The 288358-nt window shown below is 38.4% G+C and overlaps 4 protein-coding genes across 5 annotated transcripts in view; 3 read left to right on the top strand and 1 right to left on the bottom strand.

Moving 5' to 3' along the window:
• fnta (farnesyltransferase, CAAX box, alpha) overlaps window positions 1–23059 on the top strand; it is a 33790-nt gene extending 10731 nt beyond the window's left edge. Inside the window, exon 9 of the mRNA XM_053235560.1 lies at window positions 22952–23059. Coding sequence (XP_053091535.1) covers window positions 22952–23044 — 93 coding nt within the window. The 3' untranslated portion in view covers window positions 23045–23059. The remainder of the gene's footprint in view (window positions 1–22951) is intronic.
• On the top strand, window positions 7496–13968 carry LOC113529290 (transmembrane protein 271-like). Its single transcript, XM_053235562.1, has one exon. The coding sequence runs from the start codon at window positions 8193–8195 to the stop codon at window positions 9000–9002; it is 810 nt and encodes a 269-aa protein (XP_053091537.1). The 5' UTR covers window positions 7496–8192; the 3' UTR covers window positions 9003–13968.
• A 33893-nt stretch (window positions 23060–56952) lies between the features above and the next one.
• pigg (phosphatidylinositol glycan anchor biosynthesis class G) lies at window positions 56953–175110 on the bottom strand. Its single transcript, XM_026917949.3, has 13 exons — window positions 174636–175110; window positions 174292–174497; window positions 156248–156457; window positions 152397–152585; window positions 137736–137874; window positions 135090–135302; window positions 119972–120189; window positions 113946–114233; window positions 103890–104305; window positions 88571–88762; window positions 73734–74052; window positions 71347–71510; window positions 56953–63908 (listed from the first exon to the last, which is right to left on the bottom strand). The coding sequence occupies exons 1-13, from the start codon at window positions 174787–174789 to the stop codon at window positions 63692–63694; spliced, it is 2925 nt and encodes a 974-aa protein (XP_026773750.1). The 5' UTR covers window positions 174790–175110; the 3' UTR covers window positions 56953–63691.
• Window positions 175111–176959: 1849 nt separating this feature from the next.
• Window positions 176960–190394, top strand: hmmr (hyaluronan-mediated motility receptor (RHAMM)). 2 transcript variants are annotated; one of them, XM_053235782.1, is made up of 20 exons: window positions 176960–177148; window positions 179447–179542; window positions 179673–179740; window positions 179835–179906; window positions 180089–180277; window positions 180394–180480; window positions 180639–180750; window positions 181024–181089; window positions 181194–181267; window positions 182515–182585; window positions 182685–183031; window positions 183634–183782; window positions 185626–185840; window positions 185928–186044; window positions 186118–186276; window positions 187276–187673; window positions 187719–187764; window positions 188776–188848; window positions 189028–189204; window positions 189306–190394. In XM_053235782.1, exons 1-20 carry the CDS (start codon window positions 177103–177105, stop codon window positions 189453–189455), a joined length of 2712 nt encoding a protein of 903 aa, XP_053091757.1. In that variant the 5' UTR covers window positions 176960–177102; the 3' UTR covers window positions 189456–190394. The 2 variants fall into 2 exon arrangements, with proteins under 2 accessions (XP_053091757.1, XP_053091756.1); XM_053235781.1 differs by having other exon boundaries at window positions 187276–187764.
• The last annotated feature ends 97964 nt before the right edge of the window (window positions 190395–288358 follow it).

Raw genomic sequence — 288358 nt, 5'->3', positions numbered from 1 at the left:
AGCTGAGAAGGTCATCGGAGTTCCCTCCATCACAGACATTTACACCACACAGTGGATCCACAAAGCTACCAGCATCGTGGGTGTCCACACACTCTTCACACAAACTCTTCACCCTCCTGCCATCTGGCAAAGGTACCGAAGCATTCAGGCCCTCATGGCCAGACTGTATAACAATTTCTTCCCCCCAAGCCATCAGACTCCTCAATACTCAGAGACTGGACTGACACCAACACACGCACACTCAACGGAACACCATTCCACTCCCTTTGCAGTTTTTTGCACAAATCTTTCTTAAATTGCTGCTAAAACACTGTACACAAAATACTGTACTGACCACCTGCATTCTTGCTGATAACACTGTATTTATCATAGTAAATACATAGTGTCATAGTATGTTAACATATACAGCATTTTACTATTGTACTGTTCTATCTTTTTGCACAGCCTGTTACATATGGAACTTTATCCACTTGATCCACACTAGAACTGTGTACTATTAGTCGGCGCTGCACAGTCCTTTACTGCGCCTATTGTCCTGTTTTAGGAAATTTGTACTTGTCTTGCTCTGTTTGCATATGTGAACTTTTATGTAGTCCTGTGTAGGTCTGTAGTCTTAGTTAGTTCTGTGTAGTCTCATGTACATCTGTGTTGTTTTATGCAGCACCATGGTCCTGGAGGAATGTTGTTTCATTTCACTGTGTACTGTACCAGCTGTAAATGACACTACAAGCCACTTTCCTTGACTTGGCTTGAATTACAGCTTCTGGTGCCCTTAAGGCCTACCTAATTTCATGTAACCCTGCTGACCTACCTGATTCATTCTCATGCTCTACATCTGCACTTATGACTGATTTTCTGCTGCAGTGCATGGTTGCACATGGATGCCCTAAAGAGTTGCACTTCCCAAAACAGTGTATGCCCAAGATTCCTCCTTGTTTCTATAGATAATACACCTGAACACTGTAGATTTGTACAGAAGAACTGATGCAGTAATTGTAAATTGCCCTGTTTGTAGTCTAGAACTATCACTCGCACTTATTCAACATACTTAGTGTTATTTGGGTTTATAGTTTAGAGTTGTAGAATATTAAAGATTTATAATCCCACTATCTGGTGCCACCCAGAAGAGGACGGGTTGCCTTTTGACTCTGGGTGTCATCTCAGGGAAGTTTTCTTTGCTACTGCAGCCTCTGACTTGCTCAGTAGACTTGCTCAGATTTTCATAAAGCTGCTTTGTGACAATATCTACTGTGAACAGCGCTATACAATAGAATTGAATTGTTTAGTATTACTACTCCTATCTGGAACCAAAGACAAGTCACAAGTCTAAATCTGCTTCCAAAAATAAAGAACCTGTGTCCAGCTTTTCTATGCAGAAACAAGAAAGGAAGATCTTAGTAAGCTTTTTATAGCCACCGAGGGAAATGCCAGGTACATGAAAGTAAATGAGGTAGAAACTCATCAGAGAAGGTCTGTAAGAAATGATTTCTGATGTTCTTTCTCTAAATGATACCAATCCATTATTAATTTCAGGGTGTGCCAAGAACCCAATCACCCAACTCAAACTACAACGTGACAAGTCACAGAGGTCTTTCATGGTTTAAAATTAACCTAGAGCACAATCATCCATGCGTAGGCGACGACAGGTTTGTTTTAAATTACTGAAAAATGTCTGTGTTAACATTTTAAGTGCATTTCAAATCTTTAGATATTTGAAACAATGGTTGCTAGGCCACACTTGTTTCAAATCTTTAGATATTTGAAACAATGGTTGCTAGGCCACACTTGTGTCTCTAGGCCCTGATTATCTTTGTGTATGTGCGTGACAAATGAAGCTCTTCGTGACGCAGGACAGGTAAGTCCTTATCTGTTGTCGAGCACAAGGAGGGAATACCAATGAGTTCACTGATGCTCATTTCAGGACCTTATTAAATCCTGCACGTTTCTAGTTCCCTGCTGTATTTCAAGTTGTAGTGTTTTATTCCTTAAACTAATCTGACTAGCAGTCAGGTGTGTGTCCATGAGTATAACTCTGAAAGTAAATATGTACTTAGAAGCAAGGGAAAAAAAAAATAAGGACCAATCAGATTGGGGTAAATATGCATGCTATGTGCTATACGCCCCTATCAAGTGCAGTGAAAATTTATTATTTATAATAGTGCTTTTTTATACATTAGAAGGCAGAGTCTCACTTGCAATTAGATTGCATTGTGTGATCTACCTGAGATGAGACTCTGAGCCCTGCTTTCAAACTCAATAAGTTCAAATTTGTAATTGATATTTTTTGTTACAATATCCAAGAGAGAACTGTAATTTAAGGAGATAGAGGGACCTGTGTTATGTTCTATTTTTCCTGTTTGGACAATGTAATGATTTTATGGGTATAAAATTTATGTCACCTGCATGTCAAGTGTTGCAATTGTTAGTGTAATATCATTATCACATGAATGTCTAGCCTCATTGCATATTCTAATTTTGAGAACAAAGGAAAAATAAGTAAGCTAATGTGCTTCTCCAGCTTCCTGTGTGATTCTCCCAGGAATCTTCCAGAGCAGCTGTAGCTGTCATACACTGATGTGTATGTACTCAAGAGAACACGATAGTCTCTCTGTGCCTTCTCCTCTCTAACATTTCCCACCATAGCAACCTGATGCTTTATTAGAGTGTGTGTGTGTGTGTCCTGAGGTTCAGCAAATAGCAACCTCACTTTCTGACTTTTATCTCCTTTTTTTGACAACCACTGGTGATTCTTGAACTATAATAGCAAAATCTTCAGTATGGCTTTGGCCCCAGTTTGTTCTGTGGTACTTTTTAGCTTTTTTATTCTCCATAAATACAGTCCTACCCCTTCGAAGCTGAGAAAAGAGGGAAATCAATCAGAGCCATTGCACAAGCATTGGGAATTGCCAATACAACAATTTGGAATATTGTGAAAAAGAAAGAAACCACTGGTATACTAACAGCCAGACACTGAACAGGTTGGCCAAGGAAAACAACAGCAGTTGATGACAGAAACATTGTGAGATCTGTGAAGAAAACCCCAAAAACAACAGTCAGTGACATCACCAATAACCTCCACAGGGCAGGGGTGAAGGTATCACAATCCACTGTTTTTTGTAAGTCTTAGAGTGCAGAAATATAGAGGCCATACCGCAAGATGCAAATGACTCATCAGCAGTAAGGAACGAAAGGCCAAATTGCAATTCGACAAGAAATACGACAATACGACAGATTGCAATTCGACAAGAGTTGAGCCACAAAAGTTCTGGAACTAAGATTAACCTCTACCAAAGTGATGGAAAGGCCAAAGTGTGGAGAAAGAAAGGATGATCCAAAACATACGAGTTCATCTGTCAAGCATAGTGTCATGGCTTGGGCTTGCTTGTCTGCTTCTGGAAGAGGCTCACTAATCTTTATTAATGATGTAACTCATGATGGTAGCAGCAGAATGAATTCAGAAGTTTACAGAAACATTCTGACTTGACAGTTTAAAGAGAAATGCATCAAACTTCATCTGATTTATTAACTGGCAGCATTGTAAGACTTCATCATACAGCAAGACAATGGCTCAAAACACTGCCAACACAACAAAGGAGTTCATCAGGGGAAAAGTGGAAGTCAATCACCAGACTTTAACCCAATTGAGCATGCATTTCACCTCCTGAAGAAGAGACTGAAGGGAGAAACCCCCCAAAACAAACAACAACTGAAAGAAGCTGTGAGACTATCCTGGAAACACAGCACAAAAGAAGAATACAACAATTTGGTGATTTCAGTGGATTGCCCACTTGAAGTAGTTATTGCACGCAAGTTATATGCAACCAAACATTAAGAGTTATTTACTTTATTTTAAGACTTTTATACTTTTGCTCACCCAAAAATTAGGTTGTCTGCCACCAAAGGTGTTATGTTTTGAGTTGTTTAACACATCTAGATGCAAATATCAGGAAATCAAAGGACTGTATAATACATAATGTCAATACATATGTGAGGGAGTGTTCCAGAATGACCAACAAGTAGGTTGGTTGGATGTTGGTAGTCCACATCATTTTTTCGCCCCTCTGATTTAAAGAGCCTGGAGTGCCACAGAAATAATTGTTTCTCCTTTGAGCAGATATTTGATTTACAGCTACAGGAATGTGAGGAGGGGTGGTGCTGTGGAAGAGCAGTTAGCATTGCCACCTTACAGGGTCCCTGGTTCGATCCTGAGCTTGGGTTAATGTATGTGTGGAGTTTCTGTGCTTGTTCTCCCCATGTTCATGTGGGTTTCCTCTGGGTTGTCTGGTTTCCTGCTAGTAGGTGGATTAGCTAAGATAAATTGCCCCTAGGAGTGAAAGTGTGTGTGAATGATTCCCTGCGATGGACTGGCATCCCATTCAAGGTGTATTCCCAACTCACGGCCAGTGTTCCAGGGATAGGCTCCAGATCCACCACAGTCTGACCAGGATATATCCAGCGGTTACTGAAAGTAAGTCAGAAACTACCAAATTCACAAAATGTTTTCTGGTTCTGTTTGGATAGTTAATGGTTCTTTGCTTACAGAGGGGTTTTTACCTGAACATAATTTACTCAAAAAAGGAAACCCTCCAGCTTAAGAACCTATAGAATCAGTGCAGCACATAAAAAACTCTAAACAGAGAAACTCACATGCAACTGGAAATTTCTTTATCTTTTTTTAATTTTAGAACTCTCGCTCTGTCTCTTGGTTATCAGATTTACTATGTTTCCTTCAGAGACCTTAAGACTGCTGCATGAATGTCAGAGAATGTCAGCACTCTACACTCTTAGGGAAAAGGGCTCAATCTAGCACTTTTTAATGTTCTTTGCTTTGTGCCCCAGGGGAAATCCTTATAAAGGTTTTGTAGCATTGTACAGCAGAGGGTTTCCCTTTCAGAAAAGCTTCCGACACTTATTGGTTTCTAATAGTGGAATATGATACACTATATGGCCAAAGGTTTGAGGATATCTGACCATTAAACCCATATGTGGGTCTTCCCCAAACTGTTGCAACAAACTTTGAAGTACACAATTGTATAGGATCTCTTTGTATGCTGTAACATTACACTTTCTCTTCACAAACAGGAACTAAGAAGCCCAAACATGTTCCAGCATGACAGTGCCTCTGAGCACAAAGTGGTGGAAGAACTTGAGTGGCCTGCACAGAGCCCTGACCTCAACCCCACTGAACACCTTTGGGATGAACTGGAACTCTGACTCTGGCCTCTTCACCAATCAGTGACTGACCTAACTAATGCTCTTGAGCACAAATGAGCACAAATTCCCACAGCCATGCTCCAAAATCTAGTGGAAAGCCTTCCCAGAAGGATGGAGGCTACTATAAAAGCAAAGGGAGGGCTAAATCTGGAATGGGATGCTCAAAAAGCAGCACATGTGGGTGTGATGGTCAGGTGTCCACAAATGTTGGGCCATATAGTTTACAAAGTCAAAGGACTGAACATTTTATCTGAGCTTTCCAGCTTTGCTTGGTGTATGTTTGGTTGTCATTATGCCTGATTCTTGACATCCATTACCTGAACTAATTTGTGTTTTTTAGTTTTTTATTTGGTACAGTTAGGTGAGAGTGTCTGCTTTCACTATAATGACCATATGCTTATCTGCTGGTTGGTGCCCAAAGCATGACTAACAATCAATTTATCAAGCTAAATGCTCGCTCCTGGTACCTCATATGATGCCATTACAGGACCAAGCTCCCCTTCACTGGTTCATCCTGCTCTCCAATGCATTATTTTCTCAATTATTTTGAAGCCATTTGCATGAACCATTCACCATTACTGCTGCCAAGAAGAGCTTTCTCTATATGCTCACCTTATTTTCCATAGTTTTAATGAATAGTTTACCACATCTGTCCTGAATTACTACCTAGTATTTGTAATCAGACTCACAAAACACCAACGGCTGCATAAACCTGTCTCTTTGTTCTAAGCTTGCCGTCTTGCCAAGAGTGAACTTTTCATCTGCCAAGTTGTCATATCTAATATCCTGTAAAATGTGCCATGTGATCCACAGTCTCTTAGATGGTCAGTGTGCCTATATTTTAATTCATGTAAATGTAACTGCAGTTGAAATATTCCTTATAAAATGCACAGTGGTGGTTAATCTGTTGTTTGGGCACATGGATTAGAATCCCTGCTGTACTTGATTTAGGTCTGCACCATATGGCGAAAATATCATCAGTTTCTTGTTACTGTGAGTAACAGTAGATTTGGTCAGTACTATGCGAGTACTGTTGATACTCTCAGAAAAGTGTATTGTAAAGCAATTTATTATTCCATTTAATAATAAAAGTACTGGGTATATTTTTGTGTCTATATGATTTCATCACTAGTTAGCTGAGATAATTAAATGATTACCCACTGCCATTTAGTACCATAGGCCTAGTTTTCACTAAGTTTGTTTCCCCAAGACAGGTTTCAACTGTAATGATTGTGTTTACTCTGGAGATTTCCTGTACCATTACATGAAACGTAATTGTGCCAACAAAACAGATCTGTACTATAATTACCCTAAAGGGTGCCATCTTATAAGTGTGTATAAGACTGTAGCTGGAACACTTTTGTGAATGCTGTATAGCTGCTGCATGTTAAGAAGCCTGAACCTAAGGAAAGCCAGAGACATGCTGACACCTGCAGCTTGGCTTAATTGCTGTGATTAGCTCCCTCATGGGAATAATTATTGGTTGCTATAGCTGAAATTAGAGCTTCTCTGTATAATTTAAACTGTTTTAATGAGAATGTATTGGGTTGATAAATAAAAACAGTTCATCAGAAGGAATATAAACTATTTTGCACTTTGCAGAAAGCTGAAGCAGAAAGGTGGAAGGAATCCTCATTTTAATTTGAGACTTTATGTGTGATTTTTCTATATGCACACACACACAGACACACACAGGAGATGTACTTAATAAAGTGACTGATTGTATATACTTTTTCAGTATGTTCTCTGTGCATAGATGAGCAATAATGGTTTGATCTGGAGAAATGTTAAACTTTTTCCCATTATGTGTCTTTTGACATTTGACACAGAATTATAAAATATGAAACATTCAAGCCATGTATTTTCCCCCTCAAAAGTGCCTTTATGGCATGTGGTAAAAATTGTTCTTCCATCAGACCTTTTCCAAAGAGTTTTTCCTGCACACTGATGTGGTGGAAGACCACGGTGGCCCATTCAAAAGAAAAAGCCTACTTTTTTTTTTTTTTTTTTTTTTTTTTTTTTTTTTTTAAAGCTTGGGAGAGCTGTCAATAATGGCTCAATAATGGGGTTGGATACAGATGTCTTCCGTTCATAAAATATTACTGATCATCACAAAGTCACGTAGAACCCCATGGCTTATATTTCAAAAGGCTTGTGAACGTTGTATTCATGTCAGTAAAACAGAAATAACGTTAGCCCCACCCTAAAAAGCCAACCTCAGCTCCGCCTGAAGCAGCGTTTCAGTACCATGGACAGCTCATGCAGCTCTGCCTAACGCACACATGCTCTTACAATGCATGGTGATGTAGACTTTATCTTCACTTGCCATCTTTGCAAGTGTTAACACAACCGTAGTAGAACTTTACATCACTTTCTTTCTCTATAATAGCCTAAATCACTGTTTCTGAACATTATTCCTACTGAAAGCAATATTACACGTATATCGGCTTAAAGTGAGAAAGCCACCTGCATATAATAGCATGTGTAGAGAGATTGTGTTTGAGAATGGGGAAGAGACAGAAAGCATCACTATGTGTCGCATTCTCGAGTTTGCAGCCAGTCGGAGTGGAGCGAGTTCAAAGCTCAGACTGAAAGCCAGTCTCACTGATGTGCGCTCGCTCACGGCGGCGCGCGCTGGAGGGCTGTAAGAGGGGGAGGGAGCGTCGTTCCTCTCGGTCTTCACGACTAAGCCCTGCGGAAGTGGATGGCGGGAGAGGGTCATGAAGGTAATCGCTACCTTTAAGCTGGATTTGGGCGGCTGTTACCGCAGAAGGAGCGCGCCCTGCCCATCAATTATTCATCCGTTGGGGAAGCGGTGGGAAACGGCGGCACGGCACGTGGCTCCGCACATCCTCCGTTCTCCGAGCAGCCATCGGCGAGTCATGTCCCAGTGTGAGGGCACTTCAAGAAGAGCTGGCGAAGAGGACCAAGGAGGATGAAGGAGGGTGACGGGCCGGACGAGGCAGAGGAGGATTATAATGAAGTTGAGTGGGAAAGGAGCGTGCGCCGTGGTCTCCAGCAGCCTGCTGTTCGCGTGCGCCGTGAGCGCGGCAGTGGTCGGGTTCGAGTGTCTCTCTCTGGGAGCCAAAGTGAAGGCGCACTTCCAGCTGAGCGCGGCTGCTGGCGCCTTTTACTCTGGAATCCTGCTCGGACTTGGACAGGCACTGCTGGCCATGGCGTTGCTCTGCTGCAAGGGCAAAACTGCGTGTCGCAATTTTTTCCTCTTCGGGCTCCTTGTGTTTCTGCTCGGCGTGCTCACGGCGTTCTCGGGCGCAGTGGTGGACGGCGACGCCGTGTCGCTCGTGGAGCGGAAGTACTCGCGCTACTGCTTGGACACAGTGGATGTACCTGCGGCGTGCGGGCGCCTGAAGGATTACCAGCGCGGCCTGGTGGCGTCCACCGTGCTTAACGCGCTCGAGTGCCTCATTGGGCTTGTAAACCTGGTGGTCATCAAGCGCTACCAGGCGGCGCAGTTTTACCGGAGGCGCCGAGCGCACAGGCGCAGCGCGCGCGCCGTCTTGCTGGCCGAGGAGCGCGAGCTCACCGTGGCCGCCGACTTCCGGTCGGTCTCCTATATCAGCCTAGCGGTGTGCGGCTCCCAGGCGCGGGAGGACGGTGCCGAGGCGCGGAAAAGCGGCCACCCGTCTATCGAACTACCGGGCTACGCGCCTGTCCAAAACGAGCTCCAGCACGTGTACGGTTTCTCCTACCCGCCCGCTAACGACTCACCGCCGGCCTACGAGGACATATTCCCCGGAGAAAGAAGGAACAAAGCGTTAGAGTGTTAAAACAGAGAGAAAGTTCCAAAACCACCTCTCTAATCTGCAGTGACAATCACTGGCGGTTTGGCCCTGGACATCAGACGCACGCGTCTCAGCGTCTCTCTCTTCTGCTGAATAATGAGCTGACTGTGTTAACGCATTGCTCCCTTTTTTTCATGGGAAGTGGGCAAGTAAGTACATGCTACCCTCAGTGAACTGCCGTTAGGAAAACTGAACTGAAATGGTAAGAGATATATTCAGATCACAAATCTAAAGGCTTAATGACTTTTCACCACGGCGTTTGTTTTGAACCTCTGACTGTACCCAACATCTTATGCCCATGTAAGTTGGTTAATGTCACTCCGTTGTTTTGTTGTCATATTTCCTCCGTTTGGTTCATGAATAAAAAAAGTGTATTCACATTTCTATGACGTAGCTATTTAATGCAAATTATATCAAGCCAAAAAAAAAAAAAAAAAGCACAACTCTTCTTATTTCAGGAATGAATCACATAAAGATGGTGGCCTGTGCGCCTCTGCGGTTCTTTGGCCTACTTTGTCACCAGGTAATTAGGCTAGCAGCAAACAGGTCTTTGAAATGCACCTGGGTTTCTTTTCTGTATCTAAGCAGACTGGAGACACTGAGCACAGTAACAAACACGAGGCAGTTCTTTGATGCAATTACAGCCTGCATTAAGGCTAATGAAAGCTGCAGCAGTTCGGAAATAGAATAATGTTATTATACACCTGTGGTGTTGCGCTTCTCTCTGTAAACACTGAAATGCAAAATGTGCTTTTCAGATCTTTGTTATATAAACAGCTGCCATAAAAGCGTGCTGATGAGCTTGTGAAGAACAGGAGGGATGGAAAACAATAAGATCATGCTGCAACACCTTAGAAGTGCACTTACTGTAATATTGATTCACATTTTCCTATTGGCACTGATAGTTCAAAGATGAATAAAAGCCTATTGACAGCTGCAGCAAGGGCAAATAGCTTACCAATTATTATGTGAGCAAAATGATGGTCAAATAAAAAAGTTCATAGATCAGTGTTGCCAAACTGAATGGTGTAAGATTGTGCTCAAGTCATTGCCAAAGCTCAATCCTGAAGTTCTCATGTGTGTTACATAGCAAGGTATGATGGATTACATTCCACTGGCTATCCTTAATGAGGTATTGTGATAGAAGCTTCACCTATGATTCATAATATTGTTTAGTGACACATTATCATGTAGAATTTGGCTTGGAGAGGCATTGGAGTGTGGCATTTGGCCTCTAGTGCCAATAATTTCCTAATGAAAGTAAAATCTTAACTTAGTGGGTGAAGGTCAAATAGCAAAAACTACTGACAGCTACTTATTTTGTGAGAACCTTTTTAAAAATACCTGTTTTCAGACACTGAATGTTTAAGCAATCTTTGCACAAAAGCCTTGGTGAATAATCAGTAAATGTAATATGACTGCAGTCACTCCATTTTATATGCATGAACTGTCATGTACCTGCAAGGGGTGGATAACTGTCAAACATTTAAACGTCAGGGAGCAGCAGATGATTAGGCAACTGTAAGAAAATGTTACAAGCCACGTGCAAGCTACAGTGGTTTAGGAATGTCCCTGAAAGTGTAGTAGAAGAAGGTCATGTTGACTTTCTAATCATTTATGGCATTTTCTTAAAAAGGTTTAATTTAGCTAATGATGTAAACAAAATTTAATGCAGTTTGCCTAATTTTGCCTAATTCCCTTCCTATTTTCTGTTATCTGTTATTGAAGAGAGCAGGACAGAAATTTACAATGCTCGCTTGATTTTATTGTTGGTGTTTGTATGCCTGGGGCTTTTTTTACTCCTATAATTAAATACTAAGGTTAATGTTGTTTAATGCAGAATTTAACACTTATTTTTTTAGAAAAAAAAACAGGTTTTGATCTATGAACTCTTCCACTGTATATCTCACACAAACACACATATGGAAGAAGATGCAGTGACATATTTTGCATTGTAATAGTCATATAGGGGTTCGGGGTCATGCTTTCAGCAGCTTAATAAATGTCAAAGAGATTACTTTGTTAGTCCTAACATGCAAATCACTGAGTCGAATTCATTATACTTTTAATGAGCGAAATAACCTCACCAATTGCAGGAAGGAGCTAATTGCCCTAAATATGTCTCTGTCAAACCCTGAGATGAATTTGCCAGGCTACTCATTTGCATATTTGCAGTACAAGAGTCCACACTTAATACTTTAGAAACAATTGCTGTATCATCAGAGATCAGGCATCTGTTACAAAGCATATATAATTTTATAAATAAACAGTCACACATTAATAGGATTGCAGTATGTGGCAAAACTGGTACTTCAATGTTATTTTATATCATTTCTTGTATATTCAAAGAGTGTCTCTGTATTCTGGTGCATGATGGTACCCATTTGCATGTATGAAATGCTTTATTATTGAAGTGCATAGGATGTAGTGGCAAATCCTGCAAACATATTACTTTCTTGCTTTGGTAAGAGAAACATTCTTTGTTGTCTGTAGGAGTGTGATTGTAATCCAGGCCAGACGGAGGGGTTTTCTGCTCTGGAACTTGGTGTGATACAGACAGTCCTGGATACTGTCCAAGGTCTTGACTCTACTACTGTGATTACTGTATTCTGTCACCTGACACAGAGGAACACTGGAGAGATGGCGAGAGAGAGCTAGGGAGGAACGGAAAGTGAGAAATGCTGGCAAGGAACACGGTAGAAAATAAAGTATAGATTGTATCCATTAGCGGGTGCTGCAGTGAGTGTGGTTTATGGAGTTAACAAGAGCTGGAAAAAAAGGTGGAACAATTCTTTAAATATGTAACACAATTCAGGAGCTGTCTTTAAAACCACACAGAGTCATCAAGTGAAAGACTGAAAATGAGCAGCAGTTGAAAAAAAAATGTATTTGCCTTTTGGTGTGATTGGATTCTTTATCAGAGGCAACACTGAGAAGTGTTTTTTTATTCTGAGAGACTCAATTCATTTAGCTCCCATCAGAGCTTTAATGAAACATGTTTGCTCAATTTAGTTTTATGTCTTTGGTGTTCCTCTGCAATTCAATTAGGTGTGGGTGATTTAGTGCTGGGCCTTATGAAGTGATTACTCTTCTCGTCCAAACCCTATAAATAAGCTTTTCCGTGCTTCATTTCATTCCATTATCATTTGTTTGGTCTCTCTCCAGTGGTCCTGCTCCAGTGAGGAGGGCTTGGAAAGCTAGAGACGCATGACAAATTAAAGGAAAAACTGGTGGCTCTGTTATTCTGTGGGATTTTGCTTGCATAGGAAGGGTCCACTTGTCCCATGGAGGGAAAGGATCACTGCAAATACAAAGTTCTTCTTACTGATCATCTTTATCCTATGATGAAATATATCTATTGTGATGGGAGTGGTCTCTTCCAGGATGACAACACCCTATACACAGGGCACAAGGGTTCACTGAATGGTTATAAAGAAAGCATCACATTTGGTCAATTTCAGTCACCATTCTCAACCCAATTGAACAGCAAATCAAAAGGGAGGGAGGAAAGGAGGGAATATCCTTTGGAAGAATGGTGTTCATGCCTCCAGTGCTGGGCAATGGTACCTCAGTATTTAAGGCATTGTGTGACTGGGCTACTTGATTGGAAGGTCATGAGTTCAAATCCCAGCATCACCAACCCTTGAGCAAGGCTTTAACCCTCAACTGCTCAGTTGTGCCCTGTCTCCACTGAAAGTCAAGTCAAGTGGGTTTTTATTGTCATTCCTCTTTAGAGCTTATGTACATTCACTGTCCACTTTAATAGGAACACCTGTACACCTGCTCTTTTATACAGTTATCCAGTCAGCCAATTATGTGGCAGCAGCACAGTGCATAAAATCATGCAGATACACGTCAAGAGCTTCAGTTAATGTTCACATCAAACATCAGAATGGGGGCATTGTTGGTGCCAGATGGGCTGGTTTGGGTATTTCAGAAACTGCTGATCTAGGGACAACAGTCTGTAGAGTTTACACAGAATGGTGCAAAACAGCAACAACAACAACAACAAAACACTGAGTAAGCGACAATTCTGTGGGTGAAAACGCCTTGTTGATAAGAGAGGTCAGAGGTCACAGGAAAATGGCCAGATTGGTTTGAGCTGCCAGGAAGGATATATTAACTCATATAATCACGCTTTACAACAGTGAAGAGCAGAAAAGCATCTCAGCATGCACAAAACATCGAACCCTGAGGTGGATGGGCTCTAACAGAAGACCACATTGAGTTCCATTCCTGTAAGCCAAGAACAAGAATCTGAGTCGTTCTTCAACTCCACCAGCCTGTCTGGCACCACCAAACCATGCCACTATTAAAGACACAGAGATCACATTTTCCCCATTCTGCTGTTCGATGTGAACATTAACTGAAGTTCTTGACCTGTATCTACACGATTTTACACATTGCACTGCTGCCACATGATAGGCTGATTGGATAACTGCATAAAGGAGCAGGTGTATAGGTGATCCTATTAAAGTGTACAGTGAGTGTACACTGGAACGAAGACAATAAATGCACAGAACAATAAAAAACTGTAAACTATTGGGTAGTGTAGCAAGTGTCTGTTGCAGCTTTGTAAAGTGCAGGTGTGCAGTGGTATTGAGTCCTACTGGGTTAGGTGTTTGCTAGCCCAGGTGAGCACTGGGAGGCAGCAGGGTGTTGAGCAATCTGACTGTGTCAGTGATGAAGCTGTTGCGGGGTCTGCTGGTGGTGGCATGGATGCTCGTTTACCTTCTGAGAGATGACAGGAGGGTGAAGAGACCATGAGATGGGTGAGAGGGGCCGTCGGCAATGCTGGGGGCTTTGCGGATGTAGCGGTTATTGTACGAGGCAGTAATGGTTGGTAGACAGCCCCGAGGATCTTTTCAGCTGTTCTCACAATCTGCTGTAGGGTCTTGTGGTCAGAGACCATGCAGTTCCCATACCACATGGTGAGACAGCTGGTCAGGACTCTGTCTATCGTCCCTCTGTAGATGGTGGTGAGTATGGGAGGGCGGAGGAGGGTCCCTTTGGACAAAATCTTCAAACAAATGAGGTTAATGTACATTTCCAGAGACTTGTAGAATCAGTGCCATGGTGAATTAAAGCTGTTCTGGTGGCTCTTGACAGTTTATATCCCAAGACAGTTTATATTGTTCTTTCCTCTAATGTGTTCTTGTTTTAAATTAAATAATGGTACAGTATTACTGTGGCATATTATGTGTATCAAAATATAAAATACAGTAGATTGCATGGTATAAACATCATATAAATATATGGTAATGCACAACAGAATGTGTGGTAGGATATGTTTTATGTAAACAAAAATATATTTCAGATTTCATGGAATTTCACTGTTGTTTTGGGCATTTCCCTGCCAAAAAGGTTCAAATTATTAGAAATTAGACATTTTGATCATGCGACACTGAAGAACAGTGAGAACGATACTTCCATTGTGATAAATGAATTGTGTATTTCTGAATATGCTTTTATTTTTATAAAAATGGGGAAAACTGTAAAATTACCACAGGACAGTAAAGCAATGGCCTTTTGTGTTTTTATTTAGTGTTCACATAAGAAGACCTCATTTCATATTCATCTATAAATCTCTACTAAAGGAGCAGTACTCAGTTTTGTATATCTGGATATTTTTCATCTTTCATCTTTTAGGATTTATAGGGAGGATTTGCCCCTCTTTTAGATCCCAAATATTCCTCAAAGATTCTATTAGAGAGTGAAAAATAGTGAACGCATAGGTGTGTTGTTGCAAATGTATGAAAGAACGCTTGTGTCAGGTCATGCATTCAACTTGCAGATTAGTTGAAGATAGAACAAAAAAGACAGAGGGAGAGAGGAACATTGTCTTCCTGTATATTCTAAAAAAATCTGAAGCTGCTCCTCAGGAACATTTTTCTGTGGTTGGTTTCATAATTTGAAGATGCTCTTCTTCTGAACAGACTGCACAGATGAGTTCAGGGTTAGCTGGAGTCATTACATTTCTTCTCAGGACTTCTGTTAATTGTGAACCCAAAGAGGAAAAAAGGAGGACAGGACTGTTTCAAGCTGAACTGTACAAATTAGCTGAAAGAAATTAACTGAGATGAATATAAATTAAAAGTTAATGGGAAAGTTTGATATTGTGACAAACCTGAAAGAACTTTAATTAGGTGGGAGAAAAAGGAGAAAGTGGCTGAGAGAGGAGAAGGTGTAATGTGTGAGAGATTGATCAATTTTACAGTCACAAGGCTTCGTAATCACCCCGTTAATGTCATTCATAATGCTGACAGGGGAAAAAATCAATTGGTGTGGCAGGGACAATTAAGCTTTCTTTTATGGCTGATCAGATGATTAAGTAATAAAGAATAGTCCCTGAGGGTATAATGGCCCTTGGTTTCTATCGTTTTGACAAGAACATCTATACTGTATTGGCCTTTTAAGTGATTATATTACATGAGAGGCTCTAGTGTAACCTGATCATCAGCCTGCTGCCCACACTTTTAAGGATGGACACTAATTCATGAGACCTGGTGAGCAATCATGACTAAGTGCTTACAAAGCAGAATGCAGCCTCTATATGCTACACCGTCCTTCTTTTCTCTTTCCTCTGGGCAAAGATACATCCTTTCTCAGGCTTTAAAAATATGGCCACAACATTGATGGAAAGCACGAATTGATCTCTGCTAAAAGCTCCTCATTATGTACAAATCCATTTGTCTTGGTGGAGTGGCCAGGTAGACGCTCCTGGAAAACCTCCAGACATTAAAGACAAAACCCATCTTCAGTAGAGGAAGAATTGATTGTTCGTTCACTGTAGACTTCCTAAACCATTAGAGATGACACTAGGCCCTTCTCAGAAAGAGGATCTGCTGTACTTTGTGGCTTCTGTAGTCGACACCAACATTATACAATGCCAAGTGGTGAGAACAAAGTGGGAGAGTTATTCACCCATACAAGAAAACCAATGCAAAGTCTTCTATGGGATAATGCAGGAATATTTAAAGAATTTAAAACATGGTCAGACAGCTGAGATGAATCAACTTTTGAAGTCATAATTATGCACTCTTTGATTTGCAGAAATATAGGAAAATATGTTAAACAGCAAATATAGCTTATTTATCAGTTGGAAATGTAACAGTTGTGTCATACAGTTCTGATGGTTTTTAAAAGTAGAGAGCTGGTTGAAATGGTCAATCGGCTAAAAAAACAGATACAGTGTTCCAGACTGCAGACTAAAATCACTCGGACTGACGTCCTTAGAGTTCTCCCATCACTAAGACTGAACACAAACTGCTCGGACTAAAAGTAACTTTATCAGAATGTGTGGAATTTTCTCATTTCTAATAATCTGCATGATGCATCTCTTGTTTATATCTACTTGAGCTCCAAATGCAAAGTCCAGTATATGATTTTTCATAAAATTTTATATTTTGCATATGGCTAAGCATTCTTACTCTACCTTTAAAGCACATAATCATTATGTTGCAATATACAGTTATAGTAAATGTCACCAGATCTAAAACTAGCATCTACTTTCACACTGAATGATTACACAGCTTTAAAATTAAGGTTATAGCTGTGCTGCAACTCCAGTTGCTCCTCAGACTTCTCTCTGTAGACTACTCATAGTGTCACTTTCATATCATTTTTAATTACTGATTGCAAATGTCCTGGGTGACAAAAGGATTTTCCATGTGTGCAACCTTATACTTGGTCAAAGGCAGCAGACTGGAGACTGAGAACATTTCTTTAAATATTTTTATGCATGTCATGCCTGCATTTATTTTCTGCATATTTTTGCCAAATATTTTCTAATGAGAGAAAATGGTATTATTTCAAGTAGGTAGTTGGACGGAAGGTAGGTAGTTGAGAGAATTGAGGATTTTAATCTCTGTCTGTAATGTTTATTTTATATAACAGTTTTTCCGCATTCCCCTGAAGGATGCCAATAATTTTGGATGCGACTGTAAATACAGTTTGAACAGGACTGACAACATAATATAGAGTGATGATACAGTATGCAAAGACCACTGTATGCAGTGTATATTTTTCATATGACATTCTTACTCCAACTTTAAAGCACTCAGTATATTGCAATATATGATTCATGTAAATGTCACTACATATAAAACTAGAACTTATTTCACAGTGAACGCTTGCACAGCTTTAAATTTTTAGGGAATAGCTCCCAAACCATGTGTTGCAACTTCAGTCGATGTACTGATGACTTGTATGACAGATACAGACCTAAGAGCATTCTGACGGCTGGGGCTGCAGTTATGCAAATCCACCATAATTAGTGTCACTTTAATAGACTGATGGGAAGAAGAACAGCATCATGAAGAATTTCCATCTGTCAACTGCACAGTGAATGACTGTAAGACTCACAAGATGGAGAGTTGTGAATGGATTTTCCTATATGTGTTAACGCTCGAGGGTTCTCAGTGGTTTACAGACTCTGGCCTGAAATCTGTTGGTAGATTGATGACTTATGAAAACCAAGGAAACTAGCCACCAGCTCCCATCATCCTAGACACACAGTTCTTTTGAGTTTTGAGTGATTTTGCTATGTTTTATTTCATTTCCCTAATAATGTAAGAATTTTCTATTCGTAATCATTCTTACAGGAGTAATGAAATGAAAAATCGCATTTTTAAGAATGAGATTTCTATATAAATATTTATTAAACTAACATCCTTCAGAAAGTAGCACACATCCAGTTCCCTGCCAGTGCCAGTCTGTATGTTCTAACTAATGTTCTTTAGACTTTTCTCAGCAGGCTACTCAGTGTCACCGTGTGTCACTCTTATGCTATTTTTTAAAATATTGATGGGATAATTCATATTATATATTTATAACATAACAAAAAGTGAAAACCTTAGGTCTGACTCTAGCCCTAAATGGTAAAATGCATACTGCTGACTGCCTTGGACATGGACTTGCAGTGATGTCATATCTTTTGAGCATTGAGATGCAGATGCATACAGTTTACTCTTCAGCTACACCACAAAATGTGCCATTTCTGTCTTGGAGGATATATAGTTGTGCTTTTGCAATGCAAATAAAAAATTACACACAATGAAGATAATGAATTTATTCTCTGTGGATGAAGCAAAACTACTGCTCTAGAATGTTAACATAATATCACAGATCATCGAAGGACGAATCCTTGAGATTCCTTCAGGTCTCATCTAAAGTGCATTTCTTCTTCCCTCTACCTTCTGTGACTGACTATTTTTCTTCATTTATTTACGTTGTGTTATGATCATTATGTTGGTAAATGTTTCTTCCCCTTTCATATGTATGTTTTAAAACAAATTTAAAAAAAATTAACATTATGAAAAACTCTGATCTCAAAATTATTGGCACCCCTACAGCTTCTTTGGAGAGGATAACAGCAATGAGTTTCTTCCTGTAATGTCTAACAAGGTTGGAGAGGGATTTTTAGACATTCCTCACTACAGAACATTTTAAGCTCTGCTATATTTTCAGGTTTGTTCATGTGGAACTCCTTCTCAAATTACTGCCACAGGGTCAAATCCGGAGACTGAAATGGCCATTCCTAAACATTGATTTTAGGTTCCTGCAAACAATTCTATGTTGATTTGGAAAAATGTTTGGTATATTTACCTTGTTGAAAGACCCAGATCCAGCTGCTGTTGAGTTTACTGGTTTTTGGATTAAAATATCCTGGCACTTATTTGAATTCATGATGACATAAAACACATGAGCCACCATCCACAAAACAGCCCCAAAGCATCAATGATCCACCAGCAGAGTTTACCGTGAGGGTATCAGGAACTTTCTCATGTATACATTCCCAGTTTTTTTTAAAAACCAAAATCCCAGTGGCCCCAATTTTGGTCTCTTATGATCAAAGCAAAAATATTCCAGTTGTAGTTCTACCGACATTTAATGAATATTTGTGCTATATTTATAGGTTTGCTTTCAGGAAAACCTGTTTTTGTGCAACAGTTCCAAAAAGCTTGTTGTTATGGATGTTGCATGTAGCTAACTTGGAAACTAAACTGTTCAGTTCTGACACTGTGAGCTTTGAGTTCTTCTTTCTCTTCCTTACCTTCATTCTCACTGTGTTTAAAAGATTACTGATATTATCCAGACTGTATCCAGACTTACATAATTTTTATACCCATTACCTGATTTGTGCATTTCTGTAAATGTATTTATTTTTTACCCATGGTGCTGGATGGCAAAAAAAAGATTTTACTTGTCCAACCTTATATTTGGTCAAAGGCAATAGAGACTTTTATTAATAGAGTGTTAATTTTTTTGCCACATTTTTTGAGAGAAATGGCATTCATAATTAAACATTTCACTTATAAATAGCTTAAAATCTGATAATGAGATTCATTTCACTAGTTTCAGACAGTTCTGCAAGTCTGCATGATGATCGGTTGCAATAACTAAAAGCTGTCTTACTGAATTCTGATCTCACAGATGGGACATCAAAACTAAATATGACTTGTAAATTGCATGTCATGATTTTTGTTTGCAACAATACAGACAAATACAAAGGAAGTTGAATAATTGCCTTATATACAAAAATACTTCAGTGTATCTATCTTTACACTTCTCACTTTTAAACATCTTCAATATAATATCTGTATTATTTACTAAAGAAGTTCTTATGAGAATTTATTATTTTTTTGTTAACTGAAAGGTAGGTAGTTTCTCCAATTGTTTGAGTGGAAAATTTGAATAACTGTGTATAATGTTTATTTTATCTAATTCCCTTTAAGGGTGCCAATAATTTTTGACTGTACATACAATTTGAACAGGAATGAAACCATAAGATAAAGTGACAAAGTGGCCTCATAATGAAGCCATGCCTCTGAGACATCCCACCATCTCAACCTAATGGAATAAATCTTGCTCTGTAAACAACAACATCATCAATAAAGACTTCAGGCAAATGACTTCATATAGAAGAGTGACTCTGAGACAATTACCTTGAGCAGAAAACAATTCTGGAGCATCACTTGAAATAACCTTATCTCCCAAAAGAATACAATCCCATTTATTAGACTTGTGGATAATGGATAATCAGCAACATCAGTTTTAATCCCTCTCTGAATGCACACACATTTCTTTGTTTGAGTTAGTAACATTATATTTCATTTTTCTTAAGCATTAATATTAGTCAGATATTTCTGAGGTATTGAACTAATGTGGTACTTATATGTACTTATATAGTCAGCTCATTGCTGAAGTATCAAAACTACTAATTTGTATGTGCAAGAGTATAAATTATGTGAGCAGTTTATGGGAGCAGTGTGTTATGGATGATTTACAAAGAATAATTGTGTGAATTCTGTCACGTACAAATGTATGGAAGGAAACAATACATGTATGAGACTTTTGCATGTTGGTTCTTAATATCACCAATTCAAATCTTTAATAGAATCCCAGAAGAGTCAAACTGAAAATATGCCTTGCAATACTTGCATAATTGTGCATCTAGTATAACACCAGTCAAAGACTGCGAGATGCATAAAAAAATCAAAATATGCACACAAAATAAAGTAGTGTATGTTTTGTTCATAAGGTATGTGTGAATGAAAACCTTTTCAAGTATAAATGCTGTTGGCAAGGTGCAATAGTCAAAAATGTTTTTATTTCTTACTAGTACAAATAACCAGGAAAATATGTAGCGCATGAGAAAAATAATGGTTTAAGACATGGCCTTAACACAAGTTTATTACATGGCTGTAAAACCCATTTGGAAAACTGTCTTTTGGTCCAGATTAGGTGTATAGGCCTTTTATTAGTCATTAGTCATTTTATTAGACACCCCCTAAGGCCCCTTTACTCCACCCACTTCAGAGTCTAAAATCTGCAAGTGCCCAGCACAGCCAGATAATTTCTCTGTGAGCCAAAATCATGGTGAGTTTTGAAAAACTAAAAGCCAAAAAACACAGTGAAACTAGAAAAAACACTGGCAACATTTTCAATGATGGAGTAATGCAGTGATACTGCTTGTGGATAGGTGTCTAAAGACAATTTGTATAAAACACTGAATTGTTTGAATGGTCATTTTTACACAGCAAATAAAGTAGGTACTTTAACCCTAACCTTTTTCTTTTATCATTTTGAGACACTGAGACATAATCGTAATAAATTTGTTCATTTTTAAAACCTAGTAAATAATATAATTTTGTCTTCAACTTGCGGAAACAGGTTTCTGCAAATGTAATACCTGCTGTTTGGTCATATTAATTTGTCATGCCCTTTCTGAAATGACTTCCACACTCAGGAAATAACATTGTGGGTCTTGAATTGATCTATTTACATTGTCCTGTATTTTGCACTTTTAGATAGAAATGTTCCAGATTGCATATTCATTAAGGCAAACATGGACAGCACATGCTATCTAGCTCATTTGAAAGATGCAGTCCTCTGTAGACCGTGATGATGTTTTCACATTTCTTGCAGGTGATTTTTAGAGCCAGTGAGGTACATGTGCAATGTCCCTCTTATAAGCAACCACAAAAAAACAGCAAGTCCGTCTGTCTTCTGATCCCACTCTGACAGTTATGCGGGCGTGCTGGGAGCAGCTCTCCGGCAAATCGTTTGGTGACACTGTTTGATGGAGCCGTGCAAAAATATGAACTTGGCAGATGTGCTGGCATATGCACAAGCTCACATTACTAATGAACACAAAGCCAGATCTGGCATACTAATGTGACAATAATATTGACAAACAGAGTTCCAACACTTGCAGTTAAGTTCCACCAGATTTGCTTTTAATCAGGAGAGTATTTAGGTTCAGTGATCTGCTTGGGCTACTTATTTAAAGGCATTAAGGTTTTAGAAGAAAACCTATATGTCTGAGAATGCTGGTGATTAAAACAATGTATTATGTTTATCAAAAAATGAAAAGGAAAAGATTTTGTTGCTGAAGACGTTATTTCACAGCAAAAAAAAAAAAAAAAAAACATGCCGAAGTGTTTCCACAAATCATCCAGCTGTCAGAAGCAAGCAGATTTGTCAAACATTAAACAATATGTGTGCCTGAACACAGGAAAAATACACAACACCGAAGAGAATACGTGCGAATGTACATGTCTTGTGTGCATGAGTGTGGGACTTTGTCAACTGTTCAGCTGTGCAGTTCATTTGCCTGTTGTTGTCGTAATAAAATTAAGTGTTAATGAAAACATTTGAAGGGAAGGCAGACTGAGAGGGATGTGAGTGTGAATGTGTGTGCGCCCTTGAAAGAGATTTGTGTGCCACTGCACTGGAGAAGTTGGAAATGGTCCAGCGAAAATTGAATTTGTGAGCAGAATGAGAGTGCAGGTGAGGAGAATGGACACGTTCCCATAATGCATCTCTTCTGCTTCCAGAGGGAGGAGTGTGTTTGCTGCATAAGAGCAAAGTGAATATTTGGGAGAGCCCATTTTATTAAGTGAGAGCTGAAATGTGCGTTGGTCATAAGCAACTAATGTAGTGTTGCTGTAAGATGGTGCACTTACTGTATTCTGTAGATCACTGTAGAACCTCTGTAGATAATGAAACTGAAGGCTCAGCAATAAATGCTTATATAGTAATGAAAGTAGAAATACTTTCTTCCTGCACTGAAGTTTGTTTCTACTTTACATGAGTATGAATGCTTCTCAGCTTCATTTTTTTTTAAAAAGAAAATGGTATTTCCCCAGACATTGCTGTTTTTCTACAGTCACTCAAATAACCACTCTTTACAACTGCGGTGAGCTCACAACACATCGAACCTTGAGATGGGTTTCAACAGGAATGGAACACCACTTCAGGTTGCACTCCTATCAGCCAAGAACAGGGATCTGGACAGTTAAAAATGTCAGTGGGAAAAATGTCACCTGGTCTTCTACTGTTATAGATATACAGTATGTGCTTATATGAACTCAACATGCAGTAATTTGAAGAAAAAGAAAAATATGAAAAGATTTTTTTTTCTTCCACAGATACACTATATGGCCAAAAGTATTTGGACCTTCCTATTACAATTACAATATCTCTTCACTGGAATTAAGAGGCCCAAACCTGTTCCTGCATGACAGTTCTCCTGTACACAAAGCAAGGTCTGTTACGACATAGTTTCCCAAGGTTGGAGTGGAAGAACTTGAGTGGCCTGCATGGAGCCCTGACCTCAACCCCACTGAACACCTTAGCGATGAAACAGTGACTATGAGCCAGGCCTTCTCGTGTGACATCACTGCCTGACCTCACTAAATTCTCTCATGGCTGAATGACCACAAATCCCCACAGCCACACTCCAAAATTTAATGGAAAGCCTTCCCATAAGATTGGAGGTTATTATAACAGCAAAGGGGGACTAAATTTGAAATTAAGCAAGCACATATGGATGCGATGGTCAGGTGTCCACAAACCTTCGACCATATAGTGTATATTGTTCATTCATTTAGTATTCATTTTATCCTTGTCATGCTTGCGGTAGATCTGGATCACTTGGCACAATGTGGGAATACACTCTGAATACAATGCCTGTTCCTTGTACAGTACCATGCGCATTCATATTCACACAGGCATCGACACCTAGGGGCAATTTTGACATAGCATAGGTGGAAGGAATCTTGGAATGTGGGAGAAACTGGAGGAAACCCACATGGACACAAGGAGAACACAGAAGGACAGAAGGAAACTACACACAGACAGTAACTCGAGCTCAGCTCTGCCACTGTGCCACCTACAAGCTTTTTGTAATTGTTTTTATTGTTAATAATTTTACTACTATAACAACAGTGGTGCTTGGCCAAAAGAAAATAGTATGACTTATGTAACGCCATACTGTATTGATAAACTTTGGTAAGAAAGCTTTTTGGCCTTATTTTTATTTCATACAACACGAGGAATGTTTTTCCCTTATTTATCACATCTACTTTTGGTATATAAGTAGATATAATGTCAAGCACTTCTACTTGAGTAATTTCCCACGGGCTACTTTAACCTTTATTTGAGTTATTTCCCATAAAGATATCTTTATTTTTACTCAAGTATGACGATTGGGTTCTTTATCAAACACAGGCAATAAATAATCCCAACAATAAACTATAAATCTGCAGTTTTCAGAATGGTCTTTGAGGACATTTTACGTACCCTAGAGCTTTAAGAGCTCTAAGAAAATAAACTCCTTGTAGATTAAAGACCTTGTTGAGTGATGATGATCTTGCCAAAAGCACAGAAAAATGTTTTGCATTCTCTGGGAAATCTTAGAGGTTTTCTTTTGTAGTATGAAAACTTATAACCCAAGTGTATTTTTGTCATTTCTGAGCCTTTAGTTTCTCCCTTGAATTAACCCTAAGGTTCAGCGACAGGGTAGATAAGGTGAGAGAATTCTTTGGGAGGATTTTCTAATCAGTAAAGGGGTAAATGGTATCTAAAATGAAATTTGATAGTGTTTATCAGTTTTTCTTAAACAGATCTCTCTCAATATGTTGTAATAACTGGGAACATTTTCAATTACGGTATTATGTTTACAAATACATAAAGCAAGGTCAGTGAAAAATAATAAGGATAATAATAAAACCCCTTGGCTGAATTCCATCAATTTTTGTAAAATATCACCAGGCACCCTGCTTGTATGCTGTGTTTTCTTCCTCTCCATTTACTGGGCTGTATTTTCAAACTCATGTTACCTGTGTACAAATGATATTCATAATTCTCAACTGAGTGAATGGCCATTCAACGGCTGCCAAATGGGAGTGAGCCATTGGAACAGCAATAAAGAAAGAAAACTGATTTGAGCTGGACTGAACAAAGAAGATAAACTGAGGCAGCCAATGTGAAATCAAAATGCTGCTGTCATTAGTCAACACAACAGCACAGCCAACTTTCTGCTGCAGTGTCATCAGTGCTAGCCTTATTTTCTCTGAACTGCATCATCTGACACCATGCCAGTATGCAGAAAGAGGGAGGGAATAGGAAGGGAGAGAAGATTTGCTATAAACTTTACATAGAGTACAATGGCTTGATGAGGTCTTAAGTCATTTATTATGAAAGAGCATTAGCTGAATTGGTGCACAATTGCTGTGAATAGTCTATTTTGTGATTATTGAGCACAGACTTCATTTATTCTGATTTGGTTTGGGCATGAGCTTGCTAAGTAACAGTACAGGAAATAACATATTTAAGCAAAAGATTTTTAATGCATGCTGAATCCATCTGTGGGATATGTTCAGAATTGCTACCCATTACAGTATAATACTCAAATGGACATTAAAAAATGCTTACATATTTAAATATAGGCATTTACACTTTTGATTAGAATAACTAGATTGACAGGTAACACTTTTTTTTTTTGCTTCCTTACAGTGTAAGACAACTATGATGTAAAATAAAGTATATTAAGTATGTTAATTACATATACTTACATGTGTGTGACTACATGTCTAAATTCCACAAGTTGTTGACTGAGAAGAAGAATTTATAGCATAGGTCAAGGAAAAGTAAAGTTTTAGGGTATTATTATTATTATTGTTATTATTATTATTATTATTATTATTATTGTACATGACTTTTTTTTTGCACTTGTTAACATAAATTTTATTTGTGCCTTGTATATGTATCTTGCTGTGCTCAGAATTGTACCACATTCTCTACATTGGAAAAATCAGGAGCACTACATAGAAATCTACTATAGGGGATAAAATTCATGTTTGAAATAAATGACTTCCTACACTGCATTATATATTTGCTCATTACTCTGGAACACTTGTCACATTTCCTCATATAAACATGCACAATGTTAGCTAACTCTTACCCAAACAATTATTTGATCTGCAACCTAAACAATAAAGTAATCAGTCTGACTATAAACCAAACATATCTGACTATAGAAATGACTTTTCTAATCAATTCATCAGGGATTTACATTTGTACATAGACTGAAGGGATTGCCATCTTAACTCGCTTTCTTCTTCTGAATGATCAGCCATGTCAGCTAGGGTATATAGTTTGTACACTACTTATTGCAGTGGTGCGATTTGAAGAGTGTACTGGGCATTCTCTATTGTAACAAAATGACAGGCCCTGTAGCTACAGGTAGTTTCATTCAAAGCTTATACTCACTTATACAAGTAACATCGGATGAAATTTTATGTGATCGTGGACAGTGAAATTGGCTATTTAAAATGAAGTTTAAATAAACAGTTGCATTGTGGGATTTCACACTGTATTTCCAAATGTTCATAACAAACACTATGTAAAGTAATCTTTATCATTCAAAACACCATTCCTGAAGTATTCCTAGGTTAAATGAGATTTAGTTTAAATGCATGGACCGCTTTGTCTTTTTAGAGTTTTTTCTTTTTTAATTAATTTTATTTAAAAAATCTGCATATACTACAGTATTTAGTATTACAGGTGGCACAGTGGGTAGCATTGCAGCCTCACAGCTCCAGGTCCTCACTTCGACCCTAAGCTAAGCTGTATCATTTTACATAAAATGCTTCATATTTCAACAATCAAACTATTGACCTGGCTTTGGCTCTTTACCTCAACAATGCAAGTGAGGACAGAATAACTGACAGAAATACATGTTATTTGTTTTTTTCCAGAAAAGTAGTCTGCTTTTATTTATGTTGTATTTCAGTATCTACAAAGAATGGGTATTATGGCTTACAACAGGTGACAAGGAATAAGCACTACATCTACCTTAATTTAATATGTTCTGTTTCTGAGTCCTACTGAAAATGGCTTTTTTGTGAAATCATTGTTACTTTACCACAAGTGCACAAGTTGTGCAATGCAGCTGTCACAAAGATGTAAACAAACGCATTATGTGGCTCAGCTGTTGGAGACAAAAACACAATCAAGAAATGTAGAAGGGAAATGCAGTTTAGTTGTGCAGTAAGTCATTTTTACCACATTAAACTGGCAGCTTATGCACACCCTTTCACATATCATAAGCCTCAGCGTTTGGAGTCTATTATACTTCAGCAGTCAGAAGCAGATGAAGACATTCCTGCCATTCTTTGAGAGAAAACATGACTTCCAGGTAATTGGGGGCTCGAAAAGTTTCAGGATGTCAAAAAAAGTTGGGCTTCCACAAGACCCTGATTGTCTCAGCTCAACCTTTATAAACCTCTTTGTAACCCTCACTGCCTGAAATAATGTCTAACAATGTCTGATGGCAAGAGCAGGAAGCTGATTCAATGAACAGCTGGCTGTAATCACAGAGAGACCGCAGTTCTGTCATAGGAGCAAAATGAAGAGAAGCCCATCTCTGTATTCTCATGTCGGATTCGGGCTCTTTGAGTTGAGAAGCAATTCCTGATAATGATAGACAGCTGTGGGCAGACAATAGGTTGCTAGGCGACAGCATGTCGAACAGGCAGGTATGTCAGACCATTGTGAATGAGCGGAGAGGGAATGAGATGTGGAGAGACACGGACACAGAGGCACAGGGAGCATTCAGACCCAGTCTATTCACCAGACTAGGAAAAACTTTAAAATAACCTCTGGATGTTGTGAAGCTACAAAAATATACCAAAAACAATTTTAGTGAAAGATACATGCAGTCTTATGCAGACTATCTTGGGCAATAGCGTGTCTTTATCTAGCTGTTGAAAGTTGGTAAACAACTCCCACACTTTGTGTACTGCGGACATGACACATGTAAATGCAAAAGCCTTCAAACAACTTGAATCTCAAGGCTTGAGTCTGCGATTCGGAGGCAGAAGTGACACTGAAAGTGCTGTGATACAGTGCACAAGCTCCAAGGCCTCCATTCATACCATATCTCAAAGCATATGTAAGGTGATACAATATTTATGATATTCATGCCTGCTCTTATAAGGCAAAGCCCGGACTCTTTTGGGAATAATGTGAAAAGATGGGAAAAAATCTCTGGGACTGTCCCAAGCCCTATAATGAAGAATACAGAAAAAAAGATACATGGGCAGAATGTATGCATTTAAGTGTACTTTTAAGAATTCTGGACATGGCTCCGCTTCTTCTATGTCCAAGAGTAAATTTTTTTATTTTTAGTAATTTTTTCCAGTTAAGGCCAAAATTCTACTGTGAGCAGCTTCATACATACTCTCCCTGAGGCTTTTTGCAACTAAACAGAAAGGAAGTCTTGAATAGTGATGTGGCACTAGATGCACTTCAAAATAATGTTATTTGTGGTTGCATTTATCATCCTCAACAGTATGCCAGGATAGTTACATGCAGGGGTGGAAGGATTGCTGAGAAATTATGCGTAAGAGCAAGTATAGATAATGTGTCAAAAGCTTACTCAATTAAAAGTGGAAGTATCAAGCCAAAAACAAGTTCTACTTTTAAATGTACTCATCTATTATAAAAGAAAATGTAAATTTTAAACTGATGAAATGAAGTAAAATGAACTTTTAATAATTATATAAAACTGTTATAAGCAACTATTATGTTTTGCCAGAAAACAACATTAAGTCTCTGTAGGTTTGCTGGTATTATACTTGACTACATAGCAACACTACATAGTTTGTTAATGAATTAATCAGAAATAAAATACTGTATCATATAAATAACCAATATTTACCATTACCTAGAATTTGACTTGCTGCTTAGGCAGTGTTGATGTTTGCTACAGCACTTGGTGCTTGTCGAACCTGGCATTAGAGAAGCAAACAGGCCAAATTATTTAAATATAGCCAGTTAATCTTAGCAAATTAGCAACACTTTCCCAACATACTTTTTCAAATTAGATGGAGTTTATGCCATCTAGGTAGGCAAAGGAGTCACCTCATTTTATACAAGTCTTTGCTTACGCCAGCATATTGAAACATTTTGCTGAGGCAGGGTCAGGCTTACTCATCCTCAAGTTCAATACAGGAGTGCATTTGATTGACGTATATCATTGGGTACATGAGAGACGAAGAGATCTTAGACATTTGTAATGAGTTCAAATTTTCTTTGAAATCTATTTAAGTAAGAGTACAGGTATTCTATTTCAATATCTATCAAGTAAAGTCTAAATCTCCCTAAATAATATTTAAGTATAGCGATGAAGTGCATTACTCAAATATTTTCCACCCATGGTTACAAGCCAACATGAAAGTTAGGTAGTGTGCGGGTTGTGTTTGCTATGCATTTAATTTAACTCAGAAGTAGGAAGTCTGAGCTCTGATGCAATTTTTGAGCTTGGCGCCAAAATGTAAGCTTTACGGGCAACAAGCTAGCCAGCTAATATTAGTGATCATGAGTTTATGATGTTTTTACTTTCTCAAAACAGAGCACTGTATGGTCAGTGTTATAGATTTAACAAATGATTGTGTCTATGTTGTTTGAGCTAAAATACATATTACTCAATTAAAGTGTAAACTTATTTAAAGTAGTCAAGTGAGAGGCTGGAAATTGTGAGTTATGAGCTTTAATTAAACACAGCATTTGATCTAGCTAGCCAATGCTGATATCATCTAGCTATGGTGTACAGTCATTGCTGTGCTGATTTAAAAAAAAATGTTTCATCATTCATTTATAATCAGTAAGTGCCTCATCCTTGTCAGGGTCACTGCGGATACGGAGCCTGTCCTGGGAACACTGGGTGCAAGGCAGGATTACACCTTGGATGTCTATCATCATGTTTCATAAAAAGTTATCTTCCTTGAAACTCATGTATGTACACACACCACTGCTTTGGGAGCTTGTGTGAATGAGTCTGGAGAGTGGCTTTTCAGTGAGGTCTGAAGGAAGAGGGTGGCGTCTTTAGTTTTGTTTTCAGCAGTTTGCCAGCTTTTGAGGCCATTCCAAGCTTTAATGATGACGGGTAGCTATGAAATTTGAACCAATTTTGACCTAATCAATACATTATTATTACATTATTAATGATGACATTTCTGCTCCACCACATTACAGAAGATCTGCAACCATTCACACTGGATTACATAATTTGAAACACCAGACTCGTCTTTGAGGGAGTTTCATCGTGGGTGATTAAACATTAAGATATATCCAGTAAATCTGCTCTCTACTACATGAGAGCATTAGTGTCTAGTTTCAGTAGTTTCATGGGAGTGTGTGTAGCTCATTCTTTTTGGAAAGACTGGCTTCATGCTGAGATCTGCCTCATACCTGTCGCTATAAAAATCTGTGCCTAATTCATCTTTATGTAATGTTTTGCTAAATCCTAAATTCTTGGAAATTTCATAACCTTCCATATTCATTTCAGGCAATATTTAAGCCATGAGCCTCTAATGGATAAACATGCTATAGAGAACAAAGGAAAAAAAATCACAGAGTAGATCAGATGAACTTTAAAGCAGACAGCCTTTTTATGCTGATTTATGAAAATAGAAAAAAAAATTGTTAAGCAGTAGGGCAATAAGCAATTTACTGAAGCAAAATCACTGCAAAAGAAGAATATAAAATAATTGGCTTTCTGTCTCAGAGATTTTATAGATCAATGATAAAGTTACACAAAAATATGCCCAAATGTGGCTGTCATGAACACACACAACTCACACATACCTGTTTATGTATTCAGCTGCACGAAAGACTGGCCTCCTGGCGTTTTGCTTTTGAATACTAACTAACACTAAAGGTTGCAGCCAACAAAGATATACAAAACATCTGTGACATGATGATGATGATCGCTCTCCTACCCCTTCATTATCCTCATCATTATTTTAAATAATTAAAATACTCAGAGTAATTTGTACTTGTAAAGACTACTACTAAATACTTTTAAGTAGTATTTCTACTAAATAGTTCAAACAAAGCAATGCTCCACTTTGATAAATATTTTTCACATGGACAGACTCTTTTTTAAGCTTAGCAGACAGGAATACATAAAGAGCTGCAGCAAGGGTGTAATAGTGTTAATACAAACTCAGCAGCAAGCTGAAACTCACACATAAGGCCAAATCTTCATAATATTGCATATACATTTGGCAAATACAGTACATACATGCTACAGATAAATGGTGTGGGTGGCAACATGACAAAAATATCTCACCCAGACACCGATGAGAAAAAGCACAGAGAAAAAAGCACTGAAAAAAAAAATGCACTGATGTCCTTCAATTAAGAAGAGTGAAACATTAAAGACACTCTGCTGAGTAAAACTGACATTATATCAGGTCTTTTTTTCACTGAGTCTCATATCAAAGAGGTCTTAAAGGAAAGAGACTCTAAAAGTCAGTAGTAAAACTTGTATGCTCCTCAATTCTTATGTATAAGGTAATAGATCTTGCATGGTTGACACACTCTGATAGCATTTATGACTGCACTTTTATTCAAAATGACATCAGAACATCAGCTTTCAGTTTATAAGGCACATAATTTCCGGGCATATAAAAAAGTCATTTTTCCTTCCAGACCAACTTGAAATAGAGAGTGAAAGAACAAACAGCATTTATTTATGTGAGCAGCACCTATAGCTCTCGTCTCAGAGGGCACAGGCTGCGTTTTGAGGCCCCTTTCTCTGGGGTATCTGAGAAAACAAATATAAGATACCTCAGAAAAATTATGCATGCTAATGCAATTAACCAGAGCAAAATGAATATGAATGTGAATATGAACATGGCTCAGCTGCTGCAAGAAAAGCAATCACAATTCTTTCTTTTCCACCCAATGTATCAGTGATGCCCACACTGAGCTTCATTTCAGAATGAACAAAGTGCACAAACCTCAGCATATGGAGAGCTCTTCTTTTTGGCCTCGGAGGAGTTCTCTCGATGTCCTGAACCAAAAATTGGCCTTTAATCCATTATGATTATGTGAGACAAAGTCATAATGACAAAGCACTCTTTAGATCCTACTTATTCTTGGAAAGCGTCTTTCTGCTTGGCCTCTGCCTGACTCACAGCCCACCAGGAGCGAGAGGGGTTATCACAATCTTCACTGAGAGTGAACGTGTTCAATTATTAATTTCTGCTTGACAAAGGCTGAGATGTATGTGTGTGTGTGCACATACACCCACACACACGCAGTGTTCAATATCTCTACTTATTTAGAATAAAACCTTTCATTAGTGACTATACCTCTATGAGATTGCACAGCCAGGGTCACTTGATTGAAAAATGTAATTAGGTATTCTTTCTCTCTGGCACTCTCTCTCTCTCTTTCTCTCTCTCTCTCTCTTATATAGTCCCCTCCAAAAGTATTGGAACAGCAAGGCTGATTCTTTTGTTTTTTACTATACACTGAAGACATATGGGTTTGAGATCAAAAGATGAGTATGTGGCAATAGATCAGAATCTCAGCTTTCAATTTCTGATATTTACATCTAGATGTGTTAAATAACTTAGAACAAGACACCTTTGGTGGCAGACCACCTAATTTTAGGTGTATAAAAAGTATTGTAACAGATAGTCTTAAAGTAAATTAAAGTAAAAGACACTTAATATTTGGTTGCATATCCCTTGCTTGCAATAACTGCATCAAGCCGGTGACCAACTGACATCACCAGACTGTTGTATTCTTCTTTATTGATGCTTTTTCAGGCTTGTACTGCAGCGTCTTTCAGTTGTTGTTTGTTTTGGGAGGTTTCTCCCTTCAGTCTTCTCTTCAGGAGGTGAAATGCTGCTCAATTGAGTTAAGGTCTGATGATTGACTTGGCCAGTCTAAAACCTTCCACTTTTTCCCCCCTGATGAAGTCCTTTGTTGTGTTGGCTGTGTGTTTCGGGTCATTGTTTTGATGCATGATGAAGTTCCTCCTAATTAGATTGGATGCATTTCTCTACAAATCGGCAGACAGAATGTTTCTGTAGAATTTTGAATTCATTCTGCTGCTACCATCATTAGTTACATCATCAATACATCATCAATAAAGATTAGTGAGCCTGTTCCAGAAGCAGCCATGCAAGCCCAAGCCATGACACTACCTCCACTGTGCTTGATCAATGAGCTTCTATGTTTTGGATCATGAGTAGATCCATTCTTTCTCCACACTTTGGCCTTTCCATCACTTTGGTAGAGGTTGTTCTTGGTTCCAGAGCTTCTGGGTGTCATCGCTGTATTTCTTTGTGAATTCCAGTCTGGCCTTCCGATTCTTACTGCTGATGAGTGGTTTACATCTTGTGGTATGGCCTCTATATTTCTGCTCTCAAAGTCTTTTTCAAACAATAGTTTGTGATATCTTCACCCCTGCCCTGTGGAGGTTGTAGGTAATGCCACCGACTGTTGTTTTTGGATTTTTCTTCACAACTCTCACAATGTTTCTGTCATCAACTGCTGTTGTTTTCCTTGGCTGACCTGTTTGATGTCTGGTTTTTAGTACACCAGTGGTTTCTTTCTTTTTTCAGGACATTCCAAATTTTTGTACTGGCTATGGCCAGTGCTTGTGCAATGGCTGTGATCAATTTTCCCTCTTCCCTTCAAAATGGCTTGCTTTTCTCCCATAGACAGCTCTCTGGTCTTCATGTTGGTTTATCATTTTTAACAACAAATGCAGTCTTCACAGGCAAACCCCAAGGCTCAAGCCAAGAGTAGGCATTCAGAGCTATTAATTGTTTAAACAATCAGTCTGACAGGGCACACCTGGGCGACAAGAAACACCTGTCAGGCACACGTTCCAATATTTTTGATCACTTGAAAAATGGGTGAGTTCAAACAGAAGGTGCGATGTTCTAAGTTGTTTAACACATCTGCATGTAAATATCAGGAAATAAAAGCTGAAATTCTGTCTATTGTCTCATATTCATCTTTAAATCTCAAACACAAATGTCTTCAGTTTACAGCAAAACAAAAGAATTGGCCTTGCTGTTCCAATACTTTTAGAGGGGACTGTAGATGTACTGATATCAGGACACTGTTGATCCTGGTATTTTTTATTATTATTTTTAAAAATTTTGTACTGCCTACAAAATAAAATAAATAATAATAATAATAATAATAATAATAATAATAATAATAAAATAACCAACATTTTTCCTGGAGAACTGTTGTCCTGCAGAGTTCCTGTGTAACCCTGAAACCTAGCTGGACCAGCTTTGTTAGATTCACATGTGCAATTTTAATTCATTTCATATGATTAATGTATTTTCACATTAATTACTTTTATTTTTATGTGTTTTTTTGTACACATGCTATATTTATTTCCACATATTACTTGTCTCACTGCCATGGTGGTGCAGTAAGTAGTGTTGATGCCTCACAGCTCTAGGGTTCTTGTTTGATCCTGAGTTTTGCTTATTCCTCCATGCATGGGCTTCCTCTGGGTTCTTTGGTTTCCTCCCACCTGCCGAAAACATGCTGGTAGGTGGATTTGCTACTCTACATTACTCCCAGGTGTGAATGCATGTATTGCGCAGTGTTTCCAGAATAGGCTCCACATCCAGTCTCACCAACAAAAAGTGGTTACTGTAGATGGAGCATGAATGATGACTTGTTTTCATGTAGGGCCTGGTATTAGTTATCACATACACTATATGGCCAGAAGTATGTGGACACCTGACCAGCCACACCCATATGTGCTTAATGAACATACCAATCCACGTTAGTCCTCTCTTTGCTGCTGTAACAGCCTCCATGCTTCTTGGAAGGTTTCCCACTACATTTTGGAAAGTGGCTGTGGACGAGCGCACAGTCAGCATTCCATTTCATCCCAAAGGTGTTCAGTGGGGTTGAGGTCAGGGCTCTCTGCAGGCCACTCAACTTCTTCCACTCCAAACTTGGCAAACCATGTCTTCCTGAACCTCGCTTTGTGCACAGTGGCATTGTTGTGCAGGAACATATTTGGGCTAGGCCTCTTAACTCCAGCTAAGGGAATTCTTAAAGCTATAGCAAACAAAGACATTGTAGACAATTTTGTGGTAACAGTTTAGGGAAGGCCCTAAAATGGTCAGGTGTCCACATATGTTTGGCCATATAGTGTATTATTCATGATGTGTTTATTTGAGTTCACATGTACACTTTCAGGGCATAACATGAAATCACATGTTAATCACATTTTTCACATTTATTTACATGTTAATCACATATTGCTCATGTAATAACATGTCAGAAACATATAATTACAACTGAAATGTATATGATTTTTCCACAAGGGTTTAACCTGAACAATTAATTAACAAAAATATTTCAAGCAGCTCCATTATATCCACCGCTGATGATGAGATCATATTTACAATATTCCAATAACATCTGAGCAAACCTTTAATTAGCCTGTTGGCAGCACACACTGTGTAAATGTGCATGCATAATTAATATGCTACTACTATAATGATTTTTTACAAATTATTTAATAGATTATTTATTTAGAGTTAGTCTTTTTTGCTTTATAGGGCACATTAAGAAGTATATTACTGGACACTAGTTCTATCATTAATTTTCCCTTTACAACTAATAATTTAACTTGATGAATATCAAGATATCACTCACACACACACACACACACACACACATTCATTCACACCTAGTGATAATTAAGTCACCAATCCACCTACCAGCATGACTAATAATATATAAATAATTAAAAAAAAGTAACATTTTAAAGTAAAAACTGTAAGAAAAAAAGATTTGAGACATGGAGTTTTTCTTTTAGAGGATGGCATGACCTTTTTTTTTTTTTTTTTTTTAAAGGCAATTTAGGGAATGCCATTTTGACCATAAAATACACATTTTATTGCAATAAAGATGACAGTAAAATTGGACTGAAAACTAGGTCCTTTTATTTCACAAATGTTTGAGAGAGGAAGAGAGAGAGGAAGAGAGAGTGAGTGAGTGAGCGCTATTGCTGTGAATGTGACGGACTGCCCTCACACAGTTACAGACTCTCCAACAGGTGCAATGAGGCGGCATGAGCAGTCTGAACCACCGATATCTGCAGACCCATGATTTGACAGGTCAGAGCAGGAGCAAAAAAAAGAAAAAAAGAATTCAAGAATTCCTTCTCTCTAAGGTCTGATTGGTGGTCTCTGCTGAGCAAAGAGATCTCTTTTGAGACGAATGGCCTGCTGGGAAGTGGATGATTGGCTCTGTGTAATAGATTGTCAGGGAACTAAATGCATCTGTTTTGCATGTGAATAATCACCTGTCAAACAGCCCTATTAAAAAGGTTAGAGCCATCTTCCCTTATCGAGGGGACTGAGCAGTTGACTGCCAGAATATGCAGAATGATTCAAATACTCCTTTTCAGTCTGACATTTTACACACACACACACACAGAGAAAAGTCCACACCTGCTGCATTTAATAGTATGTTTTTGTTCAGTGAGGACAGCTCTCGTAACAAAGGAGAATGCATTATCTAACTGTATTCACATTTCCCTCTCTGTTTCTCACACCAGTGTTATTCTTGCTGGAACCTCAGTCTTATCAGTAAACGACTGTTCACTTCTCCAAATATGCCCCCGCTCATGACTTATGCATGCCTACTCGGGGGTTATGATGCGAATAAATCTAAGTGTTGTCAGGCACTGAGGCATAACATAAATTAAAAATGAACTTACCAGTGGCATGGGCAATTTGTTTATCATGAAGGTCTGTGGAAGAATTCTCAAACTTTGGCAGTGCATGTGTTCATCAAATCTGGTTCTCACGTGGTTCTCATTTCAAACAATGAGATTTCCCTTTTCTCAATGGAATAGGATGAACAAACAATGGTTAACCCTCTTATTTTGTTTGGGGTCTTGGAGATGCCAAATGCTAGTTACATATATACAGTGGTAAATATCACGCATGTTCCAACAAATTCAAAAAGTGACATAAGATGTAGTATTCATAATAAATACCATTGTTGTACAATCTTCCCCTGAAACTTTGTTAGCAAGTTCCCACCAGACAAGGAATACTGAAAGTCATCTGATGTTCATAGAATCACATTTACATGTGTAACTAATGCTGTATTTCATTCCTCCTAACCACTATGTGTGGCGAATATTACCTGGATAACATATGCCATGTCATGACGAACTGATCCACCTGGGACTGACTGGAAAGATGTTTGGAGATGAATGCTGCATGAGGGGCCCTGCATAACTTGGAGAAGGTGCAGGGTGATACCCAGGTAGCAGCAGCACAGACATCTTGGCACACAACTTTCACTGCATGGGGGGTGGTTTGAATGGGAAAGCTTGCCCAAGGTCCTTATCAAGAGGAAGAAGTTTCAACTAATAATAATTTTTAATAATCAATAAATAACTATATGAATAAAAGGCCCCAGATGCTGTCCTATCAGATTACCTCATTTGACCCATTGTTGCCATAGATGTCACCATAGACATAAGAACAAATGTGACATTGTGAACAAATATTTGTTAAAATACTGGTACACTGGGTAACAGTAGGATGTAAGAATCATTGAATTGACACATAAGGGCAAAAAAAAAAACCCAAGGAATTAATTTTCAGTGGAAAAAAGGTCTGATAATGTATTTCTGAGAAGGAGAATGTGAAGAACTTTAAGAAGGAGTTAAGGTAGGCTGTTAATGTGAGTTTACTGTTTTTTTTTATTGTTTAAAACTGTATTGCTACTTTCTCACTGGTCAGTTTTTAGCTAATGTTCTTAATATTTGGTACATCATGTAAAATTCGGGAAGATTCACTTTGTGATTTGATTTGTAGTTAGATTTGTGCTTTGAGTTAGTATGTCAGGTAGGTTTTGTTTCATGATATAACTAAGCTAGTTTAATGAAATATTTCACTTTACCCCAACACAGAGAAATGACATGCAGGTGTTTAGTTTGTCAGTGAAGGCAAGCAATCTCCAGTGACCTCTTTATCCTGGTCCGGGGCATGGTGGATCCAGAGCCTATCCTGGGAACACTGGATGTGAGGTGGGAATACACTCTGGATAGGACAGTCACACACCATGCACACTCACACACTTATGCACTCATTCACACCTAGGGGCAATTAAGTGTAGCAAATCTACCTACCTGCATGTTTTGGGAGTAAAATGGAAAGCCTGGAGGAAATTCCCACACACAGAGACAGTAACCTAAGCACTGGATTGAACTGAGGGCCCTGGAGCTGTGGACCCTGGGATGTTACCTATGTGCCACTGTGCCACTATGACCATTTATTATAGCCTAGTCCAGACAGTCATAGTAAATAAATACTTTATATATGAAGTTGTAGCAAAAAAAAAATTACTTGCCATTAGCTTGGTAAATTCAGGACAACATTAAAGTGTTCTTATTCAGGGAAGAATATGCAAGGGTTTCATTACACACTGATGGTGCAAGAGGTAGTAGATAGTAAACTATTCTGTAACAAACAGGACTCAGATGTATTATAACAGGGATTATAACAGGGATATCTACAATCCAAGACTCGAAGTGAATAAATAGGCCAGGGTCCTACACAGAAATCACAACACTTTCCAGATCCAAGGTGCAAATCCAGAGTGAGCAGAGAAAAAGCATTTCCCAAACCAGAATACAAATTCAAAGGGTAATCAGTAGACAAGGCAAGGATCATACAAGATAAGGCAAATACTAGACAAAGGCACAGAACCTACTTTAATGTGAACAATCGGCAAGTCCTCGCAATGATACAGATTAACTATGTGCTTTAAATAGTCTGAAAATAGGAAATGAGCATGACCAAATAGGAAGTGTCTCTAGTATTTGGGGGAGGGTGCCCTCTAGTGGCGTGGCAGTGAACTGTCCTGGGATAGTGTGACATATTCATAGTTTCTTGGTGAGTCCATTAGCTGCTAATTGTTAGCATAACAATTAAAGTGTAAAGCTGGCAAGGTTCAGTCCATACATCTAGACTCCCTCTGAGAGGGAATTAATACATATTCATAAAAAGAGGCCTGGAACAATCTCAGAATGAAGCCTCCTCTTCATCAGCTTCTAACTGTCAAAGTGATTATCCATGCTGGTATGAAATCTCCATGCTCCATAGCGCAGACTTTTTCAATACAGGTTTAATCTAAAATGCTAAATTACCATCACTAAACTGACTGAATGAGATGTTGCAAATGAAATCATAATGTGGTAGGAAACATGCAAAAGGCAGAGGCATGGGAGAGGGATTTGAGCGTCATCCCTCACTCCCTGTGTCTGCTGAAGCAATCTGAAAAGTAATCAACTGTAATTCCATGCATAGTGTTAATACAGGATACACCAGGTGCTGTGATTACTGGCTAGCTGCCCAGATGCTAAAAATTTACAGGGGTCTAGAGATTGATCTGAGTATGGAGAGGTAGAGAGTTTGAAACAAAAAAAAATTAGTAATGGAGCAGTCAGCCTTGGAAGCTAAGTACCCCAATCGCACATAGTCATTGAACTGCTAACAAATGTCATTCCCAGCTCTGACACCTACCTAACAGAGGGAGCCGGTAAAAATTACCAGGGGGGCTCCTTATACTGCTGCCTGTTAGGCAGGGTGAAAGAGGTTGCAGCAATATTATGAGGGAAATTTCCTTGCTTGGTGTGTATTAAAACCTCTACTGCTCTGAAATTTCCTGTGTGATTTGGGAACCAGTGCAGCTGAACAAACTTCAGAAAGGAAGAACTTGAATAGTAACAGCTTGTCATGGCAGACATTGGAAATGAAAATATGTGGGACATGGTCTCATGACAATATAGCTGATCTCTATCCATCACGTCTGTAGCACATGGGCATTTAGCATGGATAAATGGACTTAGCATGGACTTGTGATGCTTTCCTGCATTAAGAAAACAACAGAAAGCCTGTTCATTCAAAATTGTCCAATATTAAAAGTCTAAGGGCAGTTGCTGAACTTTTCCAATAAACATTTAAAAATTCAAAACTAAGGATGAGTCAGACATGAGAGACTGTCTTATTAAACCTGCTCTTATGTATTTTTTATGCATTTTTACCACACTTGTTACTTAAATTAATACTTAAGTTGTTAATGCACAGAAACCATCCCATTTCTACAAAGATGAATTTAGTGCTTAATTAGCATTCATAACTTTGGTGCTTCTGCTTAGAAGACAGATGTACAGTTCAGAGCTAGAAGGCCATAGGCCATCATAAACAGCCATATTCAGAGTTAGCTACTCATGGAAGTGCTGTTCACAATATTGAATGAGATGGCTAAAAACTTCTACTACCTATCAGTATCTTTTTACTATTACTATTACTATTACTATTATGAAAGCATTAAGATTAAGCCTTAAAGCATGGGCTCTCATCATACACATAAAACTATTGCTCACACACAGGAACACACTCACTGAAACACAGATCTGCAACACCATTTATGATTGCTATATTTTAAGTCAAGTGTTCAAGTCCATAATCATGCAGTGCCTCTTTCTAATAGCAAGCATTGCAAACAGAAAATCTGTACTTAGCCTTAGCAAGCTCTTTCATTCAAACCACACAAAACCTATGGTTTGTCCCTTCGGGTAATTTGCACTTTGATTGGACAATGTTTGCTTAATGTATTTTCTTCTAGTTTGTCTTCCAAAAGCATTTAGAAAAATCAGTGATTGTGAGAGTAATCCACATCATTCAGGTTTATTACATCCACTATTGTATGTCAAGTGCTCCTTCTCAATCACTGCTGACATGTTATGGATGTGAGAGCAAAGCAGGCTTAAATACCCAATTCACACAAAATCTAAGAGTCTTTCACCAAGTGTAATCACTTGACAGGATAGTTTGCATGAATAGACGGTCTGAGCTAGAAAGAACTCAGCCCCAGACTCTACTTCAGACCATTCTGTGTATTTTTCCTTACAAAAATAATCCGCTTTGTTGTTGTTGTTAAACTCTATCAATAAACATTAAAATATGTGATTAAATAACACAAATGCAAGTGCAATCAGATCGTGCAATCCATTCTAGAAGGCATGCTACAAAATTATGTTTCACATAACTCTTTATTGCCTGCTTCTTTAACTTTAAGTTTCTGACACATATTTGAAACGTATTTCTCAATACATGTCAAAAATATTGTCAGTGGTAAAAATACACTCCAAATAGAGATTAGGTTAAAATGCTGGTGTATTCCTTTAAGTCACAGGTGTTGAATGGTACATATAAAAATGGCATGGAGAGTATAGCAGAATGTAAGCTTTTGAGGTGGTACTACACAACAATGCCATGAGAAAGAGAGAAAGAAGGAAAGAAGCATATATTTTACATGGGCTCTTCTTACAAGACAGATGTAACAGCTAAACACAAACCTAAAGTAGTTAGGGTTAGGGTTAGGTAATAGGTGCACTGAATTCATAGCTGGCTTGGACTGTCTTCATACAGATTTACTAAAAAGCTGCCATGTTTATGTGCAATGGTAACAGGAATAACAATGTTCTATAGCTTTTACGGACATCTAAACTATAGTCCTATAGGCTGCAGGTTTGATTGTGCAAACAGCAGAAAGCTCTACAATGACGGGTAAAGTGTAGGTAGATTTAAAAGCTTCCATGGCACTTAAGATGCTATGTAGGAGCAGGAAGGCCACTCTGTTCCCTTGCATCTCTTTTCATCTGCAGCCACTGCTCATTCTTTTTCATGATGAATCTTCATTGTATATCAAATCAAAAGCTGAGGTCCACCTACTGCTCCTCACTACTTTCTGCTGAGATAGATAAGTAGCAACATTCGTGTTCAGAGTAGTGCAAAGGCAGAAAACACAAAACCTGAAAGCACATGCTCATACTAAAGTACACACAATGCACACCTACTCACTCTATAGTCAAAGGTGTGTCACTGGTTCTTTTTGTTCTGTCTGTCTATGGTCTATAGTTATTTCCTTTCTTTTGAAGAATTATTCATCTGGCTAGGTGAGAGAAAGAGAAACAGAGACAAAGACAGACTCTTTCATCAGACAGACAAAACACAGTGGGGAGAGAGAGAAGGATACACTCAGATGTTGTTTTTCAGGTGCATCCTTTTTCATTTATTTTAAGAAATACACAAGGATTTAATTCCAAAATAATCAGTTAGTCCATGTATGTGGCATACAGTAGAGAGAGTCTACAAATAGAAATAAGTCACACACATATACCAGTTGCTTGCTCATCTCATCAAACATCCTTCATGTCATTCTGCCAGTTCATTCTTTCTGCTGTAACCACTTCATCCTGGTAAGGGTTGTGAAATGTCCGGTTACGGTGGATCAGGAGCCTGTCCACGAACACAGGGCATGAGGCAGAAATGCACCTTGAATCGGATCCCAGTCCATCCCAGGGCACCATGCACACATATTCACACACTCCTTTACACCTAGGGGCAATTTACAGTGGCCAATCCACCTACTGGCATGTTTTTGGGAGGCGGGAGTAAACTAGAGAACCTAGAAGAAACCCACACAGACAGGGGAAGAACATGCGATACTCTAACAAGTTCAGGATCAAAGCTCTATCTACCAGTTTAATGGGCATTTTTAATGTTTTCAGAAACCACTAAACAATTAACAATAAATATGGCTGAATCATTTTAATGTTTCTAGTGAACTGTTAGTCTATTTCATCTGAGGAGCTAAAGACAATATTCAACATGGTGTGAAAATACCATTAAACAAATGGACACCCCATTTCAGCCTGGGGACAAAATGAATGAATGAATGATCACATGATCATTCCAACCATTGCTGCTTCAAGTTTTTTTAAGTTAAGAGAGAAAGAGTTTGTTTCCTGTGTAACTATACACCCTTAGAAATAAAATTTGGATGGTTATTAGTTCTAACTTTACAAAGGGGCTCCTTGTTTGAAATCCACTTTTGTATTGTTCTTTTAATGACCTTTAAGTGTTCCCCCAGAGGCACTGGCTAAAGAGTCCTTTAGGGTGCTAGATGGAACTTATTTCTGAAAATGCAGAGAAAATAGGTTTGCTAGTGAGTCCTGGTTTTTCCGTGTTCTAGTTCTGAGCCACTCAGATTGCTGCTCTGCCCCTGCTTAATATTAATATTAAGGTTAATATTACCTGGCTAGCCTGGTAAGACAACTCGTGGTAGCATCACTATGTTAACAAGATTGAATGGATGATTGTCAGAGGTGTTGAACCATTAACATAGCTTGCTATTCTCACAGTTTATGTAGCTAGATAGAGTTATTTGTGGTTGGGCTTGAATTTGGTTGGCAACAGGACTGTCTCTGTTTTGACCCTGTTTTGCTTTTTAAAAAATAAGAAAAATGCAATGCTATTATGAGATTCAAGTGTACCTGTGGTCCAGACTGCACTGCATTCATTTGTAAGTTACTCCAATTGCTGAACTTTTTATAAATGTTTGTGTGGGTTTTAGTTTTTTCTGCATAATCAGAAGTGTGCAAGCCCACACACATGCAGCTTAGAGGGAACAGTGGTCATAGGGCAGCGTAACACATTTAGAGGAAAGCACTAACTGATTTCTTCCATATATATGAGCTCACAGATGCCCATGATTGACCATTGTAGTGGTAATTGACAGTGGAGAGAGTAATATCATCCCTCCCACCCAGACAACACAGCCTATTATGCTTTCTTGGACTCCCAACCATGAATGGCTGTGGCATCATCAGGATTTGAACGCACATTCAGAAGAGAAAAAAGGGCAGGTGTATTTTATCAGTGTATAGTAGGAGCATTACCTTGAATTGCCATGTCATCAGACCAGAGGTGTCACTAAGAATAGTAGAACAGACTACACAAGGGCCTTAAGTAGATGGACCCTCAAAGGGCCTGGAATTTGCATTTAAAAGAGATGGAAAGGGTCCTGTGCTGATATAGTCAGTCTGTAACTAACATGTAAATTTTAAAGCCTTAATTTTGGGTTCAAGAGGTTGAAAAATACATTCATTCATCATTAGTACCCACTTTATCCTGGTCAGGGTCATGGTGGTTCTGGAGCCCACATCGGGAACACTGGGTGCGAGGCAGGAATACACACCATGCCAATCCATCTCAAGGATGTTAAAACAGAAAGAAAGAAAAATTAAAAAAACACAGCTTTGATAGCTGAATCCGCAGTCTTGTGTGTTTCTGACATACCATCTGTGCAGTGTGTGTAAAGCTTGTGTATGGCCTTAGCTTGTTGAGAGAGGATCAGTTCTTTAGTGTCAGTTTCAGCAATGGTCATATTCCAGGATGGTTTAACATATGACATAGAATTACATTTCTTCATTTGTAATAAAACACCCACTGCAAGTACTTGATCTGTCATTGCTTAACAATGGCTTCCTGCTGCAGTGTCATGTAGTGTGCACACACACACACACACACACACACACACACACATCCAACTTCCTCTGGACTGTGTTAAACATCCTCTGCTCTCTGGAGCAGGTGTGAGACAGGTGTTTGTTTTGGACAGCGTGACAGTAAACACCTCTCATTCCTGTATCTACGGTAATAAACCTTCAGAGAGCAGGAGACAGTTTCTAGGTTTTTGTGTGGATGTGTGTGTAATAGCATGAAAGGGGTGAAGACCGGTGCCCTTGGCCCTCCTCTGTATATGTGTGTTTGTGTGTGAGTGAACGAGTCCACCCACAGCTGTAAATAAGCAGCCTAAATGCAGTTATTTCCTAAAATGTGGGCAACATTGTGAACAATCAGAATAATGGAGATTTTATTCAGAGAACCTGTGAATTACTGAAACAGGGGTTGTTGAGGTGCAACAAACCTTATTAAAAATAACAACAGATCCATTTATAGGATGAATCACTGCAAAAATGACATCTTAGCAAGTGGAAATATCTCTAATATACTATATAGTATCTTGTATTTTAGGTTACAAGAAATCAAACATATTTCCAGACATTTTTACTTTTACTTTCAAGCTTGAAAAAGACTTGTTCTATTGGCAGATCATTTTTATTTTAATTTAAACATGTATTCCTGCCAATAAAAAAAAAGAAATGTTAAATGAGCAAAGGCATCTAAAACAGACTAATTAATTATATTTGTTTTATAATAAACTCACAATAAAAAATATTCGTTAAACTTTCCCCCATTTAAGATATTTTCAGTTGCTAAGCTATAAGGTAATATAAATATAAATAAATGAAATGTTTTGTTTGCATTTCCTCCTAAACTGAGCACAGACTCAGCTATAATATGACTGTCCTTAAACTTCTTTTAAGAGCTGTCCAAAACCAACCTCAGAAAGCATTCATCGTCTTTCAAAAGAGTAGGATGATCTTAGGTCTTGCAGCCATGCAAGCCCAAGCCATGACATTATGCTTGACAGATGAACTCGTATCCATGATCCATGTTTTGGATCATGAGCAGATCCTTTCTTTCTCAACACTTTGGCCTTTCCATCACTTTGATAGAGGTTAATCTTGGTTCCAGAATCTATGTGGCTCATCTCTGTATTTCTTAGCGAATTCCAATCTGGCCTTCAAATTCTTACTGCTGATGAGTGGTTTGCATTTGTGGTATGGCCTCAATATTTCTGCTCTCAAAGTCTTCTTTGAACAGTGGATTGTGATATCTTCACCCCTGCCCTGTGGAGGTTGATGTCACTGACTGTTGTTTTTGGCTTTTTTCTTCACAGCTCTCACAATGTTTCTGTCACCAGCTGTTGTTGTTTTCCTTGGCCGACCCATTCGGTGTTTGTTTTTCAGAACACCAGTGGTTTCTTTATTTTTCAGGACATTCCAAAATGTATTGCTATGCCCAATGTTTATGCAATGCCTCTGATTGATTTTCCCTCTTTTCTCAGCTTCAGAATGGCTTGCTTTTCTCCCATAGGCAGTTCTCTGATCTTCATGTTGGTTTATCATTTTTAACAACAAATGCAGTCTTCACAGGTGAAACTGAAGGCTAAAACCAAGAGTAGATGTTCAGAGCTATTTACTGTTTAAACAATCAATCTAACAGGACACACCTGGGTAACAACAAACACCTGTCAGACATGTTCCAATATTTTTGCTTGCCTACAAATTGGGTGGTCTTATACAGAATGTGCTATGTCCTTTTTTTTTTAATACTACATATACAGTAAATCCATCATAATCTACATGATGGATTTTACTGAGGAAACCAGGAATACCAGGAAATAAAAGCTGAAATTTTAAACTCTTTTCTCATAGTCATATTTTGATCTCAAATCCAAATGTCTTCAGTCTACAGCAAAAACATATGACTTGGCCTTGCCATTCCAAAAAAAAAAAAGGAAAAATGTAGCATACTTTATCCAAGAGATTCTCACCACCACTGACTCACTGGCTGTTACAAATCATGAAATAGAACGCTAATTATGTATGTAATTGTGATTTTGTGAACCCTGGATAACTGCCAGGGTTCCTTGTCAATCAGAACTGGTGCCAACCAGCAAGAACTCCAGGAAGGTTCCAGGAAAAGATGACTGTATGACATCATTTATTGAAAATACTGCATCATGTGTCACTTTATGATTTTGTTCTTTGCCATTTTTGCACATGTCCGTATTCATATTTATTCATATTTATAAATATTATATACTGTATATAATCTTTATACTCTCTACCTGGCTGCTACTCCTTATGTTTACATTTACAGCAACTTATATTGTTACTCTTTTGAACTACTGTCATCTGATTCACTTTCTACTAGAACTGTGTACTAACTAGCTTTATATGGTTGAAATGACAGTAAACGCCACTTGACTTGACTTTACTTGTTGAAAGGTACTGGCATGCAAGTGCAAATGAAGATTCTAACTACCCCTGGTGGTTCTCCAGGTCTCTTAGAAGCACAGTTACATAAGTAGCTATCATTCGCTCGGTATACTAGTTACTTGCTTAAAATGGAACAATGCCTTACTTCAGAAATGGAATTAGTCAGGCTGACAGATTCACAATAAACACATCTGAGGAGGAGACTTTCGGTTTCAGAGACTGACTTTTCTGAACTGCTGCTTTCTGTCCCACCTGAAGTCCCTTTCCAACTCTCTGATAATGTTGGAAACCTACAGTATATGAGTTTCAGTAAATATAAAACGTTCCAATTTTTCACTTAAAATTGGAAATAAACAGAAGGCTTTAGAATTTTTAAACATTTAAAACAAAGAAAGTACATGTTCAATAGTCAAGATTCTGCACTATTTCTAGGTCCCTATTTAAATGTAAGAAAAATTAGTGATATTGACCATGTTAAGTGCTTTGTTCAAAAGGTCAGATTTTCCTCATATCTAATCTCTTCTATTGAAGCATGTGTTCAGACAACACTCTGCTGGATTTGATCTAAAAATGGATCATAAGATTTTGCACGAACTTGTGGAGTCCATGCCAGCTCAAGTGCACACTGACATTAAAGCAAAAAGGGGACATACCAAATACTAAGAAACTCATGTAAATATTTAAAAGATTCTACTTTTCACTCACGTTGTTGTAAATAATATAATTTGTAATGAAAATTGTTGTATTAAATTAGAAAAAAATGCAAAATAGAAGCATTTTCACTAGTGGAACTGTAGTCCAATACTGGTCCAATACTGCATCACTCATTAATCAATAGCACCAGCAACCTACTGTATTTTTAGAATTTGATGAGCACAATCTCTCTCTCTCTCTCTCTCTCTCTCTCTCTCTCTCGACTGTCTTCTAGTTGTTGCTTGTCTGAAGCCCTTCTCTCCGCTCCTGCAACCGGAGGCTGAGCAAAAGGGAGACAGATCCAGACAGTATGAAACAGCTTTATTTCTAATGTCCTAGTAGACCCAGTTTCACAAGCCACTGTGGCATAATTCCTCCTCATGCACCAAATGTCTTTTTTCCAGAATAAAGTCAGGAATATGTAGAGCCAAATGAGAATTCCTGACACAAAAGACTGATCAGGATTTTCATGGAAAATGTCCTGTACCACTTCAGGTCCATTTTACACATTGATAGCTTGTCAAAGCGTCATACAGAAAAGGACTTCCTCCCACTCGTGCACCAACGATAAGAGCAGATATGCAATTTAAAAGCTTGGAACTTGGAACTAACAGATTGGTGCAGAAAATCAAGAGACTTGATTTAGGTTTGAATTTCAGACTAGATTGGGCCTGACATGAAAAATGCTACTGGGGACTGGGACGTGGAGATGGAGAGAAGAGGAAAAGAGACGAAGAAACACTCATGGCCAGAAAGAGAACTAATGATAGAAGGGAACACTCGTAGTGGCTAGTTGACAGATTTGGACTGGAAATTACTTTATGTGTGTACTGTATGAGCATTCCTGTGTAAACAGATATCCTCTACGGACTGTGGCTAACAATCTGTGTATAACAATCGGCTTTCTGCCAGCTGAACTCAAGGTTTCCCTCCTGATTCAAACCTGTACTGAGGAAGAAAACTTCATTATACATGCTGGAATCATCCACTTCTGTAGATCCAGGGGCTGGGTTGTTTATAATAACCTTCTGAGATCCATGCTGTTTCTTACCGGATCCCAGCTCAGATGGTAGATTCAGTAAATAAATAACAGTCCAGTATTTACACATCTGTTGGAATTATTGTTGAGCATGATACTGTAGTAAACTGCTTAGAGTGAAATCTAAATGACTTCCTAATCGGGGTCTTAACAGTGTACAGGGAAGTAGTTTGACTGGCTAGACAGTAAAATTACTTACAGAATAGACTGTCTCTAGATATAACACAGGTAAGTGTCTTGTATACAGATGAGTAACAGATAAAAGGAAAAAAGAAACAACATTTTAGAAAGGTGTTGGGTCACTGTGAGCCACCAGAACAGTCTCAATGCACCTTGGCATTAATTCTACATGTCTGTAGAACTGTACCTTGCAATCTCCCTAGACAATTCTCTGATCTCGCCTTCGGTTACTGCACGCGACCTTGGGGTAACCATAGACAATCAACTGTCCTTCTCCTCTCACATTGCTAATCTGACACGCTCATGTCGATTTCTCCTTTATAACATCAGAAGAATTCGTCCATTTCTTTCCACACAGGCCACACAGGTGCTTGTTCAGTCCCTTGTCATTTCAAGACTGGACTACTGCAACTCACTCCTGGCAGGTCTGCCTCTGAGCGAGATGCTCAGCAACTGATCCAAAATGCAGCTGCACGATTGGTTTTCAACCTTCCTAAATTTCCCCATACCACCCCATTGCTACGCTCCCTCCACTGGCTTCCTGTAGCTGCCCGCATTAGATTTAAAACACTGATGCTTGCCTACAAAGCCAAAAATGGACCAGCGCACACTTACCTCCAAGCACTTATCACACCTCGCGTAGCACCACACTCCCTCCGATCGTCTAGCACTGCTCGACTGGTCCCACCATCTCTCAGGGTACAAGGAAGGCCTGCATCGAGACTCTTCTCTGTTCTGGCACCAAGGTGGTGGAATGAACTTCCCCTAAATATCCGAACAGCTGAGTCACTGGCAGTCTTCAAACGACGCTTAAAGACTTACCTCTTCATAAAGTACTTAACTTAGCACTTTAAAAAAAAAAAAAAAAAAAAAAAACCTCCCCAACAGAGTTTTGGACTGATGGTATTCCTAGTTTGTGACCTAGTGAGCCAGTATCAGAATGTATTTTTGATAGACTTCAAAGCACTATTGTAAGTCGCTCTGGATAAGGGCGTCTGCCAAATGCCATAAATGTAAATGTAAATGTACCGGAGGGATGAACATGATTCTTCCAGAAGATCTTCCTTCAATTGCTGTTTTGATGATGGTGATGGAGAGCGATCTCATTGGGTTCAGCTGGGTTGAGATCTGGTGACTGCAAAGGCCAAAGCTTATGATACATTTTATACCCATCAAACCACAGGAATTTAGAGGAGACAATCCACCTACTTTGTTAGGAAGGAGGAAACCAGAGAACCTGAAAGAAAACCCATGTGAAACTCCTCAAATAACACAGAGTTTAGGACTGAGCTATAGACTATTGGTGTTAGACAATGCCACTATCTGTATCTGTTTAGTACTCCAAATATCCATAACTGTACCTTTGTTTGGACTTAAACCTGAATAGAGTGTGGCATAAACCAGAAGGGTTTTTTTAAAAAAAAAAATAAATAAAAAAAATAAAAGAACTCTATGCCCCAACGCTAGTATCTAGTATCTATAACTAGATGACCTGTGAACCAAGCACTCTCCATCTCGTATCTTTATGTGCATTTGTTTAGAACACATGATCTGTTAATTATATTTTGATATTCAGTTACATTTCTACCGGTTCTATTCGGTTACATTGTTGGGAAAAAAAAAAAAAAACCCAAAAAAACATTATTTATTGCTCAACTGTACCATCCCATGAAGACATCAAATTTAATAAATAATACATAAAATTATGTAATGACCAAAAAGTGTTAAACAACTCAGATTCAGATTAATTCAGATTATTCTATATACTTGTAAATACTAATTGACTAAATACTACATACCAATAAATACTAATAAATACTAATAAATACTAATAAATAGTAATACTAATCCATTCTGCAAATTAACTTTATGAGGGCAGACATGGATTTACAATAATTTTGAAGAAGTTCCCACATATGTAGAGCACTTGTTGAAAATAAGAGAGAAAAATATAGTCTGCCAGTTTACCAGCAGTGTGACTTTCTATCACATATCTTCAAGTAATGTGTGTGTGAGACACTTTCAGGGGCAAATTACTATTGTTATGTAGAATTCAGGTGGGCAAATCTCAAAGTAGCAATAAAGTATATTTTAACCTTTTTCAACAGTACACACACAGATCAATGTCATCACAAAATCCTCTACATCCTCTGCAACACAGTTGAAGGACTTTTTATAGTTGTTTTGAAAGTGCCTATGGTGCCAGATACGCTAATGACAGTCAGATTCAGACTGTGTTTGTGGGCGAAGGGCAAAGGTGAAGAGTTTGCCCTGGTACAGCAGCATTATTTTAATACATCAGACAGTCCACTGAAGTCCACTCCAGCCCAAGGTCCATTCACAGCATTAGGACAGAGGTCACTTCCTCCCTGCCGATCTTGGTCCTCATGCCCACACAATCAGACTGTTTGTGCTTCTACTCCAAACTCATTTTAATACTTCCATCTATTCTATGTGGAGGAGGATGGGTTTTTTCCACACTGTTTCATTCTCCCTCTGAATTACAATGCACACATGGGCAGCCTCACTTGACACTGCAGAACAAATACCTTACGTAATGTGTAATCCCTCTCGGCTAGGATGCATGGACTGCCTCTTCAACACATTTTCTGTCTCAACACCTTTTCCTTCTCATTTTTAGAGCAGTCTGGATGCCTGTAAGCAGGTTTTGACCTTAGGGATGAAAGCTTAGCAGACGCTGCACTTTGGACTTGCCTTGTCAGCCATCTTGGGTTATTGCTGGGCCTCAGTGTCCAGCTAAAAGCACCAGGAGACAGGTAGTCTGCTCATCCTGTCTCTGCTCTAGTCTGGTTGTTAATGAAAGCCTGTCTAGTGTGCAGGGAGTGTTTTTGGACTATTTGCCGCCTGAGTGGGAGTGCTGAAAGGGCTGTTTTGGCCCACAGCTAGGTGCTTTGGGCTTTGCTTATGTAGCTACAGCTCTGAAGGTGTTTTCTGCCCTTTCTTCATATTTTCACTGTTGTGCTCTTAGCTTAAGTGAGTGTTACTCTGAGTGAGTGTTTTTAATTATGATAGTGCTTTTCAGGCTTCACCATTGTTTGGAAAAGAACAGTTGAAGACACAAAGGGTGCATTAATTAGTTAAGCTTCGTCACTTTTGCTCATTTCTTTATTCCAGTGCTGCTTCCTGCATTTCTGACTCATTAGATGAAGGCATTCCCTTTGATGGTTCTAGAGTCAACAAGGGCCCTAAATTTGACAAATTTGTTTTCACTCTACCTCAGATCCAAAAAAGGCAAACAATATTAGGCCTGTCATGCCCACAGTAAGATGATCTACAATACATGTTTGTGCATTTTAGTAGTATTTGTCTTCACCCCAATAGCCTCTTTATCTAACGCTTTTTCAGTGCAGCCGTCATTCGCATCATCTTGACCTTTCTCCTTCCACACCTTCTTCCATGATCTCATCCCCTCTGTCTCGCAATGATCTCAGACTTTCTATGTCTCAACGCTTCATCTCATGAAACAGTTTTGTTATTTCAATATGCTCTCTTGTAAACATGCTCATAGTTTAAAGGATAAGCTGACCAAACACTCATTCTGTTATGTAGTTTAAAAAATATTTGATTTTCTCCCAATTTAATCATTTACCAGTTTCTATCCAGCTGTCACACAACAGCAAGCTACCAGGGATCGAGAAGGCTAGCACGTGCTTCCTCTGACAATTTTATGCCTGAGGTCTGAATAATGATATTCTCAATTTTGTTGTGTATATAGCTCTATACTTTTGTCATTATCAAAAAGGACATCCTACAATTATGACCCTAATGCCATTCCTTCACTACCTAAGTCCTGGCTCTCTTGGCTTCCGCTCTATCTGTCTGTGATTAACCCTCAAAAAAGGTCTTTTATTGGATTCATTCACACCTTCTCTAAGGACTTCTAGATCACAATTCCAGATCATAAATTAAAAAAAAACAGGAACTCTTCTTCAAGATACGCTACAGCTAATGCATTTACAGACAAAGATAGTATAGAACCTCAGAAAGGCTTGTATGATATAGCATGCATTAATTTAAATCAGAATTCTTTGACTAGTAAAGGAGAAACTGTCACACCCTGACCTCCCTCTTTCTTTGGACTCCGATTTGCCAGTGGATTAAAACTAATAGATGTGTTAGAAGTGTGGTAAACAAAGTCCCAAAGTCAATAGCATCACAGGCAGAAACTCTATACTAAAAAAACCTCCAGCCATGTGCTTTAGGGCAATTAACTCTTCTAAAACACAAAAGTTGGACTCTCGACAACAATGCAGTGCCTTAAGATGACTCAGAATGAACTACTCTTCTTGTGGCATCAGTCAAAAAAAACTTGGCCTTAAAGGAACAGCAGAGGAGCTGCTTTAAAAACAATAATACAAGATGTGAAAAAGCTAGGTAGTGCCACAACTGCTTAACCTCAGAAGCGCTCTCACATGCCAAAGCTCTCAACTTCAACCACATTTACGTCTTCATGTACACCGCACTTCTCCAAACTATTCCGAAATAATAAGCAGCTCTTGCAAACAGCTCTTGCAAAGCAAAAGCTTTGGGACAAGAAGAGAAACTGGGAAGATGCTGGAAAAGTAAGAATAGAGAGTTAAGAGTTAGAAGGATTGGGAAGGTGAAAGCACTAGTCTACGGAGCATTGTTTTCCAAACTGTTACTTAGGATTTTCTATACATTCAACATTTTTGTTTCTTTCAGACTTTGTACATGGTTTTCAGTGCTCTTGACTGCTTGGTTTAGGCAGGGGTGGGACATACTTGAGTATTTGCACTTTATTACTATAGTTAAGTATTATTTTGGGGTATTTATATTTTGCTATTGAAATTGAACACTTGTGCTTTAATTACAGTCTCCTCCGAAGGCGATCTTGAGATCAAAAGATGAATATGAGACAATAGATCAGAATTTCAGCTTTCATTTCCTGATATTTACATTTAGATGTGTTAAACAACTTGGAACATGGCAGCTTTTGTTTGAACTCACCCATTTTTACAGTGATCAAAAATATTTAAATGTGTGACTGACCGGTGTTTCTTGTTGCCCAAGTGTGCCCTGTTAGATTGACTGATTAAACAATTAATTGCTCTGAATGGCTACTCTTGGCTTGAGCCTTGGGGTTTGCCTGTGAAGACTGCATTTGTTGTTAAAAAGGACAAACCAACATGAAGACCAGAGAGCTGTCTATGGGAGAAAAGCAAGCCAATTTGAAGCTGAGAAAAGATCGAAAATCGATCAGAGCCATTACACAAACATTGGGCACAGCAATACATTTTGGAATGTTGTGAAAAAGAAAGAAACCACTGGTGTTCTGAGAAACAAACACCGAATGGGTCGGCCAAGGAAAACAACAACGGCTGATGACAGAAACATTGTGAAAGATGTGAAGAAAACCCCAAAAACAATAGTCAGTGACATTATCAACAACATCCACAGGGCAGGGGTGAAAGTATCACCCCCTATGGTATAGAGGCCATACCACAGATGCAAACCATTCATTAGCAGTAAAAATTGGAATTGTAGAACGGTGGAGGTAGTGTCATGGCTTGGGCTTGCACGGCTGCTTCTGGAATGGGCTCATTAATCTTTATTGATGATGTAACTGAAGATGGTAGCAGCAGAATGAATTCAAAAGTCTACAGAAACATTCTGTCTGCCAGAGAAATGCATCCAGTCTAATTGGGATGAAGTTCATCGTGCAGCAAGACAATGATCCAAAACACACTGCCAGCACAACAAAAGACTTCATCAGGAGAAAAAAAGTCAATCACCAGACCTTAACCCAAGTTGAGCATGCATTTCACCTCATTTCACAACAAGAACAGACTGAAGGGAATGTAGATGTAAATATCAGGAAATAAAAGTTGAAATTCTGATCTATCTATCACATATTCATCTTTTGATCTCAAACCCAATGTCTTCAGTGTATAGGAAAAACAAATGAACTGACCTTGCCATTCCAATAGTTTTGTAGGAGACGGTACAAAAAAATCCAATACGTTTTACTCCTTATATGTTTGTTTAGACCTTCAAAGTACTTGTTACAAATCTCAAAGGTTGTTCTTCTTATATCCAGCCAGTGACTATACACTATACATCAGTAGAATGGGCATTTCATTTACCTTTCAGTTTAAAGTATTCAATAAATTAATCAATGTAGGGGAAAAAAATATCAAGAATCTTTTAAATGTATACTTCAGTACATTTTAAAATAGCCACTTTTTGACTTTCACTTTTTTTGGCTTGATACAGCCACTTTTAATTGAATATGATTTTGACTCATTATCTACACTTTCACTTAAGTATAATTTTAACAAGCGGGGCAAACCTGTATTTCCTCTACCAGAGTTGGAGTACAGCTACCTCATCTGTGTCTTGGATTCCTTCCATTAGGTAATTAAGTTATTGATACAAGATGGCACTGTGATGGTAGATAGCCAACCAAATGCCCATTTGATTATTTGAGCCGGTGTAGAACCTTCCATGGTGGAGATAATGACATGAGAGAAGCCTCTGCTGATATCGCGCCCTGAATTTCACTATATTTCTGCCAAACAAAAAAAAATCACCTTGCTTTTTAGGTCTCCTGGTGCTTTTCATTTTGGTGGCTCTTGGCAAAGATAGATTGCCTAAGATACTGTTTATACCAATGGGCTCCCAATCAATGTTAGATACAGACTCAGGATAGAGGTACTCACAACAATCTTTACTGAAATTTAGGGGGAACAGAGAAGCTCTGTGGCTGTCCCAGACCATGTCATGGCAGATTTGCTGCTTGTGGGATAGGATGATAGTTCCATATCTTAAGATCAGGAACACACACACACACAATATTAATGTGTCTATAGACCCCTTTGGTGGTAGTAAACAAAAAGAAACACACAACCTGGTTGCAGAAAGACCCAAGTAGCCACAACCTGAAACTTCTTGGTTATAATCTGACTGAAGAATCTATCAAGAATTTTATTTAGGAATCGGGTTTACGTTAGCTAAAATATTATACACTTATTATTATGGATTAGCACTAAAAGACAAAGAGTACTATTCGGCTAAACTAACCGAGATGGAATTGGCACTGCAACAATGGAGCTCCTCAAACCAATTATCCACCCTAATTGCCTATAACCACAACTGTCTTCTGTTGGCTTAGAAAGGTGTCCAGTTCGATAGTATGTGGTAAAAATGAGTGTGGTTATGAACACTTTTCTGATTCAGATGCCCAACAGCACAAGGCGACATTTTACAAAACAAATTCTTTCTTGCTCATAAAAAGAGAGTGTCTCACTCAGGAGTCTATGTGCCTTGTTTTGCAGAAAACCTGTGCTATTGTACCCAGACTGTCCCAAATAAACCTTAGAATCAACACTGTGTCCTAGTATTTTTTATGAACATGGTGTGGAATGCTACACTTTCTTGAACCAGCCATCATGCAGTCCTCATATAATTGTCGCACACGCAGTTTCTTCATAGGAAACCCAAAATGCTAAATAAAACTATTCAAAGCAGTTTTCTTCACAAGCAGTTAAGCGATCAGAAGCCATGCTGTTGAACATTTCTGAGGCAAAATGTCTATTTGTTCGATTTAAATTTAGCTACTTATTATTCAGCACTTCCTTGGTTCCTTCATTGATCATCCAATATGCAAAAACAACTTTTTTTTTATTTCAGGGTTTATACCTTCTTTCTCTTTTTTCTGCATTTGATTGTCTCTATAAATGACAGAAAGAAGCAGCCTAGACATTTGATGTGCACAGAACTGAATATTTAAAAGTAATAACACACCTCTCTAAGGAAATAGACTTTATAGACTACAGATAGATTCTGACACTTCTGTTTATATTATGTTTAAAAAAACCTAATTTATTGAGGAGTTGTGTTTTTGTTCTCTATGGATGCTCTCTAATAATAAAAAAAGACAAACAGTCTAATTTTCTATAATCAAGACACGAATATTGCACAATTCCAGTTTTGAGCTACGCATGTTAAGTCTTTGGAACAGTATGTCAGGTTAATAAACAAATAAACCCAAAATATATATGGAGTATAATTTGATGTGAGATTACATAAGCCATTCAACACAGGTGTATAGTGTGTAGCTGCAATGAAAGCTGAGGTGAATCCGTTCATGTGCTTTCTTGGTCCCTATCAGTCTTACTGATTTATATACACAGCCTAAACACAGCTTTAACCCTGTTTTAAGCTGATGCTCTGAACAAGAGGCCTGAGCACATCTCATCCATCTAGTGTCTAAATGGGCTCAGTGAATAGCTGCTTCCGGGCGGTGCCAATAGCAGCATACAGTCCTTTTCTATGACCTCAATCTCCTTTGTATTCTGAGATCTCATCAATCTCCTATCGATCACCTTCTGGTATAATTAGAGGAGAAAGCAATGTTTGGAAAGCAGTGGTTATTTTATTTTTCAGAAGAAGTTGATAGATTTTTCCGATCAAAACACCCAAAGGGAGAGCAGTAAAAGGGGATAGCAAAAATGTTTGTGGAACCTCAAATGTTTAATTTCCAAATGGAATGGAAATTAAACCTTAAAGCAATAAGAAAGTTACTGACAAACTGACAAACACAAAACATACTAAATAACATAAAAAAAACAGTTCCAAGGATGTAATGTCTAACATTCTTGGTATTACAGCAAAGGTAGCTAGGGAATCATTGATACACAAAACACAACACACATAATTTCTTTTGATTGACAAATAAATAAATGTGTTTACAAACATTTTTCCATGATGCAAAAAAATATGTAAATAAAAATTTACATAGGTATTGAAAATTATATCCACAAATTAATATTTTTAAAATATCCATACATTTGTACTTTAAAACAATTGTTGAATTCAATTTTGAATTTCTGACACTCTCCTGTTAAATGCGTTATTTAATTTTTTATTTATCAGCTGATAATTAAATGGGCAGCAATTACATAACTTAATGATTTCCATATGGTACAACAATGCTGCACTACACAGTTGTTAATGCGTGTTTGCTTCATTGCATTATGTTGTTGTATAACTCTCCCTCATGTTTGTTAATATGATTTTCTTTTTATGGTTTTGCAACTGAGTGGCTGAAGCATTATGTTTTTCCGGTTTGTCCATCTGTCCATCCATCCATCTGTGCATCTGTTTGAGATTCTTATTAGCATGACATCTCAAGAACAAGAGGTTGAATGTTTGTAGGATTTATATGGAATTATCAGCACCAGCATCAGATGATCTCATTAGATTTTTTGAATTGATCCAAACAGGGTCAAGGTCATATCAAGGTAAAATGTCTAAAATAGTTTTTCGTCAATAGCTTCCTTCCTGTTTGATGAATATTTTAAGGGTATATCTGGCATACAAAGTAGCAACAAGATGAAATAGGCTTGTTGGCTGCAGAGGCATCCCAGTTTACCTAGTTTTTCAATTTTTTTTTTTTTTGGTCTTAAACTATACAGACAGAGAAACAATTTGTGGCTAAATTATGCTGAGGAGTGCTTTTATTTGCTGGCATGGTTTGTGTCCACTTGTCCTCTGCAAGTCCACTTGTCCCATGTGCACTACATCATAATGAGAGTTCCCATAAGAAGTCTCATTATGAGCTTTTTATATAACAAATATAAGACAATTAAACTTATTTATAGACACAAAGCTTAAAATTGTCTTATTCTATTAGCAGATAGAAATAAATGATTGAAATATGCAAAATTATCTATCAGTAAAAGAAGACAATTCTATAAGCTTTTTACTATGAGGATTAATTTGGAAAGAATAAAAACTAAACACAAAGTTTACTATGTATGTGGTAGATGCAAGTATCTAGAATTTTTTAAAACAAAAAATTGGTATTAATTAAAAGTCGAAAATATTTGTTGTGATTAAAAAAAATGGGCATAAAGCAAAAAATGTATTTATGAACTGTTTTGTGTGTTTGTGTTTAATTAAACTATCAAACAGCAGAATTCCAAGCATTGAATTAATTATTACAGTGTTTGTTTGTGCCCAGCTGGAATAAAATGCACATGAAAGACAAGGTTGGAGAGCATGCCAAGAACAGCAAGACCTCCGTGGCGACTTGTGGCTAAAATGGTTCTTAAAGTAAATTTTTTTGCCTTGGGTTGCACTGGAGGGAAAAAAACGACATAAAATGAAATAGAAACTCCAGAAGGTGCTCAGCTCAGAGACTTTTACACTAACAATGAGAATGATAGCAAGCTCGGCTTTTCCGTCAGCTACTAAATGAAGTTATGGATGGCTGCTCGGGACTCCATTCTGTCTGCATGCATTCCAGGCAGCCAATTTGCACAGTAAACTCTGGCTAAATAGGAGGATTAGTCCGGGGAATATCGCTATCTGCAGTTGCCATCCACAGGCACCCAAGAGTGAAACTTTCACAATTTGAACCCTTCTGTAAAATGCACGGCATTGCTTCTTTGAGATTTGCAGCTAATACATTTCCACCCACACCTTTGCCTCCTGAGTACTCTTGATCCCAGACATCATGAGAAAGATGGCAGCAGCTGTGCATTAAGCTACTGATACTGTCATCATTTGGCATGAGGAGAATGTGTCTAATCCTGTTTTATTCCTTTCCTTCCTACTACCGTCTCCACCTCCATTTCATGCTCACTTTTCTATTCCTCTCTGAGAGCATCAATATTGTAAAGCAAGAGAGCAGTAATGAGAGAGGAGGTGGCAACAGTGCTCCAAAAGTTCCAAAATGGAGGCAAAGGTGGTTGCGACAGGGACATCTAAGAACAGGAGAAGGAAAGAATATGATATTCGGGCAGGAGAAACAGGGGAGAGAAAATTAGCACAGGGAAGGTGAAACTGAGCCAGAAAGAAAAGGTATAGATCTTGGAGAGAAGAGAAGACGAGGTAAAAAAAACAAACAAAAAAAAAAGGCAGGGAACAGAGGGAGGTATAGAAAAGGGGCAGTGGGGTTCTGGGGGTGGCCGCTATGCCCTGAGTAAGATGAAACTCTGCTTCAGAGCTGATAAGAAGCTTAGGAGTTCTGGGAGGCTGAAAGGAGGCAAGGCTTCAAAAGGCTGCCTACTGGGGGATGGGGTGAAGAGAGCAGGGTTGTAAAAAGTACATAAACAATTTCTTTCAATGAATGTAATTCTGGAACAGGGCAAGAAAGAAAGGAGATGAGAAAGAAAGAAGAATAAGGAGAGAGAGAGAGAGAATGCTGGTTACACATGTTTATAGAGAGAAGCTAAGAGGTTCTGAGCTGCCTTGACGTGCTTTATTCTCCACTGGCACTTCTGGCCAGATCAGCTGACTGTCTTCAGGTGTTTTCAACTTTCTGATATGAAAAGAAAGCTCCCCAGGCTGGATAACCTGAGCTCACCCTGCTGAAACACATTCGACAGGAGACCATTCAGTGGAACGCACACTGGAAAGCCAATAAAATAACATCTACACAACCTGTATTGGAGAGTGCTTGGAAAAGACAGGGAAATTATAATCAATATAGTCAAAACACAAAATCTAAAAACAAGTACCAACTATTATAGTGATCACATATAACAAGAGAAAATGGCGTCCCCTTTATCAGTAAAGCATAAATTCAGCGGTGGCAACATTACAAATAAGAAAATCCTAGCAGGCCGAAAGAAAAAAAGGAATTTCTCCACAAAAGATGATGTCCTAGCATAAATCCTAGCATATATGAACTGACATTTAACTGCAGTCTGCAGAAAGGTTTGGATTTCTTAAGCAGCCAGCTTAAAAACAAACTTACTTTATACAATTAACGTGTCACTCTGTAAGTCATCAGAAACATCCCTTCACCCAATTAACATAGTTACCTCAAAAAAGTTAAAAAGAAGGAGATTGCATTTAAAGATTCTACTCCAACTGCAGTGCAGGACCATTTTGGACATTTTGATAGCCGCTATCTCATACAAACTGAACTGATTATACGTGTGTCGCTTTTGCTACAGCTCATAACACACTCAGCTAGCATGGTTTTAGTCATCTTTAGGCATGGCAACGTTACAAAGTAGATAAAAATCTACATCTACATCATTTTTGGTGAAACATACAGGCAGGTTCATAAATATTTAGACATTGACAAAGTTATTGTATTTTTTTTTTGTCTACCACAATATATTGGAGTTGAAATTAAATATGAATATTAGCTCACAGCGCAGACTTTCGGCTTTAATTAGGTTATTTAAATCTAAATCAGGTGAACAGTGTGGGAATTACTGCACTTTTTATATGTGGCATGCCCCATTTTTAAGAGACCAAAAGTAATTGGACAAACCAACATTATCATAAATGAAATGCTCATTTTTAATACTTGGTTGCAAATCATGCGCAGTCAATGACTGGCTGAAGTCTGGAATGCACAGACATCATCAGATGCTGGGTTTCTTCCCTGGTGATGCTCTGTCAGGCCTTTACTGCAGATATCTTTGGTTTCTGTTTGTTCTTGGGCTGTTTTGCCTTCAGCAAGTGAAATGCTTGCTCAGTTGAACTCAGGTCGGGTGATTGATTTGGCCATTGCAGAACACTCCCTTTCTTTGCTTGGTGGTTTGCTTTCGGAGTATGCTTTGGGCATTTGGCTGAATATGAGCAGATAATATAGCTCTACACACTACAGAATTAATCCTTTTGCTTTTTGTCAGCAGTCACATCATTAATAAATAGCAGGGAACCAGTTCCACTGGCAGCCAGTGGACCTGTCCACACTATAAGATGAAGTGGTATGCTTCAGATCATGAGCAGTTCCTTCCCTTCTCTATACTCCTCTCTTCCCATCATTCTGGTACAAATTGGTTTTTGTCCCGTCTGTCCACAGGATAGGATCTTGGATGTTGTTTCCGAACTCTACAGGCTTTTTAGATATTCATTATGAAAATATCCATTATTAATTTCAAATATAATATACTGTGTTAGACAGCTAAAATAAAAAAAAACTTTGTTAATGTTCAAATATATTATGGACCTGCTGTATGGTAAGATGAAGCATCAAAATATGTTTTAGGTAGAAAGCCCCATCTTTGGCCAAACCTGATTTTGCAGCCACTATGAGGGGCAACAATCAAAAATTGTAGATGTTGGCACGTTTGTAAATGAAAATTACTTGCAACCTGCTAAAACAAAATCAAAGAATCAGTTACTGAATGTGAAATCAGAGTGGGAGTGCACATTCAGCTTTTACTAGAAACTATATCAAATTCCATTAGCCCTTCCAGAATACCCAGTACAACCCCAAAATCTCACCTCATCCATATCACACCCTGCAGCAGTGTAGAAAAGCAGACGCGTTTGAACTGAGCCCCTAAACTCATTACCCTCTAAACTGACAGAGTCCTACAAGTCATATGGGGAACTAAAGTCACTTACAGTGTGTGTATGTGTGTGTGTATTCTGCTCCCCAATTCCTTGGAGAGTGCAGCCCATTTGGCAGGGCAGTCGATTAGAAAATCAACCTCTCTGCTACTGAAAAGAGCTGATAAGCAGAGTGAGGGTCCTCACACACTGTCCTGCCACTGATGCCTATCGGCAGGCCTGGAGTAAGGTCAGGAGAGGTAGCGCAGGATTAGAAAGGATCCTTTCATAACTACACCTAAGAGCTTCAAGGTTAAATGTATACTAATTACAATTTCCACTGGATTTTATAGTGTTTTTATAGTATACACTGAGGTTCCTGCACGATTTGAACATGATCACTTTTCCCATTTGGCAAGAGCTGGTGAAAAAAATTGAAGCAAAAACATGGGGAGATGAAAAACAGCTGTAACAGATCAGTTACCTATTCCCATTAATATCTAGAAAATAATTAGGATTAAAATTTTTTAATTTAACTGTCTGATTGATATGAGTGATAATTAAATGCTTGAAGAAAACTTAAAATCCACATTAAAATACAGAGTACTCTTAACTAGGGATACATACGCAGCTTGTACGCAGCTTGATAAAAACATCTCATGGCGTTTAAGCAGTATATTTAATAGAGAGCGTGACGGGAGCCAAGCATCACTGCAAGCATAGACAAAAGTGAGTGCAGGTTGCTGTGTACGTGTGTTTGAGTGTACAGAGCGGTATTTGTGAGTGTGGAGCAGTAAGGTGAGACTGCATGGAAACTGGCGCATATGAGAGCACTTCATTTCGGCGAGTACTGAGCACTGACACATGTATACTTGCTTTCCCACTTTGTTCGCGAGGCAAGGTGCAATTCCTTGATGAACACATGCTCTGATCCTGTTCTGCGCACTCAGGTCACCTCTCATCGATAATATAACGTCTTAAACATAAAACCCAGCAAGAGACGTTCATTGCTAGCAGCACACGACAGCAACCAACATAAACAGAGCTAAATAAAATGTTCCATGATGCCCCTGATTGCTTAATATTTAATACTCATTTCAGTATCAGTATCTATTTCAGTATTGATGAGTACCAAAAACATGTACTTGGTCTAGAAAAAAAAAAGATACTGATTCAGCCCTACTTTTAACTTCTTTTTATAATGTGTATTTAATTTCAAAGAAGAGGTTAAATTCAATTCGGTGAGGCGACTGAACTCTGAGATTAAATGAGATATAACTTATTTGCTCTGTAAGTAATCTGATCTACGTGCCAGTTGAAGGAACTTTGTATTAATAAATCAGTTCTTCCACAGAATGTCAAACAGCAAATTTGAAACTTTTATAAAATGAACAGCTGTAGTTTGATTTCAGGGCTATGATGTTCTTTGGAGAGTGGTAAGATCTGCATGTAATATTTCTAATGTAAATGTGTGAAATTGTTCTTATACTTTCAAGTGAAAACAGAAACCACATTAAAAACAGGTAACAAAACTTTCCAAATCTGTAACTGTTGATTAAAAAAAAAAAAGGAATTAAAGTGTTTAGCTCCCTGATGGAATTAGTTGCCTTTTGTTGCTTTCTTTTATCACAATAAATAACCTCATAATTGTGCAATACAAAAATAAATTAGAAACAGACCTTATTTATCTTCTCGGAAGCAAACCAGAGGCAAAACCTCCAGAGAAATTTAGTGTGTATTTTATAGCACAGGATCAGAACTCACTTCGGAGTACTGAATACATATTGCTTTGAATTTGCAACATCAAGCCTGTTTCATTCATTTCACTCCACTCTCATTCATCACTCTCTCTTTCGCTTCACACCCTCCCCCCCCATCCTGTCACAATGGCATGACATCAGAAACATCCCTTCACCCATCCCTCATCTTTGTTTTCATCTTAGTGATCTCCCGTCTTCATATGACCAGCCTCTCCATCAGATTCTGCCCTCCGTACGTCTATCTGCTCTTTCTCTCGGTTACGGACAGGAGGGAACTGAGAGCTCTTGCTCAGGTGCTTCATGGTCTACGTGTACGATCCTGATCCATGAAGGTGAAGAAGAGGCACACGGCTGTGGTGACCAGTGTGTGCATGGCCTCGTAGAGGAGCTTAGGGGAGAAGACGCTCCAGATGAAGAGATGGTAGCGCAGTGCAGTCACCAGCACTACGTAGAACACAGCAGGGATAGAGCGCAGCAGGGCGAAACAGTAGCTGCTGTGGCCGAGAGAGACCGCTCTGAAACACAGAGAGAGACAGAGAGAGAGACAGAGAGAGAGAGAGAGAGAGAGAGAGAGAGCACACTTTCAACTTTCATAAATACAGTGTGTGCATACATATTACAGCCATTATCCACTTTAACCTCAGGTCAGTGACCCTATTTTCAAAACCTGCGATTCCATTTTCCCTACAATAAACACGATTATCATCATGCTCTTTCACACAATGACAGAACACCTTGTTCACCTTTAACAGCACAATAGCACACACAAAAACGTGACCAACACTCAGACAGCCATCGGATTCACTGTGTGTCCCGAGCCGATTGTGTAACTGCAGACTAAAGGTACCACCTCCATTATGACTCTGGTGATGTAAGTGCTGTTTGGCATTGTAATACTGCATGTTGATGCATAATCAAGCTCGGTCCATATAAACCACTGAGCCAGGTGAAACACTGAACATGATGTTCAGCTAGAATTAAATCAATTAATCTCTATATGGTACTGTGCAAACGTCTTGGGCACATGTAGAGAAAGGCTTTAAAGCAAACACGCCTTCAAAAATAATGAAATGAAATGTTTTCTACATTATCAAATCTTCTACAAAGAGCAGTAAACTGCAATAGCTGGACAAAGTCAATATTTGGCATGACAACCCTTTTAAAAAATGCATCAGTAGTCTCAGGTACACTTCATACAGTTTTATGAGAATATTGGTTTATAAGTTTTTTAAGCATCTCGGAGAATCTGCAACAGTTCTTCTGGAGACTTGGACTGTCACACTTGTTTCCATTTTTGCAGGTAATACCTGACATCTTTCATTACCTTATTTGTCTGAAAAGTGGTCTATTGTGTTATATGCTTCCTTCTTTACTGACATACAAACATTTACTTGTAACATTTCAATTTGTTGGAAAAGTAATGCTTGGAAATCAAAAATGTCATTTTTAATGACCCAGTAATATAAACAAACATCTAAGACAAAAATTGTTATTAAAAAATTAAGGGTGCAAATACTTATATGCTCTGTATTGTACATGTGTAGGGGTGCTTGATACAGGTATCGGTCTAATACCATGCTCATTTACTAATACTCATATTGATTAAAAAAAATACTCCAATACTAACTTCCTATACTACGTGACACGATGTGATATAAGTCTAATGTGTGCTGTCTTGCTAAGGAACAAATGACACAAAATGACAGCGATTTGGGCATACTTCACTTTTAATGATGGAAATCTAATCAAAGCAGACTGCAAACTGTGCTCTGTTATATAATATCTGAGAGGAGCTACTACAGTATCTTCTTAAATGTAACCTGATAAAACATCTGTATGGCGTTTAAACAGTAGCAGTATTATAGTGCGCAGAGTAATATCTGCAAGCGTGGTCATTTAAAATGAGCGCAAAGTGCAGTGCAAAGTGCAGTGAATTCCGCACACACAAAGCTATTCTCAAGTGTGGAGCAGTGAAGCGAGTGTGTAGAGAAACTGTTGGGTGTGAGAGCACTTCAGTAGTGCGAGCACTGAGCACGGATGAGACAAGCATGCTTTCAGAGTCCTGCTCGTGGGTCAATGTGCAAATCAAGTCATCGCTATAACTTCACAAATATAAAACTCAGCATTGTTAGGAGCACAGAGCAGCAAGCAACTCTGCAGCAAATGCTGGCTAGGCAAGAAAAATGTCTACCGGCAATGCCAGGTGAACAAATATAACAGCTCTTAGCCAGTATATTGTTCCAGAAGATCAGCCACTATGGGTCACTGATAATAAAGGATTCTGACGCAATGAAATGAATGAAATAAACTTAACTTACAGCTGTACAGAAGTGCTATTCAGAGCTGAAATAAAACCCACTCTTCTCCACTGCAACCCTACTTCATCCAAGGTAACTAATGAAGCTTTCTAATGCACTTCATTTCACTTTTCATGGTAACTAATTATACCAAGGAAACATAAACAGAGCTAAATAAAATGTACAGTGATCTCCCTGATTGCTTAATACTAAGCAGGTTACTTTTAATACCGATATTAGTATTGATGAGTTCCAAAAAAATTGTCCTCATACTTGAAAAAAATGGTATCAGCGCATCCCTGTTCAGGTGTAATGGATGTTTAATGCTCCCTTTAATGAAGCTAAATTAAATGTAATTTCTCACGCTGACCAATAAGCAATACTACAGAGATATTCTATATATTCATGAAATATTTCTCATCCCGAGTACATATCAAGATTAACTGTGGACATAAAGTGAAGAGTGATAAAACATTTTGGTCCTATAAATAAAAAGAACAAAACAGGAGCAAAAGAGGAGCCCAGAGTGAAAACTGCTTTGGTCTGCTTTTCAGTGCTTCAAGGGCGGATCCTGGGGCCATATGGATCTGCTCGATATCGTGCACGATATCAGATTTCACTCTAAGACAGAGCGAGTTTAAATATAGATGCCCCAGCATTTTGCTTTTGTGTCAGCACAAGTGAAGTAAAGAAGGAAAAGGTGTGGAAGTGTGAGGTGGAGAAAGAGAGAGAGAGAGAGAGAGAGAGAGAGAGAGAGAGAGGGTGAGAGAGAGAAAGGGGGGGGCTTAATTGATGCTAGCAGTCTATCAATAATGCAGACGTTTAATACAACTCCATCAAGATCGAATCAATGCCCAGGTCAAAACACAACTATATTTTTTTATAATAATTCATTCACGGATCTCAGTTCGCTTTTGGCTGTGTGGAAGTGAACCACAGCATTTTAATAGCAGAATTTTATAAATCTGTTCCATTTAACATTACTCTCTTGTGTGATTGTCAGGAATCAGATGCAAGATCTTGCAGCCTTTAATTAGCCCACTACATAGCCTGCAACACTGCTAGATCCCCAGATTGGAGTTCCTCGTCTTTTCTGTCGCATTTGAATATTTGCCATCAACACCCCACAGTTCTGCCTGCAACAATTTGTGTCAAACTGTCTGACACATCCCACTTTTTATTCTCTTAGCATTATGCAAGTTTTCCTTCACTCCAATCCCGTCCTCCCTGACCCTCCGCCAGCTATCAAGGCATTTACAATTCTAATGTACAACTCCCAGACACTGAGGTTCTGGATTATTCGCAGCCTTCAATACCCGTAACACAGCACACCTGTTGGTAGCGAATTGAAAATGTGCTCCAACAAGGCTGTTTTTTAATCTCGGCACGTCTCTCTCTCTGCCTCTCTTCTAGCAGTCAGTGAAAACTTCACTCTCAAATCTAGGGTGGGTTATCCTCTGGGATTCAGGAAAGTGAAGTATTTAAATCAAAGGGTATTTCCAACATTTAGACTGTGTGTGTGTATATGTGAATGAGGATGCTAATATATAAAGCACAGTTCATTTCACATGGAAAGGTGTGTGTTAGACTATTTAAACCCATAATTTCATCTCACCAGAAAGAGGTTGCACAATGGGATTTCTGCGTGCGTGTGTGTGTGTGTGTGTGTGTGTGTGCTAGGAGTCGAATAGACCAATTGCCGCAGTGGCAGTGGAAATAACAGTTGCAGGCAGATGGTAAACTGAAGGAACCGAGCTAAATGTACTCTGAATATATTTCAGACAAGATGAAGCCAGTTTTACAGTCAAGAACAAGACTAGGCTGGGAAAATATAGTTAAAAAAAACCTTCTCTTACTTTAATGCACAGTTAATACTTTGATATCACTTTGCATGAAGTGTGTGAGACTGTGCGAGAACCCACTCAGCTAGTGTAGAGTCAGATCAGCAGCGCATGCCAGCTCCAAGAGGCTGATCCAGACTCATTTTCAGATACTACTGAGGCTGGAGTTGACAGGGCCGGGAAAATCTCCCAGACACGGCTACAGACATTGCATCCTCCATCCATCATTAAGCTTTAAAATGCTTACGCACTGTCTTGTGCACTCTCGGTTTCAGAATCAACAATTTCAGCTGAGCTGCCAACTTGTCCACATGAATGCATTTTAAGAATTGGTACGCCCTTAAATAGTGTAATATGATAGACAAATTTAATACTTTGCAACATTTATTGCACTGATTTATTTACATTTTTCATTAAATGTAATGAAAAATGTAAATAATGAAATTTAATTTGTAGCTAACTACGGAAAAGATGGCTAGTCGACTACTTTTTTGAATTACTGGTCGACTAGCAAAAATTAGTAGTCGTGCAGTTCCCAGTGTGTGTGTGTGTTTGGTGTGTGGGAAGTGCTTGATGTGGACTAACTGGGTCGTGTACACTTGTGCTGAATCTATCGTAATGAGAACAGCAGAATGCACACTCAGGTGTTTTATTTGCAGAATGTACATATTTTAACAAAGTGTTAATGAGCTGACCAGTCGAAGTTTTAATGACTGGTGAACCAAAAGACAACAAAGAAGACAAGATGTCTACTAACTCTGGCACATCCACTAATACTGAAGAAATTACTCTATACTGAAGAGGTTAGGGGAAGGAAGCACTTATAAACAGTGGAACACAACTCAATATAACCGTCCATCGAAGATCAAAACTTTTCAAATGCTTGAGCTGCTGGTCTGGCCAAACACACTCCCGCATCATTAAACTTTCATACAAACCTCCAGTCATAAAACAGAACATTTTGAGTGCTGAACGCTCCATATCCTTATTCATAGACATTTATTTTTAAACTAATGTAAAGATGTTCATTCCAGTGATATGAGAGATCAGATTATGGGCTTGTGAATTTCAATTTAGTACTCGGATACTCATATCATTAATCATTACTCATTATCCACTCCACTATCTATCTATCAACCTAATGACACTTTCAACACCAGCAATGAAGCTAATGTCTCCATAATACTGCTGCTTTTCATGTTCTGCTAACTGTCATGAAACATAATGTCTCCTCAATGATTGATTCATATCATATAATGAGGTAATAATCTACAATTAAATATCAGTGATGCATGAAAGAGCCGGAGAGAGGGAGAGCTAATTATTAGACATTTTAGTATGTGGCTGGTGTGTGTGATCTGTGGAGACAAAAATATAGTACATGTGTATGTGTGTGTGTGTGTGTGTGTGTGTGTGTGTGTTTTTTTTTTTTTTAAATCATGGCCAGCTTGAGAAATTTCTGAATAGTCTTTAATAAGATGGACGGTTAAATGTAATGTTCACCTAAATCATTAGAGGTTTATCAGTGGAGTCTCTGACAAATCCCAGAAGTTGTGCCTTTGTCCTCTATACAGCACAATTGTTACAGAAAGAGGAAAGAACATTGTAGGACAACAGCCAGGCTCTATAATGCCATCAGGATTAGTGTATGCATATACATTTATATTAATACGCTCGGCCTAATACATAATTGTTTCCATAGTACCAGACAATTCAGAGGGACTGTTTAACAATGAACAGTTTAAAAGGTGTGTTGTTATTTAATGTAATCACTGACATGGTGAAACATGGAGACATTTATTCAGCATTTTTTGAAGGAGTCTCCTGTGTCAGTGTTTGTAACAGTCAGCAGTAACGCTGTTCCTGCCATGAGAAAATTCTTCAGGACAGTGCTTTATAGCTTCTTTATAACCAGCTGGATTTTTTGGTAACGCACTATTTTAAGGAACACATATTAAGTGGTTATTGAAGGGCTTGTTATTTGTTTAATAAAGCCCTAATTGTAAACTTTATTCACAAACACTCGTATTAATTCATAATTGGAGATCGGTTGTGTAAAAATGACTAATCAATGCATTATTAGTTGTGATAACGTAGAATTAATACTTTGTTAAGACCTTGTTATGCAAATTATTGAGCATGAATGAATAAATTCACTTTTTGTTAGTGTATGATACATATTATAGCTCTAGATTCTAAGTAGCATCAAGGGAGTAGTAGTGAATCCCTGAGCTTTTTAACACTGAATAATTCACTAATACTATGATATCTGTTCTATAACCAAAAAACAGAGTTTTAGTTTTAATTAGTAGCTAAAAAGCACTTAACAAGTTTCCAATAAGTCAAATTGTGTCCCATATTCTAAAGTCCATTTTATGTCTTTGGTAGCGAAAAAAGCTTGAATACCAACAGGCTTGTATATGTTGCATCCACAAAACAGAGGCCACCAAAGCTGAAATAACAATTGTCTTATCTCTGATGAAAAATGATGGCATTAAGAAAATCCCATATGAATTTTAATTTAAAGAATTAATATTGAAATATTTATGAATACTATAATATGAGACATGTATGGTAGTGTTAGTGCCTTCACAAGTCTGCAGAAGTCACTTGAAGCTACCAGGAACTACAAGTATAACATGTTGCTAATATTTCACTAATAAGATAAGAAGTTAGATGATTAATTCATGCTCAGTTGTTTGCATAATCAGGGCATTTAATACTTTATCACAACAAATAATACATTTATTAGTCATTTTCACACAACGTATCCCCAATTATGAACCAATACAAGTGTTTATGAATAAAGTCTAGTTCATAGTGAATAAACCATTTGGGTTTTATTAAATAAAGAACAAAGGAACGAAGAATAAAAGACCTGAATTACCTGGTAGTATGTGTTCCTTAAAATAAAGCGTTATCTTTTTTTGTCAACAGAAAGTGAGGGAATGATGGTTTATAGCTCTTTAGTGCTTATAACCTAATTGATAACAGGAACAGGACATTCCCTCACATTCTGTTTCGTGGATGTTTAACAATATTACATTTATTTAAACATTGTTTAATTAATAAAAATATAAACATTGCCAGGAATAAAACACTTTGGAACATGCTGTAACAACTTCAGGGTGGTAATGGCCCACCCTATCACACGGCAATTATTTTCCTATAACAGGAAATCATGCCCCATCATGTATTATTCCTTGATTAATGCAGCCTTATTAATACTTAAAAAGACTTAACAACAGAAAATATTCAGACTTATTACTTCACTGTTTAATAATGCTTCCAGCTCTATTATGTAATGTTTATTAATGGACACATAGCTAAAGTGTTACCACTAACGCTAATACTTGCAAATCAGAATGCAAATCTCCACATAAATGTGCTATTAATCACAGGTGAACAGAAGCCAAGCTGATATGATGATCTGATATAATTAGCAGATATTTTTATATCCCAAGCTTATCATGTGCCAAAGGCAGATAATAATAACCACATTTATCCATTTAGTACTACATTCACCTGCTGTTACTGCCCGTAACCTGATAATAATTACTCTCAGGTGGGTTTATATGCCTGGATAAAATATGGGGGAAGTTTTACCTACTACAATGCTGCATTTTAGCCATCGATATGTTTAAACTGATATAAACTTTAAACTTCTTAATATGTTTGTGTCTCACAAAACCTTGGTAACTGTATATGCATTGCATGCCAACCTATATCTTTGTCTTCGTCTGTCTCTCCCTAGTGTGTCTCTCATGTATCTCTCAGTTTGTTTGTGTGATTATTAGTGAAAAAGGCTGTCATACCTGTCTCTCTCTGAGCTGAGGTAACACACCAGATGGCAGGCCCAGAGCAGTGGACCTGCATAGGTGCTAAATGCTGTGAGGAAGACAGCAGGAGCCTCCACATAGCTCTCCAGTCCCACAAAGCCCACTGAGATATCCACTGTCGCTATGTTATTGGAGTTCCCCTGAGAAGACAACAAAAACAGACAGTAAATTGATGAAGAAGAGAGAACACTGAATTCTAAGATCAATGGCAAGCAAGTAAATTAACTGCAAGGGAAAGACTGGGGAAAATGTATCGAACCAACAAAACATGCATGATGTATGTACACGCCACGGGGAAGAGATAACGTCTCTGAATCAAAGGAAATTTATCCTTCATTACATTCTCTACAGGCATCTGAAAATTGATTTATTTCTATACACTAACTGAGGTAAAGGCGAAGCATTGATAGAATGAGTGAACAGAAGCAAAACAAGTTTGGATTTGATATCTTCAGTGATCTAGAAATGGTGCAGAGTGCCCATGTCGAAGCAAACAAGATACACAAAGGCATGATGGTGTTCATAAGACAATCCATCTACAGTACACACATGGATGCATATACACCCAACCAAGCCACCTTTGGCTATCTTTCACCACATATCTCATTTAGCTGCAGAAAATGGCCTGGCCTGTCAGAACAGGCTAAATTCATATACTAAAGACTAAAGTTACCCCTCTGCATGAAGACATTAGTGCACGTCCAATAAACAGCAGGATTGATGATGGAACTATGGCTTTAAGTCATCTTGAATGAGTGGAAAAGGCAAAGAAAAAAAAAGACAAAAGAAAGCAGGGAAAATGTGAGAGGGACATGCCCTTTGAAATACATAGTTCAGAGGTTTGACTCCTGGATCCAAATGCCATTTTTGCAGGCCTGTAATTTCATGCTTGGGCAGTTAAAATGATAACCAGGCAGGTCTGCCCTATTAATGTCTGTTAAAGAGTCCAACACTGCAAGGAATATCTGCATAGATGATTAGACACCTTCAAATAAAGAGGATATCTACATAGACTACTTTATCCAACATGTTTAAATCCAACACACATGTTTATCACGCAGTGACATACACTATCTGGCCAAAAGTTTGTGGACACCTGATCATCACATTCATATGTGCTTTTCGAACATCCCATTCCAGATTTAGTCCCCCTTTGCTGTTGTAATAACCTCCACTCTTCTGGGAAGGCTTTCCACTAGATTTTGGAACATGGCTGTGGGGATTTTTCCATTCAGCCACAAGAGCATTAGTGAGATCAGGCACTGATGTCAGGCGAGAAGGCCTGGGGCGCAGTCAGCATTCCAATTCTTCCCAAAGGTGTACAGTGGGGTTGAGGTCAGGGCTCTGTGCAGGCCACTCGTGTTCCTGTGCACAGGAGCATTGTCATGCTGGAACATGTTTGGGCCTCTTAATTTCAGTGAAGGTAAAACTGTAATGCTACAGCATACAGAGACATCCTATATAATTGTGTGCTTACAATTATTTGGCAGCAGTTTGGGGAAGAACCACATATGGGTGTGATGGTCAGGTGTCCACAAACTTTTGGCCATATAGTGTATAACAGTATACATAAGCGATCAAAAAAGAAACTCATAAATCAGTATATATATAGCTGGTATATGGGATTGTTTTAATGCAGCCATCTAAATAAAAATATTTTGGTAAATAAACTATTTTATACAAGCAGATGCCCATTTATGAATCAGCTAAAGTATTTGCATATGAACACAATTTTGCTGAAGCAGACACTTTAAAGGAATCCTGTAATAAATGTTTATAATAAACGCTGACCAGGTCTGTGGTTCCAATAAAAAAGTATTAAGGACTACCCCAGGTAAAAAGAATACAGCTTCTCTCTATAATTTGCATTAATATTTCTAAATCAAACCAATACATATTCAGGACCACATCATTCAGCACGTTGTGTCGTATTCAGAGTGCAAATTGAATTTCTGCTGCAGAGAATACGGTGCTTCGGAAGCCTGCAGGCATGCAGCATCAAACATGATATTTAGAGAGGAAACAAAAGAGTGTAAGTCCAGAAGTTTTCCAACCGTTTTTAAAGCCTGTAGAAACATTAATATTCAGAAAGTGAATAAGTTATTCAAAACCAAAGGTGCACTGTATTCATGAGGTTTTGGAGATTCTGCAGCTATGCAAATGCGACAAAAAGATTGAACTCAGCACAGGGCATGTGAGGATAATCACCCGTTTAATCAATGCCACACCAGTTCCTTCTTCCTACATGAACAATGGCAGTTGTGGTGTGAATGGCACAGAGCCACATACAACATTCTCAATACTGTCACTATCTTTTCTCACATGCACACACATACCTTCCACAGCATGTGCCGTGCTTTTACCTGGAAATAGAAGAAGGCCTGTCCAAACCAGTAGTGCATAATGGTGGTCTGGGCGGCGTCATAGTGCAGCCTCTTCCAGATGAACTGAGCCATGAGCGTCTGGATGAGCAGGCAGCATGCCAGTGTGGGCAGATTGTGAGCCCGGAGCAGCAGCGCCACAAGCAGCACCATGCCACTGTACACCTCCCACAATCCCCTGCTCTTCAAACGCCTGCCGTCCACAACCGATGACATCACTTGAGATCGCAGCAAGTCCTTGACACCGGTGAAGAGGATCCCCAGGACGAAGACATAGACGAAGTGTGCCTCACCTGTTCCCCTAGAGGAAGCCATAAAGATCATTGCATTTCTGCATTTCTGGATTTATGCAAGATTAGTTCTTAATAACGCTTCAGGGTTCAATCCCGAGCTCGGATTACTGTCTGTGTGGAGTTTCACATGTTCTCCCTGTGTACATGTGGGTTTCCACTGGGTTCTCTGGTTTCCCCCCCACCTCCCAAATCATGCCAGTAGGTGGACTTGCAACTCTAAATTGCCCCTAGGTGTGAATGAGTGTGTAAATGTGTGTGTACATGGTGGCCTGTGATGGATTTCCTTGTGCCCAGTGTTCCCAGGATATTCGACCCTGACCAGGAAAAACTGATGATGATTGAATGAATGCTATGGAACTAAGGTATATTGTTATAGAACAATTGTTTTAAATTAGTATTATAGCTTATAAGCTTATAGCTTATAGCTTATATTATAGCTTATAAGCTTATAGCCTCTAACTTAAAGCTAAAGATTAATTCACATTTTAGAATCCATAACTCCAAATGGTTTGAAATGTGTTTACATAATCTGTAATTGAATTCATTCAGTCACAACAATACAGCCTTTTGAATTAAATAAGCCCTTGCATTTTCCCAAAAATATCCAGCAGGACAAACGCCTACGCAGTCTAAAAGAACACATACACACACTTCAGGGATCAATATTGACAGAACCCTGTTGTTTGAAGGTTTGTCTGGCCAGACCTGCTGGAGTTCGGCGGATCGATAGCACTGAAGATACGTGCTCTAATGTAGAGAGCTGAGCAGACAGGACTTATTGCACTGCACACATGCTGGCCAGCTAAGTCAAACACCGGACACTAATGAAAACATCCAACACATTTAAACATCCAACACCTCATGTGGAAAACACAGGCATGTTGCCTTCCTTGTCTTTATCTGACTGCTGACAGCTACAGCAGGATGGATGATATCTGTAGTGTTCAGAAGCAGCTACATTGCTTGGATCCAACCAAATGCCTCAAACACAGCTGATGGTGCTTTCCAGAAAGTAACCAAGATTTCTCAAAATCTAAATCTCTGTGAGTTTCATCTCACTTATTGAAGATAAGAGTGAAAAAGGCCCCTAAAACACAGTGACACTAAAAAAAAAATTACATTTTGCATTACAGACCTGGCAGAGCATCACCATGGAGGACTTCCAGTGTCTGGTGATGTCTAATAGTCAGATAGTCACTGATTGCAAATAAATGCTGCCAAATAAAAGAGTTACTGCAGCTATAAACATTTTATGGTTAAACCACGTGTTTAGATTATTAGCACTTTAAAAATTCTCATAATTGTAATCGATGAAGTTGGAGTTAGTACAGCCACTATGCCAGAATTACTACTAGTCTAACAGAAATCCTCCAGCGGTAACATAAGGATAACATACAGCAAATTATGCAGTAGTGAGAAGTCTCTCTTTCTCTGTTTGAGCTGTTGGGATGCCATTAGCGAGCATGGCAATGCGTTACCATGACGACAGAGCCCTGGCAACAGCTTGGTATTAGGCAGGTACATGCAGGAGCTGATGGAGTCATGAAACATCATCACAAGTAGAGATATTAGTGGCAATAACTGAGAAATTGCAATGTACAGGTTAAAAAAAAATATCTAAATTGTGAGTTTTGCAAGGCAGTCCTCAGAGATGTGAATATAATATCTCTTGCAGGATTTCCCAGAGGTTTGTGGAGCTGGTTGTACACCCCTTCCAAACATTTTGGTCAAACTTCTCCCAGATCAGGTTGACTGGGTTACAGTCATGTGTGTCTTATTCCTCTCGAAATATACTATATGGCCAAAAGTTTGTGGACACCTGACCATAACACTCATATGTGCTTTTTGAACATCCTATTCCAGATTTAGTCTGCCTTTGCTGTTATAATAACCTCAAGTCTTCTGTGAAGGCTTTCCACTAGATTTTGAAATGTGGCTGTGGGATTTGTGCTCATTCAGCCACAAGAGCATTAGTGAGGTCAAGAACTGATGTTGTGTGAGGAGGCTTGGGGCACAGTCAGTGTTTCAATTCATTCAAAGGTGTTCAGCAGAGTTGAGGTCAGGGCTCTGTGCAGGCCACTCGAGTGTTTCCATTCCAAACTTGGCAAACCATTTCTTAATGGACCTCGATTTGTGCACAGGCACACTGTCATGCTGGAATAAGTTCGGGCCCCTTAGTTCCAGTGAAGGGAAACTGTAATGTTACAGCATACAAAGACATCCTACATGACTTTGTGTCAACAGTTTAGGGAAAGCCTACATATGGGTGTGATGGTCAAGTGTCCGCATACTTTTGGTCATATAGTGTATGTTTCACAGCTCTGAGGTGTGTTTTCAAAGATTGCAACCCAAGGTTCATACTAGCAAGTGACAAAGTGGCAGGTGGGAATTCAGATTCTATGCATGTGTAACACGGTGCCACGATTTCAGTGACGGCGACAATCAAACTTTGTGCGACAGTGCGACAATCAGTGCGACAATCAAACTTTGGAACTGAGATTTTCTCAATTCTATGCAAATAAGACATGACATGGTAAATCAACAAACCTAAGTGATCAGCTTGAAGGATTCCACACACCAATCCTACTGTGTTTCTTTGTTCCTCACTCAAGTTTACTTCCTACCTACAAATATTCCCATTTACTGTTTGATGTGCTATGGAAGAAAACGTTATAACCATGGTTTCATCTTTCCCTGTCCTATACGAAGTCTCATTAAATGTGTATAGAGACATTACAAAGAAAGATAAAGCTTGGAAGGAAGTAGCAGAGATCACTGGTGCCTCTGGAGAGTGTATACAGCTAGTACAGTTTGCCTTCTGTGCTAATCTGCCAACAGTGCTAGTATGAAGCCTAGCATACAACAGGTAAATCAAATAACCAATTTACACACCAATTAATGCATTATTTAATTTGTGTTTACTATCTCTCATTGGAAAAATTTTTTAAAATGCTGGACAGTGCATGGCCACAAGTAACAACAGTAACTGTCACTACAGGTCCACAGGAGACAAAGTACAACACGAGTGACTTGTCACCTGCTAAAGAAAATGCAGAGTGAAAAGCCCACAAATTCTCTATAAACTCTTGATAGAAAGTGTAAATAGAAATAGAATAATCTAAACATTTAACAATTTACCCCAAAGACAGAGGACAACATAGCACTTTTTCATTCAATACAATTAAATATGGTCACTCTGAACCAGTCCTAGACTACACTACCTTGCCTTATATGCAAGACAGAAAGCAGCTATTAAATATGTCTCTTTAAATAAGTAAGCTTTAATATACACAGCAGTGGAGGAAGATAAAATCCTGATGTGCCAGACACACTGAGGACACAAAGAGGCCCTGCACTGGGACTAGCAGCGTGTCTGATTAGTGTGCATCTTGCTTCAGAGAGGGAAAAGAGAGAAGCTAAGAAAGCTTGAGCTCTCAAGCACAGGGAGGAAAGCAGATGTTCCGTCATGTTTTATTAATCTGCTCTCTGTGCAACTTACTCCCACAGAGTCGGGGACAGAAACAAACAAAACAACATGAAAAAAGCTCATTTGGAAAAAAAAAGAGCAAAGGACTGTGACACTGTGACAACAGGCAACTGTTGCTTGTTCAAGTAGATCAGTTCAAACTTTAGCTAGCTGTGCCCCCATATATACTCTCTAATTGGTCCAGTTTAAACATATGCCGGCCAGGTCCAGCCTGTGCATCCTCGGGGCCAGGGCCAGGGACACTATGTGAGTATGAGTTACTCACAAATAACAATGTTCTACTCTAAAATTCATATCTGGGAAATGAAAATACACAAAACAAAATGAATTGCAATTTGAGGCAATGCTTAATATTAATATACACCCTATGGCCAAAAGTATGTAGACACCCATTTGTAGGCCTTCTCCAAACTGTTGCCACATTCCAGCATGACAACGCCCCTGTGCAAACAGAAAGGTCCATGAAGACATGGTTTGCCAAGGCTGATGTGGAAGAAGTTGCGTGGCCTGCACAGAACCCTGACCTCAACCCCACTGAACACTTTCAGGATGTAGTGGAACTCAGTCTACACCCCAGGCTTCCTCAGTGCCTCACATCACTATTGCATTCATGGCTGAATGCATAAATCCTCACAGCCACATTAAAAAATCTAGTGTACAGCCTTTTCAAAAGATTGGAGGCTGTTATAGCAGCAAAGGAGTGCCAACTTTGGAATGGGATGTTCAACAAGCACAAATGGGCATGATGGTAAGGTGTTCACATACTTTTGGCCATACAGTGTATATCATCATAACATCCACACATCCTCCAGAATTTTTCACCCATAAGCTTCCTGCTTTCTGTGTGGTGTTTACATAGATTGATAGAAAGAGTGTGAAAATGTGTACTGAGCACATAACCAGCAACTACAAGTGTGCAAATACTGCATACTTGATACCAACAGATATTTGTTTGGTAACACTTCAGTTCCTGCTTCTGCTGGCCTGCTACTTCTTCATTATTATTAAGACCTCCTGGATACTGCTGTGGAATTGCCTGACTGGAAGACATTTTGACTGACATGGAGAAGGTTTCCGAGCACATCAGTAAGACAGCTCTGTGACCTGACATAGTACTGAAAATGTCATCCTACTAGAATTGATGCTGCCATGGGAGGAACACCTGGAGGAGGCCCATGAGTGGAAGAAATCAAGGTATGATGAGTTGATCTGTGGCTGTCACAGAAAAGCCTGGAAGGCAAAATGTATGCACACTGATGTTGGCTGGAGAGGTTTGTGGGGGTGGTTCCTGTCCAAGATCTACATCATACTGGGTATCACAGGAGAGAAGAGCACGAAAGCCATATGGAATACCACTGCGGCAGCAGAGAAAGCTTCAAGGCGGCTTTAGATGAAAAGAGCAAGTCCATGGGGAACTGCAGCATAATGCCATTTGAACACAAGTCATGGTTTGATCAAACATGGCTGGGTCACCTAGACGAGGATGTATGATGTTGCCTGATTGTATGATGTATGATGTATGATGTATGATTCCCATTCCTGATACTGACACACTTCTTCTGGATCTTTTCATCCTCCAGGCCTGCCTGATTCATCCTGATACTGCTTCTGCTTGGAGCTTCTGTACTTGCAACTCACTCTGCCCTGCCCCATATGGATACCCTAAAGCTTGTTTTAGATACCTCTTCTTCAGTTGTTACTGTAGCATCTAAGAACTGCTGCTGTAATCATAAAGACTATAATTCTCATACTGAAGATCCTTTCAACACACTTAGTACTGTTTGACTTTATAGTATACAGTTGTAAAAGAGTACTGATTTATATTCTCACTATCCGGTGTCAGGCAGATGAGGTTCGCTTTTGAGGTTCCTCTCAAGGTTCCTTCTTCATTCTGTCTTATAGAGCTGTTCCTTGCCACTGTCACCTCTGGTTTATTCATTAGGGATCTTAATCTACATCCAGATTTCAGTAAACATGCTCCATGACACTGTTTCTGTTTGATTTCTACTATACAAATAAAACTGTATTGAAGTGAAAACCCTGAAACAACACTGACGATGTCTTCAAGAGTATTACAAGATCTATTTTCATAATGTTATCACAAAGTACTATTTAAAGTACAATCAATATAGATGGATTCCAGATTGCTAATTGCAGGCAAATTTACAAAGACTGCAAAGTTCATGACTGTCAACCCCAATATATTCTCAATATATTTGGCTACTGTTTGATTTTAATATAATCTTTCCTTTGTTCTCTTTTTCTGTTGCTATTCTATTAGTCTAAAGTGTTTCTTGCAGCAATATAGGAATAGCAATAAAATGTGGTCAGCTTTACCAATTTGCTTATCTAGTGACATCTAGATCTTTTGAACTTAAACTGCCAACGTAAACCACAGAGCCTAAGAGATTAAGTTCAATATATGCCAGTTTTGCCCAGGCTATGCTCTTCAAGTGGATCAATTCAAATGTTTCCCCACCATGTCTGGCCTATGCTCTCAAGTTGTGAGAGGGTGCAGCCTGCGGGAACCGAGAGCACAGAAATGCCACTGTGCCATTTAGAGAGGCCAAGAGAATGCAATGGCAGCATGCCAAACAACCCCACTCATTACCAACAGAATGGAGAAGAAGAGCTCAAAGCAAGCACATTGGAGACAATCTGTACCTACAAGAAGTATCCTTCCTGTGAGGACTGACTGCCCTCAAAAGTGCACTGTACCACTGCTGTAATACATTTCAAACTTTTCAAAGCACTAGATGCAGCACAGTCTATAAAGAGAAGAATCTGACAGCAGTTGTCTGAAGCACTATCAGCAATATCCTGATATCCTAGCTTGTAGCTTTAAGAACTAGATGTTTAGAGGCTTATTTTCTTTGGGGAGTGATCGGTGATTGAATGGAAGTGGCGAAAAAATCCTCAAAAAGAACTGTCTTCGGTTTCTTCTAGGCATGCAGAACTATTGCTGAATCAGTAAGCTATTGCTTGCAGATCCCAACACAGCAAAACTTTTGTCTGCACCTTACATCCTACTGAAGAAAAGAACGGGTGTGAATATTTACGCAAATTATGCCATGGACATGGGGGTGACCACCGACCACCATGACAACAAAACATATTTTGCAAATACACCCCTCTGTAATATCACGAGGACATAATGAAATCTGTTGTACTGTTGCAGAGCTTTAATCCATGAAGATGACTGTTTTTATCAGCACAGTTGTCACTATGTCATTCATCAGCACGCTTTTTCCACTGATTAATTCAGGCTGATGGCTCTCGAGTGCTGTCTGCCACGTAGCCTTGTGTATTTCTGTCTGCTGGAGGTGTGTGAAACCTGCTAAAATAATGATAATGGCAAGGTGTCAGCGATGTGAGAGAGAGGTGGGTTGCCAGGTATTGAGTCAGATATCAAAATGTGACATTCTAAAAATGTATTGCGGGACTACGGGAATGAAGTTCCTTCATGGTAAATTCATACACATACAACAGTCTGCATAAAAGTGTCATCACAATTAAACTAGATCTGTGTGCTGGTATAGCTGTGTAGTTGTACCAGAATTCAGTGTACCACATCAGTGCCTTTTAAACACACCATGGTGCAAAATATTAATAATTCTGTTCACGAAGAATACGATCAAGAGCAGACATGACAGGTTTCACTTGAAAACATCATTGAAACTGGTAGAGAAGAGTTGAACATTTGGTTTAGAGCTGAATAAGGTAATTAGATGATTCATGGATTTGAGAAGTTGTAACGATTTTACCGAGAAAACACTCACACATACCATTCTATTCACTTCAACTTTAATCAAAAATAATATCTGTACCTCTGATGCACACCATTATTAAGGTCTGAACTACACAGATAAAGATTGCTGAGAGTGTCAATTTTCCTTTATGAAACTCCCCTCCCGAAAACAAACAAACAAAAAAAAGTTTGTAGCACAAGGCTTCAGTGAAGTGTGTGTGTGTGTGTGTTTTTAATAAAGAGAACAAAATTTGGCAGAGCCTCAAATGGACCAGACCAGCTCTCCACAACCATATTCTCTATTAACATTCTCCAAAAAAAAACCATTTGCTAATCATTCCCTGTGTGTGTTATTTCCTGATGAGAGCTGGAATTCTTAAAGTTTTCATCTTTATGAGAAATCTGCACGCGTACACACTCACAGATGAGGTGTCAGCATAACAAATGCTTTGCAGATTAATCATGATAAAAATAAAAGCGCCCCCTCCTCATGATATCCTCTTAGTGCAGGTGTGCCAGGGACTTTTTAATTATTGTGCTCAGATGTTTGGATACCACTGTTCTGGTCCAAATTAAAGTGTCTGTTTACATTGCTGACTTGATTTTACACTTCAAAAGGCAACACATAATATCTGAAGACCAGTGAGAAGGTATGGTCTAGATGAATTTGTGTATGAGACATTCTAAGATGGTAATAATTTCATTGACATATTGTTAATTTCAGTTAATAGTATGCCTTATATACTTAAGATTATTTTATTTCATGTTCATGGTCAGAGATCCAATTCATCCCAAAGGTGTTCAGTGGGCTTGAGGTCAGGGTTCTGTGCAGGCCACTCAAGTTCTTCCACTCCAACCACAACAAACAATGTCTTCATGGACCTTGCTTTTTACTGGAACATGTTTGGGCCCTTTAGTTGCAGTAAAGGGGAATTCTTCATGCTACAGAATACAAAGACATTCTAGACAATTCCGTGTTTCAAACTTTGGGCAACAGTTTTGCAAAAGCTCACATAAAGTCCAATTATTTACCTTAATGATGTTTCTCTAACTAACCTCTAACTAAAGGGTACTACTCCAGTGACAAAAATGCGTTCCCTAATTCCCAAGTTTTTGAACAGTGTAGCTCTCCAACAATGTAAAATTCCTGCATACAAGGACATCATAAAAATAACACCACAAGGTAAATTTCTGGAATTAATTCTGTGCCTGAAAATGAAGGACTGAAAACCACTCAGCCATCAGTGTGCCAAGAGACACCATGCAGGTTCTTTTCATATGCGAGACTGTAAAATAATACAACCACCACCTACTCTTTCTTGCTCAGACAAGCTATGCATTTGTTCTGCACTTACAGGATTCATTTGCTGTCCAACTGGGACAGAGAGAAATATTTCTAACGCTGTGCAACATTATCTACATAGTGACTGAAACATATATTTAAGAAATGTAGATTCTGCAATGGGATAAAACAGCCCTTATACAAAAAGTGGAATGTTTTAAACTGGCCAAATCAATCACCAGAACTTAACCCAACCTGAGCAGCATTTCACCTCCTGAAGAGGAGACTGAAGGGAGAAACAAACAACAACTGAAAGAAGCTGTTGTACAAGCCTGGAAAAGCAGCACAAAAGAATGCAACAGTTTGGTGATGTCAGTGGTTCGCTGGCTTGATGCAGTTATTGCAAGCAAGGGATATGCAACCAAATATTATGTGCAATTTACTTGACTTTAAAACTATCTGTTCCAATACTGTGGTCATCCAAAAATCGGGTGGTCTGCCACCAAAAGTGCCATGTTCTAAATTGTTTAACACATCTAGATGTAAATATCAGGAATATATATATATATATTTATTTATTTCAGTCCCCTTCACTTCAGTCTACTTCAACTATGCAGATGTACACTCACTGAACGCTTTATTCGGAACACCTGCACACCTACTCATTCATGCAATTATCTAATCAGCCAATCATGTGGTAGCAGTGCAATGAATAAAATCATGCAGATACGAGACTGAAACGCCTTGTTGATGAGAGACATCAACAGAGAACGGCCAGACTGGTTCAGTGTGATAGAAAGACTACAGTAACTCAGATAATCACTCTGTACAATTGTGGTGAGCAGAAAAGCATCTCAGAATGCACAACACATCAAACCTTAAGGCGGATGGGCTACAACAGCAGAAGACCACATCAGGTTCCACTTCTGTCAGCCAAGAACAGAAAGCTGAGGCTGCAGTGGGCACAGGCTCACCAAAACTAGACAGCTGAAGACTGGAAAAATGTGGCCTGGTCTACATTTGGTCCCAACATCATGAATCCATGGACCCAACCTGCCTTGTGTCAACAGTCCAGGCTGGTGGAGGTGGTGTAATGATGTGGGGAATGTTTTCGTGGCACACGTTGGGCCTGTTAATACCAATCAATCATGATTTGAATGCCACAGACTTTTTGAGTATTACTGCTGACCATATGCATCCTTTATTGCCACAATTTACCCATCTTCTAATGGCTACTTCCAGCATGATAATGCACCATGTCACAAAGCAAAAGTCATCTCAAACTGGTTTAATGAACATGACAATGAGTTCAGTGTTCTTCAGTGGCCTTCCCAGTCACCGGATCTGAACCCAGTAGACCACCTTTGGGATGTGGTAGAACAGGAGATTCACAGCATGAAAGTGCACTTGAAAAATCTGCAAGAATTACACCATGCAATGATGTTAACATGGACCAGAATCTCAAAGGAATGTTTCAAACATCTTGTGGAACCCATGTCATGAAGAATTAAGGCTGTTTTGAGACAAAGGGAGGCCTTACCCAGTATTAGTATAGTGTTCCTGATAAAGTGCCCAGTATAAGAAGTGCAAAAGTCCTTGAAACACTGAGCTAAAACTGTACAATATAAATTGTAAAAACAGTGCAGTATTTCCCTGAGACACACTGCAAATTTTTCATATCTGTTCATTTTAAAAGGTTTAAATAATGATATCATGCCAAGTCCGTAGCCTGAACAATAGTGTGGAAGCCTCTCCTTATCTAATGTTTTGTACAGAATATTTGTGCTCTCAGCTGCTTCAGTCAGCTGCTCCACTTCTTGCTGTAATTTCAGTTCTAAAGTAATGAGAAATAAATATAAGATATTTGGACAAAAGAAACCTGCTGACATAACAGTAGGGTGCAAAGCAAACAACAATGAGACTGCAATAGAATTGTCAGAACTTGTTGTGGAACCATCACCAAAACTAATTTCATCATGACATTGCTGCAATGGAGGGAAAAAAAATCAAAACTGCAGAATTCCCTACTGCGTAATTCAGTGAACATAGAAGCAGTGACTACATTTACATGCAGCAATTCTGAGTATGTGTAATGAGATTCATTCTGAAAAGGAGCCGTTTCTATGCATATTAAAGCAACTATTCCATTAAGATTTCTTGTTTATATGAAGAAATCAATTCTGAATGAAATAAATACCACAAATCGGGGTCAGTTTTTCCCTTCCTGCCCTATACAAATAATTTCACTGGAAGACCATTCACACTCTCACTATAACCTAGTCATATAAAAAAAAAGATAATGAGAGATTGAGTAAAAGGTTAAAAAAAAAAAAAAAAGTAAACACTTGAATGGAACAGCAGTGGGGTGGAATTTGGTTTATTATCAGTTATCAATTAAATTAATGATTAATGCTCAAAAACTAGATCTATACTGTCTATAATGTACTTCATTATACCACAATTCTGTTGAATTCTTCATTCTGATTGGTCGATTAATTTTCTCTGATAGCACAGTAGTTCTGGGTGTAATTCAAATCACAGGTTTATATTAATATTAATGTGTTCATTTTAGAAAGTTAACATTTCTATAGTAACTTTAATTAATAAAATAGGTATAGTTAATAATATTAATATTTATAGTTAATAAGTAGAACTTTATGCCATCAGTGTCAACAGGGATGCCTTTTCCACAAACAAGTCTAGTCCTTCTTGTTACTAATTTATATGCCAGGAATACCCTTAAAATATACTTCAAACAGCAAGGAAGCTATTGAAGAAAAACTATTTCAGACATTTGCCCTTGCTGTGAGTTTGACCCTTTTTTTTGATCAATTCCAAAATCTCGTCAGTTCATCTGCTAGTTACAGTGATACTTCTATATAAATCCTACAAACATTCAAGCTCTCGTTCTTGAGATATTGCACTAACAACAATTTCGAAACTCAGACAGACGCAAGTACAGACAGACACATGGATTGCAAAAATCCTAGCTAGCCAAAAATGGGCCTTGAGTTCCTGAACATGATCATGATCACGACCTCAAGCTATTCTTCAATAGCTTCCTTCATGTAAGTAATATCTCTTTATGACAAACATGAAGAAAGTTATTGAAGAAAAACTGTTTCAGACATCTGACCTTGCTGTGACCATGATCCTATTTGGATCAATTACAAAATCTAATCAGCCCATCTGCTGGTTACAGTGATACTTCCATATAAATCCTACAAACATTCAACCACTCGCTCTTGAGATATCACGATAACAAGAATCTCGGACAACCTGAAAACATAATGCAAAAAAATTATATACATAAGGCATAAACATTTTAATCATTGGCAAATTGCTATGGTGCAAGAGGAATAAAAACACTATATGGGATGTGCTATTATGGGCAAAAATAACATTGTCATTTACTCCTTACTTAGTGATGAGCAGATTCTACCAGCAGCTTAACTATGTACAGCTTAAATTCTTAGAACTAAAAACATGATCAAACCTTCTTCTCTGCACAATATCAGGATTATTTAAAAAAGGGGGGATTGTGATTCCCTGGGTGATAAAAGAGCAAGCAGAGAGTGAGCGAGAGAGAATTCTTCCATCAGCTAAACACACACAGAGGGACTTACAGGACAAGACACTGCCTTAGTCAACTTAATAGAAAAGCCAGAGGTTGCAGGGCTATATAAACACCAGCGTGTAATGACTAATGAGTGTGTGAGTGGTTCTGGTAGCACAGAGTAGCACTGTGAATTATTCAGAGGACATAAAGCCACTACTCTCTGTCCTTTTCTGGATAATACATGGAGAGAGTGAAAGGAAATGCAGTTGGCCACCTGGTTAAAAGGGCAAAAGGTCAAACTTTTAATGAAGTGAGAGAAAATGTCAAAGGCAGGAGGTGAGAAGCAATGCTTTGTCTTGGCATCACTCTGTGTGTGTGTGTGTCTGTGTCTTTGTGTATTTGGGAGTGTGCATGTCACACAATCTCCTTGTGTGTGTTTAGCCCTATTAGACCACAAGTAAAACAGTTCATAACTGTAATAACAGGCTCTAATAATTTCCAATACAGACTTTTTCCCCCTCTATTTAGAATTCAGAGGGAGCCACCTTTATCAAATTGCACACACCTATCGATGTTGGCATAGCAAAACAATTTTTCAGCTCATAGGCTCATACGTATTAAGGTTTAAGTGAGCATAGTGAAGAGTTAATCCTGAAATTGTGCACATCGGTGCTTAGATTTCAGACAGAACTACTGACTTAAACGCTGTGTCTCGGTTACTCATAATTCTGTCTTTGAACTTCATTTGACCTTGATTTTTCTCTTGTGCAATACTGCCTTAAGCGAGGAGCAGTATTAAGTCCTGCGGTTTGATGTAAACACTATATCTCATGCTGAAATGTATGTGTTGGGCTGTAAATAAACTGAGAAAACAATGTAATGCTATTAAATATTAAATACAGAAATGTGACGCTATTAATTGATAGTATAATTTAGCAAAGGATATAAAATATCAAAGGACATCAGAGGAGACTTCTTAATCAGAGACATAAGGACTGAATTTTTTATGGATAAAATTATGAACAACACTTAAAGTGAGCTGTAAGTGTAGCAAATGAATGCTTGCTCAGCAAATCAGGGGTGAGTGAGAGGGTCCAATATTATACAATAAAAAAAAGATTCATAACTGATGCAGTTTTAGTGTTTTCTTGATGAACAATTAAGAAATGTATTTGTTGTCTATGTTCTCTCTTTGGCTGGGAGGTAGTGAACAATAGACAGTATATTTACCTTAAGCATGGAATTTGTAACTGTACCCAGTTGTGAAGTTTAGCTATGATAGTTGGCTAGAGACTAACAGGAGGTGTTGGTTTGTTCCTCTATTTTTGTACTTGAAACACTGTTGAATTGTTATTCCAGGCATCTGCTCACCCTCTGTATTGATATTTTTCACTGATCTGGTTCTTTTTCTCTTCTGCTGTGCCTTTTTTTTTGGACAGGCTGGACAACAAAATACACCAAAAAACAAAAACACAAAAAACAAAAAAAAAACACAGATCCTGTAACAAAAGTACACACATCAGGAGACACCAAGCCTTATAGTATTCAGCAGACCAGCTGTTTTTGTCTTCAACCAGATCTTAGATTTTAGTCAGCCAGATTAAAGATAAACTCTGGTAGGTTGTGCGCTGTTTATGATTCCACAGAATGAGCACAGTTACATCACGGCTTTCAGGCAGTCATAATCTGAGCTAGCTTCTAGCAAAAGGACAAGCTCTTTCATTTGGTATTCAGTAAATACAAGAGTCACATGATATGCACAACTGAGTTATATTATTCTCATAACACAGGTAGCAGATAGTTATAGCCATGGTGCAAAATTCACAGCACTGTACTAACTACTCAGTCAGCACACCAGTATATGTATCATCACTGTTTAGGCATACTATGTATTGTGCGTTATGTGACTTGAGACACAGCCTTGCACTCCCTTTGAATGTGTTTTGCGTGGGCACTCGCAGCCATGAAATTAATCCCCGTGCTGGAACAATCAACGTTACGAAATGTTCTTTCACAAGTAGATTGCAATGGCATTTTTCTACCAGAGAGAGCTAATTTCCAAAATCTTACATCCCATACCTTTTATTATTATTATTATTATTATTATTATTATTATTATTATTTATCCAGGTAGATGTATTGTAAATCTCTTGTATATGAACATTATCGTACTCGAATGTATTCAGCCATTCTGTAATATATAATAGCAATACAAGGCAGGGCTTGACAGACTGGGATAGTGATGAGGCTTGTGAATGGTGAAATCATACTTTTTTGTGCCGTGAGATCAGCCATTATTAAACCTATAAATCAAATTTTCTTTTGCACCAAACCACATTTGAATATTTTAACAAAATAAATAATGCGTCTAAAATATGGCCGTCTTCTCAGCATGTCAACATCACTTTCTAGACAACATTAATGAAATATTCAAGTGTATTCAAACTTACTTGGACATGGGTTGGGCTGAGTGTTGCCATGGGAACAGGATGCTGCCGACGGCAGCACGGTAGCTGTAAACTCCCAGCAGGCCGAGCGCCAAGGCGATCTTAGACACCAGCGAACAGTGCCGCTGGACCAGCAGGAAAATCAGCAGCAGAGAGAGTACAGACAGCAGAGACAGGAACACCTTATGATCTCCACTGTGGAAACAAACACACACACACACACACACACACACACACAAAGGAATTTACATTTCAATGGTACAATCTCTGTACTTTTTCCATGAAGAAGTCTGTCCCTGTAGGGACAAATGTGCACAAATGCACACACACACACACACATACGCGCCCACAACTCCACGCCTCCACACACACCCCTATCCAGACACACCTACCCATCCAGCCACTCACCCGCACATCCACCCATACACCTATGCACAGACACCAACTCATATAAACCCCCCCAACACACACACACACACACACACACACACGCACACCTATGCACACCAACACACATAGGGACCCATACTCACATACATAAACACACACAACCCTCCCATGCCCCAGCGCGCACACACACACACACACGCACACCCACGCACACACACACCCACATGCACACAAATTTACATATGCACACACCCAGACATTCACCAACACGCACATGCACCCACATACACACTTATTTGCTGGTAAGAACATTGGCCTCTTTTCTCAGAAAATGTCACAGGCTCTTTCTGTCTAAAAGTTATGTTATTTTGAGTCTCCATAAGCCAGACACTATGGATTCAGCAATAAAGCCGGTGCCTGACTGGATGTGCATGGCACATAAAACAAGAATGTAATAAATCTCTAATAAAAGCTGGCTGAAAACTGAGGTAATTTATATTTACAAGTCTCTGAGGTTATTTTTTTCTGTTTTTTCATTCAATTTGTTGCTTGGTAGCAACTTTAATATCTCATCTTATAAGTGTTATTATCATTTAAAGTTTAGTGGAATGTGAAACCTGTTCTGAGACAAAAAAAAGAAAACCACCTGTGATCTCATAACCTACTAGAGCAAGTGTATATAAACCAGAATCACATGTTATCTAACATGGAACACATCTAATAATGGTATTAGTATAATAATTACAACAGCCAAAGCACCAATTAAGCTGATTATGGTGACATCAAATTCCTTGGCCATCATCTTAAAAAGAGCGTTCTGGCGTTTAACTGGCATTTAATATGCTATTTGGCATATTATGTCATTTTCTGTAGAGCAGAATTGCATCTCTCAGCCTGATTAAGCAGAATTCAAAATTCTGTACTGTTGTCATGTCTAATTCCATCAGAGATCTGTATTTACAATACCAAGCATGAATTACACAAATTGTGAATCCCTGTCACGATTAATCCTCTACCACTTGGACCAGCATTAATGGTTTATTATTATTAATTTATTAAATTAAGAAATTATTAGTTTATTAATGGTTGCAAGATAATTTACAGTTAAAGAAAAAAAAAATTAAAAATTCTCTTACATAATGGCAAATAAGCAAAAGATAAGCCTATTGTTTTTTTCACTGTCTCCCCATAAAAAGATGCAGAACGTATCAAAAAGTAGTCTAGCATTACAGGAAAGGATGTTAATTTACTAGAGAAAAATGATGTATATTTATGAATGTGTAGGATTATAAGAGACATCTGAAAGCAGTAACAAAGGATATCCATCAAATAAGAACACTGTGATTCTGTCCACAGCCCATACACAACAGATGGCAGAAAGAAGTTTTTTCATTCTTTTAGTATCAACAGAATTGGAAGTTAAGCCAGGTTTTATGATTTCCGGCCCGATTTTGCTGTTGCAGACAAAAATTGGGCATCGTAAAAGAATGCTTTGTTTGTGAGTTGAGATCAGCGGTATCAGAATGCATGCTACGTGCTCTCTGGCACTTTCTGCCAGTGTCAGAAATTTCTGATTAAAATCTCCAACAATAAGAGGACAGCATAAGATGAAGCAAAGCTCAGAATTAATGTTTTATTTATGTTTGACCAAGCGATCATTTAAAATACTTGCTCACATTAATTTATATAACTTTACCAGCCTAGATACCTGGCCCCTCCTACACTGAGTTGCAAAGCTATTACCCATGCTAATGGACAGAAATAATCTCTAGTACCTCAAGCTCACTTTGAAAACTGCTCATTCCCTGTTGTGTTCTTTTACTCAGCAACGAACGGCTCCGAAATCCACTTCTCTGCCTTTTAAAATGTGTTTTCTCTAGACATGATATCGTTGTCCATTATACAGAGGGATTGTTTCTTTTTATGTGACACTGACTGATGACATCAGCATAATGTAGTAATTTTCTTTAATGTCTTTGTCGCACAGTCTGTTATTGAATTCAACCTAGATTTTATAGATAGACAGATAGATACAACTTCACTGTCATTGCATAGTGCAGGTATTCAGCAACGAAATACAGTTTACCATCTACCAGAAGTGCAAATAGCAGCGTTTTGCAAATTAGCAAAGTGCAGTTTGAATATGCGATATATATAAATATATATATTGCAGTAGCTATTGAGTAGATAGTAGTACAGTAGTATAAATGGTAATTACACTATGTTATAATAGAAAAACTCTAATAGGTATTTTATGTATGTACGTAAATATATATATATATATATATATATATATATATATATATATATATATATATATATATATATGCCAGTATTAGTCAAAAATATATGTAAGAGATATGTACACTGTATATAAAACAGTATAAATATATACAGATAATATACAGATATATAAATATAACCTATGAATCTACAGTATGAATGTTATGTATCTACAATTATATAGCGATAATACAGAATATACAGTAGAGCATAGAGCTGCAGGATGATTACAGGCAGTAAAAATAATCAGTGGCCTAATGGTATAGTGTAGAGTTCAGTAGGGTAATGGTTGTGGGGAAGAAGCTGGCCCTGAGCCTGCTGGTTCTGATATGAACATTCCTATATCACCTCCTGAAAGGAAGGAGGTTGTTTGTGACTGGGATGGGAGGAGTCCCTGAAAATGTTATTGGGATCATCTTGTACAATGTGACAAATAATAATCTTAAACGACTGCTGAAACAGCACAGTGTAAACCCTGCTTTAACTAGCTCACTTTATCGTATCTGACACTTTCCAACATTAGCTTTTAGGCTGTCGTCACCCATGTAATCAGATCTATGCATGAGACTTATTCATTAATCTGCAACCACTTTATCCTAGTCAGGGTACAGGGGAATTCAGAGTGCATCCTGGGAAACTGGGCGTGAGACTTACACGCTAGATGGGACGAGTGACCTTTGTAAGACATCATGCACACAGACTGAAAAAAATTCATAGCACATGCAGAAACACATTAAATGCCCTTAGTTAAAACAGATTTCTGTACATATCAGTTGTGAACATGTCTACTTACGTCTTACGGGAGAGACACAGTGGTCTCTAGAGACATCCCTGTTTGAAAACCCACTCCTGATGATGCATTATAAAGGTGAAAGTAAACTAGTAAGCTAGCTTTAACTCATTACACTGAAACGTATTGAATTTACTTAATTCAAAAGTGTACATCGGTTCCACAATAACACATGGAGAACATGCAAAAAAAAAAACAAAAAAACACACAGACCGTAGCTCAGGGTCAAACCACGGAGCTGTGAGGCTGCAACGCTAACCACTGATCCACCGTCGGTCATCTGTTTACCATTACTGTTTACTAAATGTAACCTGGTCCAAAAAAATGTTCATGGACTTTAAATATCTGGCTCAATAATTTCATGATTAGATAGAGTATCTTTCTGCTAGTTAGTGAGTCTAATGAGCTGCAGCTAGCTTACTAGTTCACTTCCAAACTTCAAGATGCATCATCAGTGGTAGATCTTCCATGTCTTCTCGAGTGATCTCGACAGATCACTGTGTCTCTGCTGAAAGTGGGACGAGTAGGCATGTTTACAAGACATGTATTAATGATTACATTTTTGGCCTGGAGAGTTGCTTGAAGAAACCAGAAATTTATGACCTAACTAGGGGGATTTAATGTGTTGGAAATCATAGAAGCATGCATAGCTTTTGCATATATATGAGTGTGTGTGGTGTGTGTATGAGAAGTGGGACTAATATTCCTTTTTAGCATGCTGGCTGTGTTCTTTTCTCATCTAAGGTAATCATGTGTGGGGCATCAAGACTAAGACAAGTGTATTTGACTGAGAAGGAGGAGGATATTGTTAAAAGTGTGTGTTTGTGTTAGGGATGTAATTGAATATGAATACATTATTTGGAATGGACAGATAATGTGTTCGAAACATATACAATCATAGATACGAATAGGATGTGTGCTATTTGATTGTTTTTTTGTTTTGTTTTTTTGCTTGCTAGAATGTTTCACAGGGCATTTGGTTGAAACTAGAGGTGTTCATGTGCTCAGATATGGAGCTTACAGTTTATTAACATGAATGTGTGATGATCCTTTGTAACTGAATGGTCAGTGTTATGGTGCTTTAAATTAGGCTACTGTTTATATTTTTGGAAACAGTTTTAACCAACTGTTAGAAATTATCGGGGACAGGTACGAACAAACATACAAACATAACTGTTTGTATACTTGAATGATGTAGCTGAGGTTGAGGAACTGTCAGAGCTGGCATAGGAACTTCACAGTTCTGGCATAACTACATCTGTTTATTATTTCCTTGGGTTTTCCAGTAGGCCACATCAGGTTTAAATCCAAATACAGATACGGATAACCCTGGAGCACTACACATATATGCGAGTCAACAGATAAAGTGCATGTAAGATGAGAGGCCAGGCTCTGAGTGTGTACATACACAGTACACGGCACACAAACAGGACCTTGCTGTGATCCTCATGACCTTGTATCTCCTTCCACTGAGACACTGGGCAGAATTCTAACTCCCTCAACACTCTGAGGGAAAAACAACTGCACACACTAATAATATTGTAAGCATTCTTGTTGTATGCAAGAAGTGGTCTGACAAGCCATCTGTAAGAGGAACAATGTTTGGCAGTCGAATCTGCAGCTCCTCCTGAGTCAAGTGTGAGGTGTCTGAGCCCAATCTCGCCTAACATTTAGCCCTCAGTGTCTCGCAGACGAAACATGAAAAACACTGGCAGAGTGGATGACTCACTGCTCTCAAACCTCCGATGTGCACTTCATCTGCATGCACAGAGCTGCTTGTCATTACACAGCAAATTACTGACCATGTCCCTGATGTAAAGCAGGTTACACAGAGAGATACACCATGTGATCAGTGAATACAAAATATGGACTTAGTAAGAAATAAAACATGACAGGGTGTAATCTTATAGAAAATAATCAACAATGGGGTATGATATGATCTGACGTGACACGGAAGCAAAGCAGATGATTTTCCTATAACAGCACGTGCTGAGCTGCTATTCTTTTATACCTCAGCGATTTCCCAACAACTGAACTTTTTATTCTATTAATGAATGCCATTTCATGCATTTAACTGCTTATAGCTAAATGTAATATTGTGCAATGCCCACAAGAGAAGTTAGTTCCTGTTTCACTTATGTTATAGCAGCAATAAACGATCTTTGTTTTGAAGACTCTCCTGTGGCAGAAAACCTACTGACCATTACAAAGATCTGACTCCTCCCATAAATGTTAAGTAAATGTATCCTTACAGAAAGGAATCACAGGGGGGTGGGGGGTGAGATGACAAATACCAACTTAAATGACTGTTTCAAACCTGCCAAATTTTACATATTTTGCATAGGAGCTATGAATGTTAACTGCAGAATGCAAAAATATGCCAAAAGAGCAATCTTTTTTTTTTCCCTTAATAAAAGCAACTGATGATTGATATGTGAATCTGGAATGACTGACAGCTGCGCAGGTGTTCTGAGCTCTCTCCTTGAAATATGCCCAGTTATGGCACTCTCGCTTTCTGTCACGGTAAATGGATATTTTTTGAGTTCACTGTTAATGTGAAATTAAATCTATCAATGTGTTTCTGACGTAACTATCATTTAATGAACTATTTAACTATCATGTAGTATCAGTGATTTATATTTATTAGGGACGCCACTGGAATATTCACAGTGTCTACTCTTCAGAATATTTGTGCACGTGTGCATTGCGGATTACAGTAGCCTCGTATACTTATACTCATGCACAGAAATGCTTTATTATTAGCCTGTATAATGCTTACTGCACAGAAAAGTCCATAACATTATGGTAAAATGAAGTTAATTCCTAGTAAATGTTTATTAAACATAAACTCGGAAAGATTAATGAAGTGAACTTCATGTACTCATGACCTGACTTTTATACTTTTCGACACTATTGATGAACAATTCTGTTCTATATGATGAGTTCTCAAAAAACTGGGAAGTGGAGATTATGGGAAAAAGGATTGAACACCTCTGAGCAACAGGGATCTTTCTGAAAATGTGAAACCTACATGCTTTCCCTGTATGTTTTCAAGCTGCTGGTTAGACAGTGTAACAGGGCAGCTAACCGCATGCTACTACACGGCTTGGCTCAGTAAATTATCCTATTATCGGATTTTTCCACCATTCAAAGCAAGTTAAAAGCAAAAGTTAAAAGCAAAGTAAGTGGGTGGAGTTTGACTAGAGCAAACCATTGATTGGTCAACTGCAGAATTGGCCACAGAACTGCCGTCATAATGTCTTTGGCTAAAATCGCGCGAAAATCTTAAAAAATAAATAAATAAATAAAGTGTAGAGACGGTGTGCCACAGTTGTGATCTGTTGCCAAATATCCTTTTATTCTGCCCGATTGAGGAGGATATGTGAAAAATTTAGAACATTTTTCATATTCAGAAATGTTTCACATGTATCAACAGTAATGTTTTCATACTGCTATTTAGCCTGATTTTAAATTCTTACATGAAGTAAAAGCCAAGTAGAATTCCCCATCTTGAAGCTGCAGGCTAGGTTCCAAATAGCTTTTTATTCACTTTGGGTGATCATTGTGGTGCTATTGCCTCTACCTAGTGCAATCCATAAACAATAGAATGCACATAAAATGTGTGACAACTTGTCTTTCTGTTGTATTTGAAATTAAAATCTCTATATTTTTAGCTAATATAAAAATATTAGAACACGTGACTGGTTTTGGGATGATGTGCAGCCATTTAAACACACTTGTTACATCTCATGCTCAAAAGTTCCACCAGTGAGCGTGACGTACGACAGAGCCACATGTCTGGATTCATTTCAAAATCAATTTTTATTAAAGATTTTTGTAGTATTTTACTACTGGTTCCAATTACCTAACTCCACCTACTTTCAGGGGAAGCGTTATTTAACGGGAAACTGACATATGTAGTCTCTGAGGTTGCGTATAGCCCCGAGTCTGGATTTGTTGCAAGGCTGCGCCGTGCTGTTTGGTGGAAAAGCACTACAGGACTCCCAGGCACAGATGGCTAGGGCACGGCTGGGATTCGAACTCTAAACATGATCTACGCACGACAGTGGCAACCACATCGAGCCAAAACTGGGGGCCTAGTGGAAAAACTTTTGCAGTTTATAATTCCACCCACGTTTGTTAACATAATTTCCCTTGCAATTTTGGGAATCCAGAAAGATATGTGTTTACATTTCCTGGGTTTTGTGATATCTAGTTTAGTTTTGCCTGCAAATATTTGCTCAGCTGGAATGGGCTCTGATATTTTTTTATTTATTTATTTATTTTAAACTATTACCACACAATGGGACGGCCTTCATCTAATCAGCCTGTTTAAACAATGTGACTGCCTCAACAATTACCCAAGTAAGACTTAAATATTTAAAAATGACACATGATTCATCAATGAGAAAAAGAATTAAATTACTTTTCAGACGATTATCTCTAATATTTTCTCATTTCTCTGCCATTGCATCTCATTATCTTCCCCTTTATGCGTCATTATGTATGAAAATCGTGTTCTAAACCTCCAGATAAAGTGCTGTCAAAGCCAACAGGCTGCATTCCTTAAAGCTCTTGACAGAGAAGAGTGCATGAACATGACTTTTAAAAAGAAAGCAGTTGCCTTTCTGTATAACTTTCCCAGTCAGGTAATAAAATATGAACAAGTGCAAACTCCAAGCAATAATCAAAGAGAGCAAATACTAACCTGAGAGCAGAAAGGACAAATTAAACCATGTTTAAAACGTTACAAGCATTCAGTATCAGTTCAGTGCCCATAGTTAACCGTATCAGATGTGGGCTCATATTCATTAAAGCTCTCTGAGTAGGACATCGGGCATAATGGCTTGAAAATTATGAGAATTAATCAAGATTCCTCAGACATAATAGTGCCTATAATTAAAAAAATTGAGAGAGCCAGTGACTGTGTTCTAGTGAATTAGTATGTGATAATGCACATTAATTTCAACAATGCAGAAAGGATTCAGACAGCCTGAATGAAAAAATAGGTTAAGCAGCATATAGTAGAACTTTTATAAATATTTTCTGTGCAAGTTTTTTTTAATGCTGTGTCACAGAGCATTTCTTAGCACCTGGGAAGCTGCAATGATGCAGCAGTGACGATCTGAGACCAACAGCAGACAATCAGAATAGATAGAACATTGTTAGCACTTAGAGCACCCCATATCATTCACACATTTCTTTCCCTAACACTCGGCAAGAAGTGATAAACAATATGCCTTCATGGGGATGGCTGGCTTGCCAGGGCTCATCGGAGTAAATGATCAAACCTAAAACGGTAAAGCCCTGAGAAAACGAACGAGCGTATGTGAATCAGAAGACATTTACAGACATTACAGATAACAAGTACAGTTAATAGGAGAACAAGGCATGATGGTGTTGTAAAACACTTAAGGAATTCATTCATAAATGTCGCTTCTACTCCTCTGATACTCGGTTTGAACTCCTAGATTCTGCTCTAAGCTGTGAGGAACGCTAAACACAATTTAAGCACAATTCTTAGGGGTAATTCAGAGAGACGTGATAAATATGGCTCCCGATATTCCACATCATCTTTAGAGCATCGCTGCTTGCCAAGTATTTGCGTATGAGAGATGTTGTTTTCTACTTTTCAACCAGAGATTATGGCTAACTAGGGAGGCCCAGTTTGTTAACATGTACTTGGGATGTAATGCGATGCCACTATCTGTATCTGTATCTGTATCAGGCTTGGTCTGATTGATGATAGTATCCGGAATCACAGATAGATTCCAACTACTGCGATGGCTATCAAGTCGGACGGTTCAAACGGTGTTGTATCTCGTAATGTGTTTCCTTTTCGCCTGTTTTGTAGGTCTATACGAACCTTAATAGCCTTTCTGATTTCGGAGCAGAGCAAAAAACATTTCTCTCATTCATCTTGCCCGTGTTCGCTAAACAGATAAAGCTGTGAATGTCTTCGCTCGCAAAACATGAACAGGGGTTTAAATTAAGAAAATAAAAATGTGTTGTATATCAGGGTGACTTCACTAAACAAGAATTCAGTAAGCACCTCCACTGCTGTTCACCTCAGAGCATGTGCACGTGTAGTTTATACACTTGTACGTGAATTTTATAATGAATTTAGTTATAGCTCATAATGTGTCATGTTTATGTACAGTCCTGACTTCAGTTTGGCAGCATTCCTGACCATGTTAATGGGTAATTAAGCCAAAAAAAAAAGAAAAAGGAAAAAAGAAATCTGAGTAAACTAGCACCTAGCAGCTACAGTCGACTCGTAAACCGCTTCCGGTATTCTTTCTGTAATGACATAACGTGAACATGACATGCATTATGTATATCTGGCCACACCCTCTTCTTTTCCCCTCTCAAAGCTACAGGTGATACTGTCGTCAATTAGCAATAGTTAGGGGGCATGATAGGACAATAGCATATTACACACGATATCACAAGCCTAATATGTATATATTTATTGCTCCAAATATCTGTACCCAAGTTCTGTCTCTGACCGTTCCTCAACCTCAGCTACATCACTCGAGTACATAATTGGTCTCAACTAGAGATATCCTTCAGGTTTGTTGATAATGTATGGAGGCGTATTCAACTAAATTTTGTCCAGCCAGGTCAAATTCCTTGCTTACAAAGGTCCCAGTTAGCAACTAAGATGACTGAATGGTGACAACACTTACATTTCAGTGGTTAGTTGGTGCTAAATCGCTATAAAGAAGACACACCAATTTGAAAAGGATATGCGTAAGTGGTTATGCAGTGGTGCTTCATGTTATCACTTAATTAGCACCACGGAATCTGAACAGATGAGATATCCATTTTGAACTTGAAGTGGAGAAGAAGCACATACTTCTCTGTCAAATCATCTTAAACATTCTGTTTTCGTGGCTGACTTTCCTTTAATGTCATGTTGCCACTTCATTAATTAGATCAGAAAGCGTAAATGAAATTATGACAATAAAAAACTCCCAAGTCTGTGAAAGAAAGTCCTTTCTCCATGAGCTGCCATCAGCGAAATAATTTACATAAATGTGTGTGGTTGGATAAGCTGCAAAAGAGAATCTGCTACAGAAGCCACAAAGGTTTATTTTAAAAAGCTGGAGTCGGTGAACTATGGCTAATTTTTCATATGTTGATCGGTTCTGCTTTACTAGTTTGAGCCGCTGAAATACTTTGCTTGCGGTCCAGCAACTGATGACCCCTGATATAGAGTAATGGTTTAAACCATTTTTTTCCCTTCTCTGCTAGTTTGCACCACTGTGAATTGGGTATATTTATTCAGAAATCTGAAAAGCACAGGCATATTTGCCTTTGACAGGTGCTTGACAGTAAATCCGACTGTCTAATGTCTTCTGACTGACAGCAACAACTTAGTCTGTAACGATCTAGATGATATAGACTGTCTGCAAATTACACACACTTTAATGCAGAGCTGAAATGGTTGACAAGACACACACATGCACACACGGGCAACCGCATCTGCAAGCACCCATGAACATGTACGCTTGCACATCCACGCACACACACACACACACACACACACACACACACACACCCACACACACATCTTCCGCTCCTCCGTTCTAAAGAGCATTAATATCCTTTCACAGCGTGAATCATGAGGTAGGCTCCGGGGGTCTTAGTAACCTGCCTGCTGCTCTGATTCATTCTTTCTGTAATGAGAGGAAGTAGTCAGACACAGCAAAGAAAGCTACATGGCACGTCTCTCCCCTCTGTTGACCCCTGCTACCCATCGCTGAGTCTAGTATCTGTCCATCATCCTGCCGTAACAAGTCTGGATTTATAATGAGCGCAATCATGGTTATTTATCACTAAGTGCAGAGAGAGTATGGGCTCGGCCCAGGCTTTTTAGACACGCTAAGGCAGTGCACTCGAGACCTGCACGTATTGAGCGGCACTATTTTCAGGCTTCCGCTAGACATAAAATTGCTCAAATCCAATGCCATAAGTGTGGCTTAGTGTTTGCAAAAGAAAAGCGGATGTTTCTTGTGTGTGTGTTTTTCTGTTCAAATCAATGGGCACTCACACGTCACAATTGCAAATCTTGTGTCCAGTGCCTTAGTGTTTCAAAGTGCTGCTGGTCCTGACATGGCTACTTCTGTTTATTTATTTTTTTTCTTCTATATAATCAGGAAATTTTTTGTCTTGACAAACACGCTCATATATACATACACGTGTGGCCTATTATCCTTGGGCCTCATTTATATTTTATATATATGTTTTTGTAAATGCTTTCGTAGGCCTCAATGAATATCAATCAGCTGTAAAGTGCAATGTGTGTTCACGCCGCAGCTCATTTGCATTTAGCGATGCTGACAAAAATCTGTGAAAGTTAAAGCTTACAGTGAGCTGAAAGCATGAACTGATGGCTAAACTTTCTCAGAGGCAGATGTGGAAGTTATTTTGATTCATGTCTACATCAATAAAATATTAATTTACAGAGTAACAGCACCAATGATGCAATGAGGCAATGATGGCACACACCACATATGGGAGTGTAGGGCACATTGCAGATTGAGACATACCATATCGGTCACTTATTAGTCACTTAGTGCAGGCTCTAAAGTGTTGCATCACATTAAAGAAGATGCCAAACAGAACTGACTTATACACCATCTGAGCCATTGCAGCACATCCTCCTTTCATACAGCAGCATTTCTTTTGTCTTAAGTGAATGACTGGTCTTCCTTGCCTTAATTTATGCATTTCTTTAATTGTTATTATAATAAATATTATTATTACTATACTATAATTATCCATATTTAATATTTCTTTAATATTAAGTGATTGGGCTTCACAAAATTTTCATTACATTTGTGCGTGAAATCAATTATTAAAACTTGACAATGTAATCCATGTATAAAATTGCACGAATTCATCAGTACATTAGTCTCTTTACACATAAATTTACACACAACACTATCTGAACTAACAGGATTTTCATGAATACCAAATGTCTTGTATAAAAACACCTATGAATGATTCATAAATAAATTCATTTGTTTCCAGATTAATAAATGAGGTCCATCATGAGGACCCTCCATTCACATACTTAGTAATGCAGCTAATTAATACTATATCTAGCAGTAAGGAAACCTTTTGACTCTTAGTTTTTGGGTTTTTTTAATCAAAAAAATCAAAAAATTCCTATCCTCATGGGGACATTTGGTCCCCATCAAGATATACAAGTATGCCCACACACACACACACACACACACACACACGGTAATTACCACAGACAAACATGATAATTACATACCACTCACTTAAGGTGTTCAAGAAGCTTTAAGCCAATTCATCTTATTCTAGTTTATCCACTTTAAATAATTACAAACGCTGAATTTGGTGCTGCATTTACAGTTCACTGGGTTTCCCTTAACAACTTGCCTTTTCTTAACTATAAAAATGTCTAACTGAACCCAGTTCCAGCTTTTCAGAAGTCTTAAATGTGAGAAAGCTTAAATATAAGATCCAATTTGGATAGAGTAAGATTCTCTAGAGTTACTATTTGAGCTTTAAAGCTTTCTTTAAATGAGTGTCAGTCTCTCACACTGACACCCCAGATTTATACTGGAGCTGAAGTTCTCCAGTCTGACTAATGCTCAGCCCGTTAAAAATAGACTTTGAGAGTTTTTAATGAAATGTGTTTAATGAAATGAAATGCTGCTGTCAGAAATGGTGAGACTAGAAGCCACATGACAAGACTAACAGAGGGATTGTACATGAATATAGTAATGAACCTGTTCACTATCATTAAATATTGGTTTTCTCTAAGCGAACTTAACAAATATTACCTTGTATGGTTGAAGAACCCATGCCATGCTATCCTTGTTCATCTTATGTTGATCATACATATACTGAATCATTAAGTACAGAAACTTGGATTTCACCTTCTTACTCACTATCTGTATTTCAATCTAGAATGTTTTTTTTTTAAAACTAATATCTGCATATTTCTAAACTTTCGAGAAAGTGGAACTCAGTGCCAACTGCATCGACAGGGCTGTCTCCACCACCAACGAATCTAGCCCTTCTTGTTATTAATTTTGTATGCCTGAAATACCCTTGAAATATACTTCAAACAAGAAGGAAGCTATTTCAGAAAACTGTTTTAGACATTATACCTTGCTGATACCTTGACCCTGTTTGGATCAATTCCAAAATCCAGTCATTTCACCTGCTGATCCCAACGGTAGTTCCGTATAAATCCTACAAACATTCAAGCACTTGTTCCTGAGATATTGTACTAACAGGCTTATTTAGCTCAGCTGTAGCAAGGAATGGTACAGGAGGTCTTTTTTTCCTTCTTTTTTTTTTTTTTTTTTTTTTAACCAACACCCTATACAACAGTTCATCACAGTGCCAGGACATTATTGTGCATTAGAGCCTACTCCTTGAATAAGCTCATCTTACATCAGTTTGCATTTTTGCACTTGGTGCCATTCTGTTTACTGCGCTGCTCACTATATAATTGCACTATGCAACTTTGTGTGGATGCTCTGCTGATCATATCTACTTCATTGCAAATCTGTTGTTACTACTTGCACTGTCACTTATTTCACTCTTGATTATTTCTTACTGCAAACACTATTCTACTGCTGCTGCTGTAATGTGTGAATTTCCCTCTGGAATCTATCTATCCATCCATCCATCCATCCATCTTCCGTGTATGTTTTTCTTCCTTCCTGTTTGTCAATTTCAGACATTTGACCTTGCTTTGACTTTGACCCTGTTTGGATTCAATTCCAAAATCCAATATGTTCATCTTGGATGGAGAGATGGTGGATGGATGGACAGACAGATGGTTGGCAATAATTGTAAATAACCATAAAATGGGCCTTGATTTCCTGAGCATGAACACGTACGTAACATCTCTGTATGACAAACAGGAAGGAAGCTTTAGAAGAAGAACTGTTTCAGACATCAGACATTGTGGGAAATCTAATCAGTTCATCTGTTCATTATAATGATAATTCCGTATACATGAAAGATGCACAGATGGACATATGGACCAATGGCAAATATCGTAGCTAGCCAGAAAATAGGACTTGAGTTTCTGAACATGAGCATGTAAGTAACATCTTTGTATGACAAACAATGTTTGGATGAACTCCAAAATCTACTCGGTTAATCTGCTGGATACAGTACTAATCCCATATAAATCCTACAAACATTTAACCACTCATTCTTGAGATATTGTGCTAATGGGAATCTGGGACAGGCGTATGGATGGACAACCCTACCACTTTACCACCTGGTGGCAGAGGCATAAAGATGTAAAACAGTTTGTTCTTACAGATTAATGCCAGACACATACTCCAGATAGCACAACAAATACAAGGCTCTGTCCAAAACTATTTCATTCTACATTTTTAGGCTGGATAGCTAGCCATCTAAGCCATCTAAGAAATTAGCGGCCACAAAAGTTGTTATTTTTCCTAGATATCACTGCCTTGAATACATATAAAATGGGAAAACTACAATACTGAATACATTATCAATATTCTTTGTACTATTTGTACATTAGGCAGTATGGTCCTAGCAAACATATTTATCAGGAAATATTCATAAACTCAGTTTACACTACCACTTATCCATTTAAATCTTCTCTTTATCAATAAAAGTTCCATCGAAAGTCATGAAACAGAAACAAAACAGCCACCTTCACACGATATAGGTGTTGTCTTTCCTGCAAATTCCAAACCTTTGTCCATTGAAAATGTACTGTTTTCTTTCATACTGATTTAAAATTATCGTGCTACGGAGTTCTCTACAAAAACTAAATGACACGACAGTACAATGTGTTATGTTCAGTTTTTTCTTTCTCACCTGTTGAGCCAGTGGCTCAGGTCAGGCAGATGTGCCCACTGCACCCCGGTCTGGTTTAGAGACCTGAGCATTCGACAGCATGTCAGAGTGAGGAGCGGCGTGGCCAGGGCTAACCACTTCTCCGAGTCTGCGCTGACCCCAAGCTCAGCCACTGGAGAGAAAGATGCACCTTTTTCCTCCACGGTAGAAGGCAGGAGAAGGTTTTCCTCCTCTTCTTCACCTGAGCATCTCTTTTCCCTGAAGTACTTCCTGCAGACATCCTGGAAGACGGCCAGGCAAAGCGTGTTGAGCAGGAAGTACCATGTCTGGTGTTCCTCTTCTACAAAGCTACTGGAGGCCAAGCTGAGAGTGTGGCCGAGTGTGCCGATCAGGAGCAGGATGTCCAGTTCAGACAGAGTCCACTCTGAGGAAGAGGTCTGAGAGAAAGAGAGAAAGAGAGAGAGAGAGATGTAAAACTCACACCCGCTGACAGTGTGCTTGCAATAGCTTCTCTCTCACTTGAGCTCTCAGCCATGTTAGGACGTGCTGAGAACTAATTAAAGGACTTTAAATTAAATCATAGGAATAAAGGTGTTAAGAGCCTGGAATGCAGGCAAGTGTAAAATGTACTTTCTGCCAAATGAGCTACACTGAAATCAGCAGCATGATTCCTGCAGTGCAGGATGCTGTGGTGAAAAGAGGAGGCTTAACCAAATTTCTGTTAGGTTCAACTGAACCGGAACCAAATTCCTGCCTTGAACACTGAGGGGAAAAATACAATCTCACATCGTGCTTGTCAGTTCATGATACTACGTGCGGAAAATAACTCCATGCTACAGCTTCGGACAAAGACAGGGAGGAATTAATGGAAAGATGGTGAGATGTTACAAGAAGGAAGGAGAAAATAGGTCGTCAACTGGTGGACCACGGTCCGGATGTGGACCCAGCAAAATACTTCAGCAAACTGACCCAAGTACTTGAAAAAAATACTGTAGCAGAGATGATAGACATAGTTAATAAATTCATTCATCATCAGTGAAAAACATCATTCAGCGACTCTAGTTTTCAAAACAACCACTGTAGCTTCTTGGCTTGTTGTAGCCAATCACATGCATTTATGTAAATTATCAAAATCAGAATGATTTTATTGGCCATACACATTTACATGTATTATTTACATTTACATGTATTTTTCTTGGTGTTTGGTCACAACATGATACATTCAACACACATATCTCAGACAACACAACACAATTACCTTTATAATATACAAATATTGCACCTTTAGGCAGCAATGGTAGGTTTTTATTGTGGAGGTAGAAATAGCTGCTGGATGCAGTTCAGGGTGCATTAAAAGGAGTGGTACAATTGTGATATATAATAAATAATAGGAATGATATATAGTAATGGCAATATTAATAAATAATATATTTAATAAATAGTATTAAATAGTACAATTTATTAATAATATTTAAAATAATAATACAATTCAACTTGTACAATAATAATAATAATAATAATAATAATAATAATAATAATAATAATAATAATAACAACAATATGCAAGTGTCTAGTGCAGGAACCAGGAATACAATTATTTATAATTACATTTAGTGCAATTACGAATAATTGTACTCCTGGTTCCTGCACTAGACACTTGCATATTATTATTATAATTATTATTATTATTAGTAGTAGTAGTAGTAGTAATAGTAGTATTATTATTATTGTTATTATTATTATTTTACAAGTTAAATGTTATTTTTATTTGACACATTATTAATAAATAGTACTATTTATTACTATTTATTAAATATATTATTTAGCAGAAAGTGGCTCATAGGATCAGAAACTAGCTACAGGGTTAAAAACATTATGTAAGAAAGGGGGGAGTTTTCACAGAAAGTTTATAGATTTTTCATGTTATTTATTCTCTCTTCAAAAAGAAGTCAGGGACAAACTTAAAATGGACAGAGAAGCTTGTGTTTAGCTCCACTATGAAACAAAACGGTTTCAAACTGTTTCATTTCATAGCCACGAATGTTTAAGCATTTATAAGTAAATATCTTACACTCAGTCATGGTCATTACGTATCTGGACATGTGGAAGCAAGGAAGTTTATGGAACTGGTCCTTTATACATTTTAATTAAATACCCATGAACTAGAATAAAAGAAAAAAAGAGTTCAGGAAGAAATGCCAACACACAGTACAATACTGAAAGCATCCTGAAAGTCACCTATTTATTGTGTAAGCTGTGGGCTAACCACACACATGCTACAGTGCTACCCTCAGTGTGTTAACTCCTGGGAGCAATGTTTAGAGGGCTAAGCAATAAAAAGTGGACAAACATACATACACGGCTATTGCCTTTGCATGCCAGACCGACAACAGAAACATTCCCCAAGAGAGCGCTTACTACAACACACACTACTGAAATGGACAATAAATACCACAGGAGAAGGTTTCCTTTAATATAGCCCATGGCTAACAACACACACTCGTAATGTAGCCTGTCAATCGTTGCTAAATGCTAGAACGCAACCGTCTAGGACTCTCTACATTTACTGTAGAGAGGTGCAGCACTGCCATGAGGAAATCTAGTAATCTTATACTTCTGAGTAATGAAAATCTTCTGGAAATATGGCTCTGAGTTATGCACAGGAAACACACTCAGAGTCCATCTTGCCTTTGTGCATTAATGAAATCCTAATTAGTTACTCCGTGTCTAAGCATCATGATGGATACAAACATGTGTAGCCATGACACCAGTTACCATAGGGACATCCTACTCCTCTGGGCTGTGACAGGGCCCCAGTGCAATGACCAACGAGCTACCATCCATCACCTAGAGCAACGCTGAGAAGAACTTAGCCAAGGGGAAAATGAATTGTGTAACCAACATACCAACACTGACGTTTGTGTAAGCACAATCATGGAGAGTGGGAGAAAAAAATATTACCACCCCTCCCTCCGTTCCTTCCTCCCTCCCTCTCTCTCTCTCTCTCGCTCTCTCGCTCTCTCCCTTTCAAGTCGTTCTTCCCCTCTACTGGAATACTTGCACACCTGAAGCCCAAATTGACTGAAAACCATGCTTTTGGAGATTATTTGCCAGAGTTTGCTACTCTGCTCTTTGTTTTGGTCTCTGCTGGTTGTGGTTTTTGATCACAGAATAAGAAGAAATCATGGTGAGGCTAAAATAAGAATGAAAGACAAAAAAAAAAACAAAAAAAAAAAAACCACAGACTTTACTATTTATATGCTAATTCATGCATCGTATGAGCAGAAGACGGCCTCTGATGATTGTCTCGGTTTGTTATTTTGAGCACTTCCCATCACCAGCAACTTATCAAAACCTGCATCTCGAAATAACTTGGAGGTTTCCCTACAAGAGAAAAAGACTCAAAAGGATAAATATAAATGCTTTTGCAGAGACTAAAGAAGACCTCCTCACTCTCTCGTCTCTCCCTCTCTGCCTACTTCTTCTCCTCATCCCTGTGATCTGGTTTTTACGTGTCTTTAATAGTGCCAGATATATATCCATATACACACTCACAGTTCACTTTATTAGGAACGCCTGTACACCTGTGCATTCATGCAGTTATCTAATCAGCCAATCATGTGGCAGCAGTGCAATGCAAAAAATCATCCAGATACAGGTCAAGAGCTTCAATTGGATGGGCTACAACAGCAGAAGACCATATCAGGTTCCACTCCAGCCAAGAACAAGAATCTGAGGCATTCATGGGCACAGACTCACCGGAACTGGGCAGCTGAAGACTGGAAAAAGACCAGTTTTTTTTTTTTTTTTTTTTTTTTCTAATTCAGCTGTCCAGTTTCGAACAGCCTGTGCCCACGGCAGCCTCAGATTCCTGTTCTTGGCTGACAGGAGTGGAACCCGACATGGTTTTCTGCTGTTGTAGCCCATCCACCTCAAGGTTCGACATGTTGTGCATGCTGAGATGCTTTTCTGCTCACCATGGTTATACAGAGTGATTATTGAAGTACTATATCCTTCCTGGCAGCTCGAACCAATCTGGCCATTCTCCTCTGACCTATCTTATAGACAAGGCATTTCCACGCACAGAACTGTCGCTTACTCAATGTTTTTTGTTTTTCACACCATTCTGTGTAAACCCTAGAGACTGTTATGTGTAAAATTCCCAGGAGATCAGCAGTTTCTGAAATACTCAAACCAGCCCATCTGGTACCAACAACCATGGCACAGTTAAAGGCACAGAGATCACACTTTTTCTTCATCCTGATGTTTGATGTGAACTTTAACTGAAACTCTTGACCTGTCTCTGCATGACTTTATGCATTGTGCCTCTGCCACATGATTGGCTGATTGTGTAACTGTGGGTAGCATTATCAGCTCACAGCTCCTGGGTCATGACTTGGATCCTGCGCTCAGGATACTGTCTGTGCTGCATGTACTCTCTCTGTTCACCAGGATTTCCTCTGGGTTCTCTGGTTTCCTTCCACTTTCCAAAAACATGCAGCTGGGTGGATTGGCTATATTAAATTGCCTCTAGGTGTGAATAAGTGTGTGAATGTGTGTGTGAATATGTGTGTGAATGGTATCCCACAATGGACTGGCAGATTCTCCTGCCTTGTGCCTTGTGTTGCCTGCTCAGTGGGTACTGAAGATGAATGAATGATAAACTTTATTCATACAGCATCTTTTATCCATTTACATTTAAAAGCTAGTCAAAAATAAAATAGTGAAATAGACAAATAATAAAAAAGAAATAGACAATAGCAGTGAAAAAATGGAGAAAATAATAGCTATATAAAATATTAAAACATACTGTAAATAATAAAAGCATGTAAAAATAGAACGAATGTACAATAAATAAAAGAATACAAAAGTAATGCAAAAGTAATGTGCCAGCAAAAGAAAGGCATATAATACAAATAATAAAAGCTAGTTAAAAGTTTTTTTTAAATTAGTGATAGATGGAGCCTGATGAATTTTTACTGGTGTGTTCCAAACCTTGGTGCATAAAACAAAAGGGTGCTTCGCCACAATTTTGAATTTTAATACATGGAATGTGGAGAAGGCTAGCACTAAATAACCTTGAGACATGATTTGGAATGAATTTTATTAGGCATTCAGATACATATGAAAGTGTTTTACCATTAAGATATTTAAAAGCTACTAATAAGAGATTATAGCTGATGCTAACGGAAACAGGTTGTCAGTGGAGCAACGCTAAAACTGATCTAATATGCTCTCATTTTGTAGTATGTGTTAATATTATTACTGTGGCATTTTGCACAAGTTGTAGCTTGTTTGTTGTAGTTGCAGATGTGCTGTGAGCAATGTATTACAAAAGTTAAGGTGAGGGAAAAAAAGCAAACTTCTTTTTGGTGGAAAATCATTTACTCATTCAGGTCTTTCACAAAACAGCGCAGTAAGATATCCTACTCAACTTGAACAGGCCTGTGTTCCGGCCAGGCCAAGCAGAAATCACAAAGCAATCAGCAATGCTTGCAAAATCAAATAAGCAAATGAAAATCATAATTAATTACTTCTATTCTCTCCCTCTCTTTTTCCTCCCTTCAGAATACAGAGTATGGGGGCAACGAAAAGAAAAAAGGAACTTAGTAATCATTAAACTCCTCTAAGTCATTACAATGTAAATAACACCAAAAGCCACATCAGAATTCTCTCAAGCTGTCCACTCTCATATACACGGCAGACAAATCTATTAGCTACTATACATATAAATATACACTCACTGAGCACTTTATTAGGAACACCTGTACACCTACTCATTCATGCAATTATCTAACCAGCCAATCATGTGGCAGCAGTGCAATCCATATGGGCCAAAAGTTTCAGGTAATGTTCACATCAACCATCTGAATGGGGAAAAATGTGATCTCAGTGACTTTGACCGTGGCATGACTGTTCTTGCCAGACACGCTGGTTTGAGTATTTCTATAACTGCTGATCTCCTGGGATTTTCACACACAACAGTCTCTAGAGTTTACTCAAAATGGTACAATAAAGAAAAAACACTCAGTGAGAGGCAGCTCTGCAGACTGAAACGCCTTGCTGATGAGAGACATCAACAGAGAACGGCCAGAGCTGGTTTGAGCTGATAGAAAGACTACAGTAACTCAGATAATCACTCTATACAATTGTGGTGAGCAGAAAAGCATCTCAGAATGCACAATACGTCAAACCTTGAGGTGGTTGGGCTACAACAGCAGAAGACCACGTGGGGTTCCACTTCTGTCAGCCAAGAACAGAAAGCTGAGGCTGCATTGGGCACAGACTCACCCAAACTAGACAGTTGAAGACTGGAAAAACATATCCATCAATCATCATTTGAATGCCACAGCCTATTTGAGTATTGTTGCTGAGCATATGCATCCCTTCACAGCCAGAACTTACCCATCTTCTAATGGCTACTTCCAGCATGATAATGCACCATGTCACAAAGCAAAAACTCATCTCAAACTGGTTTAATGAACATGACAATGAGTTCAGTGTTCTTCAGTGGTCTTCCCAGTCACCGGATCTGAATCCAGTAGATCACCTTTGGGATGTGGTGGAACAGGAGATTCACAACATGAAAGTGCACCTGAAAAATCTGCAGGAATTTTGTGATGCAATGATGTTAACATGGACCAGAATCTAAAAGGAATGTTTCAAACATCTTGTGGAATCCATGCCATGAAGAATTGAGGCTGTTTTGAGAGCAAAGGGAGGCCCTACCCCGTATTAGTAGTGGATGGATACAGAATTTATTATGGCATCAGGAACATAAAGGTTATCAACATTCAGCCTTCCACAGTATTATAAGTTCTCCATATTACAGTTGAGGCAAAAGTCTATGCACACATAGGCTAAAGACATTCAAACTCAATTTTTCACAACTCCACACATTTGATGTTCCCATACATTTCATGCGGTAAGTCAATTTGGGTATCTGCTTTATTTCCATAAGAGGTCATTTCAAAATAATAGCTACAATACAGATTTATTTAAGCTTTTATACACTGTATCAGATTTTCAGTGGGTCAAAAGGTTACATATTCTTTGTTAGTATTTGGTGGCATTGCCTTTTAATTGCTTAACCTGAATCACAAACCTTCCACAAGCTTCTCACAATACTTTGCTGGAATTTCTGCTCATTCCTCCTGACAGATCTAGTGTAACTCAGTCAGATTTGTGGGTCTCCTTGCTCAGACATGCTTTTTCACTTCAGTCAACAAATTTCTATTCAGGTCAGGGCTTTGTGGGGGCCACTCCAATGTTTTCTCTTTGTTGTCTTCAAGCCATTTTGTTACAGTTTTGGTGGTATGCTTATGATCATTGTCCTGCTGGAAGACCCATTTCTGAACCAGGTTTTTAACATTCTGCCCAATGTCTCAAGGTGCTGCTTCAGTATTTCTAGATAAACATCCTTCTTTATGATGCTATCTATTTCCTGAAGTGCATTAGCTCCTTTTCTAGCAAAACACCCCCACAAGATGATGCTCTCAACCCCATGCTTTACAGTTGGGATGGTGTTCTTCAGATTAAAAGCCTCTTCCTTTTTCCTCCATACATATTGCTGATCATTATGACCAAATAGTTCAATTTTTGTCAGCCTTCAAAAGGCTGGTGCTCATCTGCACACTTCAGTCTGGCTTTTTTTTTTTTGCCAGAGTAGGAGCTTCTTCCTTGCACAACAGCTTTACAGGCTATGGAGATGTAGCACTCTTTTAATGGCGGACACGCATTGGTCCTAAAGGTTCAATTGAACAGCATCAGGCATAAGGTACCAAAGTTTACTCATCCCCAGGAGTTAATTTGTGCCTCTTTCCTCTGTCTTTGTGGTTCCAAATTTTTTATATTTGCATACAGTTCTTTGTACAGATGCTCATGGTATCTTCAGTTTGGAAATTACTCCTAAGGAGGAACTGGACTTGTGGAGGTCCACAATTTTTTTTCTGAGGTCCTGGCACAGTTGCTTAGATTTTTCATGGTATCAAGGGCAAAAAGACACTGTCTCTAAAAGTAGGACATTTTATAGCCACAGGTGAACTCCTAATTATCTCCTAATTATGACAGTTGGCCAGTCAGAAGCTTCTAAAAGTCGTTGTTAATTTCTGGAATATTCCAGACTGACCTACTGGAATTCTGATATAGTGAATTAAAGCTGAAATAAATCTGTCTCTAATATATTGTTTTAAAATGACCTCTGATGTGAGCAAAATAGAGGCTTGCCAAAAGAAATGTGTGGTAACATGAAATGTGTGAGGTTGTGAAAAACTGAGCCTGAATATCTTTAGCCTAGGTGTATGATTTTTTTATATTTTTGGACTCAACTGTAAATATATTTTGCATTTGTGGTGTTAACATGTACAGAGCTACTTCTTTACGCTGCTATGGCCCAGAGAAAAGAAACCTGGCTTGTTCTCTCTGTAATACACCATCTCTTCCAAAAAAAAGAAAAAGCATGCCTATAGTAAAACAGCTCACTAAAGCTAAAACTAAAACTAGGTCTTCACCTATAATGGCTAAAGCACAGATTAATGCATCATGAATAAACAATGAAAAACGTGGGTACATTTAATAGCATTTTCCTTAAAACCTTAATCAAATTCAGCAAGCTGAAGGTATGTGAGAAAAATGGCATTCATTGCTGGCTTATACGTCCCTGTTATTTTAATTATTTCCATCAAGGTAATGTGCGCTGTCCATTTAAATAATCAAACATAAATTATATGCGTGAGCTGCTTTTCATTTTTTTTTGTCACCGTGCCAATTAATTTCATCAGACACTTCTAACCAGGTTCGGATGTGAAAAGAAAAAGTAGGTGAGTCATCAATGTTCTAGCCAGCTTTCAGTCAGAGTGCAAATGACCTTCAAAAATCATGACAAGCCAGATCATAAATACTAATGCTGCATGTGTTTTCGTCCGACTTCATTCCTACATCGTTATATAAACTCAGAGCTAGAGTCCCTTTCTCATAAGCACACATCTGTACATTACTTTCTTTCTCCATAAAATCTTGAAAAGGCAGAGAGAGAGAAAGCGTGGGAAAGAGTAAGACAGTGAAAGATGGGAAACAGGGAAAGAAAAAGAGATCACTCCTCACCCTGGAAGCAGTAATTAAAAGAGCTAGGCTTTTTTTTTTTTTTCTTTTCAAACTTAATTTGTTCACCGATCCTAGGCAGGGTAACATCAGTCCCACTGTCCCTCTAACAATGGATGTTCAGCAGACAGCAATTTTTTAAAGGTAGCCTATTCACAGGGGGAAGAAACAGCTATTTAATAAGACCTTTACATTTAAAAAGAAGTGGTGGCACTGAAAAGCGAGCAGAAGGTGGAAAAAGTCAGGCTGTGTAGCGATAAAGCACTGAAACTTACTATATCTGCCTCACAGATCAAAAGGTGAACCAATTACCAGGCAACCCAAGCCTGCTTTACAACCAGAGCAGAGCAGAGCATACTGAAACATAACTCTTCCTCATTTACCACATACACACAGAACTACAGCACAAGACCTCGCTGTTAACATACACACTGTAACAAGAACAAAGAACTTCAGAGTGGAAAGGTTTAAAAAGGATGCTGTTGTAGTAGAGAGGCCATCTCAGCAGAACTTGTACCTAAGAACCACTGCTGTGATCATAAAGGAGTGATGATGCTCATAATGAACACTTTCAACACATTTGATCAGTTTTGTAGTATACAATTGTGGCAGAGTAATGATTTATAACCACACTATCCAGCGCCACCCAGAAGAAGATGGATTCCCTTTTGAGTCTTCTTCCTCATTTATGGTAATTTAAAGCGACAGATTTTGTGATATAATATTTATTCGCCACTCATCCAAGAGCCTTCATCAGTTCTGCTGAGTCACTCAATGCTGAACCAACGCCTTGGACTAATTCAGAAGAGAAACAGCTTGCATGGTTTACTGACTTAATCTTGAATTTATCTTTTGCTTTATTTGACAAACATTTGCACCAGGCTTTGGAATTTCAGGTAATACAAACCAAAGCTAAGCAGATTGAAACTAACAACCCCAATCCCTCATGCTTTTCCCATTTTTTCCTGTCTCTCTTACCTTGGGCTGCTTGTTGTCAACTTTGCACAGTGCACGTCTGGCTGCCATGGCCACCAGAGAACAAAACAGGGCTGAGGAGAAGATGATGGCGACAAAGGCCAGGAGCCAAGGCAGTGAGCAGAAGTAGCAGGAGGCCTCGGACGAGGTGCACACCAGCACATGAACAGAGGAACCCAGCAGAACGAGGAGGTAGAAGGGTAGAGAGAGGAAGGTGGTTGCCAGGGGAACGTCCACACATGCAGCACCACTCAGAGCCTCCGGCATGGCCAACAACAGCAGCACCAGAATCTATAGCAAGATGGAGACCCAGTGATTAGATATTAACTGTATGGAACATATGAGAAAGAAAGAACACACAGCTATTTTTGTCATATCTATTACCTGAGCAATACGACAGCACTTTTAAATATTTTAAAGAGGACAGATTGTTAAATAGGCAGAGACAGTGTACAAAAATTGATTATTATAATACAGGACTTTTTAAATTTTATGTACATATACACTATTTGGCTAAATAGACACCTGACCATCACACCCATATGTGCTTTTTGAAAATCCCATTCCAGATTTAGTCCCCCCCTTTGCTGTTATATATACCTCCACTCTTCTGGGAAGGCTTTTCTCTAGATTTTGGAGTGTGGCTGTGGGGATTTGCTCATTCAGCCACACAAGCATTAGAGAGGTCAGGCACTGATGTTGGGTGAGGAGGCCTGGGGCGCGGTCAGTGCTCCAATTCATCCCAAAGATGTTCAATGGGGTTGAGTTCAGGGCTCTGTGTAAGCCACTCAAGCTCTTCAACGCCAACCTTGGCAAACCATGTCTTCATGGACCTCACTTTGTGCAACCAGACTGCACTTCGGGAATGAAGGGGTATAGTTCATCATACCACCATGAAATGAATTTGTTTAAACATGGCTACATATGAAATGAAGGGTTTCAAAGGTTTTCATTAGTGAAACTCAATAAGGAGTAGGGTTTTTTATTTTCTTATTCCAATTGTTAAACATGTCCTAGCAGGCAAAAATGAATAAAAAGTAATAGCCTGGAGACCAAATCTGCTTGTCCCCGGCACCTGGTCTAGTGATTTGTCCACCCCTGTATAAAATTCTGCTCACATTGGACTGTGACACTGATATGTTCAGTGTGATCAGCAGCCCTGCCAGACTGAACCTGCTGATTAGACTGAAGTGACGCTCAAGCAAGGCCAACGTGCCTTTCTGAGGAGTTGCCCTTGACACATTAATAGGCAAGTCCAATTACCATACCTTCCCCTACCAATCTTCTGCCTAATCCCAGGGCCTGATCCACAGGCTAAATGTCTCTGCACACAGCCTGTCAGTCTCACACCTACCCCATTGCTAAAGTGTGTTTAGAAATACCAAGTGAACGCCTACACATTCCTTCAACTGCATACATGCTTCAGTCTAGAGGTACAGAGAGTGTAGGCTGGAAAGAATGAAAACTCAGGGGAAATCATTAGCTGGGCTGAGTTGGGATCAGTTTTCATTTAGGCAGCAAATTGGAATTATTGGGATTCGGGTATATATCAATTCCACATCATTGTCCATACATCTGTTGAACAAATGGCTTAAACAATCAGAGTCAATGTGGATAAATAGTATAAACCTCTAGGTTTTCTCAAAAGGAGAGCGACTGGTGTCAAGCGGTCTAATCATGTCAATGCGGGTTTAACTTGCTCCACCATTAAAGACTTGATTACCTGCTCTGTTCAGGTGCCATCTGGAGAGATAAAAAGAGATTTCAGATGACAGATGACAAGAAAAGCCATTTAAACTCTTGGAAAATAGTTTGAAAGACACCAGGCCAATCGTCAGGTAGCGAGTACAACAATGAGAAGAAAAATCAGCACCAATGCTCCTTTCCCCAGGAGTGGGCATCCTACAAAGATGAGTGGCAAAGCATACTGCAAAGGTGATATATATAAAAAAAGAACTCTAGGGTGACAATTAAGGACTTGCAGGCTTCTCCTACAATTGAATCCACTACAAAAAAAGCAGCTAGAAGGACAGAGGACACCCCTGCTCATCCAATATATATACATACATATATATATATGCACACACACACACACACACACACACACATATATATCCTGCATTATGTTTTATAAATGAACAAAACACTGCATCCCAAAATCCAGGCTTTATCCAAACAGTAAAACATATTAGATGTAGCATTAAGATGTAATCAGCAGGTAATGCGGCTAAAATCCTAGTAGGAGTGCAATGCAATAACACTATCCATATCTGTTTAGTGCTCCAAATATCCAAATATTTGAATCTGTACTTTTATTTGGATTTAAAGCCAAAGTGAGCATGGCCTGAATTCAGATGTTTTTTTTGTTTTTTTTTAATTCAGCATGAATCCAATCACTATGCCACCAAAAACATTGAAAAAAAAAGGTAGAAATACAGAAATGCCTGCACTGTCAGCATGCTCTGTCAATTATGGCTCTGACCGTTCCTCAACCTCAGCTACATCACTCAGGTTCATAACTGGTCTCAACTGTGTGCAGGTTTTATTAATCCTGCTCAGACAGATCATTAGTACCTATCTGATATATTTTCTAATGAATTTAGTTGGTTCCATGCCCCAAAATATAAACAAAGCAGTAGCCGAATTTAACCCATGACCTACCAGTTACTAAGAATGCTGTAAATTATTTGCGCAGCGCTGTATGTTCATCTTAATGAATGTGGTCTTTCTTTGTCCTGCATGCTTCATTTCTGACAGCTCGCTCACACCCACATGAAATTAAGAAATTGCAAAACGCTGCTGAACATAGTCTTTCACCCTCAACTGTTCCTTCATTACCAATAATGAAGTGGTTTTTTTTTTTTTTTTGGTTAATACATATAAGGCATTATATCCTTTTCCATAAGAGATCTTGACTATCCAGAACACTTGTTCAATATAGATATGAACATGTAAAACGTGTATATTAAATGACACTTCCTTTCAACGGTTGGCTTCTATGGTGAAGATCAGATTACACAGAAATATTCACAAATATTTTCTTCATAACTTAATGTTAAAACTCACAACCTGAGCTAGGAGGAAGTTTTCATTAGACTGAACTGCTGAATAAACTCAGTTCTTACTAAGTATCTCTATAGAGCAGCCCCTTTGGGAGCACTGACATGGGGATAAAAAAATAAAAAAAAACAGACATGCTGCAGCAACAAAGCAATGCCAGTCAGGGTTGAAGCTTTGAAACATACACTCCTTTCTTCCTGGCACTACCTGGGCCCCAAACCAGAGAAAGCCTTTCTTTCTATCAACTCCTCAAACAGAGGACATCGTCTGATGGGTCACCTCAAGAACTTTAGACCCGAGAAGAAGAAACAGAGCCAAATCATTCTTATAATCGAGTGTATAATGGAGCCAAAAGTCTTCTGAATGTATACACACACAGCCTGTGCTGTCATCATTAATATGAGCTAGAAAATATTGCAGAGTGTGCTGTTATGTGTGTTCAGAGTCAAAGGTAAAAGACCTTCCAACGTTCTCTGCTCAGTTCAGAAGTCTAAAATTATTTTCCCCCGAAAAATAGCAAAAGAGAAAAAAACAACTGCCTGTAAACAATCAAACTGAAATGTGGCAGTTGCTGATATTGTTTATTGTTTTCTTGCTCTTTTCCTTTATAAACTATGGTGAAAAAGAGCATATACATGCATATATATATAATACCAAATTCAATAAGTGACATTTTGAGCTCAAATATACAGGGACATGAGAAAGACCTTGAAAATACATCATTTTTGTTGAAGGAACACAACTCGTAGTGCCATAATTGCTAATCTCCATAATATACGACATTCTGCTATTCTTTTTCCAATATCAAATAATAATTTTCCTGCTAGACATTTAGTGGCTTGATTGTATTCAGCTGCCAAAAATTGAGAGCAAAATACAGCCACTTAGTAAAAAAAAAAAAAAAAAAAACAACCTTTTGCAGTTCTTTGAAAGTGCACTAAATGAATGAGTCAATAAAATTTGTGGAATCTGCGGCGCACAAGGGCATTTCATGCATAAAGCACCTCAAATTCTCACAAGGCATTCAGCTTTTAGTGAGCACCGCAGAACATGAGTAGAACTCAAGGTCTCACAATGCAGGAAAATTCCTTACACAATGCACCACGGTAAGGCAACACAGCTCTTAAACAAAACTTAAATCATCACACACACACACACACACACAGAGACACACACACACACCGTTCTCCTGTCTCCTATCTGGCAGAAAGACCAGAGCTATTAACACTCAGACCACAAGATTCAGAGACAGGTTCTACCTGCAGGCCAGCAGGTAACTCAATAATCAGTTGTAAACACGTCACCTAATTTGCACACTCACTAACAAGTTTAACAGTCACTTTAATCTGTATAATATGGGTGGAATCAGCTTTAATTTTCAAATCCAATTTTTAGTATAATGAAAATTACAAGTGACCAAATACAGTTTTTGCATTTGCTTGTAGCCAGGATTTAGATGGGTTTCGCCACAAACTAAACAAACCAAACAAAAAAACACAGAAAATATTATTCAAAACAGATCGAATCCAATTTTCTGTCATCAATTTGTCACTGAAATCATTTCATCTAGATACCGGCCATGGCTAAATCTCCATATTGGTAGAAAGCTACGACTTTCATCAGCCTAGCACTACTCAACGTAACACCAGTGCTATATCTATACCAACCAATGTGCATATGCAAGCAGCTATAGTCTAAATAGATTTGATCAACTATAAAGGTGGAAGCTCGGTTTAAAAAGTGGATTTATGAACTAAATCAGATCTGCCTTGCTGTCTGAACAAAACCATAATACGATCATCTATAGTGGTGCCAATATTTACTGTTTATATTCAGTGCTGTATTTCTTGTGAAATTTGTGGCAAATATTGGCAAAAATAGAAAAGAAGAGGTAAGAATTTCATTGTACACTGTACACATGACACTACAGCACTTGAATTTGACTGGCCTCATCGTATTTACTACTGACAGTATCTGAAGAAGTTCCCATGGTACATAATAAATGATTAAAATTAATCAATTTGAACCAATGACTAGTTCAATGCAGGGTTCACTAGAGTGTCATGTTCCCCTGACAATAACACACTGATTATTATCCCCTTCATAAGATCAATGTGTAGTGTTTAAGCAAAGACTTGGAGTGGAATGGAGAACACATCCATAATGGACATCCTAATATCCTGAAATGTATCTTAAAGAAAATATGTTTTAGTCGAGGCGAACGTTTGGAGAATACAACCTTTATGGAGTACCACAGGGCTCTGTACTTGGCCCACCTTTATTTTCACTGTCGATAAAGTCAGCTTGCAACTTTCACATGTTGGTAGTTATTGAAGAGCTTCAGTCAATATTCTTTACAATTCAACTGTTTGCAGCTCTCCAAAACAGCTGTTCTGTTCAGTTTGGTTGGTTGTTCAGAGGTCATCAGGGAAGAGGATCTGCCTAATGAAGCATGTAATAGTTTGGCTGTAGGCTTGGATGGAGAGGAGAAGAGCTCTTCAGGCCAAGAGCAATCAAAAGCATCCTCTTCATTGTCCTTTGTCACTTCAAAACTAGTCCCAGTTGCTTTAAGAGGCACATTTTCAGATGTCTGAAATCTATGTATTTGTAATCATGGATTCAGCAATTAAAGCGTGTATAAGGCAAGATGTCAGCAGAGGAACAACTAGAGGGGGTGTAAAGCTGACAAAGCCAAAAATATGCACTTAGAGGTATCATGAACTGTGCTGCATATTTTAAGCTGCGCGATTCCATTTGCATGTACAGTATATTGCACTAAATTGTGTATAAAAGCTATTATTCAATATCATATGTAGTACACTTATATAGGAAGTAGGGAGCCATTTGGGATTCAGCCAGTATTGGCATCTGAGATAATTACTGAAACATTTACCGAACATCCTTGGCTGCTTCAAGAAGGATGAATCTTGATTTGATTGAGAAGGAAGTAAGATGACTCTTATTATTACCTGCAGTATGAGGCTCATGCCCACCATCATGGAGTACATGTCGTATTTGCCCAGCTGCTTGCTGAGGGCTGCGCTCATGGCTTGCAGAGCCTCCAGGTACTGCTTAAGCACTTTTTTTGCCATGTTGCTCAGCACCTCAGACGTGTTTCCCTCTACATATAGCTTCATCCAGCTCCCATGGGCTTTCTCTGCCATCCGAAACTGCTCGTAACCATCCTCTGTGTGAAACAGGGAGAGAAATTAACGTCATGCAGGAGTTTCAAGTGATAACAATAAGGCAAACAACAATCTCCAACCAACAGAAGGCTGCATGCTACAAAACCTCCACTCTATGGTAGCAGGGGTGTGTTTGAGAACATAGAAAAGCATTAATGTGCTCGAGAGCAGAGTGGAGAGCCCAAGGCGATCTCAGCAGGCAACTCAGAGAATGTTAACAGGCATGTCAGCCTCATGTAGCACACACAGCTCACTACAAGAAGCCTCTCTGTCCCCTCTAAGGGGCTTTTAAACCATACAAAATACTAGAACCTTTGGGACTGCAAAACTATAACTGATTTTTTTTTTCATTGGTCACATGCCGAGTACCAAAGATTTCAATTTGTATAGTTTCTGGTAACTGTGCAAAATGGCACCAGTAGGAATTAATGATACTATGAGGTGGAGCTAGAAGCACTGTTCATTGCTGATTGGTTACATGTACTGCATCACACATCATGCAAAACCATATGCACAAACAAGCCAGAGAATAATTTATTTTTTTTTTTTGTGTGTGTGTGTGTGTGTGTGTGTATACCTCATTTAGCCTGCACACTACCTAAATAAAACCAACACAGGGACCATCCAAAGTGGTTTGAGACGAAGCTAAAAAAATTATTTTTGTCTAGGCAAACACCTGGAGATTATCAATCTTTATGGTGTACCTCAAGGCTCTGTACTAGGCCCACCTTTTTTTCATTGCTGATCATGTCCTTATAATGTTATATTTGTTCTATCTTTTTGAAAACACACTTTTTCATGAATTCCAAACTTTTCTACATTGAACCTTTCAGCGATGTGGCTGCACATCCAAAGTTAAGTGATGACTATTACTGTTGTAAGTGTTAAATTTGCCTCAAGTTGGCAGAAAATGATCTAGAACTTGAACCCCAAGTTTCATTAACTAAGTGAGATCATGTTTTTGAATATGTAGTGAGAAAAATTCCATTATAATTCAATTCAATTCAAATGAGCTTTATTGGCATGACTGTGTTGTACCACATTGTTGCCAAAGCATCGATGAATACATATTTAGTATATTATAAAACACATTTAAAACATTACAAAAAACATATATGGGCACATACACAAAAAAGGCAAAAAAACAAAACAAAAAAACATTGCAAACAAATGACAAAGAAAGAGAAGAATGGGAAAGAAGTGGAAAAGGTAAATGAAAGTAGCAGTTTCAATAGAACTTTACTCTATGTTAATGTCAGCCTCTCTCCTCATATAGTGACAGGAGGACACATATTGAGCTGCCAGCTGAATATAGTCTGTCTTCTCTCCCAAAAGATAGGAGAGTTTGTCTAGATTGCCTGTCTGAAGGAATTCAGGTAGAATTTGCCCTATGAGCGTAAAGTACATATCTTTAATTAATGCATATTTGCTGCATTCAGTGAGGAAGTGCAGCTCATCCTCCATGACTTCTTAGGTGCAGTGTGAGCACAGTCTGTCCTCACTGGGCCACCAGCTCTGTCTGTGTCGGCCCATCTCCACAGCCTCACTGTGCTTATATCTCTTCTTTCTGTCTCTGTCTTGCTCTCTCTGAAACTCTGTCATGCACATATTTCCCCCCTCTTATTCCTTCTTTGAATTTCATATTACGCTTGGTTCCTACCCAGCCCGCCTGATCTCCATCTCCTCTGTGTGCTGCCTGGCTTGAATAATAAAGGCCTTATGGAGACGAATGGTGGCTCACATTATGCAGGCCAAAGTAGTGCGAGAGCAGATACAATAGCCTGGAGTCAGAAACATGAATCACGCAGCAGAAACAACTACTGATCAGCCAGGGCTTCCACTTGAGGGTTGGGGGGAGGGTGGACAGAACGGTCTCCTCTGAAAGATAGCGGTGACCCCTCAAAGATCCTTCATTATCATAGATTGGATAAACCAAGCAAAGCATAGGTCCATATTCACATTTGCAGTAGGACAAATAAATCCTGGCTAAATTAAAGATGGTGCACACAGTATGCCAGACAATGCAACATGTTTGTGTGTGTGTAGTGTGTAGTGTATAACTAATACTTGTTAAGGGAAAGATTAGCTCAGTTAGTCTACATGCAAAGAAAGCTAATCCAGTGTTAATCCAGCCTGTCCTTCATGGAACGGGAGATTAAGGGGGAACTAAGACTGTGCAGGGATAGAATAGGAGGCAACAGTGCAAGATTACGCAGCTATGACACAGCAATAAATTCAAGTAATGGGAAAATGCTGAAGATAGCAGACATAATCGAGTCAGGATAAAATGAAGGGATTTAATATGATAACAATCCAGTGAATCATACTCAAGCAGACAGAATAGCACAAACAGTCAAGTGAAAATAGTGCAGAATTCGGTGCAATAATGGAATTGAATACCATAATTGCACTAATTGTTCCACCTCTAAACCAATTGTTTCATTTTCATTCAGCTTTTATTGAACATACAGGTACATCTCTTCCCATTAATCCATGTGTCTAGAGCAAGAGTTATGGCCCTGACAGCTAGAGTTATTACCATCACATTCACTAATGTAATAACGATATTAATAATGCTGTTATGCTAAAGCCCCAAACTCAGTATCTGAAACCCAGAAGTCTCTCTCAAATGTGGAGTCATCTATTGAGCATTGATAATGAAAGTTTAATTTCACACATTGATCACTGTGCAGACTATAAATGAATGGATTGCACCGAGGCTTTTCTAGCAGGACCTAATGGGATCATTACTGCCCACCACCCCTCTCTCTGCATTACTGCTAATTATTACTGCCTCTGAGAGGAGCCCGTCGGAATTAATATTTACTGCTTTAACGGGACACAATGGAGGAAGAGAGGAGTGAAGGGAGTTTGTGTGTGTATGAGAGAGAGAGAGAGAGAGAGAGAGAGAGGGAGAGAGATGCAAGTTGCTAAATGATACAGAGCAATGCATGGAGGAACCAATTAAAACCATATTGTTCAATCATAGATCCAGCCTTTCATCTGACTTAATACATTTTCTCTCTCTCTCTGTCTATCTCTGTCTCTCTCTGTCTCACACACACTCAGTTCCACATGTATACAGGTGCAAATGCCTTATTTCACATGGTTTTCTGTAGAACAGATGGACGGCACTCCTCTTTACTGCTGCAATCATTATGGCACCCTCAGCACAAAACAAGGGTCCTAACGTTAAATCTGTCACCTGTGTGGGATCTAGACTACATCTGCACTTTATTCAGGCTGTCTATGGCTAAAGTTAAATTTATTACTATTAAGACTTTTTTTATTCTGCTAGTGTAATTTATTTGCACTATGTAGTGATTGTACAAAATTTCTAATTTAAGACAATTTATTATTTATTAGGGCTTTCATGCATTCATTCAGTCATTCATTCAGGAACATGGCACTATGTGTGAGAATTCACAACGGATAGGAAGCCATGCACACATCTGAGGCCCATTCATGCCTAGGGGAAATTTGGAGTAGCCAGTCTGCCTACACATTTTTGGACAGTGGGAGGAAACTGGAGAACCCAGAGGAAACCCATGAAAACATGGGAGAACATGCGAAACTCAGCACAGCCAGCAATCCCAAGCTCAGGATCAAAGCGGAACCCTGGAGCTGTGAGGAGGCAATGCTACCCTCTGTGCCATTGTGCCACCCTTAATGATGCTTTCAATTTATAAAACTGTCATTTCAGAAAAAATGAAGATTTTTTTTTTTCATCCTGATTGTAGTAAGCAAGACCAGCCAATCAGAGAACCAGACAATGTCACCATTACGCATGGTGTGTCAGCATGTATTGATTTTGCTCTAGTCTTCTCTGGCCTTTCCGACAAAACACTTTCTTTTCATATGTCAGAAATTTCGATGGATATAAGTATTCAACAGTCGTGATATGTAAATTTCTACCATACTTCACAGCCCTCGCAAACACTTTTCTCCCACAAGGCAGGAAGAACTGCAAAATTTGAATAATACATTTATTTAAAAAAAGAGGAGAAAAGGAATGAGGAGTGAGTGTGTGTATAGGTATGCAAGAGACTGAATGCATGCGTATATCAGTGTGTATGAATAATGGTGCTGTCTTATTCGGTGTGGCAGATTAATAAAGACATAAGGGAGGATTTCGTTTTATTCCCTTCTTTAATAATGGACTTTCTTTAAAACTGCTGAGCATAGAAAAGGAAAGACGCTTAAATGCTGCAGTTGGTTTCTTTCACATGCATGAAGTTTTCCTACTTCTGTGAGTTACTTCTGTTGACTTGTGTGATATGAATATATGCATTATAGAATTCTTTAAACCTACATTAAACCAAACCTTAGCTTCTGTATTTGATTTTTTTTGGTCTATTAAATAAAAGCTGCAAACTTTGTTTTAAAAAAAAATCTTTATGGGAAGCAGCCAAAAGTCCTGACAATATCAAAATTAAAATTGCTCCACTTTGGTCACATGCCAGAACATTTTTGTCGGTCAGTAACTGCTTGTCTAACAAGACCAAAGAAAACAAACGAACAAAAAAAATCACCATAATCTACTCATATTTTAGGCTGTCATTGGGTGAGAATGGGCATGGGGGGTGGTTAGGCCATGATATGGCGTACTACTACACATCAGAAGTGGAGATAAGAGATAAAAGGTGTTGATAAAGCAGAAGGATCGACCACATGTTACATCAACACACACGTTTGCATTTTTAAATTACTACTCCAGCTGACAGAACACAATAAATATTACAATACTTAACAGAATACATTTTATTTTATGGTAAGGGCAAGAGATGAAATTTTGCACATAACAATGGCAAAGTGACACGCGGATGATTCATTACACACAGCTGGTGTACTCGGAGTGTGTGCGCATACATTTTTGTTTGTGAGCGAGAGAGATTTTGAGAGAGAGAGAGAGAGAGAGAGAGTGAGAGAGAGAGGTAAAGGGACTGACGCACTGCGGCCTTCATAAGTTCAGCCCTGGAGACGCACCCCTCTCATAAATCATGTAATGTCATAAAAAAGGGAAATGATTAGCAGGGAGTGTGACGTGCAGCAGCCCATTGATATGCGGTGTCCTCTCTAGTCTCCATCACATATGCACTTTATACCTGCAAGGACTGCAGCAGAACCATACACACTCACCGACATCATGTACAGCACGAACAGAAGGCCACCGAGCAAAGAAACACTTATTCTGTTAATGCAGGAAATTGGACATGTAGCACTGTTCTAGTCATTAAAATGACTCATTAAAAGTATCTGCAATATTGAATATTTGAATAAACAAATCTCTTTTTTTGCAAGGATGCGTCATTTCAGGTTTCTTTGTGGCACTATGGTAACAAATTTACACAAATTTTGCATTCCAGCCTGCAGCAGAACATTTTCAGGTCAAAAGAAGCAAAACCAGAGTGGTGGAGAATAATCTGCCTATTAATCACAGTAATCAATCATCTCAGTGATGAGGCAGTTTCTGTACAGTAACGAGCTCTAATCACAAGCCCATTCCCAACGGGCTGACCCAGATTTAGCTGAGCTAAACACAATGAGAAGTGGGTGGCAGAGAAGGCTTTTTTTTTTTTTTTTTAAATTACTTTTCAGCATCCAGTATGGCAGCATAAACAATGCAGGAAGAGGAGATAATTAGCGTCGTGGTATGTGGTACGCATGGTAAAATCTCACATCTGGACTTCACTTGATTAAATGAACGGGTATAAAACACTAACAAAGTCTCAACAGATCAAAAGAACTCTTCTGTTGTAGCATCTAAAGCTCATTTTTGTTTGGGTGCTCTTTCACTGTTTATGTCTTGAGACAGATCGACAATTAACAACTCCTTTGGGAAAAGGTTTAGGACAATGTTCGTCAGAAATTCAAACACATTTTTAAAAGTGAAACAGCATATTTGAACAGGAATAAATTAAGGCATGTTTTATCCTTCAAGATCTGCTTGGCTTGTGAAAACAAGTGACATTTAGATGTTAGCTTACAATCAATCATGGAAGACTGCTCCATAAACACAACCAGCACCCAAATTAGCGACAATCGTGCTAGAGTTGCTTCTTGCTAGCCTGTATCTCTGCATGAGTATGTGCGTGAAGTTTGTTGATAAATGGGTATGGGAAAAGAGAAGGTGAAACATGACATCCTTGGTTTCTTTTTTTTAAACCTTCACTTTGAATCTGCAGTGGCGTCCAAAGGTCTGAGACCAAAATGAAAATCTATGATTTTTTTTCTTTAACATTATAAAGGCCGAAGGTTTGTGGACACCTGAGTACTGAACGTACCATTCTAAAGCCATGGGCATTCATATTGAGTTGCTCCCCCTTGCTGCTACAACAGCCTGTACTCTTCTGGGAAGGCTTTCCACTAGGGATTAGTGTCCATTCAGCCACAAGAGCACCCGAGGTCAGGCACTGATGTCGGGTAAGGAGGTCTGGTGCACAGCCATGATTCCAATTCATCCCAAATTTGTTCAGTGCAACTGAGAACAGGGTTGGGTGCGGGCAACTCAATTTCTTCCACCAATCTTGTGAAACTATGGATCTGACAGGGGCATAATCATGCTGGAATAATGTTTGGACCACGTAGTTCCAGTGAAAGGAAATCTTAATGCTAGAGCCTAAAAAGACATTCCAAATAATTGTGTTCGTCCAACTTTGTGGTAACAGTTTGGGGAAGACCCACATATGGGTCTGATGGTCTGGTATACACATACTTTTGGCCATATATTGTATTTCTAAGATTCTGCTTTTAGTCAACTTATCGCTGATAATATAATTTGCAATGAAAAATTTTATTAAATTACAAAAGAATGCAAAATAGCAGCATTTTCACTAGCGGTCTCGGACTGTTGGAACCCAATTTTTAAAGTGATATAGTCAAAACTCAATGGCTATTTAGAGCTTGGAAAAAGTCACTGGACTTCTGTGGAAGAATGCAGACTATATTCTTTTAAGTGATACATTTTAACACGGATGACTCTAACCAGGGACATGTGCTTATCTGAGGTCACATCCTCCTAACATAGTTCCACCCAAATTTAAAAAAAAAAGCCCAAAATATATAAATATAAATAAAGCTAAAAAGTAGATAGCACAGTTGATGATCTCCAAGCCATCAGACTATTTGACAGCCAGTAGTCCTTCATCTACCGCTGCGACACTTTATTACTGCCACTTCCGGACACTTAGATATTTACTATTCAGATTTACTATGTAGCTACTTTTTATTGTACTTGTATTTACTGTTCTGCCTTATTTAATAGCACATGTCACTTTTACTCTGCCATTGTAATAATTTAATAGCACATGTCACTTTTACTCTGCCATTGTAATAATTTAATAGTGCATGGCACATTTACTCTGCCTTTGTACACCACTGTTTCATTTACCTTCTTACATTACAGCATCATCTCAACCATTCATGTCCAAATATGTGTTTATTGATGTCTAATAAGTGCTTGTACTGACAATGTCTAAATCTGAGCCTTGTCACAAGCATTTCAATGCCCAGTGTACCCAGTGTAACTCTGCAAATGACACATAAACGCCTCTTGACTTTTGATAGTATGTTGGCCACAGCATCTATAGTTGACAATGACAAGATACGTACTGAAGAAAAAAACCTTAAAAAAAAACAATGTAATGTAATTTTCAGTTTGACTTTTGCTTCTGACTCCTGAAGTAGAAGAATTATTCGATAGTTCAAGAAAGAGGGTAGACAGGTAGATGTGCTGAGGTAAATGGGTGCATTGTGTAGACTAACATCAAGCCCCTTTCACTCCTAAAATATGGTGATACACACACACACACACACACACACACACACACACACAAGCGCACACAGACACCATGGAAATCTTCTATGGGAGCCGGTGGGCTGTTTTGACACACTCAGAGTTTAAATTAGCTGCTTTGATCAGGCTTCTTCTGAGCTCTGAGCTTCTCTGAGAGCAGACTACGTCACACACACACATGCTCTCTCACACTCACTCACACATATACACACACACACCTCTCACTGAACGATTATACGGTCTGTCAAGTTCACACATGGTGCCAAACTGGCTATATATGGTAACTAACTCTCTTTCTCTCTCTTATGCACACATAATGTTACACACACACCGACACACACACACGCGCGCGCGCGCACACACAGACACCATGGAAATCTACTGTGATTAATAGACACACATATATATATATATATATATATATATATATATATATATACACACATGTTACACACATAAACATACATAAATACACTCACTGAGCACACACCTGTACAGGAACACACCTGTACACACCTACTCTTTCATGCAATTATCTAATCAATCTAATCAGCCAATCATGTGGCAGCAGTGCAATGTATAAAATCATGCAGATACGGGCCAGCAGCTTCGGGTAATGTTCACATCAACCATCAAAATGTGATTTCAGTGATTTTGACCGTGGCATGATGGTTGGTGCCAGTCGGGCTGGTTTGAGTACTTCTATAACTGCTTATCTTCTGGGATTTTCACACACAGCAGTCTCTAAAGTCAATGTCAATCATGTCAACGTGGGCCAGAATCTCAAAGGAATGTTTCCAACATCTTGTGGAATCCATGCCACAAAGAATTGAAGCTGTGTTGAGAGCAAAGGGAGGCCTTATCCAGTATTAGCATAGTGTTCCTGATAAAGTGCACAGTGAATGTGGTGTGTGTGCAAATATTTATATATATATATATATATATATATATATATATATATATATATATATATATATATATATACATACATATATACATACATATATATATGCACATTCATATCTTTTAAAAAAGATATTGAAGATATTTCAAGAAAATAACTTTACAGATGATTTTTAATTATAGACACAACCTTGCTTATTAGTAGTGCACTATTAACATTTGGTATTTGGTGACATCATCTTTCCTAAAATGGAGGGGGAGTATTATTACAGTTCTGTCTGTACCCCCAAATGCATTACTACCATGTCTAATACATAACCTGCAGCCATCTATCAAAAGAGCTGCTGGCATCAATGGGATTCTCACTCAATTAATTTCTAAGCTACTGCAATTCATCCACCCAAAAGCAGCCAGGATCTTAGAGTAAAAGCAATTAGCCTGAAGACAGTAATTATTCTTAATTACTTAATTACTGGTTTCATGTGCTGATTAGGCCTGCTGCTTAGCTGACACACTGAAAAAGACAACCTTGTTGACTCTACTCTTGCTTCTGTTTGTACTTTGCACTGTTCATTTGTATGTATCATTTTTTGCATGGCCATCCATTCATATGTCTGTTATTAATAGCAGTTATTAAATCATCTGTTTATACTACATTTTGGTGAATGTCAACTTCAAAATAATTAGCACCACCAAAGAAGAGGCAAAAACTGATTTTATAGAATAAACCTACATATATTATACAAATATAGCGGCGTTCTAATAAGAGGCAATCTGCGGGGTCCAAGCACTCCTTGCAAACAGCCAGTTTGCCAAGATACACAGAACAGCCAACTTGCCAAGATACACAGAACAATAAAGAGACCATATATGAATATTTATTATCAAAGTTTGTGTTGACAACTCAATTCTAGCTGTGTAAAATGCCTGCTGAAATCTGATTGGCTGAAGGCAGTGATGTTACAGTTACAGATTAGTAGATCAATGCAGCACACCAAATTTCAGCAGGTTGGACTTCTGGTTTTCCCAGTTTGGACTCCTGAGAAACAGCTATGTGAACTCTGACCCCTATGAACATGAAAAGAGTGGGGTAGTAGGTCCGTCCCTGAATCTACCATTAAAGTTTCAGGATGATAGCTTAATGGGAATCTCGTCAAATGGCTGATGAAATCTGATTGGTATGATGGCCATATTGTTTACAAATCTCAACATGTTTTTGCTAATTCTTGAGTTGCACACTTTCCTGAGTAATTTGACACCAAGTATGTGAAGAATGGCCGAGAATCCTAGAACTAGTTCACAAAAGTAGGTTTCACATACGCAAATTAGCAAAAAATCCATCATGGCAGAAATGAGTGGGCAGGGCCTAGTGTAATTTGGCTTAAGCCAATGAATAAGAGGAAAAAGAATTTTGAGCGTAGGTCTTACGGTTCTTGAGAAATGGGCAAAAAAAATTAAATGCTTGTGCTATAGCGCCAAAATCAGGCCAGTTAGGTTCACTTGTCTGTGTTGAGGCACAGAGTACTACCTGTTGACTATGTTTCACAACTAGGATTCTAGGACTTACAGATTGGCCTGCATGATTCATTTCAAGGGAGAATCATAATAATAAGAAGAAGAAAGTCCTAACAAAAACAATAGGCTTCCAGCATCACATGCTTGGACCCCTAATTACTGTATATATAGTTCACGTTTTCCAGTCATTATTTTAAATTAGTAGAAAGTTGTAGGAATTAATCTCTTCGTAGGATGGTGGGGTCTGTTCACATGTCTGGCTGCAAGAAAGAAGTTTCCTCATCAAAGGATTAACAGCTGCCTGTTTGTATTTATATCAGTATATTCCCTACTCACGTTTAGTGTCATTTTAACACATATTTCATGGCAAACAATGTTGTGGTTTCAAGAGAATTTGAAATCTATTTACAGAATAGAGTTTTATATTCTGCTGTGTGTGACCTCCCCATATGCATATGCATATGCATAGCAGGACCATCTGGTCTGCTCAAAAGAGCAATTCTCTGTTTATTGAATGTTCTTACACTCTAGGATCAGAATTCCTCCTGCCTACAATATGTATTGCATTCTGGATAGGCGATCTCTCCCAGAAGGGAAATTGCCAACCAAGAATTGTTTTATCTCATCCTATTGTACAACAGTGCATGCCTGGCCCCCATTTGGTAATCACTGGTAACATAGGAACTTCAAAGTACACTATTTCCATCTGTCCGCGATGCCACTCCACTTGCATCCTGTGCTTGCTTTGGGGCCATTTATTCTAGTAGTCTTGTAAGCTTTTTACATTTGACTTTGCTTTTGCATATTACTTTGTATTGCATAATAATAATAATAATAATCCCTACGCACTCAGTTGTTCTTTTTAGGAAATAGCATGTTAAATGAATGCCCAGACAAAGCTGAGTATAATCTTCTGCTAGAAATGATTAAAAAAATCTATAAAGGTTATTGCTTGCATGACTAAAATAAATTGCTGAGGTGGCAAAGTAACATTTTCATACAGTACATGCTTAGAATTAAAAGCCTCCAAGACAGGTCTGCATAGTACATGCTTAAACATAAATAAAAAGCCAATGAGTCTGGTTTGTATCATACTTGCTTAAAGATAGATAAAAGGCTGGATATTACTACAACTGGACCCTAAACACCACAGACTGAAATGTGTCCTTGTCTGAGTAGAATGAGCTCATCATTAGCTGTTGGCAGTGCAGGGCGTTTCAAGTTGAAGGAGTCTGGTTGGGGACTGTTCCCCACCAGAGAGAGATCAAATCACCACTGCTGTTTCCGTTACAGGCTGGGGGACTGTCTCCTGCCACATGGTACCTGGGGATGGGTGGCCACTGTCGGCTGTTGTTGACCCTAGCAGAACTGGACAGCCTTCTGGGACAAGATCACGACTAGCCTTACCACTTGTTACATACCATTCCTTCTCTATTGCTGATTCTTCCCAATCTGTGCAGGATAGAGCACCTAATTTGTGGCCTCAAGACCTTGGTTACTACTGCTGCTTTCACTGGTTGTCAGAACACCCTGCTAGCTTCCTGCCTGAGTAGATCTACTGTCCCAGACGTATGCTGAGATTTGGCATCTCCAACCAAGTCAACCAGGTTTGATCTAGCAATCTAGCAAACCCTTATAAATACATGAGACCCTAGCACACAAGCCTTAGGTGGAATCTGCTCTGAGTATGGTGTTCACTTTATTGGCTGAATTGTCTAGGACCTAGGATCTTGCCATTCCTTAACAGCAGCAAGTCACCATCTACCCTCAAGGTGAAAATGGCAACCACATCACAATGAATGGCATCTCTCTCGAATGGCTTATTACAGAATGCACTCCAGACATTTCTTGCTGTGCCCAGTGTGTGCCTTGCAGGACAGCAGCCATACAATTCTCAGACCAGTTGTTTAGCTTCTGTGGGGGTAAGACACAGTGTGCTCCACTGCCTAAGCAGAGATTAGTCCCCTGGGTGGTGGACATTACCACGTTAGCCCACTTATGGGCTGGAGGCCCATTCCCTAGTATGACATGCAACTCTACTGCAAGCATCTCATGGACCTTATTTAGAGGTGTACCTCTCCAGGAAGTCTGTGCTACTGCTACCTTAGTGTCACCCAGGCTAACAGTCATCCCTGAGGGCTTTCAATATTATTCAGTATTGTTTTAAAACTGTTACTACACTACCACTAGAATTAACAAGAATGCCTTGTTTAAGGAGACATACAATGGTGCCTTCAAATTGCCTAAAATATAGCACTTGCCTAAAAGAACTTTAGAAGAGTTATGGTGCCTGAATGGAATAAACATAATTTTCATCTCAACCTCCTCTCAAATGGAACACAGAAGGAATGAAAATATGTTGTTTTTAAAGACTCACAATACAGTCACACAGTATCTTTCATTTTTTTGATTCTGACCTATACTTCTAAAGATTGTAATTTCAGAAATTTCACACACACAGGTTTGAGGTCAAGGGTATAAACTCCTTATTTGTATGGATTTATGACACTCCAAAGGCAAAGACCATGTCTGTCTACACAAACGCATAACTCCCAGTCTTGTGCATTGTCGATCTTCAGAGGCTATAAAAACGAGCAGTGGGAATGGAATTGAATTGGATTGAAAAACCATAAATTGGATGAGTTTGTGAGGTGTGTGTGAAAGCTGTGGCTCTGTTTTAGATTTAAAACATAATGAGAACTGAGAAACTGGAGCGACGCCCTGTGTCATTACACTTTCACTGCTGTGGCACTAAAGGGACTCAGAACACCTTTAACTCACTAAAGAACATTTTATGACTGTTGTCCATTGGTTGGAATAAAGGGAAGTATTGCGGAGTCTCTTTACCTATTTTAAACTCATTAGGCATCGAAGCAGCATGTTCAAATGTCCCTTTGTCCTATTTCAAGAAAATAGAAAAAAAAAAACTTACTAAAACTAAGAAGCTTACTTTATTGAGCCACTGTTAGTAACAGCTACATCATTGCTCTGTGTTAAGATCGTCCGATTCACATTCTCAGACTCCTAGTTCCTGATGTCCAGAATACAGCAGGGTTAGTGCTGATAATTAGCTGATAATTTGACTCTGTTGGCACAGAGACAACACTAATCCATGTCTATAAATGTTCCAGTCATTTTAAATGCTGAATACTAGTAAATTAGTGAACCGGTCTTATAATCTTAAAACAAAAATCTCACTAGGGTCAAAGTTTTTCCTGACATTTAAACATTTGTGGCTGATTCAAATCAATATATTTCAATATTCAAATCAATATAACATCAAGAAATCTGTTTAGGTTACATGCCAGTCATTGAAATCTGCATGTGTGAACATACTTCCAGGGTAAAGATTATAGGACTGTATTCCTACTACGGGTGTAACCCAAATATTTGTATCTGTAGCTTAAAGCTGCAGACATGGCTTAAACGGTAAGGTGGTTATTGTATTTTTTTTAATGAACACTATGCTACTAGAAAACGAAAACAAACCAAATTTAAAAATTCAGATGTAGAAATGTCAGCACTGTGAGCTAGACATGCAGCTAGAACTATTTTCCAGTCCAAAGGTTGCATTCATGGTGGTTAACATAACACACGTACAGTGCAGATGACTGTATACATGTCAAATAATATTCTGTGCACAGTAATTGTGCTATAATGATGTTCATAAAAGGTCATCATTATGATTTTATTGGCTACCAGCTGCTATTGTGAGAAACAGAATTAACCAATTGGAATCATGCATTTTTCCTGTTTCTGTTTAAAAACTAGCTAGCTACACTCTATGCTCAGGAATATCAAGGTGACAGCCTGTGAAGTATCAGTGGTTTTACTGCAGGTTTTACAAAATCAAATGTAATTTCCCAGCTATTATGAACATCTTATTGTAATCATATTCATTGAAACTGTGATAAAGGTATTTTATAAGACTGGTTGAGAACAGATTGTGCACTGCATCACTAAAAAAAGAAATAAATAAATAAATTCTGTGCCATTACTACTTCTATAACTGTCTGGTAACCACTGAAAACACCTGAGCATGTTACACTTCTCAATTTAATCGTACAGTTCACACAGTGATTTTACTTACTGTATTTATCTATTGTATCATCCCCCTTAAATTAATTTCTAGCTATGTCACTGGTCTGTGAATTCTGGCTCTGATTTTTCTACATCACTCATGTCCATAACTGGTCACGTTCATAACTAGAGATGTGCACAGCTTTCATAGATCCTGCACGGGCAGTTATTATTCTTGTATGTACCCGTCTGTGATATTTTGTAATGAATTTAGTTGGTAATATTAGTTCCTAACTAGCAGCAGCTTAATTTAAACCACGGCGGCCAGGGAGGTACTTAGGACCACTGCACGTTCATGTTAATGAAAACGTTTTTTTTTTCATTCATGCTTGCATGCACATCACGTGAAAATAAAAGCCTCCTGATCATGAAACTTTTTTGTTGTGTCCTGTGGGATCCTTGTTCTGATGGGATCTTGTCTCAAATTGATGCGCTTTCTGGCAAGCTTTCTCAAACAAAAATTATAGTGCGCCTCTTATTTGTATCTGTATCTCAATTTGTTCAATCCAAATAATATATTCGTATTCAGTTACGTCTCTTGTTCTTATCTAACTTGATTATTAGTGTCTACGCTGGGTGTTCTCATGTGTTGTGTTGTGGTGTTCTTACCCTTATGGAAGCTGGGGTTGCTGTCCCGAAGCAGGTTGCTGAGCTGGTGGCCATTGATATGGAGGTAACGGAGCTGCTCCCTGACTGAGGCTTTCTGGAACACAGCCGGAATCAGGCGTCCCACACTGTTCTGTGAGATGGGCAGTGCCAGAGCCAGTGCAAGGGTCGGGGTCAGATCCACCTGCTCCACTACACCTGGCTCACCCATGCCCTCTGAAACACAGGAAGATGCAGCATAAATAGAGGAAAAAAAACATACACATTCACTCACAAATATGAGCAGCGGAGGAGTATTTCACATGCTCTCACCCAGCTATAAATCCCGAGATTTAATATCTGCAGGAGAAACTCATGTAATAAATCTGACAAAGCTGTCATCCTTTCAAATTTCAATTACGTTTGTAATATTTCATGCATCAATAGGACTATGTGCATCTAAGATCACACAGCATTCAGATATATCATTTTTTTAAATCAAGTGTTAAAAATCCTGATTAAAATAGTAGGTATGCAATTCTGACAAATCAACAGAGATTTAAATTTCACAGAGTTTCTAAATGTGATCATCAGAATGTGAAAGCATGTGTTATCTCCAAAATATATAAAGCAGGAAAAGAAACAATTATCACATTCATCCTGTCAGTGCAGCACACACAGATGCTCAGCTGATCCACACTTTCATCAAGAAGAGAGAGCAAATTCTAATGAGCCTCTCACCTGCTGTGCCAAGATGTCAGAACCTCACACTGTGAGGTACAAACAAACCATGTATGTGTGTGTTTATTCCCACAAGCATGTTTAGTAACACCTCGTGTGCAGCAGGTAATAGCACGGATGTCTATAAAGATGAATACTATTTTACCATGTTGCATGTGGCTGTCTAAGGGAATTAGCAGATTCATTCATGTGTGACTTACAATGACTTCAGTAGAACACACTGAGATAACAGTACATCTAGAAACCAGTCTGTGTGTGTTTTTCCCTCTACTGAGAACATTCCAGCCTGAATTACCTCCTGGTTTTTTTTTTTTTTGAAAAACTGATGGGGTAATAATTTTAGTGCCATCTGTACAGACAGCTCTCATTTTGCTGACAGATGTCACCTCCTGAACATGTCTGTTTTTTTGACCGCAGCTACTGGATGTATTTAGTAGTTTGGGTTTTTTAGTAGGATGAATCGATCCTGATACTGATACTGATACTAGGTATCGGTCCAATACCATAAAAAACATTCTCCAACACCAACATCTGATACCGTGTCATATGATGTGAGGTAAACTCAGTGTATGTTGTCCCAATAATGAACAGACAACACAAAATGACAGCGATCTGGACTTGATTAATGATGGCAGTCGAAGCAAAGCAGACTGCAAACTGTGCTCTGTGAAACTATCAAGATGAGGAACTATAGCAATTTCCTATCATACAAGTAACCTGATAAAACTTCTTGAACATAAAACTCAGCATGAGGAGGATGCTGGCTGGGTGAGTCAAATGTCTACAGACAATGCTAGGTGAGTGAAAATAAAAGCTCTTACCCAGTATGCTGTTCTCAGATAATCAGATGCTATAGGTCATTGAAAAGAGATACAATCCGACATGCTGAAGACAAAAATGTTCTTCACATACAGCTTTACAGAAATATTTTTCCCTGAAGTGAAGCAAAGCCCAGTCATCTCCACTGCAACCAGATCCAAGCCTAGCTAATGCACTAACATTATAAAGAATGGGCCTAGTAGCCTACGTGCATGAACACGTGTATGTGCATGTATCTCACATATTTCAAGTCTATTTTTTTCCCCACTCGTTCTATACACTTTTTTGATTGTGCTACCTGTAGCACTTTAGTTTTTGTATGCTGTCATGCTAATTCTATACCAACAAAAGGGAACACAATCAACACAGTTTTCACTGTCCAACTGTCACATGTCACGTTTTTAGGTCATGGTTTTGTGACTACAGCTGGCAGATCACCATGGGCGAAATAGGTTTAGTAATGAAGTCAGCTTGGGAGACAATAAGACTTAGCAACGTGAGTTCTACTTCTTAATTTGGGTCATTTGTGTTAGTGCTCAGGTCAGGACAGTTTGCCAAAAATGTTTCAATAATTAGTAAATGGGAGGTTTAGCAAATGGAGTAAATGGCTGGGATTCTGGTAGCTCTCTTACTCCATTAATTATCAAACTTTAAACAGTTAATCTCTCTGAAAACAGCAAAAAAAAAAAAAAAAACTGCCTGAAATGTAAATTCACCTACAAATAACTGATAACTAAATGCAAGTTTTGCCAAAGCACATTTAAATGGCAGTGCAGAAACACAGCTGATAGGCATCTGGCATCAGTATCAGTAGTAGTGAGCACCAAAAATCATGTAGCAAAAAAAAAAAAAGAAAAATTCAATGATGGCTGGTTCCCCTGCACATAGGTTTTATGCCTAGAATGAATTCTTAATTTGAATTTCATTTACAGAAGCAGGTCCTCTTCTGGCAACTAGGCCCAACACCTCCCTTCATGTGTGCAGTGAGCTTTAACTTTCATTACAGAGCCTCAACACAAGAGAGGTAATTTTGCAGTTGACTGCTCTATAGAATATTGGCAGGCTGAGTCGGGGTAATGCAGAACTTATGCAGAGGAAACGAGGGCTCACCTTTCATCGGGAAGGCGGGGCTGATGAGGACTAGTGGAGTGTTGACTTCCGGCTCTGAAGATCCTCCGTGGCTGCCTGTCTCAGACATGCCGTGATCACCACACAGCACAAGCAAATTAGGCAGCGTGCCCTCAGCCTCCTGCCAGTGGAAAATAGAAGAAAGCAAGAATAGAGGTGTTAGCATACTTGAGGATGCAAGAAATAAATCAGCTGGTGAAGGAAAGAAGAGAGAGAGAGAGAGAGAGAGAGATAGAGGTGGGGAGGCGAATCACACTTTCCCTGTACTGCCAGTCACACACTTTTAAATACAATATATTTTTTTATATACAACATATTTGTTTAAATGACCTTATTTTAAATACTTCATCAAACCAAGGAATTGGTATAAGTGATTTAGGAAATGTTTACTATTAAATGTTTAGTGAAATGTTATAAATGAATATTTTATTGGAACAATGTAGATCTAATCTAATCGGAAAAGGCCAAAAATCTTGATGACTCTAATTAAGCAATTGTAGCACACCACATATCTATGTTTTACAGTTTTACTTAGCGCTGTCCACGAGTCATTTATCTACAGGCTTAACAAGTTCACCTTCACCTGGCCCTTGAATTATGAACTTATTATATCATTATAACTTATTATATCATATATTGATATATATTTATATTAAAAAGTAAATGAATTGTCCATGTGCAGGAATACCAATGGTAAGAAAAGGATAAAGCATTACACCTGAAATATAAAAATAAATAAATAAATAAATAAATAAAATATTTAATGTTGATGATGAAAATGATAGAAAGTACAATTTCTGTAATAGAATAAAATAATACATAGCAATAGCAATATTTGCATAAAATGCATGCAGCAGAGTTCAGAGGTAAAAATTCATAATAATAATAATAATAATAATAATAATAATAATAATAATAATAACAAAAACAGTTTTAAGACAGCTAAGGCATTCATTAAAGACTGGCACAAAATATTTTTATTTAATTTGGGATTTTGTGTAGATTGTGTAGTTTGTAAAGAAAATACAGAAATATGCTGCAGTTAGAATGAAAAATAATCTAGAGATAAGCAGAAATCAGGATAATGATGAATGTAAATTACACTAACGCTTTCAAGTGATTTACATCTTATATTTTCCCTAAAACAGGGTGACCAGTTAATAAGTTCCACATAGATTTAGCTTTTGTCGTTTAATTGCTGTTCTTTATCATTTTATTTGGTCTGTGGCAATAATTGTGATTAAACTGTAATAAAACACAAGAAACTTCAAGTGTTCAAAAACCTATTTGGCAGTTTATAGGTCGCTCAGGAGAGTGCTTAAGAATGCTTCACAACAAATAGTCCCCTGGTGTCCATTTAACACTCCATGCGTTTCTAAGGCCATGCTCCAAGCAGCCCTCTCTCCTGACCTCTGCCTAGACCTGATCAGACTCTAACAGAAAACCCAGCCAGCCAGCCAGCTCCTTTTGCCAAGGATATAATTACAATAAATTTCATGCACAGGTCATGTAGCCTGCATCACTCCCAGCAGGCCGCTGAATGTCATTCAATATTATCATACACAGGTTCCAGTACGCTCATATCTGCACAAGTATAAGTAGCAGGAAAAGCTAGGTTTCAATGACAGACAAATAAATAAATAAATAAATAAATAAATAAATAAAAGTCCTAATTAAGCCCTAATTAGCTGACTGATATTTATTGCCCATTTTCTATCCCAGTAGTCATTGTGCTGTCTTGTACTGTCTTGTGCTGTCTGCACATGTTTGCACTTGTGCACTTTATTGTATAATTTATGTAGTCCCTTGTAGTACTGTGTTGTTCTGTGTCGTCTTATGTAGCACCTTGGTCCTGGAGAAACGTTGTTTCGTTTCACTATGTACTTGTATATGGCTGACATGACAAACTTCACTTGAACTTGAACTTGAACTAAACTCCACTTGACTTGACTTGAGTTGACTTGATTTCCAAAGAGCCCATGGGCGCATGTTTACACGCCTAGGGGCCAATTTTTAACACTTGTCCCAAATACTTGAGTCTGTACCCAGCACAGACTCTGGGCTCGTTTGGGGGAGGAGCTTACAATTGCAGGTTTGTATTGTCATAGAAGAATTCCTTCTGAACCATGGATCTATTGCACAATTCCACAATTCACTTCTGTGCACGCTGATTTGCAAAATAGTAGATGCTAGGGTCTTCTGTTAGCTGTTTGTATTATTATTTTCCTTTGGTACCAACACTTAAGTGGTGAAGAAGAGCACTTTTTGGATGCATGGCATGTCATTCTACAGGAATATCTGCAAACAATGTCATATAAGAAGATTTGTAGCCATGCAGGCCTGTAATTAGCCATGCGTTGTTTACAATGCTCTCTGCACAAGCACTAATTACACCTGCTCTAGTCCACGCAAGTCTGGTTTTATATATCAGTAAGGCATTGGGGCTCCTCCGCTGACAATCATCTCCTTGCTATCAATATACTTGTAATATAAATTAGTTAAATCCATGGTGTTACTTGGCATGCAGCGCCGAGAGTGGATAGCTTCCACACCAAGGTTCAGTAGAAGCCTTGTGCTCAAAAAACAGTGTTCAAACTCCCCGACCTCTGGATGCAAACGTGCCTGAGTCCAGAAACCAAACAAAACAAACAAAAAAAAAAAAAAACCCACATAAGTATGAAATCTAAATCAAATACAGGCAAAATATCTTCGGCTCTCCTGACACACTCTGTTCTTTGGATGAGAATTAAATGAACACTAACACAATGATGTTATTGTGTTGCATAATAACTAGAGACCACTTAGGAGCATTTTTATGATGTTAATTGCACCTAACTGCCTTCCATCTTTTTTATTACTCTGACATTTTTGAGTAAAAACATTCCTTACAAGTTCTAAACTCCAAATGTAAGCTGCAGTGGAGGGAATGCTCATGCCCCTGGAATGCCATTACAGAGTGTCACGAATGGAGATGGATGATAATCATGCTGGGAAAAGGGGCTCTTATTGCTGCACACATTGTTCTGCTTATACTGCATAGCCTGTAGAAAACAGCTGAGCATCAGAAACACAGGGAAAAAGCATAGAAAATTAATAAAATAAAGGCAAATACGAAATAAAGTGACTGCACTTTCACTCTCTGACTTCATCTCACTACCTGCTCAAATTTTTTTTTTTTTTTTTTTTGTTGCTGATTTACAGTGCAGTGGTCCAAGACTACCTGCTTGCTGCCACAAAAACACATTGATTTCAATCTGGAATGCTGAGAGAAATGTCAAGATGTAACTGGAAGACTTGAACGTATAAAACCCCTGAAACCCTTCCTCTAGTTCTTGCTTCCAAAAATGCTACGATTTTGCTCTTTGTAAGGTGGCTGGGTTGAGTATAATGGCAGTGTGATAATGGACTATTGTGAACAGCTGCTGGAGTCATTTGTGATGTGAGGGGAGAGCAATGTGCCTGAAGAAAATACATGACCACACAATAAACCAGGCCAGGAGAGGGATGATAACATTGAGTGCTATGTCACCTTAATATTACTGATGGCAGCAGTCAAAAAGGAAGAGAAGAGCAATAAAATTGCACTCAAGCTGTATATGAGTGTATGTATGATTGTGTATACACATGCAGGATTAGGACATGACAATGTCCCAGACTAAGGCATAAAGATTTCTTCATGCCTAAGAATTCTCGATTCAGGAGGTATGGATTAATTTTCTATAACAGCATGGCACAGACAATAGTTTTGCCTGTAACATAATTAATAGGTTTATGATAATGCACTTGTTCTAAAATGTCACACATAATATCAGGCTTATAATAAACAGATTAAAAAATGTGTTGCTATTTAACAAATAAAACTATATAATCGTTGATATAGGGTGAAGTTTTCCATTTAGGTGTTTATTTAGCATTTATGGAAGGAGTCTCGGAGTGTCAGTGCTTTGTATCAGTCAATAGGTTTTCCAACACAGAAAAGTCTTCAGGACAGAGGAGGTTATGCTTTATGGTTTCTTAGTAACATGACAGGCTGAAGTTTGTCTTACAGAAAAAAAATAACAAAAAAACAAGAGAGGCTGGTGAGGGATCGACAGTATATAGCTGCTACTGTGTAAGTCAGATGTGGTCAGACTTTTCCCCCATAAGCCCCACTTCCCAGTTTTTTTTTTAAAGAGCTTGCAAGAACTGAAATGGTCATTTAAAGATTTATTTTTTGGTATTTTCCATCTCACCTTCAATTCGTTCACGTCCCACTAGGGTGAATATACAGTTTGAATACCTCTGACACAAGTGATAACAGAAACTACACTATATGACCAAAAGTATATGGACACCTGACAACCACACCCATATGTGAGCCTTCCTCAAACTGTTGCTACAAAATTAGAAGCAGACAATTGTCTAGAATGTCAACCTTTGCCAAGATTGGAGTGGAAGAAGTTGAGCAGTCTTCAGAGCCCTGACCTCACCCCCACTGAACACCTTTGGAATGAACTGTACCCCACCCCAGTACGACTGCATCCCAGGTCCCGACATCAGTGTCTGATTTCACTAATGCTCTTGTGGCTAAATGGACAAATCCCCACAGCCATAATCCAAAATCTAGCGGAAAGCCTTCCCAGGAGAGTGGAGGTTATTATAACAGCAATGGAGGAATAAATCTGGAATGGGGTGTTCAGCAAGCACAGATGTAAATAGGTCATATAGTGCAAGTTGTCTCCTTGAGTAGCAAATGGTCAAAAAGCATGACGTTTCATTTATTCATTAATAAATTAAACATTAGAATTTTTGGCAAATAACTGAAGATGAATAACATATTTCAGGAAAATAATCCACTCTGAAGTGGATTATTTTCCTATAACAGAACGCTCCACCATTACATCGCTAGCTAACATTTTCTCAGCTGGCTTCAAGAGACATAATTTCAATAAATAAATAATAAATAATTTCAAGTTTTAATGACATTTTTGACATGAATACACAGAACATTTTCTTCTCTCTATTTTCAGGTTATTATATGTACAAAATACTGAACATTATGAAAGAGAAGTTAATCATTAACGTTAGAATGTTGTTATAGCATGTACAGATGTAGGCTACTCTCAATTACACTGCTTATTTTTACAAGGCTAATCACATACACAGAACATTTTCTTCTCTCTATTTTCAGGTTATTATATGTACAGAATACTGAACATTATGAAAGAGAAGTTAATCATTAACGTTAGAATGTTGTTATAGCATGTACAGATGTAGGCTACTCTCAATTACACTGCTTATTTTTACAAGGCTAATCACATACACAGAACATTTTCTTCTCTCTATTTTCAGGTTATTGTATGAACATACAGAATACTGAACATTATGAAAGAAATGTTAAACATTGAGGTTAGAATACTGTTATGTACTTGCATGGACAGATGTAGGCTACTGCTAATCACACTGCGTATTTTTACCACGCTAATCATATCGTCAATGCTAATGTCCACCTTGGGCTTGCATGCCTTTGACTAGCGATGGTATGTCAGGTGAAATTGCAGTAACAGCCAGTCTAAAATCACTGTGGACTTCCAGTCTGTTGCGGGACTTTGATTTTTAAGTAGGTTTTGTCATAGTGTCTAAACTTTTTCCTCACATCTGATGAAGAATCACTGCATTTTCATTTCTCTGACATTTTTCCACTTGATTTTGATATTGTGTTGACACGCACGTTATCCGAACCGACAACAGCCAATGACAGTCCTTCCAGCTTGGAAAGTGAACGCAATTGGCTAGTGTAAAAGAGAATCGTTAATAATATTTTATATAAGAGATAATTGTTTTTTGACTGCCTTATTGTAAGAACATGACTTTTTAAAAACATACAAAAATATTTTTATATAAAACTATTAGTGGAACATTTTATGCATCTTTATTTGACCTCAAATCATATCAGCCCCCGTGACCTTCCTGTGAACTCGGGACCCCAGGTTGGGAACCACTGGCTTAGATTATAGTTAAAAACTTCTAAATCCTCCCAGGACTCCCTCAGATTCCTTTCTTTTTTTAAGGAAGCTTAATTCATCATCTACAGATGAAAATGAAAAGATGTCTGAAGTCAGACTGAAGCGTACAACCATCCACAGTGTTCAGTTTATTAACACAGCCACTAAAATCCCAGGCCCTGAAAGCCTAAAGGATCAGGGTTTTTTTCTGTCACTCATCACTCCTGATATATCACTGCAGGAGCTGTTTATTGTCTATCCTGCAAGAGATGCAATCAGCTGTGCATCAGAGAAGAGACTGGCTGATTGGTTTGTCGAACATCTTCGTACCATGAGAATGAAGAATTTCTCCCTTCCACTGGCAAGACACTTCAAGAGCAATGGGCAGAGCATTAACCATATCTCCATCTGCACTGATAGTTGTTGCTAGGGGAGCAATGAAATAAAGAAACATAAGGAAAAAGACCTCATCTACACTCTGATCTTTAGAACCTCCTACAGCTTCAGAAGCACTTTTCTTACACAGGACTTTCATCTGAAATGTCCTGTTTCTTTGGAAACTATGCTGCAATTATAACTAAGGCCGCCTACAGATGATCAGCCGCAAAACCGCTTTGCGGTGGCGAAGCCATTGTTTCCCTATGGAGAGACAGCAGTGCTGCTTTGCCTACAGGATTTGGATTTGAAGCCACAGCACTGCACACATAGTTCACTCAAGTTCAACTTTGACACAGATTACACTTTTTAAACCAATAAAATGAGCTCTCATAAACGATATAGCAAAGACAAAGTGTTTTCTCCCATCTTCTCCAAAGAACAACCAAAGCCAGAACTCTTTTTTTTGTTGTTTGAAATTTAGATACATGCTGGATTTAGAAACATACAGAATGGACTAGCTTTATTTTCAAATGCATCTTGATAATGACGAGCGCACCTTAAACCCAAAACACATATACAGATGCCCCAATACTACATTTTTTCACTAAAGTACACTGTTGTTATCCCTAAGCTCTTTGTTTATTCTCATTATTTGAGCAATAAAACGTGACAGTAGTAAGAGTGTTATAGGAAAATAATCAACGGTGCGACACAGAGTGGATTAAACAACACTTACTCCTCTTATACCACAGCAATGTGCCACAGCACATCATACTTATTTTATTCATTTACAATCTTATTGCTTATGTTATAGCAGCTACAGTAAACAGCCTTTATTTCTCTCTGTTGAAGATAATAAGACAAAATATGGATGGCATAGAGAACACTTTCCTGTCAGAAAACATCAAGGAACAGTGTCACAAAACGCTGGGACTGGAGACTCCTTCCACAAATGCTAAATAAATGCCCTCCACCATATAAACAATTGTACACAAGCGTCCACCATACAGTACGAGTCCCTGCGCATTAATATAAACCTGTGATTTGCCTTGTTATAGAAAATTAATTAACACCTTCTCACCAGTGAGGATTGAGAATGCAACAGCGCTGTGATATGAGATGGTTATAGTGCACAGGTCTGTTGGGAAGCTCCTGCTGGGGTTCTCTGTTGGACAGGGGGAGTTAATATAGCCACAGCTACAGACTGTAGAGAATATGAGACTGGAAACAGCAGAGAAGTAATAAATAACCAGTGACTTCTTGCTGTCTTCATCAAATTAGAAAATGTCTTCATCAAATTAAGAGTTCAGGCAAAACAGCATGACTAATTATGTTTTATCACCAGCACTCAAGAAGACATGAATATTCAGAATTTAGAGTTCTATAATATGTTTTGGTTAGTGTTAGATATAATTTTTATTAGATACATGTTCAGTGTGAAATTATGCTATTTAACCAGAAAGACATGTTTAAACTGTCTTTAACAAGAATGAAAATATAGTATGCATTCTTCAAGAAATACTAAGCACACTTCAAGAAATACTTTATCTGCAAAGAGGAATATAAGAAACACAAGCAACTGTTGTTGAGTTAGCCTACAGAATAGATTTTTCACCCCTCTGGTAGAATGTATATAATAGACTGCCCTATTTTGTGCATAGAAAGCCTCACTACATGCTGAAGGCTATATACATTAAGCAGGACAGAAGACGAGGCACTAAAAATGTTATACTCTAGTGCACTTGCGATTTTTCTAGTGATTACTCACAGTAAGTACGTTAACTTGTATGTGTTGGGATACAACCAACTTTGGGATACAACCAATACTTTTTGGTGTGTGTTTCCACAAAACTTCTCATAGCCTGTGCACAAAATGCAGGTAATTCATTTCTAGTCTTCTCCTGCACAGTCACTGGGGAAGAGAAATGAACGCACAGTGTTTGCTAGGATGCTTTTCTGCTCCTACATATATCTGCAGCTCCATTCCAGGGATTTGCAGGGCCTGTGATAGAGATTTTGGAGCAGAGAAGGGAAGAGGATTCAACACTTTCATTTTACCATTCAAGTAAAAAAAAAAAAAGTGAGAGGAATTGCTGTCTACATCCACACTGAAAAGGTGGAGAGACCAAAAAATGGAGGGCAAAAACAAATAAAATTTTAAAAAAGGCAACAAAAAAACCCTGCACTACCAGGTCATGCAAATCCTGCTGCTGCATGGTCTTAAAGAGGCTGACGAGGCTACTGATGGTGTGCGAGTGATTGTGTGTTTGAATTATTGCATGAAAGAAAGAGAGAGAGAAAGAAGGAGAGAAAGTGAGAGAATGAGCAGAGAGAAATAAAATGATCCAAAGGGTAAAAAGTGAAGTTCTGAGAAAGAACAGGGAAGAGGAGCAAAAGAAAGATATTGTAGATGTGGATAAATGGAGAGGGAGAAAGAGAGAGAGAGAGAGAGAGCGAGAGAGAGAGAGAGAGAGGGGTTGAAAAAAAAAATCACATTAGCTGAGCTGGTTTATAGCAGCACCAAGCTTTCAGGAGTGAACACACACTGCATCACAGCAGCCCAGATCTCTGTGAGAGATCTGATCAGTTTTGAGTTAAAGCTTCTTATAAAAGTTAGTTCCACTCCACTAATTTGATTGGACAAGTGGTGTTCCAAAAGTGCTTATATCTCATATATCCGCACTGGGACATTTCACTGTTTGTGTCACTCCTCTCGTCTGTGCTCACCATATAAAATTCCACTTCCTAGTTCAAAAGCTAGCCGACTTGCTATGCAGTGATTGTGGCTTCTTTGGGATCTACATCAACTAGAGGAGCAAAAAATACACAGAACATTTGGCCATGACGTGAAATTAACGTCATTTAATCAACATTAATTTCTCATAGAACTGTTGTATAAAAGCAATATTGTAATTGTGCAGTTATAGTGAATATCTGCATGGCTGGGATTGGTAACAGATTAGTTCAATAACGTAACAAGCCTGACAAATAAATATGAACTTGCAATTATGCAGATTCTGTTTTTTTAAAAAAAAAAAAACATTTACAGAGGCAAATTCTAGAGCAGTGCTGGGCAGATGGGCAGCTCACCAATGCAACAGGAAACATTTTTGTAAAGATAAATCTGCAAAGAAAGGAACTGTGTAAAAATTTCAGTGTGAAATGAAAATTGTCACAGCATCACATAATAAACAAAAACTGCTTTTTAAAGTGAAAACATTTTTAAAAGGAGTTTTGTACTCTACCATGTGGAAAGTGTGGACATCTGGAAACATCTGGAAAACAATGTAATCTTACAATTAGAGATACCACCTTTTATTTTCCGATACCTATAACGAAACCTTGAGTATCAGCCGATAGCCAAAGTCATCTGATTCATTCTTTTGTTTATTTGGTTAAACTCTCACGTAAAAATATGCCACGTATATGGCAGATGGACTTATCTGGGCTTCGCATCAGATCAGTGCCATTTCTACGTACACTGGATTATTTTGGATAAACTACAGCAAAAACTCTAAGGAACTGTGGAGCTGACACTGTAAAACCCATAAACATCACACATTTTGGCTGATATCCATAAAAACATACCAATTCGTATTATTTTGTGTTAAAATTTCAGAAAAAAATTATACTTCAGTGAAGGTGAGTACATCAAACCCCGATATACTCATCTCCCTGATATACGATGTATCAAGTTCCCTTCAAGCCACTATCACAACTTGACTTAACCCACCAATGAAGACCTGCATCAAAAGGCTTCTCTGTCATGGCACCCAAGCGTTAGAGAGAATATCTTCGAGCAGATGAGTCACTGTCTGGCTTCAATCAAAAAGCAAATATAAAGCACTTCTATAAGTCACTCTGGATAAGGATGTGTGCTAAATGTTGAAAGTAAATGCGCAAATGATCAGGACGAGATGTAGGAAATATATCCAACTTTTGGGCAGCACTATGAACCAGCCTGCAGAAGGAATTATCTACTCGAGTAGCCAAAACGACAAGATGCCCTGCTTGCATATCCTGATTTCCTCTTCCGACAGACAGACTGTGCTTGTTAATGCCAAGAGTGAACATCTTCTCAGCCTTGTTAGCTGCAAGTACTTCTCTAATTCGAAAGTCTCATTAATCTGCTCCACCTACTTTAGCCAGGTCACTCGAGTTACCTCCAACAGACTCCGTGCTGCCTTCTGACTTGAGGGAAGAGGTTCCTCCTTTTCCACGACAAACTTTACGAGCCTTTTGAGAGTAGAACGCCTGATCTGACAACCAAAAGCACACACATCAGACTGCATCAGAGCTCACTTTGCATGGGCTATCCCCAAGCAAACCAGACACGCATCATAGTGAGCTTTCCAAAACAGAACAAAACACAGCCCCTAGGGCAAGGATGAATACCTCGCTTCTTTAAAGCTAGACAGCCATTCAGAGTCTTGTGGCTGTGGCCTTGGGAAAGTTCACAATAACTTTTTAAAAAAAGCCACTCTGTAGAAAGCCAACTCTCCAAAATAAGGATGTTGTCATTGTAACCAGTGTAAAAAATTAGCTGAATTAAAAGTTGATGTTAAGTGAAATGTGAGCTTACTAGCTAGCAGTCCAGATCAACTCAACTCAACTCTACACAGCTCACATTATCTCAGCTGGCTCGATTTGTAAGGACACTTTTCAGTTTGTTTCTGCTTCAAAACAGATAGTCAACCAAGTGTCCAATAATTACACTACCTTTTTTTACTTCAAGGTGGTTTTAGGCGGTTTATACTACCTGTTTTTTTTTTACTTCAAAGCTACCCAACACTGTAGACAGCAGACTTCAGGTCAAATGATTAATTTATTAATGGCAAGAAATAAGTGAAGAAGTGAAGTGAAGTGACTTGTGGCCAAGCACGGTGACCCATACTCGGAATTTGTGCTCTGCATTTAACCCATCCAAGTACACACACACAGTAGTGAACACACACCCGGAGCAGTGAGCAGCTTTTTTTTTTTTTTGCTGCGGTGCCCGGGGAGCAGTTGGGGGTTCGGTGCCTTGCTCAAGGGTCTCATCTCAGTCGTGGTATTGAGGGTGGAAGAGATCGCTGGTCATTCACTCCCCCCACCTACAATCCCTGCCGGACCTGAGACTCGAACCCACGACCTTCAGGTTCACCTTCAGTACACCTTCATGTTCAGAGTACCCAGTCCATATGACAACATGTTTTCAGCTGCTGAGAGGAAACCAGTGTGTCCAGAGGAAACCTACATGGACATGGGGAGAACATGCAAAGCCTGACAGTAATAGAGAGCTCAGGATCTAACCTGGACTACTGCCACCTAGACAGCATGGTGTTAATATAATTTATCTGATGAGTGGCCAGAATGCATCCCTGGTTGATACCCAGAAGGCAGTAGGATTTTGGAACAAGTAGCAAGTCACTATTATAGCATTAATGTGGGTCATGCCACCAAGAAGTAAATGCAACAAATGGAAGAGCTTATGGTCGAAAAGTTTAGCTGAGTACTAAAAGCCATGACGGAGGAGGTTTTTCTTTCTCTTGTTGAAAGAAAAAGGACACTGCAGATGATCATGTCAGCAGGTGACTGTGATGACTGAGAGTCACTTGTCTACAGGGAAAGAAGACAAGGCTTGTCAGTGTTTTCATTGCAACCACTATTTGTCTTGCAGGAGGAAGCCATCTCAAATGTCTAAATTTTCTGTTGCTTTAATGGATTAGGTAAGCATCCGAGGAGGATGTGAACCTGAACACAAATAGGTTCTGTCCTGTTCTCTTCCTTGCCTGCTATGCAGATATGGTAAATGAGCATATGCCCTCTTTGTAGGCTATGAAGAATTGAGTAATTATACCTCTCATCTGTGCAACATCAAACAAGCCTGTACATCAAGAGGAAACCTTTATAATGGTCTCCCAGCTAATGTCCTAATGTTTCGAGAGAGAGAGAGAGAGAGAGAGAGAGAGAGAGTTGTCCCTCCAACACACAGTTGTATCTAGACACACAAACACATGCACACAAACATTTTATGAACATAGCCCATAATACTGAAGTGGTGGGAAAATCAGTATAGTTTTTGTGATATGTAATTTCACAAAATATAATTTGTGATTGCATGAGCATTCATCCCTGTTGCTGTGATACCCTTTAAATTAGTTCTTTTGTAAAGAGACACAGTTACAGAGTCAAATTTTTGGCTTGCTAATGAAAAATTACATATTAGCACATTCTGTCAGTAGCTGAGCTTAAGCCTCTGAGTTTATTGCTCTATATTGCCCCCATGTGGAACAACAGAGACTAGCTCTTTTCTAAATCTTTTAATTCAGTTACAATCCACAAGACGATTTCATTTGGTTGGATGGAATATAACCAGCTGGTCCTGGTCTGCAGGCCGTATTTTTGACAGCCCTGGTCTAGACAGATATTCTGGACAAAGGTGGCAGGTCCATTTATCTGCATTAGCTGTAGTGGGCTTTCTCAGAGTAAGCAAGCTCATTGGTGGCCAGGCTTCAGTTTGCACCAGGGAACACCAAGTTCCAGATCAAAAGACATTAGAAGTCAGTCACTACTCTTCAATATGTCACTAAATCAATCAGGATCCTTTAAATGCTCTGTAAATTCTATTGAGGTTGATCAAAACATGCCCATTCAACAATGTACCTACCCCTGTGTCCTGTAACCCACTTCATTTAGGATTTATCAGGAAGGCCAGAATCATCCAAGCCTCAGGTAACTGGGTGCTACACAGGACTGGATGATGACCGATCTGAGCCAGAAGCGCTTTCTCACCAAAGGCGTTGAGGTTTCCACAAACATCATGCCAGACCTTGTACTGTGGTCCTCCTCTCTGCTCCTTGTGTACATAATAGTGTTTACAGTACACTGAGAAGATGCTATGGATGAGGCTTAATAATGTGGCGCTTGTATTGGATGCCATACAACTGCAATGGTAGGGCGCAGAGGATTTGTAGCCATGTCAACAACCAGGCTTCTAAAAGAGATAAGAATGCAAGGTCAGGCCCATCATCAAGGCATCAAGTGGATGAAGAGGAAGGATCCTGGGCCCCAGACGTCAAATGGAGTGAACCTGTGATGCCAACCTTCACTGCTGAACCCTCTGGGTGTGTAGTGGGCTCACCAGCAAAACACTGAGCAAGTTGGGTGCTCACTTGGTAACGATGAAGATACCATCATTATCCCTCCAGAAGCTTCAAGCAGCAATACACAGTTTCATGCAAAGAATACAGGGATGATAAGAACTAGTTGTATATAACAAACATAAGAAAAGTCTAAGTCATAAGAAAAATGTACAACACTATTTTGATGGTCCAGTTTCCTCCTTCTTCCACACTCATTGACAGTACCAGTTTTGAGGGGATTGGTAAAGGGAGCATAGACTGCGTGAACGTAAGAGACAGAAACAAAGCCAGATGCAGAGAAAAAAATAGAAAAAGAGACAGATATGTTGCAGGGGTTGGTGTCAACCCAAAAGCCTGGTGTGATCAATAAAACTTTCTGAATTTGGGTCACAATGCTTCATCTGATATTTATGCCACCAAACCGGTGCTGGAGAGCTCTAGAGAATCCTCGGAGAGGAAAAAACGGAAGGAAAGAAGGTGGAAATGTGAAAACATTAGAACAAGAAGAAGAAAGAATGGAAGCTCCTTCATTGACTCCATCTTTGAAAGTGAGTGAAAGCTTCAAGGCTAGTCGTGGTTAAAAATGCAGGAGAACAGAGCAGCATTTTGATTCTATTAAATAAAATATTTGCAAAGTGACGCGCTGGGCACTTCAGATAAACTCATCAAAGGCTGAGGTTATTGGCACCATGCAGCAGTTGATACTCCATAAAACATGAAGACATGAAGTGTGATGAGAATGATATAATACTGACTCTTGTGGGCGTTTGCTGCTCAAAAGTGAACTTTTAAAAGCACCTGACAGTGACCAGACATAAGCTGTGTACATATTGTGACATGTACCGCTGAATCCAAGCCAACAGCATAAAAGAGTAATATCAAAGCTGAAATGGAATCTAACATAGAAGTGCTCTGGGGAAAAAACATAAAAAATAACTCAAAAGAAAAGTCATATCTAATTTAATTCAGATCATCTAAACCAGATCATATCTTTCATCACCTTGATTAGAATCTGCTCTAATTTCCAGCAATCAGTATAGTCATGGGCTTAGAAAATTGACTGCAGTACACTGCTGAGGAGCAAAAAACACAAATCAATAAGGAAACAGAGACACAAAGAGAGAAAGAGAATGGAATTAGGGGTGGGAGGGTGTTACCGTTGTGATAACGGAAGTGTGTATTTTTTTGATGACGTCATCCATCTCGTGGAGTTTGGGCCCGATTAGAGAGCTGTGCGGCCCACTGATGTGCCCGATGTGGTCCAGTCCCAGATAATGCAGGATCAACACATCCCAGTCGTCTCTCTTCAGGGTGCTGTCCAAATGACGTGTCACATTGTTGTCCACCTGAGACACACACATCCGCATACGCAATAAAATGAGTCATTTTCAGGTAGACAGATCATATCTACATTAGCTAGCTTAGTCCTAAGGAAGTCCAATAAACTAGGGTAAAGGGCGGCAACTAACGTAATATAACTCAAAAGTGTAACAAGCTAATTATGTGTATTAATGAATAGCATTATAGTTATATTTTATATTATATATATTTTTTTATTTACCTGAGCAGCCATGTTTATATGACATCACGTGCTATACCGGGCATTGAAGACAGCCTCTTGACTTTACGAATAGCAATTTCGAGGGGAGGGGGTGTGTTCTTTGATTTTTCCTGAAATTTTTCTGGAAATTCTGAGTTATGAGTTTTAGTCAAATGGCGCATTAGTCAATTTCTAATTTAATCACTAGTCAGGTTTACATGGACACTTTTTGCTTCAATCGGAATGAAATCAATCAGATTGATTAATCCAATCGCAGTGTTTACAAGAACGCTGAATAAAGTAATCGGGTTGATATGCACGTTTACATGACAGAATCGGACTTGATCTTCTGACATGCGCACAGCGCACGAATACACGTTTCCCGCCGATCCAACACGCAGATACTAGCAGCCACTCTCTCGCCATTGCTTCTTTTTTTCGTTTTAAAAAGCAGACTTGACATTTGCCTATTTCAGCTGCTAATTAGAAAACGACGAGCGCGTGATGTTTGTGCGGCACTGCGTGTATTTATCAAGCAATTAAAATGCCCCTTCCTGAGCCCAGAACAAGGCGTCTGTGGATGAGGGTCCGAAGCAAGGACTGGTGGGACAACGTCATCTTGCACCACTTCACAGACGAGGAGTGGAAGGAGAATTTTAGGATGACATGACAGTCATTTACGACACTATGCTCAATGGTGGAGGGGAACATGGCACCTGGTGAGGCTACGGTCAGAGCCCCAATACCGCTGACAGCCGTGCGTCATACGTCATTACGTGATTTGTATGTCATTGCACATGCGCAGAACTATCTGGTTTCATTTTCAATCCGATGAAGTGTTTACATGTCCTCTCCATCGGATTACAAAAGGTTTAAACCACCCCTTACGATCCGAATGAAATTTTAATCGGTTTTGGCCAATTCATTCCGATTGACGAGTTTACATGTGACTTTTTAAATCTGATTGTGCTTCTAGTCCAATTAAGATCGGATTATTAGTGTCCATGTAAACGCAGCTACTGTGCCAATGTCACAGGAACTGTTCAAGGTAATTAATATTCCTATTTTTCTACCAAGAAATGGTACTGGGGTGTGCTATTTTTTTTTTAAACAAACCTATAAAATGAACTGTTTTCTTTTGCAGAAGTCAACAGGAAGTAGAGTTTTTCTTTATCTGCTTGTTGGAAGAAGTAATAAAATGCTGGTAACAGTCTTAACAACAGTCTGCTGAACCTGCTTGTGCACCATGCAACTGTTAATTGAGAACTGATAGCCCAAATTTATAATCTGCTTCTCCCGGGCACCTAAGCTTGTGTTTTGTCGACCCCTGAGTTTAATCGTTATCCTTATATTGCCTACATAATTAATTAAACACAATTGAGGTCTTTAGATGTCATTTTTATTGATTTCGAAACATTAAATCAGAAGCTCTCTATTTCAGTGTCTATTTGGTTGCATACTATGGTGCATTATTCATTTATGATTATTTCATATTTGTCTCATTGTGTTTTGTTTCCAGTTTTGATCTGACATTATACATCTACTACTCTTAAAACCGTCAACTGTCAGAACCATTCTTAAAAGAACAGATCTTGACCCCTGCCTTATTGGAAACCTATTGACTGATTTCTAACCTCTTATATCACACATCTGAGATATTAAAGCATGGATGAACGTCATTTTTCTAAAACTGAACACTGGTAAAAGTGAAGTTTTACTTATTGCCCCTAAGGTCTTATTGTCCAAATGCCCTTGCCATTAAGACTGACGAGGTATGAGATGGAAAAACTGGGCATTATTTTCTACCTTTCTCTTAATTTAGCTGAACACAAATGCTGGTCCTTGCTTTTATCACTCCTCATCTTGACTACTGTAAATCCGTTTTTCCCCATTCCTGGCTAAAACCATACAGCAACTTCAGTATATACAAATCTCAGCTGCTAGAATCCTTATAGTGCAAAACCTGCTCATATTCCAGCTACAGTCCACAAGCTACCGTGGCTACTAGTTTCAGTCAGATCCAGTACAAACTCCTGCATTAAGACACACAAAGCCTTACATGGCCTTGCTCAATCTTACCTTTCTGAGCTGCTCAATCCCTGCACCCCTGTACATACTCTCAGATCTTCTGACATCGAGCTCTTAACTGTCCCTGAGTTTAAATTGTCCACAAAGGGAGGCAGGGGTTTAAGTGTCTCAGCACTTAAACTCTGGAACAGACTACCTCAATCACTGCTTTATCTCTTCTTTTAAAGCTGAGCTGAAAACGTCTCTGTTCTCTTAACACTTTTTCCTATCTTCCTCCTCCTATGTTCTTGTTGCAAACTCTGTCTGTTGCATTTAAGAAAGCTGCTATATAAATTGGATAACAATAATAATAATAATAATAATAATAATAATAATAATAATAGATTATTATTATTATGAATATAACCATTAAATGTGGAAGAAAACACTTTTCTGGTGATTCAATATGATAAAATAATAAAAATGTTCAACACTGTCGATATTTATTCTGCTTTATCTTTATTTTATTCTTACTTTCTTCTTATGTGTATTTGTGCCTTGTCTTTTATGTATTGTGCTGGAACACACTAATTTCCCCTTGGGATCAATACAGTGTTATCTCTCTATTAAACGCAATAAACCTACTTTGTTCCTAATTGGAAGAATAATTGTTGTAAATATTTGTGATTGCAATATTGGCCAAAATAATAGTGCTTATAACCATACAAGAAGCCATGAACACAATGGATTTTGCAAATGAGCAATGAATGTTCCAGTGTAAGTAAGGAAAAAAACACAACAGGGCATGCTGTTATAGGAAAACAATCAATAGTAGTGTGGTGTGTTGCAGCCTGATGAAAAGCGGAGGTAGTGTTACCACTCCGAATTTGATTCTTTCCCAAGAAAGAACAAGCCGTGGTACAGAACGTGTCTCCGTATATTAACAATTACAGTAATCAACATTCAACAGTCTCTAAAATAATAGCACAGTTTTAATCCATTTATTATTTATCTGTCTTAGGTTATGTGGAGAGCCCACCATGGAAACAATAACGTGCTTGAACGAGCGCATTAATATAAACCTGTGACTTGGCTTGCAGTTGGCACTCCTGTCAGAGCTGCACTGTTTAAAATGAATCAATACTTTTTGACCAGTCAGACTGCAGAATTCAACAGTGCTGTGCTATCATACATTTTAATGACTGAGCATGAAGTGTTGAATCTACCCATGTGTGCTGGTAAATGTATTACGTAATTACTCAATTTCTTTTTGTTGGTCATTTTTTTTATTAATACAGCCCTTTTGTGAAAAAGGCCAACGTGCTTTGGCCAACTGAAACGAAATGAAACATAAAGAAAGGAATTGTAATGGAATCCTTGTCCTCTCTAGCAAAGAGTCTTTACCTTATACCTCTTATACTTGTCTTGTAAGTCTTATACTTGTACCTCTGCTTCCCTCACCTCAGTGTAGTCGGAGACGAAGAAAGACGTGGTGCCGTCGTACTCTAAGAAGTGCTTAGGGAAGAGCCGCACCCATGTGTCATCACCGTAGAAGATGATCCTTTTGCCAGCGTTCTTGGCCTGCCAGAGAAGGTTGTCCTCTAAGAGAGCCTGGGAGTTCAGGTTCATTACTACATCGATGAAGCCGGGAATGCTGCCTGTGGTTAGAGCCTGGCCAAGAAAAGTAACAGTGTAGAGAACAAAGTTATTATTATTTATAACAATGTGAGAGAAAGGCAATTAAAGTAAGCTTGAAGGCAGAGTTTTTAAGTCTAAAAACTTATTTTAATAATGGTGGCAGCCTGGGAAAGCCCGTTGTATATCCCTGCAACTGAAACATCAGTTGACCAAAACATCAAAATTGGGTTTTACTTTGCTTTAGGAAAGCCTAAATATTCTTCCAAAAGATGGTTAAAAAATTTTTTATGAACTTTTGAAACTTGCCTAGGCTTTCTTTAAAGATCATGTTAGGTACTATAGATAAGTAGTCTGTTTAACCAACTATAAGAATGGCTATAAGCTACAAAACCAAGCTAGGAATAAAGGGTATAGAGGCAGACATAGTTTTCATGGCCATACATGCCAAATTAAATGCAAATTAAATCAATAATACTGTAGAAGTTGCTTTTAGTCGATCAGTGTGTTGGTGTTAAATGTCATTTTTTTGTTTCACACAATTGTTTGAATGTCTTTGTATGCTGCAGCTTAAGATTTCCCTTCACTGGAACTAAAGGTCTAGTTTCAAACACGTTCCAGCACGACAATGCCCCTGTGCACAAAGCGAGATCCATGAAGACATGGTTTGCCAAGGTTGATGTGAAAGAACTCGAGTATCCTGCACAGAACCCTGACCTCAACCCCACTGAACACCTTTGGGATGAACTGGAGCGCTGACTGAACCCCAGGCCTCCTCTGTTGACACTTGATCAGTGCCTGACTGCACTAATGCCCTTGTGGCTGAATGAGCTCCACAGCCATGTTCCAAAATCTAGCGGAAAGCCTTCCCAGAAGAGTGGAGGCTATTATAACAACAAAGAGGGATTAAATCTGTGTTAATGCCCATGGTTTTGAAATGGGCACATATGTCTGTCAACACATTTTAGCCATATAGTGTATGTGCAAAATTGGATCAGGAAAATGTGTCGTTATCAAAACTTTATATACCAGATATGGTAAAAAGTTCACCCCTTCCCAGGCCACCACACACATTCAACATTCTCTTTACATTCTAGCTGCTGTCAATCAAATATCTGCTCCTGGATTGAGTAAACAGGGGAATAAATTAATCATGTGGACCAGCAATGTATCTATCAAAGCAAGGAGGTGTGCAAGCTGCCCCTGTGTTGCACTAGCATTCAGGTGTTATAGCTTTGCCAGTTTGCGTGTAGGCCTGTGCCCAGTCAGGGTTAACCAAGTTACCATGGCAACAGCACCCAGTGATGGTAAAAAAAAATTGTTTACCACCAGTTATTTTTTAATTGATTTTTTTTTCATGTATATCGTAATACGACACTAGTATTCCCACGTGTGGACATGTTGAGTGGAGTTGGGTGAAAGCACCTGAGAGGGCAGGTCACTGTGTGCTGTTACGGTAGGCAGATATCATGCCTGTACTAAAAGCATACTTATAGTCTTAAGTAGCCTAGGTTATGTAAACATACAATTAATAAAAATAATAAAACAAAAAAACAACTGCGTGCATATCATTCTCAAAACTCAGGCTTGGGGAGTTTGCTTTAGAAGGAACACTTATAAAGCAGCTCGATTTCTTTCAAAAAAAAAACTTTCAACAAAAACACCTTTAAACTAAAACGAGATTGCAATCTCTGGGTGATTTGAAGGGCTATCTCGCCTTGCTTAAGCACTCTCAATATGGTTGCACTTGCATTGGTCGATCGCTTCCTCATTACTGGTGTCATTTAGATATTGCTTTTAGAGCAACTTGTCGTTCCATCAGCTTTTGGAAGGTGCTTTCAAATAATGAAGGTTTCAGTGTATTCAGCATTAACAAAAATAAGTGAAGAAGGGAACTGTGTGTGCACAGTGCTTATATTACTTGAATATACAGGGTGTCACAAAGGTCTCTATTCAGAGAGGAAATTAACACTTTTATGTAAAAAAAATCTTCCAAAACTTTTCATTCCTATATATATATATATATATATATATATATATATATATATATATAAAATTATTTTTTTCAGATAGCCTTTAAGAATGCCTGACAAAAGAAAAACGTATTGAAATCATTCTCATGGCTGGATCGCAAAGCTGTCGCATGGTTGCGATGAAAGGAAATATGGCAAGCACGTCACACACAACACTGTTGCCAAACTTATTTACAAATTCAGAAAGACTGGAAGAGTTGTGGACCAACCGAGAAGTGGACGTCCACGAACATCCAGTGATGAAGGCACAACCGACGCGGTGCTGGCACACATAGTCCCCTATGTATGGAGACATTTGGGACACCCTGTACTGTAGATAATAAAATATAGACTAAAAAGGAACGTAGTTAATGTCTCTTAGTTAATGAATATGCCATAAACTCAACAGGTCACTCAAGAACAGTGTGTCAGGAGGCAGTATTTCTTCCGGAGTGATTAAAATGCTGAAGAAGAAACAAAGAAGGCTACTTATGCCACCCAGTTTGTTCTTCTCACACTCCTGCACGCCTACACACGATTCACACCATAATTACTGTGTTTATTCTGACTGCGAACACGAGAGCCTTTAACATTACAGTGATTTGCCTTAACATCATCTCCTGAGTCAATTAGCGTCTCTGAGAGTGGAGTGCAAGTTATAACTAGCAGAGCAAGGACGGGGTCAGCGTGGTTCTGCCACTTTCTCTCTGCATTCGTCGCGCTATTTATCTCCTGCATTTCTCATCCTGTGCCTAGCCATGTCACGCACAGCATCCCGCGCTCCCAATTTTTACCTCGCGCTCTTTCTATGCTACACTTACGCTCTCATATAAAGGCACGTATTATCTCCTGTAACACCTTTCTTCTCGAAAATTATGAATTTTTCATGTCCTACATGCACCTTCGCAGCATCTCCTGTTGTGTATTCTGCCTTTCCTCTCATCCAGCTACTACATTGTATTACGTCAAGGAAATGCATGATTATTAGTCACACTATTTTCAGTCCTAAAGCTGTGTGTCATTCTTCACTTATCAGAGTAACCTGTTTATTCAGGACAAAACACGGAGCTTTTTCATTTCCTGGCTCTGCTGCATTTGCAATCACATTTACACTGAAACACAAGCAATTAGGGCTTCCCTCTCTCTCTCTCTCTCTCTCTCTCTCTCTCTCTGTCTCTGTGTGTGTGTGTGTGTGTGTGTGTGTGTGTGTGTGTGTGTGTGTGTGGGGGGTAATCACTGTCCAGGACAGTGCACAGAGCCAACCAGAATGCCACTGGCATAGCTAGAAGGCAAGAAGGAAAGCAGTTCCTAGGACGAGTGAGAATCAAACGCGGCATGCACAGGTTTTTTTTTTCTTGTGCAAAATGGAATCCCTGAGCGCTGAACGTCACTTTAAATCAGGCCTGCCAGCGAGACAGGAACCTAACAAATTATACTGCCACAACTGCAGGAACATAATTAAAACTTTTTTAAGCTCAATATTGTGTGTGTATTGTCTTCGGCACCTCGAGTACTGAGAATTCCCCTTCATGTAATTTATTCATGTTCAATATACAGTATATTAAAACAGTGTGGTATTTCCACTGCCAAATAACCATCCATTTCCCTCAACTCTTCTCACTTGGGATGCCCCCCCCCCCCCCACAAAAAAAAAAAAAAGGCCTAAAAGGATGAATACTAAAATATCTGTTTTTTTTCTCAGATCAGGTCTCAGCTGGGAAAAGCAGTACAATCAATATTCTGTCTTTACTCATCCTTCCAGAATATATCCTGCTGTGCTTCAAATCAGGACATCTGGAAATCCTCCTAGATAGCAGTTGTATTTGTCCCAGGACGTCTCCGAGAATGCCTTGTAAAGCATTTAAAAACAACGCTCATTAAATAACAATTATTATACGGGTTTTTATGCCTAAGAAACCCCACAAATGTCCTCCTCCTGTGTCACGCAAACGGAATATTTTTATAAACAGTATAAAAAAAAGAAATCTGCTATTCTGTTCAAGGTTATCAGTTGTTTTAAAATTGCCGCACTGCCGCAGAATGACATCTTCAGACATTAACTTCTCTTAGCACATGTTTGGGCATGGTTAATTTTACGTTCCGTCTCCTAGCAACATGCAGAGTCTTGATCAATCTTTTAGATTGATTCACAGAGACTTTGATCAGTCATGATCAAATATTTCGACACAAAAATGTCCATCAAGCTCGTACTCCTCTTCATCTCACATAAATATTATTTTTTTCATACCAAGTAGAAGAACATGCATGTCAATACTGATATGAATGAAATAAATAACCTACTTAGTATTAACATTTTATTTAGCTCTGTTTAAGTTGGTCGCTGGCAATAATGACCTCCTTGTGCCGAGTTTTATGTTTAAGATGTTTAAACAGTATCTTTAATAGAGAGCAAGACAGCAGACAACCTGACTGTGGTCATTAAAAATGAGCGTAAGTTACCGGGACTCATAGTATGAGCATAATGTAGACCCGGGAGAAAGGAAGCAGGCGTCTCAGTGCTCAGTGCTCGCACAACTGAAGTGCTCGCATGCACGACAGTCTCTCTGCACGCTAGCTTCACTGCTTCATGTTCATGAATTCCTGTGTGTGCACACAATCAATGCACCTTGCACTCATTTTTATTGACCACACTTCCTGATACTGCTCTGCATGCCTGGGCTCTCTATAAAAAAAATACTGTTTAAGCGCAATATTGATATTTTATCAGGTTACTTAAGTAGCTCCTCTTGATGTTTTTTTTTCCCACACAACACAGTTTGTAGTCTTTGCTTTGATCACTAAATGTGAAATACAGTGGGGTACAAAAGTCTGAGACCACATTGACTATTTAGGATTTTTTTCTTTTTCATTTAAACCTGGAAATAAACAGAATGTTTTAGAATTTTGAAATATTTAAAACAAAGAAAGGAAATGTTCAATATCTTGATTATTTAACATTCAAGATTCAGCACAATTTCTAGGTCAACATTAAAAACTTAAGCAAATTTATATATATATTGTGTGTGTATATATATATATATTTTTTTTTTTATTGTACAGAAGCTCAGATTTTCCTTGAGTCTTACCCCATCCATTGAAGCTGCATTCATACAACACTCCTTGGATCTAATATGGATCGTCAGATTTTACACAAACTTGTGGAATCAATTCCAGCTCGAGTGCAAGACATCATTAAAGAAAGAGGGAACATACCAAGAAATACTGAAATATTTCTAAGAACATACTAAGAAATACTGAAATTCATGACATTCTACTATTCACTCATGTTAGTGCTGATACTATAATTTGTAAAGAATAATTTAGTAATTTAATGTCATTATTTTTTTAGAAAGAAAATCCAAAATAGAAGCATTTTCACTAGTCTCAGGTATTGGACCTCACTGTACGTTCAGATTATGACCATTTTGTGTCCATAGTTCTTTAGCGCAGCAACGTACACTAGACTTACACCACATAGTAGCACATGCTATAGGATGCTGGTATCAGAGCGTTTATTATGAATATGAGTACAAGTAAATGATCATTAGATTGTTAACTTGAAACATCTTGGGCAGACTCATTAGCATAAATTCATTAGCTAGCCAACACGGCAAGCTGAAGCTCCAAAGTGCTGCTCAGTGCTGCTCATGTTTGCCCAGAAACCTCATTCACTAGGCTAAAAAGAGGTAGCTGGCATAATGTACTAATGTATGGAGAAACAGTTAGCTAGATAAATGCATTAACTCAGGCTACGTTGGCATTCCTACACTTCCTGTTTGTGCCCTCAACAAAAGCTCAATTTATGAGATACCATGTTTTGTCCTTGCTTCACAGGCAAACATTTTTATTCAAGCCTACCTAGCTAGCTTATTCATTTAACTGCGAGATGATGTATTTTCCCAGCAGCAGAGTTATGTGACAACTTTGTGCTGCATTATATTTTGTTCGGTTTCCGTTAAACGAACGAATGTGTCTAGTAAAAACCGCCAGCCAAATCGTTAATCGGCTGATGTGTGTATTTAAGCAGAAGTTAGGATGTGGAACAAGTAGCTCATGCTATAATTACAGCATCATTATATATAAATGTAGATACTTACCAATTTTTTTAACTTTGTCTGGTTGTTAAACCTGTTTGTTCGCTAGGTAACTACGACTAAAAAAAGTCTGGACATAAAATCTGTTAATGTGTCTACCCCTGAAAATCTGAAACACTTTATTGCCTATGAGTTGCGTTGAGAGGAATTGGTTTTGGTTTGGTGCCAGCGTGCAACATTAAACAGTACACCAAAACACACAGTGCGGCAGGATCAGAGAGTGATGCTGTGCAGTAGACACAAACGATTACACAGAGACAGGACATGAGACAAGAAACCTAAGACATGGTGTCAGTGTGTGCAAACTGCAATGCAAAATATTTTGAAGTGGTTCAGCAAGATGCTATGGACTGAGTGTTTGGATAGCATCCGGAAAGAAACTGTCAAGTTGGCGTGTACTTCAGGAGGTGATGGACCTGTAGCGCCTCTGTGATGGCAGCTTGACAAAATGGTGGTTGCTTAGATGTTTGGTGTCAGCAGCAATTTTCACTGCCGTCCTCTTTGCCCTGATGGTGTAGAGGTCCTTGATTTTGGCGAGTTCACAGCTGATGATCGTCTCTGCCACTGTGAACCACTTGCTGCAGTTCTAGTCTTGTAGACGGGAACCAGACTGTATTGGAGGTAGTGAGCACACTTTCCACGATGGCTGAGTAAAATCTTTGAGATACATGCTCTCAAAGCCAAAGGTAAACCCCCACGATTGTTACTTATACACTACATATTAAAAAACTCCTTCTTCTGATAAGCAACTTGAATCATTCACATGATCGCCATTAAAAAAAAAGTGGCTGATAAGCAGCCAGTGATGAAAAGTTTTAAGGTTTTTCCAGCACTACTGAGTACGAAGCAACCCATGACCTCATGTTTTTAGCTGTGACTATCTGTTCAGCTCTCGTGCACATGCCTCATCTTGAGAAATTGGGGGAAATTCAGTTTTGCCGCACTTGTATTACTGGCAGCTTCTTTAGCAATTCAGAAATGCTGTTCTCATGTGTACGGGGAAAAAAACAAAGTCTCTTCATTAATAAGCAGTACACTTCCAGTTATTTCATCATTAAAAGCAGCACCAGAACAGTGCTTAACAAAATACATAAACACAGACACACACCACAGCCAAAATAAACACACTAGGGAAAAGATTGGATTGATTAAAGGCAAATAGAAACAGGACTCAATTTCCATTTGCTCCACTTCAGTGATTCTCATGAAGTATGTCCAAGTCATGTCCGAGTCCAGGTTGCTTTTTTTTATATGACATTCGAAATATTGCTACATGTTAATTTTTTTCCATTAACACAAATACAATTATAGGTTAATACACCTGCCAAGGTCTATAATGTCAGAGTCAGAATTATTGGCACCCTTCAAGAGATTAAGAAGGACAAACACCCTGACATAATATTTAAAGTAAATCCAAAGAAAGTGTCATCCTTGGAAATTAATCTATTAAATACATGCACTATATAATACAATGTGTAAGACTAAATCTGATGCATGAACATACTGCCCACACACACCAAAGAAGAAACCAAAGATCACAGTTTCAAAAGTGCAGTTAAGTTGATTCCTCTAATCAGCTATTAGACACCTCCATAACAACAAGCTGTTCAGAGGCAGGGAATAAAAGAACCCATGCTGAGAGCAACCAACAAAATGCAGCTGCTGAACGACAATATTAGTTGCTGATTTTACACATAAAAGCAAAGCTTTAAATGCTCCCATATCAAATGTATGTTCAGCAAACTGTCTGTCTGTACTTGCGAATTAATTACAGGGTTTGCAATTCAAATTACAGTTAATTTTAACATTTTTATGTAGCAGACATTTTTTGATATAATCCATTAAAAAATTCAAATTACATGATAAGGTAGAAACTGTAGTGCACATACACTATTTGGCCAAAAGTTTGTATATGTGCTTTTTGAACATCCCATTCCAGATTTAGTCCCCCTTTGCAGTTATAATAACCTCCACACTTCTGGGAAGGCTTTCCACTAGATTTTGGAGTGTGGTGGTGGGGATTTGCTCATTCAGCCACAAGAGCATTAGTGAGGTCAGGCACTGATGTCAGGTCAGGAGGCCTGTGGTGCACTCAGAATTCCAGTTCATAACAAAAGGTGTTCAGTGGGGTTGAGGTCAGGGCTCTGTGCAGGACACTCAACTTCTTCCACTCCAACCTCAACAAACCATGTCTTTATGGAGCTCGGTTTGGTGGAGAAGCTGCCACTTACCTTGGGGGTCATGCTAAAACGCTGTATATACACGCACTCACTCCAGTTTCTACCTTAGTGGGCTTGACTATGCTGTTTAAACTCTGTCTTTTTTTTTGAGACATGTTTTTGTTCCTCTTTCACCTGAAAAAGTGCTGCTTTTGACTATGCTCAAACTACATTTTCAATGCCATCCTTAATACATACTATAAAGTTAACAGGCGTTAACTATGTTCTTGTCTTATGTTAGCTAAATCAAGCAGACACTGATCGATTTTATTTCTCAAACACTGCATCTACCTGGACAGAAAGCGAGCTCACCGTGTCACTGCATCAGCCGAGAGAACTCGAGAAGAGATAAGAGATTACTAATGTTTGATGAGGGGAAGGGGTGGGGCTTCCAGGGTGTCAGTTAAATCAAGTCAAATGGCTTTACTGTTATTTCAACCATATACAGCTAGTACAGTATAGAGTGAAAGGAAAGAAGGTTCCTGTAATATCATACAGTTTAAAAATCTACACTAATGTCAGTCATTTTTCTGATTGACAGGTCACATGTCAATTAGCTTATCAGAAGACTGCTCTTTTTGCATATTTTTGAGTGATAACTTGTAGCAGCATATACCAATGTTAGTTCCTATGCAAAATGCATAAAAGTTGGCAAGTCTGTGACATTGTGCAAAGGGTTTTCATTTATGAGTTTACCGTGAAGACCTCTATATCAGCCGGTCACTGTCGAGACTCAGTTATGAAAAGAAAAAAAAAAACCTGTCTTCAGAGTCAAAGACTGAATTGTTAATAGCAGTCTGGAGAGGGCATTTATTGTTTGATGTGAAACACTACCTGCAGTTACTGTATATCTAACATTATTTTATAGTGTTAATGTTTTCTTCGATATTCTAAAACAGTACACAGTACTAATGAATGAAGAAAACACTTCTCTAAGCCGTTGTGACTGGAAGTGTACACCTAATTCATTACAGAAGTGGAGGTAGGATCATAAAATCATTGCTTTGTACCGGCCAGATCAGTCACCTGTGGTCTGAACTTAAGAGATCATCCACACGCACAAACCTGAGAACCTTGTTAGACATTAGAGGAAAAGGTCAGTGCTGGTATTCGTTTCAAGAGAAGCTTCAGCAAATATTAATTTTTGAAGCTGATCATTTTCAAACCACTGTTTTGCAGAATAAAAAGACCAGGGTTAAATAATATGAAATCTACAATCCTACAAATTAAACCCTTTAAAGAAAATACACACAAGTCCAAAAAATTAGATCTGGGCACACTGAGGTAGTGAGAATGGAAAGATGTGTTTAATTATCACGTAGACTTGCAGTTGCAGTGCATAACGTCTTAATGGTCCTAAAAATAGGCCTTGTTTTCTCTATAGAAAAAAAATTATCTCTTGATTTCTGCCTGGTGAATTTGAAGAGAAATATGATATTGACATGACCGTAGGCTATAATGAACACTGCATCAGTCTAAACTCTTGAGAAAATGATGTGATGAGAAATGGTTCTATGAACACGTCCATCTTTGTGTGAAATACTAAGCACTTGCTAACTCAATAATCAGAAAATCATTTGAACTCCACAAAGGGGAGAAAGCAGAGGGATTTATGCAATCAATGGTTTGAAACTTCTGACACAAATCCTTCTGCTAACCCTATTTAAATTCCAAATTCAACCTATTTTGGTTTTGTAGGCTTCCTACAGAAAGCCAGTCTACCAGATATAAAGGGGAACAGCTGATCTTTTTGTGAATTAGTTATAATGGAGACAGGATAGTAAGATGTGGCCAATACACGCTTCAAAAGTTTCAATCTTGCCATGCTGCTAGCTCTTTTTTTTCTCAGAACACAGAGCCTAGGAAAAAGCAAATCTAAAAACTAGAAAATTTCAGGAAAAGAAAAATTAGCGTGACAAAAAAATCAACATCTCTGCTTTAGAAATAAGTCCACATACTCTGAAAAAAAAAAAAAAAAAAAGACATATGCTTATCAGAGGAAATCTAACGAATAGAGAAGAACCAAAAATCCTTATTTGGCTATTTGGCTGGTTTTTTTTTGCTACATGGACAAGGAGACATGATGTGCTTCCATCGTGTGATATAAAACTATCTATAGCTCTCTCCTCAGCTACGCAAAATCTCATCAGCCAAAGTTAGTGCTGAGATCTCTCCAAATCTCCCACCCTGCCACATCTGCTGGATTACTTTGAGCTAGGACACTGTAAAAGGATCACTGCCTACTCGTGTAAACTTTTATGAGGTATTGATTAGCTCATAAAACATGGAAGAGGCCTAATGCGTCTCAGACAAGGTCCTGCAGAGGGGAAGCCTAGGAGGCTCCTTTTTTCAATCCTTTTTTTTTTGTGTGTGTGTTTAGGCAGGAGCAGTTTGAGGGTTAAAGGTAAACCAACACAGAAAAGCAGTAAGCGAGCATTCTGAGATGCTGTCGGTATATATACACACACGAGTTAAACATTATATCTGCCATCATGGGGTCTCGCTGGCTCTTTTCCTGAGCATAATAAATCTGCTGCTGTATGACTCATATATTTACAGTTGGAGAAAAGGTCAGCTCCAGTGCTGCAGAGCTTCATGCGCTTTAACCTTCTTCTATTTATTCCCTCAGTGAAAATTAGTTGCATTAGAGACTTTCTCCAAATAGCATGAAATGTTTGCTCAGTTTTTTTATTTCATTTATGTTCCAAAATCATTAGACCCAAGCCAAAGTAGGTTGTCGTCACAGAGAAAACCCACAGAATGTGTCTTCATTTCACAGTACACAAACGTATCATTTCCAGGAAGTATTTGGTTAAGCGATTGTTCCAGAGTATGCCACTTTTCTAGCTGATCTCCATTTAGAGCACTTGGGACTATGCCTACAGACTGTATGTATTACCCAATATGTTCTTAGCTTGTATCAGGATTCATGTGCTTTTCCCATGTGAGCACCACTCTTTGAATATAATGCCCATTTCCTGTTTACCATCCCCTTCCTTCTAACATGCATTAGCAACCTGAACACGTTACGCAGGAATACGGTTGCTATGGTGTCGCGGTTTTACGGTAGGGGTGGGCAATATGACAAAAATATCATATCATGATTCTCGAAGGGATTTCTACGATATATGATATGTATCAGGATGTATAGGTTTACTTACAAACTGCCGGTAAGACAGTAGTGTTGCATTTAAAAACACTGCTATAAATAATAACATAATAATTTATTTTTATGTTTTAAAAATAAAGTTAAGTATACAAAAAATAATGTTTAACACTGAAAAAAGAGATTTTGTACAAAATTGCAATATCACATCAGCTGATGGAACTCCGACCATTTTCATAACTTCATCATGGCACTGCTGACACACTCTCTTTTTTTTTTTTTGTTTTAAATAATATTGTGTGTGAATGTTTGCATAAGTCAAACTAAACTAAAAAATTTCCACCAGAAACTCTGATTTCTCACGTACATATGTTGATCGCCTGTAAAGTGCAAAGTGCGTTCCCGACACAGCTCATTTGCATTTAGTGACAGCAACAAAATTCCATAAAAGGCCAAATGCACAGAGGGCTGGAAACACGAAATGACTACTAAACGGTGATAGAAAAGGCATAAAGGCAGAAATGATATTATTTTATCTCACTTCTATGCCAATAAAAAAGATTCAGCAGTGTAACTGCACCTGAAAAAGTCGAATTCTAGAGAAAAATTACAGAAGGTGAATTAAGTGAGGTGACAAGAAAACGGTGTAACATGAAAACTGCGCTGTTCCCAAGTGATCATGCACACCAAGCACATCACACAGGGAACTGCCATTTTAAAACTGGTTTCGGTATCTCAGCTGACGTGCTCGCAGTGTTGAGGCATTGCTACGGTTTACGGGTACACACAGACAGACCGGCCCATCCCCTGTTTATACAGCAACAACAGCCTGACCTAGTGAACTAGCATGAGGATGTGTTTTTGATAAAGACTACAAAGTACTTCTGTAAGCTATTCTGGATAAGTGCGTCTGCTAAATCCTCTAAACATAATAAAAAATAAGGAATTTAAACTTAACAGTACAATCCATAATATAATTCCAGCAATCCATGCAAATGATATGATTTGAAGTCGATCAACTCAAGGTTCACATTGGTTAGTCTTATTATGCATGGATTTAGACGCACTGAGGACAATGAGTAGGATACGAACATTTATTTTCGAGCACGGGATGGATTCGAACGATTTATGAATAAATACGTACGTATCCAGCTTGAAAAACATTTCATAGAAAATCCATTCTCAAAAAAATCTTTCTAAGAAGATAGAACAATTAGGGGATTTGATCTTTTTGTTTCCATTTGGTTTGGGTTGTATATACATAAGGATGTGCAAAGAGACTTTGGTACAAAGATGTCTTGTATGTTTTTAAACGGTCGATTGATACTGTGAACCCATGACATATTTAGACTAGGTTAACATATCGTGAATATTTCAAACCGTAACAAAGTTTGCTTATCCAGACATCTGGCAGTTCCTTTCATCAGCTAGTTTCATTTATGTATGAAGGAAAAACAGTGCAGTAAACACAATATGACACAATAAACCCAGGATTTGATTAAATGAGTAAGGTTGCCTGATTGCTGCTCGTTTTCCTACCTGCTGTAGGTAATGGATGTCAGCACAGGACAAAGAGGAAGCCAATACCAACGAAGAGAATGAAACAGGATGGAGACCTTTCAGTGCAGTCATGAAGAGGCCTGCACATCTCAGGAGTGTCAAGACCCTCTAAGCATTTCTTTAGAGACGACTCTGTACGATCTCTTTGTGCAAGTTTTCTACCCTGTCTTTTTTTTTTTTTTTTTTTTTGGAGTGAATAGGTGCATGCAGTGACCCAGAAAATAAGATACAGCAAGAAAAAGGAGCCACATGAAAGGCTGTCTTCTCACCAGACTCGCTTTACTTTCAGATTTAGATTAAATCCTATCTCTGACAAAAGAAATAATCCAACTAGTATTAAATATCTACAAAAGAGCATTTTGCAAACACAGCAAGGCCAGGAAAGTATGTGGTCAGGGGTATATGATTTTCAATAAAGAGCTCTAAACAGTAATCTTAGCCTGAAATCATTTCAATTACAAAAGCTACATGAAGGGTTCAAAACATCCCGAATATATAACGCTTTTGTGTGGTCAGTAATACAAATATATGAACATAGATTGACAGAATTAATAACAAATAACACTTCTAATTAACAGTATTGTTTAAATATTAGACAAGAGACACCAGGACACATGCTGCTTAATCATTTTTCTACACTTTATCTGATACGGTCTGACTAAAGAAACATTTTGATGATGTAATTCAGGGGTGGACAAATCATAAATTTATTATCGAGCCCTGTAGGCAAGTGAAAGCTTCACTGTGCTGCCCAGTCCCATGTTTCGGTTGCCTGGAAACTGAATAGGCTAAAAAGTGATAGGTAACGTAACGTAATAACGTACGTCTGTGAGCTACGTACGGAAAGAAATGAGTATACGATCATTATCCTCTTTTAACAAAATTTCAAACACATTGTGTTTGCGAACTTGACAAAAAAGTCACCAAGTTGTAGGTCAAAGTTTCAACTATGAGATATGGCAACATATCACACATAAAAGTCATTAGTACCACATTGAGATCATCGTATCATCATGAAGCGTATTAAGTTTAAAGGTACAATAGTTAATAATTTAAAAAAAAAAAAATTCCTTACTTGTACAAATAACCTGGACAATATGTAAAACATGATTAAAAAACAATGCATTAAGCCGTGGCCTTAGAAAAAGTGCATTAAGTCACTGAGAAAACACATCGCCTCCTGTCAGTCATTTGATAGACACTACACTACAGGCCATCGTAGATCCTGGGGGCGGAGCTTCGTGAACATGGGAACCAACCTAACCGTTAGAGACCTAAACTTGCGGGAAGAAAGACTACTCTTATATAATGCACCTTTAAACAAGCATACCAAATAATAACTTTTGTTTTGTGAACATCAGTAAGAAGTAGTGTTTTTTTCTTTCTTCTAGTTAAACCTATAAATCTACTTGCCTGCCAGATAATTATGAATAAACAAACTAACAGCCCAGATACAAAATCTGCTTGTCCTGCATGTTGGTATAGGGGTGTAAGGATCAGATGATTTGGGTCGATGCATCGATTTAAAAGGCAAAGACTGAAATGAATCGAGGCAACAATCAACAATTGATTATTATCAATTATAACTGATTATTATTGAAAAAGTACAGACAACTGTTGTGTGAAATATAATTCACATTTATCTACTGATTATCCCATAACTTCATTCTCAAATTAACAGTAGGCTTACGCCAGAATCTGAACAAAGTTGGTTAAATATCAATTGAAAGCTACTAAAGCGAACTGCATTGAGGTTCAGTGGTATCACCAAATATCGAGTTGTTGCTTTAAGAATCAAAATCGCATCATATAGTGTACTGTACTTATTTGTCTATCCCTGTAATAAGACAAATAAAAAGATATGAAACACGTCAACAGTTTTCCCTTGTAATAAAGATGTGTCCTTATATTTGACTACTCTTCAGGGAAAATCAAAAAAGTTTTCTTGATCTTGTAGTGTGAGAACGTACACAGTGAGCACATAGAACACTGATCAGCAAAGCTGGAACAAGCAGAGCAACAAACAAGGGCAAAGACCACTCGTTCTGTGCGGATCCAGGAAATAGGCACAATCTGTCAACCTGCTCTGTGCTCTCTGTCACCCTGTACACCAGTGGAAAGGGACCGCAATTAAAACCACCACTGACCGGATATTATTTGGCTAGTGGACTATTCTTAGCACAGAGTTTTAAACACTTCCCACTTTAGTAGACACATGTTTCTTGCTGGTTGTAGAATATTATGGGGTTTTAATCCTTTTTTAATCCCTGTATATGCAAAACTTGAGATTATACCTCTAACTGAACTTATTTGAAGTAAATGCCGGTGCAGCAGGGATAGAGGGATGCTGTTTCTATGGGTTGCTAGGGAAAGTTATCTCTTTAGACAATACATGACCTTGGGCACCCAGGCACGAGTAGTTGATAGAAGAGTTTTCTGGAATTGGGGAATTAGAACCTGAAGTGGTAACGTCTAGGCTGTAGGCATGAAGCTTTAATAAAATCCATCTGTAATTTTTTTGTATGTCTTTTCTGGAGATCTAAAGGAGAGAAAAATCTACAACCTAACACTGATGCGGCTTGTAGGTATAAAAATAGTACGGCTCATCTGTTTCCAAGCACAATGTGTTTGATATTTCTCAACCAGGCAGTGACATTTGCTTTATTACTTTTTTTTCGTCCTCTCTCTCATACACTCAAGCGAGCACCACGTGTCTCTACCATTAAAGTATCACTGCTAGGGCTCCCAAGTCGTCCTATTTGTCTGGAGATTGCAAGTTCGAATCCCGATGATGCCGCAGTCCAAGAGAGCAAAACTAGCCGTGCTTTCAGGGAGGGAGGCGTGGAGGGAGGGGTGGCATACTCTGGCTCCCCTATCAATCACAGCGACACTAGGCAATCAGGGGCATCTGTGAGCTCTTGCATGCAGAAGAGAACGGATAGCGCTTTCCTACGAGTGTGTTACGCCCTGACATTGCATGAGCAGCAGTTCGAAAAGATGCGGACGGCTGGCTTCACATGTCTCCGAGGAAGTACATGATAGCTTTCGCTCTCCCTGGTAGGAAGCTCTCATTAGATAGAGGAGAGCTAACTGGAGGGTGAGAACTGGCAATGACTAAATTAGGGAGAAAATCAGGGAAAACAGAGAAATGTTACTACTAGATTTATCCACTCAAGTGGCAAATGAGTGCTGTGACTAGTGTTGTAACAAAAATATCATATCACGATGAAGACTTTTCTACAATACTTTATATGTATCAACAAAAAACTGTGATAAACAGAATTTAATGACAAAAACACCAGAAGCAGGATTTGCTGAATGGTTTTTTAACCATTTACCAAGATATTACAGTACTGTGTTATCCCAGAAAAGCATACTGTGACAAAATTTATCATGATATTAATATGAAATCATCATATAGCTCAGTCCTAGTGTCAGTATTTTTCATGAGTAAGTATCAGTGGTCTGCATGGTTTCAGCCGCTTTAGTAATGTAGGATGTAGTAACGAATATACAAACGTGAAGAACACAGTGTGTGTAAGGAGTGTGTGTGTGTGTGTGTATATCCTTAAACCAGGTGCTATCATGACATTTCATGAAGTTCCCTCTGAGAATAATACGGAAGAGTCAGCCAGTCAAACTATCTCTCTCCTAAAATATTTATCGCAGTCTACAAAACACTACCTCCCAGCCAGTACGGTTCTTTCTACCACGCTGAAGCGCGAGACATCTCGGGCAGCAACAGCCCTGTTTTAACGACATGGTTCCTCCATATTGTGGCAGTTACAATGTGAAAACATTGGAATGATATGATTTGGGATATCACTCTCAATATGAAAGGGCTCTACTGCTATCTGCTGGACAGTCAGAGAAAGGCTGCAACAAAGATATATATATATATATATAGTTCAAGTGGAATAAATAGGATAGCTGTGGGGAATCATAAGCTTTTTACATCAATTTTCAAAAATTAATTTTTCATTTTTAGTCAACTTACAATTATCTATGCCCTTATGAAGCAGCATCTGGAATTTGGGAACAGATGCACTCAAAAACAATCAAGTGAAAAGCAGGTTAATCCGGATTTCCATTAAAAACATCCTGCATCACTCTGAACATAATACTAAGCATAGTTCTCTAACAATTGAGGCAAACTGTTCCTTTAAAAAACATAACCTAGACTGATTTTTTTAAAATTCTGTGTGTACTGCGAAATCTAGTAATTCTCTGGAATTTAGATCTTCTTTCATGAATCGATTTTTTTTCACTGTTGGCTTTGGATGTATTATTGCAAATCATAAGCTTGTAAAAACAAGAAGGGGTCCAAGAAATTCTATATCATTCTTATCACACTCGTCTTCGGGGACTGCTTTATGAGGGTCGGGATCACGCTGAAGCCAGAGCCTATCCCAGGAAGACTGGGGTTCAAGGCAGGAATACACACAGGTTATCACACTCATATGATCACACACTCATTCACACATAGGGTGTTATATTTTGGGAGGCATAAAAAAGGAAAACTACCCGAAAGAAAAACCACACAGATTTGAGGAGAAACATGCACAATACAGGACAGAAAGCAACCTCGGCTCAGGATCAAACCCCGGACTTTGAGGTGCACTGACATGACATGTTGTCCACTTTGCCTTCTATCTGTAACATCTCAAAATGATCTCTGTATCTGATCTAAAATCTTAGAGTAATATGTATAGTAATATGAGCTGTGATTTCAACCACACCATTTAATACAAAGTAATATTATCAAGCCGTCTGATGTCATGCTGGAGAATAAACACAATGCAACTTGGGAAACAGTCAAAAGCAACCACTGCACAGTAGTAAGAGCAGCGTTTCTACACAAGCACGTGCGCAGGCTCACCTTGATTCTAGGCATGGTGACAGTAGGAGGTCTGGCTTTAGCAGTGAAGCTATGTGATGATCCACTCTCCACAATGTTCCTGGTGTAGGGCATGAACCTCTTCCCACTGGGCCCAAAGACAAAGTCTTCTCTTAAAGCATCTATTAACACAATGACCACTCTGTTGAATAATGGAGGAGGCACTCTGGTTGAGTTTGGGCTACTTCCTGCAAAAGAAAGACAATATGCTGATCATATCACTGATCATCTCCAGAACATAAGAGCTGATGAAGGTGACCAGATCACACTAGGGAATGTTAACCACACCTTACACATGCCATCTCAGTCTTAGAGCTAGTCCTTACCTAGTACTGGTTCTGCTGGCAGATCTGATAATTTGCTCTTTGATGATAAAGCTGATTTGATTGGAAGTGGGAAAAACCCTCTCAAGAAAAGAGCAATGCCGAGTAACTCAATAAGGAGACAGAGTGCAGAGAACACTGATGAACTCAGCTTCATGTTGATGGATGGGTTTTGTTGCTGTTGTTGTTAAAGATGATCGATTGTTTTGTAAACAAACTAACCGTATGAACGCACAGAGCTACCGGGCTACACTACATATCTGACCTTAATCCGCAACTAGCTAGCCACAAAGCAAAGTTCACAAGCTTTAACAACACTACACCGTGATTTTAAAGCAAACCCGACACAGAAACGCGACCCCGACGCAACATTCAACAGCACACTCTTAAAAGAACTAATGGAGTTTCAAACGGGGTTGCATTTTGACACTTCCGTGTTGTGATTAAAGTCTCGCTACGGCAAGCGACAGGTTCAAATCGCGTGACGCGCACAGACGCGAGGAAAGCTGGAGGAGGCGCGAGCGCCCTCAGGCGGCATTAACAGAGCTCTGGGGCTTTACATCAAAGCTGCATAAAGTGAGCAAGCACTCTGTGCCCTGCCACTAAAACTAATCAAAATGGCCAAAGTGTATCCGTCTGCATCCTGTGAGGATTACAAACCACTCCCCCTTACAAAGTACGCCCACTATTACAAGTTACACCCACAAAAAATACATTAAACATCTATGAGGATTACAAACCACTCCCCCTTACAAGGTACGCCCACTATTACAAGTTACACCCACAAAAAATACATTAAACATCTGTGAGGATTACAAACCACTCCCCCTTACAAGGTACGCCCACTATTACAAGTTACACCCACAAAAAATACGTTAAACATCTGTGAGGATTACAAACCACTCCCCTTACAAGACACGCCCACTTTTAAAAGTTATGCCCAAAACAAATACATTAAACATCTGTGAGGATTACAAACCACGCCCCTTACAAGACACGCCCACCATTACAAGTTATGCCCAAAACAAATAAGTAAAACATCTGTGAGGATTATTTACCACGCCCTTCACAAGGTACGCCCCCTACAAATAAAGTTAGGGTTAGGGATAGGGTTAGGATTATGATTGTGGAAATTGACGAAATTCGTGCAATTAGTAATGGGTGTGGGACTGTTGTGTAGTGGGCGTGGGAATGTTGTGTAGTGGGCGTGGGACTGTTGTGTAGTGGGCGTGAGAATGTTGTGTAGTGGGTATGGGAATGTTGTGTAGTGGGTGTGAGAATGTTGTGTAGTGGGTATGGGAATGTTGTGTAGTGGGTGTGAGAATGTTGTGTAGTGGGTATGGGAATGTTGTGTAGTATGATTTGTTAGTAGGCGTTCCTCGTAATGGGCGTTCCTTGTAACAGGCGTGGTTTGTAGTCTTGCAGGATGCAGACACACCCTTCTCCTCCAATGGCGTGCTAATATTTTAACATAGAATTTAGTACTGCAGTGTGCATTTGCATTGTAATGTAATCTGTGCCATTCCCTTCCTTTCTCTCCTGGTTTAAAAAAAAAAGTCCGAATAACCAGAAAGTTAGAACTGGGCAAATTCCAGGGTCCGGGGTTCGATCCTGAGCTATGGTCCGTGTGGAGATGCATATTATCTCCCCTCAGGGTTCTCTGGTTTCCTCCCTAAAACCAATTGCCCTGAGGTGTGAATGTGTGTGTGCATGGTGCCCTGCGATGGACTGGTGTTGCATCCGGGGGGAATTCTCCTGCCTTGTGCCCAGCTTAGGATAAGCTCTGGATCCACTGCAACCCTGACCAGGATTTATGTTGTGTTGCACATGACATAAAACATAGTTCAGGAGTTCTGCAGTGTAAACTTAAAATTAGTCTTTATGCATGACTAAACAAATAGCATTGCTATATATAATTAATTTAAAAACTGATTATTTGACAGAAACATATGGTATGGAACAATCTACAGATATATCATTTGCACTTAACTTCTAAACACTAAGTGCAGTGGAAATGTATTTTGCAATTTGTTTTGTCAGGCTTGTTTTACTCGAGTTTCTTTTATGTTTATGATATTACTCGCTTAGAAATGATATGCTTTCCATTCTGTAAATTCACTTGTTTATCATTTATATCCTTTCTATTCTATGAATTCACTGTGGTGTGTACACTAACAGCCACTTCTTCAAATCACAGGTGGCCGCCTACGTAAAATGGCGAAAGCGCTTTCTGATTGGACAGCTGGCAGTTTCGTCATGTTTTGATAGATTCTTATTGGCCAGTTCGTCTCTTTTGCATTGATTGGCTGCGGAAGGAGTTTCAAAAATTCAGCGGCAGTTGTTGAAGTTGTTTGGGCTACTGAGAATATTTTCCTTTTATTTTTATTAGCTTTTTTTTTTTTTAATTGTAATAATAATAATAATCATAATAGCTTTTGTTCTATAGTTAAACTCTTCTGGTGTTGGAATCATGTCGTTTTCCAGGGCTCCTTTGAAAAGGTTTAATGAACACATCGGTAAGTATGATAAGAGCTTCCGGTGTTGTTAGCTGAATAAAGCGTTTTAATAACAATGTCCTGATTGAGTATTCACTTAAAAGTGAGTGAGATATTGTAAACGATATCATCCCTGAAGCGAGCACGCGAGGTTTCTGAGTTTGTACCGATACTGACTGCTAACCGCGAAGATGGTGAACAGTGTTGTGATTAATGCTGCCTTCAAGTGCTGTCGGAATTTAGAGTATAACCTGTTCACATGCTTTGTTGTCGGAATGAACATGAAACATGGACGACGCCAGGTCACACATTTCTTTATTATTATTATTTTTTGTCCTTTTACTTTTATTTTGACACTATAACACATTACTCAGTTAGCTAGCTTGCTGAAGAATTTGGAAATTCGAAATTAGAAATTGGAATTTTGGTCCAATATAAGCTGTGTTCACAGTGTGCAATGTGCACAGAATGGTTGCTGATTATACACACTGATCAGTCATAACATTAAAACCACCTGCCTAATATCGTGTAAGTCCACCTTGTGCCACTAAAACAGCTCTGACCCATCAAGGCATGGACTTCACAACACCTCTGAAGTTGTGCTGTGGTATCTGGTACCCAGACATTAGCTGCAGATCCTTTAAGTCCTGTAAGTTGCAAGGTGGGTCTCCATGGATCAGCCTTGTTTTTGCAGCACGTCCCACAGATGCCCGGTCGGATTGAGATCTGGGGAATTTGGAGGCCAAGTCAACACCTTGAACACTTTATGTTCCTCAAACCATTCCTGTACAATTTTTACAGTGTGGCAGGGCGCATTATCCTGCTGAAAGAGGCCACTTCCATTAGGGAATACTGTTGCCATGAAGGGGTGTATTTGGTCTGGAACAATGTTTATGTAGGTGGTACGAGTCAAAGTAACATCCGCATGAAGGCCAGAACCCAAGGTTTCCCAGCAGAATATTGCCCAGAGCATCACACTGCCTCCGCCAGCTTGCCTTCTTCCCATAGTGCATCCTGGTGCCATCTCTTCCCCAGGTAAGAGACGCACATGCACTCGGCCTTCCACATGATGTAAAAGAAAACATGATTCATCAGACCAGGCCACCTTCTTCCACTACTCCATGGTCTGTTTCCGATGCTGACATGCCCATTGTAGGCGCTTTCGGCGGTGGACAGGGGTCAGCATGGGCACTCTGACTGGTCTGTGGCTACGCAGATACGGAGGAAGCTGCGATGAATTGTGAGTTCTGACACCTTTCTATCATAGCCAGAATTAACATTTCAGCAGTTTGTGCTACAGTAGCTCTTCTGTGGGATCGGACCAGACGGGCTAGCCTTCGTTCCCCACGCGCATCAGTGAGCCTTGGGCACCCATGACCCTGTCGCCGGTTCACCGGTTGTCCTTGCTTGGACCACTTTTTGTAGGTACTAACCACAGTATACCGGGAACACCCCACAAGACCTGCCATTTTGGAGATGCTCTGACCCAGTCATCTAGCCATCACAATTTGGTCCTTGTCAAAATCTCTCAGATTCTTACGCTTGCCCATTTTTCCTGCTTCCAACACATCAACTTCGAGAACTGTTCGAAACTGTTCACTTTCTGCCTAATATATCCCACTCCTTGACAGGTGCCATTGTAACGAGATAATCAAAATTATTCACTTCACCAGTCAGTGATTTTAATGTTATGGCTGATTGGTGTAAATACATGAATGAATATGACCAAAATGGCTGCACATTGGGTTTCATTTTGTATGATATAAGCAGCAGCTCAGCCACGGTTTATTAAAGTTGCAGTTAGATCCAAATGTTATTTATGCTTGTTTTGAAGTCTGTGTTCTTTAGGATAGGAACTGAACAACTTCCTAGTAGAAACATTAGTGTGACTTGTATAATTTTCAAACCCAGTTTCAGTTAAGTGACCACGATAACTATAATGACTATAGCTGATCATGGACTCCAACGATAAGTACAGTGTATGTACAGTATGTGGTGAAACTGGCATGTTCTCCAACAACATCATTATAACAATAAACACATCATACATCAGTATCTATATTAGTGGTGTGTGTCACAGTAGATGTGTGCAAAATTGTGTCAGAATGTAAAGCTACAAAGTGCTCAGAGCCAAAAATGTGTGATATGCCGTGTATATGTCAGTATTATTATTGTATAGACTGTCTGGCTATATGAAAACAAATGGAAGAACATCTATGTTGAAACCTTGGTTATATCTTGGTTTTATCTTATGAAAGTTCCACAGCTTCCCCCCCCCTAATTTATTTAAATACTGATCTGTTCATTTCTATTTGCCAGGCTGTGCACCTCCACCAGGTTCATACGAGCTGAAGCCTGGCGAAGTGAAGGGTGCCGCTTCGTTCCACAAGGCAGAGCGCTTCAAACCACAAAAACGTGAGAGACCGGCTTCTGGTTTAGATCCCATCGTTGTGATCCGAACTGATGCTTTTCTTCAGATTTTAACGCATGCCTCTTCCTGTGCTGTGTGCTGACCTCCTGATACATTTGTCTCTCCCCGGTTTAGTTGGACCACCCACCTCCAAAGATGTTCCCATGTCTCCAGTGCGCAGGACCATGTCAGTGGACGGCTTGGTAAGTGACCACCTTCTGTGATATTTAAGATGTGTACACTGCTCGGAATCATAAACGTGGCTGCTCGTGTTATACGTGTCCTGTTTCCACACAGACCGATAGCTCAAAAAAGGACAAGAGCAACTTTCAAGTTGAAATGAAACAGCAGAAGCTGCTGGAGAAAGAGGTAAGTATCACAGGAAGTAATGGATATGTCATGGATCTACATCAATGACCTCACTTTAAGAACTATGGAATTAGATTACTGGTTTCCCTTGACCTGTATAAGATATATTATCTTTTCTATATACCAAAGCAATGTTGTTATGCCTTTGAAAGTTATCTATCCTGATGAACACTGCTTTCCAGATCCGCTCGCTGGTTCAGCAGCGAGGAGAACAGGACCGCAGGCTTCAGACCCTAGAGGAAGAGCTCAAGAAGCTGGAGGCTAAACTGCTGGCTGCTGTGAGAGAGAAGACGGGCCTCGCAGCCAACGTGGCCTCTTTTGAAAGACAGCTTGCTGAATTAAAGAAAACCAACGAGTTCCTCAAGAGCAAGGTTGGATTTAATTGATGTTCTTATTTAATGGAAGGCTTAAACCGTTCTGGTAGTAATGCATATTTGCTTTTGTGCACTCTTTTTGTCTGTCTCTTCCTACTCTTCCACATCCACAGGTTTCTGCAGACACTACAAAGAAGAAAATCCACTCGCTGTCTATGGAGCTCATGGAAGCGAGGAACAGACTGGATGCTAAGGACAAGGTGGGTTACAGTTACACCTCAACAGGTCACGTGATTACATTCTTGTTCTTTGTGTGTTTTAGGGTAATTGTAAGTAGTGCACAAGCCAAGTGAAGACTCTTAGAGTTTTTGGCTTTTTTTTTTTTTTTTTTTTTTTTTTTTTTTGGAAAAACACACAGGAGCTGAGTTTCCTGCAGATCAGCTTAGACGGCAAAGTAAAGGTCTTGGAGACCGATCTTGAAGCTTCAAGAGCAACTCTTAATGCTATTAAGGAGAGGAACAAAGATCTTGGTAAGCACAGCTTCTTTTTTGTTTTGTTTTTTTTGTGTGTGTGTGTGGTACTGGGAAACTAAACCAAGCAAATAAAATGATATTTTCCGAGCCACTTAGGGAATAAACACATGCTACAGAGATTGATTTTTTTTTTCTTTCCTCAAATGTGAACTCATGTGTTTAGCTTTTCCCCAAAGTGTTCTGCATGCTAACTCTACGATCCAACAAAACAAATCTCAGCAGTATTGCTCTGTAAAGTGAAGGTTTTACTTTTAATTGCTATTTTTGCAGAGAGCCTTCATGAAGAGTCTAAAGCTCACAATGAGGAGCTGGAGAAAGAAATGGATAAGCTGCATGGTAGGTGCTGTGTATATGTGTGTGTGTGTGTGTGTGTGTGTGTGTGTGTGTCATTTTTGAACAACAGTCCAAAGTTGTCTTATTTCCACTGTCCTCCATTTTAGCTGTTATACAGGAGCTGAGGGAGGAGCTCAAAGTGCTGCAGAGCTACCTTGATACTGCAAATGAAGAGATTCAGGTATTATTTAGTGCCCTCTGTGCTCAATTTGTGCTCAATTCGTTACATTACAGGTGTACAGATTCTGAGATGTCTATCATTAGCATGTTGCAAAAGTCATTTTTAATGTATGCAGAAATGTATTATGGATACCATGCGTTCGTTTTTACCATATTGCTTCTGTTTGAAAATCGGATATGTCTACAAAAGAATAGCTTTGGTAAGACCTTCTCTCGTGGAATGATTGTAATTCTGAACTTGTGTTATGTAGTTACTTACTTCAACAAGTGAACAACCCACGAGCTTCAAATGCTCTTTCATTCTTTCCTCACTACAGGTAAACGTGTCTCTGTGGTAATTTCACCAACAGTACAGACACTGTGGGTAGATATTAAGCGTCTTTTTTCCCCTGCAGGGGTAAACCATTTTGGCCAAGGAGAGAAACGGTTACACACTCAGCAGGTTTTTTTTTTAAAAAAAAAAAACACAGAACAAAATCTGCAGCTCATATTGTACTGTAACATTTAATGCTGTAAAGACTTTTTAGTATTTCTTCTTTTGTATATATCTGTCAAATCATTGCGGCAACCCGTCTTAAACAAGACTAAACAAGAGGATGTCACATTTTGTCTTGCCTGTGAATACATACTATACAAGTCTATATATAGTATGTATTCACTATACATACATACTATAAAAGTAAAATAGCTAATAACATAACCAGTGGACATATAGTAACTATAACAATACCAACTTCATGCCTGTTTTTCTTGCTTCCTAACTAAATGACTGTTGGACTGCTTAAATATAGGCCTCGTTTCTTTTAGTAATGGTTTTTAGAATTTAATAACATTTCATTTATATACCATATGATACTTAGCTGAATACACACTACCATTTCCAACAACTTGAAGTGTTACTGTTAATATTTGAGTCAATCACAGGCCAGTGTAATGTTTAGCATATTTATTATGAGCACCTGACAGTGTCACTGATGCATGTGTCATTCCAAGTCCTTATTGTAGTACTGTCATGTGTGTGTGTGTGTGTGTGTGTGTGTGTGTGTGTGTGTGTGTGTGTGTGTGTGTGTGTGTGTGTGTGTGTGTGTGTGTGAGTGATTTTCATTGAGCAGCACACAACATGGAAAAGAGGCTTTTAGTTTGAAAAGTGCTGGGGTATTCCTTTAATATAGATTGATCTTGTAAAGTCATTAGTCAAAGTTTTACTTTTAGTTCTCTAGATTAATTTAAGTAAATCTTCTTTATCAGGATCTAAAAAGTAAACTGCAGGACAAGTCCGCAATGGAGCGCCGTGTCTCGGATTCTCAAGAGAAACTTGGGTAAGGATTTTTCCTTCCTGAGCGCATCTCTGAGAACGTTCCCTTTGACTCCCTGTGACGCAGTGAGTGATTGTGTGTTGTGCATTGCCTCGTACACAGTGAGGTGGAGCAGAAGCTGGAGCAGCGCATGGTGGAGCTCCAGGAGTCTCAGAGTGCCCTGAAGAAGACGGAGCAGGAGCTGCAGGAGTGCCACAGCACCCTTGGGGAACGGCAGAGAGAGCTGGAGCATCACAAGTGTGAACTAGAGGCCTCTCGGGCTATGCTGAAAGAGCTGGAGGAGAAGAGCGTCCAGGGAGCTCAGGAGCTCAAGGACTCGCAGGGCACAGTGAGGCAGCAAGAGCAGGAGCTGGCCCGAATGAGGGAGGTGCTGAGAAGAACAGAAGAGGAGTTGGACCAGCGGGTGGCCCACATGAATGAGCGTTGCTTGAGCATGGAGGAAGAGAGGGGTGAGCTGGTAGAATGAATGGTAGATCCCTAGGGTCTGTTATAGAGTATATGATTGTGGAGATGTCTACTTTTAGCATTTCGTAACAGTGTATAATATGCTCTATTAGCTTATGAAAGCCAACTTCCTTAACAGTAGAGAGCAGTTAGTCATCCAAGACAAATATTTACACTTATACTTTGTGCTTTGGCACTGCTGTTTGTCAGTTTTCTTTTCAAAAATGGCTGAAGGATACATGTGTCACTGGACTTTCCTTTTTGCTGTACTCTGAATATGATTCTGCATATTTCACTTAGTTGTAGACCTATATAATCTTTGAGTAAGCTTGTAACAAGAGTTGTACATGTGATGTGTGTGTGTGTGTGTGTGTGTGTGTGTGTGTGTGTGTGTGTGTGTGTATATATGTATATATATATATGTGTGTATGTGTGTGTATATATATATATATATATATATATATATATATATATATATATATATATATATATATATATATATAATAAAAAAAATGTGTGTGTGTATATATGTATATGTATAATGTATGTGTATGTATGTATTTAGAGAAATGTTTTGAAAAAAGTACTTCTTTGTGTGTGTGAGCAGCCAGGACACAGGAGGAAGGGCTGAAGAGAGTGCAGGAACTGCTGGCTGAGGTTAGCTCACTGGAGGAGAGCAAAAAGTGTGAGAAAGAAGCTCATGACAAGCTGAAGCAGGAGCACTCTGCCCTTGTTGAACAGTTCGAGGAAGAGAAGGTAACACACTGCCCCCTTTATTTCCTTCACTTCAGTCACTCACACTTCACTTTCAGTAACCGCTTTATCCTGGTCGCTGTGGATCCGGAGTCTATCCTGGGAGCACTGGGCGTGAGGCGGGAACACACCCTGGATGGGACACATCACAGTCCATCACAGGGCAGCATACACACATTCGCACACAAATTCACATCTCGGGGCAATTTATCTTAACAAATCCACCTACAAGCATGTTTCTGACAGGTGGAAGGAAACTGGAGACCCTGAGGAAACCCACATGGACATGGTGAATGCAGGAAACATAGTTTGAAAAATGTATTTGGTGTAACTATTAATTTCATTTAGGAATTGAGCATAAGCACAACACACTCTGTAAGACTTATTAAATGAGTTCTAACCTTATAGGGTCCTCATTAAAGCATTCAGAAAATATTCACTAACTGATCATGTTATGATGTTATGTAACATCATCTAAAGTATACAAACATGTACAAATTGCTGATTAATGTTTAAGGATTATTTCTGACATACTGACAGAAATTAATTTTCTTGACTTGAGTCTGTCCCGATTGTGGAGCTGTTTTTGTTGCATAATTTTCAAACAAATAACATAAAGAGAGATCCACAATTAAATTTAAACAAGATGCACTAACTTTGTATTTCACAAATAAATAATTGGTTCACAAATATGTGAACATACATACTCACTTCCATGTGTAGAGGTGCCAGCTACTAGAGGCACCATAGCCATTATTCACCCATTGAAACCCTAAAAAATTACACTCTTTGTGCTTTCTCACCTATCGCACTGGTCAGACCAAAAATGATTAAAATTCACCTAACGGAAAAGCCAGTTCACTAAATGTGAAAGGAAACACTTTCTCTCTCTCTCTCTCTCTTTTTTTTTTTTTATCCCTTAAAATGTTTCTACTTGTTTTTCACTTTGTTGGTTGCTGTGACATAATTTATCTTGGTTTCATTTAAAAAAAATTTTTACATTACAAAAGCCAATTTTTCATAGGGGTGTGTCGACTTTTATATTTACTGTATGTCAATCATCGGCAAATATCTTTCACTACAGTTGTAGACAGTTTATGTGCACCACAACATGGACATGCACTTATGCTAATTTTGTAATAGTTTGAGCTTTTACAAAATAGTTTAATAAATTGAGCTTCTATTCTCAGCTGGTTGCTTATTAATCCAAAAAGTTTTGAAGATTGTAGTTTTCAAAATCAGTTCAACCAATAACTATTTAATCATTAATGCTGTTATTGTGGAGCCGTCCCCTCCACCGACATGCGCTGGTTCTGTTTTTCTTTTTTTTCCCCTCTGCCCTCTAGGATTTTCTCGTTAGCATTTAGATACGTACAGTAGAAAAAGGATGCAATCCAATCAACTTATCAGCTTATTTTTGTGCTTGAATATCTTCAATGCTGACTCCAATTTCCCTTTAAGTGCCTATTCTGCAACATTAGTAACCTTATACCATTTTTTTTAAACAGCCTGAAGCACATTCATGAATTAATTAGATAGTGCTTCACACACATTGACAGATTTTTTATTTTTTTTCAAATTCTGCTCAGTTAATTACTTTGCCCTCTGAGTCACCAAATCATGCACATCATTTCCATGTGGCGTTTACTTTTTATTAACCTTGACATATAAGTGGGAAATGATGCATGTACTTTCCATTTTCATTGTACTATTTTATATATACACCATATTTATAAATGAACCTCAAATAGAAGTTATTTATGCAGTAATTAAACTGAAATGAAGTTTTCAAACTTGCCAATGTGGTTTCGAAACAGAATTCTTCTAATGTGAAATGTGCCCACAGGCTCGTAATGACTCCCTGTCCAGCTTGATGGAATCTCTGCGTGATGACCTGGACAAAGAGAGGAAGCAGTTAGAGGAGGAGTTGGAAGAGGTGTTGGAGGAAGTGAATGTGCTTGAGGAACAAGATAAGCTCCTGCAGGAGACCATCCATCTCTTAACCCAGGAGAAACTCACAACGGAGGAAGAATTGAACAGCGCCCGTGCAGAGCTAGAGAGGTGAGATCCTGCTGACGGGGAAGCAAGCTTTTATTTTTCCCATAATCACTGGATAATCACTGGTTAATGCTGATACTGGTTTGGTAGGAGCAAAGCAGAGATGAGTACTTTGGAAGAGGTTCATCAGGAAACTGTGAAGAAACTACAGGATGAACACAACAGCTCACTGGGAAAGATAGGCGACATGGCCACTGAGCTAGAGAGGTAAGTACTGAGCACTAACTATTAACCCCTTGACTCAAATAAGATCATGCTATTAATCCCTTTTTCATTTCAGTGCCATGCAGGCTATGAGTACGCAGAGAGAGCAGGATGGGGCTCGTGTACTGGAGCTGAAGGAGGAGCTGGGCACAATCACTCAGCAACTGCAGGATGAACAGAATAAACTCCTTCACCAACAGCACACACAAGAAAAGGAGAGGGAGGAGTATGCCAGGTCAGATACACGCTCAGATACACAACCTTTCGACAGAAGCCAATCCTGTCAAAATATACAAGAACAGTCATGATTATGTTGATCACTTACGTTAATTAAGTTAGCTACCTAGCTGGAATTAAGGGTGTGAGGGTTTGAAATTTTCTCAGTATGATAACCTAGTCTAAAAATATCAGTTTCATGCCATCATTGTATTAATCAACCATTCAAAAACACACAAGCAAGTGGTGAATTCTTTGTTTAAAAAACAAAAAAGGTATTTTTGCACATCCTTTTATATATAAAAAAAAAATCAAAACAAAAAGATCCCCTAATTGCTCTTTCTTAGAAAGATATTTTTGAGAATAACTATCCACAAAACCTCTTACATTGTCAGTGTTTTTCACATTGCCATTACAAGCTGAAAGAAATACTGGCTGTGAGGAAAGGTGGCACGCTGAGCCCAAAAAAATCTTTAAAAAAAAAAAAAAAATGAGTAGCTCGACATTACACAACTCTGCTTAGCCAAAGATGGATAGCTGTTTTGTTTAGTTCTGGAAAGCAATTACATGTCCTTCTAATGCTAGGAGTGGCAACAAATATTGCAATGTATGATTTAGGAAGAGGTAAGGAGTTGTAGCTGGACACAAATGGGATGAGAACTACTGGAGAAAGGAAAATGATCAGGTTAATAAAAAAAAAAAAAAAAAAAAAAAAAAGGATGAGGTAACAATCTGATCATACCCTACATAATAGCTAACATGTAGGTTCTACAGGTAAAGGTTCTGGGTGCCACATCATCCTCTAATAAGTTGCATATGGAATGCGATTGGTCCATTTAATGAGATCACAACCCAAACATATATGTAATTATTTTTTTCTAGAAACAATGAGAGTCTGTTTTTTTTTTTTTTATGGGAAACTGGATTTAGCAAATTTGAAATAAAAATATATTATGCAGTTAAATACTGAATAATAAAATATTATACTGAAATTCAGCTTAAATGTGTGTGTGTTCAGGATGTTACTGGAGGTCCAGACTAAGCTGGCCCAGTGTGAGATGGACTTGAGGCAGGCCAGGGAGGAGGTAGGACAGGAGCAAGAGGAGAAACGGCAGGCCCTGGCTCAGGTGGAGCAGACTCAGCAGCGTAGGAGGGAGTCAGCAGAAGGCAGGGTTCAGGAGGCGCGGCTCCTGCAGGAGCAGGTGGAGGCGCTGAAGCGGGAGAAGGAGCAGCTCCACCAGCAGATGGAGCGGGAGAAGGAGCAGCTCCACCAGCAGATGGAGCGGGAGAAGGAGCAGCTCCACCAGCAGATGGAGCGGGAGAAGGAGCAGCTCAACCAGCAGATGGAGCGGGAGAAGGAGCAGCTCAACCAGCAGATGGAGCGGGAGAAGGAGCAGCTCCACCAGCAGATGGAGCGGGAGAAGGAGCAGCTAAACCAGCAGATGGAGCGAGAGATGGAGCAGGAGCAACACAACTTCAATGAACAACTCAGAGAGGCACAAAAAAGGTGAAGCAGTACCACAGTGCCTCACTACTCCTGTGTTGTCCTGGGACTAACTCTGTGGAATTGATTAAGTTGGATTAAATTAAAATGAAGCAATACTGAGGCTGAATCACATCTAATGGCTGAAATATATTTATATTTAACTCCTAGAGGCCTGTCAAGGTCAGTCCAACACGGCTAGACTCAGTAGCAACATCTCAGCAAAAGCACTGAGTCTGAGGGCACTTATTTTCTGAGAAGTCTTCCAAAGCAGCTTTTTAGAGAAAGATTTGGACAAAAGTCCTGTATCAGCTGTGCAAGTGAAGTGCTTCTGAGGCTGTAGGTCTGTCACTGTGAATAAGATGTTATTATAGGAATGATAATGTATTAGAACAAACGCATTAATATAGTGTCTGTTACAGCCAGAGCTGCTGTCAGAGCCATGCAGTTATATTCATTTTTATTAATTATTGCACGCATTCTGATTCGAGAATTCAACCGTGCTGTGGTTTAAAACACCTTACTTATTAAACCATTTGCTTAAAAGTCAGCGTTACAATTAGGCTATTATTTATTTCTTACATTATTACGATTATGCATAATTATTACAAATAGCTCATCACATACGACTCCATATATTTTTCACTTCCAATGAAGTTTAGACAAGCCTGCTGTAAAAAGTTTGAGTTAATGAAGATACTTCTATTCATAATGTATTGACTTGTATCCACTATTAGTACAAGTAATTAATTTCAATTTCAAAAAATGCCATACCACAAATCCTAGCTTCCTCAGTAAAATGATCTTGTTATATAAGCAAGCAAAGTACTCTAATACACACACACATTTTTATATATACATAGATACATAGCTATATCTTTTTATATATATAAAATATTGTGTGTGTGTTTGTGTATTAGTACTTTGCTTACAGATGGTTAGTGTAGTTTGCTGTACCTTTCCTATATCGATGATGTTATATCTGAGTGTGCTGTGTTTTAATTTTATTTTATTATTATTTTTTTTTTAAAACAGCACATCAAATGATGAGACTGAGCACTGGAGAAACTTGTATGAACAGCTCTACGCTAAAGTTAAGCCCTTCCAGGTGCGTCTGCGCTGTGAAATTACTTCTGTCACTGAAAAGTTTGTGGCAAGCTCCTGATCCTCTTTATTGGGAAGCATTAATCTACTTCTGTGGAACTTGTGTTGCTGATGCTGGCAGTACAGATGCTCTCTGTTGCTTTCTAGCATGTTTCATGTTTCTTTCCTTTTTTTGGACCCCAGGAGCAGCTGGATGGCTTTGCGGCTGAGAGGGACGCATTGCTCTCTGAGAAAGGGGCCACTCAGGCAGAGCTGAACAAGCTCGCAGGCGCCTACGCTAACCTGCTGGGCCATCAGAACCAACGACAGAAAATCAAGCACATGGTCAAGCTCAAGGAGGAGAACTTGGAGCTCAAGCAGGTCAGGATTGCCTCGCTTGTGTGCTAGTCTTGCCGAGTCTCTCCATGTGAGCCATACTCTAAGCTGTGCTGCACAGATGATTTTCCTGTTTGTTTTTACAGGAAGTGACTAAGCTGAGGACACAGCTGGGGAAGCAGAAGAGGGACCTGGAGCAGCTCAAGTCCAGTCAGGCCCCACGCCGGTTTGACCCCAGCAAAGCCTTCAAACACGAACATAAAGAGAACCAGCAGCCTGTGGTGCCTCTTAGATAGAGGGAAGATCTACAAGTTGGTTATGATCTCAACTAATCAGCAGTTACATGATGTATTGTCACACTGCAGTTTCCACACTGTGTTTGTACGGTTCATGTATACTCTTTCACTCAGAAAGATTTTATTGACGATCTAGACTTTGCTATAGAAAGAACCTGTCAAGGAAAAAGGATCAGCAGTTCTTGGTGGATTTTTTTTATTTTTTTTCTTCTGTCATGTCTTAAGGCAAGGGTTGGGGGAATTCCTTCTACACTTAGGTGTTATTGTTCTGTATGGTATCTGGACACGGAGGGTGTTTTTATTTATTGTGTCAGTTTGTACGTTTTGGGTCACCAGTGCTGCAGGACTTAATATGGGAGTAAATATATATTTTTAAATGAGTAATATTTTAAGCAACTCTTTGTTTTAGGTCTGGATTACCCAACTACTAGATATGTTAAAATATGTATGTGGTCTAGTACGCGCTAAGATTGGTTTGTGCGTGCTCATGCATTATCTTCACTACAATTCTGATTCATTTTGTAACCTTTGAACTTAGCTTCAATCTAATTTTGTAGTCCTGTTAATCCAATTTATATTTTCAATCCAATTACTCAACTCAGTTCAGCACATTTCATGTACCATAATTTGATTACTTGGCTGCTCTTTTCTTTGTTCTAATGCTTAACTTTTTAAAGCTTTTTGAAAAGTCTTTTCTTACATGATTTTAAATATGATAATTGTTTTGCTATGTAGAACAGTTATTTAATAAAAAAAAATATATATACATTTCCACTACGGTTGTCATTTTTTCCCCTTATTACTGTTATCTTACTGTTATGGAATGGTATGCATCAAATGAAACTGAACAAAAGTCATTCATCTTAATTTATGGAAGCATTTAGTACATTGTTTTTCCACTGTAAAAAAGTGAGTGACTGTTTAACTGCTCTCTGTGAAGGGTTTAATAAATCTTTCTAAGACATTAAACCTGAATTACCTGCTATGTTTCCTATGCTGTTATCCACTAGAGGGCACTGAAGTGTAGTAGTACAAGGCTTCTTGCATTCCGTCTTTGAGACATGCAGCACAGTGCAGTTTCCTATTCCTGTCCTACCCACATCTGATCACACATGAAAGCTCTGCTCAGTAGCTGATCAGCTGGAGCAAGTGTGTTTAGATTACAGAAGATTTGGAATTGCTGGACAATGGGTGCTTGGGACTGAATATAGAGCAAACTAGAGCTGTGTATAGAGCTGTGTTCTCTTTAAGAGCTGGTTTCTCAGACGTGCATGAACTAAATTTCATTCTTTCAGTGTTTCACTACACATTTAGTTTCATTTTTGTGTAGCTTAATACAACTATTACAACTAGTAGTGGTAGTAATTGGTTATGAGTTTGGCAGTGCATTCTTGGTCTGACTTCAGTGTAACAATTATATGTATTATACATAATGTATAAGTATTATGTCAGCTATGCTTGTTAGTTCAGAAGCTATTACTAAAAGATATGTACCCAAGCCCTAACTTCCTACGGAAAAGTTATGTATAAAGTCTTACTTTCTAGAAGTGAAGCACCCGGAAACAGCTTTGTAACTAGCGTTTAGCTGAAGATTATCCAAAAGCAGGAAGCATTAACACTTAAATAGCCTATTTTTGAATGTATCATTTTAAAGGAAACTCACATGAATCCTCAACAAGAACTCCCAAATGCATGTTCAAAATCCAGTTAATCATTCACATTATAAAACCCAAACCTATAAAACCTATAAACTATATGGCCAAAAGTATGTGGATACCTGACCATCTCACCCATATATAGCTCTTCCCCAAACTGTTGCCACAAAATTGGAAGTACACAATTGTCTAGAATGTCTTTGCGTGCTGTAGTATTAAGGTTTCCCTTCGCTGGAAATAAGGGGCCCAAACCTATTCCAGCTTTATAACCACTTTCCATAACCAAGATTAATACAATGCTTATGAATATGTTATGAAGGTCTTAGTATGTGTTACCACAAACTCTTACAAGCACTGGTAATGCTACGGTATAACGCTTATTTGGGTTTTTCAGGACGTTTTCCAGGACGTTTTTCAGGACACCAGATTATAGTCACTACTTCAACTCAGTTTTCTACATTCCAGTGTAATATATTGCCTGCTGCCCCCTTAGCTACTTGGCTCCAGAAAACACAAGAGGTTGCACAGTTAACATTGTTATTTCACCACTTTTTCTGCAGGGCCTTTCTCACCTGTCACTTCTGTCTCTGACTCTGAGTTGACCTTGACTTGACAGGAAATTGGAAAATCTTGCTTAAGGTAAGTCATTTCACCGAAATGTTTTCTGGGACAGGTGCCCTGGAAATTGGCCTCCCTGTCTCACTGTTTCTGCCATGCTGTGTGGGACGGTAAGTCTCTGGTCCCTGACAGGGTCTCTCTGTATCTACACTCATCCTGTCCTAACAGTGACAGGCAGTAATTCAGCTCTGACCTTCGGCACGACCTCCCCCTTGGCCTGCCATCCCTTAAACACTCATACGTGCAAAACTAGCATTGGCACTTTCAGTGTCTATTTTTGGACGTATCTTGCTGAATACTAAAAGAGAGGCTCATAAAGGATGTCTTGATCTATGACCTGCTCCGAAATGACTTAGTAAATTGAGTCTTTTTTCCCCCTACCTACACATTGTCCTGCAGGCATGAGAAGATGATGAATCTGCTGCAGTATGATAGAGTATGGTGAGGAAATGACTTGACAGTTGAGAAAATGGCCGTGTTTCTTAGATATGATAAATCTCTGTGGGGGGGAAAAATGACGAGACACATGCCTGGTCTTTTTTCTTATTTTTTTGCAAGGAAAATGTGAGTTTAAAAAGTAGTACCTAATTGCCCTCTTAGTCCCAAAACTGACAAGGTAGAAATGGCATATATATCACTGGAATTGATTTGTTGTCCCATTTTCCAACTGCCATGTGATCTTACTTTGGATTGATGTTGGTGTGAAAGTATTTTTCACCTGAAAATGAAACCACATTTGCCTTCAGAGATTTACAGGTCCCGTGAGTCTTTTCTTGGCTACTACCTAGCAAATAGTGCAAAGCAGCACTAAAGAGTGCTTTCTTGTGAATATTGTGCAGTAACACACCATTAACCCTTTGACTGGTGAGATTATAGGTGTGTTTGCATTGGACAACAGTTATAATTTCTCACGTCTGCTTGTGAAGTGCATTTGTTTTCTGAACAATTTGTCTAGCCGACTCAGTTTGATCACGTTTTGGCAAATTTGTCTTTTCCACTGTGTTCTCATGTCTTACCTGTAGGCTAAAGTACTGACTGTTGCATGGCATTTAATGTGTTCCAAACAGATACAAATACAAGATACAAACAAGAGGTGCACATTACATATACACATACATACATATATATATATATATATATATATATATATATATATATATATATACAGTATTGAATGATTATTACAAATTACCAGAAAGGTTCACAAGCCACCTGGTTGAGATTATAGGTGCGCATCGGCTTTGGGATCCTATGGAACACAACAAAAATTTTTTTTATTTTTTACTTTTTAATGGAGGCAAGCAGTCAGATATGAAGCATGTGGATGTAAGCAAGCAGTCAGATACGAAGCTCGCTAGGCAAGGAGGGAGGACATTCATTAGTAATTCATATTAACTGTAAAAATCTAAGCAGCACAGTTGTTGTGCTCATTATTAGGCTGTAAAAAGAAATGTAGAGAGAAATATTGTTGCAGTCATGCATCAGTGCAGTAGGTGGCGGTATATGCCTAAAATGTGAGCAAACAACAACAACACCATCATCATCTTCATTTATATAGCACTTTGAGAGTGCAGACAACATGAGAGTGCAGACTACTAAATGACATGAAGACTAAATGACACATCTGCTGTTCTGCTTTGTGCTAGATAGCCAGGCCCTCCATCAAAGACAAGTGTAGTTGTAGAATAGTATAGAGGAGACAGTGAGGTTGGGGGTGTGGAAATTTCTCTAGTTGTGAAAGAGAGTGATAAAGAGAGACTTTATAGGAAGTTGAGTAGGAAGAAGGTGGAGCTTCAGGTGGGGTCTTAACCCCAAACTTCAGTTATTTTACTTATTTTATAATACTTCAGTTATTTTAGTTATTTTAAACTCCATTAATCATTTGAGTCTCAGAGTACTTTACTTATAAAATTATTTATGATCCATAAATAAACTATTGCAAGAGACTCTGCTGCAGTTGTTCACAAGTTCATCCGGATTGACAACAACGCATAATTTACAGATAGTTGTAGCGATAAGACATAAGTTACTTAAAATTGTGTTACTTCATGTAACATTGTTTGGAAAACTATTGTAATAACGTTGTAATATGAAGCAATAATGAACAAACACTGCTCATTTCTCAAAACTGACTAGTCAGAAGCTGTTGAATTATTTTCAATAACAGCTCTGACAGTAGCTCCAGCCAGTGGTGGTGCCAGATATATTTTACAGGGGGTGCTCTAGGATAGCTGAACTGTATACAGCAGGGGCTAGTGTTGCTGCAAGCCAGGACTATTATTGCTAAGAGTTTGCAAGGTTTGAGGACTGATCATGGCAAAGGATCGCCTACTTTAAAATGATATTTAGAAAAAAATCTCTAACCTAAACTAGGACTCAGATAACTTCCTGTTGACAACCTGCAAAACAACCATGTCAGATAAAAAAAAAAAAAACCTCATGCCAAATGACAGTCACCAGTACCATAAGTTACACAGAAGAACAAACAGATACGTTAACTTCCAAAAAATATACACTTACTGTCCACTTTAATAGGAACTGCTTTACACCTGCTCATTTTTGCAGTTATCAGCCAATCATGTGGCAGCAGCACAATGCATAAAATCATGTAGATACAGGTCAAGAGCTTCAGGTAATGTTCACATCAAACATCAGAATGGGAAAAAAAAGTGATCTGTGTGACCTTAACCATGGCATGGTTGTTAGTGCCAGATGGGCTGGTTTGAGTATTTCAGAAACTGCTGATCTCCTGGGAATTTCACACACAACAGTCTCTAGCGTTTACACAGAATGGTGTGAAAGACAAAAAGCAGCCTGGGTGCGGAGGGTCTGCAGGCTGAAACACCTTGTTGATGAGATAGATCAGAGGAGAACGATCGGACAGGAGGAAGTCTATAGTAACTCAAATAAGCACTCTTTACAACCATGGTGAGCAGAAAAGCATCTCACAACGCACAATACATCAAGCCTTGAGGTGGATGGGCTACAGCAGCAGAAGACCACTTCTGGTTCCACTCTAGTCAGCCAAGAACAAGAATCTGAAGCTATCATGGGCACAGACTCACCGAAATGGCACAGTTGAAGACTGGATAAAGACTAGGTGATTTTTTCCCCCAATCTTCAGTCTTCCAGTTTGGGTGAGCCTGTGCCCATGATAGCTTCACATTGCTGTTCTTGGCTGTCTGGCATAGAACTCAATGTGGTCTTCTGCTGTTGCAGCCCATCCACCTCAAGGTCGAAATTTTGTGCATGCTGAGATGCTTTTCTGCTCATCACGGTGGTAGAGAGTGATTATTTAAGTTTCAATATCCTTCCTGGCAGCTCGAACCAATCTGGCCATTTTCCTCTGACTTCTCTCATCAACAAGGCGTTTCCACACACAGAACTGTCACTCACTCAATGTTTTTTTGTTTTTCGCACCATTCTGTATAAACTCTAGAGACTGCTGTTTGTGAAAATCCCAGGAGATCAACAGTTTCTGAAATACTCAAACCAGCCCATCTGGCACCAACAACCATGTCACAGTCACAGAGATGACATTTTTCCCCCATTCTGATGTTTGATGTGAACATTACCTGAAGCTCTTAACCCGTATCTGATTGGCTGATTGGATACCTGCATGAATGTACTGGTGTACAAATGTTCCTAATAAAGTGGATGGTGGGTGTAGATTTGTGTACTCACCATTCAAATAAGAACAATAAGCCTGTTGTTGTGGTTAATGGAAAAATGATCAATGACTTGATTAATATCCAGCTGTTCTGCTCTTCTCAAGTTGCCTGCCAACACTGCAAGATTGCTGGTTCGAGTGTTGCCACTGCTTTTTTCTCACGTAGTCCTTCAATTGATTTAGACATGAAAAGCTTCGTTCACATGCAAAATATAATTTTGAAAATGAGTCAAAGCCTTTTCGACATGACCACAGCGTGCAGAATATCGGCATGAGTAGCAGAAAGCAGCATCCATTAATATGGAATATTCAAGCCATTCATACTGCTTGAACCAGCAGAAGCTGAAAGATCGTTGCTAATCTCCAAATTTCTGGCTCGGGTACTTTATCATTTTGGGCTGCTGCAGTCCATCAGCAGGATCTTGACTTAAGTCCATTGATGAAACACAAGCAACAGACATGTTGCTAGCTAGTGCTGATCCTTCAACTGAACAGTCCTCTTCTTATATTTCATCATCATCCACTCTTTTGTTATCCTTTTCCTTATCCTGTCATTTTTTCAGTTCTCCATTTTTTTTTTTTTTTTTTTACTATAAATCGGTCCATTGCTACAAGGAGTCTCCAGTGTCAGCATGCTGTAACAGTAACTTCTGAGGAGAGTCTTCAGGACAGAGGACATGCTTTCCAGTTCCAGCTTTCCAAAGCTGTCTTTTTGGTCTTATTAACATTGAAAGAGAGAAAAAAATAGACGGTGGTGAGGAAACAACTGTAGCTGTTATATATTCAGTGATAACAGGAACTAACTTGTCTTGAAGACGTTCCCGCAACATGTAACTATAATAGGTTAAAAGTACAGTGTGTCAATCTTTAATAAATTAAAAATTGTACTCATTGACAAATTGCTGTGGCATAAGAGGAACAACACACTTCAGGATGTGCTGTCAAAGGAAAATGATTGACTTTTGGGTAGTAACAGTAACTTAGCTTTGTGTTGAGCCACATCACACCACCCTGTCATTGATTATTTTACTATAATAACATGCCTCGTCATGTTAGATTCCGTATATATGGTATCATGTTGTGGTATGCTGGGGTGTATCAATGCAAGGACGCAAAATTTGTAGCATTATAAGAATAAGAAATAAAATTTGTAGCATAATAAAAATATAAAATGCTTCCATAAGAAGTATTTTATATCCTGTAACCTTGACTGTGAAAAACTCTATGTAGTTGATGATGGTCTAGTAGAACCAGGTGAATCCAAGCTCCCTGCTTTTGCTGCTTTTGCTCCAGTGCATACTTTTTTGTATTTTACTGGTGTGTATTATAATGAGATGGATAGGAGGGAAGGCAGATGCTGTGCAAGTGATGGTGGTTAATCGATGCATGTGTATCATCTCCACTGTGCTACGGTGCATGGTAATCAATACACACATGGAGGTTAATCGATGCAGTTTGAACCTCCCTCGCTACGTGTTGCATGCCAAGCACGTGCTTATGCTGATGAAGATTCAGGCCAATCACTTTTAAACAGATTCCAGTCCTGATGTAAACTACACACACACAGGCTTCACAGCTTAGCCTTCCTGCCTGAAGTGTAATATAGTGTCTTTTTTAACTAGATAATGTCGATGTCATGGGAACTCTTGGTTTAAAAATAGAGCTCAGGCAGATCAATAACACTGAATCCAGTCCTCTCACTCTGCCCTCAGACGCACTCAGAAGGGTCAGAGGGCACCTCAGAGACATGTCAGGCCTGGACTCTTGTGAAGTAATGAGGTTTGCAGCAGGTTCATTCACACTGAGGTCATGGGGACATACAGAGAAAACTCAAACCTACTTCATCCTAAGTCTTCAGTCTGCTCATACACCTCCCTTTCCTCTCTCTCGCTGAGATTTAAGGAAAGGCATTAAATGTTCATGAGGGACTATGGTAAGGACAAAAGAACTCCTGTGATATGGCCAGCTTAGAGTCTTTGGTCTCAGAAACGCATTGCAGTTTCAGTAGGTGCAGTAATACACATAATTCCTTAAATATATAGCAATACTGATTATCAACATCTATCAACATAAATGTGTTATGAATTACTTAATATATCCCAATTAGTGGAATGATCTGCTTCCAAAATGCGACTGATATGTTAATGTACTTCAACTTATGATGGATTTTTGCTGTAATATCATTATGCTTATGATTTCAGTAACTTTACTCGTACACTGTAAATATACTGTACATTATTAATCCCATGTTCTTGTTTCCTGTAGAGCTGTTCTTAAACTCATGGAAGTGGGCTTGATGGCAGATAACTTGGTGTCTCGTTAGTAGGTAAAGCTCTGAAATGATCCATAGCTTAGCCAGTTAAGAGATGAGGGACTTATTCCGGGATCCCAGACACTGTGATTCATTAAGTTACTTTATGTCACAGAGTAATTGAATTCTCAAATCAGAAGGTCTTGATTAATTTTCTATCAGCAGCTTTGATAGTAGTGCTGGAAATAATTCAAATGATATGTTTGCTTTAATGGACTTGTTCTAATACGTTGTTTTATTTATAGTAACAGTTCATTCACAGGAAGTTGTATGGCAGACAATCTACATAATCTAAAGCTAAGTAAATAAAAATATAAGTAAGGCGTCAGACCTCATAGTCCTGGAATTAAAAATTTGTACCTTATCATTATTGTTCATTTGGTATCCTGTACCAGTGTGTGTAAATATGTGATTTAGATACTTAAAACCCCAAAACTTGGATTGTGGAATGCCACCACCTTACAGAGAATGAAGTTGAATGCTAACATATACAGTGCTGCGGCCCTCCTGGGCTGGTGTATATGACAACCCTGATTTGACGTGTTATTGACCTCAAAAACACCTTTTGATTATAATATCATTATTCCCATCATTAGCACGTCCAGCCTACAGCACAGAATGCTTTTGTAAAATTTCTTTGTTTCGAGCTGTTGAACATGTACAGCTCTACACTTGGCCAGCCAGTGGCGATCATTTCCTGGTGTATGATGTGACTGGAACAAAATCCTCCATTAGAGCCTTTTATGTGTTGATGATAGCCACCGTGTCATTATAGCAAAACTGATTTTTTTTGTGTGGCATATTTATTTTTAGTATTCTTGTATTTCAGATCTCGTTGTAAGAATGCAAACATAAGGCTGAGCCAAACCTTACAGAAGGCATAGTGAAAGATTTCATTATCCCTCCACACTACAGACTGTATTTGTTCAACACAATTATTTTAAATTGGTAAAGGGGAGACTTGCCCTGCCCCACCTGTGGGGGTCCTGGGTCCTGCTGTTTTGTAATTTCTCAAATTAACTCTTTTCACATGCCTCAGAGGTTGTCAAGGGTAAAGAACAAAGAAAAGACATTTGCTGTTAGGTTAAGCTTTTGGCTTGGCCTAATTTGCCTCCCTCTGAGTCATCATGTGATCTAGAAATCCTAGGAAATGCTGTGTCCATCTCCAGTCCTGGGAAGCCAGACTCCAACACAGTTTGATGATCTCTATGTTCTCAAACATACTAAACCTGGTAATTGGCTGGTGAGTCAAACCAGCTATCTTTAGGCAAAATGTGCTAGTGTCAGCCTCAGTTTTTCCATAAGCTATAGGAACCTGATAGTTGAAATCTGGTTGCAATTCCACGTATACGTACATCATGCTGTGTTTTCTCAGAATACCAAACATGGTAAAACAGAATAGTCATACCCTTTTCATTAAAAAAAAAAAAACTTTAAGATTCTGTCACCTGTCCTTTTTTCTTAACATTTTTAGTTTCTTCTCCAAAGGTTTTTTGGTGAAAGAAGGATAGAATTCCAGTGATACAAATGGCTGTGACTCCTGAGGCAGACTGCAAACTTTGAGAAGATCTGCATTCCAAATACACTCTTAGATAAAATGATAACTTTTGGAAAAATTACTGAATGCTCTTTAATAAAGCAAATTTTATCAATATAGATGAGTTCCATCGTCACCTAAATGCTAAGGACGCCAGGAGAAAAGCATGTTTTCCAACATGAATTATGAATATGTGCACATTATGTACTACATGATATTGCACCCACCCCCAGTCTCTGGCCTGCTTGTCTTTGTCGAGGTAAATGAGATCCACTGATAGCAGCTGTGCTTCATGCCTTGCCCTTTGTTGAGCAATAATGAGATTTTGACTGCTTCTCAATAATGGAGGTGCTATGATATTAAAATCAACATTGGTTAATGTGCTTGGAATTGGATACAATGAATATTAGTGCAATCCTTCTGATCTCTAGGTTGAATGCTAATAGGAGCTCCTTTCTGAATAGTGAGTTCAGGATGTGTGGTTTTTTTTTATTCATCAGGGTTAGGGTGATGGTAGGTCACTGGGAACAGGGTCATGGTGGGAACACTGGGTGCGAGCCAGGAATACACCCTGGATGTGACGCCAGTCCGGCACAGGACACCATGCACATACACATTCACACACTAGGGATAACTGGGAGGAAATTGAAGGAAACCCACATGCCAAGCTCTTATCTTATGCATGATGTACACTTGACACCTAATGAATGTATATTATTAGGTGCCCAGTTCATGTCCCCCTCAAATATTCTCATATTTATCTGAAATCTCAAATATTCCATTGAAAAACAATTTATATGGTTGTTTGCATGCTGCCTCAGTAGTTACTTGAAGAACCCTTTTTAAGTGTATATGTGAACACACTATTTTAAGTGTATATGTGAACCTTAAATTTTCTTTTTTGTATAGTTTTATAGTTGTGTGGTATGAGGCAGTAGGCCTACTTGTAGTCAACACTGCCTTAGGTAAATTTAGCTGAAGTCTGATGATTAGCGGTTAGCTAGATTGCTAACCTCTGGTCTAGAGACTTGGTGACAGGCAGAAGATAACCAACAGAATATAACCAACAGCCATTATAACAACTGCTATTAGTACAATAATTTTTTAAAATAAAAAATAGTACACAGTAGAATCCTATGAAACGTATGCCATTTCCAGTGTTGTCATTATGTCACTTCCTCTGAATTCAAAAACAAATCTCAACCGTAAACCCAGGTAAGGTCCAAAAACTCTTCTCAGATCGAATCTCCACCATGTCCTGAATGAGACTGAGGACAGTTGGGGTAGCTTAGTTGATGTTTTAATTTATCAGCGGGACTCTTGGTTAATTAATGAATTGCATTAAGGTTTAGAAGCTTATTCTGAGTGATGTTACTTAATGGCAAAATTGTAGCTTGTTGAAATTCTTTATGTTCAAGTAAAATTCATGATCTCAAGTTCAAACTGAGTTAAACTAAGTCATAGAAAAGTGAATCTACATCACGAAAAAACATGATCTAAAATTTGTGACCCTAGTCCAAGTCCACTACATCACTGCTAGGCCTCCGAGTCATTCCTGACTTATTCTCTTTATGGCACTCCTGTGTGTAGGAAATCATTAGTGCTGAGTAAATCTCTGTATCTGCTATGATATTCAGTATATTCTGACCAGAGTTCCTCACCTTCGAATACATTTTACTGTATTCATTTCCTATCCTGTTGTGAATACCTAAGTTCTCCACCTCCAGTTGAAAAGAAGTTTGCTGAAAACTTGGCCTTACTATTCCAAGGAATAATGCTCCTCATACCTGTTTTGACGTTTTGCTTTTGAGCCCTTGATCAAATTTGTTTCATTATGGAGATGGAACATTTTATTATTTTGATTTTTGCTTTGTGAAGCCAGCCTACACCTCTAAAATTTAAAATGTGTCACTTTATATGACATTCCTTCTATCTGTATCCAAGGTTAGAGTAGGAGCAAGATGTTTATGCTTTACCTACACGGCTTCCTGAAAGAGTTGTTGCATCTGTAGTCAGATATTGATGTGAGTTAAGCCCTGGTGATATAAAAGCTGGCAGAGACTTGGGAGTTATGACAGGGTGGCAGGCAGGTTCTGATCAAAAGGATTAGTCTGGCTGCTTTCAGAGGCCTTAGACCCAGGGTAGTGAACTCCATAATTCCTAATCCTATTGCATGCCAGCTCCACAGATCTAAAAATGTACCTCAGCACTGTCATATTCCTATTAATATAGTGATACCATTTTAATGCATAGCAGATAAGCCAACTTTTTGTCCTTCAACAAATGTACACATCAAAACATTGTAACAACAAAATATTGAAAACCATTCTATCACCACAGGAGTCATTGTATTCCATCTCACCACAGGAGTCACTGTATTTCATATTCTGAGACTTAAAAATTATAAAAGTAATATTTTTGACCAAATGCTTTTTATACTAATAAATAAAAAGCTTGCTGTTCTGAAGATAACTTGATCTGATTTAAACGAAAGCTAAAATACATAACACTCTTTTCTTTAGAAGGCTTTCTATATAAAATAAACAAGACGAACTAGCAACCTATAGACTTTGCCTCACCCAACCAATCCATTAAACACTGCCTTGTGAACGATGAAAAGATTCTGTACAATAGGAGTTTTAATGTGCTTTATTAATATTTTTTAGTTTATGAAAGTAGTTGAAAGGGGTCATGGTAGCCATTAAGCAGATTAATGGTCTACGTTGGGTAAAAAAGATGCAATAAACCTAAAAGTTAATGCTGTCATTGCTGCGGAAGGGGCTTATGGGAAAGCAAGCCAGAAAGCAACTAATAGACATAATTCAGAAAGGTAATGTCTGATAACTGCAGACAAGACGGATATCTCTTGGCTGTATTATGGAGTGTGTTGAGGGGTGCAGGCACATTTATGTACATTATTTATAAGCAGTAATGAAGACTGTAATGAAAAGTGGACACAACGATAAATATGAGGCGGCAATATATCCTGCCGGATAATCATTGGGGCAATTAACGTGTCCCACAGAAATGGCATCAGCCAGGAGTTTTTCTTTCCACACACAAGGTATACGGTATTTTGGGCTAAAACAGACATTTTAATCATAGATATGGCTCTGATGCAAGAAATAAAATAGTTCAGATTCATTTAATGGTGAGAAATGTTGAAAGCTCTCATTTTCATTGACTACCCAGTCATTATAAATATGAGATTTTTAAAGATAATGATTTATTGTACATATTGTTCAATCAGCATTCATCTAATTTGACGTTTTTCACACCAGGTCACATCGTCAGTCTGTACTGATGAAAAATACTACATCCCTGATGCATTATTATAAATGGATCCTGTAACATGCAGGGCAACTAGTCTTTGCAAATATGTCTGTAGGTGAGGTGTTTATACAGGTTTTAATGTTATGTACATGTGCTTGGATACATACTGTATGTGAGTGTGTGCACCAGACTGTGCAGCATATTACCTAGCTATATGCCTAAATTATTGCTCTATCCATGTCAGAAATACTCAGCATACTTAGCATGCTTTCCCCATATCAAAGCCTATCTATCTCTATATAAGCCTTATATTCTTAGCCTGTTATGGTTATTCTTTGGTCACCATCTTGTAGTGTTTAAAAAAAAGCCTGCATATTCTTGTAATCCCTTGAGATATGCATTCTGGTAGCTTTCATGGCAATAATGGCAACTGGCACAAAAAGGGTGGTCCAAACCCAAATCCATAATGGATGAACTCTACTACACTGAGGGAGACCAGACTTTCAGGTAAAGACCCTAATGAAGATTGGTGAAGGCTGCTAGAAAGCCTATAGGCTTGACTGCCATGTCCAGACTCCTCTTTAACTAATGAAATGTTTATTACACTTGACTTAGGAAGCCCAGGGTCTAAATATATGTATCGATAACATAACAAGAGTGTATGTTCTAAGTGCAGAGTTTATTTAAAAGAATGAGAAACCAAATCGTGATCAGAAAAACAGGCCAGGTCCAAACGCAAAAAAGCAAACACAATAAACAAGTAAAACCACTAGAAGAAGGAAAGGTAGGCCAGACTTTGGAAACTAGTGGTTATATAGTGTCTCTGAATGAGGAAGTGATGGGAATCAGGTGAGCTCAGTAAACTGGAAGCGTGTTTCTATTCAGGTGATGGGGAACTCTGGTGATGTGGAATGAGATCATCAGATGAACCCATGACAATATCAACCTATTTTTGATTACTTTTATGATCACGAAGATGACAACAAAGCAAATAAGATTTCCAGGGCAGATAGTCATTATCTTGGCCAGATCTATACACAAGTACCTCTAGCTGGGTGTCATAAAAAAAAAAAAACCAGGTTTCAAAATACACAGCAATGTTTAGAGACTGTGCTTACTTTGCTGTGAGCACCAGCTTATCAGAACCAGCACAAAAAGGACTGCTCCAAAGGCTGCCATCTTAAACACAATACCATCACCTGTCACTCACACATCAACTGTTTTTCCATAATTCATGCAGAGCTCAACACTGGATCAGCACAAATTAAGGAGGTCGTGATTCAATTTTAATATCTGTTAGAGGACATAAACTCCATTATAAAAAAGAAATGTTCTTCTGAACTGTTGTTCTGCAGCAGACAAACTATCAATAAAGAGTCAACAAAGGACCAGTGACAGGGGTGACATCAGCCCAGACGTCCTTCATTATTTTATCCTGTCCTCAAGTGCAGCTCTGTGGCAGGATAAGCAGCCTAGGATTGCTCTCCATATCCATATATTATGGCATTGCCAAAGACTTTAAAAGTACCATTACACACCATTGCATGAAAGCAACATCACCTTGTATGTTCAATGTGTGTCTATGTACATACTCAAGTGTGCAGCCTCCTGTCTGTGTGTTATAAACACCATTTCTGAGGTGATCTGTAAATATTAGAACTATTCGGGGGCTCGGTCCATTTTCAGTCCTATATCAAAGTCTGTCTATCAAGCAAAACCTCTTCTATCTCTCTTCTCTTTCTTACCTTAGCCCTGCTCAGTCTTCATCCTCCTCCTGTCTCGTTCTCATTTTTGCACATCACACAAATTGCACATCAACTCCTTTAAAGGATTATAGCCTTCTCTCCCTTCACTAATTATTAAAATTCATGGATCTTAGTTACATTTTACACATGCGCTAAAAGACAATTCAGTAGCATGTCAACTTTCATTCATCTATTCATTCATCTTAAATAACTGCTCTATTCTGGTCAGGGTCATAATTTATCCAGAGCCAATCCCAGCAACACTCTGTGCAGAATCCAGTCCAGATGGGACAACAGTCCATTGCAGGTTACATATCAAATTAAGGCTAGTATACATAGAGCTACATGACCCCTATGTATATGAGCCTTTCATGACAACTGACATAAAGTTACATATACATATACAAAATTCTTATTCTATCAGATGTCAGATGTCATAAATACTGCTTTTGCTATTTTCTTTATGTCACATTGACTTGATACCTAAGTTAAGTGACAGATTTAGTCGTGCCCCACAGTATTTATTAGGGGTGTAAACCTCAGGCTTCCACATGGTCAGATTTTAAATTTTAAGGCAACAATTTAATATTTGTTGATTCCACTGACTGTGCTATTATATGATACAATAGATTCGATATAGTAACATCTGATCAATATGTGTCCAACATTGCTCATAATCTAGGGTAGGCCCACCATTACATCATGAATGATAATGACATAGAGAAGGACTATTTTAAGTAGCAGAGTTACTAGCAAATCACCTTGCTAGCCAATTTACACTTCAGTTAAATAAGGTTATTTGTGACACTTATTTTTAAACACCATGTGTCTGCCCTTTTTCAATAATAATTTAGAATTTATTATAAATGATAATTATTGATTTGAATTGATTCTTCAATTTATTTCAGTTGTTGCCTTCAAAATCAATAATACCTATCATGATTTCCCATGCTTCAGTCAAAAGGTGCAGGATCTTTATCAGTACCTAGAATAAAGCTTTTTTATTTGTTAAGTCAAGCATTTTTATTAAATAGCTTTTCTGTTAGGTAAAGATGCAGAGCTGGGGGTTCATGGGTTTTGGTAAACTGTAATATTTTGATGCTGTCGTACCCCCTCTCACAATAACTCAGGTTTGTTGACTGGTGGAACACTTTATGTCGTATGGTGCCCTCATGCCTGTGTTACCTTCAGGTTCTCCCTTTTATTTATGCTGTCATACCTAGATCATACCTAGTCCACGCTTGCACACTGATCATCCTTTAAAATCACTGTAGGATAAGAGCATACTTAATTATATGCTCTCTCTCTCTCTCTCTCTCTGTGTGTGTAATTGTATGCACACTCTTGCTGCTTGATGTGATGATGTGGCTCCTCTCCTCCAGACCTGCCTGATTCATATTGATACTTTACATCAGCTTGGAGCACTGTGCACTTGTCACACACCTTCTGCTGCTGTTAATAGTCCCACATGGATACCATCAAGATATGTACTTCGCAAAAACAGTCTATGCCCTTTCTTCAGTGGATAAGCTCAGGTGTATACTGTAGACTTGTACCCAAGAACTACCTAAGACTTTCCCCTGATCATCCCAGGACTCGTATTCACAATCTGCTGAAAATGAACATCCTTTCAACATACTCAATACTGTTTTCCTTTACTCATCTACAACAGTATACTGTAATGATTTATAATCCCACCATGCACCAATCACCAAGAAAAGGATGGGTTCCCTTTTGAGTCTGGTTCCTTTCAACATTTCTTCTTCATGTCGTCTCAGAGAGCTTTTGGTATTTGACATATTGGAATTTTTCTGAGCTACAAGGGCATTATATTGTAATGTACCTCAGCTCTGAAACAGCTGTAACATGACCTTATGTCAGCAAAAATGTGTCACTTGACTCAGGTGTTATGTTACTGTCATATTAAAACAGTCAAAAGCGTTTTTGACACTTGCCGCTTTTTGGAATAAGAATTTAGGTATATTTAAGTTAGTTGTCCAGTTGTGGCCTAGTGGTGCAGTGGTGCTCAAGTAACTGTCTGTGGGTTTTCTCCAGGTTCTCAGTTTCCATCCACCTTACATGCTGGTAGGAAGGATTGGCTACTTTAATTTGCCCCTGGTTGGGCGTCGCATCTAGGGTGTATTTCCACCTCCCGCTAGTGTTCAGGGGATAGGCTCCAGGTCCACTAAGACCAGGGACTTATACGTTTATTAAAGATGAATGAATGAACGTCAAGAAAGGCTTACGTAGGGGTCGTGTAGCCCTTATGAATACAGGCCTGAAGTGTTATCAACATTTTTAGATGTTTTATTTGCAGCATTCACATTTGCATTAGAGGAAGAGTTTTATAAAGATCCAAGAGTTTTATTTACAGAATTATAAATATGTATGAGGAGTTCCAATGGTATGCAAAATATCCATACTATCTGTGTATGGTGGGTGTAAAGCAGATGCTAACAATTATTCTGGTGGTGTTGTGTAGATCTTCATTTCAGTCACCACACTGTATTTTATTCTTTGCAGGTTGTTTTTTTCTCACCCTGACATTCGGAGGTGTGGAAAGCTCACTGATTTAGAGGTTACAACCCCATGAGAGGTGCTTCTAGAAGTGTATCACCCTTCCTGGTGGCATCTAAAAGTAACAGTGTGTCTCATACTGTTAATATTTTAGACTGCTAAAAAATAATGAGATTTTGGTCTTAGTCTTACAAAAACGCAAGCAATTTGTGTACCAACATCACAATCTTCATAACTCGAAATATTTATTCATTTATGATAGATATTTGAACCTGCTGAGGCTATATTGATATTGAATAGCAGCAGTGCTTGGCAGTTTGTAATGCAGAGACCAATCAGACCTTTCAGACCACTCACTTGTCTCTTCTTAAGCCATCATGCCCTCTTTATTGCTGCTTTGTGTCCTGGGGGAAGGGAGTGTTGAATTGATTTGTGCAGTGAAGCCTAGATTGAATTGATTTGCTCTTTGCGAGATCTTCCCTAAACCTGTAGTCTGGTGTGAGCCACTGGGCAGCCTGCCTCTAGATTGAGGCGTGTCATTTCGGGGCCAGTCACAGGCTGTTAGGTGTGACTCTGAATTCCCCATTCCCTGCTCCTTGGCTCTGCTTGGCCGTAAACAAAGTCTGGCACCCTGCTATCTGCTTTATTATCTCAGTGGAAGAAGCATCACCTGTGGATTCACTTCTCCCAGAGCCGTTTTCACTCTCCAACCTGTGTCCTCCACCTGCACTGGAAGCAGCATTGGTCTATTACTTGAAACTTAGTGATAGTCATTAAAACAGTAAGCGGTATCATACTGATAGAGCTAAATGGTATGTAGGTAACTAGCCAACTAACTAGCTAGCTAAATCTGTTAAACACAAAACTTTGCCTAGATGGGTAAATCATTGGGCAGACATTATTCTAGGTGCAATTCAACTACATAAGTAAAACAGATATTCTAAACAAACAGACTTTTTCCTACCTTTGGACTACCTGAAGATAAAACACTGCTGGTGTCTTCATCATCGCCATTCACAGCGAATGATGTTTATATTGCACTGAAAAGCAGCAGGTTACAAACTGTCAAATTCTGAGCAATTTTCTGCCTTCAATTTTTGATGTGTTGGAGTCAGTACATGATTTTACTTTTAGACATATATATTGCATGTAGCTCTCTTTCTGGTATTAAATGCATCAAACCTCTTCTGAACAAACAATAGAACCTAGAAGAGATATTGATTTTACATAGGGGGAAAAAAGATTCTTTACTTAAGAAACAATACAGCTTGTTCCAAATGATTTGTGCCAATCAATACTTTTGCATTACTAGGGCAGGTTGTAGAAATGTGCGGTAAATGCACCTGTCTCTAAGCTTCAACAAACTAGACTTCCCAAAGACTATATGGGTTTATTTAAGACCAGCTTAGTCTGAAAAATATTAGGCACTAACCGCTTTGAGTTTAGTTTTCCCCTTAAATAATTACCTGGTTAAGTTGTTTGTCTCCCGCTTAGATCTTTCATAGTGAGTCCATTTCTACCATAATGTTCACATGTACTCGTCTTATCAAAATAGCCTTTGAGCAGTAGGTGGCAGTAGTGTACTGCCATGGATGCTGTATTTCTTAAATGAAGAGCATTGACGTATCTGTTTATACCATGTTGAGTAGAGTTTAGCTTATTGGCTTAAATATGCTCTGGCTTGCAAGCAGTCCTACACTGTCAGATATATGGGTTTGTGACAAGTAAGCCAATGAGAGATGCATAGAGAATCGATACATACTACATATTGCGGTATATACTTTAGTGTGTAGTAATAATCTCTGAATGGACATAGGCTTCTTTTTTCAAGATAAAGATAAAGCAGACTCATTACTCTTACTGAGTGAGAAGATGAGTCATGTTGGTTTTTTATTTTGTAGTAAGAATATAAGAACTTTGATTGACATATCAAAATGTAAGGGTTTTTGCAGTGCTAGCTTGTTCAATAATGTACAAAATGTAACAGCTATTTAATTCATCAAGCTTAAGTTTGTTTGCACAAAAAACCCTGTGTATTTTAGCAATATGCATATTAAAGGGGAGCTGTTAATTTCATTTGTTTCCCATAATGACCTCTCTGAACCTCTCAAGCTGAGCACAATTACCACGGCTTATTACATAGATTGTTCATTTGAATTGAAATTAATATTCCCGCAATTAAATGCTGTAAGGTTAACTAACTTTGAAAGTTGAGGAGACAGGCCAATATGATTATTGAATTGCTCTTGATTGCTCCTTTGCAAAAAAGGCCTTGAACATGCCTGAAATAGAAAATGAAATTATATGCCAATACCTTTGGAGAAATGATAAGCAGAAATGTCCCAATTAATGAATCCTTTGTGTGAAAGGAAAGAAATTAATTATATTACTAAATATTGCATATTGAAATTGACAAAGAAATTAAAAGAAGACCAATTGGGTGGAGAAAATAAATTGTCTTCACTGTCTTAAAAAAGATTTAGAAAGAAATTTTTATTAATTAAACATAGTTTGATTAAAACTGGAAGTTAATTAGTTTACTAGTTTATGTCGTTGTTTTAAGTTAATTAGTATATTCTGTAATTGGTTATAAAAGTGTTGTAAGAAAGACTGGGGAGAAGTTAATTGAGATTTTAAGCTTTATCTAATAATACAGATTGAATGTCTGCATGCTTCTAGTTCACTCTGGTTGAATGATCATGATAAAAGATTTTTTTAATGAAACAGAGATGCCTATTTCATTTCAGAAATATGAAATAGGAAAATGATTTTTCAAGTCATTTTTAGCTGTAACTTTTGCACATGAAAAAAATCTTGGGAGGAATGAATGATGGGTTAGACAATCTCTCTCTCTCTCTCTCTCTCTCTCATATTGAAATGTTAGTTAATTGGCACAGTTCTAAAATCATGTGGAGAGAATTAGTGAGTGATGGGATATGACCTCTGTGGTAAAGCCAAACAACTCCATTGTCAGAAAAATTCTTAATGAATCACTGATATGTCAGCATGAAGAGGGGATTTGTTAATGGATAATCCCCCTACATAGAAATAAGAAGTAGGATCCATTACACTGAAGCGTTCATTGGTATACAACGAAGCAATAAATGATGGCATATCTCTCTATCTCTATTCAACTTTTGTTCTCTTCCTATCTGTTAAGAACAATTGTCAGAGTGTAGTGGATGGTGAGAGAGTGAGTGAAAGAGATTATTCTGAACAGTGTGTTGATTTGCAGCTGTGTCTTCTCACTACTCTCTAAGGGTACTCAGCATCTCTGTCATCGCCCATATCCTCCATCAGCTATTTACACTCCTGTTTTCTTTCTTGCAGTTCACTGCAATCTCCTCTTACACGACTCTGTGAAGGAAACACATTTAGTGCTAGGACCTGTGATTTTCGTAAACATTTCTTGGAAAAAAGTCAGATAGATGTTGGCTGTGATATGAATGGATCATGACTTTTGTCCTTCGGTCTGAGTGGAAAGGATATGTTGTGTAAGATGGGCTAGTATGCATGGGGTAGTACAGGCACATCATTTGTTCAGTGGGAACGAAAAAATAAGAGGAAACCTTTTTGTTTTAAAGGTATAGTTTGTGAACAGGGACAGATGAGTAAATCCCGGGTACACTTAAAATCCTGGGTGCACATACATTTACTGTTTTACACATTCTTTTGTAATGAATAGTGTTTGAGTAGTCTCAGGTATGCGACTGGTTTCTTTTTTTTTTACTTTTTTCTTTGCAAAACATTCACCAAATCATCAACTGCCTCTTTTTAACAAGTTCCAATTCACTGGCCTGCAGTGGCAGCATGCTGACTCGTCTTTGGCCCTTTTTAATTCTGAGCAATTAATCCGACCCGCTGAGAAAATGAATATTCTCTGGCATCCTCTTTCCTTTTAAAGTTTCCTTTTCATCAACACACTTAGTATGGGTTTACAGTTATCCAAACTCCACTTCCAAATTTGTTACAAATTGAGACCAACAATTACATTAACGAATTTATTTCAGATTCTGTCACTTTACATTCATTGGTTCAGTTCTATGTATCATGTTGTGTTTGACAGCTTAATGGGCTAAATCACTTCAAATCCATGCTTGTTGATCACCTTGTAGTGGCCAGATCCCCTGTTTGTGATGATTAAGTGTTTCTAATCCTGTATTAATTGTGTAAATTTAAAGATCACTTAGAAGAACTGTGAATTGTACTATATTGCCATACAGTGGTAATCTGGCAAGTGTCTTCATTTTATTTCTGTTTACATTTTTCCATCCCAGAAATAAGTGCTGTCCCCAGATGGAACAGAACTGCCCAGCTCTGCCTCTTTTCCCTGAAGGACAACGAATAGGCATCCAAAAAAGGAAGGTGAGGTTGTTTAGATTGCATCTTGCCACTTGTCTATGAAAAGAAAAATCTACAAATTGCTGCTTTAACTGAGCTAGCACTGTTGAAAATCTAATATGCATGAACCGCTTGACATTCTGATGATCAAAGATGCCACTTCTGTGAAAGGTTAAAAATGGAGACAGGATGCCGGTAAGTGTGAAACGTGAGTGAATAGCCATCAAGTATTAAGATTTGTGACTTTGACACAGTGAAGGTCAGAGCTAATTCAGGTCCTGCTGAAAAAGAAACTCGTGGAAGAACAGTAATATCTGCTTAACATGTCTAATTTGTTTAAAGTGAGCAAATGCATATTGCCATTCACTTTGAAACCTTGAAAGTGGTGATTAATTTTTTTATTGTCTGAATTAGAGTTTTAATTTGCAACTATAAGATCAAAAGAGCCATTTCTATGGCCAGCCAGCAGCAATAATCCTTTATGACACAATGAGGGGCACCAGGGACCAGACCTCTCCTTGAGCTGAGCTGATGCGCGAGAGTTGTCTGTCTGCTCACAGCTCTCACTTTGTCTCCTCACCTCTTCCTCTGTTTCTACCTCTCACATGCAGTACGCCTACACACATCCTCTCTGTTTCCTAAATATAATGCCGTCATATTCCATAAACGCAATGGTTTCTCGTTCAAAGTTATGTCATCCAATAACACAGCAATGCTTAACCACATATTTTTTATATTTCATGCAGATAAAATAATTTCATTTATTTGTTTATTTGATTGTTCACCACTCCGATGGACTCATGTCTCATTAAGTGTGTATTCCTGCCTTGCGCCAGTGTTTCTGAGATTGGCTCTGCAGCCACCATGATCCTGACCAGGATAAAGCAGTTTATATGAGCTGAATGAATGAATACACAATTGGAAATAACATCTTTCCAATAGCACCAACAGTAATATTGAATTTATTAGTGCTTTATTTAATATTCTACCAGAGTAATATTGAATTCTTGAATCTGACTTGTAAGAAGCTGTTGATTAATTTCTATAACAGCAGCTCTGACAGTAGTGCCATCTGTAATTCAAATCACAGGTTTATGTTAATGTGCTCCTTCTAATACATTATTGGACGGAAAAAAGTATTATTTAACAAGGAAAAAATGATATCTGCTAATATGGTGAAATTTTCTGTAAGGTTTATTTAGCATTTATGGAAGGAGTCTCAGGTATCAGCACACTGTAATGGTCAGTAAAGATTTCACTACTGGAAAACGTCTGCTTTCTGGATTCTCTGTAAGATGACAAGCTGTTTTTTTTAGTCTTGTTATCTTCAAGAGGCAGGAAAAAAGAGGCTAGTGAGGGAACGACTGTTTATAGCTGCTATAACAAAAGTGATAATAAGAACTAATTCCACATCATTAAATTTAACAATAAACTATTAAAAGGTATGATGGGTTGTTTCGTTACTAAATGAAATATAAATTAAATATTGCAATCTCTGGCAAATTGTTATTGGAAAATCAGATTAAGAGTGGTAGCAGTACTGTTATTTCTCATTTCTTATATTTTTACCTTAATAACTACTGGAAATGTTTGTCACTCTTGATGTGTAATCAATGTTTTTAATCATTTAAGAAATACTCATATGAATTTGAAATTTATCTAAATGACCTGCCACACCATTTGCTTCATTGTTTGGCAATATCTTCTTTACCCAAAACCTATCAGGCATTTTTGTTTTCACTGTAAAATAGAGCTACAGTACAGTATACAGTATAGAATACATTCAACACATATACGTACCATTAAAAGCAGTCATTTATGAGGTAATATTTCTTTATACATTTTGCATTGAAACAGTGGACTAAAAGAACAATTACAGAGTTACGATCAATGTTGTATTAGTACTTATTAGTTATGAATTAATGTTTAATACAGTATGTAACCCACTATACTGAAGTATTGCCATTTTTTCCTTGCGGTTATCTATATCAGCTTCCATTTACCAATGGCGTATTATTTCCAGCATCAGCGCTGTTGAGTAAACTATATGTGGGAGAGGAGTCAGTAGGGGTGGAGTGTTGGAGTTCTGTGAAAGGACATGGCAAAACAGTTGTAATCAGTGCTCATTACCTAATTAGCCAGCAGAGGCTAGACCAGAATTCCTATCCAGCAGGCAGGCAGAGAAAGAAACACACACACACACACACACATTGCTGTACTCCTCCAAGACTGCATGAAACTTAACTGAATTGAGTGTAGATTTGGAAACATGGTTGTCACAACAACAACTGAAAATGTTTCCCAATTTGCTGAGGTCATAATACAGTTTCCACTTTGTCAGATTTTCCACAGAACCAGGTAATTAGATTTTGTAGAATCTGTCTCAGGCTTTTGGAAAGGTACATTTGGGGTGTCTTTGGACTCTGTGCTGGTGCTGGGGTTTGCTGTAGCTGCAACCTGGGGGGAGCAGCTGCTGATTAGAGAGCAGGAAGCATAGCCAGTACCAGCCTGGGTTAATGAGAGAAGATAAATGAATAGGCACACATCAGCTTTATTGAGCAAGGTCCTACCATTACAAATGATTTGTTTAGCAATAGGTTTTGGAAGATGAAACCAATGACTCATTAAGGAATGAAAAAAACTGAGTCCAAATGCATTTTTTGTAATTTCTCTGCATTTTAGCTGCCTCGATTGGGCTGGGTAAATGCTATCCAGGTATGTGTGTGTGTGTGTGTGTGTGTGCATGTGTGCGTGAGCGAGAGAGAAAGAGAAAGAGAGAGAGAGAGATTTGGTGGGCAAGATATGAAACACCATCCATTTGCTTTCAATGAAAATGCTGCATGAATATCAGACCTCAGCAATTGCATATAGTATCAGTCTCCATGGCCGAAATGTGCACATCCAATTTCCCTGCAGAATAAATCTTGTGAGATGAATAAGTCTTGGGAGATGAATATATCTTGAGCGATGTTTGACCTTGTGAACTTTCTGCTATGACACTCTCCCATCCATGCTGAATCAAACTGCCTTCTTCCACCAATATCAATGAGTAAATATGTGTCTTATCGATCTTAAGCAGGCCTCTTTGACAGTGAACACACATTTGGTATTCAGAGAGGTGTGTTGTGTTATCATTATGCTAATGGATAATGGATAGCATGATAGCATGACAGATAATAAGGAGTCCGGCATTCACCTCATGCAGGGCTGTTGTGTTAACGATATCTGTAAACTTCACCTTTTTTTTCCTGATTGTTGGCATTCTCCACCACCATGTCAAACTCTACAGCACAATGGATGAATCTTAATAGGCTGAAAATTATGTACACAAACATCCTCTTATATGGCCCCAAATGGCTTAACCTGTCTATGTTGTGGCAGATTTGTATTATGGATTTAAGCTTTCAAATCTTTTCTTTCACCAGTTTTCTCCATAGGGTACTGAAGGTCAAATGGGCACATTTCATGTTGGATAATACTGATTTGCTGCCTGTTTTGTAGCACTAGAATAGGAAGTAACCTGTTTGTTTGACCTGAAGAGACGAATGGCATTTTCCAGCCATCATCACCATTTAAAATCCCATACCTACAAGTTTTAATGGAAAAATTCAGCTTATTGCTCCTTCAAAAGTGTCATGTATAAATGGACCTTTTGCTGCTGAATAAGACTCGGTAAAGTGCACTGACATCAGCTATCCATATAAGAGCTCTTCAATCTGAGACTTCATAAGCATTTATGGAAATGAAACTCTGGATTCACTTGGCCTCTGATCTCAATGAAATAGGGAGCAAAATGAGATGAGAGCTGGGCAGAGAGAATTTTGACAATTGCTGCCTTAAATCACATCTGACTGTACAATTGATCTTGTTCCTTGTGATAAAAACCTGCTGAGGAATAAGAAAGAAAGAGAGAGAGAGAGAGAGAGAGAGAGAGTCTGAGATCCTGCCCATCTCAATACACATCTATAGATAACACTGTGACCTGTTTCTCTTCTCAGTAAATTGGTGAATGGTGTGAATGCAAATCTTACATTCATTCATTCATTCATTCATAAATCTTCAGTAACAATTTTTTTTTTGGTCAGGGTCATGGTGGACCCGGAGCCTATCCTAGCAATGATGCATGTGATGCCCAAGCACCATGCATATGAGTTGCATGACTTTTACTATTTGTAATCCAAAAATTCTTTTCCATAGCTAAATCAAAAACTGTTTTAAGAGATTCCTATTTTTAAGCTGTTTTATTTGTGCAGCAAAAAAAAAAAAGTGTCTTCAATTAACAGCCATACACAGGCTACACATTAAATATCCAGCTTCAGTGTTTTTAAGGCTGTACTGTTAACACTGAAAGTAAAATAAAAAAATCAGTGCAATAGATATGCAAAATAATAAATCTGTGTATCATATCAAGCCATTTAACGACATACTAATTCTTAAAATGCACTCATGCAGATGAACTGGTGGCTCAGCTGAAATTGTTGATTCTGAAACCTCCTTATAGCTTAGTGATGGATGGGGGATGTGATGTTTACAGTAGAGATTTTTCCACCGTGTTCAACTCCTGCCTCTACACCGAATCTAAATCAGTCTCATGCGCCGCTGATCTGACTCTAAACTAGCTGATTGGGACTGAATAGGGATGAGCAACCTGCGGCTTCGAAAGTGCTCTTTCACGCAGCACTGGTCACAACGGAATTCACTCTGCCACTGTGCAATGATTTTATTTAAACTTTATTTAGCTTTTTATTGAACTAAATTTGTTTTATTTAGGACAACCAACATAAATGTGGGAGGAATTCTTTTGGGAGCAGGCAGGAGTGGGATTAAAACCCATGTCTTATGCACACCTCTCTACATCATGTGATATGATAAAGATCTAGCTGACTGTAGAATTGACTTCATCCAGTCTGAAATATAACAAATAACAATATATATTTAGCCTGCTTTCTTTGCCACCTGCTTGCTTCTCCTTACCATCTGCCTTTCTGTTTTTTTTCCACTGCCCTCAGTAGTCAACAGCTTCCCACATCAATGACTAGCAAATGTATCAGTTGACTAGTCAATTTATTTATCCCCTAGTTTTTGTGAGGTGAGAGAAAACGAAAGAATCCAGAAGAAACCCAGAAAGACACCGGGAGAACAATTGAAACTCCACACAGACAGTAACCTGAATTCAGGATCAAATTGGGGATCCTGGAGCTGCATAGAAAAGTCTATATTATCTTAGGAGCTCACGTTTATTTCCCTATGTCTATGTGTCTCATGTCTGTTTCTGATGTCACTATCAGCCTCATTAGCTTTTACCTGCAGTATAGACCACCTGCATGCCTGTTACCTGGCTCACATATTGCTCTCTTCATATCCTCATCGCATTCTATTGCATAGCTCACATCAAGGGGGAAAGGGAAGGCTGGTTATTATTAGATTGAGTTGCAATCTCAATCACTCCTTCAGTGTGATAAATTGTTTGTTGCTTTTGGAACCCTTGAAACACTGTTTATTGAAAAGCCTCCGTGAAGCTGTGAAATGATTTCCTCTATTCAAATGGAATTATAGGCCCTAGAATAATTGGATGTTGGAGATGCGGATACGGTGGGGCTTGTGTTTGAATCAAACAATGCCTGCGGTGTGCTTGCTTTGCCAGCCCCAGTGATCAGTAATCAGAAGCATACTGATGTCCACTGTCTCGCCATGAGTCTATTTCAGCACATTCTTGCCTCCAGCCAACATGGGGTTGGCAGAGCTGCACTGACTCTTAGAAGCTTCTGAATAAATGGAACTGAATTAATCTCCTCCTCCTATGAATCAGGGGGCCAAGATTTCTTAGCTCAAGAAAGTATGTGGGTCTCTCTGTAACTGTGTTCTTCAGCTGGAAACATACACTCACAGTCCACTTTATTAGGAACACCTGTACACCTGCACTTTCGTGCTGATATCTAATCAGCCAATCATGTAGCAGCAGTGCAATGCAAAAAATCATGCAGATACACGTCGAGCTTCAGGTAATGTTCAGATCAAACATGAAAAAAATGTGAAAACATTTTTTCTCACAAACAAACAAACATGAAAAAATGTGATCTCTGTGACTTTAACCATGGCATGGATGTTGGCACTAGATGGGCTGGTTTGAGTATTTCAGAAACTGCTGATATCCTGGGATTTTCACATACAACAGTCTCTAGAGCAAAAAAACAAAAAAACATCCTGCGTGCAGAAGAGCTGCAGGCTGAAATGCCTTCTTGATGAGAGAGATCAGAGGAGAATGACCAGACTGGTCTGAGCTGACAGAAAGTCTATATTAACTCAAATACGCAATCTTTACAACTGTGGTGAGCAGAAAAGCCTCTCAGAATGCACAACACAACACGCTCAAGCCTTGAGGTGGATGAGCTACAGCAGCAGAAGACATGATCAAGAATCTGAGGCTATCATGAGCATAGATTCACCAAAACTGGACAGTTGAAGCCTGGAAAAAGTCCAGGTGATTTTTTTTCCAATCTTCAAGCCTCTGATTCCTGTTCTTGGATGACAGGAGTGGAACTTCTGCTGTTGTAGCCCATCCACCGCAAAGTTTGATGTGTTGTGCATGCTGAGATTCTTTTCTGCACACCACGGTTGTAAAGAGTGATTATTTGAGTTACTATATCCTTCCTGGCAGCTCAAACCAATCTGGCCATTCTCTTCTGACCTCTCTTATCGACAAGGCGTTTCCACACACAGAACTGCTGCTCACTCAGTGTTTTTTGTTTTCACACCATTCTGTGTAATCTCTAGAGACTGTTGTGTGTGAAATTCCCAGAAGATTAGCAGTTTCTGAAATACCCAAACTAGCCCATCTGGTACCAACATCTACGCCCCGGTTAAAGTCACAGAGATCACACTTTCGTCATTCTGATGTTTGATGTGAACATTACCTGAAGCTCTTGACCTGTGTCTGCATGATTTTTTGCATTGCACTGCTGCCACGTGATTGGCTGATAACTGCAAGAATGTGCAGTTGTACAGGCGTTCCTATTAAAGTGGACAGTGAGTGTATATACAGTATTAAACATGTACGAGCTCTTTTTTTTTATCATCATCATTATCATCATCATTTTAATAATAACAGCAACACTATTTTAATTCAGTTTAATTGAATTTGATGTGTATACATTGCCACAAAGCAGCTTTACAGAAATCCAGATGTGGAGGTGGCAGTGGTAAGGAAAACTCCTTGAGAGGACATGAGGAAGAAATATTGAGTGGAACCAGACTCTTGTGGGTGACACCGGATGGTGGTCTTATAAATCATTATAGTACACAGATGTAGAAGAGTAAAGGCAAACAGTACTCAGTGTGCTGAAATGTCAATGCAATGTCCAGTATGAGGATATTATGAATAAATGTCCTGGGATGAGCATAGGACAGTCTTTATGATTACAGCAGCAGTTATTAAGTACAAATCTACAGTATCCAAGTGAGATTATCCACTGAAATAAGAGTGAGTCTTGGGCATAAGCTGTTTTTGGGAAGTCTTTAGGGTAGCGAGCCATTCTCAGCTGCAGGAAGTGAGTAACAAAACTATTTATATATTACAGTAGATACTGTATATTTATAAACCACTTTTCACTTTGTGTATGAAAAACTCAAAGCTTATCATCAGCATAGAAGTGAAAGCCAAAATCCAAATTTCAGGTGCAAGGGGGTGGATATAAAAAAAGAGATAAGGGGCCTAGAACACCAACACTGTGGGTGTTACTATCTCAGAATCTAATCTGAACAGTCCAAAGCCAGTCTCTTTGTGGCAGACCTGAGGCTTTTTGATTGGACTCAAGATTGAGAAAGCACATGGTAGATAATCTCCTTGGCTCAACAGAGCTTTAAGGCAGTTGACGTTTCTGACTCAGGATCAGTGTATTATAGTCTCAGAGACAAATGTGTTTTGTGCCAGGCACTCCATCACCATGAGGGAAGAGTAGTGAGAACAACCTGCCACTGTAGACCACAGTCCATCATTCTCAATCTCCTGGATTACAGGCATCTCTATGTATTTGTGTGTCTTGTATTTGTGTATGTTGTATGTCTCTTTAAGGAAAACACAAAGACTAATTCTAATACTGTATGTCCATTTTTTTTTTCTGGACCATATATATTTTTTAGCACAAAATATAACTTTGAAATAACAGAAATAAAAGAACCAAAACACTTGGAGTTACTAAAGTTGAGGATTTAGATTTAGCTCTATTTAGCTTTAGAAATATATAGTTAAATGGAAAGCTCTTTGCTGCTGGAACTTTAATATGCCTAAGCAGCTGATGTGCGCCTTGCTGATTAATCAGAGTGTGCTTTTATTAATGGGGCTCATTTCAGAGTAATGAGTGGGGGTTAGCACTGACGTAACCCTGCGGCAGAGTTAGGGTGATAGAGGTGTATGTGTGTGTGTGTATGTGTGTGGGTGTGGGTGTTTGTGTGCAGGTTTTCATATCTTGGTGGGGACAAAATGCACCCAGAAGGAGAGAAAAATCTGACAGTTTTAACCTGGTGGGACATTTGGCTGGTCCCTATGAGGAAAACTGCTTTTTACAAAAAGTTTGCAATATTTTATTTAAAAAAAAACCTAAAAGAACCAAAATGGTTCTTTTTAGTTACCCGTGTTAAATTTAGGGTTAGATTGTAGTGTAGGCATACCAATAGATAGCTGATTTAATAATTATGGCAACGGAAGGTCAAACATATACCAAGTAAGGCAAACATTTGTGAGCATGATGCATGGAGAAAGGGTGTACTGAAATGCTACACTGATACACAGCATTTATAGCATTGCCATCTTTTTTCAACCCTGAACTGTCTTTTTTGGAATAAATAATTTTGGATCATATGTATCTGTTTACCCTCTTAAGAATGAGGAGTTGTATTTGGGATTTTAGAATGGATCTTTTTGAGGAATATTTTTCAAGATCATTAGAGGGTGTGCTGTATGTACACATATTTCCAGAAATGAACTCAATTTTCTTAGAGAGCTGAAACATTCCATTTTTGCTTTTTAGGCCTGATGGGACAGCAGAGTGCGTTGGCACCTGGACAGTTGTCCCTGCTTTAACACTCACAGCTAAGCTGCCTGTGATGATTCAAAGCCATCAACGGCTGTTCCCCCAGAAATACACAGCCAAATTGGACACTTCACACACACTTTCACCTCCTTGATGGTAATTGCCTCCCAGCTCAGCTGGGCCCATCATGGCAGGGCGGATGCACACAGAACAGATGGACTCTTCAGCAGGGTGCTTTTGCTTCTCTCTCTCTCTCTCTCTCTCTCTCTCTCTCACACACACACACACTCTCACTCTCTCTTCCTCTTACATTAAGCCACAGTGTTTGGAAACCTCACTGGAAATTGCCTGCTCACTATGCAAACAGTGCCCGGACTGACTGCTGGTTAAACATGGCCACTGAGCTCTCGATATTACAGCACACTTACTTTGCATCGGTTGGACCACAGCAAAACCTGAGTGCCTTTAGGAGGACCATGCTACTACACTAGAGTGTGCATTTTTTGGTCATTAATTTACAGAGCAACCCAAGTTCTGAAAAGGAGGTCAATTTGTGTGCTGGTATAGCTGATTTTGGAGATTGCTTGGAGTATGTGCTAAAACCTCATAATATGCAGACCATTATCTCTGCTTGCTTTTTAGTTATTGCTCACGGTGGTGCGATTAAAAATCTGTGATGTCCAGGTTTTTAGGAATAAGCTTGATTGAACCTAAATTGAGGAACTAAAAAGCCATACTTTTAATTTATGCTAACACAAAGTTTATATAACTAGTCTTATTAGTTTTACTGAATCTCTTGTTAAAGGAAAACTCCAATCTGAACAACTTGCATATCCTCAGGTTATGATTAATATGTGATATTCAGTGGCATCCAAGATTAATTTTAGAATGAACTTCTTAGATGATATTTTTGGTTTAACCTTCTTTCATGAACATGTTGGTCAGTTTTGCACCTTGGTTAGTGGTTTCCTATGTTACTGACTATGCCATTCAACTACCCATTAATAATGATGTTACTTTGCTTCATCTCTCCCAAAATGGCAGATCAGGCAGCTCTTTAGGCCTTTAGTCTGCCCAGCTCTTTCATGTCCTCATCTGTACACTCCGCTCAGACAGATAGCAAAGTTCCAATGCTTTCCAAGTGAAACACCATTGTAACTACACTACCAGTTTCCTGCTGTGACAGCACGCAACGTCTAACAGGAATAACCAAAATAAAGCATCAGTCTACACTATATGGCCAAAAATATGTAGATGCCTGTCCATCACACCCATACGTAGGCCTTCCCCAAACTGTTGCCACAAAGTTAGAGGCACACAATTGTCTAGAATGTCTTTGTGTGCTGTAGAACTGGCACTAACGGTCCTAGCTCAAGCGTGTTCCAGCATGACAATGCCCCTGTACACAAAGCGAGGTCCATAAAGTTATTGTTTGCCAAAGCTGGTGTGGAAGAACTCGAGTGGCCTGTACAGAGCCCTGACCTCAACCCCACTGAACACCTTCTCTCCCAACATCAGTGCTTGATCTCACTAATGCTCTTGCGGCTGAATGAGGACAAATCCCCACAGGCACACTCCAAAATCTATTAAAAAGCCTTCCCAGAAGATTAATGCACATGGTTTTGAAATGGGATGTTCAGCAAGCACATATGGGTGTGATGGTCAAGTGTGCATATACTTTCAGCCATATAGTGTACAAAATTAGCACCAGAATCATTAAGCATATATATCTTTTGATATAAACATATTTAGTGCATTTCAGGGTGGAGGTTTCCCTTAAACTGAAGATTGCTTTGGTGTAAAACCTATTTTACAGCAGACACAATAAGCGTGCGTGCTTCCAATATGCTCCCATGTTAATCAATGTGGTATTTTACACCAGACGTGTGTGGCAAGCATGGTGGTGCAGTTGACGTGCATGCCAAACAGAATTTTTCGCCTGGGTTCTATTTTTGCTGAGTGCCACGCATGGCACAGGCATGGTTTCTAGCTAGAAACAACACTGAATACAATATCCCTGCTTTATTATGCAGTAGCTGCCCAAAATCTACACAGCACATGAGCTTTATTTCTGCCTGTAGCCCTACTATATAGCAGCATACTGTCTGGTGGTGTCAGTTAAAGTGTCAACACTGACAGCTCTAAGTGAGACAGTGAGTGTAGGAGTGAAAATTTTGTGTCATCACATACAGTGGTAGTGCATGTTTATAATAATCTGATAATCGTAACAGAGATTTGCATGATATATTTACTAAACCAGTGCAAGAAAGGACAAAAGTGATTGCTTCACTCCTTGTGTACTTTACCTGCACTTACGTACAGAGCATGCCACAAGCATGCTCTTCTGCTTCTGGTGTAAATTGGACTCCAGTAAAGGAATGGCGTATGAATGCATTAAAAACTACTAGATGCAGTAGATGTTGTTATCTGGAGCTGTTGAAGAGACTTTTACCTCAGCACCGGGCTACATCTTTTTACAAGCCCTCCATGGAAAGACGTCACCATGGTGGATCATGTTCTGTGTAATTACTGCAGCTGAAGGAAAAGCAGCACATTAAACACCTCTATCTGATGTAACTTGTTCATGGTGTGCCAATTTACAATCAGTAGTCTTATTAAAACATATCATGCTTTTTATTGCCCCTGTTGCTTCCAGACACTTCTGTACAGCCATTATCTTCTGACAATGAGATGGCCTCATCTCATACTGACCCTGTGTTCTGCTCATTTATGCTGCTCGTTTATGTGGGCAGTAAAATCCTGTCCATCTCGCACCCACATTGACTCACAAGTTACCTTGAGAGAAAGTGCATCTTAAAGATATATACCAGAGACAAAGAAAGCTGTTTCTAAAGCAGGAGTCTCCGCCAAAGTTGTCAAAGGGTGTGTTCTGGCATGTTTTATTCATCTTCCACTGTGTGTGTCTGAGTACAAATGTGTACAGACTCCAAAACGGCCGCAGCGTGCTGAGTTAGGTAAAGAGAGCCTGTGTATGGTTTGGTACCCCTGTGGTGACAGAAATGGAAGCTTGGGTAATGTAGTTATTTCCTGGCTACACATGTGGTGTCTGTATCAGGGGTTATGAGCGACAGTGATAGCTAGAGCTCGTGAGGCCAGTGATCCTATTGCACCATTCCCCAAGAGGGGGCAGAGCTCATAGGATTTGCATACACCGCCTAATTCAGACAAGACTCTCTGAGAGAAGTGTCTTTTTATTTCTCTTTCTTCCTGAGTTTACATGGTCAGGAGCTCAATAGGATGTGATATCTAGTTTGCTGTATGACAAGAACTTGCAGGAAAAATAAATAGAAGACGTCGACGAAAGCGTTTGTATGGGACCTACCCCCCCTTACCCCCCCCAGCCGCCACCAGCCAGCAGGCCTGTCCACCTCATGCTGCTCCCAGGACCATTCAGACCTGGTAATTTAGGAACCAAATTGCTAAGAGTGTTCGGAAACAGAGGGGTGTCTAAGGGAAGGAGGAAAAAAAGGTGGTGGCTGCATGGTGCTTGATTTGTGAAGCAGTAGGGGGGTGTGGTAATTTATAGGGGAGACAAATGTTGCAGAATGTTGCAGATGGCTTTGTTTGTGAGCGTGTGCACTCCAGGTGGTTCAATATGAGGAAGGAGAGGTTGTCAGGTAGAACAATAAAAGGATCACATTGTACCTGTGTGACACAGCCTCTCGCATCATCATCTACTGTGATTCTGAGAATGAAGCTGTCAGATACTCTGAGATAAATGAAATGGTACCAAAGGACTGGACTCAAAGAGAGGAATGGGAGATCCTAACACCTGTGCTTTGGTGTATGTAGCACTGCCATTTAATTATCATGCTTTGCATAGCTTGTTTTGTTCCCATTTTGAAATTTCTGGTAATGACGGTAATACATGGTAATACGTGTAAAGACTTTTGTCAATCCACACGTTTCATGCGATTCAAGCTATATTTATCTGAAAGCAAGGACCAGAATTTTAACAAGAGGCTAACATTAGTTCAACACGTTAGCATTTTGAGCAGAAACATTTTTCAAAGTGTGCTTGAGGTAATAAGAATATTTTATTCTGTCTATTAACATATTTTCTTTACATTTCACTATTGCCACTATAGTATTTGTAGCTGCCCTTTGAATTTGGTTCAATCCTATGACATCCTCCAGTTGGTGGCTTTTAGACAAACATTGTAGCAGTGGTCACAATCTGAGATTTTAATAAAAAAAAAATTCTGACATTGCCAGAATTTTGTCACTGAATGTCTTTGATGGCAATGGCAGTGCCATGGAGGAATAACAGAGCAGCATAATTTCTAATAGATTGTTCACTTGGCAGCAGGGTATCATGCCCACTATTCCGACCCACATCACACCACACCACCATTCATAATGCACTCTATTCATAATCATGGCTCCCTTTTCACAGTCTACTGAAACACATTATTCGAGGTTTAGCATATGTTCAAGCAATATAGTCAATCACTGTTCAGTTGTTTACACCAATCTGTTCACATTAGTTCAGTGAGAAGGAAATGTAGGTGAATAACAACATGTGCTGCTGCCATGGAAATTGGAATAAGGTTCTCTGAATAACCATCAAAGCAATATGGATATAATATTACTATAATGACTGAAAATTAGATACAACTTATGTACATGCTTCAGTCTTTACATATAGGCCAATGTGTGTGAGAGGAAATAACAAAATAATTAACCATCCAACTGTTAATGATAATGAGCTAGCTAGAGAACTTGCTTGTGAGCAGGCTAATATTGACACAGACAATTGGCAGCTCTGGTTTTATTCAATTTAATGGATAATTACATTAATAACATTATTGTAAATCACTATCAAAGCAACAGCATTAACACTATTGTACAGTATTGTAAATGTCATTGTTCTGCCAGTGATTTCATAATTAAATAATGCAAAATAATAAAAATGAAAATTGTAGTGATGTACCGTATAGGACTCCTGAACATCCCATCAGTGCCTCTTGACTAAGAGGAAAAATATCCATATCTGACCAAAGAGGCACTAGAAGGGTTGCGCAAGAGCAACAAAGCTTGGAACCAAAGCCAAATCCACTAGCTAGATTTCTGGATTGGGGCAAAGACAATTGTGAGCTTGGACATTGGCACAGCCAGAGGTGAGACCCTGGTCATAGTGTACATGACTGCACTCGAGGCACGCATCTTTGCTCCATGAGCCATGGAGGCCTTTAAAATACAGCTATTATACACCTTGGCCAACAGTACAGGCTGAGGGCAAGAGGGTAGGGGCTCTGAGGATACATCTGTGCTTGTTCCTGCCTGGCAGCCTAAGACAGTAAAATGAAATAATGGGGTATAAGGGGATGACAGAATGGCAAAACACTCCTTTGTTTACGCAGTTGTTTCATTATATTAATTATTTGAATTTTTTTTATATATTTGGCACTTAGATTTTATTTTTTATTGGTATAATACTTTTGAATGGGTGACATAGTAGTAAAGGAAAGTTACGGCTTTCTTTTCTTATCTAGTAATTTCGAGTGGCATTCGGAGCCTTGCCGTGCATAATTGTCTCCCGATTAATCGGACAGTCAGTGTGAAATTGATCTAAATAAACTTAACGATGCCATCCAGTCACTATAAACCTAGGGAGAAGCTTCACACATAAAGCTGTCTGCATGCTTCATCTCTGTGTCATTAGTCACGCAGAGCAATGGTCGGAAAGATGAGCTTCGGCTCCCAGATACTTTTAAGATAGAAATTAGAATGATAATGAACTGTTAGTCACATTTAAATCAAACTGATATTATCTCCATGAACATGTTCTCTTTTTTGGTACACTTTGCTCACACAGCTGATGATGGAAGGACTTTTGTCTGAAATGCCCTGTTTCTTTGGAAAATTTATATTAAAAATACATACTCACTGGCCACTTTAATTGGAACACCTGTACACCTGCTCATTTATGCAATTATCAAATCAGCGAATCATGCGACAGCAGAAAATGCATAAAGTCATGCAGATACAGGTCAAGAGCTTCAGTTAATGTCCACATCAACTATCAGAATGGGGAAAAATGTGATTTCAGTGACTATAACTGTGGCGTGGTTCTTGGTGCCGGCTCGTTTGAGTATTTCAGAAACTGGGATTGTCACACACAAAGGTCTGTAGAGTTTACATAGAATGTTACAAAAACAAAGCAAAACAAAAGCAGTCAGTAAGTGGCAGTGCTATAGGCAGAAATGCCTTGTTGATGAGAGAGGAGGAGAATGATCAGATTGGTTTGAGCTGACAGGAAGGTTACGGTAACTCAAATAGCCACTCTTTGCAAATGATGTGAGCAGAAAAGCATCTCAGAATACACGACATGCCAAACCTTGAGGTGCATGGGCTACAAGACCACATCGGTTTCCACTCTTGTCGGCAAGAACAGGAATCTCAGGCTAAAGTGGCCACAAGCTCACCAAAACTGGACCGCTGAAGATTAGAAAGATGTCACCTGGTCTGATGAATCTTCTGCCGTGACATGCAGGTGGTAGAATCAGAATTTGGTATCAACAGCATGAATCCATGGACCCAACCTGCCTTGTGTTAACAGGTCAGGTTGGTGGTGGTGGTCTAATGGTGTGGGGAATGTTTTCTTGGCACACATTGGCCCGCTTAATACCAATCAAGCATGGTTTGAATGTCACAGCCTATCTAAGTATTGTTGCTGACCATGTTCTTCCCTTTATTGCCACAATTTACCCATCTTCTAATGGCTACTTCCAGCATGATAATGCACCATGTTACAAAGCATAGTTTGTCTTAAACTGGTTCCATGAACATGACAATGAATTCAGTGCATTTCATTGGCCTCCCTAGTCACCAGACCTGAATCCAACAGAGCAACTTTGGGATGTGGTAGAACAGGAGACTCAGAGCATGAATGTGTCACTGACAGATTTGCACTGCAGAAATTATGTGATGCAATGATGTCAACATGGACCAGAATCTCAAAGAAATGTTTCCACCACCTTGTGGAATCCATGCCACGAAGAATTGAGCCTGTTCTGAGAGCAAATGTGGTCCTACCCAGTAATAATATGTTGTTCCTAATAAATTCGCTGGTGAGGAATTGTTGAAAAACTGTCAAATAACTGAACAACAAAAACATATTAGATATTGTATTGAAGCAATAAGCCTGACTTTAGCACATGTGAGTATGATTGGATGGTATGTAGAAAGAGCTTCTTGAGCTTGGCTTTAGCAAAACAAGTCCCATGTAAAACATTAAAATGTTAAACCGGCAGGCAAAGGACAAGGTGGAACTCATCCATGCCAGCACAGTCACCCAAGCAGTCTCCTATAAAATCCATTTCAAGCTCCTTCTCCCAATTACATTTGGTCTGGGTCAGTGCTAATGACTCAGAAGATATTAGAAGATTATACTTTTCTCACTTCCTACATAAAGACTGCGGCAGGACCATGACTCAAATTAGCCTTTGACGTTATATTTCGGTTGCAGTGATTAATGAGCTGTGGTTTGAAAATACAGCACTAATGATCTGTCCACCATAATTGGCCTAACTCATGGATAAAGCTCCATGTCATTTGAAAGTGTCTATCAAATATGTATGGGTATGATTGAGTTTGGCTGTGCTGCATTATGAACCAGCAGAGTGGCACAAAGGAAATTACATTTCCGCGATAAAATGCTGGGAAAATGTGCCAGCCGTGGTCATTCAGATTAATATCCATAACAGAGAAATGAAATGATACTTTCTTGTTATTCTGAATACAATCTGAATTTGAAATATACACACATCTGCGTTATGCAAAAAATGATTATTGTCCAGTGTTTGTAAAATCCACAAGGCATGTTAAAAGTGCAGTCAAGGACATGCTGTGGTTCCTCTTTAAGTGAATGACTCAGCAGCTCAACTTGAGTCTTGTCAAACTCTGAATAAACTACTGCTGCGTGTAAACTATTCACTCTCTGCAACACTGGCTTTATTGGGTAGCTGCAGGTGGATTGAACGTGTGGGACCGAAGTATGATTTAACATTTCCCTCTTGACATGGCAACATATGTTTCAGTAAACAAGACCCTGTTGTCTTGGTCTGCTCAGAGCTTAGATTATTGCAAAGCCGGAGCCCAGATGGTTATTGCTCCAGAAAGTGGTCTTTGGAGAAATTTGAATGGAGTTATTAGTTAGCTATTTGAGAGAGAAAATGTTGAATAAGGTCTTAACTACAAACCCAGGGGTTTGGATGATTCTTCTGATGATATGGCATAATCATTTCATTTCACTTTTGGATTTGTAATTTTTAAAGCAAATATCAAGACCCCCCATGATTTTTTTATTACACCCCCACATTCAACTGCTGTAATCTTTGTCTTTGGGATCACTTCTGTAGTCTAATTCAGAATGATGCTTATCGTAGCATATTGTACGAATATGTGAATATTGTAGAGTATATTAACCTGTGTATGGTTGAGGCATAACATGTAAATTGTTGGCTATTGCCACCTCTTCTTTACCTGTTTACCTCTTTCTCTCTGACACACTGTTTCTTGACCCCTACCCTTATCCATGCCCATGTTCCTAACACCCATTTCCCAAAATTTAAATTGTAATGCATCCAATGTCTCTTTCTACTTGGCCTAACTTAGTTATGACACTATTAGCAATAAACTCATAATACTGATAGAAAATAGTGACAGATAAAATAACTTACTGATTTGCTGAAGCAAGTGAGCTTCAGAATGACTAGGAAGAGTGAGAGGTAGAATGTTTATGGCACCACGTACCAGGATCATCCTTTTTTGGCCAGTCTGTTTAATTAGTGTACAAGAACCGTTTGACTTGGGCTTGCTTCCATTTTACTTAATTATGACGAAGTTAGGTTAAAAAACATGAAACACCAACATGCCAAGTACCTTAATGATTTGTTGCTGTGGTCATTGATTGAAAATAGTTTACAACATTAATGATCAAAGTACCTCTTCATGTACAAGTAGTTAATTTAGTGTCCATCTTCAATCTCTTTTTTTAAGCAGTTCCCAGATTTAATCTTGCTTTATTTCTTTCCGCATTTTGTTTTGGCAGTTTTTTCACAGCAAATGGTGTATTTTTCAAACAACAACTGTATCCCAGACCAATTAGCACCGGATTTTTGCCCTATTTGTGTTTCTGTAGCAGTGAAAATGGGGTGGAGTGAAATGCCCTTTGGGACATGTCCATAGCATGACTGGCAGGAGGGCTTGTTAACACAAACAAGGAGTCCAGCATGAACCTGAGATTCTTCAGGCACTTTATTCTAATGTGTGCAATACAATTGCTTTGATCAAATTGTTTCAACAAATAGGTTTCAGCATGTTCAGCATGTTACCTAACATTAATTTTGAACAATAAAAGAACAATAAAAATAATGGCCATTGCATCTTTCATTTCTATTAATTTCTACTGAATACTTTCTATCTATCCTGACACATTTGCATGCTCTCTATATTCTGTAAAGAGACATAACAGTCTATCATGTGAGAAAATGTATTCCTCTTTCTATATAGTTACTTTTTGGCTTTTTGGATCCAAAATTTGTAGTTTTTTTTTTTTTTTTGACATTTACAGACTGACACTATGCTGTGCTGAGGTTGTGCTTAATTCCTGGTGATAAGAATTGGATCCCCAAGTTAGTTCCACAGTAGTTATGGACAAAATATTTTGGGAACAGCTTAGAGCTGATGCCCTTGGACTGGGCATGATAATACAGAAATGTTGCACAGCTATCATATAGTTTGCACACACTGTTCCACCCTTAATATGCACCAAGGTGCGTTTTCAGTTAATGTGAATGTCCTTGCAGGATGAGGTTGACTTTGAGAAAGCTGCATCTCCTAGTGGTGCAGTCCAGTGGCTCAGCTCCAAAGGGGGCAGTTACAAAGGCATAAGTGGGATGTTGATTTCATTTGCAATAGCCACATTTACCTTCCCAGCTGCCATCCTGGTGTTAGCTGTTGAGTGCATTGCTTTATTACAGGAAGTGGAGCCCAAATGAGGTGAGTTGATGATGGGGTGGGGGATTAGGACCTGGATGGAAGGGCAGAAGGGTGATTTAGAGGCTCTAAAGCAGCAGGATGAGGTCATCTAAGTGTGTGTGCAAACTGGTGAGGCTCTTTCTGTTGAGAAATACTTCTTGTTTTGGGGGGACAGAGGTCACAAGTTCTTATCCATATATAGTCATGCTTAATGTTGTAGAATATCCACAAGAGTTGACAATAGCTCCTGTTATCACTAGAACCAGTTGTCTTCTCACCAGTCTCTCTTTCTCTCTCTTGAAGATATTAAGTCAAGAGAAAAATGCAGCTTGTCATGCTAGTGAGAAGCTGGAAGGTCCTTCATCCTGAAGATGTTCCTATGTCAGAAAACTTAAAGTTACATCATAACCCCTGACTGTTACAAAGCAGTGGCATGGGAGACTCCTTCTAAAAATGGTTAATAAATATCTCCTTGCCAATAACATAATCGATGATTACACACGTTGTTTTACCGTCCGACGATGTGGAGCATCCGCCATACAAGTCCATGTGTTAGTTGTAACTATAGAAATAATAATATATTTAAATAGAGTGAAATAAGGAGTGTTGTATGTCAATGTTGTACTGTATATAAAGATTATTTGGCTTGAAAATGGCTCTTATCCCAGTTTCCCTTATTCGGTAAGCCTTCCTCCCCTCACACTGCACCCTGTCACACTCAGAAAGCATCTCTTGTTCTGAAGGGCACCATCACAAGCAGGTTCTAAGGCCTCCTGTCTTTTGTCTATAGATATGAAAGCCTCTTGTCTTTCTTTTTTCTTGACTTTGTACATGGGATGGGGTTCAAAAGCTCAACAAAAGAGCAAGAACACATAAAGGTAGCAGACTTTTTGGGCTTCTTTATTACAGTATATGCCATCACCGGTCACCTTTAGGCCAGTGCCTCCCTCTAGACTTCACAGCCAGTAAAGGTCTGTACTCCTGCTGACATTTCCCTTCTTATTGAAAGTCAGCCCATCATAAAAGTCAAGAGAACGGCCATATCTCAGATAGGTCAGGCCGCTGATACACCCCACTTATGCTCTGGTGCACACATCACTTTGAATTGATATGAATTTAAAAAATATTTTCTAACGCTATCTGTATGTAAATATACACTATAAGATGGAGTAAGGTGTATATACATAAGAAGGAGTTATCTCTTTAGAGAATTTATCTCTGTAAAATTATCCCTATAAAGAATCTGAATGCAAAGAGAAAGTTTTAGTACATTAGTGTAGCTATGAGGAATGGCACACAGGTAGTTAGTCCATCTATAATTTAGAAGCAACAGATTGATGGAGAGGTAATTGCACCCTCCGCTGGGTGCCTATATTCAACTGAGGAAATGAGCAGACTGGTTTTTTTTTGAATGAGAGAAGGGTTTAAACTGAGCTCCAGACCCTTTTCAGAAATGTAGAATAGAGAGGAAATTACAGAGGAATGATTAAATGTGAGATGTAGAGAGAGGAAAGTAGAGAGACATACTGTTTGCTCAGGTTGCCAATGAGTATCAGTGGGAGGCAAGAGAACAGAGAGCACCTATGTCAAAGCAGTAATCTCTCTCTTTTTTTAAAAAAACATGCACACTCAGTTAAAGTATAGGGCTGATGATGGGGTTTTTATGGTTCTGAGTAAATGGAGAGTGGGAGGATATACACTGAAGTGAACTCTTTTGCCAGGCTGGGGTAGACAGGCTGCTGCTCTGCACTCCAAGCAGAGAAAAATGGAGCCCAATGAGCGAGGCACACTCCGCTGTAATTTATCTGATCTGACAACACTAGAAGGGAGAGTAACCTGCTCTCAGGTACGATTTGGAAATGTACAAAATGTGTGTAAGGCTGCACTCTGACATCGACTCTTCCACTGTGCAGAAGTGTGACTTATCTTGAATGTCACAAGCTGATTCTGCTTGCTTCAAACTTTAGCTTTCATTACAGATGACTACGGAAGAATGAAAGTGATTATGTGCAGTTATCCTTATATGAGATATGCCATGTGCATTCACTAATATCCTTTTTTTTGTAAGACTGGAGAGAGATTTAATGCACTAGAGGTGAACGTGGCTGTTCTCTCTGGCCTGTGTCTGCTTTCGCTTCATTCTCATTGGACTGTGTCACCTCTTATAGATTTATGATTCCCATTCATTTACTCTGTGCCAGCAATATAAATGAACTTGTGCATCCCTGTGGCGTGAAACTAATCACTCAAGAACATAATGAAAAGCCACACATAGCCAGTGCTTTTTAGAAATGGCTGTATTAGTTTAATACAGAAAATGCTGTACAATGAAGAAAATGCTAACGAATGAGTGTGTTTGTAATACTTTAATGTTTGTTTCCATCACTGGGAAGTCTGGGAGATTGCCTTTGTATTGCCTAAACATGCCGAAATGGGTTTTTAGGAGGAGGAAAAGGAAGTTGGGAGAGAGTCTGATTGAAACTATTCAGTAGTAAATTACAGAAGGGAGTTTGGGGGTTCCTCCACATGTTGGAGTCTCACGTTTCCCACATGTACTGCTCTCTGAGGGTGAATGAAACTGTATTTGATTTGTCTATTGAAATGAAATATCAATCATAAGCAAGAAATTGGGTGGTGGCAAAACTGACACTAGACCATGTTTATCAGACTTTTCGGAGTCAGACCATTGATGTAGGATCACTTTTTGACTTTCATGCCCAAATGAATGTGACAATAGGCTTTAATTCCACATCTGTAACTTTTTCCTGAGCAGTTTGCAAGTTATGGGCTGTGGAGAAGGATGCACCTACATTGAGTACACAATAAGTAACTAATAATATGTATTGTCAAAACTACTATTTATGTAGGAGCTCATTATTTTGCAGAGAGGAAACAGTTATCTGTGAACAGTTTGTTTACTATGTACAGTCTCTGACATCCTTCTTAACCTAAGCATGTCTATCATTTTCCATTTGTCTCACTCTGCCCCACAACATTGGTTGTGATGGTGATGTTGCTTGAACTTCAACCTTGTGAGCTAATTTTGATGTTTTTTTTGTGTGTGTGTGTGTGTGTGTTTTCACCTACAAGGCCATCACAATGCTGTATTTTTAAATTACTGTTTACCTTGTTTATTAATTATTACATTGCTAAAATTATTTCCCAGTCTTAAACTTTAATGTTATCAGAATTATGAGATTGTCCTCTCAAAGAGGGATACATTTGATCCTCATATACATTAATATCCAAACTAAATAATCAATTATGAAACAAAAACTTTCAGTTTGTCCCAATGGTACAGTATATTGTAACATAGTAGGGTTGGGACAGGAACTACTGTTCCTTCTGCCATCTCCCTCCTATTTCATACACACACACACACACACACACACACACACACACACACACACACACACACACAGAGAAATGGAGAAAGAGAGACACACACAGAAAGAGAGAGAGAACAACTATCATAAATTATAGATAGCTTATTTTTTCAATTAGGGAAGAGAGAACTCATTCAAATGATTTATCCATATACTTCTTAATATCCATGTTTGCAAATTTTCACTGTAGAAATGACAAATTTCTCCATTTTAAAGTATCAGTATAGGTATCACATTATTAGATTGAAAAGAAAATCAGTGATCCCTATAACATAGACAAAATCATTCCCTGAAACACTGTAGGCATGTTTGTCAGTGGAAAAAAATAACAGATCCAACCCAGCAGGTATCTTCAGTTGTGTCTCAGATGGACAAACTGTGAGAAAGTGTTGTTTTCCTCCCGTGTTATGATGGAAAATCTTTCCGCTATCCATTATGAACAGATATTGCTGTGTTATTAGTGTAATAAGTTAAACTGATGAATAACAAGTGAAGCAGTAGGAAACTGTATGCTGAAGGACACATAAATCCTTGGATATGTAAAATGAAATTAAAAAAAAAAACACATTTTATTAATGGGGCTAGTCTCTTCTTTTGGGCAATATCCAGAACCACCATATGGTTTAACCTCTAAAGGCTCTGTGGATAGTTTCTCACAACTCTTTTGCTGTTTTCTTCTTCCTTTTTATTTTTTAACACTAACAAGTGTGTATTTATTTCTATGGTGTATCTTTTCTCAAAGTTTCTAAATAAGTTAAATTGAAGCAAAGGCTTAAAAGTGGGCATATTTCCTAAAACAACATCTATATAGTTAAATAAAAGCAAAAATAATTAGTTTTCCATAAACCCCTTTAGTGAACCAGCTTGGGTACTGCAGTAAGACATTGTTTCAGAAGTGTGCAGAATGTTTCAGAGGGAAAACTCTGGAGAGTCTTGTGTGGAATATGTGCTGATTCTATAAGGCTTAAGGCTCATTGTTGCACTTTACCATGTCTCATCTCTCAGCATCAGTGACAAGTGAATGTCAGGAACCTGTTGTCAGCATTTCAGCTTTCTCACTTAAGAGACACAAAAACCACTGACAGCTGTCATCCTCTTCTGACAAATCCAATTTAACACTATTTCCCCGTATTAACATTGGCTTTGTACTATGACATCTTTTAATCATTTGTGTTTTGACCTGAGCCATATCCCTCAGCGCAGTATATCCGAAATAGCTCAGCATTTTTTTTTTTTTGCTTTTTACCATGTCAACCTCTCTCTCTCTCTCTCTCTCTCTCTTTGAGAGTTCCTTCTTAGCGATTATGAGAAAGACAGATTCTCTTTGGAGAGAACGGAGTCAAAGGTGAAGTGTTGTATTTCTTTGGACTTACAAGCAAAAAGAAAGTGCTATGATGGCATATCCTCGTCTTGGCTGATGATCCTGATGGTCTATAATGCACCATTTTTAGTCATGCATGTGCATTTGAAACAGGAATTTATACTTGATAGCTGTAAGAGTGAATATAGTGTACAGTAAATAGTGTAATTAAGCCTCCCTTGGATCTGGAATAAGACTGGAGAAATTGAATAGGGGTGAACTAAAGGGCCACACACACACACACACACATATATATATGTACATACATATATATAAAGGGAAGAAGGAAAGAGAAAAAGAAAGTTCATTCATCTTTAGGCTCCACTTTGACATTCAATTCCTCTGAGCTTCCTCCAGGCTTTTTATGCTACATTCAGTGCTTCATATCATTTAGTCAACAATACACCACAGTGCTGCTGAATGATCAAAAAGTGCTGATAAATTTTCTATAACAGCACATCTTGGACAGTACTCCCCACTGTTGTTTATAACAATGCTCTGGTTCTAATACGTTACCAATATCGTAACAGCTAATTCACAGCGAGTTGTATGGAAGACTTTCTACATATTCTAAGTCTAATGATAAATGGATGAATAAACATTGTTGTTATTTAAAAAAAAAACATGATATGGTGAATTTTCTGTAAGGAGACATTTACTTTTTTATGTTTACATTTATGGAAGGAGTCTCCAATGTCAGTGCTTTAACAGGACAATGTCACTGCACTCATCAGGACTGAGGACTTGTGATTTCTGGCTTCTTGGTACCATGATAAGCTGCATAATTTTTGTCTTTTTTAACTTTATGGAAGAGGAAAAAAAGTGAAGGAATGACTGTTTATAGCTGCTATAACATGATAAAAGGAACTGCCTCGTCTTGTGAAAGTTTCACAACATTAAATGTAATTATAAATGGTTAAAAAGCATGATGTGTCATTCATTAATAAAAAAAATGTTAATTTGCTGTGGAATAAGAGAAACAAAACACTTTGGGACATGCTGAAATTGGAAAATGTCACAAAACTCCAGCACTGATTATTTTCCTATTACAGCATGTTGTGTTTTATAGTAAATACAAACGTGGTTGTATATATGTATAGTGTGGTCCTTTCTCCCACTCTTTTTTTTCTGTAAGTGATTTATGGATTCATATAAGGGGCATTCAGGGATGCTTTGTTGTCCTTCAGATGTACTAAAATTAAGGGAGTAAAAAATATAGTAGAAAATTACTGAGATGTGTCTTTCATTGTCTGTTTAATAGCCCATGACTTTGACATTGAACTAACTGAACATATTATATTAGATTTTTTTATTGCAAAAGTCTACTAAGAAATATTTTCAATACATCAAATTTATGCTTTATGTGAGAGAGAAAGTCAAAAATACATTAAATGAGATAAGACGAATACGTGAATGACAGAGAATAAAAAATAAACGAGTAGAGTGACACACAGATTCCTCTGTTTCTATGTGAAGGTCATACAGATTCATAGCTGCTTTGTGTAATCTGTTCTGTCCATGCAGTATTTTCACATGTAATACACAGTAATCCAAGTCAGATTTCAGTATTTTTTGACATGATGGCATAAAATCATGGGAGCCAAACACCAGTATTTAATTAATGTGGGAATCTAGTCCTGCTATATCATTAGTTTGAGCTTTGTTGCTCTTCTGTTGCTCTCCTCAACTACTCTTGGTGCTGACAACATTTTTGAGCAGTTTAATTAAGTCTGGTGGGTTTCTGTCTGCAGGACTGAATTATATACGCTGGTTTCCAGACCTGCATCATGAGTTTTGATGGCTGTTAATTGCCAAAGGTTTAACTGGAAGTTCTTCTGTAATTGGATCAGGGAGCTTTCATTTAGACTGGTGACTTATTTATTACAGATCCCTAGCCTGTAGGTATATTAAGTGCTTGGTACTTCACCAAATCCATCAGGGTCTTATTGACACAGTCTCTACATGAGAAGCCCAGAGTAGACCAGTGTTTATTTATCAGTGTCTGACAGACCCAATGGATTCTCACCAGCCTGATGCATACTGCTAGCTCTGACCTTTTTAATGTTGTTATCGTCCTATTGACGATGCCATTAGTGTCATATTTCTGTTTTTTTTCTCCTTACAGCCCTTTTGTGACTTTATTCTCAAAGTCTTCTCCACATGACTGACTTTTCTTCACATCACTGACTTTATTATTTTTATATATTTATTTATGTCTTCTAGCCTTTAGCTCAAACCTAGGAACAAAATCAATACATACTTAAAATAAATCAACTGGAAATTGCATTTTGGATACAGGCCAGAATTGTCTAGTTGGAAACTGGTCAAGTCATTCACAAGTTATGTAAAATTGTGTATGTAAGCGCACTAAACCCTATACTACAAATGCATTCCCTAAATCTATTATGCTATTAGATATGATTTATCATTAGTGACAGCAGTTTGATTGAGTATTCCTGAACTTCTGACTACCGCGTGTCTTTCCTCTACATCCTGATTCACACTGTTTTATCTCTACCCATCACATACTAGCTGCAAGGCTAATACAGGTTGTTTAGCAAGAGCCTGACTTTAGTATTCTCCTCACACACCTGCAACACAGAACATCCAGCACCATGGCCACGGCTGTGCCATTAACCTTCTTTTATAGAACACACTGGGCACGGTCGTATCCCCAGGAGTCAGGCCCTTCTTAAAGGCTGGCCTTGGCAGCGTAGGCAGGATCTACTGCTGACTTATGGCTTGGGTTGTCACCAGGAGAAGGAAGAGGTGGGATTGATTCCCAGAAATCCGCAGAATCCCAGGCTGGCCTATTGAGCGTGCTCATCCATCTCTCTGACATGATTGTTCCTCGCTTGTTACTTTATGTTCTAATCAATCAGCTATGAGTAAAATGGCAATTACAGCAGCCATCGATACGAGCAACAGAGAGAGCAAGAATTATAGGACGTAACATTACTGCAAATTGCCATTAGAGTTCCCCTCTTTCCGAGGGGGGAGATTGTAATGGATAATAATCGGAGGTATAATTCTTGATGAATTAGGCAGCATTTCACATTTAATTGCACCTAACAAACTTGGTACACATGAGTGAGCACGCTGGACTCTGTAATGCCTCCCTCGTGAATAAGCCTTAAAGTGGTTTTTGGTTGTTTTAACAAAGATTATTATGATATTCTAAGGAACCCAGTGGAATAATAACACTGCTTTGGTTTCATTGCCCTTTGTGGTATCCTGCAAATCCTCCATTTACAAGCTTCCGTGTGATAGAGACGTAAGATCATGACCTTTAATTTTACAAATTTACATTTCTGACATTTTAATGGTACTTTTCGAACTAGACATGGAGCTCTGGTTTCAAGATATATAGACAGAGCCAAGTTAAAGAGAACAGAGTGTTCCAGAGCATTGTAAATCAGACAGATGCCTTCAGAAAAGTGATCAGGTTGTGTGAGATGCTAATGTATGTTTATTAGCAATTAACATTTTTGTCTAATGTCAAATGCCAACAGATGGAGCTATAACTATGAGCCATTGAGTCTGATGTATTTTTGAATGCCAAGCTGAGGGGAGGGGGAGGCCAAATTGCTATCCAATAAAAAACAATAGTGTTTAGCATATATAATCACACAATTTTCAGGTAATCTTTTCTGCATCTCTGCTGGACATATTTACCACAGACATTGCCAGTTGCACCTAAAAGATACATAAATCAGATTACTAGGATATTATATGCACTCTGTATTCTTCAGAGAATTTTATGTACTTATTTTGATTATGAAAACAACTAGTGAACAGTTACGTTTCTGGTTAAGTCAATGACTAAGTAATTCCTGTTAACATACAAATCACTCTATGGCCTGGCTTTTTGAGTGAGAGGATTCCGGCTAGAGTGTGATTTATTAAATGGCTTTTCTTCTGTGGGCTTGGGAAAGTCAACAGAGTGACTAAAACTAGATAAAACAAAGTAGAGAATACTGAAGATCCACAAATTAGCTTAGCAATCTACAGTGAACACCTTGCTATGACAGATCAGTCCAGGACCTGGAATAATTGTCTAAACTTTTCATATCATTCATATGACACTGATATAGTATTAGGCTTCTATTAGTTCTAAGGGGTTAAATTTATTCCTATAGAGATAAACTGCATGAATCCAATGCTGATAATATTAGCGCAGAAAATATAAAGTGCTCTTACAGATGGAATTTGCTCCACTGAATACCTTCACTCCCCGGGACATTCCAGTTTAGCACATGAACCAAATGCATAAACAGTGCTTGAATAAGAAAACAGGTTAGCAATAGATATACTTTGAATAGAACCCAAGAGAGCATAATATTAATATTAAATACAACACTGATGTACTTTAGGTGCTCTGTTTTCCACAGAATGGCTGTTGTGGTAGTGTAGGAATGCTCAGGTCGCTTATTGTCCCCGGTGTCTGAGCGATGCTTGTTGCATGAGGCTCCTTTGCGGCTCCCTGTCCCACAATGTACATCTTCTTCTCCCAGGTGCTTCTCTTGGTGCTCTGGATTCAGGATTACACACCTGTGCTCTCCTGCAGGGCCTAAGCAGCCACTTTATCAAAATCAGCTGCTGGAATGTGGAGTAGATTCAGTGTGGAGTTTGGGGGGAGGAGGTCTAGCCCCCTAAATAACACCGTGAAACCCCTGAAAGAAAGTAAAGACAAAAGGTTTAAGGGATCTTAAAATCATGCAGATGACATTATTTTAAAACATTTTACTATAAGCTCCACAAAGAAGCATTATATTAATACTTAACTAATGCTTTCATAATGATGAATCCTTAGTGTATTTGGAAATAATGAAGCGTATACGTTATCAGGCAACTGAGTCATATATGAATAACTGTTATTTATGGTCATAGTTAAGTATTAAAATCTTGTTAAGACATTCTGTTTATTAATATCTTGCAGTATTTATAGATGTAATTTACATTGTTGTTGTTGATGTTTTTTTTAAATGTAGGTTATTGAAAACTTTGGGCTATTGAAGTAACTTTTCACAATGCAAAGCCAACACCATTAACATGTTTCTTTGAGATCACTGGAGCCAAATCAAACCTACGTATCAGTGTGATGTTATGAAAAAAGGTATGATGATGATCTCCCGAGTGTTTAATCCATTCAAGCACACAGTAAGCAGTGTGGCACAGTGTGGCATATGACGATAAGATGTTAAGGCCTGATGCAGAGTTGTGTACAGTCATGATTTTAGAATGATAAACTATATACATTATAAACTGTATGTTTCATACCACAGGTGAAAATATTAACAATATATATAGTGTATTTCATTTTTATTTGTAATATATCCTCCAATTCTAAACTAAACCAGTCTACAAACGAATCACTATGCACCATGCCATTTTTGGTGCATTTTTCTTTTTTCTGAATGAAGAAGAGGGTGTGTCTTTGCTTAATTCTGATAGTAATATATTTACTATAATTCAGATATTCACCAGCTATTTTGTGAATATTGTCACAAATATGTTCTCATAACTACATTAGGCTATACATTTGAAGGAAGAATCAGTGAAGACTTTTCTTTTTCAGTGTAATTATATTTGGCTATATTTTTATCGCTATCACTTCAACACACATGAATTTGATTACCGGGCAATGGTGTATTTTTTTACAGCAAAATATTGTATTATTGTTTTATAGGATTTTACTGTAAATTTTTAGGCAATTATAGCAGTGTATTGGTTTCAGTAAAATACGTAGTTCGTAGTGGGATAGCTTATATATCAGGAGTGAGAATGGTAAAAATTCTCCTTGTGTTGAGCTAGAGTTTAATGTTATATGCTAGTAAAAACCTGACTAAGTACATGTTAGTCGTGTTACATTTACATTTGGCAGACACCCTTATCCAGAGCGACTTATCTCATTTATACATGAGCAGTTGAGGGTTAAGGGCCTTGCTCAAGGGCCCAGCAGTAGCAGCTTGGTAGTGCTGGGATTTGAAATCTCAACCTTCTGATCAAAAGGCCAACATCTTAAACACTGAGCTACCACTTCTCTCTTCTCCTGTTTGTTGCAGTGGCTCAGTGGTTAAGGCTTTGAATTGCAGATCAGAAGGTTATGTGTTCAAATCCCAGTGCTGCAATGGTTGGGTCTTTGAGCAAGACCTTTAACCCTATGCTCACTTGTATCTGCCTCAATTGTAAGCTGATTTTATTTCTTTTAAAAGCATTAATCAAATGAGCAAATGTACTGGATTATATGTTATTTTATACTATGCATGAAATTACAGTACTTTACTGTAAATATGTTTTACAATTAGAGCGACCGTGAGCTGCATAGTAATTGCAATATTTATTGTCTCAGCCAGCCAATGGGAATAGTGCAAAAGAGAGTCAGAATTTTATTTTTTTTTTCTTCAAATATCTCAGTCTTGCATTCTGTCACATTGTGATATGTGTGAACATTTTGTTTTTCATGTGCTGTTATGAAGCATTAAGAGGAGAGAGCATTAGCTAACAGAGAAGGAGGGATCAGAAAACATGCAGGTGTGTAGGAAATAAAGTTCCTCATTATAGAGCATTCATCAAGACAGTGTAATCAAACTGAAATGAGAAACAACAACTATGTGAAATGTGGCCCCTACATGTGATAAGGTGCAACTATCAGCTGATTTGGAGGTAAGCAGGAAAAAACTAAACACTACAAGGCCTAGGCCTATATGAAGCTTCACATAAGACCACATTTGATTAATAATATGTATATGTATAGCTGATCCTGAATATAATATTTGTACTTTTCTGAGGTATATATAAGCTGGGCTAATATACATTACCATCAGGCTTCAATTCACTGAAACACCTGCCTGTGTTAGATAGAATCCCTGTACAAATAAAATAAAATGAAATAAAGCCACCCCATCCTGAATGTCATTGTATGATTCACACTCTGAGTAGATTACCTGCAGGAAAATACCACTGAATCTTAATTGACAATCAATTTCCTTGACTCTGATGTGAGTCTTGATAAGTGCTAGACTGTGTCACTCATGCTAAGGCTCTGAGAGGAAAAAGATACTGGTACCTGATGTGCTTCTGTTGGCACAGATTTCAGTGTAGATAACAGACATCCATGGACATGCTGCACTTTTATAGAATTTTGTAATAACATTTAATGTCTGCAGATCTTATATCTGCTGACTCATGAAGATGTCAGTATGCTGACCAGTGCTTCATATATTATTGAAAGAGAGTGCTTTTACAATTGGCTTAGTTATTGTGAAGCTAGTGCGTCTCGGTTGATGAGGCAAGCACTCTTAAGTGTTACTGCGTCTCTGATTATTACAGTCGCTGACTGATTGGTGTTTAACCTGTGGGTCAACCAGCATGGACCCTTTAGTGAAATTGGTTCCCTCATAAGGCCCAGGCTTTCACTGCGATTTCTTCCATAAATGAATGATGCTCATGCATTCCCATAGAGTCATCATATTTTGTCATTGCTAGTTGGGCTCAGTTTTCACATTCAGAATTAAATAGAATATGCAGAACTATGAAAGAGTCATGATAGCCTATTGTTAATAATTCATACGCAATTTAGTGATGCCATTGTACAAACATTTTGACCATGATCTTGATACCATATTAAGTAGCATGAAACTAGCACTGCAGTAATAAAAATCGGAAACACTTTACAATACTGTTTCAAAGGTAACTAAGAGGAAAGAATGAATAGGTCTTAATAGTGGGTAATTATTCAGTAATGAACCAAGCAATGATTGGAGTTGTTCACTATTAACCAAGCTGTAATTACCGGGGTTTCAGTTTTACATTCCTGCAGAATGACAAGACAAGTTTTTTATAAATATCTACTGATTACTACTGATTCCCAGACTTCTGTACTCACCTGTTTTGAATCATCACACTCACTACAAATAACCCGGGTTTGTGTTTCCCAAAAGCATAAAGTTCATTGTTGAATGGTAAAGTGAGCATCACGTTGAACAGCCTTGGACTCACACACACACTTTTTGAAGTCTCACTCCTGCCGTTTCTGAGCCTTTCGAGTTTGTATGTTGTAATCCCGGTCTCAGTTTTTGCATGTGCATGTACCATTACCAGTTCAGCCTGTTTGCAGATCGCCTGTCCCTGTGCCAAATTTACATTTCTGATTACAGGTTTACCCTTCTGGTTTGTCAACCCTGCTGCTGTCTGACACACTGGCTGTCTGGACATTTGCAGTAAAACTAACTTTTGCAGTAGTGGCAAAGTTATAATTTGCACTAAATATTGCTGTTTTGCACTACAAGACAGCCCATAGTTCAAAGTTCTTGAGAATTGTGATTGAAAAACAATGGGTGATTTTATTATACTAATAAACTCACTGGTAATGAGCTGCATATTTCCCATCATATTCAATGTGACAGATTACATTTCTTTAAAATTTATATAGAAGCATATTGTATAATTGTGAAATGTAATGCTGTTAACATGCTGACCATAAACAACTCAGCTTCAGTAACCACTTTATCCTGGTGACGGTGGATTCTCAGTCTATCCCGAGAGCACTGGGTGAGAATACACTGATGGCACAGCACCATGCACACACCCATTCATTCATGTCAATCATTACCTATGCGCAGTTTAGAGCAGACAATTTCCTGATTTAACATATTTTTGGGAGGCGGGTGGAAACTGGAGAACTCAAAAGAAATCCATACAGACACAAGGAGACCATGTGAAACTTGGCACAGAGTGTAACCTGAGCTCAGGATTGATCCAGGGACCCTAGAGCTGTGAGGCAGCTTCAGATATCAATATATCTCATATTCGAGGAGGAATAATCACACAGTCTGATAGACTTTGAGATGTCTTTTGTGCATACAAAAATATTCACAATGCAGCCAATGACTCTGATGCCATGCAAAAAAAATATTTTAAAGCCTTTAATGTACAAAAAGGTGATTGTTGCTGATCTCTTATTAATTTGGGGCTTTATTGGGGTTCTGCAGGCTGTATGTCCAGTTGTTATGGACAATCCAATTAAGACAACATGCAAATTAATGGCACATCAGTTAAGTGTTATAGTGCAGATATTGTACAAAGTGTTATTCACAAAAATAATGAATGAACCATGAGTGGTGAATAATATGGACACATTGTTAAAGGCTCCATTGCTGCAGTATACATTGAAAATGTAAGGAAAGCTATCCTTCATGTGTAGTATGACTGGATGCTTGCTTGTGGGTATGGGCCGTGCATGGTGTGTTAAGCAGAAAGTTGGGGGATTTGAAGAAAGGGAGAACAAGATCCTTCGGTGAATGTTGTGAAACTCTGAAGTTCTCTTCATGTTTAACTCTTCCTCCTGGGATCTGTCCCCACCTCTTCTCCTCTTCAAAGACCAAATCGCTACTCTATTTTTAGAAGAAAGGTTTTTTCCTTATTTTTCTTCCTCTTTTCCAACTCCCACTCTCCTGATACCCACAGGCCACAGTTAAACTCGTTGCTGACTTTCTCTCTTAACTTTACAAGGAAACGGTTTCTATGTATTTCAAGGCATCAAAGCATGTGTACCTCAAAAGTTGCCTGATGCCACAAGGAGTGCTCTGTATTCTACCTGAACATTCAGATCCAAGAGTAACAGTGCATCTGTGTTCATCAAAGGCCGCAGTTTTCACCACATCGTTCTGTTGTACATCTTAACTTATGTCACATAAGGTTCTTTTTTGAACAGTTCTTCCTGATTGAATTGGATCTTAATAGACAACATTTATTTGGGTGACTGTGGAGTTCTTAATAATCTTAACATTTTGGTAACACTTCTTATTACAGTCCCACAAGCTCTATGCTATTAACCGGGTTAGAGCGTGGTATAAATTCCAAAGTACTGGATAATTGTTTAGGGTAACAAGATGGTAATGTGCCAAGACAGTTTAACTAAAGTACACGATTTGTCTGAGACAGAGTCTATCTATTAAACAGGTAAATGTGGGGTACAAAGAGCAAGGTGAGAAGAGGGAACATATATTTCATTTCACTGGAATACTAAAATGTAGTAGTCCTTGTACTCTTTATAAAGAGTAATGAAAGCAGTAAGTAAAACATTTGCCTCCACACCATTATTCACTGAACTTGCTCAGTAAAGTTTTATGTTTTCATTAGTTACATTATATTGTCTACTGAGCTACACTGATAGCTACTTTGAGAAACACAATCAGGCTTGCAAGTCATGTTGTAATGCAGGTATTTTCAAAATGTGGAAAGCCTCTATATTATCAGTGGCCTAAATAATTTACAAGTTAAAAACTATTGTTTTTTGAAAATACCCAGGTTACCACAAGACTTGCAAGCCTGATTATGTTTGCAGAGAAGAGGAGAAGTTTCCTGAGTCCAGTATGTCTCATCATATGTCATGAAAAGCACAAAATTTACACACGAAGTATGTAAAATTGTTTATTATTTATTACATAACAATCTTATTCAAATAGCATAGTGGTAGAGGCTAGCTTGGTTAAAATATATTGGTGCAGAACACCTCATACAGAGCATTCGAGTAAAAATATTATTGTGCCAGAATGTTATTCAGTGTATAGAAGGTGCTGCAAACAAGTTGCACACAAACGTTTTTTTTTGTTTTTCACACCATTCTGCATAAACTGTAGAGTCAAATTCAAAGTCACTGAGATGATATTTTCTCCATTCTGATGATGATGTGAACATTAACTGACTCTCTTGACCTGTATCTGCATGATTTTACGCATTCTCCTGCTGCCACATGATTGGCTTATTTGATAATTGCATGAATGAGCAGGTGTATGGGAGTTCCTAATAATGTGGCAGATGATCGTATATAAGATATAATACTGTAAATCGATATACAATACCAAATTCTGTAAAATGAAATCAAGTTCTTTGGAGATTATGCCACATATTAACCCAGATAATATGTTGCCGCAGCCAAGACTCCGGTCCAATTTTGTATATGAATATAAACAATTTGTCAGCTTATTGATATAGATTATTCAATCAGTGTCTGAAAATCCTACTCATCTAAGGCATCTGTTGTTAGTTGGCATCTGTTCTGTAATGCTATGAATTATACCCTCTCCATACAAATATGAATGAGACATGACAAATGCGTTGAGACATAGTTTCAGAGAGAGGGGAGAGAATGTTGGATCAAAGATGGAGAGAAAAGTGTGAAAGGAAAGAAAGAGGGAGGGAGAAAGGCCCAAAGAAAAGGTCAGCTAGCTGTATGTCATGCAGCGAGGTAGATGCCTGAACACTGGGATTTACTGAAATTAATCTGTCGTATGGTGACAGTGGTGCTTCTAAAAGGTCACCCACAGCAACAAGATGTGGGGTCTGACTGCTGAAATGTATCGAATCTGACCACTGGCTGGCCAGGCCTCTGGTAGTTAGTGCATCCTAAAGGTCATTTCTACTCTGCTTTTCTCCTCGACTGACCGCTCTGCAGGTGTTTCAGAAATGCTTACTCTTTACCCCCTGACAGATTCAGACAGTGTTTTTGTCAAGCACTAGTTATAAAGAGAGAGCTTTGGCAATTTTGTCAAGCCTGATCATTTGAACAGAACAGCAGGTGAAGTTGGTTGCTATTAACATCATGATGGTTGGTACATCCTGAGTTTTTCATTTTGTTTCCTATTTTAAAAGGCTGGATCAAAGGTCTTTCAGCGAGGCACTGACATCTTGGCCAGTGTATAAAGCAATATAATCTCAGCTATAAACGTCTGTGGAATTTAGGGACATTTTTTGTAGTGGGAAATGATTCTTACAAGTGAAAAGGCTGTCACAACATGACTTTTTCATGACTTAAAGAGTACTTTACCTTTTCAGAGTAGCAGGAAAGAGAAACCCAGGCTAATCAGTGGCTAGTTTTTGTCATACATTAATCTGTGATTTATCAATAATCAAATCATTAAATAACAATTAAATAACACACAATTTGAAATCAATGCTTATTGATTTCAAAGTATCCAACATTTTTTTTTTCTGTAAAATAGTTCTTTAAAGACTAGCCTAAGGTAGTTTTCAGGCTAAATGTTTATGAGTGTTCCAGTGAGGTTCCCAGAAATCTATTTTGCTGGGTACCAAGTAGTGAGTAAGGGTGGTCTCATCTGTGAAAATACTTTTAAAAAAAAGATGTACATGAAACATTGCGTACCATCCGCCTGCTGTTTAGCACAGGGCCCTGTCTGTATTTAACCTTGAAGATTTATTTATTTATTTATTTATTTACTTTTTTTTTTTTTTTTTGGTGTAAAAAGGTTCTTGAGAGCAGTAGTAAGCAGGTTTGGCCAGAGAAAATGGTGATGGAATTGAATGTAAAAAGGAAATGATGACCTGCTTTAAAGCTGTGTTTATGGGTTTGGAGGACTACTCCAGAAGGACAGTCCATTAGGAATTCTTGTTTATCATGGCACCCATTATTACATGATAGAAAAAAAAAATTCCTTTTGGTCTGTAGCTTTGTTTTTGAAATTGGCAAACTTTCTTGGTCATGCTGTTCATACTGTTCGCCATTTTGCCCCTTATGAACTTACTTCTAATGGAAATCTGTGCAGTGTTTTGGCTGATTTCTTGGTTACCACCACTAAAGAACATGCTATTTCTGGAACTAGGAAAGAAGATAGATGGATGGATGGATGAAACTAAATAAGAGAAAAGAGGGTGAAAGCAGACTTGTCTTGTTGTTCAGATTTATGGTGGAGTGTTTGTGAGAAAAAGCTTTTAGACATGATGTTCTAAAATCTGCAGTGTATATGCACCCCTCCCTCCCCTCCTCTCTCTCTCTCTCTCTCTCTCTCTCTCACACACACACACACACACACACTCAAACACACGGACACAACAGTAAATCATTGACATGTTCTAGTTCAGGCCAGTGGCTGGCTTAGTGATCACAGATGCTCTTTTAACTTAGTTTGCTCAGCTACTAAAATTCCCACCTGCCTGTCTTTTCTTATACTGCTGATATTAGTGGGATCATTGCTATGGAAAGGACTTGCAGTTGAAGTGTTTTGGATCAAACAGCTACACTTGGGCCATATTCAGCAACTTAGGTTCATATATATATATATATATATATATATATATATATATATATATATATATATATATATATTGACTAGAGCTCCCAGGGCACACATTTTTCAAAGGCCAATTTCTGAATATGTGCATTGCAGCCTTTTTTTTGTGACAAGTAATCAAAGCAGAGGATTACTTAAACAATTTACTGCTTAAGACTTGAATAAAGGACAAAGCAGGACAAATCTTTCTCCTATCTCAAAGGAGTAGATGTTATTAGAATTCGGAGAGCTAACAAATCTCTCTGTTTAGTCTTTGTACGTGTTCAGCAGGGTTTCCTGTGGAATTTGGAATGTTAGCACATCTAGAGGGAACTGTATGCTACATGCATGTGTCTACGTTTAACACTTTCCTGTATGATATTATAACATGACCTACAATTGATCTGGCTTTGTTCCCACTGGCAGAGACGTTGATCAGAAAGGATAAACACCCCCCCTCCTTTTTTTTTTTCTCTTCCTACCTGGCTTCTCTTTCTTTCCTGAACTACAGAGTCAGCACAGACAAGGCCACTAGTGTAGACTGGATCAATTTGCTGCACTTTAGTCTATTATTAAAAGCTAGCCATGGGGAGGTTGAGCTGATGTTTAAGAGAGAGAGAGAGAGAGAGAGAGGGAGAGAGAGAGAGAAAGTGAGAAGGGAGGAGTGGAGGCTCTTTAAAAGGCATTAAGTGACAGAGTCTCATTATGACAGGCTCCAGTGCCTGCTTCATTGGCTAGATAAAGCGCCCCAATAGTGAATTTACTTTGCCAATTGTGTTATTTAAATGTAAGATGACTGGGTCTTGGCAGTGTAAACAGGGCGTCTTTAATAAGCCTGGACAGTATGTGTGATAGAGACAATTGCGTGAGGTATGAAAAGCACTTCATCACTGCCACATTTGAGCAGAATTCAATTTCAGACACTGTCTGCGCCTCCTCTTATCTGCTTCTCGCAGCAACCAGCCACATGCCTGATAGTGATAGCAGTAGAGAGAGAAACAGAGAGAGAGAGAGAGAGAGAGAGAGAGAGAGAGGCTAGAAAAGAAAACATGAGAATTACATGGAGTTGGAAAAGGAGGAGCAATCGGGCAGCGGTGCTGTGGGATCTACTGTGTGCTCTCTGCAGCCTGTCAGAGCTGCATGATGGATCACCGTGTTTGTTCCATGCCCCTGTCACCTTCCCTATTGCATATTTACAGTCCTGCCACTCACACCATCTGTTTCAAATGCCAGGTCGTCCAGCCATAGACAGGGTACTAACACAGAGCCATAAATCCGCCTTGAAAGGAAAGCCTGTCACTGTTTACCTGTATCCGTAAACCGCAGTGTTTGGGAACAGTGTCCATATTGATTGGTGTGCACACATATATGGTTAATGGGCAATGATTCTGTGGCTGGAGCTGCAGTTTGTGAAATTGAACACCCTTGTCACTGGAGACACTCTGAAGCCTAGGGTATGGCACAAAATTTCTGATACCTGCCTGTATATTCATAGGATTCTGCTACGAATATTAAAACACCCATGTAAAAGTTGTAAGACAAGATTATACAGAAAGCCTTAAAAGAAACTGAGCAAAAGCACAAAGAAATTAGCGGCGACCCAAATGAAATCAACTTCTGATCCGTGTAAGAGATGAGGCCACAGAGAGAAAGTGGAACAACTTTGCATTTCTCAGCTTTGAATATATCGCCTTCAGCCCAGTCTGTGATTATTAATCTTATTCATCTCCGCTTGTCATGCGCTTTCCCCTTGCTGTCTCCTTTCTGGGTTAAAGTGACTTTAATGCTGACGGAGGAGCTAAAAATGAAGTAGCACATAGCAACATGTTAGAACAACAGCTGTACTTCTGAATCCCAATAAAGAGTGATGAAACATGTATCAAATGTCCCCAAAAGGGTAGGCATATCTGAAAGTTTTGACCTTGTGGGGACCCCAAAGGAAAGCTTTTTTTTTTCTTTAAAAAAAAAAAAAAAAAAACTCTGTAGCTTTGATTAAAAAAAACAAAAGAAGACAAAACGAAAAACTTAAAGGACCCAAAGATTTCTTTTCTCTTTACCGAGGTTAAATTTAGGTTTATGTCTAGGCATAGCATTAATTAGCTATATTAATGATTATATCAATGGAAGGAGCTCACAAGGATAGTAAGACAAACGTGTTTGAAGATAGCCTTCAGCCTTTCTTTACATGACACATTCACAGATGAATGCCACAGATGAATCATACCAGAGAGGAACAGATTAACTGAAGGTCATCATATCTGAAAATATTTTCAGTGTGAATAAGACTTGGCAATCATATTTCTTAGTGTGGGTCACCTTGATGATAAAAAAATAAATAAATAAATAAAAATGTTATTTGAACATGTTCAGTGTACTCTACTGTATTTTCTATTCATTTTCCAGACTGTGGTTTAATTTTTTTTTTGGACTTTTCTGGAACCCCATGCATTGGTACTTATACACATATCAATTCAATAAAGAATTTTATATCGGTCATGTTTAAAAAGGCATTAAAATAATGTAAGATGTTTGTGCATTGTGTGACAAGTCAAGCTCTGCTAACTGTGTTTCACTGTACCGGATATCAAGTGTTACTACATCAGTGGCCCGGTGTCATGATAAAAGCTGCAGGCATGAAAAAAAAAAAACTGAGCAAATCTTACAAATCTTAGCTGCCATCCTGTGAGACATGAAGAGGCATCAGCTCAAGCTGACCGAGCTGAAGATAAAATTCAAACCCTCCTTTTTTCCACTGTCCTTTTTCAATTTCTTTTAAAAAAGAGATACTTAATTCATTGCTTTCACGCCAAACAAATCCCCATTAATCTGCAAGATAATTCTGAAACACAAGATTCATTTAAATTTTTTTCTTTTTGATTTTCATTTTCAAAGAGTAACTGCATTGCTGTAGAAGACATTCTGTGTCTTTCTTTCCCTCAAATCTGCAAGCATAAAGGCCAGTGATTAGGAGAGAGTGTTTTTCAGGCAAATTCAAAAATTTCCTCTGCAGACTGAAACAATTTGAGGTCCTATTCAGAACCTGCATAAATGGAATGGATTAATAAAGACTCTTTTCTACCTGCAAAGTTATTACGTGAGCCTTTGTACAGAGGCTCTTTGTTGCCAGGCTACCTGGAAATTTGTTCCTAATTACGTATAAAGGTTGTTCTACCTGTGGTGCCAGGTAGAATCGCAGATTGGCGGCAACTTGCTGTGTACTGATAAAGAAAATGCTCAGAATAAGATTGACAAGCTGGAGTGTTTCTCTCTGCAATCACTGCAATTGGCAATTTCACTTAAAAGTTCACCACAAAGCTCACAGCTGGTTTGGCAGCTTGGCTTTAATTTTGTCCTTTCTCAACACTCATAGTATATAACCATGAATAATTCGAACATATTTCATTGGAATAAATAGTGCCTGTATATGTGTGGTATCCTTGGAAACCTTTGGTAAGGTTGGCAAGATTGGTAAGATTGTGACATTCTCCACTGTATGAAGTTCTGAATTTTATATGTAATGGATTTAATATGTAATAAATGAAATATACAAATTATAATGACAATGAAAACCATGTCTATCTTTATATCAGCATGTATTCATAGCCTATAGACTGACAGGCTATTCAAAAGACCAGAAGCCATTCTATTTTTAATAACAATATCATATATTTAAAATAAAAGAATCATACTAGTGCACCATACTATTACACCATAACTATATTAAGAGTGCTTCATAACTCTGATGTCATCTCCATATTACGTCAGTTTGAGATAATCTTTATCTTTATTATCTTTAGCTGACAGGCTGTCATTTATTGAGACAGGTTATGTATTTATTGAGAAACAACATTAGTGACACTTTATTAAAGAATCAAAAGTTGATGATGGGAAATCACTTTGACATCACTTTGGCATCTTCCACTTCAGTCTCTGTCTCATCACCTGAGGTAAAAGTCCTTGTTTCTTCACTCACCTATGTTTGCTGTTATATCAGTACTGAAATAATCACTGATTTTAAGTATGTGTAGTTGTGTTGCCACAGTGCTTCATAAAAGTTTGAGCACAGATTGACCACCACCATTTAAGTTGGAGGAGCATCCCATTCTAGGTTATTATATGAAGTTGATACACTTAACAAAAGCTGAGGTGCCAGGTGCTGTAATGTGTGGAAGTGGGACGCAGGACACAAAAGCAGAAGCTTGGCATTATATTCATTAGAGACAAATCAAAAAACATAAGTGAAATAAACAAGCAGCGTTCAAAAACAATGAGAAACATAGACACACAAGGCTCCAAAATGCACAATAACACGAACAAGACTTCGCACAGAACAGACATAACAGGTTATAAATGGACAAATTAATCATGAGCTAAAGCAAAACAGGTGAACACAATAGGTAACAGACCAATGGCATGGTGAGTTGGAGACAGGACCAATACCAAAACAATGGTACATGGAAAAACATAACAGAAGCACAGGGTGGATGTATCATAGAAAAGCTTCAGCAATGTGGTCTAAGTCAAAACTAACTAATAATCTACAACATAAAATATTACAGATACAACAGCCTCAGTCAAACTATAATGACAATGAAGTGTCTGTATTTTCATGTAAAGTCAAAGTCATATATTACATAGAATCCTTAATGTCACATCACGGGTTTTGACATAAGCAATGCTTAATAAAAGATTTATGCAATGCTTATTAATGTGTAATGAAGGCCTACTGTAGGTAACGCTTCAAATAGAGTGTTGCTGAATTTTATTTTTTATTCATTTTATTAATTTTATCACTTTAAATATAAAAAATTCCCACACGCACCACATATGAGCGGTCTACCATTTATTGAAAATTTAGAGACTTCATTTCCATTTGCTGGTAATAACTTTATACCATAACTAAACTGCAAAGATGCCAGCCATCTCCTTTTTTTAACACACACACACACACACACAGAGCGCAAGCAGGATTTAGAAGAAATGGAGAGCGCAAGTTAAAGAGAGAGAGATATTTATGCTGGTATTTAATATTTGCTTGGCAATGCTTCTGCTTTGAAGCAATTTGGAAAGCGGTAAAGAAGCGTGGCTACAGTGTAATCCTGATGAAATTAGAGTGAGATGAGCATGGAGCAGGTGCAAGAATGCTGAGCGAGAGTGAGATAAGCATAGCCATTTGCTGTAATAACACAGTTCAGCTATGGATACCATTACAGCAGAATCAAGTGTGTGTGAATTCATGTGAGTGGTGGTATTTATAATGAAATAGCCAAGAAAGTGTAGGTTTTTCAACAAAAGTTCTGATTTTTTTTATTCTTCTCAAAGATAGCATATTATTGGGTGTTCTTAATGAATCTTTCCATGTTGCCATTTGTTTGGACGAATATGTAGTTGAGCACTGGTCTGTGTCTTTATATATGCAGGTAAAAAAAATATATGTGAATGCATGCACATATATCAACCAATGTTATTTTTGTGCACACAGCTGTACATTGGCACGCACACTTACTGTGCTGCGTTTGGTCCTTTGGATTTGCTCCAAGAGAATAATAGATGAGTGTAGCTTTTCGGAACTATTGATTGCATGCTTTTATAGTATTACATCTTTGGAGCTGCTCAGTTTGAGTGAAAGAAAAAGACAAATTGGCTTTGCAGAAAGTGCAAAAGCATTGCTACAGTGAGCTAGATTGGGCTGCGGAGTCCAGAAACTCAACGTTACTTTTTCCTTTCCTACATTTCTCAGTCATCATATACAGAGGTAAATGATTTGAGTAGGTTAATATCCCATTTAATCAGTTCGATAAGCTTGAAAGGCATATAAGATAAACAAAATAAAAAAACTAACAGGCAAACAAAGACATTACCAGTGGCTCATCTCCTCGCTGCTTTTGCTGAGCGCAATCTTACAGGTGACCAATCATCCTGTCCCAAAGGACATCTCGCTTTTTAGGAACAGCTGGTCACTTAATTGGCTGAGAAATCGTCTCTCTTTCTCTCTCTCTCTCTCTCTCTCTCTCTCTCTCTATCCCTCTCTCTTTCTGGACCATTATGTGGTTGGAGGCAAAAAGAACCCCATGGGTATGGATCTTCCGAATGTTCCGCTGTTTAAGCGGCTGTTTGGATTATTAACTTGCTCTGTCTTCGGAGACTCCTGCGTGAAGTAAAAAAAACAAAAAAACAAACCAAAAAAAACCCCACCACACATTCATTCCTCATCATGTCATACAAGAAGTAACTCCCTTTAAACTGTAAAACTTTGCCTTCTATCTATCTATCTATCTATCTATCTATTGTGATTTGCATGAGCTGATGACCCAGAACACCTGAGTTTATTTATGCGATTAGTTGGCAGTGTGGATTTTGTATAATTGAGTGATTGCAGGGTGTTCTATCCACAAAATGGAGAAGAGGAAAATGATTTCAGCTCATATTAACCACTTCTCCCACTTCTAATATCATCTGGTCTAGTCAAAGCAGTTTTAAAGATTTACTTTGAATTTTTAAATTGCTTTGAGTCTTCATAACTACTTAGAAATCACATGCTTTCAGCCTTTTAACTGCCTGCACTGTGTGTCTCTTGGACAGTCAATAAAGGACATGCAAATATAATTCTTTTTCTGTAGTACGATACTGTACACTGCTAATGTTTTCATCATAGTCAGTAGAATTTGAGTAAAATGAATGATTAGAGCCAGGGTTTGGGTTTGTGGGGCCGTATAGCCGAGAAGGCTATACGGAAAGACATCAGCGTACACTTACTCCTACACACCGAACCTGGCTTAAAATCCATACAATCAATGGAAGCAGCTTCTTTATTTCTTCTATATTGTTTAAGTTAGTATTAAATAAGCATTAATAGTTTTATATATAGTAATATGAGCATTATAGTTTTATATATGTATATGTATAATCTAACATCTTGCTAACGTTGACTTGATAGACAGTATAAATCAACGCAACTGTAGCTTAACCAAAGTCTCCAAGCCACTGAGTAAAAGTTGCTTAGTCCCATTATGAAAGGTTTGGATGTTACTATTCAGAAGTCTAGCTAAATGATAATGAGCTAACAGCTTAAATTTACAAATTTTCTTAAGCAAAACTAATACTACTGTGACCTAGGAAAAAAAAAAAAAAGATTTTGGAAAGAATTATTAAAGAACATCAAGGTCAACAAAGCCCAACTGTACGTGTTGTACATTTTTTTCTACACAGGAGAGGTGGTATCAACTTGAATTTGTATCATTCGGCATAGAACTTTTTAGCCCATAGTCAGGCAAATTAAACTTACCATTTATGTGTAAACTATCTGCCTTTTCTTTGAATATTTCTTGGAACGCTGCTGCATTTAGCAAGACTTGTGCCCCCAAATTGCAGCTTGGCTGTTGCGCCTCTACTACGAGACAATAAAGACTATTACATTTGGCATTTGTCAGGATAGATAGCTAATCATAAGTCTGCAAATTCAGCATTGCCTGAGTTACCTGTTTCTGTTTTGATTCACACTTTAGCACCATATACGGAAACATTTTTTGGTTTAGTTTAACTTGGGCCTAGGAAAAGGATTATCTCAGATGCTGATGAACACTGATACTCTGGCTTTCTCAGGATTAGGATAGGGAATTACAACTATAAACCTTAAAGTAGGCTGAATTTCACAAGGAAAAACAGAAAATAATATAGTCATTAAGTTCATCGGAATCACAAAACTATGATGACCATGATTATGTACACTTTGTCTATGTTTAAATTAACGTCTATGTTTGTCTATATTTAAATAATTTAATATTAATTTTGTTTGTATCCACCCACAACATTTTCTAATGAATTTTATTTGGTTTTAAAATATAAACAAACTAGTAACCTAATTTAAACTTCCAAGACCCCATGACCAGGCAGTTAATAAGGATGAATGAATCAATGAATGCTGTAAATGCATCACATATATATATATATATATATAGCAGTGTGTTTATGAAGTGCCATGAAATCCATTAATACTGAACACTTTTACAATGCAAATTTTGTTCTTTCCCTCCCTTTTGTTTGGAAAAGTCTGTCATGAGTGGATTTTTCATTATGAAAACAAAACCAGAAAATTGAATTATGAAGCATGTCTCAATTGCTTTGTGTTTGCAATCTCTAAGGTGTAATTATTAATTATTTTGTTGGAGATTTCTCATCTTATGCTCATAGTGCTGGTCTAGCTGAATGAAGTTTAATGAAGGATTGACACTTAAAATCAGGGAGGAGCAGAGAGATGCACAGCTTTGAGCCAATCACTCCAATTTATGTATTCCAAAGATTGATGCTCATTCAGCCCCATCTGGGAGGAAAATTAAAAGACATTGAATCAACCTGGCCCTAAAGGAGACGAGAAGAGCTCCTAGAAAATTTTCCTGCCAGGCCTGAATCCATAAATTGTCCATTTACTATGAGTGACCCCAATATCTGTCACAGCAGTAGGAATTATGGCCTTTCAAATGAAAATATCAAGTATTTTATTGAAACAAGTAAATGTCCCCGGATCCTCCTACAGCAAATGAAATTATGCATGAGCTCTTCATTATGGAGTGTAATAAGTGATCTCACTGCCCACTGCAGTCCTGCCAGAAACAGCAGACAGAGGAATGAAGAATGGCAGGTATTGGACGTGGAAGCACACAGACAGATATTAACATGTTCTTTCAGATTTGTTTGACCATCAGAGTGTGTTACTCTTGTCCTCTTCTCTCACCTTCTTCTCAGTTCTCTCTTCTGCTCACACACTCACAGGTACTCACAGAGTTGCATGAGATATTAATACCTTCTCAATACTACAGTGTGCTAAATGGTTTGGTTCTTTAATGCTCAGTATTTCGATGCTACATTTAAACAGCTCAACACCAATGTGGTATTGTATTTCACCTAAATTTGTGCATCATTTGAGTCGTTTGTACGAGGCATGCTCAGTGGCTCCAGTGGCATGTTCAGGGATAAAGAAAACAAATGCACACAGAGACTTCATGTTTTCAGCTTGTTCATATTTTTCTGACCATGCTGATGACAATGGGAAGCGAAGACATAACAAAAACAGCATGCGAAAGGAGTTATAAATCTCTCCACTGCAAAACAGAAAGATCCATCACAACAAAATTGGCAAGGAATTGGCCTGAAAATATTGAAATCCTGACTTAAGATCCAGCAGGTTAGATTACTAAATGGTTTATTGAGAGGCAGGTGATTAACTGCTTTTCCTGTGTAGTGACTGAAGCTTATGACATGCTATTCGCTTCTTCCCGATTGCCAGCACATCTCATTTTCATGTAGCCTGATTTTAAAATATTGGTGTTCAGAACAGAGATAAGATGTTAAACACACGAAACACACTCACCTTATGATTTAATGTGGTAACTGTCTCCTTCCACCCTCCACACTCTCCTGGCTGCTGATGCGACACTATTTTATGCTTGAAATTGGTGTATTTTGTTGTCCTACAGTATGAGGCTATAACCTTGACTGCTATAATTAATATTTTGTGCATGTTTTGGAGAGAAGTTATGACATTAATACTCAGACAAAAACAACTTGCCTGACTTATCAGCACTGTGTGGTTTATGTGATTTCAGAACATATTAAATGAAACCATATTCGAAATATTTAGTTACTTATTTGTGAACTATAAAGAGCTTTACAGTCATAAAAAGAGAAAATGTCAGAATGCTGGATGTCTTCCTTTATTTTGATTTAGTTCTTCATTTTTGGTCAGAGTAACATTTTGATACTGGTGTCATGTATAGTGTGCTGTAAACTTTCACGTTCAGAAAACAGATTTTCCCCAAACAGCAAATCAAGCCTTTCATTGGTATTCACCAGCCTGGAGAAGGCGAGATGAGCATCCTGGTTTTCATTTAATCAGCTCCTTAGAAGGAGGTCAAGAGAGTGTGACCCCCCACGTCTCAGAGCTGAGAAAGCACCACTGTCAGATGTGATTAACCAGGGATTGTCAAGGTGGACATGCCACTGAGGAATGGAACCTAAAACTGAGCTAAGTAATTGGATTCTTGTTCAGTAAATGAGTTCACGTGTGCACCCCCCCCCCCCCCCCCCTCTCTCTAAGGCATAAACATTATGTGTAAAATTCAAGGAGAAACACAATTCAAGGGCTTTTTGGAATTTGGCAACCAAAAAAAATTACAGCTTCTCATTCCACCTGTGATTACAACACATTCTACAGTTCTCCAAGAACAAATGACTGGTTACATGTTACACTGAGTAAAATAACTCTTAAATAATGTTACCATACCATTTAATTTATCCCAGCAGGGCTGTCCTGTGAAATAATGACCACGTTTTGTGTCATGTTTTATGTTTCATGTCTGTTATTTATTGACTAATGTTTTAATGACATTATGTGTAATTTAATTTTTCTCCCTTTTATATACTTCCTGCGCAGGGACTACTGAAGAAATTAAGCTCTGTAGCTAATTCTGGGGCAGTCATGGACTGATGTCCAAATTAAATAAACTACTAAATAAATAAATAAATGAGGTATAATGTGTTAGGGAAAGAATAAAATTACAGAACACTGCAAAGAAACAACCCCATCATACACTATTACAAGAAAAAAAAAAAAGATTTCCATAACTCTTTAGCTTCTTTGGCTTGTCCACCACGGAAACCAAGGTTATATGTAGAACACTACAACAGAGTATATTAATGGGTTTCAAGTAGGAAGATAAAATCTTTAGGAAGATAAGAACTCTTAAATATCCAAATAACCTTGGAGGAATTTTTGTTTTTAAGAGTGTAGTACTGGAGGACACAGACACACACACACACACACACACACACACACGAAACTATACACTTAGACATGCCTAAGACTTCAACTGACAACCAAGTTAATTGCTCAACAACTGCAAACACAGTTACTGGTATCCATCTACACTGACCACTGACCAGGGTGCTGAAAACTTATCTTCACGTATGGCTGTGGAGTGTATTGAAGCATGGAACATCTCCTGGAATAAAAAACACAAACTATTGCCTGTTTTTTTTTTTTAAATTCAGGGTATTTCAGGATATTTCAGCCTCTCCAAAAGTCAGTCAGTGCATGTCCCTACACAAATATCTGTTTAGCATTTTGAATTTCAAATTTACAACACTTAGATGATACCTTTATTCAGACTGACTTAGACAAGTGTTTGTATTCTCTATCAAAAACATATCCTCATGATAGTTCACTAGATCCAGGGTCCAGCACTCTTTAATTATTAAACACTATCAGGCATTGCTAGTAAAGTGCATTGTCTTGCACAGACAGTAAAACAATAAATGTACCAGATATTATTTTACTTGGCATTTTCCACTATTTGCTGCCACAGAGGTCACACATCTGCCAACATCTGCATATTGAATTATAAAGAACTTACACATTCTAACATACATATATATATAAATTACACATTCTAACATATATATATATATATATATATATATATATATATACCAAGAAACTCTCAACTCTCACCAGACAGAAATTCTCAAGATATCATCTCTTTATAACCTTTCAGCCAAAGGATTGCATTTCAATCCTCTCTCTCTCTCTCTCTCTCTCTCTCTCTCTCTGTGCCACAGACGCAGATGTAGATGTATGTGTGCATGCAGGTGTGTGTATATGAGCATGCATGCACATGTGCATGTGTCCTAGGAGTACCAGATGTGATGAAATGAGGGCTCCACCAACATGAATCACCTTTTTAAAAGCTTTGCAATGGATCCCTTTGCTTTCTTCAAAAACCCACTCCTTGACACGCTCAGTCAATCAGTCAGTCAGATGGTGGGGGAAACAGATGTCATGCTCAGTTCTTTTCACTCCTTTCTCATAATGAAAGAGAGCAGTTGGTGTTTCAATCGTAGAAAAAAAAATCACAGATGTTTTGCTTGAGATGGAGCCATAGCAGAAATGCAAAACAAAGAGAATCTTTGACAATTAGTACAACTGTTTTTGCTGTTTTGATCTAAATGATTCTGGCACATTGACTCTGATTGGATGCATCATCTACGCCCCCTCCCTTCCTCGCTGGCGCCCCCATTAGGAATATGAGTGCCATTTTTCAAACTAAATTGAGCCCTCTTGGAAGCAGTCTGCCAAATCCCCTCTGTGCCTCTCAGATTGTTCGAATATTCGACAGAGTCTTCCAGATGGCTGATTGCCTAACATTCTCATTTTTTACCATTTTGCACTTTCTTTCCTCCTCATCAGATGCTGCCAACTGGTGTGAAGGGGCCTTCATCTCCTTTGTAGTAGGGCATTAAATGCTAAAGCCTACATTTTCACCAGATGGTTGCCCCATTTCCACCCTCCCCAAGATCAGAGCTGAAAATAACTCTGTATTTGTTAAAGAGGGAGCTGGAAAATCAAAATCAGCCACTTTTAATCTCTCCACTGTGGTTTTGATGACATCCCTTCTTGAATAGCAGTATGAGATCAATTATTTAGCATGTTTTTTAGATTCCTATACAATTACTTGCATCAAGCCAGACCTTTAGCAATAAAGGCCTTTGATTTCTGAGTAAATTAAGAATCTTGTCTCATATAAGACTTCATAACATTGAATAGAGTTGGCTTAAGCTTTAGTATGGGCTTACCGCACCCAAACATACCTCGTTTTTTACATTTAAGTAACAATATAGATTTGAATAAATTCATACCTATAATGTACTCTTTAAGACCCCAGTTTTCACTACTATTTGGTCTAATTTAATGTAAGTGTAAGGCAGAAGCTGCCCAAATAAAGCTCTCTTTCTCACTGTAGGACAGTTGAAAACTCTGCAAATGTTTAATTTGGTATGTGTGTTTTGCATTGCCATTAAATTTCTCTTTGTAGCATGCTTTAATGTTGGACTGATCTACATTAATGCATTTTGCATCACTGATGCCTGTGTGCTAGTCATACATTATTTCTTATATTACTAGTCGTCACATATTGAGCCTCATGAATTATCATCACTTCGCTTATTAACAGGTCTCTATAATAATTAAGAACAGCTACAGGGTTGAAGGGCACATCATGGACATAGCCTTTAACATAAGTGACTGTCTCCTCGCCTCATCACCTTTAATGTCACAGCGCTTTAATGTCGAGTGTTCTGTCCCATCTGTCTCTGTGTCCTGAATGTCCAGGCTCAGCTGAGAGATGCCTCCGGCCCCCAGTACTTCTCAAGGCAACTCCCTAATGGTCCAGATGTTAACTTGATGCGGGAATTGGAGGGATGAAGATGAGGGGCATACCTGTCCTCAGGCCACCGACTGTTGACTAATATAGATTTTGGACTCTGTCTATTTGCCTTTTTTTTGGGAGGGTGGGTGGGTGGAGGGGTGGAGGGCATTCTCCATCAGTTTTTTTTAGATATTCCATTTCATTTAACTAAATTGTAGGATACCCCAAAAAACAGTCATGTCAAGCTAAACCACTTTTTTTTTTTAAATTATGTAACTATAAGCAAATACAAAAAACACAAGTATATTTCCTTTATACTGTGATGACATTTTCAGATATTACGTCATTTCATCAAGAATCATTCTTAGTTATTGCTAAAATTTTAAATTTTTTAAATTATTAAACCTACTAAAAATAGGTATATGTAATCAAATACAGAGCAGTTGCACTTTCTGTTCTATACAGAATCTAACTGCAAAGATATGTGATCATCTTAAATTTCAAATAATTTGATTTTCCACCTTGTTGTTTATAAAAAAAACATGTTTTTATGCTTATGGTATTTTAATTATGTAAAGGAATAATTTGTTTATTTTAATAAAACATGAAGACGACAGGGTGGACAAGGGCATGAGAGGGTGGATGAAGCAATGACTTAGTGAAATGCAATACAGTATATTGAAAACATGACAGTTTGAAACAAGTGATGATAAATGACATTTCATGATAGCATTTCAATCAATTAAATGAACAAACATTTAAAAATATCAAGTTGCTGTTTTTTTTTTCTCCGTTAGTTTGATCGTATCTTGTATTGCAGGTTATAGAAACGATTACAACACAACCTTCAGGACAAAAGTTCATAACACATACAGTAGGACAGTGTACATGTAAATGTTCAACAGTGTACAGGAGTTCTTAGTGTTATTAAAAAAAAAAAAGACAGTAACTTTAAAAAAAACTGAACGAATGATCCAAGACAAAAGCAAAATTCTTTGTTCTCTATTTAAGACTCTTCATTCTCTATTTCAGCATCTACGAAGATACTATTAATACGAGTAACAAACACTAGAAAAAGAAAACTCATATTCATCATGTTCACTGTAATTTCTCCTATACCAGACTTATGAATTTAAAAAAAAAATGCAATACGGCATGCACTACTACACATCTAGCAGGTTTAAGGATTATTTTGCAGAACAACCTTAGGTGATTTAGGAAGATGCTGGTCAATTTACTTCATTGTAATTGTTCTTCCATGTATTTCCTAACAGACTTCTCAAGCTGAACAGAATGCCTGGGAATAGTTCTGGAATTAGGAATGACACCTTAGTTTTAGAAAATAATACTTTCATGACAATTTAACATTGTGTATGATTTAACTACATGGATATGTAATTTATGAACTTCATATTGTGTTTGGGTGTATAAGTGTTTTTTTATATGTGTGTAAATATAAGCATATGTTTGTTGGTTTTTTGGATTACATACAGTATATGCATTAATAACATTATTTAATTACATTATATAAAATGGATTACATGGACTAATATCACTGATGTCAAAGGGCAGGAGCTTAAACAGGCGCTAACCCCAATATGACAGGGTGGACAGCAATTTCACACACAAAATTTTCAATATTATGATAAGATATGCAACGTATATGGTAGAGAGGTCTGAACTGTGAAATACCTTGTGTATTACTACAAGAAAATATGGAGAATATTTAAATTTTTTTTGTTTAATCACTTGTTACATTTATGGGCCCTGGAGGACTAGTTGTTAGGCCACAGTGCTCTCACTGCTGCGGCCCGGGTTCAATTCCCGGCCATGGAACCAACCCCAGCCACTGGGGTGGCGTGTAACAGTGTGCTCTCAGTGCCAGTCCCAAGCCCTGATAGAATTGGGGAGGGTTGTGTCAGGAAGGGCATCTGGTGTAAAAACTGTGCCAAATCAACTATGCAGACCAATGATCCACTGTGGCGAGCCCTAACGGGAGCAGCTGAAAGAGGAACAACAACAACTTGTTACATTTATTAAAGTTGATCAGGCAGCACCTGGGGCATGTCAAAATACACTCTACCCAATCAATGAAAAAGGTATAACATTTGTAAAGCGCATCTTAAGGTAAATATCATTATACTGATGTATTCACACATGTTTAACTGTTCAGAAAAACTATTCAAAATTAATTGTTTTTCAGTATTTACACTGAATTGAATAATTGTACTGAGAACACTAATGGCACCTTATACTTATAATAACTCTTTTACTTTTTTTTCCCATTCTTGAGATTCTTGTTTTCTAATGCACAATTTGGCCAAAAGTTTGTGGACACTTGACCATCACACATATATGTGGCTCTTCCACAAACTGTTGCCACAATTTTGGAAGCACAAAATTGTCTAGAATATCTTTGTTTGCTGTAGCATTACAATTTCCCTTCACTGGAACTAAGAGGCCCAAACATGTACCAGCATGACAATGCACCTGTGCACAAAGTGAGGTCCATGAAGACATGGTTTGCCAAGGTTGGAGTGGAAGAACACAAGTGGACTGCACAGAGCCCTGACCTCAACCCTATAGAACACCTTTGGGATGAACTGGAGCACTGACTCCACCCCAGGCCTCTTCACCCAACATCAGTGCCTGACCTCACTAATGCTCTTGTGTCTGAATGCTCAAATCCCCACAGCCACGTTCCAGAATCTATTGGAAAGCCTTCCTAAAAGAGTGGAGGTTATTGTAACAGCAAAGGGGGACTAAATCTGGAATGTGATCTTCAAAAAGCACATATGACTGTGATGGTCAGGTGTCCACAAACTTTTGGACTTATAGTATATCTCCTAATCGCATGGTCCCAAGTGGGCTTTCTAACAGTGTGGAGACAGGTATGTGAGGTAAGAGGCCAAAGTGAGATTTGATTCCTCTCATGTGCATAATTTTTAAATGATGGGCCATTTCAGCAGGGTGATGGGTGAGATGTGAAATGGGACATCTATGAGAAGTGACAGCCTTTGACAACTCTCTAAATAAGCCCATACTTTCAGTATAATTTCCCACATCTCTTATGGCCTCCCAGTTAGACGCGTATACCTTATTTACTCTAAATATTCACATTTAAGCATATTGGATGTGCCTGCGAAGTGATGATGGGACTATCACATAAGCTGTAGGTATTAACCAGGGACTATCACATAAGCTGTAGGTATTAACCAGGTAGGTGTGTGTAATTCCAAAATACTAGTTCTGTTTGTGTAAAAGTGGTTTAAGTGAAATACAATACTGTGTCTAATAGAATTCAAGTATATTATGTGCCTGTCTATTATAATGAAATAAAACTGGGCTGTAAAAGAAACGAATGGCTTTTACTAAAGAAAAGGTTCAATGAAACTGTGGTGTAAAAGGAACATTCTTTAACACCTGGTTCTAGATACTTTGTGCATATTTCTCTTTCTTTGCACTCGTTTTGTAAAAAGTACAAAGAATACTAAACTACAACGTGAAATTGGTGTATATTTGTACTTCTCAGGTTACCCGTCTGGTTACTATAAATATTTTTTAAAATTATAGTATATTTTATTATGTAATTCTTCCTTTCTTCTACCTAAAACCTATTTTAGAAATTTTGGGAAATTTAGTTTAACGATCTTGGTAGCTTCTTGGTAGGTTCTTGCAAACCCCCCCCCCCCCCCCCCCCAAAAACCCCATATATGTGTCTATAATGCTCTGGGATGCAAATTATCCAGTCCCATCAGTGTGAAAGAGAGGACCAGATAAATGAGTGGCTGTCCCAGCATGTCTAAACTGATTTCTCGGTGAAGTGTTTTATCTGTAGCCTAATGTTTATGCTGTGTGTGTAACTACAATCTTTGAGCTCCTCACGTCAAATCCTGCCTGAAACTGTGCTCCCACCAAAAAAAAGTAGGTACCTTGACCAGCACAGATGGCAATCATGGTGGGGAAATGTGAGTACCTGGCCTAGCGTAACACACACATACATAAGCACACAAGTTCACAGAGCTTTTAAAAGGGAGCAGATGTTTGTGCATGTGCATGTGTGTTTATGTAGCAATGATTGTGTGCACTAATTTGTATGTGTGTGTGTGTGTGTGTGTGTGTGTGTGAATATGAGCCAGCAGTATACACCTTCATCTGGTCAGTGGCCCCTGTGAGATATAGCACTGGGTCATTAATTTCCCCTGAGCTTTGCCTGTAAGAAGAGCAATGATGTTTTATACATGCAGTGGAGCTGAACTCTGCAGCAACATCCATAAAGGACAAACATTTAAAGTAATACAAAGCAATCACAAGGCAGTTATAAAGCTACAGCCTTATAAAAACAACCCTGCTGAATTAGGGATTTGTGCATGTGATGAACTGCCTCTATTCATCCTTTAAAGATGGGTTTTAAAGAATTTAACTGTGTTATTGTAGATAACTATGTTACTGTTAGTGATGTTTTGAATGCAAGTCACTGATAGCGATTTTAGTAGATGTTAAGCCATAGAAATATCCCTGGATGTTACTCTTACACTTTCACCAGTACTACAATAAGGTGCATTGTCATTTGGTTGATTTGAAATTGTTTTCCTTATTAAGAAGCAGCAGTTAATCACACGCATTACAACCATGCTGTATGTATCATACATTGCACTGTTGAAGGACTTATTTGAAAGTAGCTCCAAATGTGATGGGGTTCAAATCTAGTATTTGATTTTAGTCCACATCAAAGGACTAAACTGAATGATTAACCAAGTAAAGTAATTGTCATAGCTATGCTATGCTATTATATCATGCCATTTGATTAACATGCCATTTGGATGAGTCTCATCCAAATACATTAAGGTCAGAATCACATGCTCCAAACCAGTAAGCCATCCCCTGAATTGACTATCAGCTGTTTTGCAAAGAATTAAATCCAAGACAGAAGGTCACAAAAAAACCTACCTAATTGGTGATAAGAAAAACAAGCCTTTTATGTGGTGTGTCATTTTTCTCCACAGATCAGAGCAGACAGGTCCCTCTGTCATCTCTCCCTCCTATCCTCTCTGTCTTACCCCAATCCCTCTACTCCCTGGTCCGGGGATGACTTGAACAGTAAATTAAATTAATGTAGGCCATTTTTCAATCATTTTTCATTTCTCCAAAATGATTAAAGCTGATGTAAGGAGTTCATTAAAACAGAAAACATTAGACTCATTAAAAAGCCATTAAAACTATTGTGGCACCATGATTTATTCTATCAGTGGGCCAGGAGAGAAAGTGACTCTGGTGCTGGGAATGAGAGATGGGACGGAAAGGGAAGGATCGGCTGTTTCCAAGATAGAGAACCCCAATTTGAGCTCGCTAATTTGGATTGGCAGGGAACCATGGCCTCGTCCATCGCTCCTGCTCCATGGATGCTCACGGATGGTGTGTGTGTGATGGTTGTTGTTGGAGGGTTGCATCAGCATGAATCATTTTGGAGGAGCTAAGCTGAATGAGCTATGAACCTTAACACCTGATCCAAGATCAGTGCCTGGTGCCTGTGTATATTAATGCGATCACTTTGCCTCTCATTTGGCCCATGCCGGGCTCCAGTTCTGTTAGCAACCCATGATGAGGGGTTTTATTGCCCATTATGATTGAATCAGCACCTCTGCATGCTCAGCACCTTATCCTTTTCACCATCCACCACCACCATTTCCTGCGTTAAATGTCATAGGAGCCAATCTGTGGCTCAGAGAGGGGGCAGGTGCTGGGTCATTAGTCTTGCTGATGGGTTAGGTGAAATCAGCTCCTTTCCTCCTGCACAGGGCTTGCTACTGATGATGGTCTGCTCCCCAGCTGCGGTAGTCCCATCAACTCTAGCAAAAATTTCCATCCTGAGAAATACAAGTCTTATGGGATCGATTCAACTCCCAGGCCCCACATTGCACCCTCCGCTCCCCACCCCGCCCGCAGCATTTTATCGCTCATCTAATGACTCTTTCAAAGCTAAGCGATGCTGCAAGTAATATTCACTGTATCCAGACCTGCAGACAAACGGAAAAAAGGAGGATGTCTTTTGTATCTTTGAGATTTCTCTCCTTGAAGCAGAGCTTTGGAAGTGTTCTCTGTGAGACTGTGGAAACTATATATAAAAGTGCCTGTTAACAGTTAAACCTCTTTCAGAAAAAGGGTACCAAGGGTACTAAACTGTACTATTGCTTGTCACTGGGGTGGTAGCTCCAAAGAAAATGTCTTTTATACCCTCAGTTATGTATTGTTCACACGTAAAACTCAAACTTCAAGGGAGCCAGTAAAACCTGATTGTGTGCATTTTCTTCTTAGAAATAAAGACAGCTTTTACTGTGAAATATACAAGTACAATGAAATTCTTTTCTTTATGTATCCCAGGTTGTTAGGAAGCTAAGGGCAATGGGATAAGCCATGATACAGCATCTCTGGAGCGGGGTTAAATGTCATGCTCAAGGTCCCAACAATGGCAGAGATGGAATTTGAACTGTCAACCTTCTGACCAGTAGCCCAGAGCCTTAACTACTGAACCTAAAGTACTGAGCCACCACTACGTTAAACTAATCAGAACTATGATAACAAATGTATTTAAGACATGTTAAGGCTATATAACTGATGAGGGCATTGAAATCTCCCAAGGTTAAATCTCATGAGTTTTAAAATGTATAACACTGTATATTCACTTTCCCAACTAAAAGTTATTTTTCTAGTTTTCCAACACTCCACCTTTTACTGTCTTATCTGCAAAAATGCAAGTTTGCAACAAAGAAGCAAGCAGCATTATTTATTCAGATATAGCTTGACCTGAAAGTATATTTAAATAATTGGTAATGCTTTTTTTATTCTTTTTAGCAGGTGGGCCAAAGCTTAGCGTGGGTCTGCACAGGGAAATGGCTGTTTGAGGATAAGCTAGAGGGGTACTTACTAACATGACACAACTGAGGCCCTTTGTCCACATATATTTATGTTATTTCTCGGTCTATTTTTCTCTCTCTTGTCCAGAAGAGTTAGCCAAGCATGTGTGTGTGCAGAGTAAAGCAAAAGCTGAGCAGTCAGTGCTGCACAAGCTGGAAGTCTGAAAAGTGATTTGTTTTGAAAGATTTTATGTTACCATTTATCTACCATGCCAAAGGCATGAGCAGTCTTACCCTAGGTCTGCTTTGTTCTTTTGCAGGTCATACTATTGAGATTGTTACACTGGTGCTAAAACACAGGAGCTACCTGGAGAATGCAGTGATGTGCAGATGGAACAGAGTCCTCTTGCCCATATCATCTTGTCACCGGTCCACCTGCAAGAGCAGCAACTTCAGGCAAGTAATCTGGGTTTGATACAACATAATGGTCAACACTGCTCAAAACACACTCCTAACACTTGATATTATGTTTCTGTTTTTATTCACAATAAAGTTTTAGATTTACACAGCCATGACCCAGACTTTATTCCCTTGTTTTATAAAAGTCTGTGATCTAGTGTATAATTAGTGTAATAAACTCATCAAAACATCTGGAGAAAAAGATTTTCTTAAATTACCTAATTAAAAACACATCTTTCATTTCTTGGTTATTCTTGGTCATAGCATTACAATCTCCCTTTACTGGAACTAACCAAACATGTTCCAGCATGTTGCTCCTGTGCACAATGCGAGGTCCATGAAGACATGCTTTGCCAAGGTTGGAGTGGAAAAATTTAAGTGGCCTGCACAGAGCTGTGACCACAACCCCACTGAATATCTTTGGGATAAATTAGGACAGTAACTGCGTGCCAAGCCTTCTTGCCCAATATCAATTCCCGACCTCACTAATGTTCTTGTGGCTGAATGAGCAAATGCCCACAGCCATGCTCCAAAATCTAGTCGAAAGCCTTCCCAGAAGAGTGTGGGCTATTATAAGGGGGGACTAAATCTGGACTGGCATGTTCAAAAAGCACATACGGGTGTAGTCAGATTTGACCAGAGCAAAAAAAGGCATTGATTGCTTGTTATCAAAAAAACCAATGAAACAAAATCAGCATGAAAACCAAATGACTCCAATAGCAAATGTAAAATATTTCCATCTTACACAAATCATATACTCTATATGACCAAAGGTTTGTGGACACCTGATCATCACATCTATATGTGCTTTTTGAACATCCCATTCCAGATTTAGTCCTCAATTTTGCTGTTATAATAATCTCCACTATTCTGGGAAGGCTTTCCATTAGATTTTGGAACGTGGCTGTGGAGAGTTGTCCATTCAAGGAAGGAAGGGGCAAGGAAGCTTGGGTCATTGGAACAGTTCATTCCAAAGGTGTTCAATGGGGTTGACATCAGGACTTTGTGCAGGCCACTTGTGCAGGCAACTTCCGTTCTTCCACTCCAACCTTGGCAAACCGTGTCTTCATGGACCTCGCTTTGTGTATGGGGCACTGTCGTGCTGGAATAGGTTTTGGATCCTTAGTTCCAGTTAAGGAAACTCTGTGGCAACAGTTTGGGCAAGGCTCACATATGGGTGTGATGAACAGGTAATCTGCTATATAACCTTTGGTCATATAGAATGGCATATTTTTGCACAGTACTAAGCCCTAAAATGTTCCATCAGTGTTCATGTATGCCCAGGTCACAGAATCTATTGCCATTTCTAAAAGGATATCTCCAATGAAATGAAATCATAACATACAAAAAATGCACTAATTTCAAGAGATATGAAGTACATTTATTAATGAACACATGTGCACACTCATTCATACACATGCACACACTCATTCATAATTAAAAGCAATTTACTCTTAGCCAGTCCACCTATTGGCAAGTTTTTAGGAGCTTGGAGCAAAGCAACCCACTCAATATTCTGTCAAAAGCATATGTTGCATATCAATGTATCAGACATTCACTCGAACGCTGAACAAATCCCCACAGCCATGTTCCAAAATCAGTTCCCGATCTCACTGATGTTCTTGTGGCTGAATGAGCAAATGCCCACAGCCATGCTCCAAAATCTAATCGAAGGCCTTCCCAGAAGCGTGGAGACTGTTATAAAGGGGGACTAAATCTGAAATGGGATGTTCAAAAAACACATATAGGTGCGATGGTCAGGTGTCCACAAAAATTTGGCCATATAGTGTAGTTCTGATTGAAAATACAGTGGATTGAAAATGAATACACAAACTTTAACTACTGTATTTTCACATTTAGTTGGCCTATAAACTGCAATTAAAATAGAATAAATCAATTTTTTTCTAGTTAATCTACACACAATTATGACAAATTGTGATGTTAACATTTAAACCTCTAACATTAGTTAAAAACAAACAAATGCAATATTTTGGTTTCATAAGTATACACTCTCTTTACTATCACCACTCTGTATAAGACTTTCTGCACCAGCATAATTTAACCAAGCCCACCTCCACCACTATGCTGTCTGAATGAGATCGATATGTAATAAATAATTTTACCTCTGTTGATCATAGCCCTCTTCATGTGCGAACACTGTGCATTTCACAACATAGGATTCAACTTACCAGGCTCATGAAATAAGCCTAAATTCTCCTTTTCTCTGCAAGTCACATGGTAACACAGCACAGTAATGTGGGTCTGTTCAAAAGGCTGAACATCTCTGTAGCCTAATGAATTTACAGCCAAAATTTTTTCAGTGTTTTGAATAGGCTCGTGTTACTATATTGCGTCACTGCACTGTGAGGAGGCAATGCTGCAGGCCTAATTACACACATGTAAATACATATTGTAATATCCATATTTCCATATTTAATACATTGTAGCTACATGTAACTCATTCACTGATACATTGCAGTTACATTGGGTCTTACACTGGAATAAGGGCACTGTAATATAAATCATTAACAAATAATTTTAAAAAATCACACAGAAATCTAAGAATTTTACTGTGAATATCTAAGAATTGAGAGTGAACTTGTCTCTTTCTGTCTGAACTCTATCTTACATTTCCCTCCTTTATCTTTGAGGAGACTGTATTGAGTTAGACACATACAAAACAAATGCAAATCTAACAGACAATGAAGGATCAAAAGCTCTCCCAAAACACGCCTTTTGTTACATGGTGTAATTACACTTAATTTGGCCGGTGGCTGACAGGAGACATTTGATTTACTGAGGCTCTTTAAAAGCTGTGAGGATGGAATTAAGGGCGGTGGGGGGTGGTATTGGTTAGACTATGAAGTGCAGATTTTTATTTGTTCCTGTTTCTGCTGCTTCTACAGAAAGTGAAATGAAGAGTGGTGCTAATATTGTTTAAATACTTTCACCATTGTCCTTTGCAAAGACTATATAAATAAAGCTTCATATGCAGCTAGTTATTTTTGCTCCTTAGATTTGGTTACCTATTCTAGTTAGCAATCTCTGAAAAAGGGCACTAAACAGTACCTTTCTTTGTTGCTGCAGTAATACCCTTATCAATTGCACCTTTAATATGTATGTTTCATTAAAAATATCAATATAGTTTACCTCTTAAAAAGATTTAAAGTATATAATTGGACCATAATTACATTTAGAGTACAGCTTTAAAAGTACACTACATGCACCCTTCTAGGCAAAAGATACACACTAAAAGTACAAAAGGTGTATGCTTGAGAGTACCACCCCAGAGACAAGGAAAGGTACCGTTTACTACCCTTGTACCTGTGAAGGTTGGTTTAATCTGGAAACATTTTCTCTCTCATTCGGCTTTTTGTTGCCTTCCACCATTTGCTGCTTCTGTTGTTAGGTTCTTGTAAAACTTCGAACACCATCATTGTTACTTGTGTGTGCCTACGTGGAAATTGTGTGTTGGCAATGTCTCGGAGGTGCTGAGAAGTTTTGGGGCTTGGTTTTCGAAAGTGAGAATGAGTATGTGTGTCTTTGTAATTGCAGACATCAGTTGCTTTCTAGCTTGGTCTCTGAGGAGCCTTGCACTTCCCTGGTGTGCTTGTGAATGTGTGTGTGTTGTTTTTGTGTGTGTTGTATGAAGAGGAAAGGGCTGAGCAGCCAGGTGCAGCAGAGTGTATCCATCCTGTCAGGGTCCAGGGAAGACAGCGGGATAAAAAGTGGTCAACACTAGGGACAACAGCTGCAGTCTTCCTCACTCGGCCATGCCTCAGTAGACTGCAGCAATAGCCACATGGCTCTCTGGGGTCCAAAATTCCTAGCTCCCTTCTGCACCTCCAGTGAGACAGTCATATAACTAGTGATAGCTTTGACACTAGAGATCAATTCCTCTGTCAATGTGTCATGAGGAATACGCATGAACAAAAACCCCAAAACTGCTGCTCTTGAGTGAAGCCCTTAATCTTCAGCTGCATGAAGGGCACCGTGCAATGGCTGCTCTTAGTCTAGTTTGTTATGTAAAAAGATAAATTCTGAATAAAAATCCAGGAAAAACTACAAAATTAAAAATTATTGGCTCTTTATCTGTTAATGGAATTTAACTATGTGCTCCTGGATGCTTTTTGACTATTAGAAGGTTTCAGATGAAACCTATAAATTATGTAATTTCTCTTCTTCTGCAAAAAAGGTCGTGAAACTGGACTGGAAAATGCATGTGCTTTATTTACCATAGTACTAAAGCAAACATTTTTGAAATTCATTTTCTTATTTACATCTAATCCATTGCCCCTTAGATAGATTTTAAAAAAATTATTGAAAGCATTCAAATGATATGTAGAGAGGTTAGATGGTCTGGTTCCTTAAGGCTAAATCCTAACATTAATAAGATGTCCATATTATGTCTTTTTCAAGTGTGCAAGACCAAATATAGCAGCAGAACATGACTGTAACGTAATCACATTTCACTTATACAAAGCTAAAAAAGTGCCTGAAGGAATTCCAGGGCTTTTAAATGACACTAGTGTCAGAGAGGGGAAATGTTCTGCATGGATAATGAAATCTGTCCTCACAGACTCTTAACATGATGAGGTTTTTGTCTTAGAAGAAATGTACATGTGATATTTTTTATTTTATTAATTTGCTCTCATTACACTGGTTTAACATATATATGACATTGGTAAGTTGCAAGAACAGTCATATCTAAATAAAATGCATTTAATTTCAAATTATTTTAACATCAGTAATAAAAGGACAAATACATGCACATAGGTTTGTCTTGAAAGTTGGTAGGGACACAAAACGCATTACCCTATGTGCTTACTGGATTGGAACAGCTATGAAACTATTTACTCACATAAACAGGCTGGTAACTAGCCAGATAGCTATGAGCTACTTAGCTATCTAGAATAATGCTAATTTACGTTGGTTCATGCTAGCCAGATCCCATAGCTAGATCATCAGTACCTAATTTGAAATGGGCAGAGAATTGTTTTACTTAAGTTGTAAGGGAAATAGCCATACATAAATGGAAGCTACACTTAGTAACAAATCTCATTATGACAACAAAGCACAAGTTTGCTTATAGGAGTCAATTTACTGGCTAACATTGCAGTAAGCTAGCTAGCTAGACACAATGCTAATGTCAGGCGGTGGAGACGGTGGACAGTTGCAGGTTAAGTTCCCTTATTATACCAAAGGCATACAAATCCAAACATAAGGAGTGTTGAAAGGCATATCATGCATATTAAATATACTGTAGACTACGTCTATTCTGCAAAATCATGATGATATATACACTGCACCTTCTCTTCTCTGTTGTATTTTTGTGTGCATGAATAATTGAACGTGAACAGCCCATTAATAATGTATAATTGATGTAAGTACATTCACCTGATCTGGATTCCACACATCATAATTTGCCCTTTTAAATAACCACTGTAACAAACCTTCCTTAGTTAGTTGCAGACAAAACACATTTTTGGATCGATGTCTGGCTGTGAACGCAAGGTACATAGCACAAAAATCAGATTATAATGCGGTTTATTTTGAACAATTTCCTCAAAATTCGAGATCCTACAGTAAGCACTGTATGCTTGTGATTAAAATGCTCCCGAAGACTTTCACTTTGGAATATTACTTTAGGTCCAAGTGTTATGTGTTATGTATGATTTATAACAGTCTGGTATCTCTCTACCTGAGCGTACAGTATAAGGAGGAGAGTTATAGTGCCTCCCTCTTGCAGCAGCCCTCTTAAGAGATGGAATGAAACATTAATCAGCAAATTGTGCATTACTTTTCTAATTAACATTCAAGAGGTTTTAACTTTGCAATGTTTCATTAGCTTGTATGCAAATAATTTTGAATGATTACCTCATTTGGCCAGAGAGCATATGATGTATTGGCCTGGCAAGGGAGCATTGTGTGTGTGTGTGCGTGTGTGTGTGCGTGCGTGCGTTTTGGGAAGGGTGACTGCATAGTATGATCAATGGTCAGCTCCTCTATCCCATGGCTCAATTTTAGATGCATTTTATATCAGCTCTTTAAGCGCAGAGGAGACATGTTAACCCGGGTTCCACAACCAATTCTCCTGTCACATTGTGCTGCAATGATATATATCTGTACCTTGATTGCTTTCTTTCCCTCTTGCGTGTGGATGTGTATGTGTGGGGTTATAATTTGCTTTCTAAATCAGTACTTGTTTTTTTTTTTTTTGCAATGAACCCTATGTCCTTGAATGTCTAGCTGTAGCATATAGTTAGTATTTAGTGTTTGTATTGCAGTTGTCACCCCTGCATGTGAGCGTGTGTGTATGAGTGAGCCCCAGCATGGCTGACGAGCGCTTTGCAGTGAGTAATACTCAGAAGCTGAGCAGCCAGCAGATTGTTGGAATGCATCATTAGATGGTGAACTGTGGGGGGGACCAGTTGTGAGCTGGCTCAGGCCCCCTACATTAACCTCAGATGGGCTTTTTGGCACATAAAGCTATAATAACATGTCATATTCCTACACAGACATCTATACTACTATATACTACTCTATACTACTGACCTCTGCTCTATTCCATGGAATTTTTTCTTCCTTATTATTATATAATATACTTCCTTATTTGTTTCTTAAAGGCCCTGAATTACAGTTTTGGACCTATCCATTAAATTATTTTTACATTTTTAGTCTTGTTAGTGTATTTTAAGAGCAAAAAACCCCAGTCCAGGTCAAGGCTGTGGAATATATTGTAGTTTCATTCATAATTCAGCTTGTCACTTGTCAGTAATGTGATTGGGTGCGATGCATGTCAGGGTGTGAATGTCACGACAAATCAGGAGCTGTCCCTAATGAGGAAGGACAGCTCGCTCAGCATGCTTGTGTTTTTGCCACAGATTAAAACTTTTTTTTGCATGTTAAAAGGCCAATTTAGGGCAACATACTGTGGTCAGCTGAAACATTTTTGGTATTTCTTTTACAGTTTTGGTATAAACATTTTCAAAACTGAAAGATGCTTAAAAAATAGCAGGACATTAAAGCACAATAATGTGCATGGATAATGAAATGTCCACTCACAGGCTTTTATGAAGAAGGAATTTACTGTATATAGTTTATGTTATATATTATTTATTGTATATTATATACAGTACTTTACTATGCTGGGCATGGTGGTACAGCAGGGAGCATTGTCGCCTCACAGCTCCAGGGTTCCTGGTTCGATTCTGAGCTGCGGTTAGGGTCTGTGTTGAGTTTTGCATGTTCTTCCTGTGTCCATATGGGTTTCCTCCAAGTTCTCTGGTTTTCTCCCACCTCATCAAAAACTTGTAGGTGTATCCTTGGCTATGTTCCATTGGCCCCATGTGTGAATGAGTATGGAAATGGACTGGTGTCTCATTCATGGTGTATGAATCTCATGCACAGGGTGGATAAGTGATGGATCCACCAAAAACCCTGAACAGTATAAAGTGGTTAATGGAGATGAATGAATGATTGATTAATTAAAACCACTGACAGGGTTTTTGAGCAAAACAAATAAATCAGCCTGTAGAGAATTATACAGTGAAGGGATCAGACAGTTATAGCATCTCATTTTATCAGTAAGAAATCCAACCATGATTTTTTTTGCTTCAGTGCACTTTGAGAAATTGTCTTTCATAACCCCAGCTCCTAATGCTCACAGCAACCCTCTGGCCTCTGATCTATGCTCAGCACTCGTGCTGGTACCCCTGCACTCAGCCAATATCATTACATGACAAGTGCCGATACGTCCACTTTTGTGTGATGCATGAGTGTCTGGTGCGGCAGTGCTCAAAGAGAGTGGCTTTTCATCAGAGACTGAGGAAACGAGAAGCCACTGCTTCCTGACAGTTCTCCGATATGCAAACTTTATGCATTTATTTATTTACCCGTTTTGGGTCCCCAGGTCTTGCCAAGTATGTATTTCCTCTATGAGTGCCCATTTATCTTTCTGAGTGAAAGAGGGTGGAGCCTACCCTTTTTTTCTTGGACTTTTTTTCCCCTATGGACTTTTAAAACAATAATTTTAGCACTTTAAGGTTTACCAATTAAAGATAAAGTTATTTATTTTATTTAATGACTATATTTTTCTTAATTAGAAAGGACTTTACAGATTACAATATAAGCTGATTTTACAACAGTTCACTAAAGGTGAATGTGTGGAAAACCAGCTTGCTTCCCTAAAAAGTCATCAGTGTAATGAAAGTGTTTGCTCAGAAGGGTATTCATTCATTCATTCATTCATTCATTCATTTATTCATTCTGTGATGCAGATAGATGATATGGGTAAAGATATACTACATAAGACCTTCACCTGGCTTCCACTGTTAAGACTGCTTTTGTAATTCCTGGTACCAGATTGGCAGAGTTTAGGCTTTTTGGTTTAGAGTTGACGTTCCATTATTCAGCTTACGTAATTTATATATATATATTATACTTATATAGTCACAGTCATGCCTCTAAAATGAAGCCTAATTGAACTAAAGACTAGGAGAATATCTGTGTTGAATAAACTGGAGCAAAGTGACATGATGATGCAAACAAACAAACAAACAAACAAAAACCTTTCGCAAGTGCTGGGATTCTTTATCATCATTGCAAATAAGTAAAATTCAAAATGAAATATTAATGCGGATATTTTCTTTTGTTGATTATGATGAGGCAGATTTTCTCTGTCTGCTCTCTGGTTTCTCTTTGGTGAAATGCTCAGTGATGCCAGTCTTTATTACAAACAGATGACCAGCGAGATCCCCAGCACTACCTCATTACCATGCGATCAGCGCTGTGGGGAGCATGACAGGAGATTAATAGCTGATCTAATGAAGAATAGTAATTAGGGTTCAATTAATACGTAATTAATATTTGGAATAATTAAAACCATAGTACCCAGGGCATCAAGGGTCTTGAACGTTGATTGTTGAGAGAGGGAGAGAGAGAGAGAGAGAGAGTAAATTGAACAGATTGAGAACTTCTCATAAGAAGAGTAATCTGATATGAATGGTTAGTCCTATAGATGAAGGGAGCTTGAAGATAAAGAGAATCTAAAGAAGGCTGTAGTAAACGCAGGGGTGCTACTAGAATTTTAAGGAATTTTGAATAAGCAATGTGAAGAGGCTGCTAATTTCTTTAATTCACAGCTATTCCACACTTCAGAGAATTCACTAATTCCTAATTTAACCGCAATGTTGTAATGAAGATATTTCGCACAGAGGCTTTGAAAACATTTCATATGTAATTAAGTAAATTAGAGCATGTTTAATTAGATTAGGGGAAAATATAAACACTTCCCACCTGTTTGTCAACCTGCTAAAAGTTTTTCAGTGCATAAGGGAATGAAGCATCTGCTCTGAGGGACTGAATGAGGTCTAATGGGCTCAGAGGAAGTGGGAGGTATTAACTCTCTAAAATCAGAAATCACACTCTGCTGTAAGTATATCACAATTTTTAACATTATTCGTTTATTTGTTTTATGAGTTACACATTGTCACATCTGTCCTGTCCCCCAGGAAGTCCAACTCCTTGAATCCTCAGCTTCCGTCTATACCCACTTCCCCAGTTTCATCCAGTCACCCAAGTTCAAGCTCAACTGCTTTCTAATTTCCTGTACTTCTTGCTAATTCTGCTAATTTCAGACAAAACCAGATCCATCTTGATACACAGTAGCAATACAAATACTAAAACAACACAGTTAAACAAATAGTGATTCAAAACTTTTCAATTCACTACTGATCCAACACAATTCCATTCAGCACCAATACAATCTGGTTCAGCCCTGATCCAATAGGATTCAATTCAGTTAACAAATATGTTGGACAAATATATAATATACAGTGTGTATCCTGGTTTTGAATTCTTGTTGTAAGGAACACCAATTTCAAAACATTTGTTCACTGTCTTTATCTTGCCTGAGAACTGGTATTACATTAATGCTCTCCTCAAATCTCCTCTCACAGACTGAAAAGATGAATCTGGGTCACACACATATACACATACAAACATGGGAGTGTACATTTGTTGGCATGTGCACAGATTTCTAATGGCAAAATAGGATTTTAATTGTTTTCCTTTTTGATGCGAACGAACTATATGGTTGATTATTTGACGAATTTTCCAATTCAAAACACTTTATATATATATATATATATATATATATATATATATATATATATATATATATATATATATATAAATAAAGTGTTTCAAATTGGAAAATTGGTCAAATAATCAACCATATATATATAACCAAAGTGACTGAGCAAAAATTATATTTATATATATATATATATATATATATATATATATATATAATTTTTGCTCAATCACTTTGGTTATAGTTCTGCTGTCATGTTTTTGCTCAGTTTTTGAATTAATCTGTTTGCCATTGTTAAACTAAATTTTGGTCTGCAGTCATTTCTGCTAAAAATCTCTGACACGCGTTCATTTGTAGATAGAAGTCATCAGGTCTTCTGTGGATCGTATGCTAGCTAACAAGAAAAATGCATTACAATCAAGTTTGTGAATTGTCCTGCAAAGAATGGAAGATAAATGGCTTTAATTGTCAAACTTCACCTATTTCGAGGCTAACTAAATAATGCTAATGGTAAAGGACAGTACTGCATTCACACAACATTTTCTTAGCTGAGTCATGGCTGCATTGTTTTGTGAGAGCTTTTCTCACTCTTATGACTTGTCCTGATTTGAGCACACAGCAGATGCCTTGTTTGAGTGCAATTATCTCTGCGTAGTAGACAGAGTGTAAATATCACCATGCTTGAGTTGGCTGAGTAGTTGAGAGGAGGTGACACAGGGAGATTCTTGACAGACTGGGCAATCAAACTCTAATGCACTAATTTCACAATCTGCAGGGTATGCACCAGGCCTATGTGTCATGACCAATTTCTTTACCCAAGTGCTAGTACCTCAGTAAGTATCTAATTTAAGAGGCTCAGGCTTGCTGTTTTTAATCAGCACGTCTTACCACGTGAAACGAAGACTAACAGTTTGAGTTGCCTTCCCTTTGCTCACCTGTCAATCCTTTGTAGGACATGAGGAAATGAACCAAGGAAACACACTTTTTAAAAGACAAATTATACATTGCAGCAATACGAATTTATGAATATAATTTCAAATAATTTCTTTGATAAATGCTGAAGTTTTCATTATATAATATACATTTTGGCTGCAGAGACCTGAAGAGACAGTGGCACACTGTGAGTTGAATGAAGAAAAGGCATCACGGCAAATCCTGGAAAATACACATGCTTAGAAAAAGAGGCTGGTTGTTCCTCTGGGGGAACCCTTAAAGGTTCTTTTTCCCTTTCAAAGGGGTTTCAAGTAGAATTATTTTAGGAAGCCTAGAACCCATAAAAATCCATAACAGTTTTTCCCCTAAGAGTGCATATAATGTATTTCTAAAAAAAAAAGAGAGTATGATTTCATGAATATGGCTTTCATTAATAAATTTTGAAATTGTGAACTAAGAATTATAAGGTTATGTCAGAGAATTGTGTGATTTTAAGAGCCATAAAGTTTTGACTTTCAGTCAGGTCAAAGCAAATACAAAATTTAGTTTTATACTTTTTTGCCAAGCTTTAGACCAAATTTTGCAACATTTTTGCTATATTTTGTATAATGTAAATAACATATTTATAACATATTTTTTAAGCAGTTAATGTTATAAATATGTTATAAATAACATATTTTTAACATTAACTGATTAAAAAAATAAAAATAAAGTCATTGGTTTGGTCATTAATAAGAGAATGTGTGGCTTAGTTATGGCTAAAGCCTCTTTTTATGATGGAAAATTAAAGGCAAACTAATTCATGAAGATGAGTTTGTGGTACTGAACTCTACAGATTTCCATGCATAGAGGTGACCGATCACATCACAGCTTTAGGATGGATGTCTTCAGAAATAAAAAGATTCAGATGCTTATTTAGTGCGAGTGATGGATGTGGATTTATTAAGTGACAGCTGTGCTCTCTTACCCGTAATGTCCTGCAGCTGTCGCCCTCTCTCCTACCTGAATGCTGCTAATAACACAGTCCATCAAGGTCACCTATAGCCGTCTCTCCCCACAGAATGTTCCCACTCCACAAACACTGGCTGATCAGCAAGATGCACATCAGCCACCCTGATGAAAATGTCAGAACAAATAGCCTAATCCAAAAGGATTTGTTACTGACGATTACGTTGCCTTTGTGCTCATTTCATTACCCTTGTAGGTTTTCACTAAAGCAGTCAATGAAAGTGGAGGAGTAATCAAATATATGTAGTTTGGATGATTCTGCAGAACCTTGCAATGGCAGCTTTGTCTGCAGGGGTTTGTGGGTAATGGTGGTTAACTGTTTGTGAGGTGATGTGATTGGAGGGGCTGATTCACCCAGCTGTCAGAGTGATGGTTAGCCGTGTCAGAGTTATTGTGAGGCCGTCTGAGCATACAGGCTTGAGCTGCTCTCCCAGTAGACTTGTGTCTGTCACAGCTGGAGAAAGGCCTGTCAGCTCGTCAAATCTGTCGTGGCCTGATAAACACAACCCAAAGCTCTCAGCCATTTCCTGCCACCCGACTGCCTTTCCATGAATAGATTTGCTTCTGTATTTAAATATGCAGGCATAGGGTGACTTTTATTAAAAAAAGCTAAATGAATGTATGACCTCCTGCATGAAGCAATTAATCTTGAAAGGCTAAAAGCAATTTTACTCCTTAAAATGTTGCCATTACCATTTTAGAAAAGTCTATTTCTGCCTCCAATGTATTGTCAGGTTTTCTCACACAGAAACCAAATAAAAAAAAAAAAACCTTTTCACCTTGTGCAAGACTGTTCATGTGCAGAAATATAAATGTATATATTATCATAGTTTCTAGCACTACTACACATCAATATAATTATTCAAAAATAGCATATGTTTTAAGTGGCTTTCTGGATAATGGTACATAATACCGTAATGTCACTTGAATAAATGAGAAAATGACATGCAAAGCTTTTTCAGATTTTTGAAGCACACTTCAACTTCAGCCAATTGATGAATGTATATTTATATTTCCTTTATGTTCCTGTTCCTGGTCCCCAGTTTCTTTTCTCTAAGCAAATATAAATTAGACTGGTGCTAAGTATGCTTATAGTCGGTGTGTACATATGAAATGCTCATATTGCAAATGATTCCCATCTTGTTATTGATGTATATCTCCAGGCAATTGTACAATGATATTATTCATGGGCTTCACAAATATGCTTATGTAATATCTGTGTAATGAAGTGCTTATGTTAATTAATGGAAGGCAGTTCGCTGAAAAGGCATAATTAAGTTAGTTGAGTGTCCTCAACAATGTGCAGGCAATCCGTATATGCCCAGATGAAATGAAATTTCTTTTATAGAAGTGTCATCAACACATTTTATGGGTGCAAAATATTTTTTAGGCAAATAAAACTTAATAAAGCACAATCAGAAAAGACATTAGCTTACAAATTATATATGGAACGTTTATTTATTCATTTTAAATAGTGAGCAAAATTGATTTTCATTTTTATCTAGAGCCTCTCTTCATGCACATGTTTATATCCATTCACCAACAGATGAATTTTGGGCATTGCACTGAGAATAAAAAAAGAGAAAATCTCTCCTGTCACATCTGTTCATGTCAGGTGTTCATATCTCGTGAAACCTTAAGCTGACAAATGTATTAGTTACTTAACTAGCATTTCATTCCTCTTGTACCTGTTGATGCAAATGTGCCAACTGTTTTCACACAATGAAAGCTTTTTTTTTGTTTAGTACTTACTGACACACGATGCCTTTAACCTGGTGCAGTTTTCTATGTGACACAAAATTACCAAACTACATGTATTTGTAGAACTATATAGTAGTATTTGAGTACATGGTTCATTATAATAGTACTTTTTAGAATAAAATTAAATCATAGTACTTTTACTTTTCAAAGACTAGACTATGTACTACTGACACAATATATATATATATATATATATATATATATATATATATATATATATATATATATATATATATATGTATATATATACATATATACATTTGATAATTCATTTTCGAGACCCAATTAAAATAAAGTTCTACACTTTTGGCACCAAAACCTTTAGTGGACACAGTGGACACAGATGATTGTTGACCCAATTTACCAGATATCTTCAATTTTAAATGCTTTAAAGGAAACAGTGTGATAATGAGCTCCAAAATTTGTGAGCCAAAACCCATGGAGGTATGGACAATTCACAGCTCAACATCCAATCTGCAGAAAAATATATGTTAGCTCATTAGTGAGCTAAACTAGCTAGCCAGAGCTTTTGATGTTTTAACAGCTTGAATGCTCTGTATTAAACTGAAGATTTCGTTTCAATTTTCAGTTGCATTCAGTTGAACATTGAATATACAGTATTCAGTTCAAATACTGTATATTCAACTGCTGCTATGATAATAGGTAATGCTCAGGAATGCTCAGTGTTCACTTCATAGCTCACTTGGTTAGTTAACAATTGTTCAAAAATATGTTCCTCAGATATAGAACATTTTTGTATGACGTGCCAATTGTAGACATGTAAAAAAAGTAATTTGTAAAGTAATTACTTAAGTAGTTGTTTTTTAACATTTCAACATTCAGTGATTTATTTTCTCTTACTTCAGTAATTTTCTTGATCAGTACTTTTACTTTTACTCAAGTGAATTATTACTAATAGTAGGGCTACTTTTATCTTCTCTCATTTGTTTAAATGAAAGTAAGTTGGTTCAACTTAATTTACATTTATAATGTTGGAAAAAATTGTGTCAGTAGTACATAGTCTAGTTAAAATTGTTCTAATGTGTCAATATGTCTGTAATAGACTCAGCATTTTGATTATTAATACTAAAACTTTGATTACTTGCATATATGCATAAAAATCTTTACTCAGTATGATCCCATGACTTTATACATAAATGTAGGTATGTATGCATGTATATGTGCATGCTATTTTAGCCATGTGCCCTTTAGTGCCATGATCACACACTGATTTGTGCCCTTTGCATTTTTTTCAAACATGTATCTCAGAATTTCTATGAAAGAAAATGTTTTCTTCATAGCGTGTTCTCTAACAAAATTCAAATTGCCTCACTTATTTCTACTTTTCTTAAATACTGCATTTTAAAGCTCTGTTTGCGGCACCCTGTTTTGGAGCCCTATTTTGGATGCACATTTTTACACGTTTCATGAGCGCTACAAGGACAAAGAGGCCATTACCCATGCTGCACAGTGAGTGCACCTACAGCAAGGTGTTTTTCTTTCAGTGAAATTGCCCAGATTTCCAGACTGCGAGGGGTGAAGTGACTTGTGAAATGAGGATTGATGTGTCCATTTGTGGTGAGGCACAAGTGAGGGGTGTGTCTGCTTTTTTCCCGCTTCAGTACAATACCTGGGTGCCTTTCAGTGAGGTTATGGTCCAATATTAATTACCTGCTGTGTCCAGGGTACAAAGCCAAAGTAGACTTTCCTCATATGTCTTAGTCTCTGTCCATTTGTCAGCTCACCTTATGGCCTGGATCTGATTTTACTGAAGGAAAAACGGTGCTGTTTTGCCTACAATCAAAAGCCAATCTAACCAGGCATGACTTAAGAAAATTTCTTATTCTCTTCTCACACACCAGAGATGCCAGTTCGTATTTGTGCGCTTTTGTTGTCTGTATAATATGACTTGCTCATAATTTCACTGGAGTTGGACATAACCAGAGACTGGGAAAGGCTAGTCGGGAATAGGCATTTAAGAAAGATTGTTCTAGCATTATTTAAAATAAAATAAAAAAAAGCCTCGGCCACCTTGTGAAACTCCATTTATCTTCAGGTGCTGCTGGGAGAAAAGACATTTTTGGAACACTGGAATTAAACATGAGCCTGAAATGAAAGAGCAGTATAATTTTAGAAAGTAGCTTTCAACCTTTAATTTTATCCACCTTCAAAGAGCCCTCTATCTTCCTCTCCCAGAGCAAGGCTCTTCACACGACGTTAAAGCCTTGTCTTCTGCCATGTTTGATCCGGCTGTACTGTAATTACTCAAATTGAAAGTGTTTGTTTACAATGCTGTGTGTTAAATGACAGATTGGTACCTTTTTAACAGCTCAAAACACAATAAAAAATTAGTATATATTGTTATAGGTATTTTTCAAACACTTTCAACTGATGAATGATGCATTGTCAAAATAAAGTATTAAATATACCAGTATATAGTTTGAATATTTAACTTAATTCTAGACACTAAGTGCTGGCGGAGCTGTGGGTGAAGAGATGGGGCCCTGTCTGCTTGACGTACTGTATGTAGTCAGCACATCTGTGCACAGCTGTGCGCTGTATTGTGGGATATGTCAGAATGACACAAACCATGATTGATGATTCTAATAATGCCTTTGGGAATTCCCAATGGCCATTCACTCTGATGTGTGGTCAGAGCGAGGAAGGGTCAGGTAGCCTGGTTTGAACTGTAATTCATTCTGATTATTAGTGTGCTGTCAGGATTATAGAGGGAAAAGGTTGGAAACTGAGAGTGTGCGAGGGACAGAGGGAAAAGAGAGAGAGGAGGAAGGAATGGAAGTGAGCTCAGGTTCAAAAGAGGAATAGACAATGACTGCAGCTCTGCATGATGTTTATTTTATCAGACGGGCACAGGTGGGCTGTGTTCCTGACTTTGGTTGGGGCTGGCAAGGAGATAAGAGTGGTAATGACACCAGGTGGGAATATCTCGGACCACTGAGGGAGCAGACACACACACACACTTCCACAGCAGTTCCTCCACACTGTTTCAGCAGGCTTTTGTTTCAGATCATACACTGCTGACTCTCCTCCCCTGTGGTTATTGTTTATTTACACAGCTTGTGTAGGACAGGAATAAGGTAAATGCCACACAAACAAGAGCTGAATGTTATTACATTTGAATCTGCTTTGTTTTTATGTCAGAACAGATAGAGCCGCTTGAAGAGATTTACAAATAGCATTGCTTTGGTGTTTAGACAGTCTGTGAAGTTTTAGGATTGGACCCATAGGCAGGCAAATATTTTATGTGTCTTTATCAAAGACACATCATAGGACATTTTTTGATTTCAAATTTTTGTTTTAAATCAATAATTTTTTTCCAGGCTTGACAAAGTTCAAATTCTACAATTCTCATGGGTTAGTATTAGTAACTTGTCTTATGATTTCATTAATACAAAATTGAACAAAATTCAACATATCACACTATTTCATCAAAAGGGACTGATCTGGGGGGACTGCTGTGCATAAATAAGTGTTAAAAATATGAATTTACAAAATACTACTTATTGCTGTTCATAAAATTGTAAATAAACAAAATGATCACTGATCATCATTGTTCCCAACAACTAATCAGTGATCATCATTGTTCCCAATGACCAATCACTGATCACCATTGTTCCTAAAGATCAATCACTGATCACCATTGTTCCCAATGACCAATCACTGATTGCCATTGTCCCCAACAACTAATCACTGATCACCATTGTTCCTGAAGTAATCACTGATCACCATTGTTCCTAAAGAAATCACTGATCACCATTGTTCCCAATGACCAATCACTGATCACCAGTGTTCCTAAAGTAATCACTGATCACCACTGTTCCCAAAGACAATCACTGATCACCAGTGTTCCCAAAGACCAATCACTGATCACCATTGTTCCCAAAGACCAATCTCTGCTCACTAGTGTTCCCAATGACCAATCATTGATCAATATTTTTCCCAAAGACCAATCGCTGATTGCCATTGTGCTCAAAGACTAATCCCTGATCACCAGTGTTCCCAACAACTAATCACTGATCACCATTTTTTCCCACCCATGCACTTAATTGTTCTTCATTTTAATCTCATTTCTTGGCTATATTTACAAGAAATAAAAGAGTTATTCCACATGTAACCATTTCCTTCATGTCAATTTCCTGACTATTCACTACTGCTTCTTCTTTTTATAAGAAATAAGCTATAATCTATCATTCTCTATTCTGATGAAACAATTTTAAGGGTCTTCAGAAAATCTTCGTTCTTCATGTACCATATTTTGATATGCAAATGATCATGACGATTCAGTGCTTATGCAAATAAATCCATGATGTCATCTAATGACTTCTAGAGACTTTTCAAAACATGCATTAGTTACTTTCTGCTGAACACTGGATCTCAACTTTTGGGTCTTTTATAGTAAGTAGTAGCAAATGTTCCTCTACTGTATTACGGCAGCATTAACTATCTGGAACCACTTTGCTCATAAGCTACAGGCTCTGTGAATAAACAACTTGTAATAAGTGACTGAGTTGGTGTATAAAGCTTCAGGTGTAAATTAAGATTGTGTTGCCCCACACTATTATTCTTGAGTAGCCACAAAAGACTGCAGCTCTCCCACCCACACTGCAGGCACGGCTGCCTTATCAAGTCCCGGTAAGGTAAAGCTGTCATAAAAATCTGACAGTAAACCTTCATTTACTAGAACCATTGCCTTTGAGGGTTTATAGGTGAGTTACCATTTAAAGGAATCCTGTGGGTATGTAATGCAGTATGGAGGAGAGAGTGTGTTTACAGCTCTGTGAACGACTGCAAGCCATTTTCATTATGAGTATGAGTATGAACAGTGTTTATTCTGTGGTGGCTGACCCTCCAGCAGTAATGCAGAGCTGCTATAACCAACGATAATGTGAATGAAGTGTGTTTACGGTGTTTCTGAAAGATCTAATGTAGTGTCGTGAGATTGATTCACGGTGATGCTGGATTTAAGAGAAGAGAGTTTCAGTTTATTATATTCTACAGGAACATCCTGAAGTCACAAGCTGCCCCAGTTTACCAAATAGTCATCATTTAGGTTGTAGTTGAAAGATCCTATAATAGGATTAAATATTAGGAGTCGGAAAACATTGTCTTAGGTATCAGTGGTATGAAGAACCAGATATAAGAATGCTTTCCCATGACCAGATACATTTGAACAATTAAGAAACATTTTATTCACTGATAATAATCTTAACAAATTCAAAATGAGATCAGACATCAGCTCCAATCACTGTATCTTTGAGAAACACCGTTGAATGATGAACAGCTCTCCATGCTGTTTACTGAATGTAAATTTTTAAATTCTTTATGCACAAGACTTGCATTTCCACTACCATCTATCACCATTGGTTTTTATTGACAAATGCATAATATGCTGACGCTGAGAGAAAAGTGCCACTTTAATCAGGCAGGATAATTGCCACATCCACTAAAGTCATCTTTGTAAGTCACATAAAAATGACATGTTTTAGTTAAACTGCACAATCAACTAATTTAATCCATGAGACCAGGCAAGTAACCACAGAGCACTTTCAGTGACGGTTCTGTTCTGTATATGTGTTATCATCAGGGACATTTTTAACCATAGTGATCTGATTTAGATTAATCAGTCTGTATCACATCATAAAAAGATCTAGTGTATCACTAGTGGTGTATCTTAGTGTTTTATTAACCAAAGACAGAGCAGTGCTCAAATAAACTCTCTCTAATCTAGCTCTAAAGGAGCATGACTAACTTGTTTAAGGCTAGATTAGGCATTCACACGATATCAGGAGCTAAACTGTTAAACTGTTTAAACTGTTCATGTTTCATAACCCAGTCAAGGGTTGGGCCATAAGAGAAGGATTCTGTACTAAAAGGAGACAAATTCCGCAAACAAAACAATGTGTATTTGAAAACCAGGATCTGGAATAACCAGGAAGAACTTGAGGTGTGACCAAGGCAAAAATAATAAACAATACCACAGGCTAACTTTGCCACAACCAGCTAACTAAAGGCCCATCTCCCTGACTAACCCTAAAACTCCAAACCCCCAATACAA

This window comes from Pangasianodon hypophthalmus, chromosome 7 (assembly GCF_027358585.1).
Source record: "Pangasianodon hypophthalmus isolate fPanHyp1 chromosome 7, fPanHyp1.pri, whole genome shotgun sequence".
Taxonomy (NCBI): domain Eukaryota; kingdom Metazoa; phylum Chordata; class Actinopteri; order Siluriformes; family Pangasiidae; genus Pangasianodon; species Pangasianodon hypophthalmus.
Note: the sequence above shows the minus strand (reverse complement) of the source record. Positions and strands in the feature narration are given on the sequence as shown.

What these genes read in the sequence shown, in the direction of transcription:
- LOC113529290 (XM_053235562.1), top strand. Translation starts at nt 8,193, where the DNA reads ATGAAGTTGAGTGGGAAAGGAGCGTGCGCCGTGGTCTCCAGCAGCCTG.
- pigg (XM_026917949.3), bottom strand. Translation starts at nt 174,789, where the DNA reads ATGAAGCTGAGTTCATCAGTGTTCTCTGCACTCTGTCTCCTTATTGAG. An exon ending in ACACTTCCGTTATCACAACG is followed by an intron (nt 137,875 to 152,396) that starts GTAACACCCTCC and finishes TTCCACTGGCAG; the next exon opens with GAGGCTGAGGGCACGCTGCC. An exon ending in CTCAGCTCAGAGAGAGACAG is followed by an intron (nt 63,909 to 71,346) that starts GTATGACAGCCT and finishes TCTGTGTTTCAG; the next exon opens with AGCGGTCTCTCTCGGCCACA.
- hmmr (XM_053235781.1), top strand. Translation starts at nt 177,103, where the DNA reads ATGTCGTTTTCCAGGGCTCCTTTGAAAAGGTTTAATGAACACATCG. An exon ending in GCGCTTCAAACCACAAAAAC is followed by an intron (nt 179,543 to 179,672) that starts GTGAGAGACCGG and finishes TCCCCGGTTTAG; the next exon opens with TTGGACCACCCACCTCCAAA. An exon ending in CCATGTCAGTGGACGGCTTG is followed by an intron (nt 179,741 to 179,834) that starts GTAAGTGACCAC and finishes GTTTCCACACAG; the next exon opens with ACCGATAGCTCAAAAAAGGA.